The 243,793-nt window shown below is 39.0% G+C and overlaps 1 protein-coding gene and 1 pseudogene across 4 annotated transcripts; both read right to left on the bottom strand.

Moving 5' to 3' along the window:
- Positions 1–3,722: 3,722 nt before the first annotated feature.
- On the bottom strand, positions 3,723–6,072 carry LOC112322626 (large ribosomal subunit protein eL15-like; annotated as a pseudogene).
- A 3,551-nt stretch (positions 6,073–9,623) lies between these two features.
- On the bottom strand, positions 9,624–147,587 carry PTPN2 (protein tyrosine phosphatase non-receptor type 2). 4 transcript variants are annotated; one of them, XM_024580255.3, is made up of 10 exons: positions 147,391–147,584; positions 96,573–96,663; positions 67,072–67,172; positions 58,837–58,935; positions 55,056–55,193; positions 46,284–46,493; positions 45,216–45,368; positions 40,098–40,279; positions 17,299–17,400; positions 9,624–9,987 (listed from the first exon to the last, which is right to left on the bottom strand). In XM_024580255.3, exons 1-10 carry the CDS (start codon positions 147,553–147,555, stop codon positions 9,966–9,968), a joined length of 1,263 nt encoding a protein of 420 aa, XP_024436023.2. In that variant the 5' UTR covers positions 147,556–147,584; the 3' UTR covers positions 9,624–9,965. The 4 variants fall into 4 exon arrangements, with proteins under 4 accessions (XP_024436023.2, XP_045043713.2, XP_024436022.2 ...); XM_045187778.2 differs by lacking the exon at positions 55,056–55,193 and having other exon boundaries at positions 147,391–147,587; XM_024580254.3 differs by lacking the exon at positions 9,624–9,987 and having other exon boundaries at positions 16,190–17,400; positions 147,391–147,587.
- Positions 147,588–243,793: the final 96,206 nt, after the last annotated feature.

Genomic DNA, 243,793 nt, shown 5'->3' with positions numbered 1-243,793 from the left:
TAATCCTGCAAAGGAAATAGACTTCCAGGAAGTCCAGGAAGCTCAGAGAGTCCCAAAGAAGCTGGACCCAAGGAGGAGCACACCAAGGCACATCATAATTACATTAACCAACATTAAGCAGAAGGTGAGAATCTTAGAAGCAGCAAGAGAAAAGGAGACAGTTACCTACAAAGGACTTCCCATAAGACTGTCAGCTGATTTCTCCAAAGAGACCTTACAGGCAAGAAGGGGCTGGCAAGAAGTATTCCAAGTCATGAAAGGCAAGGACCTACATCCAAGATTACTCCATCCAGCAAAGCTATCATTTAGAATGGAAGTGCAGATAAAGTGCTTCTCAGATAAGGTCAAGTTCAAGGCGTTCATCATCACCAAGCCCTTATTATATGAAATGTTAAAGGGATTTATCTAAGAAGAAGATAAAAAATATGAACAGTAAAAATGACAGCAAACTCACAGTTATTAACAACCACACCTAAAACAAAAACAAGAGCAAACTAGGCAAACAACTAGAACAGGAACAGAACCATAGAGATGGAGATCACATGGAGGGTTGTCAATAGGGGAGTGGGAGGGGGAGAGGGGGGGAAAGGTACAGAGAATAAGTAGCATAGATGATAGGTGGAAAATAGACAGGGGGAGGGTAAGAATAGTGTAGGAAATGTAGAAGCCAAAGAACTTATAAGTATGACCCATGGACATGAACTATAGGGGGGGAATGTGGGAGGGAGGGGGTGGGCAGGATGGAGTTGAGTGAAGGGGCGGAAATGGGACAACTGTAATAGCATAATCAATATATATATATATATATATATATATATATATAAAGAATACCAGAAAAAAAAGTACTTACAGAACTCAACACCAAAACAACAAACAACCTAATTTAAAAATGGGCAAAGGACCTGAATAGATACTTCTCCAAAGAGGACATAAAGATGGTCAATAGACATGAATATATGCTGAATGTCACTAATTAGCAGAGAAATGCAAATTAAAACCACAATGAGATACCATCTCACACCTCCCAGAGCGGCCATCATCAATAAATCAACAGCAAGTGCTGTTGAGGATGTGGAGAAAGGGGAATCAATTTGCACTGTTGGTTAGAATGCAGATTTGTGCAGCCACTGAAAAGCATATGGAGATATCTCCAAAAATTAAAAATGGATCTGCCTTTTGACCCAGCGATCCCACTTCTGGGAATATATCCAAAGGAACCAAAAACACTAATTTGAAAGAACATAAGCACCCCTATGTTCATTACAGCACTATTTACAATTACAATTGCCAAGATATGAAGAAGCCAGATGTCCATCAACAGATGAGTGGATAATACAAGTATGGGATATTTACACAATGGAATACTACTTGGCCATAAAAAATAAGAAAAGTTTATCCTTTGCTACAATATGGATGGACCTGGACATTAAGCTAAGTGAAATAAGCCAGTCAGAGAAAGACAAATACCATATGATTTCATTCATATGTGGAATCTAATGAACAAACTGAACTAATAAAGAAAATGGAGATGGAGAGCAGGATGAAAGCTATTGGGGAGGGAGGTTAAGGAATGGAGGGATTGAGCAAAAAGGAAAAAGGGCTTGTGGATATAGACAACAGTGTGGTAATTGCAGTGGGGGATATAAATGGATCAAATTGTAATGGAATACGTAATACAATAAAGATGAACATTTTTAAAAGGTTAAATAAAACATATCTCAATAAATCTGGAATAGAAAAAAAACAAAAAATTCACTATCATGAAAATGACTATAAGGGAGAGATTACTTGTGGACTATGGGAATCAGAGATGACTGTACAAGAAAGGATGTGTGAAATGGGCCTTAAAGGCAGAATGGGATCATAATAAAGGGAAGTGGGGAAGAAGCTTTCTAAACAGGGACAAAATGATGCAAGAAACTGTGGAGTCAATAAGCAAGATATGGAAACAACCTAAGTTCCCATTAATGAATGAATACTGGATAGAGAAGCTGTGATGTATATATAAAGCAAAATATTTTTTGGCCACCCATGGAAAAATGATATGCTGCCACTTAGATAACATGGGTGGAACTTGAAGTGAAATAAGTCAGAAAAAGATAAATCTGTCTGATACCACTTATCTGTGGAATCTAAAAAAGTCAAACTGAGAAAGAGAGAGTAGAATGGTGGTTACCAGGGGCCCGGGGGTTGTAGGAAATAGAGATGTTGGCAAAAGAATACAAACCTGTATCCAGAATGAGTAATTCCTAGGGATCTAATGTATAGCATGTTGATTATAGTTAATAATATTAAATTATATTATATACTTGGAAGTCCCTCAGTAACAAACATTCTCACCACAAAAAAGAAATGGTAATTATGTGATGTGATGAAGGTGTTAGCTAAGCTATGGTGGTAATCAGTTTGCAATGTTTAAGTGTATGAAGTGCACAAATTATACACCTTAAACCTAAACAATATTGATGTCAATGAAAAAATATTTGGGAGACAAAATTGAAAGAATCTTAATATGGATTGGGTGTTAGATGGTATTTATGATTTTTTAATCTTGTTAAATATTACAATCTAATGGTGTTGTTGTTATGTACTTTTTTGTAGTTTTTCAGATTTGTATAAAATTTAGGAGAACATACAAGATGTATGTAATCTATTTCACCATGCTTTACAAACAATAGATAAAGCAAATATGGGAAAAATAATTCTTAAATCTAGTTGATGGGTATATGAGGTCTATCTGGAAAAAGTCCAACTATTGTTAATATAATGAGAATGGTTTGCACAACATCGATGTAACCTGGCAGCCAAGGAGAGTGGACTGGAATTTGTACGTGTGAACACATTCCATTCAAAGGGGTTGGCAGATGCAATTGAGTGAGCATGTGTATTGTGTGGCCATCACATTCAAAATGACTGAGTGAGTAGAGCAATGAATCTGCATCAAATTTTGCATTAAGCTTGAACATTCCTCCACGGAAAATATTTGTATGATTCAGAAGGCCGCAGCTATGGCCAACTGGTGATCGGCAGATTCATCATGACAGCGTGCCTGCTCATGCATCACATCTTGTGCTGAGATTTTTTGGTGAAAGATCAAATCACCCAGGTGACTCAGCCCCCCTACAGCCCAGATTTGGTGCCCTGTGACTTCTGGCGTTTCCCAAAACTAAAAACACATTCGAAAGGGAAGAGATTCAGGCTATCGATGAGATTCAGGAAAATATGATGGGGCAGCTGATGGCAACTGGGAGAACTGTGTGAGGTCCCAAGGTGCCTACTTTGAAGAAGACTGGGGTGTCATTGTCCTATGTACAATGTTTCTTGTATCTTGTATATTCTTCAGTAAGTGTCTCTTTTTATATTACATAGCTGGATACCTTCTGGACAGACCCCATATATTTATACAATTCTTTTTTTTTTCTGTACTTATATTTTCTAAAAGTTAAAAAGTAAACATACACATAATTATTTTCAAATATTTTCAAAAAAAACTTTCTTAAAAAATGCTACTGTATCATTTCTACATGAAATTTTGCTACAACTATAATAGTCTTAGTTTTATTAATACTTTAAAAATTTTAAAAAGATACCATATATTTATTTCCTTGAGCTGCTAAAATAAATTACCATAAACTGGATAGCTTAAAACAGAAATGTATCCTCTCACAGTTCTTGAGGCCCAAGTCCAAAATCAAGGTGTCAGCAGGTCATGCTCTCTCTGAACACTCTAGGGGAGGATCATGCCTTGCCTCTTCCAGCCTAGAGTGCTGGCTTGCAATCCTTGGTGTTCCTTGGTTTGTAGATGCATCACTCCAGTCTCTGTCTCCATCTTCACATGGCCTTCTCCTTGCGTGTCTGTGTCTCTGTCTCCTTTCCTTTGTTTATAAGGACCTCAGTCATTTTTGATTAAGGTCCCACCCATCTAGTATGACTCCATCTTTACTAATTACATTTGCAATGACCATATTTTTCTTTTGATTGTCCTAATTTGTTCATTAGGTAAGAATTTTACAAACACAACACATACTAACAGTAATGGTGGAGCTGGGGAGTATTGCACCTTCTCCAAGCTGCACGGCAAGAACCACCAATAGTGTGGTGGAACTTGTGGCCCTTTCCAAGGCCATGGCTCTTGCAATCTGCCGATGTTAGTCCTTGCATCTTCTTGTGCTTTGTGAACCAGTCTGGTGATCCATTGGGTATCAGGATTCCTTCTGATAGCCTATGAAATGGATCAATGAGAATAACCTCAAAGAATTTGTATGTGGAATCATCACCAACCTGGTAAGAATTCAGGACTCTCAGAGCCCCACAGTGGCACCCAGCTCACTCCTGAGCAACAAACTTAAGGCTTTGGGCAAACTTGAACTGGTTAACACCATGCTGGCCAGGCTTGCCATAGGTCACTCCCTTAGGAACAGGGCATTTACAGCCACCACGGCACACACAAATCTGATATATGGCATAACCTTGCTCGGCCTTGTACCCCAACCCGTGTGCTTTATCAGGCCTGGGGGGGCAGGGGGCTCTGTGGAGCACAGGAAGCTGGCAGTACCACTAGCAGTGCACCCTGAGAAGGAAGTGCATCATATCTCACTGCTTCCTCTTCCATAGCTCCTGGATGTACTTGGAAGTGCCCATCTCGGCTTGCCTTATGGTTGCCGCCAGACAGAAAGCAAGCCTTTCTTCCCAACGCTATTTCTAGTTAAGATTCTGAGGAGGACATAAATCTGGGATGGGGTGGTGGGGGATACTGTTCAATTCAGTACACATTACGTCAGGAGTTCTACCCATTTCCCTGGACCTCATTGGCCAGGTTGTCCCAGAAGGACATTGCCAGCTGTTTAGAATTCCTGAAGAACGAAGTTGTCCCCAGAAGTATTCAAATAAGATATAAACTGATGGTTTTATATAGGATCAGAAATGCAGGTTCCAGGTTTGCATCAGGGCTACCTGAAGATAATCTCTAAATACACTTCTTTACCTCATCACATCAGCGTTTTAAGACAAGAATGTTTAGAGGGTTTTATAACTTTTAAAATACAAAGCATTTTGGTTTTAGAATGTTTTTGGTTAGCTTCTTGGAAAGGAATAAACAAATACTTGGTTTTAGGACAGGGGAAAAATTGTCCATTTTTGAAACTGAATATGAAATACACAAATGTCCTCTGTGAAACATGAGTCTATTCTTAGGCCATGTAATTAAAAGATTCTTTCCCTGGATTTTTCCTTTGTCACTGAGATGCTCAGTTATTTACTTTATATCAAACTTATAAGGTCCAGGGATTTTATTTAATATAAAGGATTATCTCTGGTTCCATTTAAGTGAAACAAAACTGAATTATACTATCAGAAGTGTATACAGTTACTAGCAAAATTCCTCACCTCCTCTGTACCTTATCCTCCCAAACTAGTTCTTCACAGGAGAAACCACTGTGAATATATTGATGTTTTTCCTTTGATAACTTAAACATGAATACAGAAACTACTTAGGAGTTCCAGCCAAGATGGAGGTGTAGGCAAAAACCCTTTGCTTCCTTGCACAACCAAAAGGAGGGTAACAACCAATCTAAAATCAATAAACAACCAGAAGTGCCAGAAAATCAAACTGCATGGAACTCTGACAACCAAGGAATTGAAACAATCAACCAGAACCACCAGACTGCTAAGGCGGTAGATGGAGAGAACCCACGTTGAGGCAGTGGACCAAGAGACAGGCCTGGCTGAATGAGAAACTGAGACCCAGAGCTCACTGTGGACTACCATGGTTCCCCCGGTGCGAGAAACTGCCAGTCTCACAGGAGGTTTCGCTGGAAAGGGGGGCTGGAGACAAGCAGGGGAGCGGCACTGTTCCCTCTCTGGCCCCTCCCCCACAGGCAGTGCCACAGTGCAGCAAGGAGGGTTGCCCTGTCCAGGTGAGTATCTAAGGACCCGCTCACTCACAACCTAACAGGTGCCCCAAGACAAAGAAATTGGGCCCAAATGAAACAACAGAACAAAACTTCAGAAAGAGAGCTAAGCGATGAGGAGATAGCCAACCTATCTGATGAGAGAATTTAAAGCCCTGGTGATCAAAATGCTCACAGAACTAATTGAGCTTGGTCGATAAATGAAAGAACAAATGAAAGATACTCAAAATGAAATAAAGCAAAATATTCAGGGAACCAACAGTGACAGGAAGGAAACCAGGACTCAAAGCAACGATTTGGAACAAAAGGAAGAAATAAAGAAACAAGAATTCAAAAAAATGAAGGGAGACTAAGGAAACTTTGGGACAATTTGAAATGTCCCAACATCCGAATTACAGGGGTACTGGAAGAAGAACAGCAGCAGCAAGAAACTGAAAACGTATTTTAACAAATAATGAAGGAAAACTTCCCCAATCTGGCGAAATAGACTTCCAGGAAGCCCAGAGAGTCCCAAAGAAGTTGGACCCAAAGAGGAACACATTAGGGCACATCATCATTAAGTTACCCAAGATTAAAGATAAGGAGAGAATCTTAAAAGCAGCAAGAGGAAAGGAGAGCGTTATCCACAAAGGAGTGCCCATAAAGCTATCAGCTGATTTCTGAAAAGAAACCTTACAGGCAAGGAGGTGGGAAGAAGTATTTGAAGTCATGAAAGGCAAGGACCTACATCCAAGATTACTCTATTCAGCAAAGCTTTCATTTAGAATGGAAGGGCAGAGAAGGTGCTTCCCAGATAAGGTCAAGTTAAATGAGTTCAACATCACTAAGTCATTATTACATGAAATGTTAGAGGGACTTATCTAAGAAAAAGAAGATCAAAACTAGGATCAGTAAAATGACAACAAACTCACAACTACCAACACCTCAACCAAAAAAAAAAGGGAAAACAGTGTAAATGAAAACTAAGCAAACAACTGGAACAGGAACAGAATCAGAGAAATGGACATCACACAGAGGATTTTCAGAGGAGGGGGCAGGAATGAATAGGGGGGGAAAGGCATAGGGAAGAAGCAGCATAATTGGTAGGCATTAAATAGATGGGGAGATGTCAAAAATGGTACAGGAAACAGAGAACTCGAAGAATTTATATGTACAACCCATGGACATGAATGGGGGAGGGGAATGCTGGAGGGCTGGAGGGTGCAGGGTGGAGAGGGATAAAAGGGAAAAAATTGGGAAAACTGTAATAGCATAATCAATAAAATATACTTAAAAAATAAAAAAGCATACCAAATAAGAATAAATAAAAAAATAAAACCAACACCTGGCTATGGCCTAACTCCTTTTCTTGGCTCCATTGCAACTTCTCTTTATCCTAGCTTTTGGGCCCTGTCTCTACGATGTCTCCTATCTTTTATCCACCAAACACTAGGGGGCTCCCTTTAATTATTTTTTAAAGATATTATTTATTTAGTTTTGGAAAGAGGGAAGGGAGAAGCAAAGAGGGGGGAAACATCAATGTGTGGTTGCCTCTCATGCGCTCTTCACTGGGAACCTGGTCTGCCACCCAGGCTAATGCCCTGATTGGGAATCGAACCGGTGACCCTTTGGTTTGCAGGTCAGTGCTCAATCCACTAACCCACACCAGCCAGGGCTGGGGCTCCCTTTACAAACAATCCTCCAGTGATGGCTCTTGCCTTTCAGGTTGTCCATTTCCCCCTTCTTTCTCTTAATGACCTTCCCCGACCCACAGACAGGGACAACTTTACATCCATCACCAGCAATGAAGCAGTTACAGAAGAAAAGACTTTCGTCTCTTTTACCCAGAACCAGGACCAGGCCAGGTTATCAAGAATAAATCCACCTTAAAACTAGAGAAGAGAATGAAAGGACAAAAATTCCCCTTCCCGGCCCTCTTTACGAAAGCTAACTATCTCTTTCCTGTCAGGCATAATTAACTGTTGTTTCTCTGAGCCTCTATTCTCAGGACTGAAGAGATTACTAAAAGCATCCCCTGCCCAGGTGTTTCAGAAACTTACACAAACTGTCCAGACATACCAGACCCAAACACCTGGACCCTGAACCCAAAGATAACAGCAGAACTGAAGCCTGCACAATCCACTTGAAACCTCCTGATTTACAACTAATTGCTATGACTACCTAGATGCATCCCCCTCTCCCTTTATCACCCAATAAAAACTCACAGCCCCAACCATTTGCAGCTGGTATATCTCTCTACACCAAGTCCCTTTCCTCTCTTGGAAAAGTGAATAAAAACATTGCTCTCTGCATTTTCTTCTCTTGGTGAATTCTTTCACAGCCCATGGCACTAGCCACCCTAATACTATTTGCCCTAAAAAGAGAAAATTTGCAGTATATGAAAACATGGATGAACCTTAAGAGTATTATGCCAAGTCAAACAAGCTAGTAACACAAGGTCAAATACTGGATGACTCTACTTACATAAATATCTAAAATAGTCTAATTCATAGAATCCAAAAGTGGAATGGTAGCAGTCAGCGACTGGGCAGGGGGCAGTGCGTGGAATGAAGTTACTAATCGATAGGCATAAATTTCAGTTAAACTAGACAAAAAAGCTTTACAGACCTGTACAACATTGTACCTATAGTCAACGATAACAGAGTATAATTAAAATTTTGTTAAGGAGTAAAGATCTCATGTTAAGTGAGAGAGAGAGACAGAGAGAGAGAGGCAGAGGCTCAAAGGATTGAGACAAAGAGAACCCAGAGAAAGGTCTGAGCCTTAGGAAGAAAGCTTCAAAGGAGTTCTTATCACTGTCAAATCATGTAAGATAGAAATGAAGTTTCAATTGTATTTGCCTACTTTTCTGGGCTATTTCTGGAGTGACACAAAAGAAAGTCAGATACTAGTGGGGTAAATATGGGAAGTTGAGGAAATAGAAGTGCAGATAATTCTTTGAAGCTTTGTTGACACAATGAGAGAACTATTTTTGCTGTACTACTTTGTGGTATAATAAATTTTCATGCATTCTTTAGGGAAGATTTAGCAGGGATTAACAGTTTGCTTGTTCTTAAATAGAGCTAAGAACCATGGAAAACAAGGTTAAAAGAACATAAGGTTTCTAAATTTTCAAAAGACGAAATAGATGTATTCAATTAACAGTATTATGAAACTTTCACAGTTGGCAAAATAAAAACAATTGCGTTGTTATACCATTAAGGTGATGCTTATGTGATGCAGAGGCTTCAGGGTCTTTGAACAAGAACATCACCATAACCTGACAACCAACTGGATACATAGCCGAAACCCATCATTTAGCTAGGAAATTAGATGGTAAAGAAGTCAAAATCCTCACTCAGGAAAGAACTGTTGGTCTCTTTATAACAGAAAATGTTTGTGAGGAAAGCACATCTAATACAAAATCCTGTGTTAGATAAATAACACTGTGATTTTAAAAACCGCGTCGGGTTGCTGTACTTATGTGAAATTAATACCATTATCCATATTTCTAAGCAACAAAGGAATATAACTGTTCTTTTATTATTTTCACCTAATCTGTATTGACAGACTATTGAGGGGTAACTGAAAAAAAATTTTAAGCAAGTGAGCAGTGTTATGGACCAATTTTAATTTAACTGTCAATTGTTAGTTATAAAAATTTAAGAGTATATCCTTAAGAAAACATTATTTGAAATAGAGCTGTCCTAAGACAATGCACACAAACCAACATAATCTATTTAATAAAAATATTTAATGCTGCCAAAAAGTATAAAAATACAGTAGGGATGGCAGTACAATGCAGTCTCTCCTAATTTATTTCTTTTACATCTTTCCACATTTCATACATACATTAAAAAACTTAACAATACATCAAATTAGAGGGTTCTGCAAAGTCTTCTGCTGGTGGTGCTCTTCTTTCCCTGGATGTAAAGTTTACTTTGTAAACAGACAAATGTGAGGCAATCTACAGGTTTACCAAGCCTCACATTAGTTTCCGGAGTGGGCTTCAGGTCTTGCTTTGCACATCAATGGTTCAATATCTATAGCTGCAGAATATTCTCAAGTCATGAATATTTAGGTGTCTGTCAGTCTTGGCCTAAAACATAAAATAAGAAGTCATCTATTCAATTCATATTTACCAAACACACAGACGTACACAGATACACAGAAACATAAAAGGACTAACAGTGAACAAAAAAGGCAACCAAAAAACATTCCAACATATCACATCCAACCACACTAAGTGCTTCACTGTTATCTTGGTAAATTGCCTAAGTGCTAGATTTTCAAACAGAATTGGTGGTGTGAGGTAGACTTACGTCAAAGCACCATAATTTACATTGTTTTTCAATAATTACTAACTCTGAATTTTTTAGGTAATCCTGTATTACTCAAGAAATGACCTCCATGTGAGATACTGACAGACAGACAGGTTTAAAAAAAAAAATGTACCCACAACAGTTCAGCAAGATTATATGTATGTGCTAGACTTACCAAAACTTTGGCATTCATTTCAAAAGTCTAATCCAATTTGGACCTCCACTGTATCATACTGCTAAAAATATTATGAATGTAATGTATGAACATAAAGTTGGCTTATAATCTTTAAATCACGGACTGTTAGCAGCATGCTTTTTGTCCTGAAGGATAATACTAATGATTAAAGCAATATAGAACTGAAGCGACACAATTTACTATCAATATAAAAGAAAACACAGACATAAAGTAGTTGAGAAATTTATTGTATTTTAATGCCAAAAAGCAAAGATGAATGAGAGTTTAAACAAATGACAGACAGATGAAATAAGTATTTTAGGGGCAGTTGAGTTTTTGATGTTATTTAGTGATGTTTGCAAATAGCCGGTCTTTTGAGATAAATATATTTCCATTCTTTCCTCACTATAACAAAACCCCCCAAATCTAAAAACTTGTCATTATTGTATATTCACATATATAAATAGGAAATATAAAACCACACCCACATATTTATCTAAAACATTTAGTCAACCCCCCCAAAATACTGTGAATTTGCTTATGCTTCTTCCTGACTACTGGCTCCTTCTATGGAAGGAAAGAATAACAGTACCAAGCACCTTAGTGTTCTGAATATCCCTTTTCTCTGATTTTCCAGCACTGATAGATAAATGTCAAGTCATCAAGAAAACATTCCCATTAGATGTCTGTGGGTCACAAAAACTACTTTGGCTGCTCATTGTGGGGTTCCACAGAGCCCTGAATCCAAGTGGCTGCAGTAAGGAAAGGTACTGATTTGTTACTGATTCTGACATATTTATTTCCCATGCATTCAGAAAACTGCTCATTAAAACAAAGGAACTTACTCTAACCAAAGTGAATGAAATAATGGGACAAAGAATATTTTGAAGTTCTACTATTTCTCTGGCCCAATGGTAGTTCAAACTGTCACGTTTTTTTGGAGGGACAAAACTTTGTTTCACTGAAGAAATAGTGGGTTCCTTTAAAATTTAAGAAGTAAAACTAATGTCTAATGTTTTCCCATTTAAATATCTGGTTTAAATATTGCATAAAAACAGAGTCTCAGTGTGACATAACAGAAAAAGTATGAGGTCTGGAGTTAATGGAATTCTAATGGAATCTCAGCGGTCATATACCAGCTGGCAATTTTGAACAAGGTACTTATCCTCTGACTCAGTTTTATTATCTGAAAATAGAAGTAATGTGACATAACTAGAAGAAGCATTATGAGGGTTAAATTTAGGTTGCGTATTTAACTGGTTGGCAGAACCGTAGGTATTCAACATACAATGCTGCCTTCTCCAGCAAGGCATTAGAGATACACTTACCAAGGAAAACTACCATTTAAAACAACTAAAAGAGACTGTCCAGTGTTTCTAAAAATTCACCTTTTTTCTTTGTAAGCATTATTATTATGGGGGGAGAAGAATATACAATGATATCATAAGGAGTATTTTAACTATCTTAAAATACTATATTTATTTGCAAGACTGAAAAAAGAAATGGGCTTTATTTTAGGAAAAAATAAAATATGTTCACCCGCATCATTTTTTGCCGATTTATTTAACAACACTCAAGTAAAATGGGTTCAAACAAATCAAGCGGAATAAGCCCTGACTGGTGCTTTCTTTGGAAATGCATCCCTCATGTACTACCAACCATTCCAATGCTGGAATGGATGCAAGAGTGGATTTTACAGAAAGAGCAAACTCTTCCCAAGCTGGCTCCACACCTGAGGTAACAGAAAGTCAAAACTGCACCCAAAATAGTTTTTGCCACCAGATATCCACACTAATATTTTACTGAAAATAATAAAAAAAATGTCAGATGAGCAAAGCATTGCCTTATAAACAAAATGAACTTACATAGTTTCTCTCTCCTGAATTCACCAAACTCAAAGTAACTTTTTTAAAGTAGAAATCTGAAATAGCAACATAATCATGTATCTAAAACATCTAGGCCAAATTAGAGAACCAATAAAAAACTGGGTTTTAAGAAACAGTCTCTATAAAGAAAAAAAAAATTCTCAGCAGTTCTTCTTAGAGCTCCCCAAAGCATACCATGTAATGGGAAACAAGACAATATTAAAATAGACTCTGTAAGTAATATGCTGACCTAATCCCATAATTCTCATATGCTACTCTAAATGATACTGATAAAGACAATGTCTCTCAAGCCAAGCAGTAGCTTCTTGTCTGATTGGCTGCTTACATATGGCAATGCTCTGTGATGGGGTAAACAGCATACAACATGAGAAAAGGATCAGCACTGACTGTGAAGCAAAATTCTCCTCAAAGAAGTTTCCAGAATCCAGTAGCCAAAGGAGATAACACTTTCTCTGAAGAGTGTTGAAAGAAAACACTTGTGCAGAATTGCTCGATGCTGTTCTTGGAGCAATCTGAATGTGGTGAATATTCCTACTGTTGAGGGAAAAATGAGATAGCCAAACTCATACCATTTTCCTAAAAGTTTTTTCTTTATAACACTACCTAACAAAGTGGGTAGCATAAAATTTCCAGATCTTAAAAACTTAAATTCCCAAATCCGGATGAACAATGGAATGGCTACATTATGGCCAGGTACATGGAATATAGCCAATAAGTACATAGTATCTGAACTGAGGATTCCTGGGTGGGACACTGTGGAGCTTACACAACCTGAGTTTCTTCCTATCAAGGCATACATGTTATCACATACATATTCAGTGGAACAAGAGATGGCTGGCATTTATAACATACCCATTGTTGTATGGGCTGTCCCCAAAACACTGTTTATGGGACAACAGTGTTTTGAAGATAGGTATAAGGAAAAATGGAATCAAATCCAAACAAGTGAACTAGGGAAAAAGATGAAAGAAAAAGATCAACTCCAGAATAAATCACCCAAAGAATGACCAAGATCCTGTATTTTAAGTCAGAACTTAATTTTATGTGGAAAAAATACTACATTTTTATTTTTCAAAATTTTATTTATAAGATTTTGTGCTGCTACCATGTAAGTAAGTCATAGCTAAACAAGGGGTTCTTAAGTAAAACAGACTTAATTAGCTGCTAATGTAGAAATAAGAACCAGGAACACAGAACAGACATTTCTGCTACACACTTAGTTCCAGATCAGGATCAATGCACCGAGTTCTAACCTCGGTGAACCTCCACCCAATTGCTAGTGTGCAGTAGATTAAGAGATCCATACTCTCTCTCCCACTGACAAACCCATATGGACCTGCTGGAAGAAAAAATAAGCCAGTGTTGACAGAAGTGTGACTGCTAGACTCTTGCCTAAACACAGGAAGAAATGGATAATACATATAAGCATTTGGCTTATAAGAGACTACATAAAAAAAGAAATTTCTGTAAATTTGTATCTGAAAGTAAAAATCAAGGATGACTAGAATTAAAAATCTGTACAATAACCAGACAGGAACTTTCGAAATGTAGGTACTCATTAAAATAAGAGTATAAAATGGTAAATAAAAATATTTCTAATCAAATCAGGTTCTGGTCTGTGTCTATTTATTTATATAGAATCTATTTAGAGATAATTTTCTAAGAGGGAAATGACTTGCACAAGGAAAATCTTTGAGAGTTTTTTAATTCTGAAATATACTATACACATGAGACTTTTCCATGATAGCACCATAAAAAATGTAGAAATGCCAAGTCTCAGGCTGGTTATGGCTTAATAATAACACCACCTACCTCAAAAGCTTGTTGTGAGGATTAAATAGGATAACATAACATATGAAAAGTGCTTAGCACAGTGCTTGGCACACAGTAAACGATCAATAAATGGTAGCAACCATCACTTTGAATTGATGCTGAAAGCAAAGAAGGAATTGTATTAAAACTAAATTCTGCTCCACGTCATAAACTACTTTTTAAACCAATATGTATTTTTTGATTCACACCATCAATTCTAGTTTATTTAAAACAAGTATACATAAAATTAATTTATGAGTTATGACTCCTTCCTCTGACATACCAGTTAAGCAGAGCTGCTTTTTTTGTTTTTAATCAACACGTTTTTTTTTTTACTTCCTTTCTCTTTTTTTGTTCACTCCTTGTAAAAATATTAATACATAAGGAAATGGACCAGAAAGATAGAAAAAGGACAGAGCAAATATACAAAATATTCTCTAAATGTGAGAAATTCTCTTTATATTGTTTTGAAGTTCTCTATGCCCTTGTACATATTACATTTTTTAACCCTCCCAGAGTTCAGGAAAAGGTTATTATTTTAATTTTCTATATGGATAAATTAAGTATGGAGAATTATATCTTTACATATTATATATGTGCAAGCATAGATAAAAATAGAGGATACCATAAAATACTTCGCTAAACTTGGAAACAAGTGTGTAACCAGTTGGTGTAGCTGGAGAAGATGGTATCAGTTTATTAGCAGGGATAAATATAAATACAAATGAACTGGATATTAATGTAAATGTTCTTTTATTAATGTAAATGTTCTTTTCTTAATGTAAATAATAAAGCCTCTGGCTTTAAAAATGTCTTTTCTTCTTCCTTAAATAACTACTTCATTAAAGTCAAACCACACAACTAACTTTGAAAACTGTTGTAATTAAAACTATTATGAAGACTTAGGGATACACAAATTTTGTGAAGATGTAGAACCCGTCATGGATTAGTAACCCTTTCCTCTAGTTGTTACCTAAGAAGGCATGCCTGGGTCCTCTCTGACAAGCCAACCTCACTTTAAATAAAGGGTCAGGATGACGACCATAGGCACCATAGCACGTTGCCATATATATTCAATAATTAGTACATAGCAACCACCAAAAATACTACTATTGGTAAAAACTTAACATACTATCCTCAAGGATCTACTTGGAGGAGATAAGAATACTAACGTTTGCAGAAGTTCATCAAGAAATGTTTACTACATTGACTAAAATTTAAGAGATATATTACAACAAACACTACCCAGAAGGACAGAAAGCAGACAAAAAGCAAAGCTGCAATACTGAATCCAATGAAGCACATTCACCTGCAATGGGGCCGTGTGCGTCATTACCAGCATTTGTTTCCTATAGGAAGTCTTTAACTTTTTGTTAAAGCAAGGCTATCTTCAATGGGAAATTTAATTTGGTCTGGCCATATCTGAGTTGTAGAATAATATACTACATTTTGGCAAGGCAAGACAAGGCAAATTGGAAAGAAAGATTTTTAAACTATAATGGCTTAAAACATAAAGGCCTTGGTGCCTGAATACAGATTTAATGAAGACAGACATAAGAAAATGTCCCTCTTACCTCCTTCCCATTTAAAGGTTACAGGACACAGTAGCACTGAATTAGGACACAGGCAGAAGTTTATTTAATATGTAGTATCACCTACATCCTGCTTCCAATTTTGCAGCACAATTTAACACATCAAGGAGGCTACTCAAGTCAATTCAAAACATCTACCTACACCAATGGTTTTGAACTTTTAAAAATTATAACTGACCCGTTAAAAAAATTAAACTTCATGCAGAAATCTTATGTAGTATATAAAATAGATAAAGGAGAGACAGTCTGGTTGAAAGTAAAGATTGGTAGCTTGGAGTCTTTCCTACCGCTTCTTCGTGATTCCTTAGAAATCATAGTTTGAAAATAACTGAAATAATGTTATTTCAGCAATTAAATTTATAACAACTATTTAATTTAATGGAATGTTGGAGTCTAACAACTTTCATGGAATGTTGAAGTCTGATAAAAGCTACCAATTCTAGTCAGCAATTAAATTCGTTAAGCCATACATACTTTAAATATACCCATGAACAATTTAAAGGGACAATGTAAGGTTTTTACACCATCATACTATTTATTAAAGTAGAAAGAACTTGAAAATATTTTTACTTCAAAACTTCAGTCTAGTAAACTGAAATCACGGCAGTAAAATGCTGCTCCTTATTTTTATTTCCTAAATCATGATTTACCCCAGTTATAAATTAGGGTAGTCACATTGAAATATTCATAAACAATAAAGAGTACTAATAATAGGCTTTACAGAAACCAACTTCTTTACAAAGTCTTGAACAACTGTTACCTGACTATATTAGTAAGAAGAATTTTCTTTCAAAGATACTTTTAGAGAAAATTTTTGTTTTTCTTTTAAATTGGAAAAACTGTAAAACAAAAGAAATGAAAATATACGGTAAAAAATGCTTACTCAGAGTTCTAACTTCTCTTATCGAACTTCCCTTTATGAAAATGTAGCCAGTACAATTGAAGCAACATACAATATTTTTATGGTAACAGATTTTTCAAATTGAGCTTTTTATAAAAGTACATTTAACTACAAAAAAGTAAGATTAAATAGGTACTTATAAATATATATTTACCCTGAAATGGTTAAGAATATAAATTATTGATGCTCATATTAATAGTACATTATATATTATACACATTATTTAAAGGTCATTTTCCTTTCAGTTATAATGTAGATAAAACCACAATATTTATTGCTTGTATCAATGTTAAAAATCCAGATAGCCTCAAAAACAAATCCTTTTGATAAAGGATATCTCTCAATCTGATCATTTATGTTTAAAATGGATGAATACAGTTGCAAAATGTACCAGTTTTTGACAGGCATTAAAGTCTTTATTTTAGATCACCGTTTACATTTTAGGGGCGGAGCCCTGAGACGTTGGGCTGAGGATAGAATATATAATTTATCTGGATGGTGTCTATTCTACTGCTCCATTTTTAGGGTATGGGGAGTTTGTTAACAGAAAAACCCTTGTGATTAACGCAACACTGTCAGCTATTAGTGCAGAAGCTGCTGGGCAACACTGTTTTATTTATAGGACATTTTGCTGAAAAAACAATGTCCAGCCAACAAAAGCGCCAACCAAAATGACTGACACAAACCCCATCTTAGTGAGAATAGGTTGCCAATATAACCACCTTTTTCTTTTTCGTTCAGTCTCATTTAGCCTCTGTTTCATCTGCTGCACCTTCTGAGCTGTGTTAGCTTTTCTGTCTTCTCGAATTCGTTTCCGCAGAACACTATGAATAAATAAAAACAAATGATAAGAAGTGCTTGGCAGGACCTAATTACTCTCGTACAGAGGACCTAAACTCAAACATCCATCCTCCATCCCCCACACATTTTCAACTTATTCAAAGGTTGAACTTTTTTTTAAAGAAAAAATTTGGCCCAAATAAACTCTTATAAAACTTCTCAAAATAAAAAAAGCCTCACTATTCTAAATGGTCCAGCGATGTATTCTGATAATTCAGTGACAATTTCTGATGTAGTTTTACAATAATAAATACTTTTAATAGGACCTGATTAGAAGCATAATGCTTTTCTTGAAATGTGAAATTATGACTATCAGTTTTCTTTCTTTCTTTGCTAACCAGGCAGGAGTAGGAAGAGAAACAGGTCCCCTAGCATCTGATCCCCTTTTGTGTTTACATCTGATTTTTGACAAAGACCCTTTGATAAAAGCCATCAACTTAATGTGTCCATGAATATTCTGTTGTGGGAGAGCTTATTACTCTGTCCATACAAATTTCTGGCTCCCATTTTTCCTAATCCATACAGATGTTTTATTCCAATGAAAGCTCTTTAAATTTCCAAGATACGTGGTCCTAGGATAAAAGCCATCAACTTAATATGTCCATGAATATTCTGTTGTGGGAGTACTTACTACTCTGTCCATACGGATTTCTGGCTCCCATTTTCCTATTCAATACAAAATTTTTGTTTCAATGAAAGCTCTTTGATTTCCAAGACACATGGTCCTAGGACTACATAAGGAATGGCCAATGGCAACATGTAAGTTACTAATGCCAAATTACAGTAAAAACTTAACCAGTCTCTTTGCCTCCAAATTAAACTTCACCAGAGTACTTTTCCTAAAGCTTAGTAGCTCTGATTGCATAGCTTGATTAAAAATCTGGAATACCTTTTCATTCTCTATGACATTAAGTGTGAACTTTTTCCTAGCCAAAAATTTTAACCTGAATCTAATAAAAAGAAACAACCAGAAGAATCCAGATTGTGGGGCATTCTAAAAGGCAACTGGTCCAGAAGCTGTAAAAATGCCAATGTCAAGCAAGGGGAAGACTAAAGGAGACTAAAGAATTATATTAACCAAGTGCAAAACATGATCCTCAATTAGGGCTTGAATTAAAAAAAAAAACAAAAACAAACTACAGAGATTGGGATCACAAAAATGTTCCAAAATTAGATTATGGTGATGATTACACAACTCTGTAAATATGCTAAATTTATAGTACTGTGCACACTGTATTATTTTTAAAGATTTTATTTATTTATTTTTAGAGAGAGGGAGAAAGAGATGGAGAGAAACATTGATGTGAGAGAGAGAAACATTAATCAGTTTCCTCTTGGATGCACCCCGACTGGGGACTGATCCTGCAACCTGAGCTGGACCTGAAATGGTGACCTTTTGTTTCGCAGAATCATACTCAACCGAGCCACACCAGTCAGGGCAGAACTGTACACTTTAAATGAATAAAGTTAAAGGTATGTATATTATATCTCAAAGTTATATGGATTTTTTGACAACTAGGAAAATATGAATATAGGCTATATATAAGATTATTTTATCAATGCTAAATTTCTTTGGAATATTGGAAACTTTAGACATTGGTGGTAGAAATGGAAAATGGGGTAGATGCTATGGAAACCTATTTAGCAGTTCCTAAAATGTTTAGCATAGAGTTACCATATGACCCAGCAATTGTCCTCCGAGGTATATACCCAAGAGAACTGAAACATTATGCCCATGCAAAAACTGTAATATTCTCCTGTTATGCACAACAGTTCTTATCCATATGATTTTTTGCTGTTCTCCGAATTTGTTACCCTCTAACTCAGAAACCTTCTCTTCTCTCTGGTCCTTTCATTTCAGTTCTGGTCTTCAATTCTCCCTTCTCTGATCACCTAGGAGCCTTCTATTTTTATCTTATAGCATTTAATTTATAGCAAATAATTTATGCTGCTAATTTGGGTCCTTGTTTTATAATACATTAGCAAATTTCAGACTTCATTTTGCTTATCTCTGCATGCCCTGTGGAGATTTCTAGTGTCTTTCTTAACTCTTACATATACAGTTATCTCTGGCTGTTGGAACTCTATCAGAATATTTGCTAAAAAGAAATGCAAAAATTATTCCCCAGCATGCACTCACTGAACTGAAAATTCACTGCAACAAATATGTATGTACCTGCTAGTGAAAAAATTTAAGTTGTATTTAAGCAGACAAAAATATATAAATACATGAAAGAATATAGAGCTTCCACTCAAGGGGAGCAAAGCCTTTCATGGTTCCCTATATTTGCTTCTGCAAGGAGTCTGAAACTACCAATAACCAGGTTCCGATTTTGATGGAGTCTTTAACACTAAAGTATAAAACACAATTATAATTTTTATCCAATGTTCGCATTTACCATGTAAAACCCAATAGGTGCTCATATATTTACATAACTATGTAATTATGCTTTAAATACTTTGCTGACAGACCAGGCAGACCTATATTTGCACGTGGATAAACCAGGAGGAACAACTAGGGATCAAGACAGACCAAGAAACCCAGGGTTATAAGGCGGGGAAATAAAGCCTCAAAACCTCTGACCAAAAAAACCTGTGGGGGTCAAGGAGGTGGGAGAAACTCCCAGCCTCACAGAAGAGTTCCTTGGAGAGACTCACAGGGTCCTAGAGCATACACAAACCCACCCACCTGAGAATCAGCACCAGAGGGGCCTAATTTGCTTGTGGGTAGCGGGGGAAGTTACTGAAAGCCGACAGAGAGCTGAGCATGCAGCACTGTTCCCTCTTGTACCCCTCTCCCACATACAGCACCACAACACAGCCACGTGGGTTGCCCTGCCATGGCCAATACCTAAGAGCCCGCCACTTACTACACATAACAGGCATGCCAAGACAAAAAAATATGGCCCAAATGAAAGAACAGATCAAAGCTACAGAAAAAATACAAATAAGCCATGAAGAGACAGCCAACCTATCAGATGCAGAGTTCAAACCACTGGTAATCAGGATGCTCACAGAAATGGTTGAGTATGGTCACAAAATAGAGGAAGAGGTGAAGACTATGAAAAGTGAAATAAAGAAAAATGTACAGGGAACCAATAGTGATGGGAAGAAAACTGGGACTCAAATCAATGCTTTGGAGCAGAAGAAAGAAATAAGCATTCAACCAGAACAGAAGGAAGAAACTAGAATTCAAAAAAATGTGGAGAAGCTTAGAAACCTCTGGGACAACTTTAAACATTCCAACATCCAAATCATGGGGATGCCAGAAGGAGAATAAGAAGAGCAAGGAATTGAAAACTTATTTGAAAAAATGATGGAGAACTTCCCTAATATGGCAAAGGAAATAGACTTCCAGGAAGTCCAGGAAGCTCAGAGAGTCCTCCCAAAAATGCTGGACCCAAGGAAGCACACACCAAGGCACATCATAATTACATTACCCAAGATTAAAGATAAGGAGAGAATCTTAAAAAGCAGCAAGAGGAAAGGAGAGTTACCCACAAAGGAGTTCCCATAAGACCATCAGCTGATTTCTCAAAAGAAAACTTGTAGGCAAGAAGGGACTGGAAAGAAGTATTCCAAGTCATGAAAGGCAAGGACCTACATCCAAGATTGCTCTATCCAGCAAAGCTATCATTTAGAATGGAAGGGCAGATAAAGTGCTTCCCAGATAAGCTCAAGTTAAAGGAGTTCATCATCACCAAGCCCTTATTATATGAAATGTTACAGGGAATTATCTAATAAAAAGAGGATGATAAAAAATATAAACAGTAAAGTGACAACAAACTCACAACTATCAACAACTGAACCTAAAAAAAAACAAGAACAAAATGAACTAAGTAATAAACAACTAGAACAGGAAGAGAGTCCCAGAAATAGAGATCACATGGAGGTTAAAATTGGGGAGGGGGTTGGGGGAGAATGGGGGCAAAGGTACAGGGAGTAAGAAGCATAAATGGTAGGTACAAAATAAATGGGAGGAGGTTAAGAATAGTATGGGAAATAAAGAAGCGAAAGAACTTATATGTAAAACCCATGGACATGAACTAAGGTGGGGGAATGATGGTGGGAGGAGGTGTACAGGGCAGAGGGGAATAAAGGGGGGGAAAATGGAACAACTGTAATAGCATAATCAATAAAATATATTAAGAAATACTTTGTTATACAGATGTTTAAGAAGATTTTTATGATTTGGGGGGAAATCAGTGATGGTTTTAGCTGGGCTAAGAGCATAACTTTTCCCATTAAAAATAACAAAATAGAAGCTCTGGCTTTCCAAAAATGTACTGTATATATGTTTTCAGGAATGGAATGAGTACAAATACCACGGGATACTATTACTTAGTTTAACAATGCAATTCCAGAGAAGTAAAGACTACTCTTAATTTGATTCAATAAATTTTTTTTTTACTCTTAGGCCTAAAGAAATTATGTCCATGTAATAACATGCCCAGTGAAATCTGGCCAAATTTTCCTATATGTTTATACAACGTAGGCCACAAACTGCCAAGGAATGCCTCCTGTGGACCCTTGCCTGTGTAAGACCATGTAAAATCCCTCACAGAGTACACACACCAGGCTAATATCCATATGTGTCTCAACAAGTGTCCTTTACACACTATGCAAATACATAGGGGAAGAATCCAAATAATGTGACTTTCCATTTATCCAAATTGTTCTCCGTTTTTATTGATCTGAGTTTATGAATTACACAATAGAGAACAGTGGCCATCAAAGCTTGATGGCAACTTACAGCAAGAAACATCTTACCATCGCAACAGAGTAATTGCACATATACATTTAAATAGGTAAAATAAATACACACACACACATTTATTTATTTCCAGGCAAGATAGTAGCATAGGTAAACACAGTACACACTTCCTCCTACAACCACTTCAGAATTATAACTAAACTACAGAACAACCATCATTCAAAATTGCCTGAAATCTGGCTGAATGGAAGTCCTACAACTAGGAAATTAAAGAAGCTACAACAAGACTGGTAGGAGAGGCCCTGGCTGGTGTGGCTCAGTGGATTGTTCGATTCCCAGTCAGGGGCACATGCCTGGGTTGCAGACCAGGTCCCTAGTAGGGGGCATGCGAGAGGGAACCACACATTGATTTTTCTCTCCCTCTCTCTTCCCGTCCCTTCCCCTCTCTCTAAAAAGAAATAGTCTTAAAAAAAAAAAAAAGACTGGTGGGAGGGGCAGGGACACCAAATAGAATGGTCCTACAACCACGTGTGGCAGGTAACTATTGGGAGGGAAATCTTGGCTGCACAGGTTCCCTCTGAAGAGCAAGGAGTCCCAGTCCCAGCTAGCCCAGGGTTCTAGAGCCAGAAAGAGACTTTCCCATAATTTCTGGATGTAAAAACCAGCAGGGATTGAAGCTGAGGGAGGTGGGAGGGCTTTTGGAGTCCCAGGCAGTTCCTCTTAAAGAACACACACATGAACTTACTTGGATTCTCCCTCTGAGCTCCAGCACTGGGGCAGCATCCTGAAAGGCACCAGAGACATATGAGGAGGAACTGAACTGTTTGGCATCAGGGCAAGAGCTTGGGCGAGGGGTGGGGGCAGCATTCTCTGAAAAGAAGTCCTTGCAGAGGCCATTGTTCCTTTGATGAGCCAACCCCCTCAGAGGTGGCAGATGGGCAACATATTTGAGACTCCATCTCAAATTGAGCTCACATTGTTTGCCCTGCCTTGGTGATGCCCTGAGGCCCTGCACCACTCAATTTTGGGGTCCACACAACCTGTTTTCCAGTGGCTTTTCCATACCAATGGCCTGTCTTGGCTCATACCTCAGATGTTCCTAAAATCTCTCAAACAAGCAGCATCTGGCCCCAGTATGCCTCATACCTCTTGCTAAGTGGTCCCAGGATTGGCTCGAGCAGCAGCTGGCCTTGGTTCACAACTTGGCCTGATCTGTACACTTCTAAGCCTAGCACAAGTAGCAGCCCTCTGGAGATTGCTTTGTAGCTCATGGTAGTGTCCTGGGCAGAAGACAGGTGCAGCTGACAGACTGCACCTACTGGGAGGTTGCAGATTCAACGCACGCAGTGTATGGCTGTAGAACACATAGAAGAATCACCACCCAACAACAGCCACCAGCAACAACACTGAAGGGGCAGAATCAGCAGGCACCAAGTCCGAGAGCTCCACTGAAGTAAGCCCTGCTCTTTGGGGAGGGACCCTACACAGCTGATCCACCAGGAGGATCAGAGGTCAGTTGTCACAGCCAGGCCTTGCAACTGATCAGACTGGGGATAAATTCCTTCCATTCATGTGCCAACAATAATCAAGACTCAACTACAAAAGTAGGGCATACACAGCCTACACTGGGTTTGTACCTCAAGTACCCAGCTTGGGTGACTGCAGAAACTGTGCCACTGGACCCTATAGTACATCTACGACATTAGCCCACACTACCAAGCCTGGGAGAAGTAGCAGCTCTACCTAATACATAGAAACAAACACAGGGAGGCCAAAATGAGGAGAAAACCCCCCAAACAAACCACCTCCTAAATGAAAGAACAGAATAAAACTCCAGAAAAAGAACTAAATAAAGTGGAGACAAGCAATCTATTAGATTCAGAGTTCAAAACACTAGTTATAAGATGACCCAAAACTTAGTGAGAACCTTAGAATAAAAAGGACCAGTCAGAAATAAAAGATACACCAAATGAAATGAAAAATAATTTATAGGGAATCAACATTAGAGTGGATGAAGCCAAGAATGAAATAAGAGATATGGAATATAAGGAAACAAACAAACAAAAAACACCCAGGCAAAACAGCAAGAGAAAATAATCCAAAAAAGCAATGATAGTGTGAGGAGCCTCTGGGACAACTTCGAATATGCCAACATTTGTGTCATGTGGATGCTGGAAGGAGAAGAGAGAGAGCAAGAAAGTGAAAACCTATTTGAAAAAATAATGACAGAAAACATTCCTATTCTTGTGAAGGAAAAGGACATACAAGTGCAGGAAACACAGAGAGGCCCACACCAAGATATGTCATAATTAAAATGCCAAAGGTTAAAGACAAAGAGAGAACCTTCTTAAAAGCAGCAAGAGAAAAGCAGTTTAGCAACCGGCGAGGGAGCTCTCGTAAGACTGTCAGCTGATTTCTTCACAGAAACTTTCAGTCCAGAAGGGACTGGCATGAAATATTCAAAGTGATTAAAAGAAAGGACCTACAACCAAGATTATTCTACCCAGCAAAGCTATCATTCAGAATTGAAGGACACATTAAGAGTTTCCCAGACAAGAAAAAACTAAAGGAGTTTATCACCACCAAATCAGTATTACTTGAAATGTTAAAAGGTCTTAAGAAAAAGAAAAAAAAATTAAAAAGATGAATAAAATAGCAATAAATACATAGCAACTTAAAAAAAAAAAAACAGAACAATAAGAGACTGATATACAGAGAACGTTTTGATGGTTGCCAGATGGGAAAGGGGCTTGGGGAATGGGTGAAAAAGGTGAAGAGATTAAGAAGTACAAATTGTTTGTTACAGAATAGTCATAGGGGAGATCTAAGATGGCTTCAGAGTAACTAGAAGCTCCGTTCACTTGCCCCTAGACCTGGACTGATCTTGTAGCTAAACCACAGAGCAATCACCTTGAAAATACAGCAGAGTGAGTGAGAACATGTGTGAGTGACAGTGTATGTGGATGAGTGTGCAGGGCAGAGTGTGTGAGGGGCAAGACTCTGTCCGCCTACGGGGCACTCAGGAGCAGGCGGTCTGGGTTCTCCTAGCAGAGTAGCCGCCACTGCTGCTGTCCCACCTGGCACTTCTGGCTGTGCAGATTTGGGGCAGGAGCCACTTTTGAAGGATTTAAAATATCCTCATTGGGAAGAAGCCTCTTGAGTGACTGCACCTCAGTGCCCAGGGCTGCGTTCCCCACCACCACCAGAAGCCAGGATCTGGGGACTGTGGTACTTACTAGGGGAGGGGCTGTCACCTCCCTGATCCTAGGTGCTGAGGAAACCACAAATGGGACAGAATCTGATGGAGGAGACAGTGGATCAACTCAGGAGCTGGGAGCTACAGGGGTGAAGAGAGATGGCTGGGTGAAGCTGGCTGCAGCAAATGGGTGGTGGGGCCAGGCCCATCCCAGGCTGAGAGTACTGGAGGGAGGAGTGAGAGCATCCTCTAACTGCCCTGTGTTATAGTATTGCTGCCGTATTGCTGCTGGGCTCTTCCCAGCACTGTCTGGGAGATTTCAAGAGAAATTTTATCCAAAACTGTTGGAGGTTTCAGCAGGCCGTGGTGGCCAGCCCTGACCAAGAGAGACATTGTGCTTGTTGGGGAGGGGGACACACAGAGAACAGAATCTCCCCTGCCCCGCTCCCCTTGCTGGCTTGGTGCTGCTGTGTGGCAGTCACACAGAAACTCTTTTAAAAGAGGAGCTGAGGCAAGACTCGAGACTTGGCAGAGACCCTGTGTTCGCATGCACACACACGCAGTGGCTCTGCCAGCGAAGAACTCAGCATGATAGTGTCATGCTGAATGGACTGTGGGACCTGACCCATCACGGCTGGCGAGCAGGGGACTGTGCAGAGTGGAGAGTTCAGGCCCAAGTCTCTTGTGAGAGTGGCGGAGGGAGACTGCATGGCCAGGAGTTCAACGCCTGGTACTTGCTGCAGCCAGGCAGATCCCCTCACAGTCAGGCGTGCTTAACTCCCACCCGCAGGACTACAGGCTCTGCAGATGAGTGAGGCCAGGATCAGAAGCCCACTACTGGGAGAATATCATTACGAAAGAAGGAAAAGCTTTGAAGGGCCCCTCCCCTTTCTACCAGACACTACAAGCTACACTGTTCCTCAGGCCCTGATCCACTGACACTAGCAGAGAGATTAGAGACAGGTGCAACAAGGATTGTTTAAGGCCCTGCCAACCCCGGCACCAAGACAGAGCTGCTGTCTGCCCCAAGCAGTAAAGAGCTGCCCCTTTTACACAGATTTGTCCCTCACAGGAAATGGAAAGCTAATTCACCAGAAACCATACACTGCTGGAAAGAATCTGGGATAGACCAAGTTGTGTGGAGAGGGGGCAGGGAAACACTCTCATCATCTTCCCTGAAGACTGAACAGCACCCCCTGGGGGTGACCCAGGGTTCCCACACTCCAGATTGTATCACAGGACCCCTCTGGAGGCAGGTGAAGAAGGTACTGGCAGTCTGTTCAGGTCTTTTAATGAACTACTCCTGGGTCCTGTGCTGATGGAAAGCCAGCAGGGCAGAACAGTGGGGACAGGCCAACTCTGAAGGAGACAGCCACAGACTGTGGATTGCTTATAGTCTCAACAGGCTTCCTAGGGCCAAACTAGGACACCATCTGATATTACCAGGGGTGGATGCAGAAAGGAAAGACAGTGGTAAACACCGGATTCTACTGAGATGAATTCCACAATGGTCTTTTCATGATTTGCGTTATTTTCTCTCCTGCATAGCTATCTAACATTCATTTCTTTTGCTATAAGTTTGTTATTGTTGTTCCATTTTTTATTTTAGTTTATTTCAAATTTCATATTTTGCTCCTCCATTCTCTTACTCCATTTCATCTTTCTTATTTTTGTTTTAAATTTTACTTTTTCCCTTACTATGACTTTTTTCTATTCTGCACTTTTAGTACTTCTCCCCATCAACATCATTTTTCTTGTCATTAATACCTCATATTTTTTTCCCATTCTTAAAATACCCTGATTTTCTCCCCGCCTTTAGTAATTGTTGCTTGTTGATATGGTGGTTGTTGTTGCATGTCTTCAAATTTATTCCTAGATCTCTAGTATTTCAAATCTCAAATTTTACCATTACCCACACCTACTCCATTTTGCTTTCCTCCTGCCCTTTTTTTCGTTTTAAGTTTTATTTTCTTTCCCTGTCTTAGCCTTGGTTTCATTCCTGATTCTTAGTATTTCTTCTCCCTCTATCCTCTCAAAATCACTTTTCTTTCTTCAAGACATCTCACAACCTTTTCTTCTTTCTTTTTTCTTCTTATACCCATTCCACCTGTATTAGTATTTGCTCATTCTTTGTTGATACTGTTGTGGTGGAACTGTTTCTCTAATTTGGTTCTTTCTTTTCCCCCACCATTGTTATTAAATTTTTTTGTTTTAAAACTCATTCTATACTCTTCCCTTTTCTTACTCCATTCTCTTTTTTCCTCCTTTTATATCAAAATGTAAATGCTATTTCTTTCTTTCTTCACCTTGTTTCTATTCCCTACTCTTATTATTTTTCCTCCCTCTATGTTCTCAAAACTATTTTTCTTTCAGTTAGCTATTTCATACCCATTTTTCCTTTTTTAAATAGTTTTTGAAAGATTTTAATTTATTTTCATTTTTAGAAAGGGGGGAAGGGAGGGAGAAAGAGATAGAGAGAAACATCAAAGTGTGGTTGCCTCTCATGCACCCCCGACTGGGGACCCAGACCACAACCCAGGCATGAGCCCTGACTGGGAATCGAACCGGCAACCCTTTGGTTCACAGGCCTGTGCTCAATCCACTGAGACACACCAGCCTTCTTAAAACAGTTTTAATCTCTTTACAGCTTGATTAATATTTGCTCAATGGCTGTCCATCGTGTGGTTGTTGGTGGGGGCTATTACTGAATGTGTGAGTTTGTTTCCTGGGTTTTGTTTTGTTCTGGCAGCACCTGTATAAAAGCACGCAAGAAGTGGTGGGCAGAGTGACTTTCACTCAGCAGCCAGAGGGAAGAACCCACCAAAGAACAACCCAACAACAACCAAAACCCAATTACATCTAGATCATCCAGCTCAGGAGATCAAGAAGGCTGCCGCACTGACTCCTACAATGTCCTACCAAAGAAGGTCACCCCACGAAGACAGAGAGTCAAAGCAGATCAATCTGCTAGGCAGAAACAGACAAGAAGAGTCACTTAAAATGGGGAGATAGAAAAAAAACCTCCCAATTGAAAGGAGGAAAACTCAAGAAAGAGTGCTAAATTAAATTAAGGCAAACAATCTATTAGACATTGAGTTCAAAATATGGTTATAAGGATGCTCAAGGAGTTTAGTGAGAACTACAAAAAACTCTATGGAAGCTATAAGTAACTTACTGGGAACTACACAGCATGAAACAGGACATAGAAACTATCAATAAGAGCTACCAGGAAATGAAGAATACACTATCTGAAATGAAGAATATATGAGAAGGAATTAAAAGCAGGCTAGATGAAGCAGAGGATTGAATCAGTGAGCTGGAGGACAAGGTAGACAAAAATTCCCAGCTAGTGGGTTCTATCCTCTGGCTGCTGAGTGAAAGTCACTCCGCCCACCACTTCTTATATGCTTTTATACAGGTGCTGCCAGAACAAAACAAAACCCAGGAAACAAACTCATACATACAGTAATAGCCCACACCAACAACCACACTATGGACAATTAAAATTAAAAAAGACTCCAAAAGGACAAAGAGAATTTAAGGGAGCTACAGGACAACATGAAATGTAATAATATTCACATTACAAGGAAACCAGAAGAAAAAGAGGAGGAGCAATGGATAGAAAACATGTTTCAGGCCCTGGCTGGTATGGCTCAGTAGGTTGAGTGCTGGCCTGTGAACCAAAGGTTTGCTGTTTCAATTCCCATTCAAGGCACGTGCCTGGGTTGTGGGCTAGGTCCCCAGTAAGGGCTGTGTGAGAGGCAACCACACATTGATATTTCTCTCCCTCTCATTCTCCCTCCTGCCCCCTTTCTCTAAAAATAAATTAATAAAATGTTAACAAGAAAAAAGAAAAAGAAAACATGTTTGAAAAAGTAATGACAGAAAACTTCATTAACTTGGTGAGGGAAAAAGTCACACAAGTCCAGGAAGCACAGAGGGTATCACTCAAGATGGCCAAAAAGGCCCATTCTAAGATATATCATAACTAAAATGGCAAAACTGAAAAACAAAGATGAATCTTAAAAGCAGCAAGGGAGAAATAAGAAGTAACATACAAGAGAACTTCGAGAACCAAGATGGCGGCGTAGGTAGACACACTGCACCTCCTCGCACAACCAGAACTGACAGAAAATCGAACGGCAAGGGGGTCCGACACCAAGGAAATAAAAAATAAACATTCATCCAGACCGGTAGGAGGGGCAGAGACAGGCACCGGGGCGGAGAGGACTCGCGTGGCCGTGGTGGGACCGAGACTGGCAGAGTGTGGGACAAACGGGGCAGGCAGTCCGACCACTAGCAGACCCTGCGGCCCCACATTCGCGCACAGATAAACCGAGAGGGCCGGACTCAGAGTGGCAGAGAATGGGGCAGGCAGAGCGGTGGGTAGCACCCCGTGGCCCCACATTCATGCACAGATAAACCGGACAAACGGCGGGGAGCGAAGCAGACCACACAACCCAGGGATCCAGCTCAGGGAAATAAAGCCTCAAACCTCTGATTGAAAACGCCCGTGGGGGTTGGGGCAGCAGCAGGAGACTCACAGACTCACAGGAGAGGTCGTTGGAGAGACTCACAGGGGCCTAGAGTGTGCACAAGCCCACCCACTCGGGAACCAGCACCAGAGGGGCCCAGTTTGATTGTGGGTAGCAGAGTGAAAGACTGAAATCCGGAGGAGAGTGAGGGGGGCACCATTGCTCCCTCTTGGCCCCTCCCCCACGTACAGCGTCACAGCACAGCGACCAGTGTTACCCCGCCCCGGTGAACGCCTAAGCTCCACCCCTTAAAGTAACAGACACGCCAAGACAAAAAAAAAAAAAAATGCCCCAAATGACAGAACACTTCAAAGCTCCAGAAAAAAATATAACTAAGCGAGGAAGAGATAGCCAACCTATCAGATGCATAGTTCAAAATACTGGTTATCAAGATGCTCACAGAATTGGTTGAATCTGTTCGAAAACCAGATGAAAAAATGAAGCCTATGCTAAGAGAAACAAAGGAAAATGTACAGGGAACCAATAGTGATGAGAAGGAAACTGGGACTCAAATCAACGGTGTGGACCAGAAGGAAGAAAGCAACATCCAACCAGACAAGAATGAAGAAACAAGAATTCGGAAAAATGAGGAGAGGCTTAGCAACCTCCAGGACATCTTGAAACATTCCAACATCCGAATTATAGGGGTGCCAGAAGGAGAAGAGGAAGAACAAGAAATTGAAAACTTATTGGAACAAATAATAAAGGAGAACTTTCCTAATCTGGCAAAGGAAATAGACTTCCAGGAAGTCCAGGAAGCTCAGAGAGTCCCAAAGAAGCTGGACCCAAGGAGGAACAAACCAAGGCACATTATCATTACATTACCGAAGATTAAACGCAAGGACCTACATCCAAGATTACTGTATCCAGCAAAGCTATCATTGAGAATGGAAGGGAAGATAAAGTGCTTCTCAGATAAGGTCAAGTTAAAGAAGTTCATCATCACCAACCCCTTATTATATGAAATGTTAAAGGGAGTTACCTAAGAAAAAGAAGATCAAAAATAGGAACAGTAAAAATGACAGCAAACTCACAGTTATTAACGACCACACCTAAAACAAAAACAAGAGCAAACTAGGCAAACAACTAGAACAGGAACAGAACCATAGAGATGGAGATCACATGGAGGGTTGTCAACAGGGGAGTGGGAGGGGGAGAGGGGGGGAAATGTACAGAGAATAAGTAGCATAGATAATAGGTGGAAAATAGGGGGAGGGTAAGAATAGTGTAGGAAATGTAGAAGCCAAAGAACTTATAAGTATGACCCAAGGACATGAACTATAGGGGGGGAATTTGGGAGGGAGGGGGTGGGCAGGATGGAGTGGAGTGAGGGGGGGGGGAAATGGGACAACTGTAATAGCATAATCAGTAAATATATTTAAATAAAAAAGAAAAAAGAGAGAACTTCGATGAGGATACCACCAGATTTCTCAACAGAAACACTAAAAGCCAGAGGGAATGGCACTAAATATTCCAAGTAATGGAAAGCAAAGTCCTGCAAACAAGACTGCTCTACCCACCAATGCTCTTATTTAAAATGGAAGGCGAAATAAGGACTTTCCCTGACAAAAGAAGGCTAAATGAATATATCTCCACCAAAACAGCACTGCAAAAGATGCTAAAGGGACCTTAAGAAGTCCTTTAGAGGCTAAAGATGCTTTAAGAAGATGAAGAGAAAGAGAGAGAGAGAACACAGGTTCAGAGGGAAAAAATGGCAAGGAATAACCACGTATCAATAATAACCTAAAATGTAAATGGATTAAATGCTCCAATCAAGACATTGGTTAACTGAATGGATAAGAAAACATGACCCGCATATATGCTGTCTATAAGAGAGCCCTTAGACCAGAAGATCTACACAGACTAAAAGTGAAGGGATAGAAAAAAAATATTCCAAGCAAATGAACACGACAAAAAGCTGGTGTATATAGCAATACTTATATCAGACAAAATAGACTTCAAAACAAAAGCCATAAAAAGAGACAAAGAAGGTCACTACATAATGCATAAGAAAGTAGTCCATCAAGAAGATATAAACTTTGTCAACGTACCATATTTTGCCATGCATAATGAGCTCCTATGTATAATGTGCACTCACATTTTTAACCCAAACCTTCAGGAAAAAGAATCTTTTGTTTTAATTTTTTAATTCGAGTTCTTATTTATATTTAGATACTTGTTTTGAATTATAAAGGAAATTTAGCATTTATTTTTGAGCACATAGATATTGTTACTGGTTTCTAGAATTACAAATTTAATGCATAAACATAATAAAATATTTACATAAATATGGAATTAGTACTACCCATGTATGAGGTACATCCTTATTTTTCCCTCTAATATTTGGGCAAAAGCTGCACATTATACACAGCAAAATATGGTATCTACACCCAACTAGGGAAACCTAAATATATATGGAAAATCTTGGAGAACTTTAAGAAAGATATCGACAACAACACACTCATCATAAGGGACTTTAACACCCCATTGTTAATAATGGATAGATCTTCCAAGTAAAGGATCAACAAGGATATTGTGCGTTGAACAACACTCTAGATCAAATGAATTTAATTGATATTTACAGAACATTTGACCCCAAAGAAGAAAAATATACATTCTTTACAAATGCACATGAAACATTTTCAAAGACATGGTAGGACACAAAACAAGCCTCAACACAGTCAAGAAAACTGAAATCATATTTCTCAGATCGTAAGGACTTCAAACTAGAAACCAACATCAAAGGAAACAACTCAAAAAACTGCAAATACATGAAGGCTTAATAAGATGCTATTAAGTAATTCATGGGTTAACAATGTGATCAGAGACGAAAATAAACAGTATCTGGAAACAAATGAAAATGAACATACAACAGCCCAAAACCTATGGGACATAATGAAAGCAGTCCTGAGAGCAAAATTCACAGCAATACGACCTAGCTAAAAAAGTTAGAAAAATCTCAAATTAACAACCTAAGCCTACAAGAGATGGAAGAACAACAATAAACAAAACCCAGAGCAAGTAGAAGGAAGGAAATAATCAAGATCAGAGTATAATTAAATGACATAGAGGCTAAAAGAACAACTGAAAGGATCAATCCTGGAGCCAACTGCTTGAAAAGATGAACTAAATTGACAAGGCTTTAACCAGACTGATCAAGGAAAAAAAGAGAGGACCCAAATAAATAAAATCAGAACTGAAAGAGAAGTTACAACCGATACCACAGAAATACAAGGACTGTAAGAAATTACTGTGAACAATTATATGCCAAGAAATTGGACAATCTGGGCAAAAAATGGTCAATTTCTAGAAACATACAATATTCTAAAACTGAATCAGAAGAACCAGAAAGCCTGAATAGACCAACACCAACTAGTGAAATTGAGGCAGTAATGAAAAAACTCCTGGCATACAAAAGCCCTGTATGTGATGGCTTTATGGGCAAATTTTACCAAACATTTAAAGGAAAACTAATTCTTATTCTTCTCAAACTATTCCAAAAATTCAAGAAGAAAGAAGACTGCCAAATTCTTTCTATGAGGCTGATATTATCCTAATTCCAAAACCAGGTAAAGACACAGCAAAGAAAGAAAACGACAGGCTAATATCTCTGATGACCACAGATGCCCAAATCCTCAACATAGTATGGGCAATCCTCATCTAGCAATACACTAAAAAGACCATCAACCATGATTAAGTGGGATTTATCCCAGGGGTGCAAAGATAATACAATATTCACAAATCAATAAACCTAATACATCACATAAACAAAATGAAGGACAATACCATATGACTGTATCAATAGATGCTGAAAAAGCATTTGATGAAGTCCAGCAGCCATTTATGATGTAAAAAAAAAAACAAACCCTCAGCAAGGTGGGAACAGAGGGAGCATACCTCAACATAATAAAGGCCATATAGGAGAAACCTACAGCCAACATCATACTCAATGGGCAAAAACTAAAAGTTTTCTCTGTAAGATCAGGAATGAGACAAGGGTGTCCACTTTCACCACTTCTCTTCAACATAGTACTGGAAGTTCTACCCCACAGCAATCAGATAGGAAAAAGAAAAGGCATCCTATATTGGAAAGGAGGAAGTAAAATTACCATTATTTACAGATGACGTGATAAAATACACAGAAAACCCTATAGTCTCCATCAAAAAAACTACTTGACCTAATAAGTGAATTTGCCACAATAGCAGGATACAAAGTCAACATTCAGAAATTGAGGGCAGGAGACTTCTGGTCAAGATGGAGGCGTAGGTAGACACACTGTGCCTCCTCACACAACCAAAGGAAGGACAACAGCAAATTTAAAAACAAAAAACAACAGAACTGACAGAAAATTGAACTGTCTGAAAGTCCGACAACCAAGGAGTTAAGAAACACTCATTCAGACCAGTAGGAGGGGTGGAGAGGACTTGCAGCAAGGCTGCAGCTGCCACACTTGGCAAGGCTGAGGATTGAGGACTGGGCAGTCCCACAGTCTTATGCAGATAAATCAGAAGGAACAACTGGGGAGAGAGACAGACCACACAACCCAGGGTTCTAGCATGGGGAAATAAAGCCTAAAAGCCTCTGATGGAAAACACCTGTGGGGGTTGAGGTGGCAGCAGGAGAAACTCCCAGCCTCACAGGAAGAGTTCGTTGGAGAGACCCACAGGGGCCCAGAACGTACACAAACCCACCCACCCAGGAATGAGCACCAGAAAGGACCAATTTGATTGTGGGTAGTGGGGGAAGTGACTGAAAACTGGACGAGAGAGGAGGAAACAGCATTGTTCCCTCTCGGACCCCTCCCTCACATACAGCATCACAACGCAGTGACATGCGTTGCCCCACCCTGGTGAACAACTAAGGCTCCACCCCTTACTAGTAAGAGGCGTGCCAATAAAAAAAAAATGGCCCAAATGAAAGAAGAGTTCAAAGCTCCAGAAAAAATACAACTAAGTGACAACGAGATAGCCATCCTATCAGATGCACAGTTCAAAGCACTGGTTGTCAGGATGCTCCAGGAACTCACTGGGTACTTCAACAGCATAAAAAAGACCCAGGCAACAATGAAGGTTGCATTATGTGAAATAAAGACAAATTTACAGGGAACTAACAGTGACAGGAAGAAAACCAGGACCCAAATCAAAGGTTTGGAGCAGAAGGAAGAAAGAAACATCCAACCAGAACGGAATGAAGAAACAAGAATTCAAAGAAATGAGGAGAGGTTTAGGAACCTTGGGAACATCTTTAAACATTCCAACATCCAAATCACAGGGGTGCCAGAAGAAGAGCAAGAGCAATAAATTGAAAACTTACTTTAACAAATAGTGAAGGAGAACTTCCCCAATCTGGCCAAGGAAAAAGACTTTCATGAAGTCCAGGAAGCTCAGAGAGTCTCAAAGAAGTTGCACCAGAGGAGCAACACACCGAGGCATATCATAATTGCATTAGCCAAGATTGAAGATAAGGAGAGAATCTTAAAAGCAGCAAGAGAAAAGGACACAGTTACCTACAAAAGAGTTCCCATTAGACTATCAGCTGATTTCTCAAAAGAAACCTTACATGCAAGAAGGGACTGGAAAGAGGTATTCAAAGTCATGAAAGGCAGAGACTTACATCAAGATTACTCTATCCAGCAAAGCTATCATTTAGAATGGAAGGGCAGATAAAGTGCTTCCCAGATAAGGTCAAGTTAAGGAGTTCATTATCACCCAGCCTTTACTATATGAAATATTAAAGAGACTTAATCTAAGAAAAAGATGATCAAAAATAGGAACAGTAAAATGACAACAAACTCACAGCTATTAACAACCAAGCCTCAACCCCCCCCCCCCCAAACCCAAACCAAACTACGCAAACAACTAGAACAGGAACAGAATCACTGAAATGGAGATAACATGGAGGGTTATCAGTGGGGGGAGTGGGAGGAGTAGAGAGGGGGAAAAGGTACAGAGAATAAGTAGTATAAATGGTAGGTAGAAAATAGACAGGGGGAGGTTAAGAATGGTATAGGAAATGTAGAAGCCAGAGAACTTACATGTACAACCCATGGACATGAATTAAAGGGGGGTAATGCAGGTGGGAGGGGGTGTGCAGGGCGGAGGAGAATAAAGAGGGGGGAATGTGACAACTGTAATAGTATAATCAATAAAATGTATTTATAAAAAAAGAAATTGAGGTCATTTTGTACACCAACAATGAAATATCAGAAAGATAAACTAGGGAAAAGATCCCATTTACTATAGCAGCAAGAAAAATAAAGTACCTAGGAATGAACTCAACCATGAAGGTGAAAGACCTGTACTTGGCAAACTATACAACACTGAAGAAAGAAATTAAGGAAGACACAAGTAAATGGAAGCATATACCATGTTCGTGGATTGGAAGAATTAATATCATTACAATGTCCATACCACCCAAAGCAATCTATAGATTCAACACAATCCCTATTACAATACCAATGGCACATTTCACAGATACAGAACAAATATTTCAAAAATTTATATGGAACAAACCAGCCTCCCCCCCCCGAAGATCCTCAGCAATCTTGAGAAAGAAGAACAGAGTAAAAGGGATCATAATACCTGATGTCAAATTATACTACAAGGCCACTGTAATCAAAACTGTCTGGAACTGGCTAAGACATAGATCAATGGAACAGAATAGAGAATCCAGAAATAAACCCATATCTATACAGTCAATATTTGACAAAGGGTGCAGAAGCATAAAATGGAGTAAAAATAGCCTCTTCAAAAAATGGTGCTGGGAGAACTGGATAGGTACATGTGAAAAAATGAAACTCGACCACTAACTCACGCCATACACCAGAATAAACTCAAGATGGACAAAATACTTAAATATAAGTTGTGATACCATACAAAACCTATAGGAAAACATAGGCAGTAAAATTTCAGATATCCCACGAAGCAATATTTTTGCCAATATTATCTTCTAGGGTAAGGGAAATAAAGGAAAAATAAACAAATGGGACTACATTAAATTAAAAAGCTTCTGTAAGGCTAAAGAAACCATTATCAAAATGAAATGGAACCGATGTATGGGGAAACCTATTTGCTAATGATACCTTGGATAAGGGTTTGTTTGATCTCCAAAATATATAAAGAACTCATATGACTCAACACCAGGAAGACACACAATCCAATTTAAAATGGGCAAAGTCCCTGGCTGGTGTGGCTCAGTGGAGTGAGTGCCAGCCTGTGAACCAATGTATCACTGGTTCGATTCCCAGTCAGGGCATATGCCTAGGTCATGGGCCAGGTCCCCGGTGGGGGGTGCCTGAGAAGCAACCACACATTGACATTTCTCTCCCTCTCTTTCTCCCTCCCTGCCCCTCTCTCTAAAAATAAAAAGAGCATCCCCTTAAAAAAATGGGCAAAGGACCTGAACAGACACTTCTCCAAGATGGACCTATAGAAGACCCATAGACACATGAAAAGATGCTCAACCTCACCAGCCATCAGAGAGATGCAAATTAAACCACAATGAGCTATCACTTCACACTAGTCAGAATAGCCATAAATCAACAACCAACAAGTGCTGGCGAGGATATGGAGAAAAGGGAACCCTAGTGCACTGTTGGTGGGAATGCAGACTGGTGCGGCCACTGTGGAAAACAGTATGGAATTTCCTCAAAAAACTAAAAATGGAACTGTCTTTTGAGCCAGTGATTCCACTGCTGGGATTATGACCTAAGAATCCTGAAAGACCAAGTCAGAAGAACCTATGTACCCCAATGTTCACAGCTGAGTTATTTATAATAGGCAAATGATGGAAGCAACCTAAGTGCTCATCAGTAAACGAGTAGATCAAAAAACTATGGTACATTTACACAATGGAATACTTCACAGCAGAAAGAATGAAGGAACTATCTTTCGAGACAGCATGGTTGGAACTGGAGAATATTATGCTAAGTGAAGTAAGCCAGAGGGTGAAAGACAAATACTATATGATCTCACCTATAAGAGGAACCTAACAACACAAACCAACAAATGAGCAAGATAGAATCAGAAGCATGGAAACAAGGAAAAGACTGATAGTGACCAGAGGGGGCAAGGATGGAAAGAAAGGGAAGATAGGAGTCAAGGAACAACAGGGAAGGGAATGACTGTGGAGGGTGGGGGGTGGGCTGGACAGAGGAGGTCAAAGGGAGAAAAATTGGGACAACTATAATAGAACAACAGTAAAATATTTAATAAAGAAAAGAATTGTCATGGTGATGTAAAATGAAACATAGGAAAAATAGACAATAATATTCTAACAAGTATGTATAGTGTCAGATGGGGATGAGATTTATCAAAATGATCACTACTAAGCTATGTAATGTCTAATCGCTGGGGTATATACCTGACACTACTATAATGAACTATTATAATAATGTAGGTCAAGTGTAATTGAAAATAAATCATTTAAAAATGAAAAAAATTTGCTACACTATGTATATAAATGTACAGAATTTACATATAACATGTACCTGTTTAAAAATGTTGAAATAGTTACTATTTATGACACTGACCTCTTTTATTCTGTAATTTAACTGTGATTTCAATTATGTTTTATTCTATTACTTAAAAAGTTGATTTCATGACTATGAGAATGTGACCTCCCATATTAAAAAAAACACTGATTTGAAGGATATTTAACAATGAAAATTAAAAAATGAAGTACTGGGTTCTATTCCTTTCAAACTGAAATCCTTTCAATAAGATTTTGATTTAGTTTATTAGCATCTCTAATACAAAGCTATAGATCAATATTAAAATTTATTAGGACTGAACAATAACGTTTTTCCAAGTAATCTTTACTTTATGCTGTTTTACTTTTTCTATAAACTTGCTCCCTCATTTAGCCATCTCTACTCACAATCCTTACTTTCCTATGGTCACCCCACCCTCTGCTTTCAAACATGCTCTGGTCTCATCATCCCAACAGGAAGAAAACAACAACACATGTGAATGCTGCTTCCTCTTTCCCCACCCTCCCCCAGAAAGCTACCTTCTGCAATCACTCTCTAACTCTTAAGTGGTTTTACTGATCTGCTCTGTACTTCCAAACTTGGATGAGTGATTTGCCTTGTTGCAACTGTTAATATGGCTGGGCTGTACCCTTAAAGATTAAAAATCAACATCTCTTAAGTGCTAAGGGTACCGATTCTATCATCAAGCCTGTATTCCATTTAATTCTGCAAAGAGTACTAACCAAAACTACAGCAACATCAAGAATCTGAGAATCTTATTACCAAAAAAGATAAGATAGTTTAAAACAATATTTCTTGATACAAAAGTATATTTAAGGTGAAAGGAAAAAATAAACAACTTCATGCTTTAACTTGTAGTCTAAAACCTCTAAAGCCATTAATAAGTGGTGTTATTAAGTCATAATAAACTTTAATATAATATATAATAACACATATACTGTGTATTGTTATCTTTTATAAATTGTCAGGTACTTTTTACATTGGGGAGATGCAGAAGTGAAGCCATATGTATGAGACCTTAATTTTCACGGCACACCCCAAGATCCCAATGTAACAAATATACCACAGCATAAGATTTCCACAATAAAAAGCATATTTGACACAAAGAGGAGTAGCTGTCATTCAGAGATACCAAAGAGAGTAAGAAAAAGAGTTCATTTACTTTCCAAGTGACTTGTACTTCAGGATAACAGGACAGCTTCCTAATGTGTGTGGAATAATTACAGCCTTAGAAATATATATAATTTTTAATTTAAAAATTTGAATAGCTTACATATTCCTATGGATTCAAAACTCAAAAAGTATAAAAAGGCAATTTATGATTTTTAAAACCTTTTTCTTTTTCTAATAATGGAATTAAGCTTTTATATTCAATTAAATATTTTATGATTTTATAAAAGTCATAGTACCAATCACATAACTATAGTACAAACAGTACATAATTGTACAAACAGCAGGTATTCATACCATTTATTTTTTATATCATGCTACATATTTTAGCATCTAATTATACTTTTGTACTCAATTAGTGTTTTGTTACACCATTTCCAATTGATGTCTGTAAGTATTGGCTTAATTAGAACTGAAAACTCTTTGAGATAAATAATGTCATCATATGCTATTGAAATACTCTCAAGTAGTTAATAAATGGTTATATTAATTCAAAAAACTGAAGCGCCTATGTCAGTTCACATTTATTGACCTTTTGAAAAGAGTCTCATCTTTTCAAGCATGTTATTCTTACCTCTCACTGTTCTCCTCCACAGTATCTTGCATTTTGGAGGATAGTCCTGTATATCTGTCACCTGTCAGTTTTTCTTCTTCTAGCCCTATCCTGTTCCCATTGTATTTTTCAGTCATTATTTTGGTTGGTGAATGATCAAAAGCAGGACATAAGTCTTCTTTAGAAAGTTCTTTCCACCGTTTCTAGGTAAGGAAGATAAAAAACAAGAGCAAACACTCAAATTTTGGTTTTCCTTAATATTAAAGGAATTTATGAATTCAAATTCTATTTTTAACTTAAGAAACCGTCATCTGTAAAACTAACAGATGATGGAAAGAGGACCTAATTAAAATATTAGGCATAGTAAAAAGATTTTAGCCAAAGTCAGATTTTGCTGGACTCCTAGTCCACAGGTATGTAACACTGGAAGAAGTGATCTAGTATCTCTTTGTTCCTTGCCACTGTCTAATCTAATGCAGAACCTACGGTGAGCTCTCCAAGCTGGTCCCCATGATGCAAGAAGACTTAAATTTGGTGGTCCCTACTAGGCATACTAGGAGCTCCAGGTAGCTAGCCCAACACCAGGTTAGGGAAAACTCCTCTAGCATGCAAAGACTTCAAAGCAGGCAGGATTTAGATCATGACAATAAGAAATTACATTTTCTTCATCTATGAAATGCTAATGACATAACCTACTCCAGAAGCCTGTTGTGATTAATAAGATGACATGTGAAAGGGCCCAGCATCATGTCTGGCAAACATTTGTTTCCTTTGCCCTTACTGACACTATCCCTAGAGAGGATGAGGAAGAAGGTGCAGAGTGTACCTGGGCTTCTAAAAGACGAAGGCAGTGTGAGAAAGTACAGGCCAGAAAGGGAGAAGGCAAATATAACATTGACACAGGGCAGCACTGGCTTTCAAGTCTTTCAAGGGCTGGGAAGATAACCATCCATCTCCCTGACAATAACAAGAGTAGCAGAAGATGTGGCAGGGGGAGCCAATGGTTTTGATTATTTGTAACTGGGGCAAAATGACTTGCCATAGATGGGGTGGCCCTCTTTGAAGATCCTATCATGGAAACATGGAGTCTTGAATCTAATGATTAAGGAACTGTATGGCTATTTTCTCACAATTTTAATGATTTTCCAAAGAAATGTAACAATTCAACCTACTTTTCTATAACTAATGCAATGCTCACTCCCTGGAGTTACTTTAGTGAAAAACAGCATTGTTTTTGACACTATGCCTGCACACATTGCCTGCAACCCCACCCATTTCTCACTGAAGAAAGGCCCCTCAAAGGAGCAGTAAAGTGATGTAATTAAACTTGAATCCCACTGTAATGTGTTAAAAGAATATCATTTAATACATACTTTATTAGTAGTGACAAATTACCAGCCAGAGATCTTCAACACCAACTCTGAATTGCCAAACTGGATTAGTTACTTTGTGAGGTTTACTGTCATCGCTGATACTGGAACTGTACTAATAAACACATGGTAATACCAGCAACAATATTGTGTATTTATGTCTGACCTTATACCAAGAAAGGTGTACAGTAAATACTATCTTTATTAGAGACCACTAGAAGTTATCTATATTTATCTAGGTACATCAAGGTCATTGAAGACTTCTGTAAATGAATACTTTATAAAAGTATTCATATACATGTGCTAGATATCTTCACTTAAAACTGTATCCAGTAATGAAAACATCACTTGTATCATATAAATCTAAATAAAGACAAGGTGAAGACAGATGTCTCCTTTTAGGAAAAAGTGCCAGAGATGAAGAATTACATGGGTCGGATGCTACTGAAAGGACCGTTTTCCAGAGGGAGATACACAGGTTCCGGAGTATCCTCCCCCCGCACTACTGTTGGGCTCACATTAGAAAGAAGCTTCCTTCTTTCTTCTTACAAATATTAAGTTTTCCCAAAATCTAGAGGCAAAGAGGAGTTAGGTGTATGGAGAGAAATAAGAATTTCATAAATTGGTTATCATTTCCATATATATAAAAGGAGATACTTTTATGGGTACAGTTATATTATTCAGTTCGGGGCATCTATATATAAAAAGTAACTTCACATCATTGTAACAGTAAAGTTTTATGATTTAAGATTTCAGGGAACATTATATCTCTTAGATATCTGTTCTAAGCTAAGATTCTAGTACAGCATTGTCCAATGAAATATAATGTGAGCCACATTATGTCTTAGCCATTTTTTAAAACAGATAAATTTTAACAATGTTTTATTTAACCGAATAGTTTAAAATATTGCCATCTAAGCATAAAATCAGTATTTTTAAATTATTGAGATATTTTACACTTTCTCCCTGTATGTAATCTTTAAAACTCAGTGTATATTTTACATTTTAAGCAGGTCTTGATTCAGACTAGCCATATTTCAAGTACAGATATACCACTTTTCAAAAGTTCACATGACACTGCTTTGCTTATCCAAAGAGACCTACATCAGTCAGTGTTCATTAACTGAAAGAAATCTGGATGGCTTTCACTTCTGTGAAAATAGCATTCAGTGTTTGTTTTGCAGCGAGCTGTTATAGAGCAGCATACATCCTGAGCAGCGACAGCAGCACCACTTTTACTACAGGGATGGGCAAACATAGGTTTACAGTTGTTTGTACAGAAAAAGACAAGCAGGTTATGATTATTACAATAGCTTTAATTCAAAAGAATGTCACGATGGCACAGTGTACTTAGGTGCAATCTCGTAAGTGCTCAAATTGCCAGTCTTCAACTAATAATAATACAAGAATAAATTGTTTCACGTACTCACAACTTTAAACCTACTTTTGCACACCCCTGTATATATTAGTGTTGTTTTAGGTTTTATGTATTATTTTTCTTAAAGATTTTATTTTTAGAGAGAGGAGAAGAGAGGGAGAAAAACAGGGAGAGAAACATCAATGTGTGGTTGTCTCTCATGTGCCCCCCACTGGGGACCTGGTCCGCAACCCAGGCATGTGCTCTAACCAGGAATCGAACCAGCGACCATATAGTTTGCAGGCTGGCACTCAATCTACTGAGCTGTACCAGCCAGGGCAGATTTTATGTATTATTTGGTATGGTTTGGTAGGTTATTTTTTGGGCCTGAGAATGCACAAAAACGTTTCCCTATAAAATAATAGAAACTGCTTCATTGCTTTGTGCCACTTAAGCTTACCCAAAGTTTCACAGGAATGTTCCATTTTCAGATGGCGGGGAAACCTACACTCAATATCCAACAATAGATATATTGTTGGACAGTAGACTTCTAGGATGAAAAAAAACTATGTAAAAAAACTCCCAAGCCTATATACATAAATACATATTCCTGGAAGAATACATACACATAAAAACTGTTACAAATTTGGGGTAGGTGAGTTAACAAGGACTTCTACTTTACATGATGTACTTCCATACTCTTTTCAATTATTTTATATCCAATATATTCTCATTAATCATTTTTATAATTAAAAAACCTAACAGCACCTCATAAATTATTAGTGTCTTGCTAAAATAATTTCTGTGGAAACTGACCCTTCTGAATGGGAAACATGATTGGTAACAAATGTGTATCAATGATTACCAGCACCTGAAAAATACAGCAATATTTCTAATGCCTTTTCTGGAATGAGGGAAGAGAATGCCTTGGTTTTGAATGGGCTGCTAATGATGCCAAATTGATAGTCTGATGGCTAGGGCATATCAGATAAACCGTGACATAAAACATTCTTCCAAGCCACAACCTGCATTGTCATAATAATGGAGACCACAAAAAAAAAATGTGTTCATAAAACTCATCTCTGTAGACAAAAAGACCTTCAAAGTAAGTGTATATATATTCTAAAACTAAAAAAACCGAAGTTGAAAAAAATTTAAACTGGTCGGGAGGAATACTATCCAAAGGACACTTTCCCTACAATTATTCAGTCTGTAAGAACAGCCAGGAAATAAGCAATGAGTGGCAACAAGGGAAGCTACAAAAGTGTGTGGAAAAGTTTGATCTAACTAGTTAACTTTTTTAAAATTGCAGATTTAAATTGGTAAATGGTCACTGAGGTAAAAACAAAGAGACATTTTCCAAATTTTAAAACCTTTGAGATAGCTTTTCCAAATCACTGTTCAATGCCAAGCAAACCCGATGTAGGGCCTCGTGTTTTGTGGGGCTTAATCTTACATAGTGACTATTTTACAAACTAATGGCACTGAGTAACCTAATGTTTCTTTTCAATTAAAAAAAATTTGATTGCTATTAAAAGATTCAAAAAAAGTTTTCAATGAAACTTAAAAGGCTTATTCATAATATTGTTTTAGCTAGTAACTGTAGAAATTAAAGAGCTGGTAAATGTGTTCATATAAGAGAAATATAAAGAAAGAGATTCCATTAACTTACGTCCAACACTATGTGATCAGACCAGACAAGAAATGGGGGTCTGTTGTTACTTTGTTGTTTCTATTTTACATTTTATGTTAGTGCATAACACGGCTTTTGATAATCAGTCATTGAACTTAGCTTTTGCAAATGTGGAATAAGAATTTTTTTTTGTTTCAAGTTTTAAATTATTTTATTGTTGTTCTATTACAGTTATCTGCATTTTCTCCCCACCCCTCTACCCCACCCCAGCCAAATCCACCCCCTCCCCAGAATAAGAATATTTTTGTGAGAATAAAACCACCAAGCCAAGAAAGTATAACATTCTACTGGAATTTTATTATATCTGCCATAAGTACTCAAGTTGCTCTTTATTATAAAATGAAATGTCTATTATATAAACTAAGTATTTTATAATCTCAGGTCAAGTTTTCAATGGGTAAAAGCACCTGTATTTTCAGATTTATTTCAATGATCAAATGTTTAAACACTCCTTACATGAAAATTTTATTTTCTTTAATGTAATCTTGTTCCCAGTAGAGCTTTTGAGTAACAGGCAGGATTTCATATGAGGCTCAGGTATGTATGAGGAAATGAGCTTAATTTTATAATTTTAAGATGGCCAGCTGGATTTACCACATTAATGTAAATATGCTTTTTGGAAGGAAGGGAGAATGTAAGTGCTTAAATGAAGTACAGTTATTTGATGCACTATTTGTATTTATTACACAGGTATTATTTTTTCCCCTGAAAAAGTTTACCTGTATATTTGAATCTCCCTTTATAAACTTTGCTCCTTCTATTATAGTCATATATGAAAATCTGAGTTGATCTGGTGTCTGAATAAGTCCCATTCGATATTTTCTCATATTCAGTAACAGTTGTTTAATGTTAATATCATCTCCTTTTTCCATCTGCAAAAAAGGTAGAAAGTAAATTATTCAAGCCCTTTGTTTTAGAGTCCAGGAAAGAGAAGCAATAAAGGATAATTGCTAAGAGTTTTGTTATGTCCTATGTTCTTCCTCAAAAACAAGGATAAGTTATCACTGAAGCTGTCAGTTATATACAAAACCACCATCCCCAGACACCCGCCTCCCCACACCTCAACTATTCACATAGTAGATGGAGGACTTTTAGTCCTTCAGCTGATTCATAATTGATTCCAAACCAATCACAACAACCTCATTCACTGTGGCCAGTGTTTGGTCTTAGGAAGGATTTATGATCAGCCTGGCTTAATATAAAGAAGAACTGTACTTCTTGGCAAGAGTAAAACTTTTTGCCCAGTGCCCTTCTGCCTTCATGTCTGTGTAGAGCAGCCTTCTGGAGATGGTGAAGAAGAAAGATAGAAAGACCCTAGATCCACAATGACACTGTCAAGCCATTGCACGAGCCTTGGACTATTGATCTGGTATTATAACCACCATATTGTCACCCCAACTGGAAAAAAAAAAGTTGTTGAAATTACGTTTGGCAGGGAACAGGCACACACATGATTCAGTTTTAATATTCACCATTAACAGAATAAACACTGGAATTTTAAACATATCAAAGTTCACTTTAATGTACCAATCTAATTTTTGATTGAAGTAGACTATATGTAGACTGAGTAGTAAAGTGATACAGTAGATGTGATAAGACTCAACTGTTCTTATACCCCATAAGTGCAGCTGAAGGAGTATAAATGAAATTTTCAGGTTTTTCTTAAAAAAGGGCAGAAGTTTAAGTTTGAAAACCACAGTTCTAGGATACTGACATTAGCTTACTCCTGTCAGTAGAAACAATACAAAAGTAAACAAGCCTAAAATTAACTCATTAGAAGCACTTACCAGAACAAGACAGGTATCGACTAGAGCAAAGGTGCCTGACCGCCCAATGCCTGCACTACAGTGGATCACTGCAGGCCCATGTTCAGGATTCAAAGAGCCAGATTCTCTCACTTTAAATAAGAAATTGAGAAATGAAGCTGGTGATTCAGGGACTCCAAAATCTGGCCAGGTAGTATAATGAAAGTGAGATATTGTTCTGGTCTCACCACTCTAAAAAGTAAAAATCAAGAGAAAAAGTTAGTTCTATTTTTTTTTCTTTGAAAAAACTACCTCAGAATTATTACGTGCTTTGTGTAATGCTTTTAATCCTAGGGACTTTTTGTACCACCATTTTTCCTTTGGTTTCTGATAATCACCTACACAAGCTTGGAAATATTTTCTTTAGGAGAATTTAGAATATATTAATAATAGCTAACACATTATTTTGCAGGTGTGTTCTAAGCTTTTTATGTATTAATCATAGAATAATCCTATTTAAAAGCCATTCTCCAGATGAGAAAACTGAGGCAAAGGTTAAATAATTTATCCAAGGTCGCACATTTAGAAAATGACAGAGCCAGAATTTGAAGCAGCAGTCCAGTGTAGCACTTAAGTTCTTAACCATTAACCTGTACTATATATACTGCCAATACTTTAATTCATACTGGATGATGAGTAGATTCTTCTTTTATCCTATTTTTAAAAATGTCTACCAGTATAGCTTTATATTCTTTAATGGTCTTCTTTTTAAGAATTCCAATTTTTTTTTTAGATATAATCTTTCCCATTCTATAAATTATCTTTTATATTGTGTTACACAAGCATAGAACAACAACTCCAGAATTAATTTTAAAAATCTAATTGCTTTTCCCCATGGTAATAATTTCCAGTCCTAAAATTGTTTATATGCCTTTGCTGATATGCTAAATGATTTACCAACGTGCTAAATGTTTCCTATCTCTTAAAGCCTGCTGGGCATTCACTATCACTTCCTGGATAGTCCTGATGATCTTATATTTCTGACTTACTCCTTATGAAAATGTTCCTTAGTTTTTGCCAATTGCCTTTTGCCCTAAGGAGCACTTTTGTGCCTTATACTCTTCATTTCTGTAAACCAACATGTCTCTGCACAATTTTTCAGTTTCATTATAAGACATTTTGGAGGAAGAAGCCATAGGATTAACATTAAAAAACATAGTATTTTCAATGGTTAACAGCCAAACATTATTATAGAACCTGCTTTCAATATAAGTTTTCAAAATAAAAGTCAGCTTTCATTTTTAAAAAAATAGAAGTTCCCTCTTTTCAGTAGAAATTAAGAGTCTAAGTGTCAGACTAAATTATATCAGGCACAGCACTGATAAAAAAGGTAAAGAAGGTAAAAAGTTGTACAACTTTCAAAAGTTGTACTTTAAAAAGTTTAATTATATAGTTTTAGTGATTAATTCTTCTAAATATCCAGCTTTCATAATTCCAAATATACCGTGGTCAATAGGTTCTCAATATACTGGGGTACTAGAAGATTTTTTGTTACTAAAATGATCATTCTTGTTACTAGACTTCAAAACATTTCCACATTAAGTATGGTAAGTGAAGGAAGCCAGACTCCAAAAGATATATACTGTATGATTCCACTTACATGACAGTCTGGAAAAGACAAAATTATAGGAATAGAAGCCAGCTCAGTGGTTGTGAGGAGCTGGGAGTAAGGTGTAGCACTGATTGTACATAGGCAGCCTAAGAAAAATGGGGTGGGGGGGATGTTGGTAGTGCTAGAACTGGTTTGTATCTTGATGGGGGGAAGTATTATACAACTGAATGCATTGTCAAAACTCACAGAATTGTACACCAAAATGACTGTATCTTACCATATGTTAAAAAGGGAATTAAATTTACTGTACTAAAAAAAGGTATTTAAAATATTCCAAATTAAGAAGGCTTTTCACAAAGTTAAAATTGGACAGGTGACAACCTGATAATTCCCTGCTGTGGCCATCAGCTACCATGCAGTGCTGACCGTGCACAGCAGGGCCAGACTATCCATTTGAGCATGGACCCTGCTCGGGTAGGAGCTGTGCTCCTTATAGTGTGGCTCAATGCTCCTAAGTGACTGTATGACCAATTACTGCATCACCTCCTGGCTCAAAACCTATGGTTACCTCACAATCCTGAACAACTGTTTGCTTTTTCTTTGCCTGTATGATTTTAGCTCAAGACTATTGACCCCTTGTTCAATTTTTCAAATTCAGGTCACACTGTCTGGGTTATTCAAAGCCAGTTCCCAGAAATGCTCACAACTATTTGTATGATACAGTCTTTGTATGATACTGACTAATGGATTTTTGAAAATCAGTCTTTTTCTTCTCTATCAGAACAGAGTAAAAAATTCCTTTATTAATTTACTCTTACTGAAAAAAAGATTCAAAACACACAGCTCACAAAATCATATAAATCCCAAAAGACCACCTAAAGCAGCAACAGCCTGATGTTACTCTGTGGTATAAAAGGAATATTTATATGCATTATTAGACAGACCCCTTTTCCCTCTTTTTCACGTGGGGAAAAAAAAGGCTTGCCAAAGGATAGAGAGCTAAAACAAAATTCATCTTCATTCCAAACAAGCTCTATATTTAGACTTTAGAATATCTTACAAACTCCTTGTATGAAAACTGTGGAAGTACCCTTTCATTCTCCTAAGTCATCAAGTCACATCAGTTTTCTTTCAGTCATGCTCAGGCTGTCCCTCCCAGTCCTTTCCCACAGCTGCATCTCACACATACACACCTAGCTTGCACCCACAACTTCATAGCTGTCCCTTCTCCAGCTGCTCCATACACACCTGCCCAATTCTCTTTGCACAATATTGCATTATGTATACCACACTCTACCCCAAAATGTCAAGTTCACTGTTCTTTTTAAGGCAAAAATCTCACATACATTTTTGAAGGAGAATTCTAAATTTAAAGTCTTTGAATAAAGATATCAAACTCATCATACAGGGTGGGCAAAAGTAGGTTTACACTTGTTCGTTTGAAAACAATAATTAATAAATAATAATACAAGAATAAACTGTTTCCTGACCTCACAACTGTAAATCTATTTTTGCCCCACCCTGTAAATGGAGGACAGAAAGATAATCTGAGCTGAACAGGTATAAGACAATGGGGAGCTGTTAGGCTTATTCTAATGGTAATTTAAATGTATGCTGTCTAAACCCATTCAAATTAACTATTATTTTCATCATCAGTATACATATTTTCTAATTAACATAAAAATCTACGCAGTTCTATGGCTCCAGGCCCAATTATTTTTACACTTCTAGGCATATATAGAAGGTACCAAGATTATGTTTCCAAAAGACTTCAATATGCCCCAATTTCATCATCTGTAGATAGGGTTAAAAATAGTCCTTAGAAGGCTATTATGAGGAATAAATGAAATGAGGAATGCAAAGTGCCTAATGTATATTTGCACACAATAAAGCTTAATAGATACTGGCTATTTCTGAAACTATTACACTCACTAATTTACTATAGCCCCTAACAATTTCCAATCAATTTAAAACTCTCCATATTTTCAATCTCCTTACTTAATATTTCCTCTGCACCTAAAGATTGGCAAAGTTTGTTAACACTATCTCCTAAATATAGATTTAATATATCAAATCTGTACCCTCTTGGTCACTGCCTTAGTTCAGGCAATCATTATTTTTGCCAGGATCATTATATTATCCATGTTAAATATTTGGTTACTTTTATTTTATTTTTAATGAGTAATACTTTTAAGTATATTTACTGGTTATGCTATTACAGTTTTCCCAGTTTTTTTCCCCTTTATCTCCCCTCCTCCCTTCACCCCCCAACTCTCCAGCATTCCCCACTGCCCTTGGTTCATGTCCATGGGTTGTACATATAAGTTCTTTGAGTTCTCTGTTTCCTATACCATTCTTAACCTCTCCCTGTCTATTTTATGGCTATCAGTTATGCTTCTTATTCCCTGTACCTTTCCCCTTCCATTCTTCTCCTCCCCTGTCCCACTGAAAACCCTCTATGTGATCTCCATTTCTCTGGTTCTGTTCCCATTCTAGTTGTTTGCTTAGTTTCTGTTTTTGCTTTTTAGGTTCAGTTGTTGATAGTTGTGAGTTTGTTGTCATTTTGCTGTTCATGGTTTTTGATCTTCCTCTATTTCTTAGAGAAGTCACTTTAACATTTCATATAATAAGGACTTGGTAATGATGAACTCCTTTAACTTTACCTTATCTGGGAGGCACTTTATCTGCCCTTCCATTCTAAATGAGAGCTTTGCTCGAGAAACTAATCTTGGATGTAGGTCCTTGCCTTTCATGACTTCATATACTTCTTTCCTGTACATTCTTGCCTGTAGGGTTTCTTTTGAGAAATCAGCTGATAATCTTATGGGAACTCCTTTGTGGTAACTGTCTCCTTTCCTCTTACTGGTTTTAAGATTCTGTCTTTATCTTTAATCTTGGGTAACTTAATGATGATGTTCCTTGGTGTGTTCCTCCTTGAGTCCAATTTCTTTGGGACTCTCTGGGCTTCCTGGACTTCTGGACTTCCTTGAAGTCTATTTCCTTCACCAGATTGGGGAAGTTTTCCTTCATTATTTGTTCAAGTAAGTTTTCAACTTCTTGATCTTGCTCTTCTTCTTCTGGCACCCCTATGATTCTGATGTTAGAGCACTTAAAGTTGTCCCAGAGTTTCCTAAGCCTCTTCTCTTTTCAAATTCTTGTTTCTTCATTCTGTTCTGGTTGGATGCTTATTTCTTCCTTTTGTTCCAGATCATTGATTTGAGTCCCAGTTTCCTTCCCTGCACTGTTGGTTCCCTGCATATTTTGCTTTATTTCACTTTGGGTAGCCTTCCTTTCTTCCTTCATTTTGCAAATGTGCTGAATCAGTTCTGTGAGCATCCTGATTACCAGTGTTTTGAACTTTGCATCAGATTGGTTGGCTATCTCCTCATCACTTAGCTCTTTTTCTGGAGTTTTGATCTGTTCTTTCATTTGGGCTACGTTTCTTTGTCTTGGCACCCCTGTATGTTGTAAAGGGGAAAGGCCTTAGGTTTTTGCCAGTGGAGGGCTACCCTCTTTGCTGCTGTTGTGCCACTGTCTCTGGGGGAAGGGCCAGAGAGGGAACAAAGCCACTCGATTGCTCCGCTCTAGCCTTACTTTCCAACAAACTCTCTTGTGTGAGACTGGGAGTTTCTCCTGCCATGGCAACCCCTGCAATAGTTTACAGCTAGTTTTGAGTCTTTAGTTTCCTGTTCAGCCCTTGCCCGTGCAGTCCATTGCCTTGCCATGTGTCCTCTCCCTTCAGAGGTTCGTCTCCCATCTCTGCCCCTCCTACAGGTCTGGGTGAATGTTTCTTTAACTCCTTGGTTGTTGAAGTTCCATGAAATTTGATTTTCTGGCACTTCTGCTTGTTTATTGTTTTTAGATTAGTTGTTATCCTTCTTTTGGTTGTGCAAGGAAGCCAAGTGTTTCTACCTATGCCTCCATCTTGGCTGGAACACCCCTGGTTACTTTCATTTTAAAAGATTAATAGAACTCACCAGATTTGTAGGAAAGGAGAGTGACAGGATAGTTAGGCACAGGGATTTCATTCTAAGCAAAGAAAAGCAATATGCAGAGGTATGAGCCCCCAAGTAAAAACCTATGTGAGAAGAGTAAGTCATTTAGCAAGAAGGAATCTTGAGTCCCTGAAGAAGATGAGGTAGAGAAGGAGGCAAGGACCCAGCTGGGCTGTGTCACAGACTTCTGCAAGGGCCATGGAAGGTTTTGAGCGGGAGGTGGAAGAATCATGCCTGTTTGAGAATAACCACTCAGGTGTAGTGTGGTTAACAATGTACTCAGTGCAATGAAAGAGAGGAGTTCCTAGGCAACAGATAAGAACCCTGCCCATGGGTATTTAAAAACCTTGTTATATAAAGTCAAAATATATACACACAGAAGTAGTGAATGAGCCAATAAAATGGTAAAATTTAAATTAAGGAGAGAAACTCTTAGCTGATAAAAACAAATGCACCACAGATATATATTGAGACCTAAGTAAAAAATGGGGCACAAGTGGTAGTGCCTGAAAGATTGGTAGGCTATAAGTAGGAAGAGAAGAGAACAGGACATCCCGGGAGAGATAAACCTTTAAGCTATTTTGACTCAAGTCCCAGCTAAATATCATAATTAGACACTCATCTGTTTGGGGCAAATCTACAGAGACAGAGAAATAGAAGGCTGGCTGTCAGTATTAGAATTGTATTCCTGGAATAAGCTGGCCAACAATATTATGGAAAATAGTGAAGGACAACTATAAAGAAAAAATGAAAGATAAATAAGCACACTAGATGACCTTATACTTTAAAAGCCCCTCAATGCTATCTTCATAGCTTAAGCCACAGGGCCACTTTAAAAGAAAAAATGCAATCTCTTCATTCAGGGGCAAAAGTTCAAACTCAGCTCTAATCAAGACACTGGAAAAATACTGCTGGTATGTAGTTTTACTGCTCCATTAGACAAGAGGTCTGTAAAAGACCAGGGCCTGCACAGACAGCTTTGGCCCTGGATCTGTTAATAGATACAAGCCAGACTCCTTTAGAAGCCAAGTGGTTCTCTGCAGCTCAGGAATCTCAATGAAGATCTGCTGGTGAGGTTGGCTATCACTCCCCTACTTCATCACCTCTTGCTCTCTCATCATTTCCTTCTCCTTCAACTTGATCTTTTCAAGTGTCCTTACTTCTGCAGTTGTTTCCAATTCATTACTTTTACAAAGAAAACAGAGACAACTAAAGCTATTAACTGTGGATCCTACACTGAATTTTAGGCACTGTTATACAGTATTAATTCCCTTAATCTTTATAACAAACCCCCTAAGATAGATATACATCATTATCCCCATTTTGTAGATGAGAAAACTGAGGTACAGAGGTTAAGTAATGAGACCAATCACACAGCAAGGAACAGCTGAGCTCAGCTGGGATTTAAACTCAGGGATTCTGGTTCCAGAGTCTAAATAATTAACCAGATACAATCCTTCCTCTCAAACTGAAATGCTACTTTATTCTTCTAACATTCCTTATGCTTACTAAAGATTGTAAAATAGAATATAAACAAATTGTTGCTATTTAATTATGGTAGACTCTGAACCCAGGCCAGTAAGAAATCACACAGTTGCTAACAACTAAAACATAGTGGTTGGCCAGCTCACATGGTGATCTCATTCAGAAAGATGCTTTAGAACCAAGAATCATCCTTTACAACAATTAGCATCTTTTATCAAAAGACTTAACTCCATGTCATTAGAAGTTAGGAGATCTGGATTTGAGTTCTGATCTGTCACTTATTAGCTGAGTAATCTATCTATAGAAAGAAATCCTATAACCTAATGGATTTTAGGTTTTTTTTAAAAAATATGAAATATAGGGATATTAAGAATATTTACTCTATCCACATGCCAGGAAGACAGTGGGTCAAATGGTATATATGTGAAAGCGCTTTGCAAATTAATAAACAAAATACAAAAGTCATTCCATTTTATTATTTGAGATATAATCAATTTTCAATTAGGTTTCAGAAACAGAGAATGACATCTACACCCTTCTCCATTTTAATGCCACAAGTAGATGAGGTACCTGGGATAAATACAAGAGAAGACAATGCAGAGAACCTTGAGAAGTTTTTGGAAATGCAGCTGTTTCTGGAAATAATGCTATACAATCAAATAGCTGTTCATGTGTGTCAATATAGCTTAAGGCATATGTAAATGGAATAGTTGGTGCAGAATAAACATGGTAAGGGAAATTTAAAAATAAGTGTAAACCTAGTAATTCTCATCCCTGAGCCTCCTTAGATGACCTAAAAGGGATCACATAATAAGCTTGGTTATGGATGTCATGGGTAGCTGGGCCTGGACCTTAAGCACATAGTATGCACCTATGCTTACAGTATGCAATTAAAAACAGGTGTTCCACGAGATCAACCATAACGTATTTTTAAGTATTGAAAAAGTACTTTTATTTATATCCCTTCTGTTCTCTACAAAGCTTTATTTTTTGTTAATAATTGTGTTAACAAATTAATCAACTTAAATGGTTAACTAAAACAGTATCTCACTTTATAAAGTGACTAGATACATTCTAAAAGTCATTTTATGGCATCCTATTTTCTAGTTTTCTTAGTTTCTAATTGCATGTCAGAATCACTATCATTTCATATTTTCTACTTATTCTAACCATAACACAAAGAATGCAAAAGAAGTAAGTGGAGCAAGGGGGAGAAATGCCTTGATCCCCAGCTTGACAACAGCAGGCTCACAATACACCATTTACATCTATCTCAACCAAGTAACAATTCTTATATTTCTGGAAAAAATCCAAGTATATATTCTTGAGAATACAGGCTCAATTTACTTCACCATTTTTCCCAATTCAATAATGACAAATTTCTGTGTGGTGAATCACTTGAGTTAACAACATTCCAGTAAGTTATTTTCTTAAATAGCTTGCTACACTGAACAGTAAGTACCAACAGCTGTTGTTTATTTGGTGCCTACACTGCATCAGATGCTTTGCATGCACATCTTCACTGGATCTCCATAACAGTCCTGACAGGCAGGAATTATGATCCAAATGTATGTGCTGCTCCAAACTTCAAATCTAATAACAAAGAACACCTGAAAAACTAATATAATATTGTTGTCAACTATAACTTTTAAAAAATTGAATAAAGAGTAATTCTTAAAATCTTCATATAAAATCCAATCTTTGGGGCATGAAAAGTCTTACATTGATATTTTCTAATTGCAGTAGATGTACTGTATAATACGACTTCACATCTTCTGACAAGAACTTCACACTGAATCCTGTTTCTTTAAACAGCATCTCTCGGTCGTCTTTTGTTGGCCAGTACTGTGCACATTTAACCTAAATTTAAGAATATGTATATATATATATATTTTTAGTATATAGACATTATAAAACCATAAAAAATTTGAAAATAAAAACAAATGACACATATACATGCTATTGTTTTCAACTATCCAAATCTAAGAATTTGATGTTTAATCTATTTTAGTTAGATGGAAATTTTATAAGACCAGGTTTGTAAAATTTTCCTATAACTTATACACTAAAGAAGCCATAAGCAGATATAATGTTAATAAAATAAAAATGAATTTGTCACTTCTAAAGCATGATAACTCATAGTTTAACAGCATACTGGCATTTACTTTGTTTCCAACAAACTCTTGCAAGAATCTTATATTCCAAAAATATTTTAAAAGGCTCTATTTTACAAATATTTTTCATAAATGCCTATAAGTCTGCTACTAAATACCACATATCTAGAAATAACACTGCGTTATCTACTTATTAAGTCAGGGAAGGGAATTAGACGATAAGCCTACTTCACCTACAGTTGTTACATTTTGGCCAAACTACTGATATGAAATTTGTTTGTGGCAATATTAAGTATCTTCTGAAAACCCAAATTATGGAGCTAGCAGACTGAGGCAAGGTGAGATAAGAGTCATTTCACTAATAGAACACATCATTTCAGAAAAGGTTAATTAAACTAAAAGGAACTGCCCTGGCTGGTGTGGCTCAGTGGATTGAGTGCTGGCCTGCAAACCAAAGGGTTACCAGTTCAATTCCCAGTAAGGGCACATGCCTGGGTTGCAGGCCAGGTCCCCAGTAGGGGATGCATGAAAGGCAACCACACATTGATGTTTCTCTCCTCTTTCTCCCTTCCTTCCCCTCTCTCTAAAAATAAGTAAATAAAATCTTAAAAGGAACAGAGATGTGAATAAACAGAACAGAAACATCTTAAAAGGAAAAAGAAAATTTTTTTAAAAAATGAAGAGGGTAGCAAATAGAATTAGAGAGACATTGTACCAAATATAAAAATAGGCAAAGAACCCTGGCTGGTGTGGCTCAGTGGACTGAGCACCGACCTGCAAACGAAAGGATTGCCATTTCAATCCTGAGTCAGGGCACACGCCTGGGTTACGGGCTGAGTCCCTAGTGGGGGGGCATTCAAGAGGCAACCACACATTGATGTTCTTCCCTCCTCCCCTCCTTTCCTCTTTCTCTAAAAATAAATAAATAGAATCTTTAAAAAAAATAGGCAAAGAAAATCTAAGATATGTATAATAGGAAGACCCAAAGAACATCAAAGCAAGCAAGGGAACAATAAATACTAAAAGCATGATTCAACAATTTTTTCTTTAAAAAAGGAAAAAAATATATCAAATCACATATTGAAAGAGTACACTATGTCCCTGGAGAAACTGACCCAGAATGACCAACACTAAGACATAGTTGGGTAAAATTAACAGAATCTAGATTAAAAAAAAAAGTGATTTCTTAAAAAGAAGAAAAAGATTTCCACTTGACTTAGGTAGTAATTTGTAATGCCAGAAAGAAATGGAGTAACATATTTAAGATGATCAAAGAAAATCAAATGTAACCCAAGGATTTTATGTCCTACCAAACTGACTTTAAGCATTAGGACAGCAGTTCAACTGTCATCAACATGTCAGAAATCAGGGGCTATTTTTCCCAAGAGTCCTTCCTTAGGATCCACCAGAGAATGAGCTATAGACAGTACAAATGGAGATACATCAACAAAGACTGGTGATGAACATTAAATACACATTTACATGTAGAACTAGGATTTTTAAGGAACATAAGAGAAACTCTAGGATGTTATATACTCTGAGAATGTAGGTAAAGTACACCTTTAAAAAACCAGAAAGGGAATGAGGAAAACAAAAATATGTTCATCATTTCTTGGTAATCATTTTGGTGATGGAGTTGACATTGTTTTTATGAGTAATCTCTGTCTGTAATTTGGGACAAAGTAAATGGGTCATTAATTCTACATCCCTAGTGTCTTTTGAGAACCAAAATCCTTGGTGTAAAAATAGAAGGTAAGAAATATACGTTAGAAAGGGTTAAGCTAACCTCTATAGCCCTAAATTTGAATTGGAAGTTATCAGTATGAACTCTTAAGGTACTGTTATCTCAAAACACAAACACATTTTTCTCTAGTTCTGTTCACTAAAAAGCTTTAAAAACAATGAACATCTCCATAACAAGACTCTTTAAAAAAAAAAAAAAAAGCCTGATTCTGTGAAGAGTTTAAGATGAGCCCTTAATATGTAATTATTTCAGATAGCAAAAGGGCTATTAAGGACTCTTAGGTTTGTATTAAAAGGACTCAGGGCCCAACCCAAAGAGATTCCAATGAAGGAACAGTCTGACTACTCATAAGGATAATAAGTGCAATGGAGTTAAATGAATAAAATATTCTTAAATCCATGAGTTCATAATAATTGATACTGACCCCCCCCCACCACCGCCACACCAAAAAAATCCTAATTGGTCACCTTTTGAGGACACTAGAGAATCAACTCTGTTTCGAAAACTGCTTTTCCTATATAAAAGTGGTCCAATAATTAGCATGGAAAACATTTTTTATACAAGTATTTCAACATAAACTCAAGAAAGAATGATAAAGTTGGAATATCACTACTTTGTAACCCTTAATTAAGGAACTAAGGACTAAACAACAATGACTGCTAACATAAAAAGAAAGATAATCAGACAGTATAGGCCTTTTGATAAACGAAACACCACCACCTACCTATGAACTAATCAACCCAAATAATTATACCTAAATCTTATTAGGTATCTAGATCCAACCACCATAAATATGATTTCCAATTTCTGGTGGCAATCTTACTTTATCAATACAGTAATAATACACCACAGTGAGGAATGAAACTAATAAATCATTTAGTCTGCAATGCTGACAATGTTGTCATCACTTAATTTTTAAATCATATTAGGAACCACGACGAGCCACTGTAAATGAATACTGGAAATTCTGGTATGTCAATGCCACCTCAGATTAGAAATAAATTAGAAAAATTTTCACCTCCACAGAAATCCTGCAACTATAAATTTAGAAAACAGTATGAATCAGGAATCTGAAGAAGTAAAGTAGTCCAAGATCTTAAGGCTAGAACAGATCTTAATGATAATATTTTCCAATTAGCTTGTTTGACAGAAAATGAATCTAAAGCTACAGAAGTTAAATAACTTAACCAAAGTTATACAACTAATTAGCACTGTGTTTAGATTATACTGCAAATTTCAAAAATTTCCCACTATTTCATGACCTAAGAGCAAATAATAATTTATGAAGATTTTTAAAATCCTGTTACTTTAATCTTTCATAAAACTTCCAAGATTCTGATGATAAAAAATTGTAAAAATTCTAATAAAGCCTAGGTATTCCCAAGTTCTATGTATACTACTAGTTAGTATTTGTTCCATTACATTTATATCTTGGAGGACAGTTGTCTGCAATTGTTACTTACATATTAAAACTATGAAAGGAAAAGGATTCATTAGTTTTTCAGGTCAGAAACACCCTGACTACTAGCCTTCAGTAATTAAAGACCAAAAGTTATGAATAAATATCCCAAAAGAAATATGAAAATATTTATAAGCTAATGATCACAAGCAGTACACTAAGTTGTAAATATTAAGTATTACTCACCGACTCTTTCTCCACAACTCTGTTTAGCATGACAACTGCTTTCGTTTTTTGCTGCCAAACCATGAGCCAGAAATGACAACCTGTATTAGGAAGTGGGCCCTGTAAGAACAGCCAAGAAAAAGTATATAAGAGACAGGTGATGGAGCAAAGCTCAAGGAAACTCCTTCAAGTGTGGTTCTGGTTTGAGAAAAATGTACTGATTGTAATTAGCTAATCAAAACTTTATATCCACTTGAATTAAAAAAAATATGTCTTGTACTAGTTAGGATTATCAGTTATAAATCAAAACTGACTTTTATTCACTTAGGCAGAAAAGGAATTCTTCAGACTATCGGGTCACTTTCAGAGTTGACAACTGGAAAACCAGACTTGGGCAGAAACAAATGTCAAGGAAAGATTCTACCCAAAGAAGAGTCAGCCTGGGCTGTACAATGCTCCTGACACTGTCAGGTCTACCACCTTGCTTTGCTGACACTGCCATACAAAGATGGCTGTGGCACTCACATACAACCTGTAAGCAAACCAGAGTCAAAATCACAGGTGGGAATACCTGACTGCTCTAGCTGCAAAGGAGGTAGGCAAAGGAAATTTCTGTCCCTTTCAGCTTCCACAGCAGAAAAAGAGGAGGCTCTACCTCCCATAAATCAGGGCAGTCCAGAAAAGAGGAAGTTTGTGCTATCACTGGCCAGCCAGCCAACAAAAGATTTCCAGAAAAAGCAGAAATACAAAAGTACCTGAACTACAGTAAAACTATTAATCTACAAAACCACAACATGTATGGCCTCAACAGCAGACTTAAAGGGGTGATGGTTCATATTACAAATTGCCATGAGAAAAAAAATATCATATTGTAATATGTACTTCCAATTATCTTCACATTATGTAAAATGGTAGAACAAAGGGCAAATAAGAGATGGAAGGCCATGCCCAAATTATAACTAATTTCAAATAAGCGAAGGTTAAAATAAATGAGGTTTTAATGTACCTAAAGCAACTCAGCATGCAGTTACCTCATAGGGCAGTGTGGCAGAGTGGAAAGTTAGAGGCACAATGAGGACTTGGGGGCCAGGTCAGCCTGGAGCTTCAGCTCCAAAAGTAAAACAAGGTAATTCAAGCAATACCAGACTGAAAGCATCTTTAAGGCAATTGTATTCCCTGGTATGTAGCAGATGCTCTCAAATATTATTTGAATTAATAAAATCTAAGCTTCTAAGTTATTTAAATAGTAGAAATCTAGTGAGAATCCTGGGAAACTGCAACCTAATGCTTGAAGATACTTTTCTCACTCAACACACACAGTTTATTACTTGATGTACTTCTAAAACAAAACAAACACTGTAAAGGTAAAAATAGCAATGAGTAAGTCCCCAGTAAAATGAATACCTTTTCTTTCATCTAAAAACATGGATGTTATCAATCCACCAATGAAGTCATCCCTTAGTGTGTACACTGAGAATGTGGGGACAAGGGTTTACCTCTCAGCTCTTCCACTTACCAACAATACTACCAACCTTCTTCTGCAAAATAGAGATTTATACCAAGAGACTGATATTTTTTTAAATTCATAAAACTCAGGGGAAAAGATAACTTAAAAAAAGGCTATCAGAACAGGGGAAGTTTTAATAAACATTTACTATCTCTAGTTTTCTCTATCCTTTGAAATATTTTCCAAGTATGTTCTCTTTCCAAAGTACAAGGAACAAGGACAAGAGCAGTCTTAGCCTTCAAAGAGCTTACAAAGGAGGCGAGAAGTACTTGTCCCACTAACTGAAATACATCAAGTGCTGCAAGAGCAAAATGTAAACTACCTGAGCTTTGGGAATAGGAAGGATATTACATCAGGGCCTTGAACATGAAGAGGGCACTGACTCAGAGAAGGGGAGGGAGTTGGGGTCCATTCCAAGCATCAGGTGACGCATGTGCATGTTTAGGACGTATCTGAGAAAAGACAGATCTATGAAGGAAAGGGGAGGTAGGCAGCAAAAAACCACACCTGTAGAGTAGTAAAGGATCTTCCATTCAGGCAACAGTCACCAAATTTGTTTTAAAGAGTGATATGATCAGATTTATATGTTACAAAAATAATTATGGTGGCATTATTAAATATGGATTAGAAAGGGAAGGACTGGTGACATGGAAATAAGTTAAAAAGCGACTGCATCAGAACAAAAAAAGTTTGAGAGGTCTAGAAAACGGCAGAGGCAGAAAATGAAAGGAAAGGATCCAGAAGATGATAGTTTTTAACCCAGAGGAGAAAAATAGGAAAAAAGGTAAATTTTCAAAAAGGCTTGGTTAAAAAAAAAAAGGAGTTAGATATAGAAAATGTGGAATTTGTGATGCCAATGAGTCATCTGGCTAAAAATACCAGGTAGAGACCTGGAATAGAGGGGAGGAATTCAGGGAAGAAGAAAAAGATGAAGAGAAGCTTCTGAGTTCTCGTGCTCCAAATAAATGCAGGGGCTCTGTCAAGACAGAAATAGTTCAACAGGGACAGGAGGTTTAAACATAATCACTATAGAATTAATCAGACATTTTCTTTATCCTGATGGGATTTAAGCATTTTATAAAAGGATTATTATTACTACTACTACTAATAAAAAGCAATAACAAATTCTACAACATACAATCCATGGAGTGCTTACCATAGTAACAGGTACTATATGAATTTCTCTCAACGTCATTCTACAGACATTATAGGTACATATAATAACACAGACATATAAGACTGAGGCATGAAGTAACTTTTTCAAGATCGCATAGTAATTTTAAAACAGTAGAGTTGAATGATTAAAGAGTATAAATCATGGATCCTGTGGAGACCATGTGGTTTCAAATTCTGGCCTCATCTTGTTGTACGACACTGATAAAGTTATTTAATGTCCTTGGGTCTTTTTAGATGATTTTTCATGTATAACATAAAGATATTAACAGCATTTACCACAGAGGATAAAGATAATAACTGTATTTATCCTGAGGCTAAAATTATATAAAACATAAAATACAAAAAAATGTTACAGAATTACTAGCTGTTATTAATTTTACTTCCCACTAGGATATAAAGTTCTAATAGCAGGGTTTTTATTAATGTCTCTTTTATTTGAACAATATCTGCTAAAAACTAGGTACTCAATCAATAAATCTTCATTGGATGAATGAATTTGCCGACCAAATGAAGTAGTGGGACCAGGATGGATACTGTGAATCCAGAGTCAACACTCTCTCTCTTAAGACACAAAGATTGAAAATATGGTGCCTGAGAGCTGAAGGTCACGCATGTAGGCTGAGATGGGTAAAAAAACCTAAATCAGAATCTGGAGAGACACCTATATTTTTAAGGACCAGGATGAGAAAATAGATAGATAGATAAATGAGACTAGCAAAAAATAGAGAAGGTTGTGATAAGGATCTAGGGTATCCCAGACAAGAAAAAGCTAAAGGAGTTCATTACCAGCATTACAAAAAATGTCAAAGGAACTTTAAGAGATAAAGCATATAAATAATAAAATGGTAATAACTACACACCTATCAATAATCACTTTTAATGTAGACAGAGTAAATGCTCAATCAAAAGACAAAGGTTAGTTGAATGGATAAGAAAACAAGTCCCATATATATGCTCTCTATGAGATCTGCTTCAAATTGAAAGATGCACAAAAACTGAAAGTAAAGGGATAGGAAATTATATTTCTGGCAAATGAAAACAAACAAACAAAAAAATAAAGCCGGCACCCAGGCTGGTGTGGCTCAGTGGATTGACTGCCAGCCTGTGAACTGAAAGGTTTCCGGTTGGATTTACAGTCAGGGCACACACCTAGATTGCGAGCCAGGACCTCATCTGGGGGTGTGCATGAGGCAACCGACTGAACATCATTTTTCTTACATATCAATGTTTCTCTCCCTCTCTCCCTGCCCCCCAAATAAATAAATACAAAATATTTTTTAAAAAGAAATAAAGAAAAACAAAGCTGGGTTACCAATACCTGCTACCAAACAAAATAGATTTTAAAACAAAGGCTATAATAAGAGAAAAGGAATCCTACTTCTGATTATCTGAAGAAACCCAAAACACTGAATTGAAAAGACACAGGCATCCCCTATGTTCATCGCAGCATTCTTTATAATAGCCAAGATATGGAAGCAATCTAAGTGTAAAATATGGAATCCAATCTAAGATGAATAGATAGAGAAGATGTGATACTAAATAAATGGAATATTACTCTGCCATAAACAAGTATGAAATCTTGTCATTTGTGACAACATGAGTGGACCTAGAGGGTATTATGCTAAGTGAAATAAGTCAGACATAGAAGGACAAATACCATATGATTTCACTTATATGTGGAATCTAAAAAACAAAATAAATGAACAAATAAAACAGAAACAAACTTACAGATACAGAGAACATTTTGATGACTGTCAGATGGAAAGGCGGTTCGGGGAAATGGGTGGAAAAGGAGAAAGGATTAACATGTACAAACTGCTGATTATAAAAACAGTCACAGAGATGTAAAATATAGCATGGTCAATAATATTATAATACCCATGATGGTGTCAGGTGGGCACTAGATTTATTGGGCAATCACCCTTTGTAAGTTATATAAATATCTAATCACTATGTGGTATACCTGAAATAATATGATACTATATGTTAAGTGTAATACATGACAACAAAATAATTTTTAAGTGTATCTAGCATAATTATTCTTTTCTAGCATTATAGTTTTACCAAATAGAAAGTAAATTTTTTAATTCTAAAAATAAGTTATTAAAAAGGTCATTAATGCTCATAGGAAAAACTTAAAATATTACAGAAAGGTAGTAAATGGCAAATAAAAGTCTCTAGTCATAATTCCCAGAAACTGGCTAGTGGGTTATATATAATTTATTTAGCCAGTCCCTTATTGGTCATTTCAGTCCTGCTATTCCTGGTCTGATGCTATTACAATTAAAGTTGCAAGAAACATCCTCACATATATGTTTATGTCTGTATGTATTTGACTACTGAGTATTATAAATTTGTAAGCCTCTGCTGTTCTGACAAGTAAAAAGTGGTAACTGATTGCTGGTTTAAATTTGTATCACCTCAATAAAAGGGCTTCCGGCCAAGATGGAGGCATAGGTAGACACACTGTGCCTCCTCGCACAACCAAAAGAGGGACAACAACAATTTAAAAACAAAAAACAACCACAACTGACAAAAAATCGAACTGTATGGAAGTCTGACAATCAAGGAGATAAAGAAGAAACATTCATCCAGACAAGTAGGAGGGGCGGAGACGGGCAGCTGGTGGACCCAGTGAGGTGGCGGGACAGGACGGGGCAGGCCGCCAGGCTGCAGCTAGCAGCCCCTGCAGCCCCACATTCGCACATAGATAAACCGGGAGGAACAGTGGGGGAACGAAGCAGACCACGCAACCCAGGGCTCCAGCACGGGGAAATAAGGCCTCAAACCTCTGATTGAAAACACCCGTGGGGGTTGAGGTGGCAGCAGAAGAAACTCCCAGCCTCACAGGAGAGTTCGTTGGAGAGACCTACAGGGGCCTACAGCATGCACAAGCCCACCCACTAGGGAATCAGCACCAGAGGGGCCCAATTTGATTGTGGGTAGTGGAGGGAGTGACTGAAATCTGGCAGACAGTGGAGCAAGCGCTGTTGTTCCCTCTCGGGACCCCTCCCCTACATACAACATCACTGTGCTGTGATGTAGGCTGCCTCGCCCTGGTGAACACCTAAGGCTCCACCCCTTTACCTAACAGGCATGCCAAGACAAAAAAAAAAAGGCCCAAATGAAAGAAGAGATCAAACCTCCAGAAAAAATACAACGAAGCAACAAAGAGATAGCCAACCTATCACATGCACAATTCAAAACACTGGTAATCAGGAAGCTCACAGAATTGGTTGAATCTGGTCACAAATTAGATGAAAAAATGAAGGCTATGCTAAGAGAAACAAAGGAAAATGTACAGGGAACCAATAGTGATGGGAAGGAAAATGGGACTCAAATCAACAGTATGGACCAGAAGGAAGAAAGAAACATCCAACCAGAAAAGAATGAAGAAACAAGAATTCAAAGAAATGAGGAGAGGCTTAGCAATCTCCAGGACATCTTGAAACATTCCAACATCCGAATTATAGGGGTGCCAGAAGGAGAAGAGGAAGAACAAAAAATTGAAAACTTATTTGAACAAATAACGAAGGAGAACTTCCCTAATCCTGCAAAGGAAATAGACTTCCAGGAAGTCCAGGAAGCTCAGAGAGTCCCAAAGAAGCTGGACCCAAGGAGGAACACACCAAGGCACATCATAATTACATTAACCAACATTAAGCAGAAGGTGAGAATCTTAGAAGCAGCAAGAGAAAAGGAGACAGTTACCTACAAAGGACTTCCCATAAGACTGTCAGCTGATTTCTCCAAAGAGACCTTACAGGCAAGAAGAGGCTGGCAAGAAGTATTCCAAGTCATGAAAGGCAAGGACCTACATCCAAGATTACTCCATCCAGCAAAGCTATCATTTAGAATGGAAGTGCAGATAAAGTGCTTCTCAGATAAGGTCAAGTTCAAGGCATTCATCATCACCAAGCCCTTATTATATGAAATGTTAAAGGGATTTATCTAAGAAGAAGATAAAAAATATGAACAGTAAAAGTGACAGCAAACTCACAGTTATTAATAACCACACCTAAAACCAAAACAAAAGAAAACTAAGCAAACAACTAGAACAGGAACAGAATCACAGAAATGGAGATCACATGGAGGGCTATCAACAGGGGAATGGGAGGGGGAGAGAAGGGGGAAAGGTACAGAGAATAAGTAGCATAAATGGTAGGTAGAAAACAGACAGGGGGAGGGTAAGAATAGTATAGGAAATGTAGAAGCCAAAGAACTTATATGTATGACCCATGGACATGAACTACAGGGGGGGAATGTGGGAGGGATGAGGTGGGCAGGATGGAGTGGAGTGAAGCGGGGGAAATGGGATAACTGTAATAGCATAATCAATAAGTATATTTTGTAAAAAAGTTTGCAAAACAAAAAAATTTAAAAAAAAATTTGTATCACCTTACCAGAAAAATTGAGGATCTTTTCATATGTATATTACCTACTTTTCTCTTTCTCTTTGAACTGTGAATTTATATTCTTTACCAGTTTTTTCACAGATTATTTTTCCTTTTCTGTTTGATTTTCTGTTCTGTTTGAAGGAACTCTTTTACTTCAAGCAAAAGAAATAATTAATTTTAGTTTCCTGTGCATTAGAAATAGTCTAACATATTATAGCTACATTCATTTTAACATCTTTTTACCACATTCTGATCCAAATAGAGTTTTTAAAAATCTTAGTATTATGAATGTACAACCTATCTTTGGAATTTTAAAAATCATTAACTAGAGGTAATTACATTACTGTTAAAATGGTCTCTGTTATTCGATAAATAAAGGGTGGTTGGTGCAGATAAACCAAAATAATTTCTGTTATCACAGAATAAAAGAAAAGCAGTACTGGCCAATGTGCCAAGAAGTAATCAGGCAGAATACCAAAGAGAACTAGCTGCCAGGCTGTCTGTTCTTTCCCCAGCCAGTCCTATGGGCACCTGGTCTCAGCATCCCCACTCTTCCCTGAAGAAAGGCCAGACCACCGCCTAGAGCATGTCCATACTTAGGGGTGTCCAAGCTTTTGGAATCTCTGGGCCACTCCGGAAGAAGAGTTGTCTTGGGCTATACATTAAATACACAAATACTAACGAAAACAAAAAAAGTCTCACAATGTTTTAAGTAAATTTATGATTTTGTGTTGGACCACATTCATAGCCATCCTGGGCCACATGCAGTCAGTGGGCCATGAGTAGGAAAACCCTGTGCTAGCAAGAGGAGTACAGAAGAACTTTTCAAAGGGTCTCTGGTTATCATGCAGGTTATCTGAAGAGAAACGGAAGATTAACAAAGGCTTTGTATCAAGTATAAAGCAAAGAAGATTATTTGCCTGAAAGAACTGGCCTGAGCCATTTCATTAAAATTTTTTCCTTTACAGAATGTATAACATTAAAATTAACTTTACTTTTATTTTAAATATACAAAGCTGAAAAATACTGTAATTTCTACAACTCATTAAGAAACAGTAAAAAAATAAAATAGCATTTCATTTCTAAAAAGTCAAAACATTCTTTTAGCTATATTTTAAAGTAGACCAATCACAAAAACTGCATTGCCAGATATCTGCTCCACATAACACCACTTGCCTGTGTTAAGATGTAACTCCTTTGCGCCTCTTCTATATCAACTAAGCTGGCATTAATATAATCATTTTCAGCATTTTGCAGTTTAACACGACTGTGATCATCTGAAAAAGAGAATGATAAGCCATAACTGTCACTTCAACCTTGCCATTAATATTCTAGGTATTTATTTATAAAATGAAAAGAAAAGAACCCTAAAGATTCCACAAAAATAGTACTAGAACTGATAAATGAATTCAGTAAAGTACCAAGATACAAAATATGTATTAAAAATTGATTACATTTTTATACACCATAATGAATTATCAGAAAGTAAAACTAAGCAAATAATCCTATTTACAAATACATCAAATACCTCTGAATAAATTTAACCAAGAAGGTAAAAGACCTATACTTAAAAAGTTATAAGACACTGAAGAAGATACAAATAAAAGAAAGCATGTACCATGCTCATGGATAAGAAGAATTAATATCATTAAAATTTCCATATTACTCAAATCAATCTATAGATTCAATGCAATTCCTATCAAAACACCAATGGCATATTTCACAGAACTAGAACAAATAATGCACAAATTTATATGGAACCATAAAAGACCATGAATAGCCAGAGAATTCTTGAAAAAGAAAAACAAAGTTGGAGATATCATGTTACTTAGTATCAAACTATATACTATAAGGCAACAGTAATCAAAATAGCATCATTCTAGCATAAAAACAGACAAATATTACAGATCAATGGAACAAAATAGAGATCCCAGAAATAAACCCACACCTATATGGTCAATTAATATTTGACAAAGGAGGCAAGAAAGTACAATGGAGTAAAGACAGTATATTCAATAAATGCTGTTGGTAAAATTGGAGATACATGCAAAAAAAAAAAAAAAAAGAAAAGAAACTAGCCCACCTTGTTTTACTATATAAGAATAAAGTCACAATGAAGTAAAGACTTAAATGTTAAGACTTGAAACCATTAAAATTCTAGAAGAAAATATAGGGAGTAAAATCTCAGACATTTCTCTTAGGAATATTTTTTCTGCTATATCTCCTTGAGCAAGAGAAACAAAAGAAAAAAAATAAACAAATGGGAATACAGCAAATAAAAAAGTTTTGCACAGCAAAGGAAACCATCAACAAAACAAAAAGACAACCTACTCAGTGGGAGAAGATGTTCACCAATGATGTATCTGGTAAGAGTTAACATCCAAAATTTGTAAAGAACTCATAATCCTTAGCACCAAAAAACTAACAATCCAATTTAAAAAATGGGCAGAGAGCCTGAATGGACACTTCTCCCAAGAGAACATACAGGTGGTCATCAGACATATAAAGACGTTCAACATCTAATTGTCAGAGAAATGTTAATTTAAGCCACAATGAGATTATCAACCTCGCACCTGTCAGAATAGCTATCATCAATAAATCCATAAGCAACAAGCATTGGTAAAGACGTAGACAAAAGGGAACCCTTAAGCAGTGTTGGTGGGAATGTAGAATGTGCAGTCACTATGAAAATCAGTGCAAAGATTCATCAGAAAATTAAAAACAGAACCACCTTATGACTAAGTGATTCCGAGTCAGGGTATATATCTGAAGAAATCTAAAACACTAATATGAAAAAATATATACACTCCTAAAGTCACTGCAGTGTCATTTACAATAGCCCAAATATGGAAGCAATGCAAGTGTCCACAAATACAGGAGTGGATAAAGAAGAGATAGTATATACAATGAGGTCTGTCCAGAAGGTATCCAGCCAAGTAATATGAAAAGTACAGATGTTTATTGAAGACGACACAAGATACCAGAAACACTGTACACAGGACAATGATGCTTCAGTCCCCTTCAAAGTAGGCACCATGGGACCTAACACAGTTCTCCCAGTTGCCATTAGCTACCCCATCATATTTTCCTGAATCTCATTGATGGTCTGAAATCTCTTCCCTTTCAAAGGTGATTTTAGTTTTGGGAAAAGCCAAAAGTCACAGGGTGCCACATCTGGGCTGTAGGGGGCTGAGTTACCTGGGTGACTTGATGTTTTGCCAAAAAACTGCAAGAGACGTGATACATGAGCAGATGCATGGTTGTGATGAAGCTGCCAATCACTAGCTGCCCATAGCTGCAGCCTTCTGAATCATCCAAATGGTTTCCATGGACGAATGTTCAAGCTCAAGGCAAAATTTGTTGCAGATTCATTGCTCTACTTGCACAGTCATTTTGAATGTGACAGCCACACAATACACATGCTAACTCAATAGCATCTACCACCCCCACTGACTTGTACAGTGAAGTCATCGTTGTTCACACACGCACATTCCAGTCTACTCTCCTTGGCTGCCAGGTTACAATGATGTCGCACAAACCATTCTTGTTACATTAACAATGGCTGGATTTTTTCTGGACAGACCTCATATACATAATGGAATATTACTTGGCTATAATAAAAAGAATGAAATCTTACCATTTGCAACAGCATGATGGACCTAGAGTGGCAGTTTTCAATTGGTGTGCTGTAAGAATTTTTAAAACATGCCAATTCCTGATTATTTTATCAGGGCACTGACCTCTTTTCCCTTAGATTGTCAAATATAAAAATGACAACAGCCAACACAGCAACTGACGTCCAGTGTGAATGAATGAAGATTACACCTATTTTATTTTGTCAGACTGGCAAAAATATATATTTTTTGGTGTGCCACAGAATTTTAGTATTAGTTTGTGTGTGCCATGAGATAAGAAGGGTTGAAAATCACTGATCTAGAGGGTATTATGCTAAGTGAAATAAGTCACAGAAAGACAAATACCATATGATTTCACTTATATGTGGTATCTAAAGAACAAAACAAACAAACAAAATAGAAACAGACTAATAGGTACAAAGAACAGACTGATGGTTGCCAGAGCAGAGGAAGGTTAGGGGAATAGGTGAAAAGGGTGAAGGGATTAAGAAGTACAAATTGGTGGGGGGTTGAGGGGAAAGGTTAGGTGGATGTGGAAGGGGGTATAGGAGGGATAAATGGTAATGGAAAAAATACAATAAAAAATTAACTTAAAATACAAATTGGTAGTTACAAAACAGTCATGGGGATGTAAAATACATTATAGGAAATATAGTCAATAACATTGTAATAGCTATGTATAGTGCCAAGTGGTACTGGAAATATCAGGGGGAACATTTTATAAAATATGTGACTATCTAACTACTGTGCTGTATACCTGAAACAGCACAAAATAATATTGAATGTGAACTGTAATGAAAAAATAAAATTTTAAAAATAATAAAATGACAGAGAAACAAAACAAAGGACAAACAAATTAGTACCACAGGGAAGTAGAGTCAATATCAAGTTATTCCTTTTTTTAATTTTAATTTTTTTAACTTAAAAAAAAGTTATTTATTTATTTTTAGAGAGGGAAAGGGAGGGAGAAGGAAAAGGAGAGAAAATCAATGTGTGGTTGCCTCTCGTGCATCTCCTACTGGAGATCTGGCGTACAAACCAGGTATGTGCCCTAGACTGGGAATCGAACCTGTGACCCCTTGGTTTGCAGGCTGGCTCTCAATCCACTGAGCCATAGCAGCCAGGGCAAATCATTCCTTTTTTTTAAAGGAAGTACAGCACATTGCTGTTTCTCTCCCTCTCTATCTCTCTCCCTCCCCCTCTCTATAAAGGTAAATAAATAAAATCTTAAAAAATAATAATAATGGAAATACAAAAATGTAATTCTTCTGTTTGTTACTGTGGTGTTGGAAGGGAAGAACTTTTGTTTGTAGATTAACTATTATAACTAGAAAAATTGTCCAAAATGTAAAACACAGTAAAAAGAATAAACACCTGCCTTCCTAAAAGTAGAAGAAACACTTAGATTCTTGGTGCCTACAACCTGATAGGGCTGCCTACCAGAAAAAATGTGGGGGGATGGGGAGTGGCCTCAAATAGATGAGACTAGATTTCCACAGTAACTACATCTTATTTTCTTCATTCCTTAATAGACCTGCATTCAACTACTGTAGTCCCCAATTATCTGCTGGGAATATACTGCAAGCCCCCAGTGGATGCCTGAAACTGAAGCTAGTACTGAACCCTCTCTATGCTATGTTTTTTCTTATACATACCTATGATAAAGTTTAAATGATAAATTAGGCACAGTAAGAGATTAACAATAATAACTAATAATAAAATAGAAAAATTATATACTGTAATAAAAGTTATGTGAATGTGGTGTCTCTCAGATGACCAGTAGGGCTACCAAATGACTGAAGGACAGATAGCATTTACAGTGTGGAGATGCTGGAAAAAGGGATGAGTCTGTCCCAGGTGGAATGAAATGGATGGAATTTCATTAAGCTACTCAAGAGGGCACACAATTTAAAACTTATGAACAGCTTCTTTCTAGAATTGTCCATTTAATATTTTCAGAACAAGTTTGACCATAAGTAACTGAAATCACAGAAAAGGGGTCTACTGTATATTTAAATAATTTTTAGCACTCAACTATATTCAGAATAATGCTAAAAATATCCAAATACAGTTGCAATATTCCAATTCTTTCAAAGACAACTAAAGATGCTTCATTACTTAGGTTGTGTTATAATAATTTAGGTATAATTCTAGTTTTTAAAAGTAAAAAATCTCACAGATTTAGAATTTAAGCTAATTTATGTGTTGAGTACAAAACATTACCTTGTATCATTTGAATGGGAAAGGAACAGAAGCGTGACACAGGGATAAGAACAAAATTAACATTAATTTAGAATCCTAAATATACAATGGTCAGAAGCCTATAACTGAATTATAAACTGAATACATATTTGATCTTTCACTCTGGAGGATATATTCTATTATAAACTGTTTCCAAAGAAATCTATACTAAACATCCATTCTCTTCCTATTTTTAAGCTAAAAAAACTATTTACAGTATGTCCACATGAAAGAAAGCATTAAATAGCTTTAGTTTCACACATCAATTTATTTAAGATGTTTTTGCTGGACTGAACCCAAGACCTTTGTAAATATTACATGTCATTTGCCAACAGGAAAAACTAAAATCTTGTTATAGTAAATCACTTATACAAGTGTTCTCGGAAAGATGATGTCAGCAAGCACTTTTTTTAAAGTCACTTTTTTTTTTAACAGTTTAGTCACCTTTTAACTGTTATATTATGCGAGATAGCAGAAAGGTCCACTACCTAATTAATAAAAAATAGAGACCATGTTATCTCCTAGATAACAAACATCAGGAGAATAATGCACACTTTTAGAATATTACACGATTTCTAAAATTGAAGATCCACTAAAATATAACACCAAAGGAAAGCATTCCCACATGTTGTAATCACAAAAAGAATACAAACCCCAAAGGTTAATCATATGTATTGCACAACAACAAAACCAATTTGGCCAACGGAAGCAAGAATCCATAAAAACTGGGAAGGTTCCTCTTGAGGGTGCTGGGAATTTGGTTACCCTGCATGTCTCCATCCCAGAACCTTCCACAGCTTTGGAGGGAAAAAGTCCCAGAGAAAGACCTTCAGTGGCCTTTTTAAAATTTTTTAGGTACTTGACCCCCTCCCCTCAGGACTGTTATTTTTTCTCTAGCTTTAGAATCTACACCGGGGAGTCACTTCAATTCATTAAAAACACCAGAATCACACACCATTAAAGCACAGATCTATTCCTTAGATCCTCAAGTGTCTGACCAATGGGAGGAAGCAGGGGCTACCTGAAAGGTACCCAGAGTCCTGCAGAGCCTGGCTCCAGGCAGTGGCCCTGCTTCCCTCTAACATTTATTGATATAGAGTCAGCAGAAGCAAAGAGAAAATTTTTCTTTAGAAAATATTCCGTTAGAGAAGACAAAAAAAAAGAAGGCAATCCTTTGGAAAACTGTATGACTATTTATAACTTTCCATTGGTGTTGGCTAAACCTGTATTTTTTCTTCAGGACTGATTAAAAACAAAGTTTTGAAATATACCTACATCATTAGATATTTATTTTAATTCTTATGTTCTATTAAGGAGATTAATAAAAACTTAAAAGTATATATAACTTTTTGACTCAGAAGAGAATCTATGTAGAGAAAAAGCATGAGAGATTCAGGTATTAAACATAACTTTAAAGCTATCTACAAAGACATTAAGTACACACATTTGACAAACCTTTTTTAGGAGAAATTGTGACTTTATGATTTATAGTCTCTAACAAAGATAACAAAAAGGAACAGTACCTCTTCTCCAAATAAGTCACATAATGTATGGTTTAAAATATCTGTGAGAGTGGACACTGTCATCCCCTTACAACTGGGGAGTCAAATGTCTGCTTTCCCTGCCCCATTACTATCAGTCAGCCCCAAATCTGTGAACTGTTCTTTCCAAACCAAACTTGCGCCTCCTGAATTAGAAAAAAATAAAGGAAAAATAAATAAATAACACCCCCCCACACACAGTTACATGCTTTCTTCTATCCTATTGTTTATTCTGCCCAGGAACCTCTGAAATGAAATTACCAAAATACACAGGCCTATAATCTCTGGGCTACACATAAGTCCCAAGGCCCACAGTATTTTATCATTATTTAAGTATATGGTTATCTTCCTGTTTCCTATCTTTTAAAGGATCCAGCAAAGGGAGAAAAGTGAAGATAGTTCAAATCATATTGGATGATACACCACAAAAGCAACAAACCACACTTCACAGGAAATCTTATTTCTCAACATCTAATAACACCAAGAGCAAAACTATCTAGAACATACCCTTAATTCTTATCACTGAGTGCATGAAGAAATGCAGACCCAAATACAACTGTGCCTTATAAGTTGTATAAAAATTAAACAAATTTCTGATGAAGATTCCTTCACCTCCCACCCTCAAACACATGTTTTCTGAGAAATGGTTTCATCTGTCAAGAAATGACTAGCTGTGGCCTGAGCTGACAATACAGATTTGCTTCCTCTTTCAATACTGTCACAATAAGCTTAAAAAAAAAAAAAAAAACCCTTCTCCAGTTTCACCTAGTTTATCATTGTTATAAAGACATCTCCTTTTGCAAAGTCTACCATGTCAAATAGGATGGAGGACTCACGTTCATCATAAAAACCCTCAACAGGTTACACCAAGGCAGAGATCAAGACTAATGAAAATAAATTGGGCAAGGAGAAGACCTAGGTTTGTGAGACTTATGAGATTACACACTGCCCACAAGACATGGTCTCTCTTGGATACATCCAAGTTGGTTCCTTTACCATCCTTTCCACATACCCTGAGTTGTTCCTTGCATTGCTTTTCACATTGTTCTTCACCTCAGGTATGACTGCCATCTTCATCTCTGTCACACAAACCTCAAACAATCACACCTCAGGTATGATTGCCATCTTCATCTCTGTCACACAAACTTCCTTGAAGATCCAGCCTGTGACCTATTTTTTAAATATAGCCTCTTTTGATGGAGCCCCCACTGTGATGGTCTGTTGTGTTGTTGTTTTTTTAACCACCAAAAAACAACACTTTATGGGGTGGCAGCACTCTGCCATCCCAGGAGATGATGGGAGCCAGAGTCGCTTGCAGAGATTGAGGAAAGATAATAAGGGAGGAGGCACCAAATAGTGCTCCCTAAAAAACCTCAACTTACCACTTATAAAAAGTGGCTCTTGCATAGAAAAACCTGCTCCCCAAATAGTGCACATACCCAAAGGAGAGAAAAAAAAGCAGCAGTAAGACTGGGCTGGTAGGAATGGCAGAACTTTGGTTTACAAAGGCTAGGGAGACTGTGAGCAGTGGTCCTCTTCCTTGTCTAGTTCCCCAGAATCAGCTCAGACACTGGCCCCAAGGGGCAGTTTGTAAACAAGAAATGTTGGGGGCCTTTGAAAGTCTCCGTTACAACACCAAAGTACAGCCTCCAGAGTCCTACATAGGCCTGAATGCGGGGGGCAGAGGCATGTGTTGTAAACCAACATATAAGTACAATAATAAGGCTATAGAGACCAAGCAACTAGGAATAGGAGTCCTATCACTGTATTTATGAAACTAAAGCTGGGAGCAGACAGTGACAGGAGATACCCATCACCCCATCCTTATTCTATATATCTGCGGCCTCAGATGGTGGTGCCTTCCAGGCTGAAGAAGGGATGGCTCCATGGCAGGGAAGAAAGGAAGGGATCCCTAAGCCGTTTGGTCAGATGAATTCATGATGGTATGTTCTTTACATTTAATACCTTAGGAATTCATATAGAATTTTCAGTCAACGATTATATCTTAGGAACCAGGCAACAGGGACATAAACATTATTTGTTTAAAACCTTTTAAAAGAAAAAAATTATATTAAATTATAACTCCCAGTGCCTTATCGCATTGCGTTGTGGGAAGAAAGCTGACCAACTGATGCCTGACTGAATGGAATGGGCCTAGTGAGATAAGCAGGCTTTGCAACATAGGTGAAGGAAAAGATAAATTCCAGCAGAAGGAGCACACATAAAGAGGAGTAAAAGGAAATGGTAGATCATGAAGTACCGGCAAATTCAAAAAGGCTGAAAATCTAGGTAGATGAGAAAGGTTTTTCCAAACCATGTTCAGGCCAAACTCTGAAGGGTCTGTGTGTTATGTCAGAGGAACACGCAACCTCAATGACAAACATTTGCTTTTAAAGAAAATAACTACTAGCGATATACAGGATAGACTGAAATGAGAAGGAAGACAATACACTCATGCACTAAAAGTTTAATCAAGAGGTGATGAGTACTGAACCAGGCAGTAGTAGTGAGAATGAAAAACATACTAAATGAAGCATTTCCCAGGTACAAGCAACCATGGACTTCCTAACAAAGTATAAACATATGTTGTTTTGGAATCATCCAGTAAGTTCAAACTTTTCTGAATAATAACTTGACTGTCTTTAATCACTTCAACCTCTTTCAATCCATCATGATTTCAAGTCCCTAAAATTCAGAGAACAATGTCAATTCTGCTTTTATACATCTCCAAAATGAAAAGGGCCTCTTTAATCTATTCTCAAGAATGTCTGCAATGGAAAGAACAGCTGGCAGTATCCTTACAAAATAGGTAAAATTCATTAATGTAGTGTAGAACATGGATACCTTCTCTTTCATAGACTGTATGAAATAAGACATAGTGAGCTTCAGGTTAATACAATCAGTAAGCATCTCATCATTCTATTTGAATCTCAGAATCTCTCCTTCTAGGATAGACAGAGCCTAAAAAACTAAGGTAGAGAGAGTGGGGGCAAAGAATGTTACTTTTCTTGCATCCAAACCTCCACAGACACATGCAAAGAATGTCCACCAGATATTCACTAAATAACTACCTTCTACTTCTGTTCTAGTCAGTTGGAATGATCCATACTCCTGTGGAGATCACCATCTGGAAAAGGGAGATAGTGATCACTTCTGCTCAAGATGGAGGCATAAACAACGCTCACCTCCTCGCACAACCACATCAAAATTACAAATTAAATATAGTACAATCATCACTCAGAACTATCAGAAATCAACTTGAATGGAAGTCCAACAACTACGGAATTAAAAAGCCACATCCACCCAGACTGGTAAGAGGGATGAAGACACGGAGACGTGGAACAGGCTGGTCCCAAACCATGTAAGTGGATAAAAATTTGGGAGGGATATCTTAGGAGTGAAGGATCCCAGCCCCACACCAGCTCCCGACCCCCAGCCCAGGGTTCCAGTACCAAGACGACCCCATAACATATGGCTGTAAAACCCAGCAGAGAATGAGTTGGTCGAAGAAACCTCTGGAGTCCCAAGCAGTTCCTCTTAAAGAACTCACATGCAAACTTACTCAAGACACACTTCCTCTGAGCTCCAGCTTTGGGGCTGCAGCTTGAAAGGTACCAGTGACATATGAGGAGGAACTGAAGTGTCTGCCATCAAGGCAAGAGCTGGTGGGCAGCTTTCTCCCAAGCAGAAAGGCAGGCAGAGGCTACTGTCCCTATTCTGAACTGTCCTCTAGCAGAGCCACAGAACTGGCAGGTAGGTGCCACATCTGAGACTCCAACAACCTGGCTAACACTGTTGGCCCCACCATGGAGATGCACTGAGGCTCTGTCCCACCCAACTTACAGCTGTTAACAATGGCTTTTCCATAAGAATGGCTGGTCTTGGCTCATGCTTCACAACTTCCTAAATCCTTTGGAATAAACAACAGCCAGCCTCAGGGTGGCCCCAGGCCTGCACTAGCAGCAGCCAGCCTAGATTCACAGCTTGGCTTCACCTGGGAATCTCTAAGCCTAGCACAGGTAGCAGTCATTTCAGATTGCTTTATAGCTTACGCAGAGTGGCCCCAGGCAAAACTCAGGTGGGGACTGAACTTGACCAGCACCCTCGGGGAAACTCCAGGACATGGCACACAGAGTGAACAGCTACAGACCACATTGGAGCACCACCACCCTACCCCTGCACAGGTGATACTCCACAGAGGGAGGGGGTTGGTGGTCAGTGGTAACAGCCCACCCTTGTAGCTGATTGGCCTGGGATAATCCCTCCCATTGACCTGCCAACAGCAATCAAGGACAAACTACAAGAGGAGGGTGTATACAGCCCACATGGAGGGCACATCTTTAGTACCCACTTGGGTAATGGAGAGGCTGTGCCACTGGACCCTATAGGACACCTACTACATTAGGCCATGTTAACAGCTCTACATACAAACACGCACATGGAGGCTGCCAAAATGATGAGACTAAGAAACATGGCCCAAATGAAAGAACAGATCAAAACTCTAGAAAAAGAACTAAACAAAATGGAGATAAGCAATCTATCAGATGCAGAATTCAAAACACTGCTCAAGGAATGTTCAAAAACATTCCTTATAAGGATGCTCAAGGACCTCAACAGCATAAAAAAGATCCAGTCAGAAACAACTGGCTAATTGAAATAAAGAACAATTTACAGAGAATCAACAAGAGAGTGGATGAAGCCAAGAATCAAATCAATGATATAGAACACAATGAAGCAAAAAACAACCAATCTGAAGAACAAGAAGAAAAAAGAATCCAAAAAAACGAGGAAAGTGTAAGCAGCCTCTGGGACAAGTTCAAGTGTTCCAATATTCGCATCATAGGGGTGCCAGAAGGAGAAGAGAAAGAGCAAGAAATTGGAAATCGATTTGAAAAAAAAATGAAAGAAAACTTCCGTAAGTTGGTGAAGGAAAGAGACATGCAAATCCAGGACGCACAGAGTCGCACACAAGATGGATGCAAAGAGGACCATTCCAGGACACATCATAGTTAAAATGCCAAAGTTAAAGAGAGAATCTTAAAAGTAGCAAGAAAAAAGCAGTTAGTTACCTACAAGAGCTTTCCCATAAGACTGTCAGCTGATTTCTCAAAAGAAACTTTGCAGGCTAAAAGGGATTGGCAAGAAATTTTGAAAGTTATAAAAATCAGGGACCTACAGCCAAGATTGCTCTACCCTGGAAAGCCACCATTTAGAATGGAAGGGCAGATAAAGAGCTTCTCAGACAAGAGAAAACTAAAGGAGTTCATCATCACCAAACCATTATTATGTGAAAAGTTAAAGGGACTTATTTAAGAAAAAGACAATCAAAACTATGATCAATAAAATGGCAATAAATACACATCTATCAACAAATGAATGTAGAAAAACAAACTAAGCAAACAAGAAGAACAGAGACAGAATCACGGATACAGAGAGCTTTTGGTGGCAGAGGGGTTTGGGGGGAATGGGTGATGAGGTAAGAGGTTTAAGAAGCACAAATTAATAGTTACAGAATAGCCACGGGGATGTAAAATACACTGTAAGAAATGGAATAGCCAATGAACTTACATGCATGACCAATGGACATGAACAAAGGTGTGGGAACTGTGTAAGGGAGCTGGAGGTGCTGAGTAGATGGGGGCAAAGAGAAAAATTGGAACAACTATAATGGCATCATCAAGAAAATATAATTTAAAATAATAAATAAATAAATAACAAAAGAGATAGTAATAAGCAAAACAACTAAGTAAATTATGTTATACATTATTAAATGCTATGAGAAAAAAAGAGCAGAGTCAAGTTGTACTGGGGAGGTGAGCAGGTTGCAATTCTAAATAGGGTGGTCAGGGTGAGGCCTCAATGAGACTGTGACATTTAAGGAAAGACTTGGAGAAGGTTAATCATATAGTTATTTTGGTTAAGAGTGTTCCAAGCACAGAGAAAATGAATGCCCTAAGGTGGGTATATGTCTAATGTATCCCTAATGTGTCTGAGGGACACAAAGAATGTCATTTGAGTGAACAAAGGGAAGAGAAACAGCCAGCAATTTAGGTTCAGAGAGTTGAGAAATCTCATACTGATTCATTAGTCTCATTTAAATAGTATCACCTTCTAATTTGACTAACAGAAAAATATGGTTTCTACTTCAAATTTCTCATAGTATCTAGTACAGTGTCATAACAATTTAGATTGGCAAGTGTTCAAGCATTGTTTATATAATGATTTTCAGAAAATTTTCATAATCACATTTCTATGCTGTGGTGGAATTTTGTCATAATGACAAATAACTATTAAACCATTCTGAAACACAAATAGATAAAACTGTTAACTGGCTTAAAGAGTTAACTAATTTAGCAAAAAAACAAGAGAGGTCAGAAAGTTTCATGACTTTTTAGGTAGGTATCAAATTATGTGGTGCAAATGAAAGAAAATGGATGCAGGGAGGCTAAAGGGGCCTAAAGAAATGTGTTTTTATGTCTGCTCCAGCTCTATCAGCATATGTGACTATAGACCGGCTGTGATTCATATAGAGAAGTACAACCTACTATTTGAGAAATGTTTTAGTATCCAAGCTACTACAGCTTGAGAGAACAGCCAAATCATTATACTTATGGGGGTCTCAGTTTTCTTGTCTATAAAATAAAGTGGCTAGACTGGACCAATCCTTCTCTATTATTTTTACTTACTGACTCTCATTAACACCATGAAAGTATCAAGTGCAAACTCCTTGAAAAGTCCTATTTTATCTTAAAAATTTACCTCATCTTAAAATTCTACTTCATTATCTATCTGTATTTTAATATATAGACAACCAGCCTCCCACCTCCTCAATTCTGAGTATAACTGATGGTCCTGGAAGATGCTCCATGTATTCCCTATGATCCTCCCAGTACACTCTGTTCCTCGTCCCTCTAGTCCCCAGCATAAGTATTCTACAGCAGAGCTTCCCAAACAATGAGCTGCATCTACACTAGGGGCCTCTGTTAAAATGCTACTTACTGTTATGGCAAGATTTTGATCTACCTAGCCCATGGGCAGCAGCAGCACTCAGGCCTCCACCCATGTGCAGCCTTCTTTCTTAAGGTAAAACACTTTGTGGCCAGAGACCCTGTCATGTTCACCACATATTCCCACTACCTAGCACAGTGCCCTGCCCAGTACCCAATTCAAGAAGGCTATCAAATTAAAATACCTGGAAAGACTGTGGTATAACCTATAGACCTTATTCCAGTTTTCTGTTTTATAGGTACTCATTTATATGTGTACTTGTGCAGCTATATGCAATTTTATCACATATGTAGATCCATGTTAACCACCACAATCAAGACACAGACAGATCTGTTTTATCACTACAAAGATCCTCTGTGCAACCCCTTTATAGTCATGTTCTCCATCTCTACATTTTGATCATTTCAAGAATGCTATATAAGTGGCCATAGCACTGAAACATTGTGTAGACCGAAAGGTTATGGTTTGATTTTTGTTCAGGGCCCATGCCTAGGTTGTGAGTTCCACCGTGGTAGGGTCAAGTAAGGGAGGCAACCAATCAATCTCTCTCAATCTCTCTCAATCTCTCTCTCTCTCTCTCTCTCTCTCTCCACCCCTCCCCACCCTCTTCCTCTCTCCCTAAAAGCAGTGGAAAAAAAATAATCCTCCAGTGAGGATATTAAAGTAAAAATAAGAATGCTATATAAATGGAACCATACAATATGTAATCTTTTGACATTAACTTTTTTTACTCAGCATAAGTCCTCTAAGATCAATCCAAGTTGGTGAATATATCAATAGTTTATTTCTTTATTGCTGAATAGTATTCCATGGTCAGAATATACTACAGTTTGTTAATCCCTTACCTACTGAAGGACATTTGGGCTGTCTCCAATTTGGGGTTATTACAAATAAATCTGTACACATTTCTGTGTAGACCTTAGATTGCAATTTTCTGTGATAAATGTCCAGGAGTACAATGCCTGGGTAGTATAAGGCAAATCTGTATTTAGTATTTTAAGAAACTGCCAAACTGCCCTGGCTGGTCTGGCTCAGTTAATTGGGCATTGTCTGTAGATTGAAGAGTCATGGGTTTGATACCTAGTCAGGGCACTTGCCTAAGGTGAAAGTTGGGTCCCTAGTCAGGGCACGTGCAAGAGGCAACTGATCAATGCTTCTCTCTTATACCAACACTTCTTTCCCTCCCTTCCCCTCTCTCTAAAAATAAATAAAATCGTTAAAATAAATAAGCATGTCCCGAGGGGAAACTAAAAAAAAAAGAAGGAAAGAAAACACCAAACTGTTCTCCAGAGTGCCCATACTATTTTACATTCTGACTAGCTTTGCATGAGATACAGTTTCTGTGCATTCTCAGATCCTTGTATAAGTATTGTAGCCCTGTTATTTTAGCTGTTCTAGAAGGTGTGTAGTGCTCACCACCAAGGTTTTAATTTGCATTTCCCTAGTAGTTAAGGATGTTTCCCTAATGGTTAATGACATTTCTCACATGCTTATGTGTTTAATATGACATTTGCATTTATAATCTTTTGCTCATTTCCTAATTGTCTGTTTTTTAAGTGATTGATTTTGAAGTCCTATATATATTCTAGATATGAGTTCTTTGTGGTTGATAAATATTTTCTCCCACTCTGTCCTTGTTCTTTATCCTCTTAACAAGGTCTTTCACAGACCCTAAGTTTTTAAATTGGGTTTAGTCCAATTTATGGATCTTTTTCTTTTCGGGATTGTGCTTTTGGTGTCATGTTAAGAACTCTTCACGAAGTGTCAGGTCCTGAATTTTCTATTTTATTCTAAAAGTTTTGTACAGGAGTGGGCAAAAGCAGCCTTATAGTTGTGAGTATGTAAAACAGAGTTTATTCTTATATTAATATTAACTACTATATTATTTATTTGTACACAGTAATCCTACTTTTGCTCATGTCTGTACTTCACAATTCACATTTAAGTTTATGATCCACTTTAAGTTAACTTTTTATGGTGTGAGGTTTAGGTTGAGAATCATATTTTCCCCTATAGATGTCCAAATGCTCCAATACTGACTATTGAAAAGATTATTCTTTGTCCATTACATTGTTTTGCACCTTTGTCAAAAATCAGTTCACTGTACTTGTGAATCTATTTTTGGGTTCTTGATTTCACCAATCTATGTTTCCATCCTTCTACCAATACCACAATGTCTTGATAACTAGCCATAGAGTGCAACTGACCCCTGAACAACAAAAGGGTTATGGATGCCGACCCTCCTGCACAGTTGAAACTCTGCATATAAATTTTTATCTAATTTTTTTTCAATTACAGTTTACTTTCAATATTATTTTGCATTAGTTTCAGGGGTACAGCAGAGGGGTTATACAATCATTTACTTTACAAAGTGTTCACCCTGGTATTTCCAGTACCCAACTGGCACCATATATCTCAATAACTTTTTCACCCAATGCATGTAACTTTTGACTCCCCTAAAACCTAATTACAAATAGCCTATTGTTGATCAAAAGCCTTACTAATAACATAAACAATTTATCAACACATATTTTGTATAATATGCTGTATTACAATAAAGTAATCTAGAAAAAAGAAAATGTTATTAAGAAAAGCATAAGAAAAATGTATTTACTGAAAAAAAATCACACATATATAGACCTGTGCAGTTCAAACTTGTATTGTTCAAGGGTCAACTGTCTTAAAATCTGGCAATGATTTTTGCCTGATTTTGCTTTGCTTTGCTTTGCTTTCACTTTGCTTCCTCACACAACCAAAAGAAGGATAACAACCAATTCAGAAATAAAAAACAATGAGAACTGCCAGAAAATCGAACTGTATGGAAGTTCAATAACAAAGGAGTTAAAGAAGAAACATTCATCCAAACTGGTAGGAGGAGCAGAGATAGGTAGCCATGGTGGAGAGAACACATGGCAAGGCCATAGCTGACAGGCCAGGTGGTCCCACGTTTGCGTAGGGATATACACGGAGGAAAACTGGGAAGCAAGACAGACCGTACAGCCCAGGGTTACAGCATGGAGAAATAAAGCCTCAAACCTGGGGAATGCAGTGGTGGGAGAGACTGCCAGTCTCCCAGGAAGTCTGCTTGAAGGGTCCACGGTGTCCTACAACATACATAAGCCCACTCACCCAGGAATCAGCACCAGGGCAACACCTTGAAGGGTGCAATTCACTTGTGGGTAGTGGGGAAGTAACTAAAAGTGGGACATGAACTGAGCAAGCAGCACTGTTCCCTCTCCAACCCCTCCCCAACAGACAGTGCCACAATGCAGGTGAAGTGGGTTGCCCTGTCCTGGTGAATATCTACGGCTCCACCCCTCACTACGTAACAGATGCACTGAAACAAAGAAATATGGTGCAAATGAAAGAACACATCAAAACTCAAGAAAAAGGACTAAGTGACAAGGAGACGGCCAACCTATCAGATGCAGAGATCAAAACACTGATAATCAGGATACTCACAGAAATAATTGTGTACATATACAAAATAAAGGAAAAACTGAAGGCTATGCAAAAATGAAATAAAGAAACATATACAGGGAACCAACAGTGTAGGAAAGGAAACCAGGACTCAAATCAACAATCTGGAACAGAATGAAGAAACAAGAAATGAAAAAAATGATGGGAGGCTTAGGACCCTGTGGGACAACTTTAGACATTCCAATGCCCAAATCATAGGGGTGCCAGGAGGAGAAGAGCAAGAGCAAGAAATTGAAACCTTGTTTGAAAAATAACAATGAAAACTTCCCCAATCTGGTGAAGGAAATAAGACATAAAACTCTAGGAAGCTCAGAGTCCCAAACAAGTTAGATCCAAGGAAGCACACACCAAGGGACATTATAATTAAATCGCCAAAGATTAAAGATAAGGAGAGAAGCTTAAAAACAGCAAGAGAAAAGGAGACTGTTACCCACAAAGGAGTTCCCATAAGACCATCAGCTGATTTCTCAAAAGAAACTTTGCAGGCAAGAAGGGGCTAGAAAGAAGTAAAGTCATGAAAGGCAAGGACCTACATTCGAGATTACTCTCTCCAGCAAAGCTATCATTTAGAATGGAAGGGCAGATAAAGTGCTTCCCAGATAAGCTCAAGTTAAAGGAGTTCATCATCACCAAGCCCTTATTATATGAAATGTTACAGGGACTTATCTAAGAAACAGAAGATCAAAATTAGGAACAGTAAAATGATGGAAATGGAGATCACATGGAGAGTTATCAGTGGGCAGCGGGAGGCAGGAGAATGGGGAAACAGTACAGAGAATAAGAAGCATAAATGGTAGGTACAAAATAGATAGGGGAAGGTTAAGAATAGTATAGGAACTTCCAGCAAAGATGGAAGCATAGGTAGACACACTGTGCCTTCTTGCACAATGAAAAGAAGAACAACAAATTTAAAAACAAAAAACAACCAGAACTGACAGAAAATCGAACTGTATGGAAGTCCGACAACCAAGGAGTTAAAGAAGAAACATTCATCCAGAACAGTAGGAGGGATGGAGATGGGCAGCCCGGTGGAGAGGACTCACAGCAAGGCAGCGGCTGGAGGACTGGGTGGGCAAGGCAGCGGCTGACGAACTGGGTAAGGCAGTGGCTTGCAGACTGGGCAGTCCCACATTCACATGCAGATTAACTGGGAGCAACAACTAGGATGCGAGATACCCGGCACAACCCAGGGTTCCAGCACCAGTAAATAAAGCCTCAAAGCCTCTGACTGAAAACACCTGTGGGGGTTGAGGCGGCAGTGCAAGAAACTCCCAGGCTCACAGAAGAGTTCATTGGAGAGATCCACAGGGTCCTAGAATGTACACAAACTACCCACCTGGCCGCCAGCCCCAGAAGGGCCCAATTTGATTGTGGGTAGCCAGCAAAGTGACTGAAAACCAGCAGAGAGCGGAGCAAGCGGCACTGTTCCCTCTCAAACCTCTCCTGGACATACAGCATTCAACCAGAACAGAATGAAGAAACAAGAATCCAAAAAAATGAGGAGAGGCTTAGGAACCTCCAGGACATCTTTAAATGTTCCAACATCCAAATCATAGGGGTGCCAGTAGGAGAAGAGGAAGAGCAAGGAATTGAAAACTTATTTGAACAAATAATGAAGGAGAACTTCCCCAATCTAGCAAAGGAAATAGACTTCCAGGAAGTCCAGGAAGCTCAGAGAGTCCCAAAGAAGCTGGACCCAAGGAGGAACACACCAAGGCACATCATAATTACATTAGCCAAGATTTAAAATAAGGAGAGAATCTTAAAAGCAAGAGTAAAATGACTACAGACTCAGCTATTAACAACCAAACCTTAACACACACACACACACACACACAAACCAAGCAAACAACTAGAACAGGAACAGAACCACAGAAATGGAGATTACAGGGAGGGTTATTAGCAGGGGAGTGGAAGGGGGAGGGAGGGGGAAAGGTACAGAGAATAAGTAGCATCAATGGTAGGTAGTAAATAGACAGGGGGAGGTTAATAATAGTATAGGAAATGCAGAAGCCAAAGAACTTATACGTATGACTCATGGACATGACTAAGGACATGGAATGCTGGTGGGAGGGAGGGTAGAGGGCGGAGGGGAATAAAGGAGAGAGAAAAAATGGAAAAAGAAAAGAGAGAGAGAAAGTGAACAGCATAAAAAAGGTCCAGTCAGAAACAAAGGATACAGTACTTGAAATAAAGAACAATTTCCAGGGAATCAACGATAGAGTGGATGAAGCCAAGAATCAAATCAGCAATTTGGAATATAGGAAAGCAAAAGACACCCAATCAGAGCAGCAAGAAGAAAAAAGAACACACAAAAAAAATGAGGATAGTATAAAGAGCCTCTGGGACAACGTAAAACATGCTAACATTCATTTCATTGTGCCACAAGGTGAAGAGAGAGAGCAAGAAATTGAAACGTATTTGAAAAAATAATGACAGAAAACTTCCCTAATCTGTTGAAGGAAATATACATACAAGCCCAGGAAGGGCACAGAGTTCCAAACAAAATAAACCCAAAGAGGCCCACACCAAGACACATCATAATTAAAATGCCAAAGGTGAATGTTAAAATGACAAAGAGAGAATCTTACAAGCAGCAAGAGTAAAGCAGTTAACCTATAAGGGAGCTCCCATAAGACCTTTAGCTAATTTCTCTAAAAAGAAATTTTGCAGACTCAAAGGGATTGGTGATAAATATCCAACATGATGAAAAACACCACCAAATCTGTATTATATGAAATGTTAAAGGGTCTTCTTTAAGAAGAAGATCAAAAATATGAACAATAAAAAAGGCAATAAATACACATCTATCAACAATTGAATCTAAAAAACAAAGTAAACATAAATGCAGAATAGAAACAGAATCACAGACATAGAGAACGTTTTGATGGTTGTCAGATGGGAGGGGGGTTGGTGGGATGGGCAAAAACGTGAAGGGATTAGGAAGTACAAATTGGTAGTTATAGAATAGTTTTGGGATGTAAAGTACAGTATAGAGAATGAAGTAGCCAAAGAACATATATATGCGTGACCAACGGACAAGGACAATGGTGTGGGGATTGCCTGAGGGAGTAGGGTGGACTGGGTAAATGGGGGCAAATGAGAAAATTCTGACAACTGTAATACCACAAATAAAATATTATTTTTTACAAAAGAATGATTCTACCATGTCGTTATTATGTTATGCTACTGTGTCTCTTATATTAGGGTACAGAAGTTCAGAAGTTCCCTTCTATTTCCTGTTTGCTACATGTTTTGTTTTTAATGATGAGCAAGAATTGACTTTTATTCAACCCTCACCCAAACATGTTCATTAATGTGTGTGCGTGAGAGAGAGGGGGAGAGAGAGAGACGGGGGGGGGGGGGGTGGAGAGAGAGAGAGGGAGAAAGACAGAGAGAAACACTGATGTGAGTGAGAAACAACAACTGGCTGCTTACCATACAAGCCCTGACTAAGAATCCAACCCACAACCTAGGTGTGTGTCCTGAACAGAAATCCAACCCACAACCTCTTCATGTACAGGAAGACACTACAATCAAGCCACAAGGGCCAGGGCAAGAATTGACTTTAAATAATTGTATTGCGCCTATTGAGATATTCAGTTACTCTGGTGAATGACATTTATAAAGTTTTCTAATGTTAAGTCACCCTTATATTCTTAAAATAAACTTAATAAAGACAGTGCTGTATTCAATTAGCTAATCTTTTGTTTGGATTTTTACATTAATATTTATGAAGGAGACATGCTTGTAACTCTTATTCCTCTTAGTAAACTTTTCTGGTTTGGATAGCAAAGTTATATAATAGCCCCATTAAAACAAATTGGGAAGATTCTCTTTTAGTATTCTCTGGCAGAGTGTGTATTATTTATAAAACACACCTGTAAAAACAGGTAGGCCCAGTGTTTTCTTTGTGGGAATATTTTTATCTGTTAACTCAATTTATTTAACTGTTACAGAACTATTTGGACTCTCTTCTCCTTCAATCAGTTTTGGTAAGTTATATTTTATTGAAGTCTGTGCCATTTCTTCTAAATGATCACATTTATTACCATAAAATTGTTTGCAGTATACAATATGCTTTTTAATTATTTTTACATCTGTATTTATGTTTCCCTTTTCTTTCCTAATATTTTTATATGCATCTTTCTTTTATAGCTTTTGCTTATTTTTCTTGCTCAATCTTGCCAGAGTTTATTGCTCTTATCTAGGAATCAACATTTGGTTGTGTTGGTCCTTTATATTGTACCAACAATATATTGCTAGTCTGCTTTTATTTTTGTATTATTTCCTTTATGCTTTTTTTTTTTGGTGTTTATTTGGTTACTTTTACTCTAAATTAGGTTAGAAACTTAATACATTAATTTTCAACCTTCTGTTTTAATACAAACATTTAAGACAGTATATTTTCTTTGTAGTAGTTTTTGCTATGCAAGTTTTGATATCAGGAGTATGTTATGTGTTGTTCACTTGTATTTTTAAGTTCCATGACGACTTTTTCTTAATCCACAAATTTAGAAATTTTAAAATCTTCAAATATGAAATGTTTAATTTTTATTAGTTACCTATCATTTAGTTGTATACACAGAATGTGGCCTCTAAGACATCAATTCTCAAATTAAGATTTACTTTAGCCTAGTCAATGGTCCATTTTTTATAAATATTACATGTAAATGTGGATTCTCCAATGCTGGACATAAGGATCTACTATTTGTATTATTAAATTAAGCTTAGTTGTGTAGTACAAATCTTCTATTTCTTTATTAATATTGTCCATTAACATGAATTTGTCAATTTCTTCCTATAATTGAATTCATTTATGATTAATATATCTTGAAACTATTTTATTAGGTAAATAAAATCTTAGACCTGATACAGGCATTTGTAATCAGAGTAGCTCTTCCATTTACTGGGATTTTTTCTTTAAGAGGGAGGGAGTAGAGGAAGCCTGAAGTTTTCCTTACTTTCTCTATACCTAGCAACTTGTTTAAAAATATGTTTATTGAGAATCTTCTTGTTTTGTAGCAGTAAGGGACTATGGACTATCTAACCTGCCATAGTTTTTATATGTCAGTCTAAGGACTGGTGCCAAGCTAAGGTATGTAAGCATCGTGTAAAAACACTGCTTAAAAATACAGATTTCCAAACCTACTGAATCCATATTTAGACAAGATCTGGGACTCTGAAATTTTAGAAAAAAAACAATTCCTTTTTTGCCCTCTTTATCTACCTAGCTGGATACCTTTTCTTCTCTTCAAAGCCATCCCTAACTCCCTAGGCAGAGTCGAATGCCTCTCCTCAGCTCCACCAAAACACTGTCATACCTTCATGACATATACAATACAGTAAGTATGTATCTCTCCCATTTTGCTGTAAATTATTAAAGGGCAGGGTGCATTTATTTATGGTACTTTCATTCAGAGCATAGTGTCAGATACATAGCTGGTTTGCAATGAAGGTTTTCCAAAAGATACAAACTACTATAAAATTCTATGTATGAAAAGTACATTTTTAAATGATATAATGACTGTCTAATAGGAAAGGTATCATCATGGGAGTTTTTAAAAAATATACTTTCTTGTGTGTATCTGGATTTAGCGAAAGAGAGTCACCACCTCCATGACCTCCACTACTTTGTGAGAATAACACATATCGGAAAGAGGTAGTTGAGATGGTATCTGGAGGAAGAGGACTTTGATTGAAGTTGGTCAGAGAGAGAAGGATATTACAAAAAGGGAATGAAGACATATTTGAAGACACTGAGGTATCAAAATCTAGTCACAATGAAAGAACTCTAAGTGATTCAGTTTTACCAAAATGATTAATTTACAGAAAAATGGCTAGAAAAAAAAATTTTGAGATATATAAAGAGGATCAGTCTCCCAAAAGCCTTCTATGATAATGCTAAACAACTTTAACTTTTCATGAAACTTGTGAAACACTATTGGAGAGGGGAGTGGAAAACAGACTTGCATTACAAAAAGATTACTCTGGGTACTGTATGGAGAATGGACTGAAGTGGAAAGAGAGTGGAGACAAAGAGGCTAATTAAAAGGCTGTCATAATAACCCAAGAAAGAAGCAGTATGGCCCTGAACCAAGATAGTATGAAGACAATACAGATGAGATTTGAAAGATATTGTGGAAATAAAATTGTAATTACTTAGTTACTAACTAGATGTGGGAGCTGAATGAGAGAGAAAGGAGTCTGAGTCTCTAGCTGCAGCAAATGTGTGAACAGAGGTACCATTTATAAATATGGAAATAAAGCTAGATGAGCAGTTTTTAGGGTTGGGACTGATGAATTGAATGAGGGAGGAATGCTAGCTCAGTGTCTAGACTTACTGAGTCTGAGGTGGCCATAAGGACATCCAGACAGAAATGGGTGACTTGCGTAAGTGGGTATTTAGCTAAGAAGAGAGACTTAGAGGCTGTGGATGAGATTTGGAGTCACAAATAGAGAGATGGTAACTGAATGCATAGAAGATGAGATCATTCATACAAGTGTTAGAGTGAGAAGGAGGGAGAGACGGAGACAGAATCCTGAAAAAGACAAAGGCAAACTAAGGAAGAGAAGCTCTGAGAATGGGTGATCAGCCAGAGAAGCAAGAGTAAAATTTTGAGATATGGAAGGAAGGCATGGTTAACAATGTCAAAAGTCAGAGGGATCAGTAAAGCAACCAATGGGGTGTGACCCTCATTGCATCTGAAAACTGAAAAGCCATTAGTACTTTAGAATAAAAGTTCAAGTGGGGGGTCTAGGGTAGAACCATGGCCTAAAGAATATGTAGGTAATAAAGATGGGAATAAAAACAGTATTGTGTATTGTTTCAAGATTCTGTTTGTTCATATGTTATGTGTGTGCACATGCAAGTACATATGTCCATGTAAGCAATAAAGTGGGGACTGAGGTGAGATATGAGGGTTAACAGGAAAAAACTGAAACACATTCAAATAAGGGAAAGGAGTTTAAAGAGAAAGAGGCTGAAGACAGGAAGAGTAGTGACAACAGAGAATAAGGTCCATGAGGAGGAATGAGGATTCAGGATACAAACCTAGAGAAGCAAGAGGGAAGACTTTTCTCCAGCGACTTCAGCAAAAGATGAGTGCAAATAGAAATACGTTTCCAGGTGGTAGAGCATGAATTTGGAGAGTTATTTCCTGATTTAAATTTTTTTCCTGCAAAACTGAGGCAAGATTATATTCTAACAATGGTGAGAGGGAGAGGGTGGTGTCTGAGTGATAGTTTACTCAGGGAAGGGCCAGAGTAGAATGACAGTGGGCTTAGCGAGGACAGCAAGGCAACACAAGGCCCAGCTAATACAGGAGTCTATTCTAGACACACACACAGTAGCCCAAAGGGTAGATAAGCTAAATGACTGATTATTTCAAGGTTGAGGTTTCACAAGGTGGGTAGAATTAAAGGTCCACAGAAATTAATTTTAAATATATAAGAACAGTAAGGCCCTGGCCAGTGTGGCTCAGTGGATTGAGTGCCGGCCTGAGAACCAAACGATTGCTGGTTCGATTCCCAGTCCGGGCACATGCCTGGGTTGTAGGCCAGGTCCCCACTTGGGGACACACAAGAGGCAACCACACATTGATGTTTCCCTCCCTCTCTTTCTCCCTCCCTGCCTCCTTTTCTAAAAGTAAATAAATACATCTTAAAAAAAAAGTAGGAAAGTTATTAAGTAATAAGTAGGGTAGGGAAGAAATATACTATAATATAGGGAAAAGGTCAAAGAAACTGTTTTATGAAGTCAAAGAGCTAGAAAGAATAAAAGCAGCCCTCAGGGTAGCAGTTGGTGTAAGATTTCAGGGGTGAAGATGACTTAAGATTGAGAGCTGAATAGGCTGAGAACTATAAGGCAAGAGTGGCATACAGCTCATTCCCAGAGACATGACATCACCCAAAATGAAAAAGGTACTGGGAGAAGAGGAGGGCAAAGAAAAAGATAGTGAATGGCATCCTTGGCACTCATGCCATCTGCAAATGTGTGAGAAGAGGATGGGAGACAGGGACTAACTATGAAGTCAGGAGACGATATATATAATGGCAATAATGTGATGTGTCTGGACAGGAAGTGCCTTGGAGGAAATCATTTTATTTTGCAAGTTGAAAAGTAATGGCTTTGAGTAGGAAACTCACTGGTTATGTAGGAAGCAAGAACAAGTAGCCCCCACCTGAGAGACAGAAAGACAGTTTACTAAGGGGAGAGGCAGGCTTCCACTAGGATGAAGTGGATAGAGGATTCACTGCCTGGCATGCTCACAGCAGAGTGCAGCTAGAAGGGACACTGTGGAATAAAGTCAGCAGGGGAGGCCAAGTGGCAGGAGAAGGCCCACAGTAGCATCTCACAGGAAGAAACGCCTCTTCCTAATACTATGTACAAACACAAGGTGAATGAATGGCTTCTTCCTGAAAAGGCACACAGAAAGAACAGTCTGAACGAATGGAGGCAAGGCTGGTAAGTACAATGTAAAACAGGTCTCCTTGCAACCTTCAACTGGAGATGTCCAACATGAAGCCAATGCTTAGGAGAAAAATCCCAAGAATTTTATGGACCTGTATACTTGAGAGTAATATAAGTTGCAAATATTTTACTTTAAAAAGAAAAGCCTCAGTTCCAATTTTTAAAAATTCCTCCATTTAGATCGATTTAATAAAACCAATGAGGGGATTCAAATCTAGCTTCTCACAACCAATGATTGCAATTACAAGAGATATGTAAAAATTAAAGGCAACACAGAACTTAGGGGGGAGGAAGGAAGGTGGTCGTGGTCACACAAGGGTTACAGGGGGGACCTCGTGATGGAACTGTTCCACTGGTTAATATTTGGACTATGGTGGAGATCACATGAATCTACACATGTGATAAAACTGCAGGGAAGTAAACACATGCACAAATGAGTGCGTGTATCAATGTCAGTTTCCTGGTTGTGCTATTTTACTATAGTTATGCAAGATATTATCACAGGGGGAAACTGGATGAGGGTATACAGGATCTCTGAGTATTTTTACAACTGAATGAACATCTACAATTATCAAAATAAAAAGTTTTACGTTTTAAGTAAAAGCAACAAAGCAGGTGTACAACTGAAAAATACTGTCTCTAAAACTCATAGTAAACACAAGAGAATCAATCTCCAGCTCTGTGATTCTCAACCAGAAATTTGGAGAGGGTAAAGGGGTACCTAAGTGTCAGAATTACTGCCTTTACCCCCATTCCCTGAACATACACTCACACAAGAACAGTTGCCACAGTGAGCCACAGGTTCTGGAGGAAATCTGTTATAATTTCAAGTATGCTGCAACTGAAGAAGAGTGGAAAACCACACGCTTACAGCTATGTTACAAACACATCTAACTGGTGAGGAAAAAGACATGTAAGAGAAACAATATACAATAAGCAAGTTTATCATAAACATGCAATTACTTCATTTGATTTGTACAAAATCAGCCATACACTCTTCATGTAAATGTACTTGGTGAATGAACATAAATATTCTGTGCATAGAAAAATAAACATATTTACTTTTCCTCCAGTATTTGATAGATTTTCAGTTTATATCTATACTCACCAACAAGGAATACATCATCTAAACTTACCAGTCCTCCATCAGAAGGACAACATCAAATTTAAAAACAAATAAAAAAACCCCAGAATGGCCAGAATTGAACTGTATGGAAGTCCAACAACCAAGGAATTAAAGAGACATTCATTCGGACTGGTAGCAGGGGCGGGGACAGGCAGCTGGAGCAGAGAAGTCTCCCAACAAGGCAGTGGCTACACCGCCGGGTGGGTGAGATGGCAGCCTGCCAACTAGGCAGCCCCACATTCGAGTGTGGATAAACTGGGAGGAACAAAAGGGGAACAAGACGTACTGTGCAAACCAGGGTTCCAGCGTGAGGAAATGAAGACTCGAAACCTCTGCCAGTAAAAACTGGTGGGAATTGTGCTGGCAGGAGAAACTCCCAGCCTCACAGGAGAGTTGGTTGGAGAGAGAGACCCACAGTGTCCTAGAGCATACACAAAACGACATACCTGGGAATTAGCACCAGAAGGGCCCAATTTGCTTGTGGGTAGTGGAGGAAGTGATTGAAAGCCAACCAAGAGCTGAGCAAGACCCCTCCCCTACACACAGCACCACAATGGAACGACATGGGTTGACCCACCCTGGCGAATACCTAAGGCTCTGTCACTTACTAAGTAACAGGCACACAGAGACAAAAAATATGGCCCAAATGAAAGAACACATCAAAGCTCCAAAAACAGAACTAAGCAATGAAGAGATAGCCAACCTATCAGATGCAAAGTTCAAAGCACTGGTAACCAGGAAGCTCACAGAAATGGCTGAGTATGGTCAGAAAGTAAAGGAAAAAGTGAAGGCTATGCAAAGTGAAATGAAGAAAAATATACAGGGAACCAACAGTGAAGGGAAGGAAACCGGGACTCAAATCAATGATTTGGAGCAGAAGGAAGAAGTAAACATTCAACCAGAAAAGCATGAAGAAACAAGAATTCAGAAAAATGAGGAGAGGCTTAGGAACCTCTGGGACAACTTTAAACATTCCAACATCCAAATCATAGGGGTGCCAGAAGGAGAAGAGCAAGAGCAAGAAATCAAAAACTTATTCAAACAAATAATGAAGGAAAACTTCCCCAATCTGGTGAAGGAAATAAACTTCCAGGAAGCCAAGGGAGCTGAGAGAGTCCTAAAGAAGTTAGACCCAAGGAGGAACACACCAAGGCACATCATCATTAAATTGCCTAAGATTCAAGACAAGTACAGAATCTTAAAAGCAGCAAGAGGAATGGAAAGTTACCCACAAAGGAGTTACCATAAGACTATCAACTGATTTCTCAAAAGAAACTTTGCAGGCAAGAAGGGGCTAGAAAGAAGTATTTGAAGTCAGGAAAGGCAAGGACCTATATCCAAGAATACTCTATCCAGCAAAGCTATCATTTAGAATGAAGGGCAGATAAAGTGCTTCCCAGATAAGGTCAAGTTAAAGGAGTTCATCATCACCAAGTCCTTATTATATGAAATGTTAAAGGGACTTATCTAAGAAGTAGAAGAAGATCAAAAATATGAACAGTAAAATGACAACAAACTCACAACTATCAACAAATGAATCTAAAAATCAAAACCAAAAACAAACTAAGCAAACAACTAGAACAGGAATAAAATCACAGAAATGGAGATCACATGGAAGGTTATCAGTGGGGAGGAGGAGGGGCAAGAATGGGGGAAAAGGTACAGAGTATAAGAAGTATAAATGGTAGGCAAAAAATAGGGGGAAGTCAGGAATAGTATAGGAAATGAAGAAGCCGAAAATCGTATATGCACAGCCCATGGACAGGGACTAAAGCGGGGAATGTTGGAGGGAGGCGGGGTTGCAGGGCAGAGGGGGATAAAGGGGAGAAAAAAATGGGACAACTGTAACAGCATAATCAATAAAATATACTTTTAAGAAAGGAATACATCGTCTGTAAAGGTATACAATATAGCCTTGAATAAAGTGAATCTATTCAGTCTATACAGGAGGACTTGGAACACTAATCAACTAGAGGAAGGAACCACAACACAAACAAGCTGAAACCAAAATAGATTCAGTATTTTTTTAACGTCCCTACTAATAAGCAGCCTAAAGGAGAATACTTAAGTTTAGCCCACTAAAATCAAACATGGGGAAACATTTTGGAGTGATAAGACAACTAATTTAATATCTGATCAAGTGATATCAATCAGAACAAAAAAACACCATCTAACAATGAACACATATCTAAAACCCTGGTATTACAATTGTTCACAAAATTGTGGGTGTTGGTGTGTGTATATATATCAGAATCTAAACAATGACCCATGGGGGACTGTTATTTGAAAAGAATGGAATTATCAAAAGCCACTAGTACAGCCATTGAAAAGAATGTTTATGGTACAAAAATGGTTAAGTAGAAAAACAGCTATAATTAGTATGTGCAAGATTCTAATTTTGAATTTAAGAGAATATATGTATACATTTTGACAGAAAATAAGTATCAAAAGAATATAAACCCAAAAGATTTTTGTTTTTAGATTGTGGGGTTTATACAGTTCTGTGTTTTAAAAGTTTTCTACAGTAAGTACATACTAGTTTTTTAATTTGGGGTAGAAGAGACAAACTATACCAATTAATATTTAAGTAATACTAATAAAGTCTATGGAATAATATGAAAACAAAGTATGTATGCATGAATATACACATACACACATACAAGATTACAATTATTTTAAAGAAAGAAAAATTATGCAGAAGAAAAGAAAAAAGATTGATGGAAAGTATCTTTAAATAGCCCTGGCTAGTGTAGCTCAGTGGATTGGGGGCTAGCCTGCAAACCAAAGGGTCACTGGTTCAATTCCCAATCAGGGCACATGCCTGCGTTGCAGGCCAGGACCCCAGTCGGGGGCATGCGAGAGGCAACCACACATTGATGTGTCTCTCCCTCTCTTTCCCTCGGTCTAAAAATAAATAAATATAATCTTTTTAAAAAATCCTGATGAATTAAAACAAGAAAGAAAGAAAATATATCAAATAATGGTGGCTGTGTAGATGAAATAATTATGGGCAATTTTCTTCCTTCTAGTATTCTATGCCTTGAATGTGTATTGTGTTAATATAAAAAATTACTACTGTACTTATCAACCCTGACCCGAAACCTTTTTCACTGTATCCTGCCTTCTGAAACAAACCAACAAACAAATATGCACAAAAACCAATGGGTACTTACATGGGCTTACATCTCTGTATCTGTTTCGATTTCTGTTTTCTGGAAACTTGGCCACTCTATGAGGATAGTCATGGGACTCACTGCGAATTTCCTTAAAACAACAAAAATATATTTTAATATTCCTCTTAAATTTTATATAGCAAAACAGATACTTTCCTAACCATTATAAAATAACATTTATTGAGCACTTATGATATGCCAAGTACTATGCAAAGCACACTATCTACGTTATCTCATTCAATTCTCACAATACCAATGGGAACAATTATCTTCTCTATTTTATATGTGAGGGATGATAGTCAAACAACCTGCTAACGGTCACAAAGCTATTAAGTGACAGACCCAAGGACTGAACCAAAGTCCTTCAGGCACCAAAGTCTTTGCTCTTGATATATTTACTGTCACACTATATTCAACCCTTACAAGGCAACATTAAACTCTTCATGTCATATAGAATTAATGCAATGGAGGTATCTAAGATTACATCATACTCAAATTTCTGTCTAAACTCTCAGTAATATCTATATTTCAGTTTCTATCTCAAAATTTAATCTATTTCTTCATGACATGTAACTTTTACTTGGAGTCCAGAAATATCCTCAAATTTTATTTCTAGAGCCATAAATGCTTATTTAGCAACAACCACTAGGCCCAAGACTCATTTTATGACACTTATCATTCACTGTATTACTCTATGAGAGAAATTCTGTGAGGTTATGCCTGCATTAGGCACTCAGCTACTTGTATCCAACATCAGCAGTTTTTTTTTTTCTCTCATAGGAAATATAATTCAAAGAATTCAGGTAAAAATAAACATACCAAAAAAATTGTGCATTAACAGCAAAAATTTGGATGGACTTTTGCTCACACTACCACATGTGAGAAAACGTATTTTAAAAGTTAGGCACCAGACAGTTTTACAAATTAAGCATAAATAAATTATTCTAGTAATTTATTGATGAACATTCTTACTGTGGGTTCCCTAACCTGTTGCCTGCCACCACCCCTACCAGCCCTAGAACAGTTAACTTTTTAGTTCATGTTTTTACTCATTCAGCCTTTCAAAATACAAGGGGACACAGAGCACCTCTCAACAGGAAGAATCTCAATCACATTGTGCAAAGAGCACACAGATCCAAAATATGTTGGTACAGCCATTTTGGAAAATGCAACCTGCCACACAGAAAAACAGAAACACACACTATACACACACATTACAATTGGGTTTTTTTTTTGCTGACTTTTTAATGCTACTGTCATATCTAACAATACTGCTGAGCTCTCTAGCATTTTGTAGCTGGTTCTGAATTTCTCAGTATCAGCAGTGATAATTCTCTTTTTTCCTTATACTTTGTACGTCATATTATTCATGCCTCGTTTCTTCTTCTAATCTGATTACATTGGCTAGGACCTCCTATTCATAGGCGAATAAATATTTTTATCCCTGATTTTGAATGAACTGCTTCTAAGGTGTAACCACAAAGTGTAACACTGCTTTAGGTTTTTGGTGAATACCCTTCTCAGGTTAAGAAGTTTCTTTTCAATTTCTAGTTTGCTAAAAATTTTTGTTTTAATCATGAATGAGTACTGAATTTTATTCAGTGTTTTCCCTGCATTCATGGAGATGATCCTATAGCTTTTCTCCTTTAATCTGATAATGTGTTGAACTATGGTAATAGATTTTCACTAATTATATGCATTTAAGGTTCTTCAATGTCTTCTCATGGTTTAAAGCTCATGTCTTTTTAGTGGCGAAATAGCATTCTACAAAAAAAAAAAGAGAATAACCTTCCACTGTCTGGATGTACCACCATTACAAAAACATGTATATATCTGTGTTTTTATGTTGAAATGACTATTAATTTTCTTTTCTAATGATTTATTCAGTTTTAGTACCAAAGTTATACCAGCCTCACATAAGTTAGTCATCCATATTACATTTCAGTTTCAAATACTTTTCCACGAAAGCACATTATAACAAATTACTGTGGCTGATTGAAAAGCAAAAAAAATCTTCAACCATTTCCACATTTAATTATAAATGTTTTAAAATGTCAAAAAATAAATTTCATATGTATAATTAAACACATTCAAGTATAGGCTTATATTTGTTTGCATTACCTGAAACACTCTATGAAGAGTAAAAACTCTACAAAGTCATGTAACAGATAATTTTATATTGCAAGTTAGTAACTGACAAAAAAGGGGAATATTAATTTAAAATAATACTAAAACATAATTCTTCTGTTGACAGCTCCTCTGTATCAAGTGCAGAGAAAACAGATTGGCAAGAATAAAAAATTCTGATTAACACTATGCAGGTGAGAGAGGGTAAAAAAGAGTCTCATACATTATTGACAGAATGTACGCCAATATGGTTTTTAAGAACAATTTGGTAAGATCATAAATTTGACCCACTAATTTCACTGCCAGAAATCTGTATCACATATAATCACATACCTGTGTGCAAACAATTATGCACAAGGATATTCACTCTACATAATTGTGAAAAACTAACAACCTAAACGTCCTTCAGGAATGAACTAGTGATGTAAGTTATAATGCACCAATGCACTGGAATATTATACATGTGAACCATGAAAATACATCGATATAGAATCTAAAAGATATATACTATGTAGTGAAAAAAAATGTACAAAGAATATGTTAAGTATGCTCCCACGGGAGGGATGAACTCCACTCAAACATAAATATGCCTGAGAATACAATGAGTAATTCTAGAAAGAGACAAATTTGTAATTTCTGGAGAGGAATACTGTGGAACAGGACATCTGGGGAAGGTTAGAGATTTATGTAACTAAAAGTGTTTTAATTATGAAATATTTCAAACAGAAAAATACAGATAATATGACAGCCATGTTACCACTAGTAAGATTAAACATGGTTAGCATTTTTGACACATCTGAATAAAACATCAGATACAGCTAAAGGCTTTACCCTACCCTACCCCTGTCTCTTTCTTTCCAAAGTAAACTTCTGTCCTTTTAACTGCTTTTTATTATAGACCTTTTGTGCCATTTGAACTTTAAACCACATATTCATTCATGTATTCTTTAGTTCATATGCTATTTTAAAATAAACTAGCTAAAATACTAATAAATATTAATATAATAGAATGCTTATAGTATTTAAATCACATCAAAAAGTTGTTGCAACCCATGGAATGGGAGAAAATAGATGCAAATCAAATACCTGATGAAAGATTAATATCCAGAATATATAATTTTTTAATTAAAAAAATTAACAATGGCAAAGAAGTTAGAACTCTATTATACCAGCCTTTCTTTAATACTTCTCTTATGCATATACACCTATTTTCCAGAGTTAAGTCTTATTTGTCAGTAGATTCCAATTTTTAGCGTAAAGAAATACATTTATTTGTGTATACTATAATAAATCATAATTGATATTGCAAAAAAATAACATAAAATAGAGTGGGTTCCAAGTACAGGGGTAGGGAAGAGATTTTAATTTATAAAACACCTTAAAACAGCCAAGTACTTGGGGTTAAGATACACATTTTGTTTGTTTTCTCAATTATCAAAAACAAAACCAAAAACTCTTTACAGAGTCTATTCTCTCAAATCTCCGATGTTACTATTTGTTCTCATATAAGAACCCCCAATACTTTAAAGTATCACTCCAAAGGTACATATTAGTTGCCCATTCCAATATTCATTCTTTCTAACTAAAGGTTTTTGGTTTTATTTTCTGACTTAAAATAAGCCCGACTAAAAACCTGTATTGCCCAGCCTCCTGAGAGCTAAGAATGGTCATGCAACACAGTTCTGGCCAATGGGAGTAAGAAGAAATCACTGGGTTTGGTTGCAAGAAAACTTTTATAGAAAGAACTGACCCAGTAGACCCGTGTCATTCTCACTTCTGCCTGCCCACAGTACAGGTTTTGATGTGAAGGGATGAGAGGTAGGAATAGGGAGAAACCGTCCTGTGACTGTAAGATAAGAAGTGTATTCTAAGGAAGGCTAAGTAGAAATAGAGGAAAATTGGTAATCAATGACATCACAAGCCTCAGTAACAGCTCTGGTCTCCTACCTTCAGAATTTTCATTACATGAGAAAAATAAGCCCTCTTTGTTATGTCAGATATTAAGCTTGATTTTCTTTCCCATGAAGCTAGATGCAAGTCTGTAAATAACACACACGATATAACCAAATCACAACAAAAATAGATCTGACACTGATAAAGCATTCAGGAATACCCAAGACATAAAAATAAATAATTTTATAAGAACTTTATACAAGCAATAAAATACATAGTATTTCTCAAAATGGTAACAGGAAGGCAAGCATTGAGCTATTCACTACCATATTAGGCAAAATCAGCCTCTACTGAAGTTCTGATCCTACAACACTCCCTTTCTATAGCAGAGGGCCCAGACTACAGTTGTGTTCAACATTTAGACCAAGAATGTTTCCTGTCAGTAGTAAAACCTGATGATCCAAGATTTCTCAACCTCAGCATTACAGATATTTCAGGCTGGATAATTCTTTATTTGGGGGGCTGTCCTGTGCATTACAGAATGTTTAGGAGTAGCATCCCTGGCCTCTATCATTAGACATCAGTAGTATCCTACCTCCTAGCTATCACCAAGAAAAGTCTCTTCAGGAATTTCGAAATGTCCCTGGACAGCAACATTTACCACAAATATAACCCACCAACACCCAAGTTGAGCACCACAATTCTAATCTAATGCCAACTCTTACTTTTAATGAAAGCTAAATTTAAGTGAGAAGTTATCTTTACCTTAAAGAATAATTTAGCCAAATTTAAACAAAATTTTATATGACTTTTCTTGAATAAAGTTAGGAATAATTAATTCACTACTAATTTATTTTATAGAGGCAATGATCCAAAATGTAGGTAACTCATGCACATGTTGCAAGACTAGAAATAATGTAAATATCCAATGACAGGGAAAAGATTGATTAAAGAAATCATCATACAAACCCATAAATATTATGCAGCCATTTAAAAAACAAGTACTTATGTCATGTCAGCAGTAGCATAAATCCGTAGTCTCTTGGAATGATACTATATGATAAATACAGAGGAATAACAAACCAATAAACAAAACTGAGCCACTATTTGCTATTTGGGGGATAATTTCATTTAGCTCCTTAGCTGTATTTGAAATTTATATATAACTGAGTTAACTATAGTAAGATTCCTCATCACCTCCTTTTCCAAAGTCTATTTTTTAAAGTATATTTTATTGACTATGCTATCACAGTTGTCCCAATATTTCCCCCTTTTCTTTCCTCCACCCAGCACCCCCACCTCCTTCAGGCAATCCTCACATCATTGTTTATGTCAATGGGTCATGTGTGTAAGTCCTTTGGCTACTCCATTTCCTATACTGTACTTTACATACCCATGGCTACTCTGTAACTACCAATTTGTACTTCTTAATCCCCTCACCTCTTCACCCATTCCCCCACAACCCCTCCCATCTGGCAACCATCAAAATGCTCTCTGTATCCATGATTCTGTCTCTGTTCTTCTTTCCTTAGTTTGTTCTTTAGATTCAATCATTGATACATATGCATTTATTGACATTTTGTTGTTCACAGTTTTGATCATCTTCTTTTTCTTAAATTATAGCCCCTTTAACATTTCATATAATAATGGTTTGGTGATGATGAACTCATTTAGTTTTCTCTTGTCTGGGAAGCTCTTTATCTGCCCTTTGATTCTAAATGATGGTTTTCCAAGGTAGAGCAATCTTGGCTCTAAGTCCCCACTTTCTATGACTGAATATTTCTTGCCATTTCCTTCTGGCCTGCTAAGTCACTTTGAGAAATCAGCTGACAGGCTTATGGGAACTCACCTGTAGGTAACTAATTGCTTTTCTCTTGCTGCTTTTAAGAGTCTCTCTTTGTCTTTACCTCTGGCATTTTAATTATGGATATGTCTTGGAGCGGTCCTCTTGGCATCCATCTTGTGTGTCCTGGACTTGTATGTCTCCTTCCTTCACCAAGTTAGGGAAGTTTTCTTTCATTATTTTTTCAAATAGATTTCCAATTTCTTTCTCTTTCTCTTCTCCTTCTGGCACCCCTATGATGTGAATGTTGGAACACCTGAAGTTGTCCCAAATGCTACTTACACTATCATCGATTTTTTTGGATTCTTTTTTCTTCTTGTTGTTCTGATTATTTTTTGCTTCCTTATGTTCCAAACTGCTGATTTGATTCTTGGCTTCATCCACTCTACTGTTGTTTCTCTGTACATTCTTCTTTATTTCAATTGTGGATCCTTTGTTTCTGACTGGATCTTTTTTATGTTGTTGAGGTCCTCACTAAGTTCCTTGAGTATCCTTATGAGTGTTTTGGACTCTACATCTGATAGATTGCTTTTCTCCATTTTGTTTAGTTCTTTTTTTTGATTTTTGACCTGTTTTTTCATTTGGGCCATGTTTCTTTGTCTCCTCATTTTGGCAGCCTCTCTATGTTTCTTTCTATGTATTAGGTGGCTAATTTTTATTTAAAAAATTTTTTTAAGAAGCCTAATTTGTAGAACTTTATAAGATGGTCCACTCTAACCAATGGCCTTATAATTATTTCCAGGCAGAATATTATAATTTTAAATCTAAACCTATTTATTTTCCATGTATCTACTCTCTCCTACCAGTTCATCTCTTTACTATTTTATACACATAATAATCTCTCTTGAAACTTATTTTGACATATGTTTTGAGGTAATATGCTAAACTGATTCTACTAGAGAAACAAATTTGCAGAGACTCAAATAATTCTAGGCTGAAATTCAAGAATAAGACACTTTCTTTTTAAGCATCCAGCCACTCTTTACTTCATAAGCAATAACCATGCCTATTCTTGATGTATCCTTCAATGCCAGTCACAGCAATTAATAGTAAACTATGGCTTATATCTTGACAGAAGCTGTAATGGAGAGTTTATACAAGCCCCACATGAAATCATTTAGATAAATCAAAATTTACTTTCCTGAATATAAAACACTACATGTTTTGGACAAAAAGGGAAAAAATGGTTTTAAGAGCTATTCATTTTATAAAATTAAGAAGATGATATTGAGAAATTTTTTAATGTAGGACCAAGCAGTGTTTAATATATACTTATTTCTTGTGGAGACAGCTCTTGTAAACTAACTAATCACATTACAAATAGTCTGAATTACAAACTCTTTGAAAAAAAATGTTCATTATACTACACATAATTACTGGAGGTGAAATATTTTCTGCTAAATATTTTTATTATTTAAGTTATATACTTCAAAATACAAACATTTAGTTTTCAATGGATATGCCTAGAAAAATGTTAGTCTCTTAAGTGACTGAAAATTTCCCCTTCAATCTTTTTTTAAAATATTTTATTTACTTTTAGAGAGGGGGAGGGAGAGAGGAAGAGAAACATTAATGTGTGAGAGAAATATTGATGTATGAGAGAAACATCAATTGACTACCTCCTGCATGCCCCCAAGTGGGGACCTAGCCCACAACCCAGGCATGTGCCCTGACTGGGAATTGAACCTGTAACCTTCCAGTCCACAGACTGGCACTCAGTCCACTGGACCATACCAGCCAGGGCTCCTCTTTGACCTTGTTAGCCCTAATGAACTAAGATTTCATTCATCTAGCCTTATCCAATATTCTTTCAAAAGTAAAATTTCCAATAACTGATACTTATATTAAAAGTGCAAATATTTAAATTTTAATGAAAATATTTCTAAAATGTATTACCTGTTTGTCTCCCAAAACAAGAACAAACAGAATGTCATTTAACCTTTTAATGATTCATCACCCACATTAACTGACTGGGCAATAACACAATTTCCTCAGGGGATTATCTAAGTAAATACAGCTGTTTGTCTCTACATTAAGTGGCCATGGAGTGCTTTACCTGGAGTTTTTATATGTGATTTGCTAGAATAAAAAAAATATTTTAATATATGTTCACTGTCAGAAGTTAGAACTCTGTAGATCAGCAAAAAATAAAATTATTCACTACCACACAATTCAGAGATCATCTAAATTTTTTTGGACTTTTTACAGAAAAGTAGACATTAACATATAGTTAAATTTTTAAAATTTTAATAAATATAGATTATACAGGCATACTATTTATATACCTGCTTTAATATCTTAAAATAACATATTTTCCCTTGTCAATCCATCTCCACCATCACTTTATATGACTACTGAATGTAGAACCTTTTGTTACAGGATACACCATAATTTGTTGGCCCTGAGCAATTAGATCTCCTAGTAGGCAGATCACAATTATTAAAAATGATGTGATAAATATCCTTAAGTATGACCTTACAGAAATTTTAAAGTATTTCTTGATAACCCATTAAAAATGGAACTTGAGGCAAGAGCATATTTTGCTAATATTTCTCAAGAAAGGCTAGGGGTGAGGCTTTGCCTAACTGTCAACACCACCAGTTGAACTAAAAAGTTTTATCTTCATTTTGTCCTCAAAACTTGTCTTGATTTTCTTAGGGTATTACTCTTTCAAATAACTTTAAATTTAAATGTTTTTTAGGCTGACTTAAAATATATAGTATGTATATACTATATACTATATACTATATATACTATATACATATGTCAACTTAGGGAGAACTGACATCTTTTTTTCCCTTTTTTTAAAATTGAGAACTGACATCTTTAAAATATCAACTCTTCCATCAGATACTGGCTATTTTTCTCCATTTAAGTCTCCCCTATTGCTTTTTAATTTAAATAAAACTGATATATTTCTTATTTATTCTCAAGTATTTAAATATTTTTGTTGCTATTTTGACTGATATCATGTCTATACATTTCTTCTCCTTTAATCAGTAGGACAACTATACAAGGTGGGGCAAAAGTAGGTTTACCATTCTGATCATGCGAAACAGAGTTTATTCTTGTATTACTATTTATTATTATATCATTTTCCAAACAAACAACTGTAAACCTAATTTTGCCCTACCCTGTTGTATTACACTCCCTCATATTGACTATCTTTATATTCCCAAAGTAAATTTGGGAATGGTGTTTTATACTATTATTTCTAGATAATATCCACTTATGATATATTAGCATTTTAGAACTATAACCATAGTTCAAATCAAACTGCCTATTAGAATGGGGAGGAGCAGTGGTAACTCATTTATTTCTGTCTTTTGTTTGTATTCAATGGGCCCTTCGAAAGCTTTGTTTCATTTTATTGTCATTTTTCTAGATGGAATGAAATGCTTAATTCATTGACATTCTTTACTCTTGCAGTAAAGACTGGCTAAATCCTGTAAAGTCAGAATACTGTCATCTCATTATTTTCTAGACACACTAATAGCAGTATTCATTGATTTCTTCTTCCACCCAAAGTGATTAGTAAAGATTGCTGTTTTCCCCACTTGCTGTTAGGTAACAAAAGCAAGTAGTCTGATGCAATTCTGTTTTGTTCTTCTCTTTTTCTACCTTGTAGCATTATTTCTTTATCCTGAATATTTAGCAAATTCATTAGGATGAACCTACGGTTTTATGCTTTTAAAATATATTCCTAGTGAAGACTTTGGGTCCCCTTTGATCTTGAACTTCAGAGCTTTCTTCAGCTCACAGATATTCTTCCATAAATTCACCTTAGTCTCCTCTGTGTTCTCAGTAACTGTTATCACAGAGACTTGAGACTGTCAGTTGTTTTGAATGTTCTTTTATAATATTTGACAGGGGACTCATGAGTTTGAAAATTTTAGTTTAAGGTAGTTAGCAAGCCTAGTAGGTAATGCATATGTTAAAGCTATTGTTTCAGGACTGCAGGTATGCCCACCTTTCCAGGTGGAGAGACAGCAGACCTACTGGGGCACAGCTAAAGATCACCACCTGGGGCACAGCTGGAGACATCAGAGCCACTGTGTTCCAAAGAGAGACAGGCACCACCCTCCAGGGTGACAGCTAACTGCCTAGGGTGAGAATGCTGCAGTTTTTTAAATCTAATTTTCCCTGAATTTCAAAACCCCTCACTGCACTTTGTTCTCTGCTATAAAAAGCCTTGCTTGAAAGGAAATGTAACCCGCCACCTTCTCAGATAGCTGGCTATCTGAATAAAGCGCTCATAGAGATTCAATGCCTGTCTCTGCTTATTGGGTCTGGTATGTGAAAGGCAGCATGAATGCTGGCTTTTCTGGTTTAATATTCACTTTTAAAATCTTTTTCCAGAATTATGAGAGATTTTCCTCAAGCTAAATTGGTATTCTGCACTATTTTGCTAGCGAGTCCTGAATTTTTTAACAACTAGGTTTTATAACTAGGCATTTTAACATAGGTTTTATAACTTAAGCATTATTTTAAGAATGCTTTCCTCTCTGTTTATTTTATTTTTATGACCTGCTCTTGTTATTCTGAGAATCTGAATTCCAGTTTTCTCTATTTCTTATACTATTTTATATGCTGTAAATGATACAGTTAATCTCATTTTCTTGTAGTGCTGAATTTTTCAAGTCTAACATTTGTTTGTTCATCTTTACAGAAAGTGTAGGCAACAATATGCTCATACTGTTTACTATCAAAATTCTCTAAATCTCAAATATGTTAAATAATAATACAAAATTTTTCTTATCACAGTATTTTAAACATTTTAATAATAAAACAACAAAAAAGCTTCTACTGCATGGGACTAAGGACCTGGAAAATTACATCCCCTTTTTATTTTCTATAACTATTCTTACAGTCATTTTTTATTGCTATTTGTACATTTGTGACTAACAGCTCCCTCTCTCTCTCTGCCTCTGCCTATCTCTCTTCTTTTTTTAAAATCAGAGCTTTGAGTTTTCCTAGAGACTATCAAGGAGCCAGTCTAAGTAAATGCCATCAGAAAAGTATGCTCACATTTAAAGAAAACACATGAAGAGGATTTATTTTTGCCTAAGGGAGTGAAGAAAGAATACAGTGCATAACAAACCTGAAGACTGAACAGGAGTATTTCATGTAAACAGTTGGAAAAGACAGGTAGATGGGGGCGGGGGGGGGGCGGAAAAAGCTTGTACAAAGTCACAAAGATGTAAGAATACATAAAACAATAAAGAAAGAGAATAACTGATATCTTGCAAGAATTATAAGAAACACAAGACCTGTGGTGCATGAGAGTGAAATGCAAGAAATGAGGATAAACAGGTAGAGAGAGATCCCGTTATGTAGGATTTTTCATGCTTCATTCACCCAATATACATATAGGAATTCTGCAAATTATAAAGATGGCATTGTAAACTGGGACATGGGGGGAGGACACAGGGGAAGGAGGGATGAATTATTCAACAAACAATATGATAAAAACAAATAGGTATTTAGAAAAAAATAACTGGTCAGGAACAAGAAAAGGATTCCCACTCTTACTAGTTCTATTTAACATAGTACTGAAGTTCTAGCCAAAGCAATTTGACAAAAAAAGAAATACTAAGCATCCAAACTGGAAAGAAATTTGTTGATCTCTATTCACAAATAGCATAACTTTATATGCAGAAAACTGTAAAGAATCCACACACACACACACCACAAACCTGTTACAGCTAATAAACAAATTCACCAAAGTTGCAAAACAAAAATCAACATGCAAAAATCAATTGTTTTTCTATACACTAGCAATGAACAATCCAAAAAAGGAAATTAAGTAAACAATACCATTTACAATATAATCAAGAAGAATGAACTACTTAAGAGTAATTTTAGCCATGAAAGTGAAAGACTTGTACACTGAAAACTATAAAATGCTGCTGAAAGAAATTAAAGACAACCCTATAAACAGAAAGACATCCTGAGTTTGTAATGAAGACAACACTATGATGACAAAAGAAAAAAGATAACAAAACTACTCAAAGCTGTATGTTGATTCAATGAAGTCCTTATCACACACAATTCAAATGACAATTTTGGACAAAAAGGAAAAACTCATCCCAAAGTTCACATGCAATTTCAAGGGATCCTGAATAGTCAAAACAATCTTGAAAAATAACTAACAAAGTTGGAGGATTCAGGATTCATACTTCCTGATTACAAAACTTACTATAAAGCTACAGTAATCCAATCAGCATGGTACAGCAGAAAGACAGATATAGAGATCAATGGAATAGCATGGAGTTCAGACATAAATCCTCACATCTATAATCAACTGATTTTCAACAAGGAGCTCAAAACTCCTATGTGAAAAGGAGTATTTTCAACAAATGGTATTGGGCAAACTGGATAGTCACATGCAAAATAAAGCTGGACCTTGACTATAAACCATAAACAAAAATTAACAAAAAATGGATCAAATACCTAAACTATTAAATAAAACACTGGGACTGAAAATCTTCATGACCTTGGATTTGGCAATAATTTCCCAAATTAAGATACCCAAAACAACAACTACAACAAAGATCATGACCTTGGATTTGGCACTGGTTTCTTAAATTATGACACAGAAAGTACCAGTGGCGAAAGAAAAATAAGTTAGACCTCATCATATTAAAAGTTTTTGTGCATCTAAATAAGTTGAACAACAAATCAGTTTCTTTCCCCCCTTCTCTCCCTCCTCCCTAAGTCAATTTTTTAAAAAGTATTTAAAAAATTTTTTCTGCATCAAATAACACTATAGAGTGAAAAAAACCCAACATATTGGGGAAAAATGTATATCATGTATCTGACAAGCATTAATAACCAGAATATACAGAGAACATCTACAATTCAACAACAACAGAACTTTAAAAATAGGCAGGAGAGAGAAGATAGTGGCCAAGTAGGTGGAAGCTGAGCCCACTTGCTTGTGCCCCCAGCACGGATTTTCAGCTGATCTTCTGACAAGTGACCTGAACAATCAATGGAATCTCAGCTGAGATGAATTTTTGAAGCCAAGGAGTAAAGAGGATGCTTTGCGCCATCTAGTAAGAGATTTTGTAAGTTAAGGGGAAAATGCCCTGAGTGAGGTGCCTGCACCAGATAGATCAGACAGAAAACGCAGCTTAGTGGCTCCCTCCCCTCCTGGGGTGTGGTGGGTGGGTTGGGGGGAGCTAGTTGTGCACAGGGAAACCCCCAACTTCAATTGGGAGAGACTTGGAAGGATATACAAAATCTGGGAGACTTAGGATGCATACACACAGTGAGCAACACATCCATACCTGCAGCGCCAATGGGAAGTGTTCCAAAGAGAAATTCTATCTCCTAAAACTATCAGAGGCACCAGCAGGCTGTGGACAGCCCTGACTGAGAGAATTTTTACTTTTTCGGGAGGTGGAGCATTTGGAGAGCTGGCCCATGGCTCTGGGCTGGAGTGTGGGTGCCACATAAAGACTTTTTAAAAAGGGGAGCTGACGTGTGGCTGGGCAAGGACCCCATTTGCTCGTGCGACAGCTCCACCAACAAAGAAACCAGAGTGAACTCGCACACTTCATTCCCATAGAGTCTAGCTGTGCAGGAAGAACAGAAAATGGCACAACAAAGGAACTATGGGACCTGACCCAGTGCAGCCGGTAAACAGGGGGCTGTATACAGTGGAGAGCTTGGGCTAAGTCTCCTGTGAGAGCAGCAGGCTGGGGACCTGAAGGCCAGGAGCTGAGAGCCTGATATTCATTGCAGCTAGACAGGTCCCCCAACAGGCAGGCATGCCCAACCCCCACATGCTGGATTGCAGGCTCTTCAGATCACTGAGGCCAGGCTCAACAGTCTACTCGGCACATAAATGCAGGGGAAAGAAAGAGAAGCTCTAAAACGACCCTCTGTAAACTTCTATCAAACACTACACACTATGCCATTTCCTTGGGCCCTGATCCACTGAAACAAGCAGAAAGAGAGATTAGAGACAAACACAGCAATAGGTGTTCAGGGTCACGCCAAGCCTTGGCTCTTATACAAAGCTGCTGTCAGCACCAAGCAAGAAAGAGCTGACCCTTTTACACAGTTTGGCCCCTCATATGAAATGGATGGCTAATTGATCAGAAACTACACATTATTATTGGGGCAGACCAAGACATGTGGCAGGGGGGTGGGAAACACTCCCACCATCTTCCCTGAAGACTGAACAGTGTCTTCCATAAGCCAAGGATTCCACCATCCCAATCAAACTGGAGGGCCCCTATGTTGGCAGATGGAAGTGGTACTTGCAGTACTCTCAGACATTAGATGAACTTCTCCAGGGTATTGTGCTAATGGAAAGCCAGTAGGGTAAAACAGGGAAGACAAGCCAGGCCTGAAGGAGACAGACACAGATTGTGGATTGCTTGAGCCTAGAACAGGCTGCCTAGAGCAAGAATAGGAAACTATCTGACATTACCAAGGGTGGATCCAGAAAGAGAAAACAGTGGCAAACACTAGACTCTGCTGAGACAAATTGTACCTCAGGTTTCATCATTATTTGTGTTATTTTTTTCTCCAGCATAGCTATTGAACATTTTTCTCTTTTCCTTCAAGTCTGTTCCTATTATTTCACCAGTTTATTTATTCTTTTTAAAATTTATTTATTTATTTTTATTCAGTTACAATTGTCTGCATTTTCTCCCCTTCCCTCCACCTCACCCCAGCCAGTCCCACCTCCCGCCCCCATCTCTACCCTCCCCCTTGATTTTGTCCTTGTGTCCTTTATAGTAACTCCTATAGACCTCTCTCCCCACTATCCCCTCCCCACTCCCCTTTGGCAATTGTTACAATGTTCTTAATTTCAATGTCTCTGGTTATATTTTGTTTGCTTTTTCTTTTCTTGGTTATGTTCCAGTTAAAGGTGAGATCATATGGTGTTTGTCCCTCACCGCCTGGCTTATTTCACTTAGCATAATGCTCTCCAGTTCCATCCATGCCATTGCAAAGGGTATAAGCTTCTTCTTTTCTCTTTGCTGCGTAGAATTCCATTGTGTAAATGTACCATAATTTTTGATCCACTCATTTGCTGATGAGCGTTTAGGTTGCTTCCAGTACTTGGCTATTGTAAATTGTGCTGCTATGAACATTGGGGTGCATAGGTTCTTTTGGATTGTTGTTTCAGGGTTCTTAGGGTATAATCCCAGCAGCGAAACTGCTGGGTCAAAGGGTAGTTCCCTTTTGCCTTTTCTGAGGAAATTCCATACTGTTTTCCACAGTGGCCTCACCAGTCTGCATTCCCACCAACAGTGCACTAGGGGTCCCTTTTCTCCGCATCTTCTCCAATATTTGTTTGTTGATTTGTTCATGTTGGCCACTCTAACCACTGTGAGATGGTACCTCATTGTGGTTTTAATTTGCATCTCTCTCATGGCTAGTGATGCTGAGCATCTTTTCATAGGTCTCTGGGCCCTCTGTATGTCTTCCTTGGAGAAGTGTTTGTTCAAGTCCTTTGCCCATTTTTTAATTGGGTTGTTTGTCTTCCTGGAGTGCAGTCGTGTGAGTTCTTTATATATTTTGGAGATCAGGCCCTTGTCAGAGGTATCATTGGCAAATATGTTTTCCCATACTGTAGGTTCTCTTTGTAATTTGGTGCTGTTTTCTTTAGCCATGCAGAAGCTTTTTATTTTGATGAGGTCCCATCATTTGTTTATTCTTTCCTTTATGTCCCTTGCCTTAGGAGACGTGTCTGTGAGGATGTTGCTGTGTGGAATGTCTGAGATCTTCCTGTCAATGTTTTCCTCTAGGACTTTTAGGGTGTTACGACTTATATTTAAGTCTTTTATCCATCTTGAGTTTATTTCTGTGTATGGCGTAAGTTGGTGATTGATTTTCATTTTTTTGCATGTAGCTGTTGATCTCCCAACACCATTTGCTGAAGAGGCTGATTTTGCTCCATTTTATGCTCCTGCCTCCTTTGTCAAATATTAATTGACCATAAAGACTTGGGTTTATTTCTGGGCTCTCTGTTCTCTTCCATTGGTCTATGTGCCTGTTTTTATGCCAGTACCAGGTTGTTTTGATTACAGTGGCCTTGGAATACAGTTTGATTTCAGGTATTGTGATCCCTCCTGCTTTGTTCTTTTTCCTCAAAATTGCTGCAGCTATTTGGGGTCATTTATGGTTCCATATAAATTTCTGAAATGTTCGTTCTATATGTGTGAAATATGTCATGGGTACTCTAATAGGGATTGCATTGAATCTATAAATTGCTTTGGGTAGTATGGCCATTTTGATGATGTTAATACTTCCTATCCATGAGCATGGTAAATGCTTCCATTTGTTTGTGTCTTCCTTAATTTCTTTCTTCAGTGTTGTGTAGTTTTCTGAGTACAGGTCTTTTACCTCCTTGGTTAGGTTTATTCCTAGGTACCTTATTTTTCTTGTTGCTATATCAAATGGGATTTTTTTCCTGATTTCTGTTTCTGCAGTTTCATTGTTGGTGTACAGGAATGCCTTTGATTTCTTAGTATTGACTTTGTATCCAGCTGTTTTGCCAAATTCATTTATTATATCAAGTAGTTTTTTGGTGGAGTCTATAGGATTTTTCACGTACACTATCATGTCATCTGCAAACAGTGACACTTTCATTTCCTCCTTTCCAATTTGGATGCCTTTTATTTCTTTTTCTTGTCTGATTGCTGTGGCTAGGACTTCCAATACTATGTTGAATAGGAGTGGTGAGAGAAGGCATCCTTGTCTTGTTCCTGATCTTAGTGGGAAAGCTCTAAGTTTTTGTCAATTGAGTATTATGTTGGCTGTAGGTCTCTCATATATGGCCTTTATTATGTTGAGGAATGCTCCCTCTATTCCCACTTTGCTGAGTGTTTTTATCAGAAATGGGTGCTGTACCTTATCGATTGCTTTTTCCACATCTATTGATATGGTCATGTGATTTTTGTCTTTGCTGTTGTTGATGTGATGTATTATGTTTATTGATTTGCAAATATTGTACCATCCTTGCATCCCTGGGATGAATCCCACTTGGTCATGGTGTATGATCTTTTTAATGTATTGCTGGATGAGGTTTGCCAACATTTTGTTGAGAATTTTAGCGTCTGTGTTCATCAGCAATATTGGCCTGAAGTTTTCTTTCTTCGTTGTGTCTTTCTCTGGTTTTGGGATTAGGATGATGCTGGCTTCATAAAATGAGTTTGGGAGTCTTCCATCTTCTTGAATTTTTTGAAATATTCTGTGGAGGATGGGGGTTAGCTGCCCCTTAAATGCTCTATAGAATTCTGCTGTGAAACCGTCTGGTCCAGGGCTTTTGTGTGTCGGAAGCTTTTTGATTACTGTTTCAATTTCATCAGGAGTTACTGATCTGTTCAGGCTTTGTGCTTCTTCCTCATTGAGTTTTGGAAGGTTATATTTGTCTAGAAATTTGTCCATTTCATCTAGGTTTTCAAATTTTGTTGCATACAGTTCTTCATAGTAATTTCTTACAATCCTTTGATTTTGGTGGTATCCGTTGTGGCCTCTCCTCTTTCATTTCTGATTGTGTTTATTTGGGTCCTCTCTCTTTTTTTCTTGATGAGCCTGCTTAAGGGCGTGTCGATTTTGTTTATCTTTTCAAAGAACCAGGTCCTAGATTCGTTGATCCTCACACTTGTGCTTTTTGTCTCTATGTCATTTAATTCTGCTCTGATCTTGGTTATTTCCTGACTTCTACTTGCTCTGGGTTGCCTTTGTTGTTGTTCCTCGAGTTCTTGTAGGTGTATGGTTAGGTTGTTCATTTGAGCTCTTTCTATTCTTTTTAGGTAGGCCTGTATCTCTATAAACTTCCCTCTCAGGACTGCCTTTGCTGTGTCCCATAGGTTTTGGATTGTTGTGAGTTCATTTTCGTTTGATTCCAGAAACTTTTGGATTTCTTCTCTGATCTCATTTTTCACCCATTCATTGTTTAATAGCATGCTATTCAGTCTCCATGATTTTGAGTGTTTGGGGTTTTTTTTCCTTGAGCTTTGTTTCTAGTTTCAGTCCCTTATGGTCAGAGAAAATGCTTGATATGATTTCAATTTTCTTGAATTTGTTGAGGCTTGCTTTGTGTCCTATCATGTGGTCTATCTTTGAAAATATTCCATGTGCATTTGAAAAGAATATGTATTTTGCTTCTTTGGGATGACAGGCTCTCTATATATCAGTTAGGTCCATTTCATCCAAGGCCTTGTTCAATGAATGCCACAATATCTTTGTTGATATTTTGTTTAGAAGATTGGCCATCTTTGACAGTGGGGTATTAAAATCCCCTACTATAATTGTGTGGCTGTCAATATCTTTCTTGAAGTCCTCCAAGATTTTCTTTATGTATTTGGGCACTCCTATGTTGGGAGCATATATATTGACAATGTTTATGTCTTCTTGGTGGATTCTTCCTTTGAGTATTATGAAGTGACCATCTGGGTCTCTTTTTATGGCCCTTTTTTTGAAGTCTATTTTGTCTGATATGAGTATTGCTTCCCCTGCTTTTTTTTTCCTGTCCATTTGCTTGGAATATTTGTTTCTAGCCCTTCACTTTCAGTCTGTGTAGGTCTTTTGTCCTGAGGTGGGTCTCTTGTAGGCAGCATATGTGTGGGTCATGCTTTCTTATCCATTCAGCAATTCTATGTCTTTTGATTGGAGCATTTAATCCATTTACATTTAAGGTTATTATTGATAGACATTTATTCATTGTCAATTCTTTGTACGTGTGTTCTTCCCTATTTCTCTCTTTTACTTCCTTTCCTTAAAGCAGCCCCTTTAGCATCTCTTGCAGAGCTGGTTTGGTGGAGGTGTATTCTTTTAGACTTCTTTTGTCTGGGAAACTCCTTATTTGGCCTTCTATCTCGATTGAGAGCCTTGCTGGGTAAAGTAGCCTTGGTTGCAGGCCTCTGGTTCTCATTACTTGGAATATTTTTTGCCATTGTCTTCTGGCTTGGAGCGTTTCCATTGAGAAGTCAGTTGCTAGTCGTATCAGGGCTCCCGTGTATGTTACTTCCTGTTTCTCCCTTGCTGCCTTTAAGATCTTCTCTTCGTCTTGGTATTTTGCCATTTTAATTATGATGTGTCTTGCAGTGGGCCTCTTTGGGTTCCTCTTGATTGGGACTGTCTGTGATTCCTGGATTTGTGTGACATTTTCTCTCATCACATTAGGGACATTTTCCATCATTACTTTTTCAAACAGGTTTTCTGTCCTTTGCTCTTCTTCTCCTTCTGGTATCCCTATTATATGGATATTATTGTGTTTCATGTTGTCCTGCATTTCCCTTAACCCCTCTTCATTCTTTCTGAGCCTCTTTTCCTTTTCTTGCTCTTTCTGGGTGTTTTTTTCTACTTTGTCCTCCAGTTCGCTGATCCGGTCCTCTGCTTCATCGAGCCTGCTTTTGATTCCTTCTACTGTGTTCTTCAGTTCAGAAATTGTATTCTTCATTTCCTCTTGGCCCTTGTTGATAGTTTTTATTTCCTTTTTCATGTTGATATAGTTTGCAGTGAGTTCACTGTAGTTTCCCTGTAGTTTTTGGTAATTCTCTGTGAGCTCGTTAAGCTTCCTCATAACCAATTCCTTGAACTCAGAATCTGACAGTTGACTTGGCTCGTTTTTCATTTAGCATTGTTTCTGAGACTTCCCCCTTTCCTTTCATTTGGGGATTGTTTCTTTGTCTTCCCATTGTTTGTGAGATTCTTCCTGTTAGCCTCTGCTTCTTAAGTTGCGCTGTTCTGACCCCCTGAGTTTTTGGTGTAAACTTCTGTGGTAGAATACCTGTGAGATTTTGTGTACAGTCTCCTTGATCTCCTGATCTTACTCATCTTGGGCTGTGGTTTCTCTTGGCTGTGTGTATGTCTTTCGTTTTTGGTTCCTGTTGGGTCTTTCTTTGGTGGGTCTTTCCCACCAGCTGATTATCTGAGGTTCAGTCTGTCCCGCACCTCTTGTCTTCTGTTGTGCAGGTGTGGGCAGGTTGTATTGGAGCTGGTTCTTCCATGTTTACAAGGTTTTGAGGCTTTTCTCTTGCTCTTGTTCAGTTGTTTTTTTCTCACTATTTAGTTGGATCTCCAGATAGGTCCTGGGTTGAATTAGTGTGATTTCCACTCCCTCCTTCACCTTCTTCTGTTGTTATCTGTTGGTGATTCCTTTGTTGGTGGGTTTCCTCTTCCAGGAGGAATCCTGGTGTTCCCAGCTTCTACACACTCTTTTTTTATGGTAGGCCTTCTCTGGGCTATGGGTGTGCGTGCAGAGCCTTCCTTGATTTGCACTCTCCCTGGTTCCTGTGGTCTCAGTTACCTTCGAGATGAGGTGCAGACACTCCCATTCGCTGGGTATCCTCCCCTGGGTGGTTCCTGTAGTCTCAGCTCCCTCAGAGATGAGGTGCAGGTACTCCCAGTTGCTGGGCACCCTGCCCCGGTGGTGTCTGTAGTCTCAGCTCCCTCTGAAATGAGGTGCACGCACTCCCCGGTGGATGGGTACCCTGCCCCGGGTAGTGCCTGTAGTCTCAGCTCCCTCCAAGATGAGGTGCACATAGTCCCCCGACGAGTGTTGGGGTGGAGAGGAGACTGGAGCTGTTGCTGCAAGGGAATTCCCCAAAGTGCCCCAGAGAGTCTTTTTCTTTTTGGGAAAAAGCCTCCTGCTAGATCCTGTCGCTTCCTCCGTACAAGGAAGGGCCTGACCTCTCACAGAGCCCACCTCTCCAGCTAGTCTGGGGGCTGTCCAGGTCAGGATCGCAAGCGGCCCAACTTTCAACTCTCCTCGGCCAGCGCCTGCGGTCTCCCTGGGTTTTCCACTTCGTCCTTATTCCCCTCCCTGCGACTTTAGGCAACCAGGTCTCTCAAAATGTTGCTCAGGCCTTGTTTGGCAGCGGAGGGGGCCATTAACCCAGCTCTCTCCCAGGAGTCCTGCGGCAGGCCCCGCACGGGCAGGCCTGGGGCTGCAGCCGCCCTGGTCCCCGTGTTGGTCCCAGGGACCTTTTTGTCTTGAAACAATCCCCTTACCTTCTGTTTTCTCAGTGTCCTCTGTACTTTGTGGTCTCCTATCTTCATAAACGCTGGGCTGGTTTTGGCTGTTCGCTTTGTTTCTCAGTAGAGTGGGTAGGTGTTTCACCCAGGTGCAGAGGGAAGTTAACTCCGCTCCCACCTATCTTGCCGTCGTCATCTCTCTCCTCACTAGTTTTTTTTAATTTTAATTTTATTTCAAATCTCATATTTTACTCCTCCCTTCATTTACTCCATTTTCACTTCCTCCTTATTTTATTTTAAATTTGATTATTTTCCCTTTGTACTCCTTCTTTCTACTCTGCACTCTTATTTCTCCTTCCTCCAGCCTCACAAAACCATTTTTCTTGCTATTAGTCATCTCACATCCTTTTTCCCCTTGTTGTAATATCCTTATTCTCTCTTCACCTTTATTATCTTTGTGGTTGTTGCATTTCTTCAATCTTATTCCTAGATGTCCATTTTTTTTGTATTTCAAATCTCAAACTATATAACTCCCCCCTCCTACTCCATTTTGCCTTACTCCTGCCCTTTCTTCCTTTTTTAAAAAAATTTATTGTTTCTCTCTCTTAGCCTGGTTTTTATTCCTTACTCATTATTTCTTCTCTCTCTATCCTCTCAAAATCATTATTCTCTCATTTAGACATCTCATAATCTTTTTTCTTTCTTTCTTTTTTCCTTCTGATTCTCTTTCCAACTTTATTAATCTTTGCTCATTTGTCATTAATATTGTTGTGGTGGTAGCTTTTCTTCAATTTTGATCCTATCTTTTCACTATTTTTTTATTTTGGGGATTTTCTTGAACTTCATATTATGTTCTTCCCTTTTCTTCCATTTTGCCTGCCTCCCTCCCTTTTTTAATCATACCGTTCATTTTCTTTCTTTGCCTTGTTTCTATTCCCTGTCTTATTATTTCTCCTCTCTCAACACTCTCAAAATTATTTTCCTTTCTATTATCATTGCATATTCATTTTTCCTTTCTTATAAAGGCCTTATTGTCTTTCTGCCTTTTCAAGTATCTGCTCGTTTGTTGCTGATAGTGTGGTTATGGCTGGGGAATGTTTTTGCAGGTGTGGTTTTGTTTCCTGGGTTGTTTTGTTTTATTCTGGCAATACCTGTACAGCAGCATGCAAGATGTGGTGGGCAGTATGACTCTCACTCCGCCAGCTGGAGGGAAGAACTCACTAAAGAATGACCCAACAAAAACCAAAACCCAATTACAACAAGAGAGGCCATATAAATGGCATAAAAGGCAGCCTAAGAGCATCTAGGTCAGGAGATCAAGGTGACTGTACCATGGAGTCCCATATGTCTCCTATCATAGAAGGCCACCCCACAAAGACAGGGAGTCAAAGCAGATCAATTTAATATGCAGAAACAAAAAATCACCTGAAGTGGGGAAACAAAGAAACAACCCCCAATCTAAAGGAAAGGAGGAATGTCCAGAAAGAGTGCTAAATAAAACTCAGGCAAACAATCTATGAGACACAGAGTTCAATAATGGTTATAAGGGGACTTAAGGAACTCAATGAGACTATAAGGAACTCTATAGAAGCTTCAAGGAACTCAGTGGGAACTACATCAGCATGAAAAAAGACATAGAAACTAAGAATACAAATCAGGAGGAAATAAAGAATACAATACCTGAAATGAAGAATACAATAAAGGAATTAAAAGCAGGCTAGATGAAGTAGAGGATTGAATGAGTGAGTTGGAAGACAAGGTAGAAAAAAACACCGTCTCACAGCAGCAAAAGGAAAAAAGACTCAAAAGGAATGAAGATAGTTTAAGGGTGCTACAGGACAACATGAAATGTAGTATTACTCACATCATAGGGATACCAGAAGGAGAAAGGAGCAAGAGACAGAAAACCATTTTGAAAATGTAATGACAGAAAACTTCCCTCACTTGATGAAAGAAAAAGTCACGCAAGTTCGTAAAGAACATAGGATCCTAATCAAGATGAACCCAAAGAAGCCCACTCCAAGACACATCATAATTAAACTGGCAAAATTTAACACAAATAGATAATCTAAAAGGCAGGAAGAGAGAAACAGCTAGTAACACACAAGGGAGCTCCTATAACGCTATTACCTGATTTCTTGACAGAAACACTACAAGCCAAAAGGGAATGGCACAAAATATTTCAAGTACTAAAAAGCAAAGGTGTGCAACCAAGACTACTCTACTGAGGACAGCTCTAATTGATACTGGAAGGCAATATAAGGAGCTTGCCAGACCAAAAAAAAAAAAAAAAAAAAGGCTAAAGAAGTACATCTCCACCAAATGAGCATCGCAAAAGATGTTAAAGGGACTGCTTTAAGAAGATGAAGAAATAAAGAAAAAGGAACACAGGTACAGAGAAAAAAATTGCAATGAATTAATACCTATCAGTAATAACCTTATATGTAAAGGAATTACATGCTACAATCAAAAGACATAGGGTATCTAAATGGATAAGAAAACAAGACCAGCATAAATGTTGTCTACAAGACACCCACCTCAAAACAAAATCAACACAGGCTGAAAGTGAAGGTATCAAAAAAATATTACAAGCAGATGGACATGAAGAAAAAGCTGGGGTAGAAATACTTACATCGCACAAAACAGACTTCAAATCAAAGTTCATAACAAGATAAAAAGGTCACTACATAATACTTAACAGAGTGGTCCAACAAGAGAATATAGCTCTTGCAAACATATGCACCCAAAATAGGAGAACCTAAATATATATGGAAAATCTTGCAGGACTACAAGAAAGAGGATGAAAGCAAGACAGTTATCATAGCAGATTTTAACACCCCACTACTAATAATGGATAGGTCTTCTAAACAAAGAATCAAAGAGGATATTATGGTACTGAACAACAGTCTAGACCAAATGACCTTAATTGATTTTTACAGAACATTCACGCCAAAGAGGCAAAATATACATTCTTTTCTTTTTTTAAGTATATTTTATTGATTATGCTATTACAGTTTTCCCAATTTCCCCCGCTTGAACCTCCTCCACACTGCACCCCCGACCCTCCACATCCCCCTCCCTTAGCTCATGTCCAAGGGTTGTACATGTAAGTTCTTTGAATTCTGTTTCAAATACCATTTTTTACCTCTTCTCGTCTATTTTACGCCTACCAATTATGTTTCTTCTTCCCTGTACCTTTCCCCCCCAATTCTTCCCTCCCCCTCCCCAACGAAAACCCTCCATGTGATGTCCATTTCTCTGATTCTGTTCCTGTTCTAGTTACTTGCTTAGTTTTTGTTTTTGTTGTTTTTCTTTTTTATAGGGTTCATTTGTTGATAGTTGTTAAGTTTGCTGTCATTTTACTGTTCATAGTTTTTGATCTTCTTCAATTTCTTAGATAAATCCCTTTAACATTTCATAGAGTAAGGGCTTGGTGATGACAAACTCCTTTAACTTGACCTTGTCTAGGAGGCCCTACCATTCTAAATGATAGCTTCGCTGGACAGAGTATTGTTGGATGTAGATCCTTGCCTTTCAGGACTTCAAATACTTCTTTCAACCCCTTCTTGCAAGGTTTCTTCTGAGAAATCAGCTGATAGCCGAATGGGCACTCCTTTGTAGGTAACTCTCTCCTTTCCTCTTGCTGCTTTTAAGATTCTCTCCTTATCTTTAATCTTGGGTAACTTAATGATGACATGCCTTAATGTATTCCTCTTTGGGTCCAACTTCTTTGGGACTCTCTGGGCTTCCTGGAAGTCTATTTCCTTCACCATATCGGGGAAGTTTTCCTTCATTATTTGTTCAAGTGAGTTTTCAATTTCTTGCTGTTGTTCTTCTCCTGCCACCCCTATAATTCGGATATTGAAATGTTTCAGGTTGTCCCAGAGGTTTCTAAGACTCTCTTCACTTTTTGGAATTCTTGTTTCTTCATTCTGTTCCTGTTGGATGTTTATTTCTTCCTTTTGTTCCAAATCGTTGCTTTGAGTCCTGGTTTCCTGAATATTTTGCTTTATTTCACTTTAGGTATCCTTCATTTGTTCTTTTACTTTTCGACCAAGCTCAATCAGTTCTGTGAGCATTTGATTACCAGAGCTTTGAACTCTCTATCAGATAGGTTGGCTTTCTCCTCCTCACTTAGCGCTTTTACTGGAGTTTTGCTCTGTTCTTTCATTTGGGCCCTCTTTCTTTGTTCAGGGCCCCTATTCAGTTGTAAGGGGGCAGGGCAACCCTCCTTGCTGCGGCACTGTCTGTGGGGGAAGGGCCAGAGAGGGAAAAATACAGCTCACTTTTTCGGCTCTAGCCCCACTTTCCAACGAACTCTGGTACTCTCGTGTGCAACTGGGAGTTTCTCCCACTGTATCAACTCCCGCCATGGTCCAGTCAACTCTGAGTCTCATTTCCCATTCAGCCAGCCCCACCTGCACAGTCCACCACCTTGCTACAAGTTCTCTCCCTCTGCTCGTCTTAAACAGTCTGGTTGGTCTGGTTGACTGTTTCACTAACTCCTTGGTTGTTGGAGTTCCATGCAGTTTGATTTTCTGGCACTTCTGGTTGTTTGTTGATTTTAGATTGGTTGTTATCCTCCTTTTGGTTGTGCGAGGAAGCAAAGGGTTTCTACCTATGCCTCCATCTTGGCCAGAACTCCTCCCCAATCTCAAAATGTACATTCTTTTCAAACGGACATGTATCATTTTCAAAGATAGACCACATGGTAAGACACAAAACAAGCCTTGACAAATTCAAGAAAATTGAAATCATATTAAGCATCTTCTCAGATCACAATGGCTTGAAACTAGAAACCAACCTCAAGAAAAAAGAAACCCAAACATCCATAATACATGGTTATGTAACATGGTATTAAATAATGAACGGGTGAACAGTGAGATCAAGGAAGAAATCAATTAACTGGAAACAGATGAAAATGACCACAAAACAACCCAAAACCTATGGTACACAGTGATGGCAAGCCTGATAGTAAAGTCCATACCAATACAGGCCTACCTGAAGAAGTTGGAGAAGTCTCAAATAAACAACCTAACCCTACATCTACAAAAACTAGAGGAACAACAATAAACAAAGCCCAGAGTGAGTAAAAGGAAGGAAATCATCATGATCGGAGCAGAATTAAATGACATAGAGACTAAAAGAACAATTCAATGGATCAATAAATCCAGGAGCTGGTTCTTTGAAAAAATAATATTGATAAGCCTTTAACCAGACTCATCAAGAAAAAAAGAGAAAGGACCTAAATAAATAAAATCAGAAATGAAAAGAAGTTACAACTGATACCAGAAATACAAGACTGTAAGAAATTACTATGAACGACTATCTGCCATGAAATTGGAAAACCTGGGCAAAATGGATAAATTTGTAGAAACATTCAATCTTCTAAAACTGAATCAAGAAAAAGCAGAAAGCCTGAATAGACTTTTAACAACTAGTGAAATGAAACAGTAATCAAAAAGCTTGAGGTGCACAAAAGCCCTGGACCAGAGAGCTTCACAGGCACATTTTGTCAAACATGAAGAGAAAAATGAACTCTTATCCTTCTCAAACTATTTCAAAAATTTCAAGAAGAGGGAAGACTCCTAAACTCTTTTTATGAGGCCAGTATTATCCTAATTCCAAAACTAGGTAAAGACAGAACAAAGAAAGAAAACTACAGGCCAATATATCTAATGAACACGATGCTAAAATCCTCAACACAGTATTGACAATCTGGATCCAGCAACATTAAATAGACCATCGACCATGATCACGTGGAATTCATCCTAGGGAGAAAAGTATAGTACGATATTCACAAATCAGTAAGTGTAATGCACAACATAAACAAAATGAAGGATAAAAATCACATGATCATGTTAATAAATGCAGAAAAAGCATTTGATAAAATCCAGCATCGATTTATAATAAAAACACTGAGCAAAGTCAGAATAGAGGGAGCATACCTCAACATAATAAAGGCCACATAATGAGAAACATATAGCCAACATCATACTCAATGGGTAAAAATGAAAAGCTTTCCCCTAACATCAGGAAGAAGACAAGGGTGTCTACTTTCACCACTCTTAGTCAATAATGTACTGGAAGTTCTAGCCATAGCAAATCAGACAAGGAGAAAAAGGAACAAAAGGTATCCAAATTTGAAAGGAGGAAGAAAAACTGTTATTTGAAAATGACATGATAGTATACATAGAAAACTCTATAGTCTCCACCAAAAACCTACTTGACCTAATAAGTAAATCTGGCAAAATAGCAAGTTACAAAGTCAAAGTCAGATATTGATGGCATTTCTGTAAACCAACAATTAAGTATCAGAAAGAGAAACTAGGGGGGGAAATCCAATTTAGAATAGCAAAAAGAAAAATAAAGTACCTGAAAACGGAACTAACCTTATGGGATAACATTTTTGCCAATGATACCTCGGACAAGGGTTTAACCTCCAAAATATATAAATAATTCATATGACTCAACACCAGGAAGACAAACAATCCCATCAAAAAATGGGCAAAAAACCTGAAGAGACACTTCTCCAAGGAGGACATACAGATGGCCCACAGACATATCAAAGGATGCTCAACATCATTAACCATCAGAGAGGTGCAAATTAAAACCACAATGAGATATCAGCTCATACCTATCAGAATGGTCATCATTAATATATCAACAAACAAGCGTTGGCAAGGATGTGGAGTAAAGGGAATCCTACTGCACTGTTGGTGGGAATGCAGACTGGTGCAGCCACTGTGGAAAACAGTATGGAATTTCCTCAAACAATTAAAAAAGGAACTGCTTTTGACCCAGCAATTTCACTGCTGGCGTATATCCTAAGAATCCCGAAACACCAATTCAAAAGAACTTACACACCCCTATGTTCCGTGCAGAGCTGTTTATAATAGCCATCCACATGCTGGAAACAACCTAAGTGCCCAAAAGTAAATGAGTGGATCAAAAAACTGTAAATGTGGTACATTTACACAATTGAATACTACACAGTAGAAAGAAAGAAGGAACCCCTACCTTTTGTGACAGCATGGACAGAACTGGAGACTATTCTAAGTGAAATAAGCTAGTCAGTGAAAGACAAATATAATATGATCTCACTTATAACAAGAATCTAATGAACAAAATAAACTAACAAGCAACATAAAACCAGAGGCATGGAAACATGGAAGAGACTGATAGCAGCCAGAGGGGAAGGGGGCGGGGGACAATGGTGGAAAGAAGGGGAAGGGACTAGTCAAAGAACACATATGAAGGAGCAATGGACATGTACAATGATGTGGGGATTGACTGTGATGGGCTGTGGGCTGGGTGGAGCAGGGCAAAGGGGGAAAAACTGGGACAACTATAATAGAGTAACAATTTTAAAAATTTAAAAATAGGCAAAGACACTTACTGAATGGCCATAACCCAGAACACTTACAACACCAAATACTGACAAGAATGTGGAACAACAGTAAATCTCATTCAATGCTGGTGGTAATAAAAAATGGTACAAGTACTTTGAAAGATAGTTTGGCAGTTTCTTACAAAACTAAACATACTCTTAGCATATATGATCCAGCAATCATGCTCCTTTGGTATTTACCCAAAGGAGGTTAAAACATGTCCACACGAAATCCTGCACATGGATGTTTATAGCAGCTGTATTCATAACTGCCAAAATTTGGAAGTAACCAAGATGCCCTTCACTAGGGAAACAGATAATCTGTGGTACATGCAGACAATAAAATAGCTTCAGTACTAAAAGAAATGAGCTATCAAGCCACGAAACAAAATGAAGGAACCTTAAGTGCACATTACTAAGTAAAATAAGCCAATGAGAAAAGACTACAGACATTACTATATGGTTGCAACTATATAACATTATGAAAAAGGCAAATATGTAATATGAAGACAAAAGATCAGGGGTTTTACGGGTGAGAAGGAGAAATGAATAGGCAGACTACTGAGGATTTTTAGGACAGTGAAAATACTCTGCATGATGCTATAATGACAGATATAATGACATATATGTATACATTTGTTTAAACCACAGAATGTATACCACCAAGAGTGAAACCTAAGATAATCTATGAACTTTGGATAATTATGATGTGTCAATGAAGGTTCATCAATTTTAACAAATATACCACTCTGGTGTGAGATTCTGGAAATGGGGGAGGCTATGCATGTTTAGGGGCAGGGGATATATAGGAAAATTTGGTATCTTCCCCTAAATTATGCTGTGAGCCTAAAACTACAGTATTATAAAAAAATAATAAAGTCTTAATTTTATTTTATCTTTTTAAAGATTTCATTTACTTATTTTTAGAGAGAGCAGAAGGGAGGAAGAGAGGGCGAAAAACAGCAATGTGTGAGAGAAACATCAACTGGTTACCTCTCACACACACTCCAAGTGGGGACCAGGCCCACAGTCCAGGCATGTGCCCTGACCAGGGATTAAACCAGGCAACCTTTTGCTTTGCAGGATGACAACCAACCAAGCCAGAATGGTTGGGGCTAAAGTCTTAACTTAAAAAAACAAAGGGGGGGTGGTGAGGGGAGGCAGTAGGGAGTTCCAGCCAAGATCGAGGGGTAAGTAGAAACCCTTTGCTTCCTCATGCAACCAAAAGGAGGATAACAACCAATCTAAAATCAATAAACAACCATAAGTGCCAGAAAATCAAACTGCATGGAAATCAGACAACCAAGGAATTAAAGAAACAGTCAAACAGAACAACCAGACCTGTAAGGCACTGGATGAAGAGAAACAGGAGTGAAGAAGCAGAAGGTGGGGGCGGGGCTGGCTGCTGCCAGGCAGCAGGCTGTGGGGAGGGGCTGACTTAAGGTAAAACTGAGACTCAGAGGTAGCTGTGGTGGGAGAACTCCCAGTCTCACAGGAGAGAGTTCATTGAAAAGTGCACCAGAGACAAGCAGGCGAGTTGCATCACTCCCTGTCTGGTCCCTCCCCCACAGGCAGTGCCACAGTGCAGCAAAGAGGATGGCCCTGCCCAAGTGAATTCCTAAGGCCCCACCCCCTTACAACTTCTCAGGTGTGCCGAGACAAAGAAATATGGCCCAAATGAAAGAGCAGAGTAAACCTCAGTAAGAGAACTGAGGAGGAGAGAGCCAACCTATCTGATGGAGAATTTAAAGCCCTGGTAATCAAAATGCTCACAGAACTGATTGAGCTTGGTCGAAAAGTGAAAGAACAAATGAAGGATACCCAAAGTGAAATAAAGCAAAATATTCAGGGAACCAACAGTGACAGGAAGGAAACCAGGACTCAAAGCAACGATTTGGAACAAAAGGAAGAAATAAACATCCAACAGGAACAGAATGAAGAAACAAGAATTCCAAAAAGTGAAGAGAGTCTTAGAAACCTCTGGGACAACCTGAAACATTCCAATATCCGAATTATAGGGGTGGCAGAAGGAGAAGAACGGCAGCAAGAAATTGAAAACTTACTTGAACAAATAATGAAGGAAAACTTCCCCAATCTGGTGAAGGAAACAGACTTCCAGAAAGCCCAGGAAGCCCAGAGTCCCAAAGAAGTTGGACCCAAAGAAGAACACACCAAGGCATATCATCATTAAGATACCCAAGATTAAAGACAAAGAGAGAATCTTAAAAACAGGAAGTGGAAAAAAAAAAGAGTTACCTACAAAGGAGTGCCCATTTGGCTATCAGCTGATTTCTGAAAAAAAACCTTGCATGCAAGAAGGAGCTGAAAAGAATTATCTGAAGTCATGAAAAGCAAGGACCTACATCCAAGAATACTCTATACAGCGAAGCCATCATTTAGAATGCAAGGGCACACAGATAAAGTGCTCCCAGACAAGGTCAAGTTAAAGGAGTTTATCATCACCAAGCCATTATTCTATGAAATATTAAAGGGACTTATCTAAGAAACGGAAGATCAAAAACTATGAACAGTAAAATGACAGTAAACTCACAACTATCAACAAATGAACCTAAAAAAGATAAAAGAAAGAAAAACAACAAAAACTAAGCCAACAACTAGAACAGGAACAGAATCAGAGAAATGGACATCACATGCAGGGTTTTGGGTGGGGAGGAATGGGGGGAGAAGGTACAGGGAAGAAGAAACATAATTGGTAGGCATAAAATAGACGGGAAGAGGTAAAAAATGGTATTTGAAACAGAGAATTCAAAGAACTTATATGGACATGAACTAAGGGCAGGATGCTGGAGGGTTGGGAGGTGGAGGGGGGATAAGGGGGGGAAAATTAGGAAAACTGTAATAGCATAACCAATAAAATATAATTTTAATAAAGACAAATGACTTGAATAGGCCTTTCTATAAAGATATATACATGGTCAATAAGCACATGAAAGAGATGCTCAACATCCTTAGTCATTAGGGAAATGCAAATCTAAAACACAATGACATACCAATTCACACTTACTTGCATTGAGACAGGCCAGTAAAAGCCAGGACAAGAGCAATAGAGAAACTTAGACAAGACAGCTTAACAAAATGGCCAAGCAATTTACAGCCAGATACGGAAGGTCACCCTCCCTAGAGATAACATCTAGGCCTCTGTTGTATTTCCACTCCAGTCCCAGAAACAGTAGAACCAGGTAGGCAATGCCAAAACCAGTTACAGTGACTAACAACTTCCTGTCTGGAACTGACCAATCAGTAGAAACCATGACCCTGAAAGAGCACACCTGGAAAACTGATGAATATTCTGCTGAAACCCTCTCCTAAAACCTCACCTAAGATTCCTGCTTGGAAGAGAGAGAGAGAGTAAAACTCAAGACAAAGGACCCAGTGCAATGGGGAGCAGCCCATGCCATTCCCTTTCCCCTCTTTGTCCCTTGCTTCTTCCCCCACAGGCATGCATCTCCTAAACTCTAACCACAGGTTTGCAATCAGGGGAGCACTGGGCAAAACGGCAGCTCATCCCAAACTAATTCCAAACTAATCCCCTGAACCTAATCCCCTTTTCTCTGACTTCTCAGTGAGCCAAAGCAGCCCAGCCTAGGCTCTTCTCTTGCTTCTATGCTAAGCCCTTCCATGTTTTACTGTCCCCAGCTTTAATAAACGTACCCTCATAGTCATCTGGACTTATGTTGTACAATCTTTCCTACACAAAGTCAAGAACCCACACACTACCAGCTGGCCACAGGCAGACACACTCAGGGCCAGGCCCTGACTGTAATTTTCAAAATGGAAAATAACATGTATTAACGAGGATGTGAAGAAATAAATAGGAATCCTTGTGATGGGGTAACTCATGAGTTAAAAATTTTTTAGCTTTATAGTCAACAGACTTAGTGACTAATGCATGTAGAAAGCTGTTGTTCCAGGGAACTGGAATGCATGACTGGACTTACCTTAACTCCTGGAAGCCAGCAAGAATTCAATCTTTGTGCCTCGGGAGGATTGCAATCCATCATGATAGTATCTAAGCCATTATGCTCCAGGGAAAGAATGTCTGCTGACCAGGACACACATAAAGAATCACTGGTCAGCAGATGAAGGGATGCTAGGAAAATTGCTGGACTGCAACTTTTATCTGATTAACCTTTTTCCCTGAATTCTAAACCTCTTACTGATCCTTTTCTTCTCCTTATAAAAAAAAAGGTCACCTTGAGATGAGATTTTTAAGATGGTTTTTAAGGTACATCACCCACCATCTTCTCAGATCGCCAGGCATCTGAATTGAGTTCCCATAAAGATTCAATTCTTGTCTCTATTTATAGTTCTGGTAGTCATAGGCAGCGTGAATGCTGACTTTTCCAGTTTCACTTGCACATTGCTGGTGGGAATGTAAAATCTTGCAGCCACCATGGAAAACAGTTTAGCAGTTCCTCAAAAAACTAAACACAGAATTACCATCAACATTATCCACCAATTCCACTTCTAGGTCCAAATACAAAAGAATCAAAAATAGGGACTCCAATAGATATTTGCACACCAATGTTCACAGCAGCAGCATTATTCACAATAACCAAAAGGCAGAAATAATGTGTGTCCACTAATAAATGAATGAAGAAAATGTGTGTGGTACATATGTACCAAGAAATATTACAGTCATAAACAGGAATGAAGCTGATATAGGCTATAACCTAGTTCAACCTTGACAACATTATGGTAAGTCAAATAATCCAGAGACAAGGAGACAAATACTGCATAACTCCACTTGTATGAGGTATCTAGAATAGGTAAATTCACAGATACAAAGTTGAGTAGAGGTTACCAGGGACTAGGGGTAGGGAGAAATAGGGAGTTATTTCTTAATGGGTACAGAGATTCCATTTGGGGTGCTGAAAGGGTTTTGGAAATACTGATGATGGTTTCACAACACTGTAAATGGAATAAATAACATTATATTGTATTCTTAAAAATGTCAGGCTTTGTTATATGTGTTTTACCACAAATTTAATTGAATGTCTTCCTCATTCTTCATACCAAAATTAAGTCATGATTGAGCAATGATTTCAACATAAAATAAATAAACCTACAAAACTGTATCAGTAAACACTGGAAAAAAATTTTTGCAATCGAATATAGAAGGTCTTTTAAGCCATGGCACACACACACATACACACACACAAAAAAAACTAGTAAAGGCTGATAAATCTGATTTCACAAAAATATACCATAAACATGTCCAAAGATAATCATAAACTGAAAAAAAATTTGCAATATATGGCAAATGCTTAACTTCCTTAATATGTAAACAGCTCCTATATCAAAAAGAGGGAAAAAAACTGGCTTTTAAAAATAAGGAAAATGGTTCAACTTCATTCATAATGACAGAAGTGCAAATTATAACTATAGAAAGACCATTTTTATCTATCAGACATAGATCAAAATTTGATAACATAACTGGGTAGATGAAGGTATAGGGAAATGGGCACTTTCTTAAACTATTGGTGGAAACGTGTGTACATTGGTACAACTTCTTTGAAAGGTTAAATACAGCATTGTTTATAATAGCTAATTGACATGGAGAAATAACCTACATATCCATGATAAACAAGTAGTTAATGAACACTATTTAACTGTTAAAATGAACACATGAGATCTGTATAGAAGAATTTCTAAGATATATTAAGTGAAAAAAAGCAAGGCATAAAACAGTATACTAATATTTATTTCATAGGGATGGGCTAGATAGAGGGAGAAAGGGAGGCAAGCAGACAACAACCTACATAAGGATAAAATATGTCTGGCTAGGGAGGAACTAGGGAGAACAGGGGACAGTGACAGACTTTTCCACTAATACATACCATTCTGTACGGTTTTAATTTTTGCCATGTTCATGTAATCCTAAACAAATTACTTATTTCTTCAAACACAGACTCTACAGGTAAGTCCTGGACTCTTATCTGGATCTACCACTCAAATATACCATAAATTTGGAAAAACTGAGTCTCAGTTTTCTCATTTGTAGCCACTTCTTAGATAATTCATTTAAGTATACAGCAAATGCCTAATACAAACTAAGAGCTCAGCCAAGATTAGTTATTTCATCCTTGCTAAACTCTCTCCCTCAAAGAGGAGAGCTTCTCAAAGAGAAGTATGGTGCACAGCAGAACTTATTCCACCAGGAATCTTATCTCCCCAACCAGTGATAGGTATATTAAGGGCCATAACCAAGCCTGAACACTAAAATAATGGTTTTTGAAGAATGCAAGATATTTAGCTTCATACTTGATCGTGTTCCTCCACAGTATCTTTAGCCAGAATATATGCAAAAATATTTGACTAAAAAAAAAGAAAGTGAATGTTTAACCACCATGTGATTCAGGATTCTCTTAGGGATTTTAAGTACAAAGAAAGAAATACAGGTATATTTTCCTGTAAGTAGAAAATTTATCAATTTGGGATTGTCTTAAAGTCCTATTTTTTCTTACAAAATTAATAGATTACCCTTTTCCAGTTTCCTAATTTTTATTCGCTGCTCTATCACAACAGTTCAAGGTAGACTATTCTACAGGACAACAAAGATATAAAATTTTCTGTGTACTATATAGAACAAAGATATGTACCAAGTACAAAAATATTATTTAATATTATATAATAAAGTATTACGAAATAACTATTTCACCCTAACAATGATGGAAATTAAGTTACAGCAATAGAGATTTAAAGAATAAAAACTTTAAGATGTGGAATGTGAACCTGTTTTATAACTTCAGTAATTAAGACATAAATCAGCACAGAGGCAATTCCTACTGCCATAGAGAGACAATTTTCTAAGGTTATCCCAGCGTACCAGCCCTCAAATAGAAATAGGAAGCCATATGACCTTACTCCAACCCACCTAAGAAATTCCTAGAAGCACTATTAAGTAAACTGTTAAGAGAAACTGTTAGCTTTAACAGGACAAATCTGTTCAAATACAGTAAGAGAAGAAACAAAATAATTCAGTATGAGATTTTCTTCAGAGGAATAAGAGCAGTTTGAATTAAAGGTACAAATGAGGCTAATGAAGTGGAAGCAGCCAGGCAGTTCAGGTTTGCAAAAGTTCTCTGCCTACTGAGGCCCTCAGGCACTCTGCACAGGCCTGCCCCTCCACTATTATGCCCTAGAAGAAGGTCAGCTCCACCAAGCGGGCAGCGAAGGAGGAGCCCAAAAGATCAGAGAGGTTGTCAGCTAAACCTATGGAAACCACGCCAAAAAAGGTGGCAGGAAAGGATAAATCTGCAGGCAAAAAAGTATAAATGAAAAGGAAAAGGGGAACAAAGGGAAAACAGGCTGAAATAGCTAACCAGGAACCTAAACATCTACCTACAGAAAATGGAGAAACTAAAAACGAGGAGAGTTCAGCCTCAGATGAAGCAGAGAAAAAGAAGTCAAGTCTGATTAATTTCATGTATCATGTCTTCTACATTCTTCTACATTGGTCCCTGTCTCCATTCTTCTACAATCCAGAGGAATATTTTTATCAACTATTTTGCAAATGCAAGTTTTTTAGTAGCTCTAGAAACATTTTTAAGAAGGAAATTCCACCTCATCCCATTTTTTTCAAGTGTAAATGCTTTTTTAAAAGGTGAAATCATTTGCTTGTAGCCAGAAAATACTGGGATATTGAACAAGGGAGACTTTGATTTTTGGGGGTGTCAGCTTAACATTCCATAGATGGGGGCGGTTTTTATACCCTATAATACAAAGCATATTAAGTGGCAATTTGGAGTCAGTCATGCATTTACTGTATCTTGAACATTTTAAAATTACTTCTATTCTCATGTTTTTGGTAGAACTGCCTCCTTAAGAAAACCACCCCTTGACCTGGGCTCTCCCTGTAAGAATTTTGTGCACTCTGTAACATCTTTGTTGTGGTACTCCAGTTTTCCTAGTAACTTTGTAATATGCTGTGAAACATTGAAAATTTGATTATGTACTATATATGATATTAAGTTGTGAATTAGTCAGACTGCTGTAACAAGCACATCAACATCTGAAGATACTGGTACTAGATCCTCTATTGAGAAAATTAGTCTTCAAATTTTAAGCTGAAAAGTCACTGGACGACTTCAGGAAAAACCACAATATATGACTTAACATTATTTTTTGGTATATTTTATTGATTTTGCTATTATAGTTGTCCCAATTTTTCTCCCCTTTATCCCCCTCCGCCCTGGATCCTCCCCTTCCTCCAGCATTGCCCCCCCCCTTTAGTTAATGTCCAGGTGTTGTACACATAGGTTCTTTGGTTTCACCATTTTCTACATTATTTTTAACCTCCCCGTTTGCTTTGTGCCTACCAATTATGCTTCTTATTCCCTGTACTTTCCCCCCCATTCTCTCCTGCCCCCCGCAGATATCCCTCCATGTGATCTCCATTTCTGTGATTCTGTTTCTGTTCTAGTTGGTTGCTTAGTTTGTTTTGTTTTTTTAGGTTCAGTTATGGATACTTGTGAGTTTGTTGTCCTTACAATTCATAGTTTTGATCTTTTTCTTAGATAAGTCCCTTTAACATTTCATATAATAAGGGCTTGGTGAGGATGAACTCCTCTTTAACTTGAGCTTATCTGGGAAGCACTTTATCTGCCCTTCCATTCTAAATGATAGCTTTGCTGGAGAGAGTATTCTTGGATGTAGGTCCTTGCCTTTCATGACTTGGAATACTTCTTTCCAGCCCCTTCTATCCTTAAGGTTTCTTTTGAGAAATCACCCAATAGCCCTTGGGAAGTCCTTTGTAGGTAACTCTCTCCTTTCCTTTTGCTGCTTTTAAGATTCTCTCCTTATCTTTAATCTTGGGTAATTTAATTGTGATGTGTCTTGGTGTGCTCTTCCTTGGATACAACTTCTTTGGGACTCTCTCAGCTTCCTGGACTTTCATGTCTATTTCCTTCTCCAGATTGGGGAAGTTTTCCTTCATTATTTGTTCAAATAAGTTTTCAATTTCTTGCTGTTGTTGTTCTCCTTCTGGCACCCCTATGATTCAGATGTTGAAATGTTTAAAGTTGTCTGGGAGGTTCCTAAGCCTTTCCTCATTCAATTCTTGTTTCTTCATTCTATCCCAGCTGGATGTTTATTTCTTCCTTTTGTTTCCTTCCCTTCACTGTTGGTTCCCTGTATATTTTGCTTTATTTCACTTTGGATAGCCTTCACTTCTTCTATTTTGCAGCCATACTCAATCATTTCTGTGGGCATCCTAATCACCAGTGTTTTGAACTCTGCATCTGATAGGTTGTCTATCTCCTCATTGCTTAGTTCTTTTCTGGAATTTTGATCTGTTCTTTCGTCTGGGCCATTTTTCTTTGTCTCAGTGCATCTGTTAGGTTGTAAGGAGTAGAGCCTTAGGCATTGGCCAGGGTTGGGCAACCCACTTCACCAGGTTGTGGGGCTGTATGTGGGGGAGGAGTCAGAAAGAGAACAATGCCACTTGCTCAGCTCTCGCCCCGCTTTCAGTCACTTCCTCCGCTACCCAGAAGCAAAGTGGACCCTTCTGGGGCTGATTCCTGGGTGGGTGGGCTTGTGAACATTCTAGGACACTTTGGGTCTCTCCAACAAACTCTCCTAGGAGGCTAGGAGTTTCTCCCACCACTGCAACTCCCACAGATTTTTACAGCCAGAGGTTTTTAAGGCTTTATTTCCCTGTCCTGGAACCCAGGGTTTCATGATTTATCTCACTCCCCAGGTTTATCTGTTCCTCCCGGTTTATCTGCAAACAAATGTGGAACTACCAGGTCTGCCAGCTGCTGCCTTGCAGAGTGTCCTCTCCGCCCCTGGTGCCCATCTTGCCCCTCCTACTAGTCTAGAATACTGTTTCTTCTTTAACTCCTTGTTGTTGGACTTCCACACAGTTCGATTTCCTGGCAGTTCTGGTTGTTTATTGTTTTTAAATTAGTTGCTGTCCTCCTTTTGGTTGTGCAAAGAAGCAAAGCATATCTACATATACATCTATCTTGGCCAGAACTGCTGACTTTACATTTTTGGTATATATGTTAAGAATTGTATACAAATTGAAATGTCTATGTACTTATCCTCAAAACAACCAATAAAATCTCACTTATGAAAAAAAAAATGAAGTTACTAGTGATTAGTGGTATGAATCAAATGAAACTGACAGAAGAAACAGTACATTAAATCAGACATACTAGATTGTGAAAGAATAAAGAGAACACATTAAAACAAACAGTCACGAAACTATTACCTTGAAAAAGATATCACAAATCCATAGATAGCCCTGGCTGGTGTGGCTCAGTGGACTGAGTGCTAGCCTGTGAACCAAAGGGTCACTAGTTCGACTTCCGGTCAGGGCACATGCCTGGGTTACAGGCCAAGTCACTGGTGGGGGACATTCAAGAGGCAACCAGACACTGATGTTTCTCTCCCTCTCTCCCACCTTCTAAAAATAAATAAAATCTTAAAAAAAAAAAAAAGAAATCCACAGATAAAAGTATCTAATCTTAAATCAGTTTCTTGACCAGGATTTTTTCCTAAAGGTCATCAACCTCAAACAGTCTTTAGGGGGCCTAAAACCCCCCTGAAAGCACATGGTAAGTTTTGGAGGACTTTATGTATGTGTGTATTTCTCTCTCTCATGGATTTCATCTTAAAGATGTCAAAAGATGTTTATGATCTATAACCATTACTATTACTCTACCATTAATAAAGCATTAAATTAACACCACATTAAATACATTTAAAATAGCAGTATAACAGACGAGGCAGGCCAGATCCCTAGGAGAAGGCAGAGGGCAAGAAAAAACTCCAAGGCAGAATCAAAGATTGTAAGTGTCTTGTCTCTCCCCACTCCCATGAAGGGAGGGGCTGCTGGAGAAGGCAGGTTGCCAAAGGCAGCGGAGCTCATGACTCAGCAAAAGGGAGCTAGTACAGAGCATGTGTGGTTTAAGACTTTGCCCTCTTGCTAATAAACATGGATGCTGGAAGAGGGGCAAAGGCAAACATGGAGAACATGAAACACACTGGTTGTAAAGCTAGACACTCCCTCTGGCTTCTGATACACGTGGGATTTTGGGAGAGGACTTTAAAACAGAAGGTGAGCAGAAGCCTCTCTCTCTCTCTCTCTCTCTCTCTCTCTCTCTCTCTCTCACTTTACCCTACACTGTCAGGAGCGACAGATACCGGCACCAATTGGATCTTAGGACCCACGTGCTTGAAAACCAGCTACCAGAGGCAGGGCCCCATGCTGGAATGTATCCCTCACCAGGGGCCAGCCCTTGGGATGCTATTACCCAGTGCAGCCCAGCACATGGGTCCTAGATTGATTCTACTGTCTCACCCTGAGAGCAGTGCACAGAGGCTGAGAGCAACACATGGAGGCATGAGCTAGGAAATTCTCCATCAATGAAGCTTCCCCTGAACAACCACCTGGATACAAGATACAAGACACAAGAAACATCTGGAGTAATCTGGCAATGCACCCTAGACCCTGACAGAGAGAAAGAGAGACAGAGAGCGAGCTGCTGGGAGGCAATGGAAACTCTGGCATGAGGGAGAGAGAGGGCCTAGACCTGGAAAGACAGAGACCCATTCCAGTAACAACAACCTTGGGCTACAGAGAAGCAATAATGGAGAACTTAAAAAAAAAAAAAAGATTTTATTTATTTATTTTTAAAGGCAGGGGAAGGAAGGGAGAAAGGGAGAGAAACATCAATGTGTGGTTGCCTCTTCTGTGCCCCCTACTGGGGACCTGGCCCACAACCCAGGCATGTGCCCTGACTGGGAATCCAACTGGTGACCCTTTGGTTCAGAGGCCGGCGTTCAATCCCCTAAGCCATACCAGGCAGGACATAGAGAACTTCTGTACATTGATTTGGACTTTAATCTTCCAGGGGGTAGCTGGATTTCTGTGCTTTCCAGGAGAGGTGGGTTCAGAGCAGGATTGCTCCCAGCTCCCTCAAAATGGGAAGCCTTTTAATAAAAGGAAACCTATTTCATTCCCCACAAATCTTCGTGTTATGCATATAGAGAGAGACAAGCAGCCAGACCCTAGGCTGCCTGATTACAGCGCTACATTTATTTTTTAATAGTTATTCCAGACAATGACCTGGCAAGGTAGAACATCACTCTAATTAACAATATTAAAAGTTTAGTATTCTACTCAGAACAGGAAAGTCAGAAGTTACAGTCTTTAAAATTAACCTGCTGAACTGTATCCCTTCCTCAGTTATCAGCTGCTATGTTTTGAATTTTACTTTCTAAACTGACTTAATATATGGCTACTCCCTATTATCCAAGTAATGGAGGGTATTACCAAAAGTTCTAATTTACTAGCTGGTTTAAATTTTCTCTGCCCCTAACAGTTGACCAACAAGAAATGACTTTAATGGAACATTAAGTGGAACCACCACAGAGAACACAGTGTAGAGAATCTAGATAGGAATTTCCAGAGTAAACAAATCATATGAATACTTATTTGACAAAGTGAAGAGCATACTTATGTAAATTGTAATTTTGCTTTTCTAGATCTTATCTGTCCTTATTGTTTACTATCTGAAAGAGAATGAGCAGAATAAGAAAAGAAAGCAAACAGACAGACAAAACAGCAACAGACTGCAAGAGCTGTAATAGTTCTCCAACTGCAAATGGGGAATTCTGTGGATACTAAGGTTGTGGGAAATCCACAAAAAATGGTTTGTTGAAATTCTGTTCAAATCTAGATACTGAACAAGAGGCAAGTGAGAAAGGATAGGGGGCAAATGTATCAAGATTTACATAATTATAAATATCAGTAACCTATAGAACGTACAAGATCTGTTCAGTCATGCAACATGAAAAATAGAGACATTTACTGAAGATGATACAAGACACAAGAAACACTGCACACTGGATAATAACGCCTCAGTCCCCAACAAAGTAGGCATCTTGGGACCTTACACAGTTCTCCCAATCACCATCACCTGCCCCATTGTATTTTCCTGAATCTCATTGATGGTCTGAAATCTCTTCTCTTGCAAAGGTGATTTTAGTTTTGGGAAAAGCCAGAAGTCACAGGGTGCCACACCTGGGCTTAGTGGGGCTGAGTCACCTGGGTGATTTGATGTTTCACCAAAAAACTCTGCATAAGACATGATGCATGAACAGTTCCGCTGTCATGATGAAGCTTCCAATCACCAGGTGCCCATAGCTGAGTCCTTCTGAATCATCCAAATAGTTTCCGTGGAGGAATGTTCAAGTTTAATGCAAAATCTGATGCAGAGCTTTTGCTCTACTTGCTCATTTTGAATGCAATAGCCACACAGTACACATGTTCACTCAACAAGGTCTACCGCCCCCACTGACTAGTACAGTGCAGTCATCATTTTCCACGAATGAGCATTCCAGTCCACTCTCCTTGGCTTCGAGGTTACATTGATGTTCCTTAAACCATTCTCATTATATTAACAATGGTTGGACTTTTTCCGGATAGACTTTGTTATCTCAAAGGAAAAAGAATATGATTTCTAGTTATATATTCTCTACTGGGGCACCATTCCCAAGGCTTTCTTCCCTTCAAGCAGAGGTCCTTATCTTTTTTTTTTTTTTTTAGATTTGATTTATTTATTTTTAGAGGGAGGGGAGGGAAGAGAGAGCGGGAGAGAAACATCAATGTGTGGTTGCTTCTCCTGTGCCCCCTACTGGGGACCTGGCCCGCAACCCAGGCATGTGCCTTGACTGGGAATTGAACCAGCAACCCTTTGGTTTGCAGGCCCACACTCAATCCACTGAGCCACACCAGCCAGGGCATTATCTTTTGAGGAGTCACAGAGAATTAATAATCTGACAAAAGCTATGTAATCACATAGAAACTAAATATCCCAGCGACTACGCACACACACTTTAGCATACAGTTTCAGAGGACTTGGAAATCCAGTCTTATCCATAGATCCCAGATACTGTTTTAAAGGCCTCTAGTCCCAAAATGACCCTACTTACTATAACACATTCCATTCACTCCCTGTCATCAAAAATTAAAATGACTCCCTCAATGTCATTAATCTCAATTACAACATAAGAAGGAAGCAATTCAGATGGTCACACTGGCAAATGAAAACACTGTAATGAGAATCACAAGGACCAAATTTGGGTTCGAGCTGTATCACTAACAGATATGGTAACTTCACATAAGTCACAACCGCATTTTGCACTGCTGTATCCTTAGCTGTAAATGAGGGAGTTAGAATAAACCAAGGTGCTGATACTTTAAAAGGAGAACAGCCCTGGCTGGTGTGGCTCAGTGGATTGAGCACTGGCCTGTGCACTAAGAGGTAACTGGTTTGACTCCTTGTCAGGGCACATGCCTGGGTTGTGGGGCAGGTTCCCCTTTGGGGATGTGTGAGAAGAAACCAACTGATGTTTCTCTCACACATGGATGTTTCTCTCCCTCTCTTTCTCCCTCCCTTCCCCTCTCTCTGAAAATAAATAAATAAAATCCTTTTTTAAAAAGTGGTGGGGGGTATTCTTTTATTTAATAAATACTTAAGCATCCATAATGTCTCAGACCTACAGGCAAATGGTGGGGAAACAAAGAAAAATGACACAACCCTCAAGGAGCTAGACAGACAAGCAGTTATAATAATGTGATTAATACTCAAATAAAAGAATATACAGGGCTCAGGAATGGGAGAAGGTAGAGCTTATAAGGTTGCCTAAGGAGACTGGAGTCTATTCTTGATGATGTTTCCCATCAAGAAGGTAGGCACAGTATATGCAACATGTGCAGACTACAAGGTGTGAGAATGCAGGCAATCTTCAAGGAAAGTCACAGTATTTCACACACGAGAATGTGCAACCAAGTAAAAGCACTGAGCATTAGGACTAACCAACAGTGGGAAATATGTAGTAGACATTGTAAGCGAAGTATTTTAGAATAAGACAGCTTTAATTTACTGTGCTTAATTAGCTGCCCATGATAAGTACTAGAATTGAGTTTGCTTGATATCTTCTAAAAAGTAGCTGGCAGCCCTGACCAGGTAGTTGAGTTGGTTAGAGTGTCATCCCATTACATCAAGGTTGCAGGTCCGATTCCTGGTCAGGCCACATAATCAACCAATGAATGCATAAATAAATGGAACAACAAATTGATGTTTCTCTTTCCCTTCCTCTCTCAAAAAAAAAATCAATAAAAATAAATAAAAAGTAGCTAACTCACAAATGGTAAAACTTATCTTACTCTGACAATAACTGAACTACTAATTTCTAATAATGACCAAAATTACAATAAAAAAATTTGTGTTTATTTTATTTTTTTTAATTTAATCTTTATTGTATATTTCCCATTATCATTTAGTCCCTTAATATCACCCTCCCCCAGCAATCACCACACTGTTGTCCATGTCCTTGAGTTCTTCTTCCTTTTTGCTCAATCCCTCCACCCTCTTAGCTGTCATCCTGCTCTCCATTTACAAGTCTGTCCCTATTTTACTTGTTAGTTCAGTTCATTAGATTCCAAATGAGTGAAACTATATAATCTTACTCTGATAACATTTGAATTACTAATTTCTAATAAAGAAGAATGACCAAAAATACAATTTAAAAGAAAAATTTTTAAGAAAAATGACTAGTTAAGAGTTCCATGATTTCAAAACTAACGAGCCAACCAAATTCTTTCCGAGCCACCACTTACTACAATCATTATTCCATGATTTAGGTTTTGCCCTTTCCACATAGGTCCCAATAGGCTCACAAGACTCCATTCCTTTTCTCTTCCCTTCTCATGCCCCAGCCTCATTCACACAGAAATCAGCAGTGACTAAAGGAAAGGCAAAAAAGTGATCATGAGTATTTCCCAAAAAGCCAAAAATAACTTCTGATGACATTAATATTATCAGTTTGTCAGTGAGAACAAATTACTTTTCCAGCAATCTCACTTCTGCCAACTGTGTCATTTCAAGGTCAATTCTTCTACCTTTGTGCTCTTGCTCCCACCAGTGCTTGCATTCTGAGGTTTCTGGCTCCACAATCATCCTCTTCTATATCTTTAACCTCCAACCTCTCTCTTTAGGCTATTTCCCATAATCATGTAAAGATAAATTAATAGTCTATTCTGTTTCAGCCCAATAATTCCTTCCCAAAAAACCTATTATCAAAATTTGGTATAAAAGAAACTGTCCAAAGGAGGTAAAAAGGAATAAGGGGCCAGAGAATTTCAGACTCAATAAATTCATTTTTCCTGCAAGCCATTCAATAATAACATGCACAGCAATAGTTCTCACACCACTAAGCAAGTCCAGCTTTTAGTTGTATTTAGTTTTTACTTGTGAAGACTTTCCCACTTCCACAATGACACACTCAAGGGGCAAACTCACTGGGGACCAGAGCCTTGCTGAAGTAAGTACTGCACTGAGGGGTTAGGCCCTACAAAGCTAATCCTCCACAGTGGTGGCAGCCAATGCTCCCAGTCAATGCTTGGAGCCCACTGGCCTGGGGGGTAAATCCCTCCCACTGAGGTGCTAACAGCAATTAAGGTTCAACTACAACAGGAGGGTTACACAGCCCACAAAGGGGCACACCTGGAGTGCCTAGCTCAATAATTGGAGAGGCTGTGTCACTGGACCCTACAGGACAGCTATTGCACAAGGCCACTCTACCAAGCCTGAGAGATATAGCAGCTCTACCTAATATACAGAAACAAACACAAGGAGGCAGCCAAAATGAGGAGACAAAGAATCATGTCACAAATACAAGAAAAGAAAAAAAAACTCCAAAAAGAGAACTAAACAAATGGAGATAAGCAATCTACCAGATGCAGAGTTCAAAACACTGGTTATAGGATGCTCAATGAACCAAGGGGAAAAGTAGATAAACTTACTTAAAACTTCCACAAAGGGATAGCAAACATAAAAACGGAGACAGAAAACATTAAAAGAAACCAGTCAGAAATTAATAACTGAATGAAGAACACACTACAGGGAATCAATAGCAGAGTAGGTGAAGCAGAGGATCAAATCAAAGATATGGAAGATAGGGAAGCAGAAAACAATCAAAACAGCAAAAAAAAAAAAAAAAAAGAAGGAAAAAAAATCTAAAACAGGATAATGTAAGAAGCCTCTGGGACAACTTCAAGCATACCAATGTTTATATCATTATCAAACTGATAAACAGCAAGAACCTACAACCTACCAGCAGAGCTATCATTTAGAATTGAAGGACAGATAAAGAGCTTTCCACACACAAAAAAACTAAAGGAGCTTATCACCGCCAAACCAGCATTACAAGAAATGTTAAAGGGTAAAATGACAACAAACCGACAACTATCAACAACTAAATCTAAAAACAAAACAAAACTAAGCAAATAACTAGAACATAAACAGAATCACAAAAATAGAGATCACATGGAGGGTTACCAGCAGGGAAAGGGAGCAGGGAGAATGGGGGAAAAGGTTCAGGGAATAAAAAGCATAAATGGTAGGTACAAAATAAACAGGGGGAGGTTAAGAATAGTATAGGAAATGGAAAAGCTGAAGAACTTACATGTACGACCCATGGACATGAGCTAAGAGGGGGGGTATGCTGGTGAGGCTGTGCAGGGTGGAGGGGAATAAAGGGAAGGAAAAAAATGTGACAACTGTAATAGCATAACCAACAAAATATACTTTACAATAAATAAATAAAAATATAATAAAAAATACAAAATTTTAAAAAGTAAATAAAGAATATGAATATAATGGCAATAAATTTATATCCACCAACAATTACTTTAAATGCAAATGGATTAAATGCTCCAATCAAAAGACACATAGAGGCTGAATGGATAACAAAAACAAGACTCTTACATATGCTGTCTACAAAAGACTCACTTCACATCGAAAGACACACGGAAACTAAGAGATGGAAAAAAGATATTTCATGAAAAGGAAAACAGATAAACAAAAAGCTGGGGTAGCAATATTTATATGAGACAAAAGTAAGACTTTAAAACAAAGGCCATATAACAAGAGGCAAAGACAGTATTTATCTGAAAACAGCCAAAACCCTAAATTGAAAAGACGTATACATCTATATGTTCATTGCAGCACTATTTACAATAGCCAAGATATGGAAGGAACCTAAGTGTCCATCAGTAGACGAATGGATAAAGAAGAGGTGCACATATACAATGAATATGAGTTAGCCATAAAAGAGAATGAAAGCCTGCCATCTGCAATGACATTTATGGACCTAGAAGGTATTGTGCTGAGTGAAATAAGTCAGAGGAAGACAAAATGCCATGATTTCACTTACATGTGGAACCTAAAAAACAAAATAAACAAACAAGTAGACCAGAAACAGACTCATAAATACAGAGAACATTTTGATGGTTGCCAGTTAAAAGACGGTTTGGGAGGATGGATGAAAAAGGTAAAGGGATGAAGAAGTACAAATTCATAGTTGCAGGATAGTCACAGGGATGTAAAGTACAGCATAGGGAATAGATTCAATTATATTGTACAAACTATGTATAGTGTTACATGGGTACTAGATTTATCGAGGTGAATCACTTCTTAAGTTATACGATAAATGTCTAATCACTGGGTTGTACACCTAAAACTAATTTAATATTATACTCAACTGCAATTGAAAATAAAAAATTAGAAAAATTAATTTTAAAAAAGAAAATTTTAAGGTAAAAATAAAAGAGTAAAGCCTTTCTTTTCCTCATTCAATTAGCATTGCTAAAAAAGCACAACTGTCCTGTACATTATCATAAATATCACCCCCTGCTGTGCCATACAAAGTAGAAAGCCCACTTAAACACCCTTTCCCTACTTAAGCAAAAGTGGTTTGCTAAATGCAACTTTTGTTCCTTAAGTAATCTGCTGCTGCATTAGATCCAGTGCACTGCTATGAAAGGGGAAGTGGTGGGATGCTACAGAAATATTTAACAGGAGATCAAACCCTGCCTTGGGAGGGTTGTGAAGGCACCCTCTAAGGAAGTGAGACTTTGGGGATGAGTAGGAGGCAGTTAAGCAAAAGGGGAAAGGAAAGGGGCAAAAGTTGTACTAATGCAGAGAATTACATTTATAACAGCCCAACAGGAGAACAAACATGTACATTGAAAGGAACAGACCCTAATGGAAGAGAGGAGAAAGTCATATTGGGAGGCAAGACATGTGGTCTGAATTTTACATTATGAGTGATGGAAATCATCAAAGGTTTTAAGTAGAAAAATCACATAATCATGCTTCGTTTTAGCTACCTTTCCCCACTCCATCTCATTAAGTTGGGCTTCTTAAAATAGCAGTGTACATTTGCTCATTAGCACTTCTTCCCACCTTGTCTTTTCAATGCTTGGCATCTGACTTCAGTACTCCACTGAAACTTCTCTTTAAGGTATCTATTGATGTCCTAGTCATTAATTCAATGGGCCCTTTCAGTGTTGACCTTAGCTGTCCCATCTGCAGCAGGTGGCCCTGCTGACCATCAACTCCCTCCATACTCTCTCTGACACTGATTTTCTCCCCATTTCTATGGCTATTTCTCTCTAGTCTTTTTTTTTTTTTTTGCAAGCACCTTTTTCTCTACATAGACTATGCCCTTAAATGTTATCTGTCAAGATTTTGTCCTTGGCCTTCAGTATTTCCAAACCCCCCATACTTTCCCTAGGTAAACTCACCCACATCTAGGACCTGAAAGACCACCTTTGTGCTCACAAATTCCAAAATCGTATTTTTGCTCAGACTCTCCTGAACTCCAAATTTATATATTAAACTATTTGCATTTCTATGTCTTACGGGCACTTCAAGTTGAACAGTTTAAAAATCAAATACAACTATTCCCTTACCATTTCAAATCTCTCTCCCCTTCATTCCTACTGCCACTGCCTTAGTTCAGGAGCTCAACATTTCTCTTCAGGTTTACTCCAACAGACTACTACTTCCCTGGGTTACCTGCCTACACTTAGCCCCCATTCAACTCACTGGTAGAATGACCTTGCTAATAAATAAATATAGTATGAACACAGTACTTCCAGGCTTAAAATTCCTCAGTGATACTTATCAACTAGCTCAAATTCCGTAGTCTGATTTACAAGATCTTCTTAGGCTCTTACTCTTGAGAACCTCAAATTCACACCACACTCCTAATGAGGCTAAATTGGTGATGGTTCTCTTGGCATGCTATGCTCTGTGCCTTTGCAGACCTTTCTTCCTTTTCTGGAACACTAATTCCCTCCCCCTCTTCTCTTCATCTGGTCAACTTGTCCTTCACGACTTAGGTAAGGCCCTCCCTCCTCCAGGAGGCTTCACCAGAACTCCCACTGGACTCCTTTGGGGGACATATAGCACCCTGTGTGCTTAACACTAGCTTTTGTACTTACTACTTTTACATTTTCATCTGCTTACCTATTTACTACTCCCCACTAGGCTGTATCCTTAACAACAGGGACTCAGTCTAACACTGACACATAACAAACGTGTTATAAATGAATGAATGAAAATACAGAATTGCAATGAGGACCTCAAGAAAATACTAAAATATGAGGTCCTCAAGAACAGGAACTTTGTCACTGGCATTCTCTGCTGAATCTCCAAACCTCAGAAAAAGGGCTGGAACGCTACTGGTACTCAGCACATATTGACAGAATGGCTAAACAGATATTCTGTCAAAGTAAAACACTAAACTCTTCCCAGGCTTGGTTTGCAATGCTAACTTTCTCAGTTTAAGATCTACTTTTACTGTAACACCAGTGTGTGTTGAATAATTTCTCCTGACCAAACTAATACTGTTGTGCCTCCATTAGGAAAAAATAATAGTAAGAGTACTGACCAATCCAATAAACTAAAGGACACCTAGGCAGGAATCCACGGAAGGGTTTCCTGAACTCCTTGAAACTAAATGTGAAATTTTCAGTGTATACAAGTGTATTTTCTTGATCAGAAAGATTACAATTTCCACTGAATTTTCAAGGAATATCTATATGTTTGTCTGTCTGTCTATATCAAACTGCTTAACCAAAATGTTAAACTGAACTAATTTGTAGCATTCACTTTTCTCTTCTCAAATCTGTATTTTAATACATAACTACCAACTTGGAGAGAGCAGCCTCTGCTAAAACAAATGTAACTGGAAAGGACATAGCTGGCAGGCTCTCACACAGATTCCTACTAGAATTTGCATTTAAAATTTTCTATATTTGGGGAAGTCTTTACCAGCATTCTTTGAAGTTATTGCCCTATCCTAACGTACTCTGTGCCCATATGAATCAGGATGTTTATAATACTTCCCGCTATTGTGTTGAAGAGGAAAATGTTACATTATGAACATGATGACAACGAAAACATTTTTTTACTGTCATCTAATTAAATGGAATGGGGAAAAACCCAGGACCATCAAGATTTACAGGAAAGACTTTCTTTTCCTTTTCTTTTACTGTACACAGTGAACCACCAGCAGAAGCAGCATTTAACTCACAACCACTCAATTCAATCTTGGAATACTATGCTAATAATTAAACAGTAGAGAACAGGCAATTGAGTCATTTTAAGACAGACAAAAATCAAGTCTCATCTGAATTAAAGGTTCTGTAGTTGAGCTAAAGAAGCTAGTCCCTAGAGTTCAACTATGTGAGTCCACTTCCATGACTTCGAGAACAGGCACGGTTATTATATTTATGGTAATAAGAGGTCAGCACAGTAAGGGCCTATAGGGTGGGGGAGGGGGCAGACAGCACCTTCTGAGGTGATGGAAAGGGTATGTTGATTTGAATTGTGTTTGCACAGGGGTATATGTTTATGAAACTCGCTTAACTACATACATAAAATATGTATTTAACTGTTATGTAAAGTGTACCTCAGTAAAGAAAACTTAGAAGAGAAAGACATCCTTACTATTTAACTAATACAACCAAAGCCTATTATTGTTCCTGGAACCTCTGTGGGGGACGACCCATAGGCTGAGGCATTGGGCTCGCTGAGTAAATGAACACTACTGATCGCTAGGATCTCTCGCCAACACTCGGGTTTAGGAACTACCATTTCGAGGTCTAGGTAACATCCACACAACCGAGGCCAAGGACCCCCAGCACCTCCAAAAAATGAGTGTCACGGCCCGCCTCTGCCGTCCGGGGGAAAAAGGTGTCCGCGAACAGAACGAAGTACAGAGGAGGGCAAGCAACTGCGAAGCCCAATCCGAAGCCGCTGCCTCCTCCCCGCGCTACGAGGTCCCAAAGACTGGCTGCCCGCCCCCGGCCCTCCCCACTGTTACCTGCGGCCTCGCCGCCCCCCGCAGCCTCTAGGACTGACGCTGGTCTCACAGGTCCCTCGCCCAACACCCTCGCCCCACGCCAACTACCAGCGGCACTCCGGGCCACACAGGTCCCCACCCAAACGGGCGCCGAAAAACACTCCCATGTCCGCCACAAGAGGTCGCTTTAGCGCCGCCGCCTTCTAAAACACACTTTGCGCCGCCGGTTACGCCGGACAGCCCCCTCATTTAAAGTCTTTTCTTCATAAGAGACGAGAGACTCTGTCGGCGCAGGCGCAGCCGTGACGCGGCTCGCGCGCGGCCACTTCCGCCCTCAGCGGGAGGCGGGGGAGGCGGGAGGGAGCTAGCGGGCGCGAGCCTGGATCCACGAAGGACTACAGCTCCTGCTGCGCGAACCATCGACTCACCAAGTAGAGCTGCTGCCAACGATTTTGAGCATCCAACTCCTCAAATTCCCGCTCGATGGTGGCAGACATGTCCGCTGAAGCGAGCTGTCGCGAACGGAGCCTGTGCCGGCGGAGAGCCTCAGGCCCCCTCACGATTCGGGAGAGAGTGCTAGCTCTGTGGCGCATGCGCACTCCGCGCCCCGCCCCACCCCCACGTTGCCCGATCCGCAGCTGGGGAAAGTACCTGGAACGTCGGACGTCAGCGCGTCGACTGGCGCATACCAGGGTCCTCCGTCCGGCGGGGTGGGGCGGGGCTCTCGGGCCTCACAGAGGAGGTGTGGTCCAGAGGGGGCCCAGGTGGAGAAGGATGGGGCCAGGGAACCACCCAGAGGCTGCTGTTAGGGTCTTTGGATAGAAGGTGGCCCGCCCTCGGTCTCGGGAGGAATGGCCCCAGGAAGGAGGTGCTGTAGCGCCAGGTTCACGAGAATGCTGCAGGCCAAGAAAGTTCTGTAAGACCTCTTCTAGCTTTCCCGTCACTTTTTAAAAAACATAATCTATGTCAGTTAAGCGGCGAAGGGAAGAAATTACTCAGCCCTCTTGGAGACTGTTAATCAGCCCTGGTGCCAGGGAGACTTGTGACAAATCACTATAGCACAAGGAGAGGCCACCTGTCCAAGAGTTAGGGAGAATACAGATGGTTACACAATTTAAAAGTTAGTGTTATCTGTTGGTAAACTCGTGTGTGTATGATATTTTATTATAACACCTCCATAAAAATATGAAAGGTGTGTTAAAAAACAAAATTAAGCTAAGTGAGTTTGAAAATCTAAATTGGCTTTAATCAAGAGAAAAATAAGTTACCGGAAGGGTGCCAGATGGGAGGGGGAAATAGGTGATAAAGTGAGGAGATTAAGAAATACAACTAGCCATGGGGATGTAAAGTACAATATAGGATATGGAATAGTCAAAGAACTTAATAGACATGACCCAAAGACATGAACAATGGTGGGGGGTTGCCTGAGGGAGTAGGGGGTGCTGGGTGGAGGGGGCCAAAGGGGGGGAAATCAGGACACCTGTAATAGCATAATAATTAAAATATAATTTAAAAAATAAATTGGCTTTATTTATTACTAGATGCATTATCCCATCTAGTAATTAGAAGGATTGTCTTAGGGGTTGTACAAACTGGAGGAGTTTTTTTTAGAAAGGAAAGTGAGATGAGGGAGCTATTAACAAAAGAAAAGAAAGGATTATTTTCCCACCGGAACATCTTTTTCTGGAGGGGGGGAGCAAGGGTTTTTATAATGCAGATTGCCTCTTCTTGGGGTTTGGGAGGAATGGAGAGGGACCACTTGACACATTTTCCCCTTGATAGTGATCAGAAAATTGCAGACTAGTTGGTTATGTTTCTGGAAGACGTTGAGAGAGCAGTTGGGTCCGGTATTAAATCTGGGTGTGGTATCTTGGGTTTTGGCACAAGTGACACCATTTTGTTGAAATTTTCTTCTAATTTTCACACAGTTCCCCTCAGCCCCTCTCCCCTCAGTCAATCACCAGTCTGTTTGCAGTATCTGTGAGTTGTTGAATTTTGTTTGTTAAATTTAGTTTTTTTTAACAAGCCCAATGTCATTCCCTCTACAAGATTCATTGTTGCCGTGCTCCTTATACCTATCACAATAATTCTCCCCACCCTTAAATAAAGTCTTCCTCACCTCTATCCTCAAAAGACATCATGAATAACTTTTTCTTTAACAAATTAAAAATTTAGTTTCTTAGTTGCTCTAGTATGAACAGAAAAGGGATTCTGTAATAAATCTGACCTAAAGTTAACTCCTAGGATTATCTGTTCATAAAATCCTTAACTGGGCAAGTCATGGTGGGTAGTCATCTCCCAGGCCTATAAAAAGGTTTATCTTTGCGTTAACCAAGCCCTATCCATTGTTCTTCTGCATCTAGATTAATACACCTTTGAAATGCCAAAGTAATCCTCTTTTTCAGACCCGTCACAGTCATAACTACTGTAGGGGAGAAACAAACCTTCCTCTACCCTCCAGTTTCTTTTGGCCGATCTAATAATCAAATAGACTTGAGGTAGATTAACAAGAGAAAAATAACCAAATTTAATACACATGTATGGTGATTGTTAGGGTGGTCAGTGATGTGGGCTGTAAAAGAATTCACAGAGAGAAGAAAGTGCAGAGTGCAAGTTTTACTTTCCCAAGACAGGGAAAGGGCTAGGTGCGTAGATGAGCACTCAGGGGTGGGAGCTTTGAGCTTTTATTAGGTGATTGGAGTGGTTGTAGAGCAGGATGTTTTAGTTGGCTTTTAGTATAGGCTGCAGCTTGTCTCGATGTGCATCTTTGGGTGCACAGTCTGGCCGCTGACATCTGGTATGTCCTGTTGTAACAGGGTGCAAACAAGAGGGGGGCCCCAAGTAGGTATTTGTAATGGGGTCCAGAACTCATGGTGTTCAGGAAATATTAGAGAAAAATATATATATTATGTCTTCACCACCACCAGTCTGAGCTGGGGGATGGGACACATGGAGCAGGGCCATCAAGAGCTGTTTCGTATAGCAACAGCTTTGCAGCTAACCTCCTGTGTGATCATTTAACGTATCTATAACCTTTAACTGGTTTCATAGGTATGTTAAATAGCTGTGGACATGCTTTGAGCCAGGAGGATGGGAGTGACTTCAACACAGGATATAACTGGGAAGCAACTCCCCCTGGTTACAGCACCTGCGTGAGAGCTTGGAGATGATTGGCTCCACGCCATGGGGCCATGCATGCCGGGACTTACTATGGCAGCCCGGTAAAGCTGGAAGAATAAAGGAATGCTGGCAGGTGTAACTGATTGTGGGAAGAGTCAGAAGTGGGGCTGCAGAGGAAGATTGGCACGGGGATTTAAACCCAGGCTAGGCAGCCATACCAAGGAGGACTACTTGGCTTTGGTGGAGTAGGTTAGGACTACATGGCTTGGGTGAGAGTTAGGACCACACGGCTTTGGGATGTGGCTTAGGCGGCAGGAGAGACTTTGCCTGGAAGAAAAGGGAGAAAGGACTCTTGCTGGTAGGCCATGAGAAGGTGCCACATGGCTCTGGATTAACTGGAGATCACAGTGGCGACACGGGACGGTGCCGGAACCAAGGGGCTTCCTGGACCACAGACTTCTACTTCTTTTCCTGAACTACAGTACCCTGGACTGGGCAAAGGGGAGAAGGAAGGAATGTGTGTGTTTGTGGGTATTCTAAAGAACTTTAGTATTTTAATGAAGACATTAAGTCATTACTCTAAGTCTGTACAACTTTTAAATAAGTAATTCCTTTCCTTTTGACCAATCTCTGGAATTGAGAGACATCTTTCCTCCAGTGGTGGGCAAAGTGAACCTAGTAGGTGGGGGAGAACCCCCAGAGAAAAAGGGGGGGTCCTTTTGGTAATAGAATATCGTTCACTACCCACCTCCGGGTCTGTTCTATAACATTGTTTCATAAGTTCCTAGAGCTCCTTTACCTGCAGGGTGTGTCCAGTAATTTTCTAGTCCAGAGGATAAAGGCTCATAAAACAAGTAGGGTTAGTTATGCTTTATAGGGTCTGGCTAGCTCTGGCAAAGAGGGCCTAAAAAGGGATCTTTTGTCCTATTAGGGATCCTGCATACATGAGAGAGTCAGAGAACCCACATTGATGAGAGGTTTAGAAACAGGGAGAACCAAGATGGCGGCATAGGTAGACACACTGCGCCTCCTCGCACAACCAGAACTGACAGAGAATCGAACAGCAAGGGGGACCGACACCAAGGAAATAGAAAATAAACATTCATCCAGACTGGTAGGAGGGGCGGAGACGGGCACCGGGGTGGAGAGGACTCGCGTGGCTGTGGCGGGACCGAGACTGGTGGAGTGTGGGACAAATGGCGCAGGCAGTCCGAGCACTAGCAGACCCTGCGGCCCCACATTTGCACAGATAAACCCAGAGGGCCGGACTCAGAGTGGCGGGTAGCACCCTGCGGCACCACATTCGCCCACAGATAAACAGGACGAACGGCAGGCAGTGAAGCAGACTGCGCAACCCAGGGCTCCAGCTGGGGGAAATAAAGCCTCAAACCTCTGACTGAAAGTGCCCCTGGGGGTTGGGGCGGCAGCAGGAGAGACTCCCAGCCTCACAGGAGAGGTTGTTGGAGAGACCCACAGGAGCCTACAGTGTGCACAGGCCCACTTACTCGGGAACCAGCACCAGAGGGGCCCAGTTTGATTGTGGGTATCGGAGTGAAAGATTGAAATCCGGAGGAGAGTGAGGCAGGCGCCATTGCTCCCACTCGGCCCCTCCCCCTCGTACAGCGTCACAGCTCAGCAACCAGCGTTACCCCGCCCCAGTGAACACCTAAGGCTCCGCCCCTTAAAGTAGCAGACGCGCCAAGACAAACAAAAAAAAATGGCCCAAATGACAGAACACTTCAAAGCTCCAGAAAAAATACAACTAAGCAATGAAGAGATAGCCAACCAATCGGATACACAGTTCAAAGCACTGGTTATCAATATGCTCACAGACTTGGTTGAATCTGTTTGAAAAACAGATGAAAAAATGAAGCCTATGCTAAGAGAAACAAAGGAAAATGTACAGGGAACCAATAGTGATGAGAAGGAAACTGGAACTCAAATCAGTGGTATGGACCAGAAGGAAGAAACAAACATCCAACCAGAGAAGAATGAAGAAACAAGAACTTGGAAAAATGAGGAGAGGCTTAGGAACCTCCAGGACACCTTGAAACGTTCCAACATCCGAATTATAGGGGTGCCAGAAGGAGAAGAGGAAGAACAAAAACTTGAAAACTTATTTGAACAAATAATGGAGAACTTCCCCAATCTGGCAAAGGAAATAGACTTCCGGGAAGTCCAGGAAGCTCAGAGAGCCCCAAAGAAGCTGGACCCAAGGAGGAACACAACAAGGCACATCATAATTACATTACCCAAGATTAAACGCAAGGACCTACATCCAAGATTACTGTATCCAGCAAAGCAATCATTTAGAATGGAAGGGAAGATAAAGTGCTTCTCAGATAAGGTCAAGTTAAAGAAGCTCATCATCACCAAGCCCTTATTATATGAAATGTTAAAGGGAGTTACCTAAGAAAAAGATCAAAAATAGGAACAGATAGGAACAGTAAAAATGACAGCAAACTCACAGTTATTAACGGCCACACATAAAATAAAAATGAGAGCAAACTAGGCAAACAACTAGAACATGAGGGTTGTCAATAAGGGAGTGGGAGGGGGAGAGGGGGGGAAAGGTACAGAGAATAAGTAGCATAGATGATAGGTGGAAAATAGACAGGGGGAGGGTAAAAATAGTGTAGGAAATGTAGAAGCCAAAGAACTTATAAGTATGACCCATGGACATGAACTATGGGGGGGGAATGTGGGAGGGAGGGGGGTGGGCAGGATGGAGTGGAGTGACGGGGGGGAAATGGGACAACTGTAATAGCATAATCAATAAATATATTTAAAAAAAAAAAGAAACAGAATGGGGGATCTAGGTATATAAGACATTCTGTGCTAGGGACGAGATAATGCATCTTGAGGCCTTCAATATGTGGTAGGCAGTTAGACATGAGCAGAGCAAGGGTGATGGCCCAGGTACAGAAAAGGTCACCAAGGTGGAAAGCTCTGGGTGCCTAGCAACAGGCAAAACTGGGAAAACAAGGACCACACTGCCTGGACCTTGCATATCGCTGGTCATGCAGTTTAGACCCCCAGACGTTTCATATAGCTGGCCGTTCAGTTTGGATCCTCCCCTGACATTTCATCCCTGGCATCTTTGCTAGTCATGTGGATTAGATGCCCTTAGAGGGGGAACGAACCAGGGGGATGAAGAATAGCCCCTAACCATTAAGCCCCCAGGACAATGAGGTTCTGACCCACAATAAATACGTCTAGGACTCAGTTGTGTTTTATTTAGCTCCAGGACCAGAAAAGCAGCAAAACCAGACAAGTAGTGCCACACCTGACCTCTGACCCCGCTGCATTGATTAAAGCCCCTCTGCCCTAGTGCTGACCAATCAGTGGAGACCATGACCCTTAAAGGACGCACCTGGAAAGCTGATGCACATTCTATTGAAATCCTCTCCTGGGATGTCCCATAAACTCCTTGCCCTTAATCCCTTAGGACAGAACACCCAGTGTACTCAGTAGAGCATGCCCACAGGTTTCCCTACCCCTCATCTTCTCCCCATCCACTAGCTTTACCCTTCTCTCTCCTAAGCTCAAAGGGCCCCTTCTTTTGCCTCTGTAACTTGTTTCCTGAGCCCATTTCCTCTACCATTCAATTCTTCTACCTCTGTGACTTTCTAAATAAACTTTTTCTTATAGTTTGAGTCTTGGCTCTGAGTTCTTTCTTAGCCAGAACTCAAGTACCGAGGTTGCTGAACCAAGGTTCTGTCTGACCCCACCAGTCAAACACTTTGGGTGCCATTCTTGCTGCCAACAAAAATGGTCATTGCAGAATGATAAGAGCAGACATTTAATAAATTTTCCCTTCCATTGAAGTTGGTCTACAAGGTTATCACCTATTATCTCGTATTATGGGCAAAGTCCCTAATTCATGGTCTTCTAAGTAGTTAAAGGGATGGGCAGAATTTTCTCTTAAAACTGAAGCTAAGTTGCCTTTAGCTCAAAACAACCCACACCACTGAGGTACAGGTTGGGGTGGCTCATTCTGAACCCTCACCCACCCTTACGGAAGCACATAATCTTATTAATATGTAATCTTTCCTAGGTTCCCTCCTTAATTTCATATGTATAAAAGAAACTGCCATTCTTTAAAGAATTTGAGACCTTGCTTTTTGGCATGTCATCAGTTTGGTTTAGTAAACTCATAAAAATTCTCTATAGGTTTTGAGTTTCCTGAAATCAACACTAGCCATATTTTAAATGCTCAATAGCTGCATTGGGCAGGTGGTTAATGTATGGTAGCACACACATTTCTATCATCAAAGTTCTGTGGGACAGCACTGCCTGAGAGGATTAAAATACTTGGGGGGAAAATATCCCTCTACATATAAAATAATGAAAACACTGATCAGGGAAAACAATAAGATATGGAAATTAGAAGAAATAATAGTAACAGAATATTAAATAGTCAACCAGGCTTTCTACTTGAATAGTATAATTTATGAATAAAGCAAGTCCTTAAATAATATTGTGTTCAACATCACTTTGTTATAAGGTTGATGAAATGCCATAGAAACTTAACTCATATCAATGAGCCTATGGTAAAATTGGTTTTGTTGTATGTTGTTTTGCTTAAAGTTGAAGAACCGACCAAAGATGTTAAGTGAGGACTTCCTGTATATGAACACTCCCTCCAGAATACTCTGTAATCTAATTACCCTGGTTTCTGAAGTTCTGTCATTGAAACTGTTAAAAAAAATTAAACTGAGCCCTGGCCAGGTAGCTCAGTTCATTGCAGCATTGTCCTGATGTGCCAAGGTTGCAGGTTTGGTACCTGGTCATGGCACATGCAAGAATCAACCAGTGTGTGCATGAATGGGTGAAACAACAGATTTATGTTTCCTTCTCAAAAATCAGGAGTTCCAGCCAAGATGGAGGTGCAGGTAGAAACCCTTTGCTTCCTTGCACAACCAAAAGGAGGATAACAACCAATCTAAAATCAATAAACAACCAAAAGCGCCAGAAAATTAAACTGTGTGGAACTCCCACAACCAAGGTATTAAAGAAAAAAATCAACCAGAGCAACCACGGTAAGGCAGCAAACCACTCAGGCCAACTCTGAAAAAACACGGTGATGGCAGACTGTGGGGGTGGGGGTGGTGCTGGCCTGCTGAGCTCAGTGAGCTGTGTGGGAGGGGCTGACTTAAGGAGAAACTGAGACTGAGAGCTCACTGTGGGCTATGGCTGGGGTTGCTGCAGTGGGAGATACTCCCAGTCTCACACGAGAGTTCATGGAAAAGTGCTCTAGAGATGAGCAGGCAAGCTGCACTGTTCCCTCTCTGGCCCCTCCCCCATAGGCAGTACACACTGCAGCAAAAAGGATGGCCCTCCCCGAGTGAATACCCAAGGCCCCACCCCCTTACAACATATCAGCTGTGCCAAGACGAAGAAATATGGCCCAAATGAAAGAACAGAGCAAAGCCACAGAAAGAGAACTAAACGATGAGGACATAGCCAACCTATCTGATGGAGAATTTAAAGCCCTGGTAAACAAAATGCTCACAGATCTGATTGAGGTTGGTCAAAAAATGAAAAAACAAATGAAAGACACCCAAAATGAAATAAGGCAAAATATTCAGGGAACCAGCTGTGACAGGAAGGAAACCAGCAGTCAAAGCAACAACTTGGAACAAAAGGAAGAAATAAACGTCCAACCGGAACAGAATGAAGAAACAAGAATTCAAAAAAATGAAGAGAGACTTAGGAACCTTTGGGAGAGCTTGAAATGTTCCAATATTCGAATCATAGAGGTGCCAGAAGGAGAAGAACAACAGCAAGAAATTGAAAACTTACTTGAACAAATAATGAAGGAAAACTTCCCCAATCTGGCAAGGAAATAGACTTCCAGGAAGGCCAGGAAGCCCAGAGAGTCCCAAAGAAGTTGGACCCAAAGAGGAACACACCAACATACATCATCATTATGTTACCCGAGATTAAAGATGAAGAGAGAATCCTAAAAGAAGCAAGGGGAAAGGAGAGAATTACCTACAAAGGAGTGCCCATTGGACTATCAGTTGATTTCTCAAAAGAAACCTTGCAGGCAAGAAGGGGCTGGAAAGAAGTATTTGAAGTCAGGAAAGGCAAGGAACTACATCCAAGATTACTCTATCCAGCAAAGCTATCACTTAGAATGGAAGAGCAGATAAAGTGCTTCCCAGATAAAGTCAAGTAAAAGGAGTTCATAATCACCAAGCCCTTATTATATGAAATGTTAAAGGGACTTATCTAAGGAATAGAAGATCAAAAACTATGAACAGTAAAATGACAACAAACTCTCAACTATTCAAACTGAACCTACAAAAAATGAAAACAAAAACTAAGCAAACAACTAGAACAGGAACAGAAACAGAGAAATGGACATCACACAGAGGGATTTCAGTGGGGAGGGGGAAAGTAGGAATGGGGAGAAAGGTACAGGGAAGAAGAAGAAGAATTAGTAGGCATAAAATAGATGGGGAGAGAGAAAAATGGTATAGGAAACAGCAGACTCAACTTATATATGCAACCCATGGACATGAACTAAGGGGGGGGAATGCTGGAGGGTTGGGGTGGCAGGGTGGAGTGGGGATAAAGGGGAGAAAACTGGAAAAACTATAATAGCATAATCAATTAAAAAATACTTAAAGAAAGAAGAGCTATTGAAAGACTGATGCTCAACCATGAAAAAAAAAAAGAAAAATCAATAGGTTGCCCTGGCTGGTGTGGCTTGATGGATTGAGCATATGCCTGTGAACCAAAGGATCACTTGTTTGATTCCCAGTCAGGGCACATCCCTGGGTTGCAGGCCAGTTCCCCAGATAGGGGCACTCAAGAGGCAACCACACATTGATGTTTCTCTCCCTCTCTTTCCCCTCCCTTGCCCTATATGAAAGTAAATAAAATCTTTAAAATAAAAAAAGAAAAGAAATCAATAGGTAATTTAAAAAAAAATTCAACAGAGTATATTTGAAGATCTAATTGGCTTTATTAAGTGATCCATGAATAAGGCAGCATGTCATCTAGCAAATAGAAGGGCATTTGGAGGACTTGTACAAAATGCAAGAAATTTATAGGAAGAAGGATGGGGAAAAGGAGCAGTTAGGGAAAGAAAAAAGGATTGTTTGCGGGCAGAGACATTTGCGAGAAGAGAAAGAGAAGAATTTTTATTATATGGATTGCCTCTTCTTTCTGTGGGGGATGGAGAGGGCCATTGGTACAGAGTATCTAACTTGTGCTTGACCAGGAAATTTCATACTGAAAAATCAAGATTGTTTTCTTGGCAGAGGTTGAAACTATAATTAGATCAGGTATTAAATCTAGGTTTGGTATCATGAGCTTTTAGTATGAGTGACACCATTTTGGGCATGTGATTTTCTTTAACAAAACTGATTACAAGATGGGGCAAAAAATAGGTTTATAGTGGTTCGTGTGAAAAATAAGACAATAATTAGTGAATAATAGTAAAAGAATAGCCCTGGCTGGTGTGGCTCAGTGGATTGAGCACCCATCTGTGAACTGAATGGTTTCCGGTTCAATTCCCAGTCAAGGCACATGTCTGGGTTGGGGGCCAGGTCCCTGGTTGACGAAGTGTGAGAGGCAACCAATTAATGTGTCTCTCTCACATTGATGTTTCTCTCTCTTTCTCCCTCCCTTCCCCTCTCTCTAAAAATAAATTAAATAAATAAATAAATAATAAAAGAATAAACTCTGTTTTGCATATTCACAACTCTAAACCTACTTTTGTTCCACCCTGTATTTAGATTGAAGGCATGGTATGTCCCAGATTACTCCATGATTGTTGGCATCAATCAGTTCTTCATATCACTTTCCAATCTGAAAATATATACTATTTTATGAAGGAAAGGCAACTGATTTGCCCTCTTAAAATCAATTCATTTCCTCTAAGGTTGGCCCTTGATCTCAAAGAGACAATTATTTTCACCAGATATTCACCATACCTTTGGAACTCCCTTGTGAACCTCCCTGATTGGGGAAATAGTGCTTGCCTCACTAAGTTTGTCTTAGTTTTCTGAGTACAGCTGAGGTTCTAAGACCCTGGTTCTCACACCAGCATCAAGTGCAGAACTGCTAGCTTGTTGGAAATGTAAATTTTAGGCCCCACTCGAACTTACTGAATTAGAATCTGTTGATAAGAGTCCAGGAAATAGCATTAACAAGCTCTCCAGGGGATTCTTATGGATGTTAAAGTTTGAAAACTATTGTTTTCCTAAAGCTCAGAGGTAAAAAAACAACAAAGAGTAACTTGTGTCTAGATATCTAATTATAACATATAGCTTATACTCTCTGGCATATAATGCCGAACACAATTAGTTCTTACCTCGCATTCCAAAAAGCACCAGATGTAGATCTTTGCCCAGTTGAAGCCAAGATCAAAAGTTTCCAACATTTGCCCCTGTGGATAAAAAAGGGTTCTATAGCAAGTAATCTCACAGGTGATCTGACCATAAATTTCTAACTGGGCAGGTCATGGTGGGTAGTCATTCCCCAGGCATATAACTCCATTAGTAAATGGTTTATCTTTATCTTAAGAAAGTCCTGTCCATTTTTCTCTTTTGTCTGTTCGTTTAATCTTATTTTTAATTTATTGATTTGAGACAGAGAAGAAGGGAGAGAGAAACATCGATTTGTTGTTCCACTTATTTATGCACATTGGTTGATTCTTGTATGTGCCTTGACTGGGGATTGAAGCCACAACCTCGGTATATCAGGAAGATTCTGCAATTGCTTAAGCTACCCAGCCAGGGCTTCCATTGTTTCTGTGCACCTGGGTTAAAATACCTTTGACAGGCCTTTTTCAGACCTCTCAGGAGCTAAACGACCCTTTAGAGCTAGCAGATAATCTTCTTCACTATCCTGTAATTCAATCCCTGTCTTGCTTTCTCCCACCTTCACGTAATCTTTCTTATATTCCCTCCTTAATTCCAAATGCATAAAACTGTCATTCTGTGAAGCATTTTTAATTCAGTCTCAGGAAACAAGTTACAGAAGCAAAAGAAGTGCCCTTGCAGCTTAGAAGAGAATAATGAAAAGGTCACACACCTAGGAGGAAGAAGAGGGGTAAAGGAAAGGTGCAGGAGTGCTCACAAGGGAGAGTGCCTGGAATGCTGATGAATATTCTATTGAGAATCTCCCCTGAGACCTCCCATAAAAGTCCCACCTTTAGAGAACAAATGAAAACCATTAAAACAAAGAACCCAGTGTGTTCATTCTCTCTCTAGAGTACCCCAATGCCTTGCCGTTCTTTCCTTAGGCATGTATCTTTTGCTTGCTTTCTTTTAAGCTGAAAGGGCTCTTCTTTTGCCTCTGTAACTTGTTTCCTGAGTCCATGCAGCCCAGCTGGCTCACTCCTTCTCCCTCGGTGACTTTCTTTTTAAAAAGCTAAATAAACTTCTTGCACTAGAATTCTTGGTACTGAATCCTTTCTTTGCCGAACCCAAGAACTGAGGTCTAACACTACTGCTAACAGATTGGTTATTCAAATTTATAGCATTGTCTTGGCCCCTTCAGGTTCTGCAGCCCACTGGTTGGAACCACTAATCTAGCTCAAAGGAAATGAGGTACAGCAAGACTTTAGAATCCCTTATTTTACCGAAGAAAAGACCTGTTTTCTAAATTTCAGCTTTCGATCTAAGAAGCCCCTCCTCCAGTAAATGAATGACATCAGGAATGTATACCCCTTTCAGGGAAATCTATTTACTGCCGTTAAAAAATAATATTCAACTAAATAAATCTGAAGATCAAATTGTCTTCACTGAGTGATTCATGAATAAGGCAGCATCCCATTTAGCAATTAGAAGGGCAATCCAAGGGATTGTACAGAATAGAAGGTTTTTATAAGAACAGTGGGCAAGGGAGTTATTAACAAAAGAAAAGTTTATTTTGGAGAGGAGGGGAATGGTTTTTATCATGCAGATTACCTCTTTCTTCTATGGAATATGAAGAAGGCCAACTTGACAGATTACCTCCTTGGTGTTTACCAGCATATTACAGACTATGTTTTTGGGGACAGGTTGAAACGGCAATTATATCAGGTATTAAATCTAGGTTTGGTATCATAGGCTATAGCACAAGTGAGGCTATTTTAAGCCTGTGGTTTTTTTCCCTTTAACAGTTCTGCCTTTTGATCTTATATCTCTTGAGATATAAGATCAAAAATTAAGGCAATAGTGGGTACTGCACTTATTGAGAGGGAATCACTTTGTAAATTATATAAATGTCTAACCACTATGATGTATACCTGAAACTGATATAAAATAATATTAAATGTCAATGGCAATTTAAAAAATTAAGGCTGTAGCGTCATTCTTAGCTACCACTGGGCAGCTCTGTTGTTACTCATTGTGGCATGATGTTTTTGCTTAATATCTGTGACATCTAAAAGTCACAGTTCCAGATTTATAATCCTTAAATCAGTAATTCTCTTTGTTCCCTTTTTGATGATCCAGTCTTAGGGAGATCATTTTGCCTGGCAGTAAGTGTTGGCAAACATAAATTTAAAGCTTTTGAGAAGATATAAAGCCAGGGAGATTAGTATAATAACTATAAGCAAGATAATTGCCAATATTTGGAGTGCACTTTAAAGTTATAGTTCCCAGAATCCAAACCAACAAAAGAAAGATCTCATTGAAAGAGTCATCCTTGGCCCTGGCTGGTGTAGTTCAATGGGTTGAGCGCAGGCTTTGAACCAAAGGGTCACCGGTTTGCCTCCTAGTCAGGGCACATGGCTGGGTTGCTCGCCAGGTCCCAGAGGGGTTGGGGGGTGTGGGGGTGAATGGGGCGGGGGCCGGGGTGCGTGTGAGAGGCAACCACACATTGATGTTTCTCTCCCTCTCTTTCTCTCTCCCTTCCCCCTCTCTATAAACAAACAAATAAATAAATAAACTTCCCTAGAAGTGTTAACCCAAGTACAGCAGAATCATAGCCATAGCTCTTTGTTTACCCTAGCATAAACACCTCTTTGCTCAACTAAAGGTAATCAAGAGCTCTTTTATTATCAGCAACAACTTTGGTCAGATTCTGGACATCTTTGCTGGGCAGCAAATACCTTAGCAATGGAATCTGCAATGTCTCCAAGAGTTAAGAAGTTTCTGATAATATTCCTCTTTGTAGCAATTCCTAACCAAGAAAATGTGCGCTTGCCAGAGGAAGCAATTCCTAAATTATGAATGCCTCTTGGTAGGTCCTTTTGAGAATAATTAGAAGCACAGCTAGATAATCTATGAGACAAAGCCAAGGGTCAGGGACTTGACCCTTGGATATACATATCAAAAGTGATGAAGACCTTACCTGACACCTGATCCTGCACAAACACTGGAGACCTTCAAATCAATTTGACTGAGAAAAGTAACTGACATCACTGTAGACTGCTTCCTCCTGAGACACTGAATCAATACTTTCTAGCCCTGACCAGTGTGGCTCAGTTGGTTGGGTATCATCCTGCAAAGTCTGGCTGCCATCTGAGTAATGAAGAGGACTCAGTATAATCACTTTCAAAAAGCTTAGTGATTCCCATTCAAAAGGTTGGGAGAAAATTGGAAATGTTAGTTTGGAGATTTGTAGCCAGATATTTAAGAAAACTAATCCAGTTACAGGTACATAATAAAACCTCAGGTGAGCACACCTTTGCCTTTCCTGTCCCCCTCTTTTATCCCCCAAGTATGTTACTTATGCTTTTTCCTCTCCTAAGCTCCAAGGGCCCTTCTTTTGCTTCTATAACTTGTTTCCTGAACCTACACAGCCCAGCTAGCTCACTTCTATTACCTCTGTAACTTTCTAAATAAACTTTCTGATAGACCTAGGTAGACCTAGGAGGAATGGAAAATCACCTGGCAGGAAAACTGTACTGTAGAAAACTATAGCCTGGGAAAATGTCTGCCTGGGAAACTGCCTGCTGACCCTACCCAGGACAAACAGATGCCTGGCTAAGATTGGGGTCTGGGGTCGGCCTATCTGGCATAACAGGATGCAGCTTTAACTTGAGCCAGACAAGATGTATCAAGAACAATAGTCAGCAGAAATGTCACCCAGCAACCAGCTCTAGCCAGAATCTGGTACTCCAACCAGTTACCCTTTGCGGGTTTTTGCGCTTAAAAACCCTGCCCTAAGAACAACTGAGTCATAACCTCCCTTGGTTGGCTCCCCAACCTCCTTTGATTGGTTCCACTTTCCCCAACAAGTCTTAACCTCCCTAGGTTGGCTGCACTTTCTCCACTTTCCCTCCCAAGTCCCAATCTCCCTAGGTTGGCTCCACTTTCCCTCATATTTCCTGCTAATAAACCCTGCTCCTTAGCTCGCTGCATCTGTCTGTTTTCTTGAGTGACTCTGACCTAACACTTTCCCTTATAATTTGGTAAAAAAAAAGCCCAACCCTCAAAGGCAATTAACAGGACTAGAATGTAGTATAGACAAAGGTACAAAAACACGGTTTTTTTCTCTACAGTTACCCTCGTTTTTATTAATCCAGGATAATCGCAGTAAAAGAAAATTTTTGCATTACACTTGGCTTGATTATTTATATGAATGCAGCAAGAATAGTGATTGAACATGTAAGTTCTTTGTAAGACTCCTTTGCTAGAATCTTGTCATCAGGTTCTGGTCATAATCTGAGTCCATGAACATGTCTCTTAAACATTACATTCCAATCCAAGCCTTGGCAATATAGCCAATGTTTCCAACTGTGTCCTGTTATAAGGAGAACAGATTATAAATAGACATAAAAATAAACATATTGTCATAAAAATAATAATCACTGAGAGTTTTTGTATTCTGGAGGGATCAGGTAAGGAGAAAAGTAAATGTCTCATCTTTGTTCACAAAAGTATCTTACCAAATTATTGATAGTTTAAAAGATTTCTTTAAATATGGAAAAATATAACATTAGAGCATCCTCCTCAGCTCATTCAGTCCCATGCAATTAAGACTTGTTCTGCTTGAAGAAAAAAAGACTTGTTCTGCTTGAATCCAGTTTTTCCATCCAAGTTTACTCGACCTTGCCTGAGGATTAAGGGTGATAGAGATAGTGATAATTGCAAGAAGTTGGCAAGACTTTCTGTTAAGGCGTTCCTATGGTTTCCCCAGTGAAGTGGGTGCCTCAATCACTAGAGATTGTAGAAGACATATTCCAAGTGAGAAACACATTCTATTACAGTTTCTTTACCACTGTGAGGACATTGGCATTGCAGCAGGTGAAGCCTTCAACCCATTAGGAAAACATATATACAACAGCAAGAACATATTGGTAACTCATACTAAGTAGCAATTGGATGAAGTCCAGCTTAAATGCATGATGCTGGGTGAAAAAATGCAAAAATTGAAAAATGGGGTTTGCCAGAGATCCATGAAAAGCCAAGAATCTACCTTGGGTTTTCTGTTGCCAATTATTCATTTAATTTTTAGCCAAAGTTTACCTATATTAGTTTTTTTTTTAATTTAGGAGAAGACTGTTGCCATATTACAAGGGCATCTGTATGGCAATAGTCTGGCAATGAGGGACCCTTTTTGCAGAAGCAGAATGGATTTCATCCACATGTGCCACTATTATTATAGATTTTGTTGTTTATGGAGTTGCATGGAAATTGCTAAAATATTCCCCTCATACTCAGGTTCAGTCATTTTAGAATAAGCCTGAACTTTGATGACAGACAACATCTTACAACAGGATATATCAGACTTCCATGAACTTCACACAATTTCTGGACAGTTATAATGTGTATCTATACAGACACAACATAAAGAAGGCTTAATGTTAGGACACTAGACTAAGTGTATCATAAATTATGATGAAACAGTACTTAATTATCTATTTGACCAAACTAACAATAAAATATTTCAAAGACAAATGCAGAAGATCAGATTTTTCTATTGAAAAGATTCAGTTTTCTTAAGTAAAAGACCTGATTTCAGGAACATAAAACAATACATTATTTTGTTAAAACACAAAATTTTTGCTTTTTCGGCAAATTACTTGAAGATCAGCAGATAAAAGAAAATTAAGTTTTACCTTTACAGAAGCACACCATTAATATCTAAACTTATTGTTTTAAAAAACCCTTATAACAACAATTTAATGTTAGCCAGCTTAATTACACAACTTTTAAAATACACTCTTAATTTGGCCCTGGCTGGTGTGGCTCAGTGGATTGACTGCTGGCCTGCAAACCAAAGGGTTGCTGGTTCGATTCAGAGTCAGGGCACATGCCTGGGTTGCAGGCCAGGTCCCATTTGGGGACACTTGAGAGGCAACCACACATTGATGTTTCCCTCTCTCTCTTTCTCCCTCCCTTCCCCTCTCTCTAAAAACAACTAAATAAAATCTTTAAAAAAATAAAACATACTCTTAGCTTGCCCTTCATACCAGAAGTTTTAATTTAGACCATATTACTCTCATTCCCTTCAACAAAATTCATCTCCAGGCCTCATACCTTCTTTTAAAACCAAAACATATATTAATTCCCTTCCATATTAGCTGACGTTTTTGCTAGAAACCTTAATCACTAGAAACTATAACTTCTAGTGATGACCAAGAAATAGACAACTATGAACTTTTATATTAGAATTATATGGTTTGGCAAATTTATAAATATATTTTATAATTTACTTATTTATTTTTAAAAAATTTTATTTATTAAACATCAACGTGTGGTTGCCTCTTGTATGCCTCCTACTGTGGACCTGGCTGGCAACCCAGGTGTATGCCCTAGACTGAGAATCGAATTGGCAACCCTTTGGTTTGCAGGCCAGCATTCAATCCACTGAGCCACAGCAGCCAGGGCTATTCTTTTAAATTAGTGTTTTAGGTTTCTTAGGGTAAATTCCCATAAGTGGGATCACTGGGTCATGAGGCAGATCCATTTTTAATTTTTTGAGGTAACTCCATACTTCTTTCTGCAGTGGCTGTACCAGTGTGAATTCCCACCAACAGCGTAAAAGGGTTCACCTTTTTCCACAACCTCCCCAACACTTGCTTGTTGATTTATTGATAACAGCCATTCTGACTGATGTGAGGTGATATCTCATTGTGGTTTTAATTTGCATTTCTCTGATGATTAATGATGTTGAGCATCTTTTCATATGTCTATTGGCCATCTGTATGTCTTCTTTGGAGAAGTGTCTCTTCAGGTCCTTTGCCCATTTATTAATTTAATGGTTTTTTTGGTGTTGAGTTTTATGAGTTCTTTATACATTTTAGACATTAACCCTTTATCAGATGTATGAGCAAATATGTTTTCCCATTCACTGGGTTGTCTTTATTTTGTTGATGGTTTCCTGTTTTGTTCAAAAACTTTATAGTTTGACATAGTCCCATTTGCTTATTTTTCTTTTTGTTTCCCTTCCCTGAGGATATATATCAGAAAAAAATATTGCTACAAGCAATGTCTGAGATTTTTCTGCCAATGTTTTCTTCTAGGGTTTTTGTGGTTTCAGGTCTAACATTTAAATCTTTAATCCATTTTGAATTTATTCTTGTGTGTGGAGTAAGAAGGTGGTCTAGTTTAATTTTTCGGCATGTATCTGTTTAATTTCCCCAACACCACTACTGTCAGTATCATACTTAATGAGCAAAAATTGCAAGTGTTCCACTTAAGATTAGGAACAAGACAGGATGTCTGCTTTCACCTCTCTTATTCAACATAGTACTGGAATTCCTAGCTACAGCAATCAAACAATTAGATGAAATAAAAAGGGCCCTGACTGGTGTAGCTCAATGTATTAAGTGCTGACCTGTGAACCAAAGGGTTGCTGGTTCAATTCCCAGTCAGGGCACATGCCTGGGTTGCAGGCCAGGTCCCCAGGTGGGGGTGTGTGAGAAGCAACCACACTTTGATGTTTCTCTCTCTCTCTTTCTCCCTCCCTTCCATTCTCTCTAAAAATAAATAATAAAATCTTGAAAAAAATAAATAAAAAGGCATCCAAGTTGAATAAGAAGTAAAATTGTCTTTATTTTCAGATGACATGATAAAGTATATAGAGAACCCTAAAGATTCCATTAAGAAACTGCTAGAACTGATAAATGAATTGAACAAAGTAGCAGGATACAAAATTAATATCCAGAAATCAGTTGCATTTTTATATGCCAATAATGATCTATTGGAAGGGAAATTAAGAAAACAAACCCATTTACAATTGCTTCAAAAAGAATAAAATATTTAGGAATAAATCTTACCATAATGTAAAAGACCTGTACTTGGAAAATTATAAGACACTGAAGAAATTAAAGAAGATACAGTAAGTGGAAGCACATACCATGTTCATAGATAAGAATTAATGTCATGAAAATGTCCATACTACCCAAAACAATCTACAGATTCAACACAATTTCTGTTGAGATACCAATGATATATTTCACAGAACTACTGTAACAATGTAAAATGGTAACATTGTGAAATTGTGACCCACTCTACCATTCTTTTGACATTGTTTTTGTAAGTGCTGACTCTAATATGTAGCTTGTAGATGAACAGCATGTTTGTATAAGAATCCTAGGAACTAGTTTCAAAAGATACAGACCTCAACTTTCAGGCATCCCAGGTCCAGGAGATTTGGTGACCTTCAACCATGGAAACAGGATGATGTGATGTAAGGATGATGTGAATCCAGAATGACTAAATCAGGATGCGGCACACTGGACCATCACTTGCCTTATCAGAATGGACTGTGCTGCTCTGCATGTAGAGAACTTTGCAACACCCTCCCTTGATCTCTTTGTTCTGTTCCCCTCTCCCCCCTTATCCCCCTTTTTTGTTTGTGAAATCGGTTGTAGTTGTTAAGCCTGTGAAACCTACCATTTGCTGTTTCTGAACAAGATCTCGAGAAAACAACCTCCAAATACATCGTAAAGCACAAATAAGGATTAAGACAAAGACGCACACAAGGGCTGCCATGACCCAAACTTGTAAATTCAGTCCATCAAACCAGTTCTTAGGGTTCAGCCATTGTAGATTGTCATGGAGGGTCTGGAACACTTTCTGTTCAGTTAAGCGTTTGATGTCACAGAGTTCTTGGTGGAGCTCAAGCTGGAGCTGATCAATTTGTCCTTTGAGATTGGTAGAGAACGCGCCCTGCAGGCGATGACGAATATCTGCCCAGGAGTGCTGACTGGAATCCCACCTTAATGGAGTAACACAGAGTTTAGAAAAACCAGGATCACAAGTAAGTTGTTGCCTTTGTGCAAGAGCATCTTGCCGCTCTCCAAGCCAGACAATAGCAGATTCTGTGGCAGAGAGCCGAGTAAGAATTTCCTGATCAATCTGGCTCTGTTGGATCATTTGCTGAGTAACATTAGTGAGAAGAACATCAACCGCATGCGCGGTGTGAATGGATTCAGTAAGGGCTACAGACGCAGTAGTCGCAGCTCCAATTATTACAATAGCAGAAACTATGGAGGCAATAAGCATGCCTATAAACCGGCGGGTCCTGACACGGGCAAGGGCCTTGTTGAGAGCACTTATTCCTCCTGGATCGGCCCACTCCCGAGTAAGATTAACAGGAACCCAGGCCTGAGCCTGTTGACGAATGACAAATATGGTGGTAAAATTTAATTGAGTGACATTCGCACGGGTTAAGCAGCTAGTATATATAGTGCCAGGGGTAGTAATAAGAGTATATACAGTAGCAGTCTCGTTATACATAAGTTGAGGTGTACCAGGGACGGCTATAAACAGATAAGGGTGAGAAGTACATATAGTAACCCAAGTACGATTAATATTCCAAATGTTAAAGTAACCAAAGGCATCATCTCCCCTTTGGATGAGCTGAAATTGTCCTGTCTGACGGTCAATAAAGGGGAGCCCCATATTCCAAGTAGAAGTATGCCATGGGCTGGTATGATTGAGATTTTTTATTCTGAGAATAGGGGCTCCTGCTCCTCCACCATGCCAACTAAGTTTATTATATATTTGGAAGGGCGTTGGGTTCTCTATTATCGAGCCTGTTATGGCATATACCTTCCATTTAGCACCCCAATTTTCTGCTACTAAAGGGGTATTAGTGATATTGATTAATGATGGTGCTTGATCACGACACAGCTTCCAAGTGAGTGGTCTGGTTGATCCACCATCTATTTGACATAAAGGAAATTGGGTGGTTTGGTACTTTTCCCTGGCCTTTCTCCTTTAAATCCTATTGCTCTAACTAAGAAAAGATTTACTGCAGGCAAAGACTGTTGAACGGTAAAATTAGTCATTGCATAAGCATACCACTTAGACATAATAGGTAAACAGAGGGTATTGGTTAACACGGAAAAGCAAGCAGGTAAATGGTTAGAGACATATACAGTGCCTTCTGGAGCAAACAGCCAATGATGTTTTTCCTCTAGTGGTCCATCTGGAGGGAGCCAGGTGCCTCCAGTCCACTCAGTGTCGTTACTAGACAAAGGAGGCTCAGGATTCCACCAAGTATGGAGCTTAAACATAGGTGGGTCTATAACATGGCTCCAATATATATGATTAGTTTCAGAGGCTAGGCCTAATCCTCTGAGGCACGTGAGCAGGCCCAAGATTAGGGCCACCTTGGTGAGGTTAGAAGAACCAACTGACAAATAAGCTAAGACTCTTAATTGCTGGGCATACTGTTCTGCCCTTGTATTGAGAGTTTTTAGGTCACCCCAAATTACTCCCTGAAGTTGATCTAGGGAGTTGCTCCTCTGAGTCTGTGTCTTCTGGTGGTGACATTCTTCCACCTTGGTCCTCGGGGACATCTGTTCCATCTGTCCCAGCTGTAAAATCCTGACGAACGGCCACATCTGTTGTTGGGGCGGGTCTGTTATGATATGGCTTCACTCTCTTCACTGCCAGCTCTAAAGATCCTTCTGGAGAGTAAACACAAGCAGACCCTCTTCCCCAAGTTAATAGTTCAATTGCGCCTTTCTATCTTCCTTCCCCTAATGGGTCTTTGTATAAGACCAAAGGGTGTGGGGCTACAGGCCTATTTTGCACAAAGTGTTTGTCTATGGGTGACTTTAAATTATCATCACAATTCAAAAAATTGTACGTATATATGGCTAGCATGGTTAAATTCCTGGAGGATATTTCCTGACTCCCCCTTTTTTGTTTGTTTAATAATGTCTTAAAAGTCTGGTGAGCTCTTTCAACAATTGCCTGGCCCGTAGGGTTATAGGGGATACCTGTTTTATGCCGAATTCCCCATTTTTCTAAGAAAGCCTGAGTGGCTTGTATCCTGGGCCATTACCAGTCTTGATTTCTTGTGGACGGCCTAGGCTGTCTCTGCAAGCTGCAATGAGTTTGAGCAGCGAGTTAATTACCTTATTGTTCTCAGGACCAGGTAGTTTCTAGGTCTAAAATTTGCTGTGTTTCAAAGACTTAGATGCTTATTATTCCTCTTATTTCCTTTCTATTTCTGCTTCCCCTCTTCAGCTATTTACTCTAATGTACTTTCTTTCCATGCCACATGAGAATCTGGTATCTATCTTTTTCCTTTATGCTTCTTACCCTCTTCCTTTATGGTCCTATACTTTCCTTTCTTAATTCCTTCCTTACAGACTATCTATAACTCACTTGAACTTTCGATAGCACACATAATCCACATAATATTCTAAAATAAGCATAGCAAGTCTTTTAAAACTTAAGTATGATTATATTACTAAATGTTTGACTTAAGGAGTATATTATGAATGAAGAGGGGGATAGTGAGTAATATCTGTTTGCCAAATTATTCGAGGTTGCAACCCTCTAGGGTTAATCCTAAGAGTAGGGGGCGCTTTTGCAAGCGCTTGACAATCTGGACATATTAGGCTAGTAGGCGTCCCCAGTGTGGGGAAGCAAAAAAGTATGACAGGTAATTGTCTGTTTACCCTAGTGAGCTACCTGGAAGAAAGGTATTGGTTACTGAGAAGGCAAATCTCTTGCAGTCCCTTTCTGCTAGGGGAATGATAAAGAAACAGTCCCTTATGTTTTTCCTATTACTTTTCCTGTTTAGTTCTAAGGGCCTGATTTTCTGATTCTCGCCCTGCTGGGAGGGCTCCTTTTGGCTTTAAGGCCTTAACCTTTGGCTTCCCGGTTCGCAATGGGAAGGAGGCTCTAAGTGGCTGCTGAAAAAATAGCCTCAGTTTTAAAAGTGCCTCTCCTTTCTTTGTAAAAGTCCAAGGTGGGGCTTGACCCCCTGACCCTAGGATTGAAGGTCCTATGCTCTACCGACTGAGCTAGTCGGGCCACCTGGATAGAGGTCTAGGAATTCTAACCTCTAAAGATGGTGACGGCAGCAGCTCGCATCCCCGGTGCAGCACGGCTCGCGCGACCTGGCCTTGGTGGGAGCAGGCCCGGCGGGGCCAGCAGGGGTGGCGGCACTCGGGGGTGGCGCAGAGCCCCGGCAGGGAAGCCTGGCTCGGAGCTGGGCCAGTGCACGCGCTAAAGAAAAAAGCGGTTACGCGCCAAGGGCCTTATGTGACTTAACTAACCGTTTCCTCAGGGAGAATAGCTAGTTCTTCCATAAGGAAATGATCAGTGTTTACAGGTACCGAGTTAAAAATTGGTGCTTATCTTCCGTGGAGAAGGGCTAGTTCTCCCCGGGAGATCGCACTCCTATATTTCATTTTTATAATAAAAGGTCACAGCATAAACAAGGCATAAACAAGGACGATTCTTAATATTTCTTTGAATACATCACACACCCTATTGATTGAGGAGATCACGGCCCTAAATATTAAGGGGCATAGGTAAGATATATGGTCGAATTTAGAGCAGCATTCATTTGCCTAATGCCTGCCTCTGCCACAGCAGGGACAATCCCCCGGGAGAAGCTTGTTACTCCCTTTTTTAAGGTGGCCTAATAGTCTTTGGGCAGGTGGCCAGGCATTCTACAATTGTAACATTTGGGATCCCCCTTAATTGCAGTAGCCAGAGGGAAGCCTTAGAATCTTTGCCTAACCTGTTCCTAAATAACTAAGTCTAAAGATCCCTTACTAGGGAGACGTTCAGCAGCCTTAAAAAGCTGCTGAATGAGCTTAAAACATTGCTCTTGTTCTTTAGAGAGCCCGTTCCCCATCGTTGAGGATTTTAAAAACTTTTAAAGAAACTCCTTAACAATTAAAAGAACCTTTTCTGAAATTCCCCCCGCCGCAAACGCAGCGGTTACAAAACTAATTTCGCTTTCAATCCACCTGCACCCTCAGACCCTGTTTCTTGCTAGGGAGGAGAGTGTAGTGGGTCGAAATGTGCTGTTGGTGGAACACAATCAGGGCAGGTTACCCGATGTTTTGGGTACCCAAACCCCGCTTATGGGTCTCGGTTTCTCTTCCCAGCCGTCTAAATCAGCTGGGAGGGCTCGGAAGCGCTGGGTGACCAACCCTTATATCGCGCTCCCCCGGATGAGCCAAAAGTTAAATTAGGTGAGATGGAATTCCCTATGAGGCCCCTGCACGTCTCAGGGATTCGACCCCAGACACCTCCGCGAGGCCCCCACTCACGTAGGGGCACCCGAGATATCGAGTGGGAGGGAGGAAGTGCCTCTTTTCTTCGGCGCTCACCAAGAAGCTGAGACACTCATAAATACCTCGCTAGGAAAGCTAATAAAAGGGAAAGTCTTTGCTTTCTCCTCCCCAAGCCTAAACCTCAGCAAATGCTTGGGAGAGAGAAAGCAAGATTCCTATTCATAAAAGAGGGTGCAGGGGAGAGAAATGAGAAGAAAACCGCTCAAGGGGCGGACTGACAGAAACCTTTCCTCTGATCTGTACCACGCCTGGGGGCCTTACCATGCGGTGCCCCTGTCCCTAGGGGGATGAAGCGCTAACTCCTGTCCTCTTAGGCGTGCTGTCCATGGCGATGGTGGCTCGAAGCCTCTGGTCCATATGCAGGTCCTGAAAATCCTCAGGTCCCTGGCCGGTGCCCCTGTCCCCTCTTCTGGGCTCCAGATGTCGAAGGGCTTTAACCCAGCCCCCCCGGGGTCCGCCATGGATGAAGCCTTGGCAATGGTGGCTCGAAGCCTCTGGTCCGTGCAGGTCCTGAAAGTCCCTGTTCGGGCGCCAGATGTCGGGGGGGCTTTAACGCAGCCCCCCAGGTTCCACCACGGCCAAAGAAAAAGACTACCAAGACATGATCTGCTTGGGGAGGAAAGGTGGCCGTTTCTCTCAGGGGGAGAAGGGCCCCAAGCCTCTCTCTCCAGGGGCTTTTATTAGGTTCATTCGCATAGGAATACAGATAAAGCTCATCAATCATTGTCAGTCAGTAAGGGTTAAATAATACAAGATTTACAGAGAACTCTGAGGGGTTATTCTGAGTTACAGCCAATTAGTTAGAGGGCCATAAAACTTTAGGCGCCAGACTCATCTCAGGTCTGGACCCTTATCTCTTAAACTGAGGGTACAAATTAAGTAGGTTTCACAGGAATGTATGTATTTTTGTTAGGCCTGATTCCCCAGGGAATCCGCCCCTCCCAGCACAGGACTGCACTGCCCTCTGTTATTGCTTCAGGCTTAAGTCAGGCAAGGGAAGTAAGGCAGCCAAGAGATTAGGAGACTTCTTGCAGACAGAATGAGGACTCAGGCTATTTCAAAGCCGAGGGGCGAGGGTCCATCATCCCCTTTTTCCACAGCCCCCCGAGTCCTTCCCTGCGGGCCTCTTTCGTGACCAGAACCTGTCTTAGGTTGATCCTCCCTTGAGGATTCTTACCCGTCATTGGCTAACTGGCCAAGCTCAGGGCCAAGCAGGGTGAAGTGGGCAGAAGTGGCACTTCTGCCAGGGAGACAAGCTTTGTCTCCGTAGTGGCTTATGGTCCCAACTCTGACTCAGCCTTAACCATGAGGGGTTACAGCCTCTGAAACCAGGCAGGGCGGTTCCCAACACCCTTATGAAAAACCTCTGCCTCCACTGAGAGGTGAAGATGGGCTTTGGGACATGAGTCCTTCATTTTCCGGGAAATGTGCTTTGATACCTGAGTCCCCCATCTTCCCTGTGGACAGCATCTGCAAATAAGCCACTTTCCTTGACATCAGCACCTGCCTCTCAAGTATTGGCTTTCAGAGTAGTAGACAGCTGGACCTGTGATTCAGTTACACTAGAACAAATATTTCAAAAATTTATATGGAACCACCGAAGGCCCCACATAGCAACAGCAATCCTAGGAAAGAAAAACAAAGTCGGAGGAATCGTGCTACCTAATATCAAACTATACTTAAGGCAATCATCATCAAACCAGCATGGTATAAAAAATGAAATTTTCAGGGAGGGTGCCCAGTGACCAGGAGTGCACCCAGTGACTGGGGAGTATGCCCATCCACCGGGGAGTGCCCACACCTCCTTTCAGAGGGAGCTGAGACTACAGGCACCACCCCAGGGAGAGGGTGCCCAGCAACTGGGAAGTGCCCACACCTTATCTTGGAGGGAGCTGAGACTTCAGGCACCACCCGGGGCAGGGTGCCCAGTGACCGGGAGTGTGGCCAGCGACCGGGGAGTGTCTGCACCTCATATCGGAGGGAATTGAGACCACAGGAACCAAGGAGAGTGCGAATCAAGGAAGGCTCTGCACGCACACCCATAGCCCGGAGAATGGCTGCCATAAAAAAAGAGTGCGTAGAAGCTGGGAACACCAGGATTCCTCCTGGAAGAGGAAACCCACCAACAAAGGAAACCCCAACAGATAAGAAGAGAAGAAGGTGAAAGAGGGAGGGGAAGCCACACGAAGTAAACCCAGGACCTATCTGAAAATACAAATAAATAGTGAAGAAATTACTAAGAGCAAACAACTGAACAAGAGCAAGAGAAAAGCCTCAAAACCTTGTAAACATGGAAGAACCAGCTCCAACACAACCTGCCCACACCTGCACAACAGAAGACAAGAGGTGTGGGACAGACTGAACCTCAGATAATCAGCTGGTGGGAAAGACCCACCAAAGAAAGACCCAACAAGAACCAAAAACCAAAGACATACACAGAGCCAACAGAAACCACAGCCCAAGATCAGTAAGATCAGGAGATCAAGGAGACTGTACACAAAATCTCACAGGTATTCTACCACAGAAGTTTACACCAAAAACTCAGGGGGTCAGAACAGCGCAACTTAAGAAGCAGAGGCTAACAGGAAGAATCTCACAAACAATGGGAAGACAAAGAAACAATCCCCAAATGAAAGGAAAGGGGGAAGTCTCAGAAACAATGCTAAATGAAAAACGAGCCAAGTCAACTGTCAGATTCTGAGTTCAAGGAATTGGTTATGAGGAAGCTTAACGAGCTCACAGAGAATTACCAAAAACTACAGGGAAACTACAGTGAACTCACTGCAAACTATATCAACATGAAAAAGGAAATAAAAACTATTAACAAGGGCCAAGAGGAAATGAAGAATACAATTTCTGAACTGAAGAACACAGTAGAAGGAATCAAAAGCAGGCTCGATGAAGCAGAGGACCGGATCAGCAAACTGGAGGACAAAGTAGAAAAAAACACCCAGAAAGAGCAAGAAAAGGAAAAGAGGCTCAGAAAGAATGAAGAGGGGTTAAGGGAAATGCAGGACAACATGAAACACAATAATATCCATATAATAGGGATACCAGAAGGAGAAGAGGAAGACCAAGGGATAGAAAACCTGTTTGAAAAAGTAATGATGGAAAATGTCCCAAACTTGATGAGAGAAAAAGTCACCCAAATCCAGGAAACACAGAGAGTCCCAAGTGAGAGGAACCCAAAGAGGCCCACTGCAAGACATATCATAATTTAAATGGCAAAATTCCAAGACAAAGAAAGAATCTTAAAGGCAGCAAGGGAGAAAAAAAAAGTAACATACAAGGGAGCCCCAAGTAGGTTAGCAACTGACTTCTCAATGGAAACGCTCCAAGCCTGAAGAGAATGGCAAAAAATATTCCAAGTAATGAGAACCAGAGGACTGCAACCAAGACTACTTTACCCAGCAAGGCTCTCAATCAAGATAGAAGGCCAAATAAGGAGTTTCCCAGACAAAAGAAGTCTAAAAGAATATACCTCCACCAAACCAGCTCTGCAAGAGATGCTAAAGGGGCTGCTTTAAGGAAAGGAAGGAAAAGAGAGAAAGAGGAAAGAACACACATACAAAGAATTGGCAATGAATAAATACCTATCAATAATAACCTTAAATGTAAATGGATTAAATGCTCCAATCAAAAGACATAGAATGGTTGAATGGATCAGAAAGCATGACCCACACATATGCTGCCTACAAGAGACCCACCTCAGGACAAAAGACCTACACAGACTGAAAGTGAAGGGCTGGAAACAAATATTCCAAGGAAATGGACAGGAAAAAAAAGCAGGGGAAGCAATACTCATATCAGACAAAATAGACTTCAAAAAAAGGGCCATAAAAAGAGACCCAGATGGTCACTTCATAATACTCAAAGGAAGAATCCACCAAGAAGACATAAACATTGTAAATATATATGCACCCAACATAGGAGCACTCAAATACATAAAGAAAATCTTGGAGAGAACTGGAGAACCAAGATGGCGGCGTAGGTAGACACACTGCACCTCCTCGCACAACCACAACTGACAGAAAATCGAACAGCAAGGAAGTCCGACACCAAGGAGATAAAAAAGAAACATTCATCCAGACCAGTAGGGGGTCTGAGACTGCAGGCGGGGCGGAGAGGACTCGTGTGGCTGATGGAGTGTGGGACGAAAGAGGCAGGCAGTCTGACCACTAGCACACCCTGTGGCGCCACATTCACACACAGATAAACCGAGAGGTCCGGACTCAGAGTGGCGGAGAACAGGGCAGGCAGAGCTGCAGGTAGCACCCCGCGGCCCCACACTTGCGCATAGATAAACTGGGATGAACGGCGGGGAGCGAAGCAGACCAGGTAACCCAGGGCTCCAGCGCTGCGAAATAAAGCCTCAAACCTCTGATTGAAAACGCCTGTAGGGGTTGGGGAGGCAGCAGGAGAGACTCCCAGCCTCACAGAAGAGGTCATTGGAGAGACCCACAGGAGTCTAGAGTGTGCACAAGCCCACCCACTCGGGAACCAGTACCAGAGGGGCCCAATTTGATTGTGGGTAGCAGAGGGAGTGGCTGAAATCCGGTGGAGAGTGGAGCAGGCACCATTGCTCCCTCTCTGCCCCTCCCCCACTTACAGTGTCACAGTGCAGCCACAGCATTACCCCGCCCCAGTGAACACCTAAGGCTCCGCCCCTTTAAGTAACAGCCACACCAAGACAAAAGAATGGCCCAAATGACAGAACACTTCAAAGCGCCAGAAAAAATACAACTAAGCGAGGAAGAGATAGCCAACCTATCAGATGCACAGTTCAAAACAATGGTTTTGATCGAAAACCAGATGAAAAAATGAAGCCTATGCTAAGAGAAACAAAGGAAAATGTACAGGGAACCAATAGTGATGCGAAGGAAACTGGGACTCAAATCAATGGTGTGGACCAGAAGGAAGAAGGAAACATCCAACCAGAAAAGAATGAAGAAACAAGAATTTGGAAAAATGAGGAGAGGCTTAGGAACCTCCAGGATATCTTGAAACGTTCCAACATCCAAATTATAGGGCTGCCAGAAGGAGAAGAGGAAGAACAAAAAGTTGAAAACTTATTTGAACAAATAATGAAGGAGAACTTCCCCAATCTGGCAAAGGAAACAGACTTCCAGGAAGTCCAGGAAGCTCAGAGAGTCCCAAAGAAGCTGGACCCAAGGAGGAACACACCAAGGCACATCATCATTACATTCCCCAAGATGAAACAGAAGGAGAGAATCTTAGAAGCAGCAAGAGAAAAGGACACAGTTACCTACAAAGGGGTTCCCATAAGACTGTCAGCTGATTTCTCCAAAGAGACCTTACAGGCCAGAAGGGGCTGGCAAGAAGTATTCCAAGTCATGAAAGGCAAGAGCCTACATCCAAGATTACTGTATCCAGCAAAGCTATCATTTAGAATGAAAGGGCAGATAAAGTGCTTCCCAGATAAGGTCAAGTTCAAGGAGTTCATCATCACCAAGCCATTATTATATGAAATGTTAAAGGGACTTATCTAAGAAAAAGAAGATAAAAAATATGAACCGTAAACTCACAGTTATTAACAACCACACCTAAAACCAAAACAAAAGCAAACTAAGCAAACAACTAGAACAGAAACAGAACCACAGAATTGGAGATCACATGGAGGGTTATCAATAGGGGATTGGGAGGGGGAGAGAGGGGGGAAAGGCACAGAGAATAAATAGCATAAATGATAGGTGGAAAATAGACAGGGGGAGGGTAAGAATAATGTAGGAAATGTAGAAGCCAAAGAACTTATAAGTATGACCCATGGACATGAACTATAGGGGGGGAATGTGGGAGGGAGGGGGTGGACAGGATGGAATTGAGTGAAGGGGCGGAAATGGGACAACTGTAATAGCATAATCAATAAATATATCAAAAAAAAAAGAAAATCTTGGAGGACTTCAAGAAAGATATTGACAGCAACACAATTATAGTAGGGGATTTTAATACCCCACTGTCAAAGATGGACAGATCTTCTAAACAAAATATCAGCAAAGATATTGTGGCATTGAACAAGGCCTTGGATGAAATGGACTTAACTGATATATATAGAGAGAGCCTTTCATCCCAAAGAAGCAAAATACACATTTTTTTCAAATACACATGGAATATTTTCAAAGATAGACCATATGATAGGACACAAAGCAAGCCTCAACAAGTTCAAGAAAATTGAAATCATATCAAGCATTTCCTCTGACCACAAGGGACTGAAACTAGAAACCAACTTCAAAGGAAAAAACCCCAAACACTCAAAAACATGGAGACTGAATAGCATGCTATTAAACAATGAATGGGTGAAAAATGAGATTAGAGAAGAAATCCAAAAGTTTCTGGAAACAAATGAAAATGAACTCACAACAATCCAAAACCTATAGGACACAGCAAAGGCAGTCCTGAGAGGGAAGTTTATAGAGATACAGGCCTACCTAAAAAGAATAGAAAGAGCTCAGATGAACAACCTAACCATACACCTACAAGAACTCGAGGAACAACAACAAAGGCAACCCAGAGCAAGTAGAAGGCAGGAAATAACCAAGATCAGAGCAGAATTAAATGACATAGAGACTAAAACACAAGTGTGAGGATCAACGAATCCAGGAGCTGGTTCTTTGAAAAGATAAACAAAATCGACACGCTCTTAAGCAGGCTCATCAAGAAAAAAAGAGAGAGGACCCAAATAAACACAATCAGAAATGAAAGAGGAGAGGCCACAACGGATACCACCAAAATCAAAGGATTGTAAGAAATTACTATGAAGAACTGTATGCCAAAAAATTTGAAAACCTAGGTGAAGTGGACACATTTCTAAAAAACTATAATCTTCCAAAACTTAATGAAGAAGAAGCAGAAAACCTGAACAGACCAGTAACGCCTGATGAAATTGAAACAGTAATCAAAAAGCTTCCGACACACAAAAGCCCTGGGCCAGACGGTTTCACAGGAGAATTCTATAGAGCATTTAAGGGGGAGCTAACCCCCATTCTCCATAGATTATTTCAAAAAATTCAAGAAGATGGAAGACTCCCAAACTCGTTTTATGAAGCCAACATCATCCTAATCCCAAAACCAGAGAGAGACAACAAAGAAAGACAACTTCAGGCCAATATCACTGATGAACATAGATGCTCATCTATGTTCATCATAGAAAATAATGGCAAACCACATCCAGCAATACATTGAAAAGATCATACAACATGATCAAGTGGAATTCATCCCAGGGATGCAAGGATGGTATAACATTCGCAAATCAATAAACATAATACACCACATCAACAACAGCAAAGACAAAAACCACTTGGTCATATCAATAGATGCAGAAAAACAATTTGATAAGGTACAGCACCCATTTATGATAAAAACCCTCAGCAAAGTGGGAATAGAGGGAGCATTCCTCAACATAATAAAGACCATATATGAAAGACCTACAGCCAACATCATAGTCAATGGACAAAAACTTAGAGCTTTCTCACTAAGATCAGGAACAAGACAAGGATGCCTTCTCTCACCACTCCTAGTCAACATAGTATTGGAAGTCCTAGCCACAGCAATCAGACAAGAGAAATAAATAAAAGGCATTCAAATTGGAAAGGAGGAAATGAAAGTGTCACTGTTTGCAGATGACATGATAGTGTACATGGAAAATCCTATAGACCTACCAAAAAACTACTTGACATAATAAATGAATTTGGCAAAACAGCTGGATACAAAGTCAATACTAAGAAATCAAAGGCTTTCCTGTATACCAACAATGAAGCTGCAGAAACAGAAATCAGGAAAAAAATCCCATTTGATATAGCAACAAGAAAAATAAGGTACCTAGGAATAAACCTAACCAAGGAGGTAAAAGACCTGTACTCAGAAAACTACATAACACTGAAGAAAGAAATTAAGGAAGACACAAACAAATGGAAGCATGTACCATGCTCATGGATTGGAAGAATTAACATCATGAAAATGGCCATACCACCCAAAGCGACTTATAGATTCAATGCAATCCCTATTAGAGTACCCATGACATATTTCACAGATATAGAACAAACATTTCAGAAATTTACATGGAACCATAAATGACCCCAAATAGCTGCAGCAATTTTGAGAAAGAAGAACAAAGCAGGAGGGATCACAATACCTGATATCAAACTGTATTCCAAGGCCATTGTCATCAAAACAGCCTGGTACTGGCATCAAAACAGGCACATAGACCAATGGAACAGAACAGAGAGCCCAGAAATAAACCCAAGTCTTTATGGTCAATTAATATTTGACAAAGGAGGCAGGAGCATAAAATGGAGCAAAAACAGCGTCTTCAACAGATGGTGTTGGGAGATCTGGACAGCTACATGCAAAAAAATGAAACTCAATCACCCACTTACGCCATACACAGAAAAGGCATACATCTGTAAATGAATAACAATAAAAATTAAAAAAAAAAGAAATAAATTCAAGATGGATAAAAGACTTAAATATAAGTCATAACACCATAAAAGTCCTAGAGGAAAACATGGGCAGGAAGATCTCAGACATTCCATGCAGCAACATCCTCACAGACATGTCCCCTAAAGCAAGGGACATAAAGGAAAGAATAAACAAATGGGACCTCATCAAAATAAAAAGCTTCTGCATGGCTAAAGAAAACAGCACCAAATTACAAAGAGAACCAACAGTATGGGAAAACATATTTGCCAATGATACCTCAGACAAGGGCCTGATCTACAAAATATATAAAGAACTCACATGACTGCACTCCAGGAAGACAAACAACCCAGTTAAAAAGTGGGCAAAGGACTTGAACAGACACTTCTCCAAGGAAGACATACAGAGGGCCCGGAGACATATGAAAAGATGCTCAGCATCACTAGCCATCAGAGAGATGCAAATTAAAACCACAATGAGGTACCATCTCACCTCAGTCAATGTGCCCAACATAAACAAATCAACAAACAAATGTTGGAGAGGATGTGGAGAAAAGGGAACCCTAGCACATTGTTGGTGGGAATGCAGACTGGTGAGGCCACTGTGGAAAACAGTATGGAATTTCCTCAGAAAACGAAAAATGGAACTACCCTTTGACCCAGCAATTCCGCTACTGGGATTATACCCTAAGAACCCTGAAACACAAATCCAAAAGAACCTATGTACCCCAATGTTCATAGCAGCACAATTTACAATACCAAGTACTGGAAGCAACCTAAGTGCCCATCAGCAAATGAATGGATCAAAAATTAGGGTACATTTACAGAATGGAATTCTACACAGCAGAGAGAAAAAAGGAGCTTATACCCTTTGCAACAGCATGGATGGAACTGGAGAGCATTATGCTAAGTGAAATAAGCCAGGTGGTGAGGGACAAATACCATATGATCTCACCTTTAACTGGAACATAACCAAGAAAAGAAAAAAAGGAAACAAAATATAACCAGAGACATTGAAATTAAGAACATTGTAACAATAGCCAGAGGGGAATGGGGAGGGGATAGTGGGGAAAGGGGTCTATAGGAGCTACTATAAAAGACACAAGGACAAAGTCAAGGGAGAGGGTAGAGGTGGGGGAAGGAGGTGGGACTGGCTGGGGTGGGGTGGAGGGATGGGGAGAAAATGCAGACAATTGTAACTGAATAAAAACAAATAAAATAATTAAGAAACAAACAAAAACACATGAAAACAATGTTGAGTGAAAAGAAAGCATATTGCAACATGAAAGTGGTTATATAAATACTATACTTTCTATATAAACATACAAATAAAGTTTAGGTATAAAAACATGGACTAGTAGGGTACTTAAAAAAAAAAACCCTGAAATTTTCATTTTAAAACATAGCCTAGATGAGTTCCTAAATGAGACCATATATTTCCTCCCAAAGGCACAGGAAAAGAAATGCAAGCTCCTCCTACAAGTACTTTGGTTTCTAAAAACCAATATTCACAAGCCTTTTGAGGTGAATAGGGGAGATTTTGGATGGTAAAAAGTATTGGTGGGCTTTGAGTTGTTTCTGAAGCCACATCTCGGGTCCTGTAAAGCCTGGAACTGAAAAACAAGAACATCCGTTTTTAATATCTCAAAGAATTGAGCTGTCACCTAAATTACATTATAGGTTGATCCACTCAATTAACTACATTCTCTCTGTCTCTCTGTCTCTCTCTCTCTCTCTCTCTCTCTCATTCTTCCTCTCATTATTTCTCTTGGTAAATCCTTTTACTTAGTTGTTTCATTTTAGCTTAGGGTAGAAGGCCTAAAAGGAAAAAATTCCTGTGACGCTCTGATATTAGCCTCCAATTTGGCTAAATTTCCAATCAAAAAAATTATTAAATTTTTTCAACTATCTTGTCAGTTTTTAGCTGAGACAAACATTGTCTCAGCTAAAAATATTTAACAAATATTTAACAAAGATGTTAAATATTTTGGCAGTATTAACCATTCCATGAATCCAAGAGGGTACAAAGGTTACTACCTTCCCAAAATTAAACGTCACCCCCAAAGATGGCTGTAAAGAAAAACTGACACAGTTGCTCTGAAGAACCATTTGAAGTATCAACTCAAGGGTCTGACGATAAAGCACGAAACATTCAGAAACAAGTGCAAAATTCTCTTGATTAGAAGACTGTAATATTTTGTTGAGTTTCAGGAGGAAGTCACAGATACTGTATGGAGCTGAACACATTACAGTTGACCCAGATTTTAGGTGGAGAGAAAAAAGAAAGAGCTGGCAGACTATGTGTCCCAGGCAAGCAGAAAGTCAAGTGAAGTTCTTAGTACATAAAATGAGAAAAGCAATAAGGCCATAGCTATCCATGGCAGAATCAATAACCAGTTTGTCTGGAGTTGGAAAGGAAAAGAGAACATGAAATTTTATTTCCCTTCTCACTGGCCTTAGGAGGTAATTCACTTACAAAAACTTTGGGAATCTTCCCTGGGTTTGTAATGGGTATGGAACTGAAACCGGAAAAGCCAGCTGCCTGTCACTACCAGACCCAATAAACAGAGACAGGGATTGAATCTTTATGGACACTTTATTCAGATGGCTCGTGATCTGAGAAGACAGTGGGTTTGTACCCTAACAGATCATATTAAATTCCATTTTAAACTGACCCTTTTTATAAGAAGAAGAAAGGTGTAGGTAAAGAGTTTGGAATTCAGGGGAAAAGTTAATCAGATAAAACCTGCAGCAATCTTTCATCTCTGTCCTAGGAGGTGGTCTTTATCTGTGTCTTGGGTGGTGAGCACGTCTCCCTGGAGTACAGGGGCTTGGATACCATCTTGATTGCTTGCAGTCCTGAGGCACAAAGGTGGAACTGCTTATGGTCTCCTGGAGTCAAGGTGGTTCATACCTTCAGTTTCTGAAACAATAGTTTTATATACACATTGATTACTAAGCTTATTAGCTATTACCTGAAACTAAAATTTTCCAATGTTTGAGTCCCTCATTACTCCCCCACTGTTAGTTTAAACTATTTTATTTCTGTGAGACCAGTTTCAAATGCAAGTACTGTGTGTTTCGGACTATAAGACACACTGGACCATAAGACGTACCTAGGTTTTAGAGGAGGAAAATAGGGAAAAAAAACCCTGCTCCTCTGCACCCCCTCCCCCCAGCTAGCCAGGTAAGCTATATTCAGACTATAAGACACACCCCCATTCCCCCCCCAAATTTTGGGGGGTGCATCTTATAGTCTGAAAACTACAGTACTCACTTTGTTGTTGAGCATGTATCCTAGCATTAGACCATCTGGTGGGGGACTTAGGAATACATTTAATTGCAGATCCACATAAGGGGGCACATTGTATGCAACAACAAGCTATGATAAAGCACAAAACAGTTTATAGCACAGTTGACAAAAGTTGCACATTCTCTAGCTGGGGCTATGTTAGTGATTTTAAGTAAAACATTTCCCTGTCCTTTAGAGTTATTACAGATCTCCAATTATAAATATTGGAGTAGGGTTTTTTTTATTGATATGCTGAAACAAAGTATAATTTCAAAGGCTTTCCAAATACCTATAAGACATATATTGAATGTTTGTTCAACATAAGTTCCTCCCTCAAGACAAAATTCAGAGATGTTAACAACATTTTTGTGAAATATACCCAAATATTTTCATCTTATTTGAAAGGAACAAGTTCTCTATAACATGTGGTTAATCAAAAAGTATTGAAAAGAGCCCTGGCTGGTATGGCTCAGTGGACTGAGCATGGGCCTGCAAACCAAAGGGTTTCCAGTTTGATTCCCAGTCAGGGCAGATACCTGGGTTGCAGGCCAGGTCCCCAGTAGGGGGCTCGTGACAGGCAACCTCACACTGATGTTTCTCTCCTTCTCTTTCTCACTCCTTTCCCCTCTCTAAAAATAAATAAATAAAATATTTTTAAAAAACCCAAGAACAATCCCAGCAGTGGAATTGCTGGGTCAAAAAGCAGTTCCATTTTTAGTTTTCTGAGGAAATCCCATACTGTTTTCCACAGTGGCCGCACCAGTCTGCATTCCCACCAACAATGTACTAGGGTTCCCTTTTCTCCGCATTCTCTCCAACATTTGTTTGTTAATTTGTTTATGGATTATACCCTAAGAAACCTGAATCACCAATCCAAAAGAACCTATGCCCCCCAATGTTCATAGCAGCACAATTTACAATAGCCAAGTACTGGAGGCAACCTAAGTGCCCATCAGCAAATGAGTGGGTCAAAAAATTATGGTACATTTACATAATGGAATTCTACACAGCAGAGAGAAAGAAGGAGCTTATACCCTTTGCAACAGCATGGATGGAACTGGAGAGCATTATACTAAGTGAAATAAGCCAGGCGGTGAGGGACAAATACCATATGATCTCACCTTTAACTGGAACATAATCAACAAAAGAAAAAAGCAAACAAAATATAACCAGAGACATTGAAGTTAAGAACAATCTAACAATAGCCAGAGGGGAGTCAGGAGAGGATAGTGGGGAGAGGGGTGTTCAGGAACTACTATAAAGGACACATGGACAAAACCAAGGGGGAGGGTGGAGGTGGGGGAGGGAGGTGGGTTTGGCTGGGGTGGGGTGGAGGGGTGGGAAGAAAATGCAGACAACTGTAATTGAACAATAATAAAAAACAAACAAAAACTAAACATGTAGTTTTATATTAAACAAGGCATAGTATTGCAAATTTTTAAAAAAGTATTGAAAAGAATATGTCATTTTCAAAAGATGGCTTTCATGTTGTCTTGAGGTTTGGCGGTCTTTTGTTCCTCTGGTACTCTTTTATTCTGGTGTGATGGATCCAAGGTTTTATTTCTGCCAACTTCACCATGGTGGGGCATGGTAAGGAGTATGTCCCAAGGTCCAGTCCACTTTTCTTCTAGTTGGCTTTCTGGAGATGCTGTCATCCAAGTCTTGAGTGACACCTTATCTCCATGCTCAAAGGATTTGTAGTGAATCTGTAGGGGAGAGGTCTTTAATCCAAGCAAGATCATTAATTACAGGTAAAGTCTGACTTAAATGTTGTACATTTTCTTTATTTTCACTTCTTGATCTATATACATATCTCCCACAGAAATCATAGCTGAAATGGTTGCCTCCACACAGTTTCATGATGCAACTGAATCCCACTTTGAGGAGACACCATTTTCCTGAGCAGGGCAATGGGTAAAACTTGATCTTTTTTTAAAAAATTTTTATTGTTATTCAATTACAGTTGTCTATATTTTCTCCCCATCCCTCCACCCCACTCCAGCCAAACCCACCTCCTTCCCCCACCTCCATAAAACTTAATCTTAAAGGAAATGAGTTTCTTGGCACAGCTTGGCTATATTTTTCTTTAAGGTGTGACTCATCTTGTCTATCTTCCCACAAGTCTGAGGTATCCATGCCATTTGGAGTCTCCACTTGATTCCTAAAAATTGACTAATTGGTGACTGGCAATGGACCACCAAATCTGTTCCAGAACTGCATAGCCTGATGTATTGATTAGGGATGTCCAACATGCAGCCTGCAGGTCACATGTGTCCCAGGATGGCTATTCATGCAGCCCAACACAAAATCATAAATTTACTTAAACCATTATGAGATTTTTTTTGTGATTATGTGTCACAATGTATTTAATATGTGGCCTAAGACAACTCTTCTTCTTCCAGTGTGGCCCGGGGTCATCAAAAGTTTGGACACCTCTGTTATAGGTTCAAATTTTTCTTATGTGGCTCTTAGATTAGCCTCTGACCTACTGAAAGATACCTGAAAAAAAAAATTGCCAGTAATTTCAGAGGTTTTATTTTAAGAAGGTAACTTCATATTTTCACAATGGAAAAGCAGTTGAGACAAAGTATTACTAGAATGAGTACTCAAGTAAAGGAAAAAAGAGGGGAACAGCAGGAGTTATTTCAGTCTTAATGGCAGTTTTATAATCTTTGGTTTTAGGGACCTTTTATTTCTTTAATTTTTACTAGCTTCTTGCAATGAATTTTTCAGTGAAGTTACTTTTGAATTTTGAAATTTTTGTAACCTTTTGCATGACAATCAAGACAGGTATCTCATTCTGTTTGCTAAATTTGAACACCCTTTCAAGTGCATATTTTAAAATATTTTGTCCAACTGGAACACTTCTCACACTGGCCAAACAACTCTAATATGTCTTCAGCAAGATTTTGCCTCCTTTGTAAATATATGCAGCTTCCAGGACTCTAGTTCTTAAACATGAAATAAGTAAGCCAAAAGGCATTGCATTAAATTCTTTAGATTTAGAGAATCCTGTTTTCTGCTTATTTTGGTAGCATGTATACTAAAATTGGAGCAATAAAGAAAATATTAGTATGCCCTCCCGCCCAAAACCAAAGAATCCTGTTTCTTTTTTTTTTAATCCTCACCCAAGGATATATGTGTTATTTTTAGAGAGAGGGGAAGAGAGAGAGAGAGACTTTGATGTGAGAAACATTGATCAGCTGTCTTCCATATGTGCCCTGACCAGGGATTGACTCTGTAAGCTAGATAGGTGCCTTCACCAAAGATCAAATCCACAAACTTTTGGTGTATGGGATGATGCTCCAACCAACCGAGCCACCTGACCAAGGCAAAAATCCTATTTCTTAACTTCACATGAGGCTTCCTGTTGAACACAGTCCAGCTCAAATTAGACCCAGTCTGATGCCAGCCCCAGTCATGTTCTGCAACTGAATCCAGTTCAGTTCTTAAATTAAAATCAGTCTAGTTCTTAAGTTGGACACAGTATAACCCCAGCAGTAACCAACAATTTCCATGTAACCTTGGGTTGGGAAAAGGAATGAATACCCAGGGGATGAGGGTAAGCAACTGATTACAAGCAAAATGGAGAACTACAGCTGCCATCAGTTTTTAACATGGAATCTAGGTGCTGATTCCAAACAAATGGAAAACTGAAGGCTAAACTGTCAGTAATTCCCCGTGTGGAATCCAGAGACAGAGCTAAGGGCTGGGGCTTCCATGCAGAAATTGCAGTCTGAAAAGCTAAAGTTTTGGCTCCTAGTAGATCATCTACAAGCTTAATTGCCTCTGGGCAGCATTTTCTGCCAGCTCAGTTGTCTCCGGATAAAATTCTCTACCCACTCATTTAGCTATCAATATAATTTCTTCCAGTTCAAGCTAACATGCCCTGTAAAGGAAAGCCACCTATGCCAGGAGGTTGAACCCCAAAACAAAACAGATCAAACTGTTGCTGGAAATGGGGCTCTTCCACAAGGTTGGGAGAAAAGTATTTCACAAACCTACACACAGGCAATTGTGTGTGGCAAGATTAATTCAGGTTGAAATAGAAGGCTGTCTCTGTGCCCCATCTCCATTCCTCCCACCACAGAAAAAGTGCAGCTGTGTCTTCAGCAAGGCCAAAACAAAAGCCATTGTCTAGAATTTCTGTTTTATTGTTCTGGCATTAGCAGTCTCAGTTCCCATCCTGGAAGCTTAGCACTATTTCTGGCTTTGCTTTGGAATCCCAGGCTCCAGCCAAAAGCCTGTTTGGAGGTTGCTGGCTGCTAGACCTGCATGGTTGCTATGGAGAGACCACATGAATGAATGGGGAGAGTGTATCTTCCAAAGTGATAGAGTTCGTGAGAAAAATAGAGCTTCTTTGTTAAGGTGGGTTATATTATCTTGGGCTTGGAAATAACCAGGAGCTTTTCCAAAATAACCAATCAACTTCCCAAGCTTTCCTGGGATTCTGATGGTTCTACCACATAGCCAATTGGTCCCTTTCCCACTTTAGACTGACAGGCCTAAATAGTCAAGCACCTCTCCCTGTAAAATATTGACTGCTTCTGTGCGTTTGCTTACCTCCCCTTGTTCTCCCCTCCCCACAATCTGGTACTGAGGGTGGGCAGTGCTCCTGAGATTTTCTGTTTTCTCTGAGAATTGTCTCCTCTGCAGTAATTTCTTGGAATGTGTGAATGAGTGTAAATGTTATAGCTTTTTGGTAAAGCCAGCAGGCTCATGCTTCCCAGTTGATAATGTTTAATGACGTCCAGTTCATTCCTTTATTAATATCTAGCTGCCTACACTCACTAAACTAAGAGGGGCTTACTTATCAAGGGTCCTCTAAAAGAGCGAGAAAGACAGCGAATTCAAAATGGGGTGCATGAGTGCTACACTTGTGTTTCTCCTTGTCCCCAAATGCCATCAGAAGTTTGCTTTGGTTCCAACTTCGCCACCAAATCTGTTAAAATACAGAACTCTACCAAATAAATGTGAATATTTAATTGGCTTTATTAAGTCACTTATGAATCAGACAGCATCCCATCTAGCAACTAGAAGAGTGCTCCAAAAGGTCACACAAAATGCAATTCTTACATAAAAGAAGGGTGGGGCAAGGAAGCAATTAGCGAAAAAAAAAAAGAAAAGAAAAAAGAAAAAAATTCCAGAATGGTTGATTAAGATTATGTTTCTGGGAGAGACTGAAATAGCACTTAGGTTGGGTATAAAATCTACATTTTGCATATTGGACTTTAGCACAAGTGATGATATTTTGGGCCTATGGTTTTTGGGTGTGTGTGTGTGTGTGTTTACTACTACCCTGCTTAAAAATTTCAACTGAATAAATTTAAAGATATAATTAATTTTATTCAACATTCAGTAACTGGACAGCATCCCATCTAGCAAATAGAAAGGAGTTTTTGTTACCGAACGGACCCAGTGGTGGGGGGACAATATACTATTACTGAATTGCCCCCCTCTTCTCCTGGGGTCCCCCTATACTAGGTTCTCCTTGCCTGCCACCAGGAAATTGTAGGTCTCAATGTCAGAGATTGGTGAAAGGAAAGGAAGTATTTATTCAAAAAGTTATACAGACTTAGAGTAATGACTTAATGTCTTCACTAAAATCCCAAAGTCCCTTAAAACACCCACAAACACACACAGTCCTTCCTTTCCCCCTTTGCCCAGCCTGGGGTACCATATCTCAGGAGAAAAAAATACAAGTCTGTGACTCAGGTAGTCCCCGGTCCTTCGTAGTAATCTGTGCTTAGCTGGCAGGCCTCAGCTGAGCCAATTGGTCCCTTTCCCACTTTAGACTGACAGGCCTAAATATGAGACCATCAGCTGTGTTGCCGGGATCTCCAGTTCTTAATCCAAATCTATGTGGCACCTTCTCATGGCTCACCGGCAAGAGTCCTTTCACCACTTTCCTTCCCTGCAAGGTCTCTCCTGCTTCCTAAGCCATGTGGGTAAGGGAGCACCCAAAGCCATGTGGTTCTCCCCCATTCACGCCTGGGTTTAAATCCCATTGCCAATCTTCCTCTGCATCCCCATTTCTGACTCCTCCCACAATTGGTTACACCTGCCAGCATTCTCGTATTTTTTTTCCAGCTTTTCTGGGCTGCCATAGTAAGTCCAGGCAGGCGTCGCCCTGTGGCTAAGAGCAAACTGTCTCCAAGCTCTTACCTCCCAGTTACATCCTGAGTGGAAGTCACTCCCATCTCTCTGGCTCAAAGCAAGGCCACAGCTATTTAACATATCCATGAAACCAGTTAAAAGTTATAGATATGTTAAATGACCATTCTAGAGGTTATTTGCAAAACTGTTGCTATGCAAAATAACTCAATGGCCCTGCTCCATGTGTCCCATCCCCCAGTTCAGACTTGTGGGGGTGAGGACATCCTGTATTTTTAATATTTCCTGGACACACTGAGTTCTGGACCCCATTACAAATCCCTCTTTGGGGGACCGACCCCCTGGCTGCACCCTGTTACATTTTGACAAGCTGGACAAAATGCAAGACTTTTGTAGGCAGAAGAAGGCAAGACAAGAAATTTATTCCAGCAAAGAGCTGATTGTTTCAAGCAAAAATCACCTTCCTTGGGGAACAGTGTGGGTCTCAGGCAGATTATCTTACCTGTGCTGATCAGGTAATTCCAGTCAACTGATTAAGATTACATTTCTGGAACAGGCTAAAACTTTAAGTTAGGTATTAAGTCTTAGCACAAGTAACTCTATTTTGAGCTAGTCCTTTTTAAAACAATTCCTTTATTTTGATCAGATTTTCAGCTTAACTAAGACATGTGATCAAAATTTAAGGCCTGAGCATCACTAAGTTACAGTTCCCAAATATTTACAGTTTTTGCCGATCCTCTGTGTGATATCCATGTCCTGATGTTTTTCGTTGAATTGTTGTGGTTATTTACAGGTCACCACTTCAGGTACACATTATTAAAGACTGTTATTGTCTTCATTCCTTGTTTTGACATTCCAGTCTCAGGGAGATCATTTGCTTGGTGGCTAGTGGCTACAAATATGCATTTAAAAGTTTTGAGAAAATACAGACTACTATGATTATTTAAGGATAATTTCCAATGTCTGGAGTGCAATTTGGAGCTATGGTCCTCAAGAACCAAACCAATCAAAATCGAATGTAAAAAAAAAAAAAACACACCTCATCGAAGGAGCCACTTTCTTAAGCCACGTGACTTGTTTAATAATCTTATTAACTGGGTTTTACCTTCCCCAGAAGTGTTAATCCAGGTGCAGCACATGTTGCATCACCCCCTTACTAAGCAAAAGGTAATTAAAGGCTATCCTGTTATTAAGAACAACTTTGGCCAGAGAGTGTAAGAAATTTGATTTATAGGGGGTAGGGGATGGGTGGAAGTGGAAAAGGATATAAGAGGGATAAATGGTAATGGAAAAAATACAATAAAAATTAAAAAAAAAGAAATTTGGGCAGCTATTGCTTTAGCAGCAGATTCTACAATACTTGCCAGAGTTATGGAGATGTGCCTGATTATAGCCTCATTTGTTCTCAGTCTTAACCACGGAAGTAGAGATCTGCCAAAGGAACTAAATCCTGAGTCATGAATGCCTTTTGGTAGATCCTTTCTAACTTGAGGATATAAACCCAAGGGAGTTGACAAATGAGGTGTCTTAGTTCATTTGTGACCAATTGGCAGCACAGTTTGATAATTTAAGAGGCATTATCTGATTATGTGCCAGCCATCTGGGTATTCACAGGCCGGAGAATGATAACCATCACAAAGATACATTGAGTTGTGGCACAAATTACTCCCACTAAGGTGGCACTATTAATGCACTTATTCACAAAGATTGTTGCATTTGCCCACTAAAGCTATGGGTCAGTTAGGTTTTCAGCACACTTGGGAAGTAAATATTCTAGCCTGAAATAAAAACTTGTTCTAAAATCTTTACAAAGATGACATTAGCTTTCCAAGCCAATACCAGTAAAGGAAAAAAAGAAAGGAAGAAAGGATTTTGTGTTTAGTTAAACTATGAAGTCCACATTTGGTGTCTTGTGTGAAAGCAGTCTACAGTGATGGCAACTACTTCTCTTTCTAGTCAATCTGTTTTGGAGGTTTCCAGCATTTGCATAAAACCAGATGTCATGTGGAGTCTTTTTTTAGTTGTGAAATATGTACCCAAGATGTCATTTTGTAGCAGTGTCAGTGGTCAGGGGCATTTGGTAAGGTTTTTGTCTATGAGTCTTACTTTCGCAAAAACATCAGAGTAAGACAGTAACTACCTGTAAATGACAAAAGAATTTAAAATGTTCATGGTATGACACCTAGAGGTGGGGAGGTTAAGAGTAGAAGGATGGAGCAAAAAGGGAAAAGGACTCACGGACATGGACAGCAATGTGATGATTGCTGGGGGGAGGAGTGTATAAGGGTACTGAATGGTAAAGGAAAAAAAGTACAATAAAGATTAAATTAAAAAATGCCCATGATTAAAGATCTTTTGATGCAATTATAGTGAAATTGACAAGTAAATTTGGTTATTTCTGTGCCACACAACGTTTTAAGATAACTAGAATTATGACTGATAACATTATACCAAGACATAATAGATTTCCAGGAATTTCATAAAATTTCTGGAACATTTATAACACGTACCTACATGAAAACAACATAAAGAAGGCTTAGTATTATTTCTTATTTGACAATGCTTCCCATATAATTTAACATATCAAATAAGCCCAAGTTTAACATCTTTTTTTATTTTGTTTTGTTGTATAAGGTGAGAGAAGAATTCTTTTGAGATATTCCAGGGGCCCGCTGGATAATCTCAAAGTTAGTCAAAGGTCAAGAAGCCTGAATTTAGGAAGGCATGGGTGAGAAGATGGCAGCTGGTTTTAAAACTATGGAACCTCTGGAATATTACAGGAGATTTTTATTTTTTTTTAATTTTTATTGTTATTCAATTATACTTGTATGCCTTTTTTCCCCATCCCTCCACCCCACCCCAGGTGAACCCACCTCCCTCCCCCACCTCCACCCTCCCCCTTGGTTTTGTCCATGTGTCCTTTATAGTAGTTCCTGTAATCCCCTCTTCCCACTGTCCCCGCCCCCCCCCCCCCCCCAGCTATTGTTAGATTGTTCTTAACTTCAATGTCTCTGGTTATATTTTGTTTGCTTTTTTCTTCTGTTGATTATGTTCCAGTTAAAGGTGAGATCATATGGTATTTGTCCCTCACCGCCTGGCTTATTTCACTTAGCATAATGCTCTCCAGCTTCATCCATGCTGTTGCAAAGGGTATAAGCTCCTTCTTTCTCTCTGCTGCGTAGAATTCCATTGTGTAAATATATCATACTTTTTGGATCCACTCGTTTGCTGATGGGCACTTAGGTTGCCTCCAGTACTTGGCTATTGTAAATTGTGCTGCTATGAACATTGGGGTGCACAGGTTCTTTTGGATTGGTGTTTCAGGGTTCTTAGGGTATAATCCCAGCAGCGGAATTGCTGGGTCAAAGGGCAGTTCCATTTTTAGTTTTCTGAGGAAATTCCATATTGTTTTCCACAGTGGCCTCACCAGTCTGCATTCCCACCAACACTAGGGTTCCCTTTTCTCCGCATCCTCTCCAACATTTGTTGATTTGTTTATGTTGGCCACTCTGACTGGTGTGAGATGATACCTCATTGTGGTTTTAATGTGCATCTCTCTGATGGCTAGTGATGCTGAGCATCTTTTCATATGTCTCTGGGCCCTCATTACAGGAGATTTTTAAGAATCACTGTTCTGATGGAAGAGAACGTGGTGAATTCAGAACCACAGGTGTCAACAATATTAGTACTGCAAATAGTTCTGGTTTAATGAAACTGGGAAATACTGCAGTAATTTGTGGAATTAAAGGTGAATTTGCAGCACCGCCACCAGATGAACTTGATAAAGGATATGTGTGGAGGACCCTGAAGGCTGCCGTCACACAGCCGGAACCCGCAGGGGATAAGGAGATAGTTAACCACAAGCTTCAGCTGAATGCGACTGTAACTTTTGCTGAAGAAAGATTTATCTTTAGATAGCCTGGGAACGGAGCAATATGTCCGCAGTTTTTCCCTGAGTCTGCAAAACGTCCTGGACCTTTATCTAACTAACGCTTTTAAAATAAACGTGGAGACCACCTTCGGGGTCATTGACTCTCCGTCAGAGGACAATGCCCCACCTGGCCCCCGCTTTTCCTTAAACTGTCTGTGTCTTTCCTAATCTCCCGTCGGCCCCCCTCAGGGACCTCCTCCGTGCGCTGGTCGCGGCAGGTGGCCCCTGGAATAGGGACCTGAGTACCGGGGAACTCGTTGACCCCAGAGGAGGAGAGATGCTCCTGAATGTGGCACGAGTCTTCAAGAGAGTTAAGGAGAGAATTAAGTTTTCAGCCACGCGTAAAGCATGGAGAATGCAGGATCCGCGGAGAGGCGGCTTTATGAGCAAATGCTTAAATCTATGCTTATAGCTAGGGGACCTAAGGTGCATAGCTCTCAATTAGAACAGTTCCTGGACTTTGTCCAGCAGACTTGCCCTTGGTTTCCAGATGAGGGAACCATTAATGAAACCACCTGGGCAAAAGTAGCTGAAAAACTGCGGGATCGGTATACTGCAGGAGGGCCAGCAAAAATGCCCATTTTTACTTTCACTTTGTGGGCTCTCATTGGTGATGCGCTCCACCCGCAAAAGCAGGAACTGAAAGTAAAGAAATGTATAGCAGATACTTTAGCATCGACAGTGGAGGGATACACCTGCCTCCTGCCAGAACCGCCTAATGCTCTGTTGGCACCTCTGGCTGAGCGTGATGATGAGCCTCTTCCGCCAGACTATGCTAGGGAGCTCCAGGAGGAGGCTCGGAGGACAGACAGGGAGAAAGAGAAAGATGATTCTGAGGAGGAAGATGATTTTCCAGACCCTGAAAATTCCCATATACAGGGACTGGTGCGCCAACTTTCCGTGCTGTCCGTGAATGACAAGGGTCTTCTTAAGGCTGCGGGTTAGGCCACCCCCTATGAGCTGGGAGCTCGACATAAGGGGCGGAGGAAAAAGACTAGGTCTCAGGTTCCTATTTGGGATGTGCCATTTCAGCCTTTAAAAGTTATTCACTGTTCTGGCTGGTGTGAAATAATGTCTTTGATATTTGAGCTTTGCATCATTTAAATCTTGTCAGGGTCTTTGTCCTTCACCATAATTTTTTGATCCACTCATTTGCTGATGGGCACTTAGGTTGCTTCCAGTACTTGGCTATTGTAAATTGTGCTGCTATGAACATTGGGGTGCATAGGTTCTTTTGGATTGGTGTTTCAGGATTCTTAGGGTATAATCCCAGCAGCGGAATTGCTGGTTCAAAGGGCATATGATCTCACCTTTAACTGGAACATAATCAACAAAAGAAAAAAGCAAACAAAATATAACCAGAGACATTGAAATTAAGAACATTGTAACAATAGCCGGAGGGGATAGTGGGGAGAGGGGTCTATAGGACCTACTGTAAAGGACACAAGGACAAAATCAAGGGGGAGGGTAGAGATGGGGGAGGGAGGTGGGACTGGCTGGGGTGGGGTGGAGGGATGGGGAGAAAATGCAGACAATTGTAATAATAAAAATAATCAATTAATTAAAAAAAGAAACATCCAAAAAAATAAATAAATCTTGTCAGGGTCATTTGTAACACTAGGTGGTGTGAGATAAGATTCTAGGGCTAGTGTCTCACTCCCTCCTCTTACAGGATTTAATTTGAAAACAGTGGCTTGCTTAAATTTTGTCTTTGCTTCAGGTTTTGCTTTTGTTTCTGTTTTGAAAGTAACATTTCAGTCTCAAAATGTTTTGCTAAACCTCTGGTAAATGGAATGAGATCTCTAATGTTGTTACATCATAAGGATTCTTCACAGAAAGAATTTTAATTAGTTGTTTAAAGAGGGAAAAAGATTTCACGCCCCTCTCAGACAGTAAAAAACTCAGAAAGAAAAACAATGAGAAAATGTGTCTTTTAATCACTCTGAATCCTCCTTCTGGAGGCCCAGGGACTGCTTTGGTCCTGGGAAGAAGAGGTGCCAAGCTTAGCATCTCCCCTCCCTCTTCTCCAGCCTCCCTAAAGTTGTCAGGGCACAGCTCACTTTTGAGCACACTCCAGGAATACGGTAATCACCAAGAATAGAAAAAAAAAAGTAAATGTATTTGCCAGTAGAGAAAAAACTGTTTCTGAAAGGTATGAATGTGTTCATAAATTTGTCAATCTAAAGCATGCTAATTACTTACTTTTAGTTGTCACTAAGGTTAAGAATTTTAATTAAATTAGGAAAAAAATATAGTTTTGGTTGTAATAAATACAATCAAAGCCTATGTTAAAGATGAAATTAAAACAAAAAATTCCATACTCTATTAGACACAGGAGCAGATGTGTGTTATTTCTAGCCAATATTGGCCCCTGGAGTGGCCATTAATTAAAACAGATATTTCTATAACTGGGATGGGGATGTGATGTGTTAAAAATGTGTGTGTGCACACACACGTATATGCACACACATTGTACACATATAGGTACGTGTGTGTGTAAAATCCTCCTTATTTGTGTCATGGGCGTGACCCTTTATTGTAAACATGAAATACAGGTAGGTATACTGTCTCCCAGGGAGAACTGGCCCTTCTCCACGGAAGACTAAGCACCATTTTATTTATTTATTTATTTATTTATTTTTATTGTTGTTCAGTTACAGTTGTCTGCATTTTCTCCCCACCCCCTCACCCCACCCCAGCCAAACCCACCTCCCTCCCCCACCTCCACCCTCCCTCTTGGTTTTGTCCATTTGTCCTTTATAGTGGTTCCTGAAAACCCCTTTCCCCACTATCCCCTTGCCCTCCCCTCTGGCTATTGTTAGATTGTTCTTAACTTCAATGTCTCTGGTTATATTTTGTTTGCTTTTTTCTTTTGTTGATTATGTTCCAGTTAAATGTGCGATCATTTTTAACTCAGTACCTGTAAACACTGATCGTTTCCTTGGGGAAGAACTGGCTATTTTCCCAGAGGAAACAGTTAGTCAATCAAGTCACAAAAGGCCCTACGTGCGTAACCACTTTTGTCTAAAACATATTTAAGCAAGGGCCCCCCATCCTTCCCACTTTCCTTACAAATTCTGAACCTAGGAACTACCGGATCCTAAGAACAACAGGGCAATTAACTCACTGCTCAAACTCATTGCAGGTTGCAAAAACAGCAGGGGGCCTGTCTTTCCAAGCATGGGTTAAAAATAACACTTTTCAGCTGCTGCTTGGAGCCTCCTTTATACTGCTCCCTGCCTGTTGCCAACCAAGAGTTAAGGGCCTAAAGCTGATAAAGGAGGAGCCCTCAAAGGAGGGCGAGGATCAAACCTCTAAAGCTAAACAGAAGAAAGTACAAAACATGTCATTAATCACTGCTTCAATGCCTTTGCCCGCCTAGGCAAGCCCCAGAAAATAAAAACTGATGATGGGCCTTCCTATACCAGTGCAGCCTTCCAGTCCTTGTGCCATCAGTATAACATTCGGCATAAGATTGGTATCCCCTACAATGAATGCACAAGGACAGGCCATAGTAGAACAATCCCATAATACGTTAAAGCACTTATTAGAGAAACAAAAAGGGGGAGACATACTCTCCTCCTCTCCCCAGAGATGCCTCAATTTAGCCCTCTATACCTTAAATTTTAACACTGTGATGAACAAGGATTAACTGCAGCAGAGAGGCATCATCCGGGGGCCACAGCAAAAACTATAATAAGTTTTCACAATTTTTCCCCCTTTGCTCTCATCTGCCCAGCCCACCTCCCACTCGCACAGTCAATCTCCACACTGTTGTCCATGTCCATGGGTCATTCATATGTGTTTTTTGACTAGTCCCTTCCCTTTCTCCCCACCATAATCCCCCCTCCCCTATGGTCTCTGTCAGTCTGTTCCGTTTCCATGCCTGTGGTTCTATTTAACTTGTTAGTTTATTTTGTTCATTAGATTCCTCTTATAAGTGAGATCATGTGGTATTTGTCTTTCCCTGACTGGCTTATTTCACTTGGCATAATACTCTCCAGTTCCATCCATGATGTTGCAAAAGGTAGAAGTTCCTTCTTTCTTTCTGTTGCATGGTATTCCCTTGTGTAAATGTACCACAGTCTTTGATCCACTCCTTTACTGATGGGCACATAGGCTGTTTCCAGCACTTGGCTATTATAAATAATGCTGCTATGAACATAGGGGTGCATAAGTTCTTTTTCATTGATGTTTTGGAATTCTTAGGGCATAATACCAGCAATGGAATCACTGGATCAAAAGGAAATTCATTTTTTTTTTTGTTTTTAGAGGAAATTCCACACTGTTTTCCACAGTGGCAGCACCAGTCTGCATTCCCATCAACAGCACACTAGGGTTACCTTTTCTCAGCATTCTCACCAGCACTTATTGGTTATTGATTTACTGATGATGGCCATTCTGACAGGTGTGGTGTGAGATGATATCTTATTATGGTTTTAATTTGCATCTCTTTGATGGCTAGTGATGCTGAGCATCCTTTCATATGGTCTCTGGGCCATCTGTATGTCCTCCTTGGAGAAGTGTCTATTCAATCCTTGTTTTAGCCCATATTTTAATTGGATTGTTTGTCTCCCTGGTGTTGAGTCATATGAGTTCTTTATGTATTTTGGAGATCAAACATTGTCCAAGGTATCATAGGCAAATCTGTTCTCCCATATGGTCAGTTCCCTTTTCATTTTCATGATGGTTTCTTTACCCATGCAGAAGCCTTTTAATTTGATGTAGTTCCATTTGTTTATATTTTCTGTATTTCCCTTGCCCTAGGAGATATATCAGCAAAAATATTGCTATGTGGGATATCTGAAATTTTACTGCCTATGTTTTCCTCCAGGACTTTTATGGTGTCATTACTTATATTTAAGTCCTTATTCCATTTTGAGTTTATTCTGGTGTATGCTCTAAGTTGGTGGTCTAGTTTCATTTTTTTTTGCATATACCAGTCCAGTTCTCCCAACATCATTTATTGAAGAGGCTATTTTTACTCCATTTTATGTTCCTGCCCCCTTTGTCAAATATTTATTGACCATAAAGACATGGGTTGATTTCTGGGCTCCCTATTCTGTTCCATTGATCTATGTGTCTGTTCTTATGCCAGTACCAGAGTGTGTTGATTACAGTGGCCTTGTAGTATAGTTTGACGTCAGATATTGTGATACCTCCTACTTTTTTCTTCTTTCTCAAGTTTGCTGAGGTTATTTGGGGTCTTTTCTGGTTCCATATAAATTTTTGAAGTATTTGATCTAGATCAGTGAAATATGTGATTGGTATTTTAATAGGAATTATGTTGAATTTATAGATGCTTTGAGCAGTATGGACACTTTAATGATGTTAATTCTCTCACCCCATGACCACAGTTTATGCTTCCATTTTTTTTGGAACTTCCTTGATTTCTTTGTTCAGTGTTCTATAGTGTTCCAAATATAGGTCTTTTACATCCTTGGTTAAATTTATTCCTAGGTACTTTATTTTTCTTGTTGCTATAGTAAATGGGATTTCCCCCCTAGTTTCTATTTCTGATATTTCATTGTTGGTGTACAAAAATGCCCTCGATTTCTGAACATTGACTTTGTATCTCACTATTTTACCAAACACATTTATTCAGTCAAGTAGTTTTTTTGGTGGAGACTATAGGGTTTTCCATGTACACCATCATGTCATCTGCAAAAAATGACAGCTTTACTTCCTCCTACCCAATTTGGATGCCTTTTATTTCTTTTTCTTGTCTGATCACTGTGGCTAGAACTTCCAGCACTATGTTGAATAAGAGTGGTAAAAGCAGACACCTTTGTCTTGTTCCTGATCTTAAGGGAAAGTTTTAGTTTTGTCAGCATCTTTTCTTTTTTTTTTTAAAGCTGAGAGAATTTATTGCTAGCAGACCTGACTTACAAGAAATACTAAAAGAAGTTCTTCAGGTTGAAAGCAAATGACACCAGAGAGTAATTTAAAGTCACATGAAAAACAAACAGTGCTGGTAAATGTAGATGTTTACAGAAAACATAAATGCACATTTCTTCTCTTTCTTACTCTTAACTAATTAAAAACATATTTACCTAAGACATATATGCAATTGTATTTTACACTTTTCACTTATAAAAACATGATATGTGTCAACATTTTTTCAAAATATTATTTGATAATAACAGCACAAAGGAGGTAAGTGGGAACAAGTTGTTTTGAGGTAGGGGTCGGGAAGATGGCGGCAAGATAGGTGAGAGCGGAGTCTACATCCCCTCAACACCAGTGAAACATCTAGCTGATCTGAGGAGCAGAGCAAACAGCCAATGGTATCCAGCATATATGAAAATCGGAGACCAAAGATAGAGGACATTGAAAGATCTGACAACAGGAAGACCAGCAGAACTAACCTGACTGGTTTAAAGCCAGCAGAAGACTTTTTTTTTCCCTTTCCTCCTTTCCCCCTGAATTCCTTCTTCCCTCCTGTCCTTCTTTCTCTTTTTATGTTCCTTCTTCCTTCCATACTTTACCTTTTTTATTCCTTCTTCCTGCCTTCTTTTATTTATTCTTTTGTTTTAATTTTTGTTAAAATTCCTCCTTAATTTGCCTCCGATCTTTCTTTATTCCTTCTTCCTTCCTTCCTTTCCTTTTGTATTCCCTTTTTCCCTCCTTCCCTTCTTTCCCCCCACCCCCCTTTTTCTCTTTCTCCCACAGGTGAGACAACAAAACCTGGAGTGCTGACAAGATCAGAGTTAGACCCTGTTACACCCAAAAACCTCAGCTCAAGACCAGTGAGCACAGGAGATTAAGGAGACAGCACCACTGAATCCCATTGGCATTCTACCATAGAAGTTCATACCATAAACCCAGGGAGTCAGAATAGATCAATTTAAGAAGCAGAGGCTAACAAGAAGAGTCTCACAAACAATGGGAAGACAAAGAAACAATCCCCAAATGAAAGGACAGGAAGAAGCCTCAGAAAGAATACTAACTGAAAAAGAGGCAAGTCAACTATCAGATACTGAGTTCAAAACAATGGTTGTCAGGAAGCTCACTGAGCTCACTGAGCTCAAAGAGAACTACCAGAAACTACAGGGAAACTACAATGAACTCACTGCAAACTGTATTAAAATGAAAAAGGAAATAGAAACTATCAACAAGGGCCAAGAGGAAATGAAGAATACAATTTCTGAACTGAAGAACACAGTAGAAGGAATGAAAAGCAGACTTGATGAAGCAGAGGATCGGATCAGCGAGCTGGAGGACAAAGTAGTAAAAAACACCCAGAAAGAGCAAGAAAAGGAAAAGAGGCTCAGAAAGAATGAAGAGGGATTAAGGGAAATGCAGGACAACATGAAACGTAACAATATCCGTATAATAGGAATAGCAGAAGGAGAAGAAGAAGAGCAAGGGATAGAAAACCTGTTTGAAAAAGTAATGATGGAAAATTTCCCTAATTTGATGAGAGAAAAAGTCACCCAAATCCAGGAAACACAGAGAGTCCCAAGCAAGAGGAACCCAAAGAGGCCCACTGCAAGATACATCATAATTAAAATGGCAAAATTCCAAGACAAAGAAAGAATCTTAAAGGCAGCAAGAGAGAAAAAAAAAGTAACATACAAGGGAGCCCCAAGTAGGTTAGCAACTGACTTCTCAATGGAAACGCTCCAAGCCAGAAGAGAATGGCAAAAAATATTCCAAGTAATGAGAACCAGAGGCTTCTAACCAAGGCTACTTTACCCAGCAAGGCTCTCAATCGAGATAGAAGGCCAAATAAAGAGTTTCCCAGACAAAAGAAGTCTAAAAGAATACACTTCCACCAAACCAGCTCTGCAAGAGATGCTAAAGGGGCTGCTTTAAGGAAAGGAAGGAAAAGAGAAAGACAGAGGAACACAGTTATGAAGAAATGGCAATGAATAACTACCTATCAATAATAACCTTAAATGTACATGGATTAAATGCTCCAATCAAAAGAAATAGAATAGCTGAATGGATAAGAAAACATGACCCACACATATGCTGCCTATAAGAGACCCATCTCAGGACAAAAGACTTACACAGACTGAAAGTGAAGGGCTGGAAACAAATTTTCCAAGCAAACGGACAAGAAAAAAAAGCAGGGGTAGCAATACTCATATCAGACAAAATAGACTTCCAAAGAAGGGCCATAAAGAGAGACCCAGAAGCTCACTTCATAATACTCAAAGGAAGAATCCACCAAGAAGACATAAACATTGTAAATATATATGCACCCAACATAGGAGCACCCAAATACATAAGGAAAATCTTGGAGGACTTCAAGAAAGATATTGACAGAAACACAATGATAGTAGGGGACTTTAACACGCCACTGTCAAAAATGGACAGATCTTCCAAACAAAATATACACAAGGATATTGTGTCACTTAACAATACCCTAGAGGAAATGGACTTAACTCATATATATAGAGCTTTTCATCCCAAAGAAGCAAAATACACATTCTTTTCAAGTGTACATGGAATTTTATCAAAGATAGACCACATGATAGGACACAAAGCAAGCCTCAACAAATTCAAGAAAATTGAAATCATACCAAGCATTTTCTCTGACCACAAGGGACTGAAACTAGAAACCAACCCCAAAGGAAAAAACCCAAAACACTCAAAATCATAGAGACTGAATAGCATGCTATTAAACAATGAATGGGTCAAGAACGACATTAGGGAAGAAATCAAAAAGTTCCTGGAAACAAATAAAAATGAACTCACAAAAACCCAAAACCTATGGGACACAGCAAAGGCAGTCCTGAGAGGGAAGATCATAGCAATACAGGCCTAACTTAAAAAGATAGAAACATTTCAAACAAAGAACATAACTCTATGCCTACAAGAACACGAGGAACAAAAACAAAGACAGCCCAGAGCAAGCAGAAGGAAGGAAATAACCAGGATCAGAGCAGAGTTAAATGACATAGAGACTAAAAGCACAAATCTAAAGATCAATGAATCCAGGACCTGGTTCTTTGAAAAGATAAACAGAATCGACAAGCCTTTAAGCAGGCTCATCAAGAAAAAAAGAGAGAGGATCCAAATAAACACAATTAGACATGAAAGAGGAGAGATTACAACTGATACCACAGAAATACAAAGGATTGTAAGAAATTACTATGAAGAACTGTATGCCAAGAAATTTGAAAACCTAGATGAAATGGACACATTTCTAGAAAAATATAATCTTCCAAAACTGAATGAAGAAGAAGCAGAAAACCTGAACAGACCAATAACAGCAGACGAAATTGAAGCAGTAATCAAAAAACTCCCAACACACAAAAGTCCTGGACCAGATGGTTTCACAGGAGAATTCTACAAAGCATTTAAGGAAGAGCTATCCCCTATCCTTCACAGACTATTCGAAAAAATCCAAACAGATGGAAGACTCCCAAACTCATTTTATGAAGCCAGCATCATCCTAATCCCAAAACCAGAGAAAGACACAACGAAGAAAGAAAACTTCAGGCCAATATTGCTGATGAACACAGACGCTAAAATTCTCAACAAAATGTTGGCAAACCTCATCCAGCAATACATTAAAAAGATCATACACCATGACCAAGTGGGATTCATCCCAGGGATGCAAGGATGGTACAATATTTGCAAATCAATAAACATAATACATCACATCAACAAGAGCAAAGACAAAAATCACATGACCATATCAATAGATGTGGAAAAAGCAATCGATAAGGTACAGCACCCATTTCTGATAAAAACACTCAGCAAAGTGGGAATAGAGGGAGCATTCCTCAACATAATAAAGGCCATATATGAGAGACCTATAGCCAACATAATACTCAATTGACAAAAACTTAGAGCTTTCCCACTAAGATCAGGAACAAGACAAGGATGCCTTCTCTCACCACTCCTATTCAACATAGTATTGGAAGTCCTAGCCACAGCAATCAGACAAGAAAAAGAAATAAAAGGCATCCAAATTGGAAAGGAGGAAATGAAAGTGTCACTGTTTGCAGATGACATGATTGAGCACATGGAAAATCCTATAGACTTCACCAAAAAGCTACTCGACCTAATAAATGAATTTGGCAAAACAGCTGGATACAAAGTCAATACTCAGAAATCAAAGGCATTCCTGTACACCAACAACGAAACAACAGAAACAGAAATCAGGAAAAATATCCCATTTGATATAGCAACAAGAAAAATAAAGTACCTAGGAATAAACCTAACCAAGGAGGTAAAAGACCTGTACTCAGAAAACTACACAACACTGAAGAAAGAAATTAAGGAAGACACAAACAAATGGAAGCATGTACCATGCTCATGGATTGGAAGAATTAACATCATCAAAATGGCCTTACTACCCAAAGCGATTTATAGATTCAATGCAATCCCTATTAGAGTACCCATGACATATTTCACAGATATAGAACAAACATTTCAACAATTCATATGGAACCCTAAATGACCCCAAATAGCTGCAGCAATTTTGAGAAAGAAGAACAAAGCAGGAGGGATCACAATACCTGATATCAAACTGTATTCCAAGGCCACTGTAATCAAAACAGCCTGGTACTGGCATCAAAATAGGCACATAGAGCAATGGAACAGAACAGTAAGTCCAGAAATAAACCCAAGTCTTTACGGTCAATTAATATTTGACAAAGGAGGTAGGAGCATAAAATGGAGCAAAAATAGCCTCTTCAACAAATGGTGTTGGGAGATCTGGACAGCTACATGCCAAAAAATGAATCTCGATCACCAAACTTACGCCATACACAAAAATAAACTCAAGACGGATAAAAGACTTAAATATAAGTCATAACACCATAAAAGTCCTTGAGGAAAACATTCACAGGAAAATCTCAGACATTCATGCAGCACCATCCTCACAGACATGTCCCCTAAAGCAAGGGACATAAAGGAAAGAATAAACAAATGGGACCTCATGAAAACAAAAAGCTTCTGCATGGCTAAAGAAAACAGCACCAAATTAAATAGAGAACCAACAGTAAGGGAAAACATATTTGCTAATGATACCTCAGATACCTCAGACAAGGGCCTGAATCCAAAATATATAAAGAACTCACACGACTCCACTCCAGGAAGACAAAGTACCCAATTAAAAAATGGGCAAAGGACCTGAACAGACACTTCTCCAAGGAAGACATTCAGTGGGCCCAGAGACATATGAAAAGATGCTCAGCATCACTAGCCATCAGAGAGATGCAAATTAAAACCACAATGAGGTACCATCTCACACCAGTCAGAGTGGCCGACATAAACAAATTCACAAATGAATGTTGGAGAGGATGTGGAGAAAGGGAACCCTAGTGCACTGTTGGTGGGAATGCAGACTGGTGAGGCCACTGTGGAAAACAATATGGAATTTCCTCAGAAAACGAAAAATGGAACTGCCCTTTGACCCAGCAATTCCGCTGCTGGGATTATACCCTAAGAACCCTGAAACACCAATCCAAAAGAACCTGTGCACCCCAGTGTTCATAGCAGCACAATTTAAAATAGCCAAGTACTGGAAGCAACCTAAGTGCCCATCAGCAAACGAGTGGATCAAAAAACTATGGTACATTTACACAATGGAATTCTACACAGCAGAGAGAAAGAAGGAGCTTATACCCTTTGCAACAGCATGGATGGAGCTGGAAAGCATTATGTTAAGTGAGATGAGCCAGACGGTAAGGGAGAAATACCATATGATCTCACCCTTAAGTGGAACATAATAAATAGAAGAAAAAGGGAAACAAAATATAACCAGAGACATTGAAGTTAAGAACAATCTAACAATGAGCAAGGGGCAGTGGGGAGTGGACAGTGAAGAGAGGGGATTACAGGAACTACTATGAAGGACACTTCGACCAAATCAAGGGAAAGGGTGGAGGTGGGGGAGGGAGGGGGTTTCAGCTGGGGTGGCGTGGAGATATGGGGAGAAAAGGCACAAAACCGTAATTGAATAACAACAAAAAAAATTAAAAAAAATAAAAATTTAGAATATTTCATAAAGCAGACTTCCAGCGAAGATGGAGGCATAGGTAGACACACTGTCCCTCTTCCCACAACCAAAAGAAGGACAACAACAATTTAAAAACAAAAAACAATCAGAACTGACAGAAAATCAAACTGTATGATAGTCCATCAACCAAGGAGTTAAAAGAAGACACTTTCATCCTGATCGGTAGGAGGGCGGGACAAAATGGTGGCTGGTGGACCCAACGAGGTGCCAGACTGTAGAGCTGGGCAGTCCAGGCTGCCACTGGCCAGCAAGGAGCAGCTGGTGGACCCCTGAAGGCGGTAGCTGGCGGACCCTAGATTCCCACATTCATGCACATATAAACTGGGAGGAACAAAGGGGTACTGAAACAGACTTCACAACCCCAGGGCTCCAGCGCAGGAAATAAAGCCTCAAACCACTGACTGAAAATCCGTTGGGGGTTGAGGTGTAAGCGGAAGAAACTCCCAGCCTCACAAGAGAGTTCGTTGGAGAGACCCACAGGGTCCTAGAATGTACACAAACCCAACAATATGGGAATCAGCACCAGAAGGGCCCACTTTGCTTGTGGGTAACAGGGGAAGTGACTGAAAGCCAGCAGAGAATAGAGGAAGTGCCATTGTTCCCTCTCAGACCCTACATACCTACATAGAACATCACAGCACAGTAATGTGGGCTGCCCTGCCCTGGTGAACACCTAAGGCTCCGCGCCCTTACGCAACAGGCGCCAAGACGGAAAAAAAAGGCCCAAATAAAAGAACAGATCAAAGCTCCAGAAAAAATACAACTAAGCAACAAAGAGATAGCCAACCTATCAAATGCATAGTTGAAAACACTGGTAATCAGGATGCTCACAGAATTGGTTGAATTTGGTTGCAAATTAGATGAACAGATGAAGGCTATGCTAAGTGAAAAAAAGGAAAATGTACAGGGAACCAACAGTGATGGGAAAGAAAGTGGGACTCAAATCAATGGTATGGACCAGAAGGAAGAAAGAAACATCCAACCAGAAAAGTATGAAGAAACAAGAATTCAAAAAAATGAGGAGAGGCTTAGCAACCTCCAGGACATCTTTAAACATTCCAACAACCGAATTACAGGGGTGCCAGAAGGAGAAGAGGAAGAACAAGAAATTGAAACTTTATTTGAAAAAGTAATGAAGGAGAATTTCCCCAATCTGGCAAAGGAAGTAGACTTCCAGGAAGTCCAGGAAGCTCAGAGAGTCCCAAAGAAACTGGACCCAAGGTAGCACACACCAAGGCACATCATAATTACATTACTCAAGATTAAATATAAGGAGAGAATATTATGAGCAGCAAGAGAAAAGGACACAGTTACCTACAAAGGAGTTCCCATAAGACTGTCAGCTGATTTCTCAGAGTCCTTGCAGGCAAGAAGGGGCTGGAAAGAAGTCTTCCAAGTCATTAAAGGCAAGGACCTACATCTAAGATTGCTCTCTCCAGCAAAGCTTTCATTTAGAATGGAAGGGCAGATAAAGTGCTTCTCAGATAAGGTCAAGTTAAAGGAGTTCACCATCACCAAGCCCTTGTTATATAAAATGTTGTAGGGATTTATCTAAGAAAAACAAGATAAAAACTATGAACAGTAAAATGACAGCAAACTCACAGTTAATAACAACCACACCTAAACCAAAAACAAAAGCAACCTAAGCAAACAACCAGAACAGGAACAGAATCACAGAAATGGAGATCACATGGAGGCTTATCAACAGGGGAGTGGGAGGGGGAGAGAGAGGGAAAAGGTACAGAGAATAAGTAGCATAAATAGTAGGTAGAAAATAGACAGCGGGAGGGTAAGAATAGTATAGGAAATATAGAAGTCAAAGAACTTATATGAATGACCCATAGACTTGAACTAAAGGGGGGTAATGTGGGCGGAAGGGGGTGTGCATGGTGGAGGGGAGTGAAGGGGGGGAAATGGGACAATTGTAATTGCATAATCAATAAAATATATTGAAAAAAAATTATCAATAAAACCCAATTAAAAATTAAAAAATTTTCTTAAAGCACATTTGAAATTTGAAAAGAAAAGACCCTAGATCTTCTAGACTCTTTAGATTAATTTGGCATGGCATGCAGTGACCCAAAATCTTGGTGGCATCTTTTAAATGTATGATAAATCATTGACACATAGGAATAGGTAGTGGAAAAGAAAATTCATTGAAAGAGAAGCATTGTGGTGGGATAATTACTCAATAAGATAGAATAAAAAGTATGTTTATGAATTTGGAAACCTGAGAAGAAGGAACAATTTCTACAGAGGATTCCTGAAAATAAATAATAAAGATCAAAAGTATTTTTAAAGCTTATGTAGCTTTATTTTTTCCTTCCTTTTCAATGAAACTTCATACAGACAGGGATCTAGGAGCCTGGATTATGTAGGCTGGAGTGTAAAGAACAACAACAACATAGCGAACAAAGGAAATTGCAATAGATTCATAGACACAGAGAACAGATTGATGGTTGCCAGAGTGAAGAGGGTTTGGAGGACTGTGTGAAAAAGTAAAGAGAGCCCTGGCTGGTGTGGCTCTGTTGGGTGGAACATCATCCCATAAAGTGAAAGGTCATGGGTTCAAATTTCAGTCAGGGCACATACCTGGGCTGTGGTTTTGGTCCCAGGTCAGGGCTCATACCAGGCAACTGATGGATGTTTCTCTCTCATATTGACATTTCTCTCTTTCTATCTCTCTCTGTCTCTCTGTCTCTCTCATCCTCCCCCGTCCTTCTCCTCTCTAAAATCAATGGGCATGTGCTTGATTTTTTAAAAAAGAGATATGTACAAACTGGTAGCTATAAAATAGGCACAGGGATATAAAGTACAGCATAGAGAATATTGTCAGTAATATTGCAATAAGTATGTATGATGCCAGGAGAGTACTTGAAATATTGGGGGGAATATTTGCCAAGTATATGATTATTTAACCACTATACTGTACACCTGAAACCAATTAAAAATAATATTTAATGTAAATGGTAATTGAAATGTAAAATTTTAAAAATAAAATAAAATAAAGCTAGAACTCCCCCCCCATGCCCAGAGATGCCAAGAAGAATAAATGCACAGCCATAAAGATACTGTCATCAAAATCAGAAATATGAGAAATACTTGGGTAGACTAGCTTGAGAGTCTTACAACTTCAGGTTCTTTGGGACTCTCCAGGCATCAGATTCACACTCGTCATTCTTGTTAGACTCACTAAAGACCTCACCTGAAGAAGTGTCCCAAAATGATGCTTCTATTTCTCAAGATTTACCCCTGCTACCACTCATTATTTCTTGACTCATAATTAAGGTTCACTTTCAGCACATTTCAGTGGGGCAAACAGTTCATACTCCAGAAAGAAAGGTTATACAATCAAAAGAATGGTTAGGGTCTGGATAATAAGGACAAATAGGAAGCAGAAGAAAATGGGCAATTATAAATCTTAAGGTGTTAGATGGAGGAGTATGCAAATAAAAGGATGGATAGAGGATAATTTATTGATATAAGAACATACTTTGATTATTTAGGAGTCTTGGTGAGGGTACCGGAATCCACTTATAATTCACTCCTGGGATAGTTTCTTAAAGTGTGGACAGGATTATGAACTACAATGAATTTCCTCTGCGGAGTACTAGAAAAACTCAGAGATGTTGTGTATTACAGTGGATCCACTATGTGCATGCAGAGAACTCACCACCTGCCTATGTGCCTTGGGAGAACTCAGTGGAGACTCTCTTCAGGAAGCACAAGAATTGTGCTGGTGGGGGAGGTATGAACATCTTTGAGGAGCTTAGTAGGACATGTCATTTTTAGGGCAGTGCTGACTAGTGAGAGATGTTGCCAATGGTCTGTGCAATATCAATGGGGATGATAGGATTCTGAAATAGCAGAGGGAAGGCTATTGCACAAGGAGGTTGAAATTACTGTAATGGGAAGCAAGGCCAGAATGATAGAGCACCTTAACCTACAAAGGTCTGTGGTGGTGACTAATAGAATGAGATCATGGTGCTCTGTTCTAGGGGGTGAGAAGCATGACAGTTAAGTAAGGTGTGAATTGACTTGGATAATTAAAAAAAAAAATCAAGTGTTGGAAAGCTGAAGTTTGCAATTAACCACAGCAATAGAAAATCACAATCGCTCGTTCAATTTTCAAAGCTAAATCGATTTACAGAACTAAAAGCACATTGATTGAAGGGAAGTCTACCAGTTCCCCTTGATGAAGGTCTCTGCGACATCACTAAAAGTATATATTATAAATATTATCCAGTACTTCCCCAAAGGAAGTGATAGGCGTATATCAGGATAATGGTGCTTGAGGAAATGGGTAGAGAATCTGGGTTGACACAGCTACCACAGGACATGAAATATCATTATGTTTCTCCAGTTAGAGTTGGGGTTATGAAGGGCAGATGATAAATGTAGTTCTAATCTAAGTGTACCCTGCAGTTAGTCCAGTGGGTCCATGTACCTGCCCAGTGGTTACTTTGCCAGTTCCTACATGTATAGTTTGCAGAACACTTAAAATGAGTTCCTGACATGTAGAATAAGAGAATAGGAAAAAGTCACTGAAACTGCCTTCAACCCAGCCAAAATAAAAATTAGAAGCACTCCTAGGAGGAATTGATTAGCACCACCATATGAGACTAAAAGGATGGAGGGTGGTGGTCCCATCAATTTACCTGACTGACCCTTACAAAAATCAGATGGAAGATGGCAGATAAAGGTAGACTATTAAAAATTTAACTAAACAGTAGCCCCAGTAATTGATGTCATGCCCAATGTGGTATGGACTGAACAATCAGTTTTCTGAACTTGTTATATGGCTATTGAACCATTAACATTGTTGTTCTCAATACCCATCAGTGAAGAGAATCAAAAGTATGTAGCCAGCTTTTAGTTGGAATGAACTAAATACACATTCACTGTCTTGCTCCAGGACTTTTAGTTTTTGTCAAAACACAGTCCTCTGGGATCTTAAGCTTCTTGGCATCTGCAGAATATTACGCTAGCTCACTATCTGAGCTGCTCATTCCAAATAAAATCTAACTACTTTTTAAAAAATTCTCACCCAAGGACATGCTTATTGATTTTAGAGAGAAGTGGTGGTATGGAGAGAGAAAAAAGAGAAACATTGATGTGAGAGAAAAACATCATTGTATGCACCCTGACTGGGGACAGAGCCTGCAACCTAGGCAAGTGTCCTGATCAGGAATCAAAATGTGACCTTTCAGTGTGTGGGACTATGCTCCAACCAGCTGAGCCACAGCAGCCAGGACAAAGGTAACTATTTTTGATCCTTCTTATTGATGGGCTTCTCACATGTACAAATGGTCTTACTTTGGAATGTGGGAATCATTTGCATATGTTTTCTTAGGGTCCCAGTTGAAATTAAGGTTTTGGTTTCACTTTTTAAATTGGTAATAGTTTACTTTTAAAATTTACATAAAATATGACAGTGTTAATATTTAATTCTAGGTATTTTTCTTTTAATCATTTTTTTTGGTATTAGTTATTTTTTAACTATGGTAAAATACATAAAATTTATCATTTTAATGTGAATAATTCATTGGCATAAAGTACATTAAAAATGTTTTGCAAGCCCCAACATTATTTTCAGACTCTTTTTATCACCTTTAAGGAAATCCTCATACCTTAATTCATTTAAAGAAATAAATCGTAAGCTAATAAATAATTTTTAAAAACTAAAACTGGAACAGAGTATTTCTTTAAAATGTTCACAGTGTGGCAAACACAATTTTGCAATGCTCAGTAAAGTGCAGTGGGCAATGACAGCAGTGTGGCACCTACAACACCATTACTGTCTGAAATCTGAGCCCCTAAATGAGTTTCCTCTTCCCATCACCTGGCTACTCCACTCATCCTTCAGGTCTTGGTTTAGACATTGTTTCTTCTTGGAATTCTTTCCTATACCTTAAGAATGAGTTGTATTTCCCTCCATAGTTGTGAATGATACAAGTGTTACCTTGTAGCATCTATCTTTATTACATAGTTTATAATTATAACTTTATTATAATTTTCTGCTTGTTCATCTCATCTCCTAGATTGCCAGCTCTTTGAATTCATCTTTACAGCTCCCACCCAGCACAGTTCCCAGCCCTGAGTACATCCTTCATACATTTTTGCTAAATGACATAGATTCTTGGTCCAGGCAGGGTGCTGCGGTGGGATCTAGGCTGGCAGAGGACAGAATGAGTGTATTGAATGCCTGGAGATGCCAGTAGGAAATATTCAAGACAACCACTTACTGGAAATTATAATACTTCATGCTGACAATCATGGCAAGAAAGTAAGTTCACTAAATTTTAATTTAAAAAATACTATAGCTGGTCTTCAGGCTTCAGTATCATTTTAATAGTTCCATTTAAATGTCTCATTACAATTTATTTAATCGGTGCTCTATTGTTGGAAATTCAGATTGTTTCCAACTTTTCACTATTATAAATAACAGTAAACTAAAGAGCATTTTGATGCATGTTGCCAAAACTGCCTCTAGGGAAGCTGTACTAATTCACTTCCCATTAGTAGTGTACTCTGTGTGACTGAGGCACTTTTGCCTGGAAATAGAAATTTGCCATGAAAAACCAGGACTGGCCCTCGGATGTGCACTGTCCTAGGCAAATGTATACAACTTGTCTTAACACAAATATATACACAATTTGTTTTAAGTAAGTATTACAAAATTCATAGGCCCATGTGATTATATGAATTCATTGGTAAAAATTTAGCATAATGGATAGAGAAGAGAAACATCCATATTTATTTATCGCTCAACAGTGCTTGTAAAGATTCTTTGTGGAATCTAGGCACCAACTCTTTCTGTTCTTTATTATCAAGTCACCATTCTGGCTAATGTCATAACTCCCATTTTGAGAAGTAGCTCATTGGTCCCAATGCCATAGCTCTGGTACCTGTTTGTGCTGACACAATGGAGATCTTGCCTCTGCAGCTCCCTGGGACCATTTCTGTGACATTGCTGCATCATCACTCAGGAGTCCAGTCTGCCCATTGCCATGAACACTGGCTTTCGTGGACTCTCTCCAAGTTGTTTTTGTGCTTCGCTGATGTGGCCACCAGGAAAATCTAGAGTGCAGGAAGATTCAAATGAAGGTTCATTTTTCTGGTTATGGTAAAGGCAGTGTTTGGAATTTGATAGCATAAAGGTAGAAAAACCACCTCCAACCATCTTTCCTTGCCCTTTACCTTACAATTAATGCACTCTTAGAATGTAATCTCTTTCACTGTTGACCCCACCCTGCATTCCATACCCTACCCTACCCTACAACCAGCTTGGGTTGGCGGTGGTGGAGCAGGGGTAGGTCCGGGCAAAGAGCCCATGGCTGAGAGATAAGATCATCCTGAAGTACTTAAATTTGACCAGGTAAAGCAAGACATCATCATATTCATTGCAGGCAAGAGAGGACATCAATTGGGAGGTCCTATAGCATTTGAATAGCAAAAGTCATGCAGGCCCTCAGAGAAAGATGACGGGGCATAGAAACTTCAGAGGGGCTGAGTTCACCACTTTGGTTACCAGAGGTAGGGGAATAGGGTAAATGATACCTGTTGCCAGCGCTGCTGCCCTCATGTGCTGTTGAATGCAGGCAGGATCCAACCCAGATAGGCCGTGTGAGTCCACACACATGGACTATCAGGAACTCGGAGCCCTGAACTTGTCATGTGCTCAAGGTGATTGAGAGTCACCACAACCAGTATGTTATTAGCACCACTGTTGTGACCCAGTCTCTTGATTTTCTGTGAAAGGAACACTGTACAAGTAAGGGGTTGTGATTTCCTCCTGGCCCTTCTGGACCAGCCTTTATCATGAGACCCTGGAACTACGAATGGGCAGAGAGCCCTCACTCCCACCCTTTTCCCTCTCTTCTACCCCTGGCTAGCTCATGGGAGGGGGAGTAGAACAGCAGAGTGCCCTGAAGGAGAGAAATGGGTTCTGAAATTGTGAGGAACCTGGCTGTGAGATTGTGAGGGTACGAAATAGATGGCCTGACCTCATGGGGAGACAGAAAATGTTAAGAAGGGTAGTACACAGTGGGCTTCTGGCTACAGATCTGGATCTAAAGGCAAAACTGAGACTACAAGCCACAACAATAACTGAATGATGGCTTTTGCAGTATATTCACTGAGAGTGAAGGTTATTTTTATTGCCACTGTTAGAGGTGAGTCTAACACCAGTAATGAGCAAATGTGGAAAGTTTTATGCCTGGCAGCCAGGGGCACCTCAGTGCTCTGTTTAGCCAGATTGTTGGAAAATGTAGAGGAATAGCATATAAAACAAAGGAGGGGAAGTATTGGAAACACATAATTCTCATCAACTAAACATAACTTTAATGCTTATTTCTTAGTAATACTCTTTCATATAAATTTGCTTCATATTCTATTGGATCTTTTACTCTCCTTAACTAAGCTCTGAAACAAGCTTTTGTTAAAGTGGTGTTGCAAAGAAGGCTAATGTTTTCATAGAGCCTGCCAAAATAGATAGGAATGACTTTTCAAAACCACAGTTCCAAGAAGTATGTAATGACTTTTTTAAAATAAAGAATTCAAAACCTAGAGTTGTGAAAAATACAGTATTAATGCTCCCTAATAGTTTTTGGGACCCTTTAAAGCAAAAGTAAGGATTTAATTAACAAAAATATGTGGCTTAAAAGACTTTGGGGTTGTTGGAATTTTTTATACGAATTTTTATCTTTTACAGGCTGCTAATAACATTTCCTTATATTTTGAGAGTGAATAATTGTTCCTTCATTACACAGATTTAATTTATTTTTAATTATATTTTATTGATTATGCCATTACAGTTGTCCCAATTTTTCCCTCTTTGCCCCACTCCATCCAGCACCCCCAACTCCCTCAGGCAATCTCCATACCATTCTTCATGTCCATGGGTCATGCATATAAGTTCCTTGGCTACTCCATTTCCTATACTGTACTTTACATCCCCATGGCTATTCTGTAACTGCCTATTTATACTTCTTAATCTCCTCACCTCTTCACCCATTCCCCCACACCCCCCCATCTTTTAGATTCAATTGTTGATAGATATGTATTTTTTGCCATTTTATTGTTCATAGTTTTGATCTTTTTCTTTTTCTTAAATAAGTCCCTTTAACATTTCAAATAATAATGGTTTGGTGAAGATGAGCTCCTTTAGTTTTTTCTTGTTAGGAAGCTCTTCATATGCCCTTCAATTCTAAATAATAGCTTTGCTGGGTAGAGCAACCTCGGCTGTAGTTCCCCTGCTTTTCATGACTTTGAAAATTTCTTACCAATCCCTTTTAGCCTGCGAAGTTACTTTGAGAAATCAGCTGACAGTCTTATGGGAACTCCCCTATTGGAAACTAATTGCTTTTCTCTTGCTGCTTTTTAGATTCTCTCTTTATCTTTAACCTTTGGCATTTTAATTATGATGTGTCTTGGAGTGGGCCTCTTTGCATCCATCTTCTTTGGGACTCTGCATCCTGGACTTTTATGTCTATTTTCCCCACCAAATTAGGGAAGTTTTCTTTCACTATTTATTCAAATAGATTTCCAATTTCTTAGTCTTTCTCTTCTGTTTCTGGTACCGCTATGATGAAAACGTTGGAACACTTGAGTTGTCCTAGAAGCTACTTTACTATCCTCATTTTTTGGATTCTGTTTTCTTCTTCTTCTGATTGGTTGTCTTTTAGTTCCTTATGTTCCAAATCATTGATTTGATTCTTAGCTTCATTGACTCTACTATTGTTTCCCTGTAAATTGTTCTTTATTTCAATTAGTGTATCCTCGTCTCTGACTGGATCTTTTTTATGCAGTTGAGGTCCTCACTAAGTTCTTTAAGAATCCTTGTAACCAGTGTTTTGAACTCTGCATCCAATAGATTGCTTATCTCTAATTTTTTTAGTTCTTTTTCTGGAGATTTGATCTGTTCTTTCATTTGGGCCATGTTCCTTTGTGTCCTCATTTTGGCAGCCTCCCTGTGTTTGGTTCTGTGTATTCGATGGAGCTGCTTTGACTCCATGTCTTGGTAGTGTGGCCTAATGTAGTAGCTGTCCTGTAGGGTCCAGTGGCACAGTTTTCCCTATCACCCAAGCTGGGTACTTGATGTGCACTTTTCATGTCAGCTGAGTACACCCTCTTCTTGCAGTTGAGCCTTGGTTGCTGTTGCTAGGTCAATGAGATGGATTTACCAAGGCCAGTCAGCTGCAAGGACTGGCTGTGACCACAGACCACCAACCTCTGCCCTTTGTGAAGGATCAGGCATGCAAGAGCAGGGTGGTGGTGCTACTATGCGGTCTGTAGCTGTCCACTGGTATGCAGGCCTTGGCTTTCCCAGGAAGTATAGGCCAAGGTCAGCCAACACCTATGTTTTCCCCCCAGCCACCCTGCCTGAGCTGTAAAGCAATCTAAGATCGCTGCTACTTGTGCTGGGCTTGAAGATTCCCAGGCAAAGCCAAGTTGTGAATCTAGGCTGGCTGCTGCTAGTGTCATGCCTGGGGACACTTAGCAAGAGGTATGAGGACTGGGGGTTCTGTGGTGTTGGTTTTTGCTTTTTTGATAGGATTTAGGAAATAGTGAATCATGAGCCAAGGCCAACAGTTCTTATGGAAAAGCCACAGTTAACAGCTGAAAGTTGGTTGCATAGAGCCCCAGGGGATCTCCAGGGCTGAGCAAAAGGTGTTAGCCGGGTTGATAGAGTCTCAGATATGGCACCTGCACGCTAGCTCTGTGACTGTGTTGGGGGGAGGGTTCAGAAAAGGGACAATGGCCTCTGCCTGCCTTTCTGTCTGGGAAAAGGCTGTCTACCAGCTCTTACTTTGATACCAGACACTTCAGTTCTTCCTTGTATGCCACTGGTGCCTTTCAAGCTGCTACCCTAGTTCTGGAGCTCAGAGAGAGTAAGTCTGGGTAAATCCATGTGGGGGACTTCTTGGAACTCAGAAGTTTCTCCCACCAACTCAATCCTGGCTGGTTTTTGCAGCCAGATGTTATGGGGATGTATCTTCCTGGCACTGGAACTTTGGGCTGGTGGGCCTGGTGTTGGGTTGGGACTCCTTGTTCCTGAGATATCCCTCCTGAATTTGTATCCACCACACACGGATATGGTACCAACCCAGCCCTCCTACCAGTCTGGATGGATTTGGTTTCTTAATCCCTTAGTTTTTAGACTTCCATTAAACTTGATTTCTGATGGTTCTGAGAGATGGTTGTTCCATAATTTAGTTGTATGTTGATATGGTTGTGTGAGGAGGTGAGCAGTGTTTACCTGTGCTGCCATCTTCATTATACAGATTTTAAACTTGATAAAAGTGTTCTTCAGTGTCTAGCGTTAGCTGTTAAATGAACACTTTATATAAACAGTTCTTTCCTTCTGATTTTTCTCCCATGCAAGAAACAAAAGAAGGAAGGAGGAGGAGGCTGGAAGGAAAGAAGAAGGAGAGAGAGAGAAAAAAGGAAGATAGGAAGGGAGAAAGATAGGGAAGAAGGAAGGAGGGAGGGAGGAAGAAGGGTGGGAGAAAATAAAAGAAAGAAGCAAGGATCCAGGAACTTCTGGATTCATAATTAAAGAACCATCAATCTTTAAGGACATGCATTTTGTGTCTGAAGGACATTACCAGCAGATCATCTCTTCAACCTGAATTCTCAGCAATGCCTCCTTACAAGATCACTTGTTATATTTCTCTCTGGCCTACACTTGGTTTTGGGAGGACAGGGGTTGAAGAAAATTATTTTGGAAAGTTGGCTTTTTTAATTCAGACAGTTTTGCCAGAGCAAAGTATTTTTGGAACATTTACTGGCAGCATAACATAGATGATATCACAGAATTAATTCCCGAACTGCTGAGCTGCTTAATTCCCCAGTTAAACATGCTGTGATGTCAACAGCCTCATGGCCAGGAGGACTGCCAAAGCCATGTTGCACTTAAGAAAACTTCCCATGACCCCAGGGATGCCACTTTTAATATTGATTTCTAATAAATGTTATTTTTACTAATAAATATTTAATTTATTTTAGGTATATAGACTTAAACATACTCTATTTGGTTGAAGAGATTTGGAAATTTTAACCAAAATTTAAAATTTCCTATAACTGAGACTTATCTTCTCACTACATCAGTGTCAGTGAAAGTACCTGAGGTTGTGCTTTTTGCATGTTTGTTACAACTTTGTCCGAAGCTATATATTATGTACAAATAAAGAAGAATCCTGAATATTGGCATTTGGTAGGCATGCATATTCCCTACCCACAAGAAGACAACTAAAAAAGAAGATACCTAATTTTATATTTCTGGTCCCAAGTTTCAACATTTGTAAGATATAAAATAGCATTTTTGTAGATGACTTCTATAATCCCTTATATCTCTATTATTCTGAGAACTCATTGCTTCACCAAATCAGACAATTCATGTTTGAGCAAAGGAGAGAATTAAGTGGCCAAGGAAGAACTTCACTACTATTAACATTCTTGTTCACATTACATTGTAATACAATCCAGGGGTGGGTGAGTAACTGGGCTTAGAAGGTACTCTGCTACTATAAGATTGAAGAGTACCAGTTCAGTTTAAGTTACTCAGCTTCCAGAAAACATCATATGCACATCTCTATCAATCATAGAACAGAAAGCACCCATGGCTAGAATTTTAGAGTGGAGTTAATGCAGGTACTATTTTCAGAGGCATGGGCAGCATTTGGGGCATGTTGAGGCACCAATGACTAGTAATAGCAGAAAGTTGTGTTACTGGAGCTCAGTGAGAGTTGGTACTAACTTTGGCCACAGCCTACAAGGCCAGGACTGATACTTTTCACCTAGCTAAGCTAAGCCAGTCAGATAGTCTTTCTCAAGTTATTGAACTTAGTGAATAGAGATCAAGTCTGGCATGTGATAAGAGAACCTACAGCTATAAGATCCTGTGGAGAAGCAGTTCGTAAGAACCATATGAAAGCAGAAATTAAGAGCACCACTAGGAATTTGGTCTCTAGAGAGAAGAAAATAGATACAGAGAACATAGAAATTAAAGACCATTTGGCCCCAGAAAAAATAGACAGGGAGAGATGTTCTCTCTGATATCTTTGAATTCCCAATGTGGCTCAACTTAGCTCTTTTCAGTTCTTTGTCATCAGGAACTTAAAACCATTTGGTTGTACTGGCTAAAAGCAACCAAAATTTTTATGAGAAACCATTAAATATTTAACTGGTTTGTAATGGCTGCAACATATTCCATTTTATGAATTAAAAAAAAAACCATGGGTTATTGATAAATCCCCTCCCCCCATTATTTCCAATATTTTGCATTATGGACATCCTTGTAGTTAAATCTCTGAGTACAACCATTACTTTTTTTAGGGATGAATTTCAATAAATGGAATTGTGAGACTATGTGAATATTTTGATGTGTATTGCTTATTGCCTTCAGTTCAACTAACTTGTACTTGAACAAGCAGTGTACAGCAATGATTCAACCTACCCTCTAAATGCTGTCATTCTTATTATTTTTTGTCCATGCCAATACCTTAGGTTGATAGATGACTTTGAAAACAAAGTACTTTAATATTAACTTATCAGTTGAACTTTTTCTCAAATATTAATGAGCACTTCTATTTGTGTTTCTATCTTGAGTTTGTGACCTTTGCTTTTTTTCTATTGCTGTGCTCAACTTTTTCTTACTGACTTGTAAGAGATTTTTAAATTAACCCATTGTCTATTCCTATGGATTAAATATTTTTCTGGTTTAATGTTTGATATTTAAATTTTGTTTGTGATTTTTTAACTCAGCAAAATTTGGCAGTTTTCCTCTTATTCTAATTAAAAATAGGAAAATAATATATGATCATTAAAAACAAACCAAACAACAAAAAGTATATAAAGTAAAAATGTGAAACTGCCCCATTTGCTTACCACCACCCAATCAATCCCAACTCCTAGGCGTCAACCCTGCCCACAGACTGATGCTTATCTTCTCATTTTCCAGGCATATACAAATACATACAATTGAAGTTCTTAAAAATAAAAATGAGATCACAAATATTGTTCTACAATTTTTTGTCCTAAAATATATTATGATATTCTCAAGATCCATCCATGTTGTCCCAAGTGACAGTATTTCATCTTATGTTATGGCTGAATAGTATTCCATTGCATGTATGTACATGTTTTTTATCCAGTCATCTATCAAGGGACACTGGTTGTTTCTATGTCTTGGCCACCATGAATAATGCTTCAATAGGGGTAAATATATCTTTGCAAATAAGTGTTTTCAAATTTTTTGGATGATACCCAGAAGAAGATTTGCTGGGTCATATGGTAGCTCTCTATTTGTAATTTTTTTTTATGAACTCCCATACTGTTTTTTACAGTGGCTGGACCAGTTTACATTCCCACCAGCAGTGAGAATGAATGAGGGTTCTTTTTCTCCACATATCTCCAACACGTATTACTGATTTTGTTGATAATAGCCACAGAAAAAGTCAAGAACCATATGATTTCACTCATATGTAGGATATAAAACCAAAAGCAACAAATGAAAAAACAAGAAAAACAAACCAACAAAAACTCATAGACAGAGACAACAATATGGTGGCTAACAGAGGGAAAGGAGGCAGGAGAGGTATTAAAGGGCCTCAAACATATGATGAGAGAATAAGACTTGACTTTGGGTGGTAAACACACAATGTAATATACAGATGATGTATCATAAAATTTTACACTTAAAATCCATGTAATCTTATTAACCACTGTCACCCCGATAAATGTAATTTAAATAAGCAAAAATATAGTATGTACAATTTTCTATACCAGCAATATATTTTGACTTCATTTTTCAAAAATATAAGACATATAGATATGTCATGTACAACTATAACCACTCAACCATTGAGAAACATTTAGATAGTTTTTTTAAAATTATATTTTAATGATTATGCTATTACAGTTGCCCTGCTTTTCTCCCTTTGCTTCCCTCCACCCAGCACCCTGTACTACCTCAGGCAATCCCCCCACCATTGTACATGTCAATGGGTCAATGTGTATAAATTCTTTGGCTACTCCATTTCCTATACTATACTATACACCCCCATGGCTATTCTGTAACTGCCTTTTTGTACTTCTGAATCCTCTCACCTCTTCACCCATTCCCCCACACACCCCTCCCACTGGGCAACCATCAAAATACTCTCTGCATCCATGATTCTGTCTCTGTTCTTCTTATTTGTTTAATTTGTTTTTCTATATTCAGTTGTTGATAGATAAGAATTTTTTTTGCCAATTTATTGTTCATAGTTTTGATCTTCCTTTTCTTAAATAAGTTCCTTTAACATTTCATATAATAATGGTTTGGTGAAAATGAGCTCCTTTAGTTTTTTCTTGTCGGGGAAGCTCTTTATCTGCCCTTCCATTCTAAATGATAGCTTTTCTGGATAGAGCAATCTTGGCTGTAGGTCCCCCACTTTTCATAACTTTGAATATTTTTTGCCAATCCCTTCTAGCCTACAAAGTTTCTTTTGAGAAATCAGCTGACAGTCTTATGGGAACTCCCCTATAGGAAACTAACTGCTTTTCTCTTGCTGCTTTTTAGATTCTCTCTTTATCTTTAACCTTTGGCATTTTAATTATAATGTGTCTTGGAGTGGGCCTCTTTGTATCCATCTTGTTTGGGATTCTGCGTGCTTCCTGGACTTTTACATCTATTTTCTTCACCAAATTAGGGAATTTTTCTTTCACTATTTATTCAAATAGATTTCCAATTTCTTGGTCTTTCTCTTCTCCTTCTGGCACCCCTATGAAGTGAACGTTGGACCTCTTGAAGTTGTCCTAGAAGCTGCTTATAATATCCTTGGTATTTTTTGGATGCTTTTTTCTTCTTATTGTTCTGACTGGCAATTTTTTCTTCCTTATGTTCCAAACCATTGATTTGATTCTCAGCTTCATGCACTCTCCTGTTGTTTCCCTGTAAATTGTTCTTTATTTCAATTAGTGAATCCTTCATTTCTGACTGGATCTATTTTATGCTGCTGAGGTTCCTCACTAAGTTCCTTGAGCATCTTTATAACCAGTGTTTTGAACTCTGCATCCAATAGATTGTCTATCTCCTTTTCCTTTATCTCTTTTTCTGGAGATTTGATCTGTTCTTTCATCTGGGCCATGTTTCTTTGTCTCCTTATTTTGGCAGCCTCCCTGTGTTTGGTGCTATGTATTAGATGGAGCTGCTTTGACTCCATGTCTTGATAGTATGGCCTAATCTAGTAGTTGTCCTGTAGGGTCCAGTGGCTTAGCCTCCCCTAGCACCCAAACTGGGTACTCAAGATGTGATTTTCATGTGGGCTGATTACATGCTCCCCTTGTAGTTGAGCTTTGGTTGCTGTTCGCAGGTCAATGGGAGGGATTTACCTCAGCCAGTTAGTTGTATGGGCTGGCTGTGACCTCTGATCACTAACCTCCCCTCTTTGTGAAGGATCAGCTGTGCAGAGGCATGGTGGTGGTGTCCCTACATGATCTGTAGCTGTCCACTGGGTGCACTGGCCCTGGGGTTTCCTGGGTGGTGTAGGCCAAGGTTAGCCCACACCTGTGTTTTTTCCAGGGCCACCTTGCCTGAGCTATAAAGCAATCTGAGATGGCTGCTACTTGTGTTGAGCTTGGAGATTCCCAAGTGAAGCCAAGATGTGAAACCAGCCTTGCTGTTGCTAGTGCTGGGTGTGGGGCTCACTGAAGCCAGGTGTTGCTTGTTTGAGAGAATTTGATAAGTTGTGAAGCGTGAGCCAATACCAGCCATTCATATGGAAAAGCAGCTTGGGTGGCCCATAATTTGGATGGGTGGGAGTCTCTGGGGATCTCTAAGGTGTATGAAACAGTGTTAGCCTGGTTGATGGAGTCTCAGATATGGCACAAGCTTACAGGCTCTGTTGAGGGAGGGTCCTGAAAAGGGACAACGGCCTCTGCTCACCTTCATGCTAGACACCTCAGTTTCTCTCTTTATGCCACTGGTGCCTTTCAAACTGCTATCCCCGTGCTGGAGCTCAGAGGGAGTGAGTCTGGGGAGGTGAGTCCATGTATGGGTTCTTTAAGATAAAGTGCTTGGGACTTCAGAAATTTCTTCCACCAACTCAATCCCTGCTGATTTTTGCAGCCAGAAGTTGTGGGGACTTCTCTTCCTGGCACTGGAACCTTGTGTCAGTGGGCATGGTGAGGGGCTGGGACTCCTTGCTCCCTGAGATATCCCTCCTGAATTTTTATCCACAACATGTGTGTAAGGGACCAGCCTGTTTTGTATTTATGCTCCTCTTACCAGTCTGGAGGGTTGTGGTTTCTTTAATTCCGTAGTTGTCAGACTTCATGCAACTTGATTTCTGATGGTTCTGAGTGATGGTTGTTCTATATTTTAGTTGTAATTTTGATGCTGTTGTGTGAAGACACAAGCTGTGTTTACCTATACAGACATCTTGACCAGTAATCTTTAGTTTTTAATATATAAATAATATTAAAGAGTGATACTGGCTGGTGTGGCTCAGGGGATAGAGCATTGGCCTGTGACCCAAAGGGTCGCTGGTTTGATTCCCAGTCAGGGCATGTACCTGAGTTGCAGACCAGGTCCCCATTTGGGGGCGCAGGAGAGGCAACCACACATTGATGTTTCTATCTCTCTCTCTTTCTCCCTTCCCCTCTGTCTAAAAACAAATAAAATAAAAACTTTAAAATAAAAAAAAGAAAGAGTGACAATTGTGCAAGTGCCTTTGTATTGTTGTGCAAGTAGATTCCCAGAAAGAATTTCTGGATCAATGGGTACATTTATTTCATTTTATTTTTTAAATATTTTATTTACTTACTTTTAGAGACTGAGGAAGGTAGGGAGACAAAGAAAGAGAGAAACATCAAGGTGTGAGAGATACACAGATTGGTTGCCTTTTTTCTCACCCCTAACTGGGGGACATGGCCCACAACCCAGGTATGTGCCCAGACTGGGAATTGAAGTGGCAATCTCTCTGTTTGCAGGTGAGCACTCAATCCACTGAGCCACACCAGCTGGGGCTTAAAGGGTATATTTAAAAGTTTGATAGTTTTCCTCTAAAATTTTCCATTTAAAATACTATACCACATTACGCTTTCTTTATCAACAGAGACTAAAAGAACCCATTTCCCTTAATAAATATTATCAACATTTTACTTGTTATTGAACCGATGAAGGAAAATAGTATCTAGATGTTTTACTTTGAATATATGGGTTATTAGTGAGATAAGCATATTTACAAAATTTTGTTGCCATTTGTATTTCATCGGTGACAATTTTTTACTTTGTCATTTGTCTTTCTATTATTGATTTGCAGCACTTATTCATATATTAGAGAACCATATGTTATAAATATGTTTTTCAAATTGATGTTTATTTGTAGATGTTTTAGATGTTGGCTTAGGCTGCACAGAGGTTATTAAATTGTATAGAGCCCAGTATACTCTTATTTTCCTTTATGCCTTTGATGTCGTGACTAGAAAGGCTCTCCTCAGTAACTAGCAGTGTTTACAAAAAATTAAAAATGCAATAGCCTTTGAAACAAAATATTTTGTGTTCTATCTAATACTCATTTCCCTTTTCTTTCATGTAACAGAAATTTTTTAAATGTATTTTATTGACTATGATATAACAGTTGTCCCATTTTATTCTTCCCTTTATTCCCCTTTGCCCTGCACCACCCCTCCCACCAGCATGCCCCTGCTTAGTTCATGACCATTTGTACTACATATAAGTTCTTTAGCTTCTTCATTTCCCATATGATTCTTAACCTCCTCCTGTCTGTTTTCTACCTACCATTTATGCTTCTTATTCCCTGTACTTTTTCCACCATTCTCCCTGTTCCCCCTCCCTGCTGATAACCCTCCATGTGATCTCCATTTCTGTGATTCTGTTCCTGTTCTAGTTGTTTGCTTAGTTTGTTTTTGTTTTTGTTTCTTAGGTTCAGTTGTTAATAGTTGTGAGTTTGTTGTCACTTTCCTGTCCATAGTTCTGATTTTCTTTTTCTTAGATAAGTCCCTTTAACATTTAATTTAATAAGGGCTTGGTAATGATGAACTCCTTTAACTTGACCTTATCTGGGAAGCAATTTATCTCTGCCCTCCCATTATAAAGGATAGCTTTGCTGGATAGAGTAATCTTGGATGTAGGTCCTTGCCTTTCATGACTTCGAATACTTCTTTCCAGCCCCTTCTTGCCTGCAAGGTTTCTTTAGAGAAATCAGACAATAGTCTCATGGGAACTCCTTTGTAGGTAACTCTTTCCTCTTGCTGCTTTTAAGATTCTCTCTTATCTCTAATCTTTGGCAATTTAATTATGATGTGCCTTGGTGTGTGTTTCCTTGGGTCCAACTTCTTTGGGACTCTCTGAGCTTCCTGGACTTCCTGGAAGTCTATATCCTTTGCCATATTAGGGAAGTTCTCCTTCACTATTTTTTCAAACAAGTTTTCAATTTCTTGCTCTTCCTCTTCTCTGACACCCCTATGATTTGAGTGTTGGAATGTTTAATGTTGTCCCAGAGGTTCCTAAGCTTGTCCTCTTTATTTGAATTCTTGTTTCTTCATTCTATTCTGGTTGAATGTTTATTTCTTCCTCCTGCCCCAGATCATTGATTTGAGTCCTGGTTTCCTTCCCTCACTGTTGGTTCCTGGTGTATTTTTCTTTATTTCACGTAGCATAGCCTTCACTTATTCCTCTATTTTACAACCATACTCAACCATTTCTGTGAGCATCCTGATCACCAGTGTTTTGAACTCTGCATCTGATGGGTTGGCTATCTCTCCATTGTTTAGTTCTATTTTTGGAGCTTTGATCTGTTCTTTCATTTGGGCCATATTTTTTTGTTTTTGCTTGCCTGTGATGTAGTAAGGGGTGGAGCCTTAGTTATTCACCAGGGCTGGCAATGCACTTGCTGCATTGTGGTGCTGTCTGTGGGGGAGGGTCAGAGAGGGAACAGTGTCACATGTTGGGCTCTCACCCATTTTCAGTCCCTTCCCCTGCTACTGACAATGGAATTGGGCCCTTCTGGTGCTGATTTCCAGGTGGGTGGTTTTGTAAACATTCTAGGACCCTGTAGGTCCCTTCAACACATTCTCCTGTGAAACTGGGAGTTTTTCCCACCAGTGCAACCCAACAGGTTTTTATAGCCAGAGGTTTTGAGGCTTTATTTCCCCACAGTGGAACCTTAGGTTGCATGGTCTCTCATTCCCCATGTGTTCCTCCCCCAGGTTTATCTACACACAAATGTGGAACTGCCTGGTCTGCCAGCCACCACCTTGCCTATCCTGGTCGGCCAGCCAATGCCTCTCCTGTCCAGTCCTCCAGCCACATACTTACAGTGTGACCTCGCCACCCCTGTGGCCTGTCTCTGCCCCTCCTACTGGTCTAAATGAATATTTCTTCTTTAACTTTTTGGTTGTCGGACTTCCATACAGTTTGATTTTTCTGGCAGTTCTGGTTATTTTTTTCTTTTTAAATTTGTTGTTGTCCTTCTTTTCATTGCACGAGGATGCAAAGTGTATCTACCTACACCTCCATCTTGGCTGGAAGTCCCTAGGAGTCCTATTTGATTCTTCTGTTTACTCACCCCTTTTATCCTCTGTGTTATTGTTGACATACATTTTATTTTTACATATCTCATAAAACACATGATATATTGTAATTACTTATTCCTCAGGCAACAATAGACTTAAAGAAATTTAGAAAAGAGAAAAATAAACATTTTATTTTTTACCATTTTCTATAATTCTTCATGTCTTTGTGTAGATCTGGGGTTCAGTGCATTATAATTTCCCTTTAGTGTTCTCATTTTAACAGAAAATGTCTTTATTTTACCTTCATTTTTTGAACAAAATCTCACTGGATTTAGAATTCTAAGTTGACAGTCTTTACTTTAAAAATGTCATCTTTCTGTACTTTAAAAATCCCATTTTTAAAAATGCCATTTTCCCTTGTATTTTAAAAATGTCATTTCATTGTTTTTGGCTTACACTGTTTCTAAAGAAAAATCAGTTATATGATTTTTATTATTGTTTGAGTAATTAGTCATTTTTCTCTGGCTACTCTTAAGATTTTCTCTTTAACTTTGGCTTCCAGCAATTGAATAATGATTTGCCTCAATGTGGTTTTATTTATATATTTCCTGCTGGGATGTTTTAACTTTTTGGAATCTATGGTTAATGCTTCCTATGAAAAATGAGAGATTTATGACCATTATTTCTTTTATATATTTAAAATTTTATTTATTTATTTATTTATTTATTTTTAGAGAGGGGGAAGGGAGGGAGAAAGAGAGGGAAGCATCAATGTATGGTTGCCTCTTGTGCGACCCCTGCTGGAGACCTGGTACACAACCCAGGCATGTACCCTGACTGGGAATCAAACCAGCAACCTCTTGGTTCGCATGCCAGCACTAAGTCCACTGAGCCACACCAGCCAGGGCTGACCATTATTTCTTAAAAGAACTTTCTGGCCTATTCTTTTTCTCTTCTCTCTCTGGGATACTAATAACATGTATGTTGGATTGCTTAATATTATATAGAGTTTACTGATGCTTTCTTTATTTTTATAAATTATATTTTATTGATTATACTATTACAGTTATCCCAATATTCCCCCTTTGCCCCCTTCTCCCCAGCACCCCCAATTCCCTCAGGCAGTCCCCACACCATTCTTCATGTCCATGGGTCATGCATATAAGTTCTTTTGCTACTGCATATCCTATACTGTGCTTTTACATCTCCATGGCTATTCTGTAACTACCTATTTGTACTTCTTAATCCCCTCACCTCTTCACCCATTCCCCCGTACACCCTCCCATCTTTTAGATGCAATTGTTGATAGATATGTATTTATTGCCATTTCATTGTTCATAGTTTTGATCTTCTTTTTCTTAAATAAGTCCCTTTAACATTACACATAATAATGGTTTGGTGATGAAGTAGTCCTTTAGTTTTTTCTTGTCTGGGAAGCTCTTTATCTGCCCTTTGATTATAAATAAAAGCTTTACTGAGTAGAACAATCTTGTCTGTAGGTGCCCACTTTTCATGACTTTGAATATTTCTTGCCAGTCCCTATTAGCTAGCAAAGTTTCTTTTACATAATTAGCTAGAAGTCTGATAGGAAATCCCCTGAAGGAAACGAACTGCTTTTCTCTTGCTGCTTTTAAGATTCTCTCTTTAATTTTTGGCATTTTTATTGATGTATCTTGGAGTGGGTGCATTGCACTCTGTGTGTGCCCTGGACTTGCATGTCTATTTTCTTCACCTAATTAGGGAAGTTTTATTTCATTATTTATTCAAATAGATCTCTAATTTCTTGCTCTTTCTCTTCTCTTTCTGGCATGCCTATGATGGTGATTTTGGAATGCTTGAAGTTGTCCCAGAAGCTGCCTACATTATCCTAATTTTTTTAATTCCTTTTTCTTCTTGTTGTTCTCATTGTTTGTCTTCTTCTTCCTTATGTTCCAAATCATTGATTTGATTCTCAGCTTCATCCACTCTACTCAATTATTCTTTATTTCAATTAGTGTACCCTTCTTTTCTTACTGGATATTTTTTTTTTGTTTTTTGGGTTTTTTTGCTGCTGTCCTCTCTAAGTTCCTTGAACATCCTTACAACCAGTGTTTTGAACTCTACATCTGATAGCTTGCTCATCTCCAGTCCTTTTTCTTGAGCTTTGATCTGTACTTTCATTTGGGTTTCTTTGCCTCCTCATTTTGGTAGCCTCCCTGTGTTTGTTTCTGTTTATTAGATACAGCTGTTATGACTCCATGTCTTGGTAGCATGGCCTAATGTGGTAGGTGTCCTGTGGAGTCCAGTGGCACAGCCTCCCTGTCACCCAACATGGGTACTCAATATACACTCTTTGTGTTGGCTGAGTACACCCTCCTCTTGTAGTTAAGACTCAGTTGATGTTGGCAGGTAAATGGGAGGGATTTACCTATGCCAGTTAGCTGTATGGGCTGGCTGTGACCTCTGACCACCAACCTCTGCCCTTGGTGGAGGATCAGCTGTGCAGGGGCACGGTGGTGGTGCTCCTGTGTTGTCTGTAGCTGTCCATGGGGTGCATAGACTCTGGGGTTTTCTGGGTGGTATAGGTCAAGGTCAGCCCACACCTGTGTTTTTCTAAGGGCCACACTGCCTGAGCTATAAGGCAATCTGAAATGCTAGTGTCATACTTGGGGCCAGTTAGCAAGAGGTATGAGGGCTGGCTCACTACAAAACTGTGAAGCATGAGCTGAGACAAGACATTCATATGGAAAAGTCATAGTTAATGGTTTGGGTGGGCTGGTAAGTTGGGTGGGAGGGAATCTCAAGGGATCTCCAGGGTGGGGCAAAAGATGTTAGCCAGGTTGATGAAGTCTCAGATATGGCACCTGCCTGCCTACTCTGTGGTTCTGCTGGGGTAAGGCTCAGAGAAGGAACAATGGCCTCTGCCTTCCTTTTTGTCTTGGAGAAAATGGTCTCCAGCTCTCACCTTGATGCCAGACACTTCAGTTCCTCCCTGTATACCACTAGTGCCTTTGAAGCTGGTTCCATGATGCTGGGGCTCCGAGGGAGTGAGTCTAGGTAAATCCATGTATGGGTTCTTTAATGGGAACACTTGGGACTCCAGGAGTTTCTTCCACTGACTCAATCCCTGTAAGCTTTTGCAGCCAAATATTATGGGGACTTATCTTTCTGGCACTGGAACCCTGGGCTGAGGTGCATGGTGTGGGGCTGGGGTTCCTCACTCCCAAGATATCTCTCTCGAGTTTTTATCCACCACATGTGTTTGGGACCAGACTGTTCTGTGTCTCTGCCCTTCCTACCAGGCTGGATGGATGTGGTTTCTTTAATTCTGTAGTTGTCAGACATCTATTCAACTCAATCTCACAGTTCTGAGTGATGGTTGCTCTGCAGTTTAGTTTTAATTTTTATGTAGTTTTGCAAGGAGGCAACCATGTTTACCTATGCCTCCATGTTGACAACCTGATACTTTCTTCATTTACTAATTTTTTCAATATTTTTTTTCTGTCCTGCTTCAGCTTGCATTCTAATGGCTTTTTTCAAGTGCAGTGATGTTACTTCTGTAGTGTCCAATCTGATGTTAAATCAGTTAATTTTAAATTTTTATATATTATATTTTTTCAATCTTATAATTTCTATTTGTTTTAAATTTTTTCTTTTTTTTATTGTTGTTCAAGTAAAGTTGTCTCCATTTTCACCCACAATTCCCTCCTACCCCCCCATCCCTGCATCCCACCCTTGATTCTATCCCCTTTAGCTTTGTCCATGTGTCCTTTATACATGTTCTTTGATGGTCCTTCCCCTGTTACTCTCTATTATCCCTCTACCCCCTCCTCTCTTGTTACTGACAGTTTGTTCTTTATTTCAAAGTCTCTGGTTGTATTTTTCTTGCTTGTTTGCTTTGTTGGTTAGGTTCCACTTATAGGTGAGATCATATGGTATTTTTTTTTCACTGCCTGGCTTATTTCACTTAACATAATGCTCTCCAGCTCCATCCATGCTGTCACGAAGTGTAGGAGCTCCTTCTTTCTTTCTCCTGCATAGTATTCCATTGTGTAAATGTACCACATTTTTTTGATCCACTCATTTGCTGATGGTCACATAGGTTGCTCTCAGTACTTGGCCATTGTAAATTGTGCTGCTATGAACATTGGGGTGCATAGGTTCTTTTGAATTGGTGTTTCAGGATCCTTAGTGTATAATCCCAACAGTGGTATTGCTGGGACAAAAGGCAGTTCCATTTTTAGTTTTCTGAGTAAATTACACACTGCTTTCCACAGTGGCTGCACCAGTCTGCATTCCCACCAATAGTGCATTAGGGTTCTCTTTTCTCTCCAACCTCTCCAAGACTTGTTTGCTATTTGTTTATGATGGCCACTCTCACCGGTGTGAGATGGTATCTCATTGTGGTTTTAATTTCCATCTCTCTGATGGCTTGTGAGGCTGAGCATCTTTTCATATGTCTCTGGCCTCTCTGTGTGTCCTCCTTGTAGAAGTGTCTGTGCATGTCCTTTGCCTGTTTTTTAATTGGGTTGTTTTTTTTTTCCTGAAGTGAAGTTGCATTCTTTAAACAGTGCAAAAAATAGCAATTTAGACTAATGTATAGGTTTTGTTGATGTATTTTTTTATTTCCCCCCAAAGAATAAGTCCTTTCTGTGCATGATGGTTAGGGTGAGGATGATCATTTATAATTCCCATAGAGTTGGATTAAGCAATGTTGGGCCACAACTTCAATTTGACTGATTTCATGTATGATGAGCTTACCCGTAATATCTGATGCAGAAGTGACCTTTCTAAATGTCCGTCCGTGTTTGATATGGAAGGGAGCTGGACTACAATTTTAGATATTTTTGATTCACCTTTGGATTCAATTTTACCAGATTCCAGAATTCAAAAGCTGTGAGGGATCTAGGGGACTACATGATTACTCTCTTCTTATCAGCTCTTTCTCCACTATCATTTATTTTTAAAATGTGGAGGCAGAGTGAACAATTATTCAGCCAAGTGGCTTTTATTGTGTTTGGGGGCTTTTCCAGATTCTATTCAATCATGCTAACCCTTACTTTGATCTAAGGCTTAGTCATTTTCTCCTCTTCAGTCTTCATCTATAATAGGCTTGTTAATATATCTCATAGGACAACTAGATGCCTGCCTCCAGAAATGAAAGTTGACATAGCTCTCTGATCATCTATGAAGGTCTCTTTTCTCTCTGAATTTAGTTCTTTGAAGCTTATTTTCACGAGTGTTCATCATGTCTGGAGAAAAGTATGATTATTATTTTATTCAGATTTTTCTTATTGTTACTATGAGAAGGAAATGTTTTTCTATCCTTCTACATCCTAACTAGAATCAAACTTCAGAGTGCCTTAAATTTCCTTGATTCTTTTCTTTCCTTCACTGCTCACATCTTATATATCTGCAAGTGCTGGCAACTATACCTATAATATAAATTCTAAGTCCATCCACTACTTCTTGTCTCCAGTGATTCTACCTAAGCTAGTAGTATTACTCACTTGGATCATTGAAAGAGCCTACTAACTCATAGCTATGTTTATACTCTTTCCTTTTAAAGTTTTAGTGTTATTCAATTACAGTTGTATGCCTTTTCTCCCCATCCCTCCACCCCACCCTAGCTGAACCTACCTCCCTCCCCCACCTCCAACCTCCCCCGTAATTTTGTCCATCTGTCCTTTATAGTAGTTCCTGTAATCCCCTTTCCTCACTGTCCACTCCCCACTCCCCCCTGCTCATTGTTAGATTGTTCTTAACTTCAATGTCTCTGGTTATATTTTGTTTGCTTTTTTCTCCTGTTGATTATGTTCCAGTTAAAGATGAGATCCCATGGTATTTGTTCCTCACTGCCTGGCTTATTTCACTTAGCATAATGCTCTCCAGTTCCATCCATGCTGTTGCAAAGGGTATAAGCTCCTTCTTTCTCTCTGCTGCGTAGAATTCCATTGTGTAGATATACCATAGTTTTTGGATCCACTCATTTGCTGATGGGCACTTAGGTTGCTTCCAGTACTTGGCTATTGTAAATTCTGCTGCTGTGAACATTGGGGTGCATAGGTTCTTTTGGATTGGTGTTTCAGGGTTCTTAGGGTATACTTCCAGCAGCGGAATTGCTGGGTGAAAGGGCAGTTCCATTTTTCATTTTCTGAGGAAATTCCAAACTGTTTTCCACAGTGGCCTCACCAGTCTGCACTCCCACCAACAGTGCACTAGGGATCCCTTTCTCTGCATCCTCTCCAACATTTGTTTGTTGATTTGTTTATGTTGGCCACTCTGACTGGTGTGAGATGGTACCTCATTGTGGCTTTAATTTGCACCTCTCTGATGGCTAATGATGGCAAGCATCTTTTCATATGTCTCTGAGCACTCTGTATGTCTTCCTTGGAGGAGTGTCTGTTCAAGTCCTTTGCCCATTTTTTAATTGGGTTGCTTGTCTACCTGGAGTGTAGTCCTGTGAGTTCTTTATATATTTTGGAGATTAGGTCCTTGTCTAAGGTATCACTGGCAAATATGTTTTCCCATACTGTTAGCTCTCTTTGTATTTTAATGCTGTTTTCTTTAGCCATGCAGAAGCTCTTTATTTTGATGAGGTCCCATTTGCTTATTCTTTCCTTTATGTCCCTTGCTTCAAGGAACATGTCTGTGAGGATGTTGCTGTGTAGAATGTCTGAGATTTTCCTGCGAATGTTTTCCTCAAGGACTTTTATGGTGTTACGACTTCTATTTAAGTCTTTTATCCATCTTGAATTTATTTTTGTGTATGGACTAAGTTGGTGATCGAGTTTCATTTTTTTGCATGTAGCTGTCCAGATCTCCCAACACCATCTGTTGAAGACGCTGTTTTTGCTCCATTTTATGCTCCTGCCTCCTTTGTCAAATATTAATTGACCATAAAGACTTGGGTTTATTTCTGGGCTCTCTGTTCTGTTCCATTGGTCTATGTGCCTATTTTGATGCCAGTACCAGGCTGATTTGATTACAGTGGCCTTGGAATACAGTTTGATATCAGGTATTGTGATCCCTCCTGCTTTGTTCTTCTTTCTCAAAATTGCTGCAGCTATTCAGGGTCATTTATGGTTCCATATGAATTGTTGAAATGTTTGTTCTATATATGTGAAATATGTCATGGGTACTCTAATAGGGATTGCATTGAATCTATAAATCGCTTTGGGTAGTGTGGCCATTTTGATGATGTTAATTCTTCCAATCCATGAGCATGGTACATGCTTCCATTTGTTTGTGTCCTCCTTAATTTCTTTCTTCAGTGTAGTGTAGTTTTCTGAGTACAGGTCTTTTACCTCCTTGGTTAGGTTTATTCCTAGGTACTTTATTTTTATTGTTGCTATATCAAATAGGATATTTTTCCTGATTTGTGTTTCTGATGTTTCATTATTGGTGTACAGGAATGCCTTTGATTTCTTAGTATTGACTTTGTATCCAGCTGTTTTGCCAAATTCATTTATTAGGTCGAGTAGTGTTTTGGTGGAGTCTATAGGATTTTCCTCGTACACTATCATGTCATCTGCAAAGAAGTGACAGTTTCATATCCTCCTTTCCAATTTGGATGCCTTTTATTTCTTTTTCTTGTCTGATTGCTGTGGCTAGGACTTCCAGTACTATGTTGAATAGGAGTGGTGAGAGAGGGCATCCTTGTCTTGTTCCTGATCTTAGTGGGAAAGCTCTAAGTTTTTGTCCATTGAGTATAATGTTGGCTATAGGCCTCTCATATATGACCTTTATTATGTTGAGGAATGCTCCCTCTATTCCCACTTGCTGAGTGTTTATATCCTAAATAGGTGCTGTACCTTATCGAATGCTTTTTCCGCATCTATTGATATGGCCATGTGATTTTTTTCTTTACTGTTGTTGATGTGATGTATTATGTTTATTGATTTGCGAATATTGTACCATCCTTGCATCCCTGGGATGAATCCCACTTGGTCATGGTGGATGATCTTTTTAATGTACTGCTGGATGCGGTATGCCAATATTTTGTTCAGGATTTTAGCGTCTATGTTCATCAGCGATATTGGCCTGAAGTTTTCTTTCTTCGTTGTGTCTTTCTCTGGTTTTGGGATTAGGATGATGTTGGCTTCATAAAAAGAGTTTCGGAGTCTTCCATCAGTTTGAATTTTTTCAAATAGTCTGTGAAGGATAGGGGTTAGGTCTTCCTTAAATGCTTTGTAGAATTCTCCTGTGAAACCCTCTGGTCCAGGACTTTTGTGTGTTGGGAGTTTTTTGATTACTGCTTCAATTTCGTCTGCTGTTATTGGTCTGTTCAGGTTTTCTGTTTCTTCTACATTCAGTTTTGGAAGATTATATTTTTCTAGAAATGTGTCCATTACACCTAGGTTTTCAAATTTCTTGGCATACAGTTCTTCATAGTAATTTCTTACAATCCTTTGCATTTCTGTGGTATCAGTTGTAATCTCTCCTCTTTCATTTCTAATTCTGTTCATTTGGATCCTCTCTCTTTTTCTTGATGAGCCTGCTTAAAGGCTTGTTGATTCTGTTTATCTTTTCAAAGAACCAGCTCCTGGATTCATTGATCCTTAGAATTGTGCTTTTAGTCTCTATGTCATTTAACTCTGCTCTGATATTGGTTATTTCCTTCCTTCTGCTTGCTCTGGGCTGTCTTTGTTGTTGTTCCTCGTGTTCTTGTAGGCATAGAGTTACGTTGTTTGAAATGTTTCTATCTTTGTAAGGTAGCCTGTATTGCTATGAACTTCCCTCTCAGGACTGCCTTTGCTGTGTCCCATAGGTTTTGGGTTGTTGTGAGTTCATTTTCATTTGTTTCCAGAAAGTTTTTGATTTCTTCCCTAATCTCATTCTTGACCCATTCATTGTTTAATAGCATGCTATTCAGTCTCTATGATTTTGAGTGTTTTGGGTTTTTTCCTTTGGGGTTGGCTTCTAGTTTCAGTCCCTTGTGGTCAGAGAAAATGCTTGGTATGATTTCAATTTTCTTGAAGTTGTTGAGGCTTGCTTTGTGTCCTATCATGTGGTCTATCTTTGAAAATATTCCATGTATACTTGAGAAGAATGTGTATTTTTCTTCTTTGGGATGAAAAGCTCTCTATATATGAGTTAAGTACATTTCCTCTAGGGCATTGTTCAGGAACACAATATCCTTGTTGATATTTTGTTTGGAAGACCTGTCCATTTTTGACAGTGGGGAGTTAAAGTCTCCTACTATAATTGTGTTGCTGTCAATATCTTTCTTGAAGTCTCCAATACTTTATGTATTTGGGTGCATATATATTTACAATGTTTATGTCTTCTTGGTGGATTCGTCTTTTGAGTATTATGAAGTGAGCTTCTGGGTCACTCTTTATGGCCCTTCTTTGGAAGTCTATTTTGTCTGATATGAGTATTGCTACCCCTGCTTTGTTTTCCTGTCCGTTTGCTTGGAAAATTTGTTTCCAGCCCTTTGCTTTCAATCTGTGTAGGTCTTTTGTCCTGAGATGGGTCTCTTGTAGGCAGCATATGTGTGGGTCATGTTTTCTTATCCATTCAGCTATTCTATTTCTTTTGATTGGAGCATTTAATCCATTTATGTTTAAGGTTATTATCGATAGGTAGTTATTTATTACCATTTTTTCCTACCTGTGTTCTTCTCTCTTTCTCTTTTCCTTCCTTTCCTTAAAGCAGTCCCTTTAGCATCTCTTGCAGAGCTTGTTTGGTGGAGGTGTGTTCTTTTCGACTTCTTTTGTCTGGGAAGCTCTTTATTTGGCCTTCTATCTTGATTGAGAGCCTTGCTGGGTAAAGTAGCCTTGGTTGCAGGCCTCTGGTTCTCATTACTTGGAATATTTCTTGCCATTCTCTTCTGGCTTGGAGCGTTTCCACTGAGAAGTCAGTTGCTAACCTTCTTGGGGCTCCCTTGTATGTTACTTCCTGTTTCTCCCTTGCTGCCTTTAAGATCCTCTCTCTGTCTTAGAATTTTGCCATTTTAATTATGATGTGTCTTGCAGTGGGCCTCTTTGGGTTCCTCTTGCTTGGGACTCTCTGTGTTTCCTGGATTTGGGTGACTTTTTCTCTCATCAGATTAGGGAAATTTTCCATCATTACTTTTTCAAACAGGTTTTCTCTCCCTTGCTCTTCTTCTTCTCCTACTGGTATCCCTATTATACGGATATTATTACATTTCATGTTGTCCTGCATTTCCCTTAATCCCTCTCCATTCTTTCTGAGCCTCTTTTCCTTTTCTTGCTCTTTCTGGGTGTTTTTTTCTACTTTGTCCTCCAGCTTGCTGATCTGATCCTCTGCTTCATCAAGTCTGCTTTTGATTCCTTCTACTGTGTTCTTCAGTTCAGAAACTGTATTCTTCATTTCCTCTTGGCCCTTGTTGATAGTCTCTATTTTCTCTTTCATGTTGATATAGTTTGCAGTGAGTTCATTGTAGTTTCCCTGTAGTTTCTGGTAGTTCTCTGTGAGCTCAGTGAGCTTCCTGATAACCATTGCTTTGAACTCAGTGTCTGATAGTTGACTTGCCTCTATTTCAGTTAGCATTCTTTCTGAGGCTTCCTCCTTTCCTTTCATTTGGGGATTGTTTCTTTGTCTTCTCTTTGTTTGTGAGACTCTTCTTGTTAGCCTCTGCTTCTTAAATTGATCTATTCTGACTCCCAGGGTTTATGGTATGAACTTCTATGGTAGAATGCCAGTGCAATTCAGTGATGCCGTCTCCTTAATCTCCTGAGCTCACTGGTCTTGAACTGATGTTTATGGGTCTACCAGGGTCTAACTCTAGTCTTTTCGGAGCTCCAGTTTTTATTGTCTCACCTGTGCGAAAAGGAGAAAGAAGAAAAAGAAAACGAGAAGGGAAGGAAGGAAAAAGGAATAGAAAAGGAATGGAAGGAAAGAAGGAAGGAAGAAGGAATAAAAAAAAGATTGGAGGAAAGATAATAAGAAGGAATTTTAACAAAAATTAAAATAAAAAATAAATAAGAGGAGGCAGGAAGAAAGAATAAAAAAGTAAAGGATGGAAGGAAGAAGGAATAAAAAAAGAAAGAAGGACAGAAAGGAAGAAGGATTTATGGGGAAAGGATAAAGAAAAAAAGTCTTCTGCTGGCTTTAAACCAGTCAGGTTAGTTTTGCTGGTCTTCCATTCTGTGAAAGGGGAGCGGGGGGGGGGGGGTGGTTTGGAGGGATTCGTTTCACTTTTCTCCCTTCCTGAGCCACACTCTTTGCTGTTGTCCAGCCTCCAGTCCAGTTCCTGAGGGTCCTTATGCTCCCCCACTAGGCCTTTAGTTCACTAGTTATGCTGTCCTTGAGGTGCACCAGTTAGGGGCAACTCACACTCCCCCTTCTTGCTCTTTGCTGTCTTAGATGCTAGGCTCTCCGTGCTCCTTCAGGGTAGTTCAGCCCCCTACTGGGTCTAGACTTTCTGGGGACTGGAATTTCCCCTAGCCCTGTAGCTCCCCTCTGCTGGGCATTCTCCTAGAGAATGTGCCTGTGTGCCCAGGCAGCCCAGCTGCTGATGAGGGTCCACGCGCCCACCTGGGGTTTCAGTTTTTGACGCCCAAGCTGCTGATCTGGGAGCACGCCAACCCAGCTTCAGGTGTGTGCTGGGGCTGCTTATCGCACCTTCACAGTCCAGGGGATTAGCCTGGTAGGGGTGCAAGAGGCCACAGCTACTGAGGAGAATTCTCTAAACAGCCGCTGAGTGCCTCTATTTTCTCTTTTTCTTTTCGAGAAATTCTTCCTATTCAACCCCCCCTCCCCCCCCCCCCGTCCAAACAAGCACCTGGCCTCTCACACAGCCCAGCCTGGCTGTCTCCCAAGAATCCTGCAGCAGACCCTGTGCCCCGGCCAGGGGCTTCATCCACCCTGGTCCCCAGGCTGGTCCCAGGGACCTTATTGTCCTTAATCACTCTTCTTAACGTCTGATCTTTCAATGTCCTCTATCTTTGGTCTCTGATCTTCATATATGCTGGAATACCATTGGCTGTTAGCTCTGTTCCTCAGATCAGCTAGGCATTTCACTGGTGCCTAGGGGAAGTGGACTGTGCTCCCACCTATCTCGTGGCCATCTTCCTCCGACTCCTCTATGTGTATACTCTTTACCCCTCTATATTCCATTCTTCAGAGAGAAGGCAGAATTCAATTTAAATAAAAATCAGTTTCCCTTTCTCAAAATTAACTGCTTTTCACTGTTGACTAAATACAATTCCTTATCACAGCTCACTCTGCTCTATATCATTTGATCCTTGCCCAGTACTCCAATAGCATCTCATATCACCTTTTATTTTTTTAACTGACCAAAGTTGCACTCACATTGGTTTTCTGGGGTTTTGTTTTTTTTTTTTCCTCTCTCTACCTACTGACCTTTGCATTGCTATTTTTAGTCAGGAAACTTCTTCCAGATTATCAGAGCATGTGACTGTCAGATCTAATCTTCACTTATCTTTTCTGTATTGCATGCTACCAAAATCTGCAAAATTATTTCCTGAAATTCCCTTGCTTGTTAGGTTTTGGCTAAGTTCAACCAAAGGAATATACTTATAAGAGATAACATGGTAGGGAGATGGGACAAGTCATGGTATTCCCCTCACCTCTGTGTTTGAGGAACTATCTTTGGCAGTGATTGCTTGTTCTATGTGGTTCCAGTTCCCACCAGGCAGCCACTTCCATGGGTTATGATAATACTACTTCTTTTGTCTCTTTCACACAGGACTGGGAGTGATTTCCTTCCTGCTTATCTCTGGGTTTCCTTACCACACCTTGTTTTACTTAACAACTTTTTACAATACTCATATTAAATTGCCTCTATTTTACCTAGTGTAATTGTTTTGTTTTGCTTGTGATGGAATTTGGCTATACAGGTCATCATCCATTTGTGAGCTCCAATAATATTTTTTCTGAGTAATATTCCCTGACCATTCTACTTATAGTAGTTTCCTAGTAACTCTCATATCACACTCTCTCTCTCTTTACTTTATTGTCTGTCTTCCCCCAATAGAACACAGGTTTTAAAAAACACAGATCTCATAAATCTTCTTCACGGCTGTCTCCTCATGCCTAGAATTGTATCTGGAACATAGTAACACTCCAATAAACATTTGTGGAATTAATTAAAAAATGTTCTAGTACTTTTATGATTTAACTCCATGTTTATATTTTAATTAATTTAAACTTTATTTTGTATAAGATGTATAAGTATAATTTTTTTGTTATACAGTGTTGAACAACAAAATCAACTGTGTAAATTTATTTTTTAAATTATTTATCCTCACCTGAGGACACTTTTTCATTGCTTTTAAAGAGTGGAGCGAGAAAGAGAGAGAGGAGAAGAGAGAAACATTGATGGGACAGAGAAACATTGATTGGTTGCCTCCTATACATGCCCAAACCAGATATCGAACCTACAGTGTAGGTATTTGCTCTGACTAGGAATCAAATCCCCAAGTTGTACAAGATGATATTCTAAGTAACTGAGCTACACTGGCCAGGGTTCAACTGTGTAAATTTAAGTATCTATTTGGATTTAGTCAATACTTCGTGAATAAGGCAGCATTCCATCTAGTAAATAGTACAGAGTTCCAAAAAGATGTACAAATTAAAAACCTTGTATGGGCATAAGGAATCAGGAAAATGAAGTTTTTAGTGAAGAGTGTATTATTTCAGGCAATCTCACCTTCCTTTGGGAGACAGACAGGGTCTGTCAGGTGGATTACTTAACTACCACTGACCAGGTAAATCCAGATTGATTGGTTAAAGGTTACATTTCTGGGAGAGGCTGAACTGTAATTAGGCTAGATATTAGGTCTTGGTTTGGTGATGTGAGCTTATCTCATGACTCCATTTGGGACCTGTTGTTACTTTTTTTCTATTAACCAGCTTTAGAACAACTCACAAGTAGCTATTATTTATCTGTGAGTGTGTAAGAAGAAGCAAACTGAAAAGTACTGGGAAAGCTGTAGAAAGTTTGTCAAGAGAAATCTTGAGAGTAAATTATATAGTTAAGTTAAATAATGAATTTAATTAAGTAAATAAATTTAAATATCAAAAGTAAGCTCATACAGAGTTGGAGTTTGGTTCTTTTTTACTCTGTTAAAAGGATAAGGATTTTCCTTTTGCTTTCCAAGTATAAGGAAACTTATTTTTTCTTTCTTATCCTTGAATTTTATTTTATTTATTGATTATGCTATTACAGTTTTCCCAATTTTTTCTCCCTTTATACCCACTCCACCCTGTCCCCGCAAACCTCCAGCATCCCCTCCCTTAGTTCATGTCCATGAGTTGTACATATAAGTTCTTTGAATTCTCTGTTGCCTATACTGTTTTTTATCTCTCCCCATCTATTTTATACCAACTAATTATACTTCTTCCCTTTACCTTTTCCCCCTATTCCTCCCTTCCCACTCCCCACTGAAATCCCTCCATGTGATGTCCATTTCCCTGATTCTGTTCCTGTTCTAGTTGTCTGCTTAGTTTTTGTTTTTGTTGTTTTTCTTTTCTTTAGGTTATTTGTTGATAGTTGTGAGTTTGTTGTCATTTTACTCTCCATATTTTTGATTTTCTTTTTCTTAGATAAGCCCCTCTAACATTTCTTATAATAATGGGTTGGTGGTGATGAACTCCTTTAACTTGAGCTTATCTGGGAAGCACTTTATCAGCCCTTCCATTCTAAATGAAAGCTTTGTTGGATAGAGTCATCTTGGATGTAGGTCCTTGCCTTTCATGACTTCAAATACTTCTTTCCAGCCCCTTCTTGCCTGCAAGGTTTCTTTTGAGAAATTAGCCAAATCTCATGGGAGCTCCTTTGTAGGTAACTGTCTCCTTTTCCCTTGCTTCTTTTAGGATTTTCTCTTTATCTTTAACCTTGGGTAACTTAATGATGATGTGCTTTGGTGTGTTCTGCTTTGGGTCCAACCTCTTTGGGACTCTCTGGGCTTCCTGGCCTTCCTGGAAGTCTATTTCCTTGCCAGATTGGGGAAGTTTTCCTTCATTATTTGTTCAAGTAAGTTTTCAATTTCTTGCTGTTGTTCTTCTCCTTCTGGCACCTCTATGATTCGAATATTGGAACATTTCAAGCTCTCCCAAAGGTTCCTAAGTCTCTCTCCTTTTTTTTTTTTTGAATTCTTGTTTCTTCATTCTGTTCCGGTTGGATGTTTACTTTTTCCTTTTGTTCCAAATCATTGCTTTGAGTCCTGGTTTCCTTCCTGTCACAGCTGGTTCCCTGAATACTTTGCTTTATTTCATTTTGGGTATCTTTCATTTGTTTTTTCATTTTTCAACTAAGCTCATTCAGATCTGTGAGCATTTTGATTAACAGGGCTTTAAATTCTCCATCAGATAGGTTGGCTATGTCCTCATTGTTTAGTTCTTTCTGGGGTTATGCTCTGTTCTTTCATTTGGGCCATATTTCTTTGTCTTGGCACACCTGGAAAATTGTAAGGGGGTGAGGCTTTAGGAATTCACCTGGTCAGGGCAACCCTCTTTGCTGCACTGTGGCACAGCCTGTGGGGGAGGGGCCAGAGAGGGAACAATGCAGCTCACCTGCTTGTCCCTAGCGCACTTTCTGACTCTTGTGTGAGACTGGGAGTTTCTCCCACTGTAGCAACAACTGTATCAACTCTGAGTCTCAGTTTCCCTTTAAGTCAGCCCCATCCACACATCCCATGCAGCTTGTTGCTGTTCTGCAGCCAACCCCACCCCCAAGTTCCAAGGACTTGCTGAGGTTTTTCTCTGCCAGGTGGCCCACGCAGTCCACCACCTTACTAGCAGTTGTTTTGATTGTTCTGATTGATTTTTTCCTTTAATTCCTTGGTTGTCAGAGTTCCATGCAGTTTGATTTTTCTGGAGCTTTTCTTTATTTATTGACTTTAGATTAGTTGTTATCCTCCTTTTGGTTGTGTAAGGAAGTGAAGCATTTCTACCTATGCCTCCATCTTGTCCAGAACTCAGAAACTTATTTTTTCTTAATTGAATCTGGTAAATCTTGTGTTTTCCTTCCTATTTGATCCCTCCAGAATTTGGAAACTCTTAATGAGTATAATTATTATGGCAGTGATTGTTTGCATGAATCTAATAAGAATATGATCTCTTTATAACAGAACACAATTTGAAACTGGTTTTATTAACCAAGACTTTGACTGGAATGTCATGAGTGAGAAAGACATTTGTACACTCTGGATATTATCAAAAAGCTTTAAAGAAATAAGATTGAGTTTGGAAACCAATAAAATCCTCTTGGAAAAACAGCCTGGAACCTTGCTTATTTACATGGTTTATGGCAGTCTTTACTGGTAAAAACAAAGGTTGCTTTCCTGGGAGATGACAAAGGAAGAACTTCAAGAAATTTAGGGGGACCTCAAGAACTTGAGTTCAACCAAACCTATAGGTATTGCAGGCAAAGTCTAATGGCAACTATGTGGCTGGTTTCTTCACCCTGAGGGGCTCAGTCTGGAGATTCCTTATGAGATTCCAGGAAAGCAGATTTTTAAAAAACCCTGTATGGTCAATTGCTATTCTTATTGCGTTTAATCAAATAGTTAGGCCAAATTGAAACTGGACTTAATACAGTTAATAAATTGGTCTTACTTTGGCTCTTTAATAAAAATGAGAGTAATTTTAAGGGGACGAATTGTGTTTCAATGGAATCTATAATGTACAGTTGTGGATATTAGACTTTGGTGCAGTTCACTGTCTTCAGGGTTTTGTTTTTTTTTTTCACCTATGAACTGAACTGGATACTGAATTTTTCTAGTTTTCTTAAATATTTGGGTACAACCCTCCAAATTAATGTTTCATTATTCTCTTACCCTTTGACTTGGAATTACAGAGAAGTACTGCTGCTGTGTAAACCAACTAGACCGGAAGTGCAATAACAGCTAATATATACTGAGCTCTTACTTATTATGCATCAGGAATTATTTTAAGTGTGTTAAATGTAGTAAAATAATTTAATCCACACAAACCTACAGTAGGTACTTCTATTATTATTACTAAATAGTTTTTCTGGTTATACTGAATGGTCTTTTAATTTTCTAAGGCTGATATATGGAAAAGCTATTACTTGTCAATATATTTTGTAATTAGTCATGTCTTTTTTAATAAAAAATGATTTAAAGAAATTACTAGTTCAACATCCACTTAGATATGCTGGTCTGTGATTAATAACATATAATTAATTATATGTACTCACATTGATATATGCATCTTAATAAACTTTATTGTAATATTTGTCATTAATCATATTTAACAATAAGAATTACTACCATCTAGAAAGATTTCACTGTGTGACAAACGCTATACAACAGTCCTTAAATAACAACATTTTATTCAACATTGTTTCATTGTAACAATGACATGCCATTGTTTATCTGAATTAGCCTATGGTAAAATTGTTTTCTTTATATGTCATTTCACTTAAAATCACAGAACCTATTGATGATGTTAAGTGAGTACTTACTCAAGTCGATACTTACGTGATTTCTTTGAATCCTTGACCGAATACTCTGTAGTAACCATTATCCCATTTTACAGATGAGACACAGACTCAGAGATAGTAAGTAGTTTCTTCAAGGTCACACATTTTCACTCTGCTACTTTATTTTTTTAAAGATTTTATTTATTTATTTTTAGAGAGAGGGGAAGGAGGGAGAGGGAGAAAGAAACATCTGACATATGAGAGATAACATCGATCAGTTGCCTCTTACACACCTCCAATTGGGGGCCTGGCCTGCAACCCAGGCATGTGTCCTGACTGGGAATTGAACCAGTGACCTTTTGGTTAGTAGGTCAGTACTCAGTCCATTGAGCTGCACCAGCCAGGGTTCCACTCTGCTACTTCAAATGTAACTGACAAACCTATAGTAACAACAGTTCTCACTTTTAAACATATTTTATTTATAGAAAGGGAAGAGACAGAGAAAATGAAGTAGAGAAATGTTGGTGTGTGAGTAAAACATCAATCAGTTGCCTCTTGTACTCATCCCGACCGAGGACTAAACCTGTAACCTGGACATGTGCTCTGATTGAGGATCAATCCAG

The sequence above is a fragment of the Desmodus rotundus genome, chromosome 10 (assembly GCF_022682495.2).
Source record: "Desmodus rotundus isolate HL8 chromosome 10, HLdesRot8A.1, whole genome shotgun sequence".
Taxonomy (NCBI): Eukaryota; Metazoa; Chordata; class Mammalia; order Chiroptera; family Phyllostomidae; genus Desmodus; species Desmodus rotundus.
This window is presented reverse-complemented; position numbering and strand designations above follow the sequence as displayed.

What these genes read in the sequence shown, in the direction of transcription:
- PTPN2 (XM_024580254.3), bottom strand. Translation starts at nt 147,555, where the DNA reads ATGCGCCACAGAGCTAGCACTCTCTCCCGAATCGTGAGGGGGCCTGAG. An exon ending in GGAGTTACATCTTAACACAG is followed by an intron (nt 58,936 to 67,071) that starts GCAAGTGGTGTT and finishes CTGTTCTTACAG; the next exon opens with GGCCCACTTCCTAATACAGG. An exon ending in GAGTTGTGGAGAAAGAGTCG is followed by an intron (nt 55,194 to 58,836) that starts GTGAGTAATACT and finishes TCTTAAATTTAG; the next exon opens with GTTAAATGTGCACAGTACTG.